This window comes from Xiphophorus hellerii, chromosome 3 (assembly GCF_003331165.1).
Source record: "Xiphophorus hellerii strain 12219 chromosome 3, Xiphophorus_hellerii-4.1, whole genome shotgun sequence".
NCBI lineage: Eukaryota > Metazoa > Chordata > Actinopteri > Cyprinodontiformes > Poeciliidae > Xiphophorus > Xiphophorus hellerii.
The window spans coordinates 21,607,277-21,895,634 of record NC_045674.1 but is presented as its reverse complement, the minus strand read 5'-3'; the positions used below and the strand labels follow the sequence as shown (position 1 = coordinate 21,895,634).

The 288,358-nt window shown below is 36.5% G+C and overlaps 2 protein-coding genes across 3 annotated transcripts; both read right to left on the bottom strand.

The window, feature by feature from the left end:
* Positions 1-73,007: 73,007 nt before the first annotated feature.
* On the bottom strand, positions 73,008-268,806 carry cdkal1 (CDK5 regulatory subunit associated protein 1-like 1). Of its 2 annotated transcripts, XM_032558700.1 has the most exons (16): positions 268,670-268,806; positions 268,422-268,510; positions 266,557-266,720; positions 265,218-265,330; positions 234,666-234,750; positions 211,786-211,882; positions 208,308-208,356; positions 201,777-201,897; positions 184,049-184,152; positions 160,196-160,362; positions 149,119-149,264; positions 131,350-131,530; positions 123,776-123,838; positions 93,604-93,687; positions 88,936-89,100; positions 73,008-74,382 (listed from the first exon to the last, which is right to left on the bottom strand). In XM_032558700.1, the coding sequence occupies exons 3-16, from the start codon at positions 266,712-266,714 to the stop codon at positions 74,221-74,223; spliced, it is 1,695 nt and encodes a 564-aa protein (XP_032414591.1). In that variant the 5' UTR covers positions 266,715-266,720; positions 268,422-268,510; positions 268,670-268,806; the 3' UTR covers positions 73,008-74,220. The 2 variants fall into 2 exon arrangements, with proteins under 2 accessions (XP_032414591.1, XP_032414590.1); XM_032558699.1 differs by lacking the exon at positions 268,422-268,510.
* Positions 268,807-271,318: 2,512 nt separating this feature from the next.
* LOC116717838 (transcription factor E2F3) lies at positions 271,319-283,176 on the bottom strand. The gene is made up of 8 exons (XM_032559473.1): positions 282,637-283,176; positions 279,593-279,719; positions 278,403-278,533; positions 277,163-277,251; positions 275,793-275,952; positions 274,677-274,790; positions 274,103-274,244; positions 271,319-273,250 (listed from the first exon to the last, which is right to left on the bottom strand). The coding sequence occupies exons 1-8, from the start codon at positions 282,916-282,918 to the stop codon at positions 272,958-272,960; spliced, it is 1,338 nt and encodes a 445-aa protein (XP_032415364.1). The 5' UTR covers positions 282,919-283,176; the 3' UTR covers positions 271,319-272,957.
* Positions 283,177-288,358: the final 5,182 nt, after the last annotated feature.

The window sequence follows — 288,358 nt, the reverse complement described above, 5'->3', positions numbered from 1 at the left end:
AATATACTACGCAGTGGTAGCATTCATTTTAAAATTCGCTGTTCTGAACTATGACGACCCATGCCGCTATTAGCTGCAACAGGCGGCGGCCAGCTGGCCACACGCGGAACGGAAGCTTGGTCCATGGTGCTGAAAGTGAACGCGTCTCCTTCTGAGTTTGACATTTATTATGAGTCTCCGAGACCATGTCGCCACCAAAAAAGAAAAGGACGACAGACATTAGAAGTTATTTCGCAGTGAGTGGACCCATAAGTTAGATATCTATCACGCAATGCATTTGTTGTAAAGTCCGGTGTTTAGGTCAGCACTGAATGTGAGGTAGAATAGGTCTGTTAATTATGTAATATTTCTTCACATAGGGAGGGGGTTATTAAGCCAATGTGGTGCCGCCCCCCCCACTGGTGAAAAATGGTCGGTGCGGGAAGGGGGGGCGGGTGTCAGTAAGTTGTAAGGTCCCACCAAAACTTAGACCAAACCTACGCCCTTGCTATGCAGTATATGCTAGACATTTTTTATACTAAAGAAATTGCCTCGGTTAAGGTGGTAATTTAAGCCAAAAGATGAAAGAGACTCTGTGCAAAGTACAAAAAGTGTATGGAAGTTTTTTGAAGCAAATATCTCATTGTTGTGAAAGTTTGTTAAGCATTTCTTTTTAAAACCTGGTGCCAGCAGTGAAAACAAAGACAAAGTGCCTTCAAATGCAGAAAAGGATTGAGATGCAGAGACCCCAGAATTTGCTGTTGTTGTTTTCTGACGCTAGTTAATGCTAACAACAACCATCTTCAGTGTGGAAGGTATTATAGTAAAAAGAAGACCAAATTTTAGCTATGTTCACCATCAGTAAAGTGTTTCAAATTCATTTAACGGGAGGACAAGGAATGTAAGAAAGTGTTTTAAAGGGAGCTCTGTGTTTTATCAAGGCATGTCAACTGTTCATTCAGGCTGCTACTTAAGTAAGTAAGACAAACAGACAACTGGAAGTTTATGTTTCATTCTTGTAATTCCTGTCATGGGACACGTTAGTTTAAACATTTTTGGCAGCCCTCTGGAAATCACAGGGAAGTCGAGGAAATTACACAAGTAGAATGCTGTTTACATTTTTGTACAATTTTGTACAGTTATCAAACAACACTACTTGCTAATATAGGATGCAGAAAATAACCATGAAATAACTTCATAATCTTTTTTTTTTTTTTATTTTCTTTCAAAATAATAAATCTGTTTTACAGCAGCTGCTCTCTCTCACAGTGGGACGTTGTCTCTTTTGCATATGGCAAGAAGGCTACTAAAAATATTTTCAGTGCTGTCATTTACAATTCCTAAAGAGAAATTGTAATTTGACAAAATCAGTAGGTCAATTCTCCCTGCAACCGGAAATCTGAAATCTGCATTGGAAACTGGTTGAAGCTGACTTCATAACATGTCAATGTTAACTATGACGCAGTAATTCTGATAGACCAAATGTTTAACTGACCGCTGCGCATTGTCCTAATAGAGTAACAATGCCTTCCCCTTTCACAAGTCACGTCTTTTGTGTTAAGCTTCATTTCCTCCCTGCGTTTGATGCAAGTCAACTCTCAGTAGGTGGGTAAAACGTTTCATCAAATCCTCCTCCTGTTTTTGATTGCTTCCCTCATCTGCATGTGCGATACCAATTTCCTATGCTAAATTCATTCTTCAGACTTGGATGTTATATTATAATTGTAAACAGACAGCAGAGATTCCACTCACTGAATAAAAATAAGGATTTTTAAACCTCTGCGAAGAAAGAATGAGTTGTTTACAGACCTCCTGCTGTCTTCCTATTATCCCAGCTATATCTGTGAAAGACTTACATCTGCTGTGTGAAGGGAGAGGGATTACGGATAATCATGTTGTGGTGGAATGTGGCTACAAAGCACTCACTTTGATTTTTAGATATCAAATATGAACTAATGTGCTAAACCTAGAATAGTTGAATGACAGCACTGAATGATATTTAAAATAGTAATTTAATTTCTGCATTTGTTTAATTCAAGGACACAATTAGTAGTTCAAATTCACAATTTCTAAACTAACACCGGTTATCTTTAGTTATCACTGCATCAAAACAGGAACAGCATTGATTTGTTATTACTTTGTTTAGCACTTAGCCTAGCAAATGCAGGTATGATTTTTTTTTCACATTTTGACATACTCTGTGCTAAACTTATTAATTTTAGAATATGAAATGCACAAGATTTATTTAACCACCTCTGTTAAATGGACTTTTACCTACTGAAACAATTTTTTCTTGTTGGTATAATGCATAGATATTAAGTTACACATCATTGGATCACTCCAACAGGTGTACTGTGCTTTGATGCACCTTATATACAAAGTTGGTCATGCATGCTTTGATGCACACATGAGATATTCTTATATATACTTCACCTTCCATTGCACTTAACATCACTATCTCTACTAAAGATTCCACAGAACATTTTTTCTTTTATGAGTCAGAGTACATGGGAACAACAACAAAGATTCAATCCAAATCAAAATTGGCAGTTCGGCTATCAAAGCAATGCATTTTTTTTGCCCAGAAGAAGCCAATTCTGTCCATCTCTACTTCAAAAGATATTTTAAACATAACTAAAAGAGTGATGTTTTAATTGATTGTATATACTGATGGTTCAAAACATCTGCCACGCTAAAGACCTAAAGGCCCAATTTTGTTATTGTTTCTGCTGCACTCTTGCTTGTCTGGCAGATAAGAAGCAGGTTTCGTGTAACAGGCAGGCTGAACCAGTTTCTTAACTACTGACTCAACTCAGTGACTCACACTCATCATGTTGTGTCAACAGAAAGAGAGATAACACATCAGAACACCAATGGAAAATAAATCAAACGCACACACACACCTCATGGTTTTAAATAAGTGTGCACAATATCAACAGAGACACAGAAGATCTGTTTATTCCCCGATGTTCAGTTAAACTGCTCCTACTGATCTGGTTTTTGTCAGCTGGATCATTTACACATTTCTCTTTAAGAGGGTAGCTCAGTTTTTTTATGTGAGGTTCAGAGAAGTTATTGTCAACAAAAGCTTCCGTAAATGTGGTCTACTGTTATCCAAACGACGTCAAGCTTAAGCAATTTTAACATTTTGAAATAACTCATACTGATCAGTGTTTATTCTGGTGAAACAACGGAATGACTACACTTTTGCAAAAGAACGTTTTTACTTGTGGTAAGTAAATCCGGTGTGGGTTGAATTTGAGGAAACCAAACTCAGTTCAAAGGATCATATTTTTGAGGACTCTAAAGGCAGGTGTAGTATATTGCAATTTTTCAAACTATTTTTTACTAAATTAAAAACATTCGACTCTATAATCTTAAAGTGAAAAAAATTCTTAATTTTCCTCTTTTGTAGAGGAGGCGCTCTGAGAAGCGCCAGGAAAAATAAGTGACCAGAATGAGGAGGAGGAGGAGGAGGAGGAGATTGGAGACTGGCATGGAATCCCAAACAAAGTTGAATCGGACAATCAACTTGGAGCAAGCGTTCAAGAGGTCTTAGATTTAAGGGGAAAAGGAACAATAGGAAATGGGAAGCCAATTTACCACTATGATGTGGAGAACAAACAAGCAACTCTGCTCTGCCTCAGCCATTCTTTTAAGCTGCCTTCTGATGAGCTTTAATAAGCCACAACTGTGGGTGGCTGAGCATGTCAGCTCTGCCTGCAGCCGAGAGACAACACAAGACTGCACACGCACACAGGTTCTGGACTCAGCGCCGTAGATATGACACAAGTTGAATCTGACAGAAATTCTGGGGAGGGAGACAAAAATTAGGGTTATGGAATGATGCATTCTAACCTCAAAGAAATGGAGCTCATTACCAAAGATAAAACAGATGTCAAAACAAAATTGGAAACATGCAAAAGGCTGATCACTGTAAAGCTTTTCCACTGATTATCAAAAATGCTATAAATTATTTTTAGCATTATATTTCGCAGAAAAATAAAAAGCTCTTCTTCAAGATTAGTTCTTTTAGAATCTTTTACTATATGTGAGGCGCTGCAGCAAAACCAGGGACAAATTATCTGAGAAAAAATGAAAAAAAATAAATAAATCAATTTCTGAAAAAAATGTTGGTTGGTGAAGAAACCAATAGCAGTTTAGGAGATTTTAAAATGATAAACATTGTGCTTGAATTTAATATGTTTATAGAGTAGATCTGATGTGTTTTGTTGGTGGGAAACTCGCAGCTGATTAACATGCTGAGCTTCGTTGGTCTATTCATGTGCTTTTGTTATTGGTTTGGCCAACATGCTGCACATTTGAAAGACACACATGGCTACTTAACATCACCACCCCAACATCTCAAAAAGACACAGGCATCAGAGAAGATCCATGACTTCAACTGTAAATGTCAACATTATCATTCATAGGACACCTTGCTGTACATAAACTACCTAAAAGACCCAGGTAGTTTTACATTTTTGCACAAATGTGTATTGAAAATTCTGAAAAGTATTCACTAACATATTTGGTGAATTAATAAATCTTTGTTCTTCTACATACAACATACATAACAGTTCTTATGTTTTTCCTCTAAGACATTGTAATGGTAGCTCTACATTAACATGGAAGTCCTGTGGCCGCTGCCACTCTAGCAGGACCGGACTTATTATAACATATCTCAAATATGTATAAACACTTAAACAAGGCATGAAATCAGGTAAACATGTCATGGCCTATTCCAGTGAGACTGCACACACAAACCAGTTCATCAGGACAATTGAGAAACAAATTTGCTGCCTCCTGTGTACAAACTCAAAGTTAAACCAACCTAAGGGTGTGAAACACAAGCAGACCTAGTACATATGACTTTAACAGGTTGGTGAAGTTTCTGCCTCAGAGATGAGCTTTGTCTTAACTTCTTACACTCGGCCTCTTACAGTGTTATGTGGTTTTCTATCTGATAAACGCACATAAGTGTAAAAGCAACTGGTTTGTCAATAGTGCACACTCACTGTTTGACCTGTGACACACATACATGCGCACCCCAGCACATGTGCACACACCTCTCTCCCAGACAGTCCCATATGGTCTCATTAGGGGCCAGTCTATCGCCACCTGTGCACAGAAAGGCCCAATAGACAGACTTTAACACCAACGGTGGACAAGAGCTGTGCAGGGAATAAATATGCACACACACACGCGCGCGTGTGCGCGCCCGCACACATCCACGCACACAGCCAGTCATGCTCAGGTGGACGTTTCTATCCATGCAGAATGCAAGGATACACGCAAGTCTGTGTACACAACACTGAGAAAGGCACACACCCATTCTTGGGAGCCGACAGAGACAGCTTGGGAACAGTGTGCACAGACTTTACACTATCTAGACCCAACCCACTGACTTTAGAGTCATAACACTGTGTGTACTGGGAGTTCCCTTTCAGGCTTATGTTCCATTTAGAGAGGAGCAAAAACTCTTCCATAAGAATCAAAAGTGGAGAAAAATTGACTTAATTTCTGTTTATTAGCAAACAAGAGCTTGATTTTTACACAAGGCTAGTACGTACAATAGCAAAATAATACCAACAAGACAGCCTAAAATATCAGAAACAAAACAAATATCCCACCCACTCACCTTTATAGATATTCCTGCCCACTGGAAAATATAGGGGTAAAGTCATATGTTTGCCTTTAGATGACTTGTGAAAAAGTATAAATACTACTTCTTGTACTTTTCTTCTTCCCACTAACAAAAATAGTTGTTTTGTCAATAGATTCTTTGTGGATCTCTGCAGCTCCCCCAGAGTAAATATGGGCCTCATGGCTGATACTCTGATTAGCACTCTCCTTCCCTGCCCTGCAACTTTAGATTGATGGTCACTTGGTAGGTTTATAGCAGTAGAAAAAATGTGAATCATGCCCCTTCTTCCATCCACTTCACAAGTATGGAATGCAAAATGTAGAACAGTTAAATGAGTATGAATAATTTTGCAGAGGTCTGAATGTGTAGGATCCAATGACGTGAAACTTATCGCAACTTCAATGACTGAGGAGCTTCTGACAGTCCAATAAACTGTAGTTTACAAGAAAACTACAACAGAGTGATCGCTTTGTTTGCAATCTTCCCATCTTGTAGTCTGAAGAATCCTTTCATCACTTTGAACAAACAGACATCACCTTCACCACAGCAGAACTTATCTGGTCCAAAAAAAAAGTTGTACAAGTCATCAGTTTTCATTTGCTCATGTTGTTCATCCTTACTCGAGTGGAAACTGTGTCGCTGATTCTCTGTCCATGCTGGTCAGTGTCAAAAGAAATTTCTGGAACGCTTCTTACATGTTGTGGGGCATATATGATAGACGGTTTTAGAGATCTGAAGATTGATTTCAAAGTTTGTGGGGTTTTTTATTTCAGAAAGATTGTTTTTAATTTGAGCGCTATGGTGCTTCATCAATGTGTAGTATTGCTTTCATAAGGTAGACTGCAAATCTTTGATTTTACAAGCTGCCAGACTGAGGTGCATTCAATTTATTCTGGCCTTCTTGTTGGACACAGAGCCATAAATGATCTGTGTTTATACAATATAGAACCAATTTGGAGAAATTGGCAAATTGACAAATTGAGGAGATTTTTTTTCTTTCCTTATCAGTATTGTCAAGTAGTTTTTTTTTCCCAATTTAATTATGATTAGTATGGAATTTGCCAGGCTTTTCTCTACAATTCTTTTAATAATCTCATTTTATTTACGTTTAATCTAGCTGACTTTTTAAGATTTGTAGAAAGCAACAACTCATTCTTCAGTTGCTTGGCTATCAGTGTATTGTCACATTCATCACCTTTACCTGATCCTTACTTGGCTGCAAGAATTTTATTTCTCAGCGTTGTAGCTAAATTATAATTGTGACACAGCGTGTGCAGAAAAACTTTTTCAAAAACTAAAAGGAAAATTTAAGATATCAGAGATGAATGCACAGCAAACAATAGCTTTTCCTGACAAACTTATGAAGAAAAATTCAACAATGCAAATCAGACAGGTATCTATTTAAATTACCTGGAAAGGTGAGGAGACACTTACTTAAAATCCTCCTCCTCTTTTGTTGCTGCATTATGTTTCTGAAACACAAACAGATATCTGTTTTTTTATGCAATAAAAAACCACATTCGATGTCATGGGTTATCTTTATACTTGGTGCTTCACATAATGTTGTCAAATTTAGAGGCAGGTGCTATAAAGCTCTGAGAGAGCCATGGAAACCCAAAGTAAGACTCAGACAGGTGTAATAGTTTATGATGCGTGGCTTGGGGTCCTTCATGGTCTCATAACTAAGCTTTATGTGGTCTGTCTCCACACTTGATTAATCCATAGGTCAGGGGTGTCCAAACTTTTTGCAAAGAGGGCCAGATTTGATCAAGTGAAGATGCCCGGGGGCCAATAGTTTGTTCGGACATTTTTTGAATTTTTTTTTTTTACCCCTCCAGGGGGTCTTTTGTGGGCTCTAGTGTCCCTTATGTGACAGAAGGCTGACAGGAAACAGGGAAGGAGAGGGGGGAAGACATGCGGCAAATGTCATCGGGTCCAGGAATCGAACCCGCGACGGCCGCGTCGAGGACTCAAGGCCTCCAAATACGGGTCGCCCTACGCCACCACGGCACGCCCTGGACATTTTTTAACTGCAAAAGTTTCATGCAAATACACAATTTTCATTGTCACAATTATATTTATTTTTCAAATGACAAAATAACCAAATATAAGCCACTCAGGCAGATGAGAACAACTCTAAAAACCCAAATTCTGCTTTTCTTTCATATCTGGAGAGTCAGATAACATTGAACAAACTGTATGAAATACCTTAAATTTACATGAGTTTAAAAATATCTTTGCCTCAAGAACATTTTAAACAGGAGTTATAAGTAATGCAAAGTTGTCTGTTATTATTAAATCTTAAAACAAGTGAATTTTGCTCGTCATTTACAATATCTTTCAGAAAGTAATAGTTTGTCACATCTACAGGTTCATAACCAAATCTTACTCAAGAGTTTAATAAAAATAAGTGCCATAAATCCAGGTGCATAAATGTTTTTTTGGCTCTTCACTGCTGATAGTGACAGACGTTGCCGTTCAAAACACTCAGTTTCATGTCCTCAACTCTCAGAGCCACACTGTTACGTGCCAGGCAAACATTTTTCTCAAATTCTTGCTTCTTCTCAGGGCAAAATGTTCTCCACCATTTTCACAACACAGTCTTTGATAAATGTACCTTCAGTAAAAGGTTTGCCATGTTTAGCTATTAACATGGCCACTTCGTAGCTTGCTTTGGTGGTATTTTCTTTTGACTCACAGGTCCGCGTGAAGAATCGCTGTTGTGATGCCAGTGCAGCTTGGAGCTGCTTCAGTTTTTCAGCACGGTCACTTCCTGTTAGCTTGTTGTATGAGTTAGCATGTTTAGTCTGGTAGTGTCTCTTTACGTTGAAATCCTTAAACAAGGCAACCGTCTCACAAATTAGACAAGCACAATTGCCTTGATTTTCAGTGAAGAAGTATTATAATTCCCATCTCTCTTGAAAGCGGTGGCCCTCACTGTAAGCTTTCCTCGTTTTCTTTGCAGTGGCAGAAATGAGCGGAGAGGGGTTCGCTGCACGGACGCAGACTGATAGTATTAAAGTGGTGCTGCCACCATTTGGTGAAAGGAGGAATTACAGTTTCAAGTTTTATGATTTATTTATTCTGTTTCACAGTGCAGGCGGGCCATAAATAATACATTATAAAACCGAAGCTGCGGGCCGTATGAAATCTGACCGCGGGCCGTGATTGGCCCCCGGGCCGGACTTTGGACATGCCTGCCATAGGTAGAGAACTCTGTGCATGCAAAGAGGGCAATAACTTTCATCAGACATTCAAATGTCAGGAAATTATTGCAGAGGACCATTAACCCGTTTACCAACATTTCATAAACTGCACTATATTATTATTCAGACATGACATTTCTCAAAAATTTATTGAGCTTAGTTATGTTAAGTAATTGTCTTCACATCTTTGCAGACAAAGGCATTTTTGTGACCAATGTGAATCAGAAAACCTCTGGACATGCTAACTGGGATGCTTTAGCACACATAGGGACAGAAATGAAAATAAATTTTAAAGGGCTGAACAGAAGAAACACATTGATGGAAGAAAGTGATTGGTCAAAACAATAACCTGTTACTGGTCTGTTTCTGTAGGGGTGACAAATCACATCCACACAGATCTTGCCCTGACATCTCCATGGCACTGCAGCCATCTGGAGTTTTTTTTATAGCATTTGTACAGTCAATTGGTTTTATTAAAGTTTTTTAAATTCCTAACAATGAGCTGTGTTTGCATCAAAAGTACAAACCGGAAATACATTTGATTTAGTTGTCTGATGTCTTATCTAAGTTTTAAGCCAATAATAACACAAAGGTGACTGCTGTAGTGCTCGGAATCTGTTTTGTGGTGCATAACCAGTCAAAATAAAGTAACCCCCCAGCCAAGTTACTCACAGCAGGAGCACAGAGCTGTGTTGTTAATGACCTGCCAAAGTCATGCTCTACTTTGAGCTGTTTCTTTGTGTTTCCACACTTCTCAGGGGGCATAGCATTCACACTTTATCACAGTAGGTCAGAGCCACACAGGTCCCCTCTGCATTAGAACTGGTTCTACCATCCTGTTCCTAACAGGGTACAAATTTTAAGAGTTCACACATACGTGCTGAGATGTGTTCACCTGCACACATAGCACAATAATAAGTTGACCTTTATGCTGGATCTGTTACTTATATTCTGGGATATTTCATCATGGGGGAGCCAAGCGAAAGATCTCTCCTTTCTAACTTTTCTTGCTCATTTTTTTCTTGCAAACCGGCCGTCCAGTGCAAGGCTTTCGCTTGACCCTTCTTCACTAATCAGACGTATTCATGGGAAGCCTACATCAATAGAGGGGCTCTATAATCCAGGCAGCTATGCACTAAAGCAACTCATTGTAGAAGGAATAATGCATGTCCATTCATAGCACAACTAATGGCACACACCAAGAATTTCCCGGCTATTTTTTTTATCTGACTGGATCAAGATTATAAAAACATTGTCGATTTGACTAAAGTCACTTTAAAGTTGATCACACTTTTTATTCAATCTTTTCTTTTTCTGTACTGCTACTTTATCCATGTATTTTATTCAGTCATTCTTTCTTGCCCTTCTGCTAACCTCAGTATGAATGTAAAAATCTACACTTGCAGAAGTATTCCTAGTCCATGAACATTTTCATATTATGTCTAATTATAACCAAAACCTTCTGTTTATTGTCTTATAATTTTAAGTAACGGGCCAACAGATTACATAGCAGAAATAAATATTACACCATATTCAACATTTTACACATAAAAGGACTTTATGTGTCTACAGACTGGACTTTGGATTATTCTAAAACATAAATATGGGTATTACGTAAAAGGAAGACAATTTTTGGAAAATATTTTTTCACTATTATACTTTGGATTAGTCTGCTGTTTCAAATAACAATAAATAAACAGAGCGTTGTAGTTCAAGGACTGCAGCATATGGGACTTAAGTCAATTAGGTTATGGAATATTATTATTATTATTATTATTATTTTGAGTTTAAAGCAAAACAAGTTGTCAGTGAAGGCCCCAAACCACCAACAAGTTATTTTAAAAGGGAGAGTTACAGTATATATATGAACAAACTTCCAGACATTGTAACAACAATTTTTATGAAATAAAGCATTCCAGAAAACAGTCACCAGTTTCACTGTTTGGTCGAATTGATTCTTTTTTGGCTTCTAATGGCACCGTAATAGTAACTAGTGAAAATATGTGAATATTATATAAATATTATATAAAATATAAAATATGTGAATTATATGAATAACCGTTTAATAGAATAACATGGTTGCTTGCTTCTCCATGCAGTTTATGAAGTCTGGCTGATTTCTCTAAATGTTAAAAATACATTCACTTCTTTTCAAATGTTCAGAAGCGACACCTGAGGAATAAAACGTAAAACCTTTTCAAAACCTAGCATGATTTTCTGTATTATTCAGTCTTTACTTCAATCCATTCTTAGATGGAAGATACAGACTAATAAATTAAGACAAGAGCAAATTGAAGCGATTTGTTTTTCATGCACCATTTCAATTGAAAATATTTATATTCATCAAGGCATTAGTTTGCATCTTATTCAGGTTTCTTTGAAAAGGTGACCTGCAGCATATTTACCTAAAGAAAAGAAACCCAGGTCGCTTCGAAATGAATCCATGTGAAAATCCTCACATAACACCTTTTGCTTTTCATCCCTGTACAAAAGGTGTGAAGTTATTAATATATTTTTGCTCGGATTTTATGTGGCACAGGCATTCACTTCAGCACATTGTTATGTTTGTTTTGTACCACTAGCTCGTCACCCTTGACACCAGATTGTTGCCATCCTTGAATTCCAAGTATTCTTCAGTGGCAATGGTTAAAAACCACCTTTCATAGCAAGATAGAGATTTTCAATGTCTATCTTTTGTTACCATCTTTTTGCCTTCCAGTCACTGGGTGTTTTTATGTAGCCCTGGTACATGTCATTAACTGCTTGTAGAGTATGAGATTTGACAATCTGTTTGGTGGAAAAAAACTTTTAAAAAAACAAAACTTCAACATCAAGGACAGAACAATGCAGAGCAAACATCTTTGCATAATTGCATTTTTTATATGTTTCTTTGACTATATAAAACAAACAAGTGGGCAGTTTTTAATTTGTTTCACGATGTTTATTTATAAGTGAAAGACATGTCACTGTAGCCTTTTAAAAGGAAAATTTGCAGCATACAACAAATAGTGCCAAACCACATCAAAAAGTCACAGAACAAGATGGTGCACTCTGGTAAGCCTTCCTGAAACTGCAATCTGGAAGGCTTTGCACAGTCTAATTTGCAGCTTAACAGCTCCTAATTGCACATTTTATCAAGGTGCTTGGGTGCTTCTATTTGTATGTACATATGTGTAATGTCCTGGTGTAAGTGCCAGTGATCCAGTCATTAGCATCCTGCCTGTACACGCACATGCACACACACGCACGCAGACACGCACAAGCCAATACCGAATGCACAGCATCCACACATAAACCTGCAGCCAAACCCCAACTGTTCACTGCAGCATGCACCCCTCATCTGTCCTCCAGCAAACACACTCATTGTTACCTCTATTTACACACATTTGGCAAGTGCACGCACACACAGCATCCCATTCAATTTCACACATGTCAGGGGAGACTCCCAACCAGGCAGTCATATTAAACCAGCTCATTATTTATGCAAGCGAAGAAATTGCCATTCCCCGATTTGCCTCATAAAATGTTAATACATTCATCTGAAGACTGTAGTCTTTTAATCTTGCACACCAGAAAAACACTTATCTGCCACTACAGCACCATGTAGTACAGTAGCTCATTCTCTCCTCAGACTCATTTGCTCTCAGTATGTCTGTGTTGTGCATTCTCCATCTCCAGTCCCCCGTCTCTCCAGATAGAGGCTGGCAGAGATCATGCGAAGCATTTGGGGATGTAGATTCCTGTTGTCTGCTTGTGTTTGATTGTGAAACATGGTAGATGATTAGCTTAGCGAGTTTTAGGAGGTATCTGTAAAGAACTATAATTCTGCTGAAGTTGATTCAAGAAAAATCAAAGTTGGTTAAATTTGAAGTTCATTATAAAAAAAACAATGCACACAAACATGGTTGTGGATTTATAAGGCAGTTGACAAGAAGACGTTCTACACAAACCTCAAAACCAAAAGTGAAAAAGTACAGAAATTGTTTCATTAATCCTGATTATATTGTTCTTTGTGGTAGTAAAATGTTAATATCGCAGATCAAAATAGAAAGGTTTCGGAGGATGACAGGATTTACTGCATTTGGATCCAAGTTTCTTTAAAACAGGAAGGGACTGCTTTGTGTGATGACACGTCGTCTGGAACCTAAGAACGCAACAGCTTATTGCTGCACACCTAAAACTGTTGACAAATGAGACCTTTTCTTGCAGCACCAAATGAAATCTACCTTACCTGCCACCACAACTTATTTTTTTCTAAGATTCTGAAATTGATGACAAATCAGCATTCTGACTCTTAGAACCACTACAGTTGTTACCATAGTGGGGGTTTTTTCAGGTAAAATCTCATTTTGTTGTAAGAAAACTCACTGGAGGGAATTTCTGAGCTTAAATGAATAGATGTGTCCCCAGAATGCTCTGAGAGTCCCATCACTGCAGTGCTGTTCAACCATCATGAGTCAAACATAGTCCGATTATGTGTAAAAAAGTGAGACCTTCAACTGCTTTTATTCACTGATAAAACAGGTGTTAGGAGAAATGAGAAATGGTGGCATGCCCATGTGAATCACACTGAAAGTGCTGCTCAGAACTGGAGCAAAAATATAACATTGACCTGAATGTTACCAGAATAATAATTTGTCCTCCCAAATTTCCCCTACTTCTTATCACTATTTTTATCTGAGATAGCTAAAAAGTTATGAAATGTTGCTTGAAATCCGTATTTTCTAGGTATAATAGGTCTGCAATAATTTTCAGATGTACTGTTCAATCAAATTTATTGATTTTGGACGCGGCAATGTATGAACATCATTTTAAAGAAAAAGTTGTAGAAAGGATGACACACACCCTTCAACCGAGTGCAAAAGTTGCAAAGCATGGTAAGAAGCAACTTTCCTTTATCTATTTGCATAAATGCTGTGAGGGTTTATTTGCAAACTCAGCTAAGTAATGCATAAAGGAATAAGGTCTAGATATGTGTTGTTTGGTGCTCGATGTCCATCTGTGACTAAAAGAGCAGTGCAGGACACACTGAGACAACATCATCTGCCAACAGTAACACTTGAAAACTTGTGTCAACTGATCTGCGAGTTGCTATGAAGTAGCTGGACATCTTGATAAGGGTGTGGGTGGACAGGCAGGATTTGCATCCCCGTTGCTTTGCTGCGATTCATCCCAAAGTGTTATGTGTAATGACAAGTTGCTGTAAGTGTGCCATTAGTGAGATGATAGAGGGTGCTAGTACCATTCACACTGCGGAAACAATTTCTGGATATTGAAGCTCTACTCTGTCCTTGTGCCAATAGAAAAGTTGCTTGAATTTTTGTAAAATGTTTTTTAAAGCACAGGCCAGTATCAAAATGTGTTTGAAAATGGAAATGTCTTGAACTTTTATGAAACAGGTAACCTACTGAAGGATGAAAACATAAATCTAACTGCTAAATGTTGATTGTAGTGTTTTCAATTCTGGAAAATATTCATTCCAGTATATTTCTGCTTCCACTTTAACACAAGGAAATGGGGACTGGGTTCTAGCATCATTCCCAAATAACCACTAGGTCTGTTGATGGTGTCTAATGGTTATGGCCAATGATGGCACTCATTTGTTTCAGTCATTTGTTTCAGTCATCTGACAGTGAATTTTTTTGCATACCTTACAATGATGCCTGCTGTGGTGAAGGAAATATAAAAATGGTTTCTCATCTGGACTAGTGGTGATTATCCTCCATGAAACAAAAGCAGTTATTACTTATTATTTCTTATTTACTTATTACTTATTATTACCCTGCATGAAACAAAAGCAGTTATTACTTAGTATTTCAAAGTTCCTCAACATTCTGATCAACTTAAAGCACAAAGCATTTCTAATGGCATTGCTAGGGGGTGCTGATAAGTGCTGCACTGGAGATTTTATCAATATTTAAATTAGTATTTATTTTTAGTGTTGTAAGATGATGCTACTGACTTTTCAGTATTATTAAAATCTCAATAAGTGTCCCTTCGAGTAATCTGATCCAAACCCAGCTGGTCAGTAAGAACAGCTGTTCCTCAGATCTTTATACCAATAACTGTAATTATCACTCTTCTTAATTGTGAAATAAGCTTTAACTATATGTAATTTACAATGCAATTTATTACTTTAGTTTATTATGTATAGGTGTCTTATTTATGGTTTTGCAATGTATTTTCTTATAAGATGTGAAGCACTCTTGTTTCCAATCTGTGAAAAGTTCAATATGACTTTAACCTATTTATATAAATTTCAGGTCACCTTTGATTCGACCATAAGGGACTTTTTAAACACAATGGCCATCAATACTTCAAGATATATCATCCAAAGAATGTCAAAATGCACAGCATTGTACATGTTTCATAATTTTATTATGAAACATGTATTATGTCTATAGTTGCTATGGTATAAATAAATAAATAAATAAAAAACTTGTGACCATAAATTATTCTAAAAGGTTTGCTTTGTGTTGTTATATGTTCTGTGTTATGTGCTATGCAATGAATGCATGTAGAATATTATGAATCAGAACTACAATGAATCCCATATTAAGAACAGTGAACATTTTTATCTACGGAAATAGAAAAGTTAGCCATCGGTTAAGAGAAAAATCTATTCTGACCCAGTTGTCTGTATTTTGTTTTATTTGAAATAGAAATGACTTCAAGCAGTTCAACGGTATATATTTTTGCTAAGAACACAAATCACTCCTGTTTTCACAAAAAGAAAGGAGGCAAAGGATTAAGCTTTTTCGTCTCTGCAATCAACAAACTCCTAACGAGATGACAGCACGAAGAGAAAACACATTTCTTTCTGCACAAACATCTGGAAGGACACCGTTTCTACATAAAAACCAAATAGCCAGAAAGGCAAAGGAGATTGGAAACAAAGGTTGATTTTTGTCAATACCTTTTATTCAAGAGAACATCCTTTAACAATGTAATGTAGTGTTTCGGCTCTGCTTTCTGTTTCAATAAAATCACTTAAAACTGTATCCAATTTTTTCTTGAACAAAAAGAACCCTTTTTTTTTTTTTCCCCTTTTCAGAGCTGTGTGGTCCAAATTGCTCTGTGAGAACAAACTTCAATCTAAACTTTCTTCAAAGAAACAACATTGGCCTTGACAGCATAACAGGCTGACCTTCTGTACTTTCCAAATATCAAAAGACTCATTTCAACACCCATTCATTCACTTTCACACATTAATATAACACATTTCCTGGTACAATAGGCCAACATACAAACACACGCAGATGGCAGACGCTGGGACCAATCCAGTGTGTGTGTGTGTGTGTATTTGGGGTTGTATGTGCGCGGGTTTGTGGCTGCATGCGTGTGTGTGTGTGGTGTGTGGGGGCGTGTGTTTGTGTGTGTGACTGCGGCGGTAGGAGGTTGACAGGCAGTATGTCTGCGACTGCATAGCCAGTCCATTTCTGTCGATGCCCACTTAGAAAAAAGGGGCTTATTTAATGTGAGTGTACAAAAATACAGCACAGCTGAATGGAACTTCAGGTGCTTAAACAAGGTAAGGTTTGTTTTTATGATATTGTGTCGCAATCTGTATATGTGCAGAGGCTCTGCCAGAAACAGAAATGGGCATTACTCGGTTACTTAGTATTTCTGGCGCACCAATAAAGCTCTTGAAGCCACCGGAGTGAATAAAATCCAACAGATTGGAGGGGGGTGCACTGCTCAGATTCTCCGGCCAGCCCGCTGTGGCTTGATAAGATTTTGTTAACCGCCACCTCAGAACACCTCAAACTTCAAACAGTTACAAATTGCCTTGGAAATTGTTGCAGGCTGCATGTCAAGCAGATAAATTCATTCCTGATCATGCATCTAGCTCAATTTATTTATAGTAACACCAGGCTGGCCAGAGGAGATGAGGGCTGGAGGGAAATGAGAGGGCTGCAGAGACCAAGATTAAAACATATCAGCTGAGTAATGTAAAAACAACTAAGCACTGACTTCATGCACTGATGGTGAAGAGCTGTTACTTTGTTTGCAAAATTGACTGATTTAAATGTCATAGACTTGAACATCTAATGATGTTTCATACACTGCACAACTGTCAAAAATACCTCACCAAAGACTAAAACTGTCTGATTTCAACGTTTTACTTCAGTTACCTTATGGTAATGACCAACATTAATGTGTAATGACATAAAATCTTAATCCAGATCACATATGTATAAATATATATCTTTTTAATCCAAACTTAGCACTTCTATCTATATGCTGAAAATATAATTTTATTTACATATTTTAGATCATTTCATGCAATCTATCCTGCCATGATGGAAAAACGAACACATATTGTTTTAGGGCAACCTCTCAATTAGTGAAATAAATTATTATTGTTAGTTAAGTATTTGTCATAACCAAAAACATTAATGTATTTTATGGAGGATTGTGTGATTAGTTGTGACTAATTGTACAAAGTTGAGCATCTTGTGTGAAATGGAAAGAAAAAACACTGAAAGGTGAAGCATGCAGTTGTATTTAGCTCCTTGTATAAAGGCTTGTTGAAGAGATTCTCAATAAATTAATTTTGCATTGTCTTTTATGGTATGCCTCTACCAACCTTTTATATCTGTAGGATTAAATATGTCTTTGAAAATTAGTTCAAACTTAGCCATACTGGATAAAGAATGTATTTAGATTTTTAGATTTTTTAAAAAAAGACAAGAGGATAACTTGTTGCAAGGAATTGTCAGTATTATTAGTCCCAGTTCCATTTAGCTTGGACAAATATATATCCTCAGTGGACACACTGGGAGCATGGTGCACTTGGTGCTGGACAAATGTGCAGTCTTAAATAAAAGCATCATACAGAGGCTCAGATAAAAGCTGCAGTAAATGACAGAAAAAAGGACTGACCAATAATCTATGGTGACAAGACAAGTCTTCCATTCAGGTTTTACCAATGAACAGAAAGAACAAAACAGTTTGTCAGTGATTCCTGAATCTTACTTATTCAGGCTTGTGGTTGCGGGATGTGAAGACAAGAGTCTTTACTGTGCAGGTAAAATGAAGTATTGGGCTGCAGTTGACAACAAATAAATAAGTTACAAAAAATACAAAAGAAGAAAGAATTTTATAAATAACTAAGTGTCTTTTGCTCCACCGGTGGAGTCATAATTGATGCGTGGGGTAGCTCTAACCTTTTCTTTGCTCTAAGGTAACAACATAAGATAATTAGATTGTGGTTGCTGTGGTGCCGTGAACCTGCAGATAGACTGCATTTCCACTGGCATTAACAAAGAGACTTTTGTGGTTGCTTCCTGTTTACACTGGAACATGCATTCTTGAGAAATAAGTCCTATAATGTATATGAAGTAGGTTTATCATTTATGCTCTTTTAGAAAGTGGGTGTACAGAGGAGAAGTGTGTACAATTTATAAAATACACTCTGGATTAGTGCAGAGTAACGTACTTTGTATTGTCACAAATGTTTTTCTTCTTTTTTCATATTTAATGATCATCTCACCATTTTGGGATGCATGTTTGATGCACATCGAGTGACACAAAGTGGTCAAACGGATTAATCGAAAAATAGTGGTTAGGTAGATATTAAATATGAATGTTATTGTTTGTATGAGCTTAAAAATGCCTTGTTAAGATATGCTCTTTAAAAGGAGACTTTTAAAGAGGACTAAATGGGGGCCAGTGATGAACTTGGGGCCTCACCAAAATAAAAAGCCAGGTGGAAAGCAGGGCTGTAAAGTAAAGTGGGCGGGGCCAAACCTGACTTCCAGACATCAAACTCAGATTGACAAAACCACACATACATCAAGCACACACATAAATCTGATTAATTGGAGCTATTTCTTTTTTCTTAAGTTATTATTCATTAAAAAATATTATCAGACTTACTCATTGGGTGGTGGTAGACTAATTTGAGGTGATCTACATTTTACACTTTGGACTAGTCAAAGTTACATTAAAAGAGCAATTTTAATTTGTTAAAAGTTAACAGATGGAGGTCAAAGTTTGGACCTTAAATAGCTGTGGTCGACTTTATGGTGTAGTGTGTATATCTGCCTGAAGAACGGATAGAGACATGTAAATGCCACCAGGAGACACATGTCTCTGTAAAACTCAAAGGAAGGATTCAGGCAGTTGGCCACATTGCAAACAACCCACAAGTCTTTTCTCATGTATAAACTTTATTGTCCACAGCGTAGCAGCATTCATCAAGGACAAGCCTCAGATTATTTTTTTTTCTGATGCAAAACAACAGCATGCTGCATCTGCCTAATATTTGTAACATTTTATATTGTCTTTATTCCTGTATCAAATATTTCAACTCTGACAAAATACAAACAAAATTGACTTTAATGCTTTTTTTGCAAAGAACCCTGTTGTCTTTGCTTCAGTAACTAGGTCACAGTTTCTCTAGGGGAGGGAGCAGGCTTCCATAATGAGAAAAAGGGAGTCACTGACATAATGTCACACAGCTGAACTTGTGTGTGTAGGAGTGAGACACCTCATCAGGTGGTTTCACCTAGCTGTGGTGTTCTCACAGCACTCTGCACTGATGGCCCTGCTAGCTTCCTGCCTGGGAGTATTTTTAGCCTTGCTGTCTCACCTCCGCCGTTTCACTTTCCAATATGTGCGCATACACACACACACATGCATCGCACATTACAAGCTTCTCATACTCAAACAAAGCACCTATTTTTTTTTTCGCTTTATGGGTACAGTGGTGGAATTGTCACTTTCTTTCACATTTTTGCCTGGACATTGAGGAAACCCTTTAGCAAAAGGAAAGTCCATTATTGTCTTTCTCTGGAAGTCGGCAGCAAATGTGTTGACATTTTTATGATCTGTGTGCCTTCTGTTTTAGATTGATTTTAGAGTTAATCATCAAGTGGGTGTTGGATGAGCCAATGAACGCATTCAGTGAAAATAGAAAATAGAATAAGAAAAAGCAGTTGAAAGGGAAAACGACATGGGTAACATCACACAGAGTGTATTGGGTTCTGTTTTTTAAAATGAATTAGGCTTATTAAACAAGTATTGAGGGACAGACCAAGTAAAGAAGGTTCTGCAGCAGACTACTGAAAAGTAAAGCTTGTTTTTCTCATGCACGTTCTGAACTGATAGTAAATAAATTGCAAAGTTATTGAAAGGTTCATTAATTACATAAATTTAATTCAAAAAGTCAAACTCACTAAGAACCACAACATACATGAGTGATACATTTGAAAATGTCAATACTTTTGACAATTACAGCTTATGACCAATGAAAATAACCAAAAAAAAACCAGTTTTAGAAAACTGAACATTGCATAACAAAACATGTACTGTTCACAAATCAATGTAGGACTGCTGTACCAAAAACACTTGGTTGGGACTTATATTGCATAATTTTCTACATCAGTCCAGCATGGTAAGGAGTTGATCAGTCTGTGCCACTAAGTTGCTGTTGAAGTCTCCATTGCTTAAATAATGACTTTCAGTTCATTTGCATTGTTGGTTCTGCTCCCTCCTCCTCTTGTTTAAAAAAAACCACAACAGACTCTCTGTGGGGTTGAGGTCATGCCTGGGTGTTACGTACTGACTGACTTTGTATTTGATAAAACACAGTGAACCAACACCTGCAGGTGATTTGGCTCCCCAAATCATCACTGACTGACAACTTCACCGGACCCCAAGCAAGTTGGATTCTGCATCTCTTCACTTTTCCCTTTGACTGTAAGATCTGCTTCCCCAATGAAATGCAACGTTTACTTTCCCTGTTGATAATGCATCCTTTTCTAAGTTTGTCCTAAGTCTTTCCATGACTATATTGCGTAATACATCTAAACTAGCTCTGTGCAATTCATCAAATTTATCATGCAAGGTTAATTTTGCCTTCAAAGAATCACATAAACAATAAAGTCACCATGAAGTGATCATTTTTATGCTGGCATCACATGCTTTGCAAGAATGCACCATTTTTTGTGGAATCTTTAAGAACATCTCAAAGAAGCCAGTTGGACGTTCCTCAAACTTGTTACTTAAGAAGAATAAACAGTGGCGTTAAAAACAGACCCAATATGGCCGGATGCATGGCTTGTCTGACAAATGATGGATTAAGATCATCCCACGCAACCACAATGTGAGTGTGATCTGTCTGACAGTCGAATGTTCTCAGTCAGGTCACTACCGCTATTTGAATCACAGATTAATAATAAGAACTGAGTGAGTGTGATATTGACAACAACCAGGACACAGAGTGACAGTGAAGTGTCCATTAAAACTGAAAAATCTCACTTCTTCGTAACAATAACACCTTGACCTTTTCAACACTGGATGTTCACACAGCAGGACAGGTGACACCACAAGTCAAATGACTCGTCATCGGAACACCACACTGCATTTGAGTAGTGAAAGATTTAATTCATGCCTTAATAGGATGAGCTGCAGTGTTACAACTGTTACAGCAAGAGAGGGGATACAGCTAAAAGGCGCCGTTTTTCCTCACTGATTGATTTAATTTGTGTATTTTTACTGCCTTCACTTGACTAAATGTTGGTATTTAATGATAAATATCTGACTATAAAAGAACTAATGTTGTGTGAAGTAGTCTGGTTTAAAAACTGTAAAATGTGTGTGTTGAAAATACCGCAAAGATTATGTGCTTCTCAAAAGAGTCACTAATCTCTAAAGTTTCACAGAGCCAGGCTTTATTAAATGGACAGCAGCATGAGTTAACTCGGCAGTGCTGAGTGGAAAGAGCATTCACATGAACCCAGAATCAGTCTTGTAAAAGTTCTCCCTTTGCAAATATTAAAAAGATATTTCACCTCCCTAAAGTTTTATTCACAATCTCATTGTGAAGTATTTTACAATCGTGCAATGAAGTGTTGTGTCTGAAAACACATTTCTAGAAGTCTAAGTGTTGTAAAACTGACATGAAGCTGTAATTACCTAATCTTTTTCATAAGCTCGTATTTCCATTCTGCTCTCTGTCAGCCCTAAACATCTGTTTTTATTCTGTTCTCTGCACACGCTACATTTTAATAGGGCTAAATTTTCAGTAAAATCCTCTCATTCTCTATTCTGTAAGTAATTTGGTCGATGGGATTCTGCCACAAAGAAAGTTATGTTTAAGATAAAGTAAGCAGCCTTTAAATTGAAAGAGTTTAAATATCTTGTGTCGGTTCTATTCTCCATATTTATTAGTCTTGTTAAGGTGTTGCTCCACTTGTTCATTTCTTTGTTTAGTTTCTTAGTTTATTCTTGTGTTCTGTTTGTTGTAGATTTCCATTTATTTTCTTAGGTTCTTGTCAGGCTTTTCCTCTTTTGCTTTCTTGATCTTTTGAGTACCAGTTCAGCTCCTTCTGTGTTTATGAGTCTGTTTCCCCGTTTCTATATTATTCACGCTCACTGATAATTAGCCTCATTCAGCCCACCTGTGTCTGCCCAGCACACTTATGCTGCTCACCTGTTTCACCTGCTATATAAGCTCCTGATTGATCATTGTTCGATGCCGGATTCTTCAGTTCCAACTTCAGTTTTTAGATGTGCAGTTGAAGTGGGTGTCTGCGCCTTGCCTCTGCTTTGATAATTTCCATGCTTCCTGACATGTACTTATATTTCCCTAATCTTTTTTTTCCCCATTTTGATTTCATCTTTGTTCAGTGTACAATATGGTTCAGTTTATGGGTTGCTTATAGTGAATCAAAACAATTAGCATCAAGGGCTTTGGTAAAGGCCAAGGGTAGTTATTTGCAGCTGTCACACAGGAAAAACTAGTGGCTTCAAAATATGTGTTGAACATGCAGTCGAAGTGAACCAGGATTATTCCTGCGATCGCAGGTTCAGCTACCATCTGTTTCAAACAAACAAAGAATTGAGAAGAATGTGTTTTGTTTACATGTAAGAATGTTGGTCTAGAAGGCAAAGCTTCATTGCGCTACAGAAATAAGGTTAGCATTTCACCTTGTGAAAAAATGCAACGTTTTGGCGCTGCATGTGCTAAATACCGTTGAGCGAACCTGTTATATCCTTTAGGCTCCACACGGGTTGGGCAGGGAGCTGCGGCAGCCCTAGGGTCTTCCTGCATCTCCTGCTAACTGAAAATTGAACTGATCCTATTTTATTTTCTAAAAGCCAGCTGATGACATTTTGGATGGGGGAGAAGTTCTTTCAAAAAGACTTCAGCTATAAGAACAGTGCTGAGCGGTTTAGGCATCACGATGAAGGGTGAGACAGGCCTTCAGAGGTTGATAATAAGTCATTGTCAGTAGGAGACATGAGATCTGTAAGGTGTCAGTGATATGGAAGTGAGCGAGGTGGGGATGTGTAGTGAGGATCTTGTAAAGTAACAGCACCACTGTTCTTTTACATCGATTTTCAGCTTTCTCTCATCCATTATATTCCCGTCCATCTATGCCTTGTTATGTCTTTTATGCTCTCATTAATTATTTTATGTATTTTAGCCCTCTATTTTTATTTTTAGGTGTTCAGTTTGTATTTGCTCATTCCACCATCCTTGACATTCCTCATTTATGTCTTATTTTAGTGTGAATCATGTTAGTTGTGTAAAAGAAAACAGAAAATATGCATTTGGAATTGTTGGACCTGTATGAGGGGCCGTTTAGGACAAAATTTACGTTTTGTCTCTCACACACTACCAAAAACTCTTGCATACTCCAAAAAAGTAGCCACGCACACTCCAAAAAATTACGTTTTGTCTCTCACACACTACCAAAAACTCTTGCATACTCCAAAAAAGTAGCCACGCACACTCCAAAAAATTACGTTTTGTCTCTCACACACTACCAAAAACTCTCGCATACTCCAAAAAAGTAGCCACGCACACTCCAAAAAATTACGTTTTGTCTCTCACACACTACCAAAAACTCTCGCATACTCCAAAAAAGTAGCCACGCACACTCCAAAAAATTACGTTTTGTCTCTCACACACTACCAAAAACTCTTGCATACTCCAAAAAAGTAGCCACGCACACTCCAAAAAATTACGTTTTGTCTCTCACACACTACCAAAAACTCTTGCATACTCCAAAAAAGTAGCCACGCACACTCCAAAAAATTACGTTTTGTCTCTCACACACTACCAAAAACTCTCGCATACTCCAAAAAAGTAGCCACGCACACTCCAAAAAATTACGTTTTGTCTCTCACACACTACCAAAAACTCTCGCATACTCCAAAAAAGTAGCCACGCACACTCCAAAAAATTACGTTTTGTCTCTCACACACTACCAAAAACTCTCGCATACTCAAAAAAATTACATTTTGTCTCTCACACACTACCAAAAACTCACGCATACTCAAAAAAATAGCCACGCACACTCAAAAATTACTCACGCACATTCAAAAAATACTCAAATTGCGTATACACACACTACTAAAATGTCACACACACACACACAAACGTTAACTTTCTCGCTCACATACACTACTATCAGCTCGCTCACATACACTGTACTAACAGCTCGCACATTCACAAACGTTAACTTTCTCGCTCACATACACTACTACCAGCTCGCGCACATACACCCAAACGTTAACTTTCTCGCTCACATACACTGCTAACAGCTCGCGCACACACACCCAAACGTTAACTTTCTCGCTCACATACACTGCTAACAGCTCGCACATTCACAAACGTTAACTTTCTCGCACACATACACTGCTAACAGCTCGCACACACACCGACGTTTATCTCTCACATACACAAGACTAAAGTTGAACACACACACAGTACTAAGACTCGTTTTATGAATGTGTGAGAGCGACACTCTTTATGAATGTGTGAGAGCCAGACTCTTTTTGAATGTGTGAGAGCGACACTCTTTTTGAATGTGTGAGAGTTGTCACGGAAGAGGCGGGGCATAATTTTTGGATCAAACTGCGCATGCGTAGATCCTAAACTATAAGTTTCGATTGTTGACTCACTGTATGTTCTATTACTTAGTATATTTGTGCCAGTATTACAGGAATTATTAACCGGCGCCAACTAGTGCCGAAGAAGAAAGAGTTTGCTATACCGAACATGGCTAACTCTAATTCGAAACGAGAGAGAATTGGTCAGGCAGCTGCCATTTTAAACACCATTCTATCTTCTCCGGAGGCAACCAGCACTTTGACAGGCGCATTAAACGATTCAACGACTGCCCGCAGTGCTACAATCTGGCACCCAGTGGACAGATTGTACTACAGCAATTTTGCTATTTTTAATCAATCAATCAGATTCATTTATTTCTATAGCACAATTAATCTACAAGAAAGTTAAACGTTCTATATATATTTAAAAGCACAAATATACTAAGTAATAGAACATACAGTGAGTCAACAATCGAAACTTATAGTTTAGGATCTACGCATGCGCAGTTTGATCCAAAAATTATGCCCCGCCTCTTCCGTGACAACTCTCACACATTCAAAAAGAGTGTCGCTCTCACACATTCAAAAAGAGTCTGGCTCTCACACATTCATAAAGAGTGTCGCTCTCACACATTCATAAAACGAGTCTTAGTACTGTGTGTGTGTTCAACTTTAGTCTTGTGTATGTGAGAGATAAACGTCTGTGTGTGTGCGAGCTGTTAGCAGTGTATGTGTGCGAGAAAGTTAACGTTTGTGAATGTGCGAGCTGTTAGCAGTGTATGTGAGCGAGAAAGTTAACGTTTGGGTGTGTGTGCGCGAGCTGTTAGCAGTGTATGTGAGCGAGAAAGTTAACGTTTGGGTGTATGTGCGCGAGCTGGTAGTAGTGTATGTGAGCGAGAAAGTTAACGTTTGTGAATGTGCGAGCTGTTAGTACAGTGTATGTGAGCGAGCTGATAGTAGTGTATGTGAGCGAGAAAGTTAACGTTTGTGTGTGTGTGTGTGACATTTTAGTAGTGTGTGTATACGCAATTTGAGTATTTTTTGAATGTGCGTGAGTAATTTTTGAGTGTGCGTGGCTATTTTTTTGAGTATGCGTGAGTTTTTGGTAGTGTGTGAGAGACAAAATGTAATTTTTTTGAGTATGCGAGAGTTTTTGGTAGTGTGTGAGAGACAAAACGTAATTTTTTTGAGTATGCGAGAGTTTTTGGTAGTGTGTGAGAGACAAAACGTAATTTTTTGGAGTGTGCGTGGCTACTTTTTTGGAGTATGCGAGAGTTTTTGGTAGCGTGTGAGAGACAAAACGTAATTTTTTGGAGTGTGCGTGGCTACTTTTTTGGAGTATGCGAGAGTTTTTGGTAGTGTGTGAGAGACAAAACGTAATTTTTTGGAGTGTGCGTGGCTACTTTTTTGGAGTATGCGAGAGTTTTTGGTAGCGTGTGAGAGACAAAACGTAATTTTTTGGAGTGTGCGTGGCTACTTTTTTGGAGTATGCGAGAGTTTTTGGTAGTGTGTGAGAGACAAAACGTAATTTTTTGGAGTGTGCGTGGCTACTTTTTTGGAGTATGCGAGAGTTTTTGGTAGTGTGTGAGAGACAAAACGTAAATTTTGTCCTAAACGGCCCCTCATAGACCTGAATATACTCATTCATTTATGATTATATTTTAAGTTGTAACCTTTTCAAATGACCTGTCATTCAACTCTTATCTAATTTATGAGAGTTTTGGTTGAACAAAGATAATGAATAGCAGATCTTATGTTGATAGTAAAGAGATTATGTACAGAAATCAGGGTATAAGTAGTGTAGATCTGTCTTTGTAATGACAAGAGTCCTTCAATGTGATGCTAAAATATAAGGACTAATACAGGAGCTTATATCTACACACTAAGAAACCTGAAATAAAAAGGAGAAAATCGTCAGAAAACTGATTCCGAGAATATTAACTTACATTTCTTATTTAGTATAAATCTAACCTTCTCCTTTATATAATTAGACATTTCTCAGCTTTAGCTTCGGAGGATGTCATAAACATTACTTTGAGTTAGGATCGGGGTTGTTCACACTGAAGATCTTCATAAAACCATTTAGCCTTGGAAAATAAGGATTTATAAAAGCTATTACATAGCGTTAGAATAAATAGTTCCACACCATTGTGAGTAGAAGTAATTCAAAAACATTATTCATATTTGCTATTTGAAGTTAAAAAAGGTTTTGTAAAAGATTGTCTTGTCCTACAGTCTTTTAAATGTGTTGCAGAAAACAAAAAGCTACACATATTTAGTAGGGTGTTTTTTTGCTTAGCACAAACATAACTACTTCTTTATATACAGTAACACAATGCTTTTTAATTACTTCACAACATTTTTGCAATTTTGCTGTTTGATTTCTGCGAGTAAATAGGTGTGATTAAATATCTAAATCAACTTATTAATTAAAAAAAGTAGAAAATACAAAGATTTTTATTTTAGTTCCATGTTGCTCTCAATGAAGACACTAAGGAAAAAGGGATTTTTTTTGTAAATATCTATATATTGGTATATTTATATAGTTTTATATAAATATAGTTTTATATAAGTATATTTATATTTATATAGTTTTCACCAAGACAAGATTGGTCAATCTTGTCTTGGTGAAAACTATATAAATATAAATATACCAATATAGATATTTACCAAAAAAAATCCCTTTTTCCTTAGTGTCTTCATTGAGAGCAACATGGAAAAGAGCAAGATTTCAATCTGTGCTCTTTGAGTGATAAATGTTCATCAGACAGAGAGCCTATGGGGAAAAAAAACCATCTCTGAGGAAGGCTGGTTTTTGCACTTTGTTCAAGTTCAAACAGTTTATGTTCAGGATGTGTGGGGTCTGCAGATATGTTAACCTGTACAAGTCCTGGATGGAGAGAAGGTCAGACCTGACGATCCTCTCTGCAGAGCTAATTGTTTGTTGTAGTTTGGACTTGTCCTGTTTTGTGGGTGAGCCAAACAACACAGTGACGGATGTGCACTGGATAGTTTAGAACCAGCAGCTCCTGGAGCATGTTCTTGAGTTGCTGCAGAAAATACAGCCTCTGTTGTCCAGGAGACAACATATAGTAAAGTTTGCTATATCAACAGAATTACATTGCAATAATAATCTTTAATGGGAGCAATATAGTTTATGAAATTGAAATGTTTCAAGAAGTCTTTCCACCTTAGCACTGATATAAGGTGAATCCAAAATGGGTTATCAGAAAGAAGTTCAGCCTGTCTTCTTCCAATCTGCTCTACACAAGGCCCAGGCTCATAGCTTGTCAAGTCAAGCAAAGACAAATATATATATATATATTCTCCATGAGAATTTATCCTGCAAAGGAAGACAAAATATGAAAGAGAAAGACAGAAGGTGGTGCTTTAATCACTCACTCATTCTCTTCTCTTTTTTTCCACGTCTCCATTTCTCTGTCTGTATGCCTTTGGAGACGCTTTAGTCACTGTAATCCGCTGAGCGATGCTTTAATCACATCTTCGTGGGCCTCCACTTTTTAATTAAGGCCCGTGTTTCAGCTCATTTCACTGCGCATATTTAGCGAACCGGTGGGACGCCAAAGCATTCATCAGGCAAGAGTCTGACAGAAAAGCATCAGGCTGCTCGGGAACACACGTGCAAAGACACTGATTGGGTTTTGAACGAAGGGCAGATGAAGGGCCACAATTATGAACACAAAACACACCACTGCATTTACTGAGCTTCTTCCTCTCTTTTTTTCAACATAATGTCTTGACGGTAGGAGTAAAAGGGCACCTCTGACACTTGGTGCTTTTGAACAAGCCAATTAAATATTCTCTCCAAATAACACTCTCTCCAGATAACACAACATGCTGTGCCATAGCTATTAGAGTAATTGGTTTTTGCTTCATGAATTGTTTTGTTAGGTCTTTTCTAAATAAAATGTTATTTCTTTAATCTCCGCCTGCCTCTGTATGTTAGCTGGCAAATCTAAATTTTATTTGAATATATTCCATGAGTGCCTTTTAGGAGAATACAGTGGCAATAGATTTTAAGAGCATACATACAAATAAAAATGGACTCTGCAAGCATTACGCACTTCCACAAACATAATTTACTTCTATTTTCTGCAAATTTGTACCTAGATGTCATTTTCATCCTCTTAAGTCCTTATTCACACTTTCCTTTTAGTCCTTTTATTTTTCTGTATTCCTGTCTTTTAAACACACAGCGTACGGATACACACAGAAAGAGAGGGAGAGAGAGACAAACACAGCTCCACCCATTGCTCCATCAGTGATTATCGCAGAGTCTTCCATTAACTTCACAGCAAGCGGTTTTCCATCTCCCTCAGATTGCTCCTGTTTGTCATCCTAAGCTCTGCCTTCAATCATGTTTGCCCACGCCTTTACAGCACATGGCCCATTTAATTGGATTGAAAACCCTGTTTTGAATACGTAAGAGAGGGAGCTGCATAATAATCTGAAATATTCAAATTAAGTGCAGGGCTTTAATTGGCATTTCTGGAGGTGTTGAAAAGGACAGAGTCACTTTTATGTTGGATTTACCAGGGATACTGTCATTTTAAGAGGCTTGTCGTGGGGCTGTAAATGTATACGACACATGACGCACGCAGTGCTGTAGAAATTCATTTGACCCCAATAGGTTTCTCCTGTTTATGCATTTTTGCCACATTCAAGTCTTTCAGAGAATGTAAATAACAATAACAGTAGATCAAGAAAAGATCAAAAAGCTAATTTCATGTATTAGTGGAAAAAAGCTATCCTAAAAACGTTGCAATATGTGAAAAAGTAATTGCACCCTCAGCCTGACCACTGCTTTCGCCTTTCTTGGTGGCAACAACTTTCATCAAGGTGAAGTTTGTAATAACTGGCAATTAATATTCTACTCCTTGTTGAAGGATCACATGATATTTCATGATGTTTCATCCAGAGGTGTCCTGATGCAAAACCCAAGTTTGCTTGAGTTTAAAGTTGCCCACATCCAGAAGCAGCGAAACAACCATCACACCACCACCACCATGTTTGAGTGCTGATTTTATGTTCTGTTCTTGAAATGCTGTTTCACACCATCTGCAATGGGTCACACACCTTCCAAAAAGTTTAGTTTTTTTCTTGTCAGTCCACAGTATGCTTTCCTAAAGCCTTGGACCTTGACTGCAACAAAAGAGGTTGCTTCAGATGTTGCTCTGGGTTCCTGGGAGAGTTGTTAGTACACACTGCCTAATTCTGGTAGGGTGGCATTTCCTGGGAAGGTTCACAGTTGTTCTTTGTTTTCTCCATTTGTAAATAATGATTCTCTGATTTATTGGTGTTTCGAAAGCTTAGAAATGGTTTTGTGACCTTTCTAGGCTAATTGATTGCTGTGTTTTTTCTTTGGTTTTTAACTTTTTTAGATGAGAGGCGGGTTGCTTTTTGAGAACTTCTAACCCACTCCATATTGTTCTCATAAAGGTTTTCTTAATTAGACAGATCCGTCATTGATCCAGCCTGGGTTCAGCTAGAGAAATTGAACCAAGTATACTGTATATGTAATTACAGTAAGTGATACGAGAACATGTAAGGCTTGGTTGGACTGGGACTTTTGAAATACGATAACTGCTGGGAGTGATAAAGTAGTTGATTTGTCGCAAATTGTATTATATGACATCATATGACATCCTTCGTAATGCAGCGATACAATAAGATGAGACGCCGTACACACCTACAGTGTTGTACATTATGAGTTATGTTTGACATTGTGTGGGACTTCCATGGGACTTCATGGATTCCTGGTCTGTGGATGGAGCACTGTTTCATACAGAAAGGGCTGACTGAAAGAAATCAGCTGAGCTCTGTCACTGAGAGAAATGCAGTATATATTGAGATTCACATTGATTGTTGTATGTTTTACTTGATTTAGGAGCAGTTTTTCAAAATTAAGGTATGCAAAAGTATTTCCAGATTATTATAATCAACATCAAGACTTTATTTCAATCCTTCCAGATTTGGATTCACAAGGAGCCAATGCCCGGAAATGTAAATGTGTCTGATTACTTTGAGATCAAACATGTCTTAACACTGACTGCAGCTTGCAATTGTAACTACACCACAAGAAAAGACATCAAAGGACAGATTATGTCCACGTAAATACCTGAAGCCTAGTGCTGTAATCAAAGGGCCTCAAATGTGGCTTTTGGTGCATTATTACTGAAGCAATTAATCTTTGTGCAGAACAAATTGCAACGTCTGCCCAGCACGGAAAAAAATGACCAGTGATGTGAGGAAGCAGTTAGAAGAAGAGATGACAAGGAGTCAGACTGAGCAAGACGGCAGACAGTGTGAAGTTGTTATAACAAAGTGTCAGAGTTTAAAGCTGGGCCAGATTTCTCTGTCTTCTTCTTGCTTTTGACACACACATGATGGCTAACAGTGAAAAAGGGTGATTCCTTTTCTTTGAGCTGACACAAAAATCAGTGTTCCAAAGGCCAGTCAGCCCAGTGAGTGTGCTCACTGTCGACTGCGATGCTTCCTGACACTGAGGCCTCAGGGATAACACAGCTCTATCACCCCCAGCCCCTACACACACACTCACGCACCCCAGAATGAACACGCAAATACATGCAAAGAGCATGACAAAAAAATAAATTTCATTGGCATATTTAAATCTGTAGCCATATATGCAGTAATATTTGTTAACATGTAATGTATATCTCTCACATAGGCAAGGTTTTTCATTTTTGTGTGGGTGCATCAGTGCTGAAGACATTGCCTCATCTGTAAATGTCAACCAGGTCCAACGTGTCAATGCTATGTGCAAATACCAGTCATTATAAGGGGAAAGAACACAAGCAGTAGAGTTTAGAGTAAAACTACTGCTAGCTTTTAAAGAAAAAAAAACGCATTTCAAGTGCTTGAAGGGGATACCTGAATTTTCTTTTCCTTTTTCAGTGATAATCCCCTGGATGAACAATAATCCCAGATTAAGGTACTCAGCACTGCGGCTCTCTTAATGCATGAGAAATAAAGAAAGAAAGAAATTAGCATGTAATTAAAGCAAGTTCTGCTTTATAACATATTTCAAATCTGAACCAAGTTTTCTATTAATCTAAGAATGTGGTGGGTTGAGGAGAAAAAGTCCTCATCTACTCTGAAAACTAAGTTTCATATCCTGTGAACAAAACTCCAACCAAATTATCGTAGTGTTTTCTGAATTATCACTATCAAAATCAGTATTGCTGCTGTGACTAACTATAACTCTAAAGTCTCACGTATTTAAACTTTAAAGTAGCACAAATCTGTTTTAAGTTCAAACTCTCGCCGTCATAAGAGAAATTTGTTTTCATTTCCAAAAATTTAGGTTCAGATTTCCCAAGTGGAATTGGGACTGATTTTATGTTTCCAAGGAGACAGTTTAAGAATATATATATATATATATATATATATATTTATTTATTTATTTATTTATTTTTTCTAGAGAGAATTACAGTCTTGGTTTGATGTGAGAATAAAACTGAAGCCATCTAGTCAATGGTCACTGATGATACATATGAAAGATTCACGTTTAAGAAACATCCAGAGATTTTATGTTTTAACAACTGGACAAACCAGATCTTTGATGGTTCTGAAAGCTAACACTTGATGTTTACCTTGAAACTGCAAGTTTTTCAGGTTTGTTAATGAATGTATGAACCCCTTCAATATTTATAGTACAATGTGTTCACATATTTAAAATTCCATTTGACAAGTTGAAGATCAAATTATCAAATATATGAGATGCTTTTATTTTTGTTTTGTTATGAACATAAGAGAACTCATGCAGGAATGTCAGATTTGTTCAAAACAGGCAAAGTATAAATAATCCATGAAAAAAACTGTGTGCGTGACTTTATGTAATGTTTTCTGAAGACTGTTTCGGCCTTTTGGGCATCGCTCTGATCTCCTGTTTGCGAATCTATACTCACACTTTCATCTTCCTGAAAGTACGCAAAATCTGTCGGTAAAAGTGCGTGTGCATGACTAAACTGTGGCTACACATATCAAACAGGAATGGGGTCACCAGTATAATGAGCTTTGTTGTCCCCACATGGTCAGTGTGTAGTGGTTTATAAAAAACGATGAGCAAAACAGAACACACAAACACACACCCAGGTCCCCCCCTGAAGCAGTTCACGTACAGGCGACATGTTGGCACTGATGAGGGCAGACAGCTCGCCCTATGCACTGAGACAGACCCAGACAGGATGGCTCAGTGCCAGCAGCCGCTGTGCGGCGGGTGATCGTGTGTTTGTTTTGTCAAATTTGCCTCCCTCGACCAACTTCTTGTGTGTCGGACTCCCCGTTGCTTAAAAAAATAAGCCGAGCCACGAAGCAGATGAAGGAGAGACCATTCGGTTTCTAAACAGTATCAAAACAAAAAGTTTTAAAAAATGTTCTGCTTTGAACCTCGTAATGAATGTTGAATCACTGGTAAATGAAGTGGAGCAGAATGTGGACTAAAAAAGGCACAGCAGGGCTATCATCTGGAATACATGTCGGCAGGAGCGTAGACTGTAGACTCCAACAAACTACCATCATGGCCTTCAGAATCAGCAGGCATGAACTACTGCATGAACTACTAGACAACTGCAAGAACAAAGGGGGTGAAACTACAGTGCAACACCAACAGGACCTTGGACCTGCTGAAAAGGGTCTCTACACTTTTCTCTGCAATGATGGTCACTTACCCACGAATTAAACAAGTATTTATTTTATTTTATTTTATTTTTTACTCATAGGAACTGAGGTGTTCCAATTAAAGATATACATCTGTCACAACAGCACCTCAAGGAGGATAATCCATGGATTTGTCAACTGTGTGATCAGAAGAGAAGAAGAATAGGGCTGAAAAGAAAAAATGAAACACTCGCCAACTTAGCTCATTTCATGCTCATCTTAAATAAGAACAACTTACAATAGAAGTTCATCTGCAGTTCTAAGTATCAGACTTTTTCACACCCATAACAATATTCCCTCCTCTTCTACATCAATTAGAATTATATACACATTGTCAATTATACACATTGTTAATTATATGATTACATCATTCATTACCTTGTAGTGACATTTCAGACAGCCAGTACACCTTATCTGCATAACCCATTGTGCTTTATAAGTTATATATACACGATATCTGGGTAGGCATTCACCAAAGTATGTATATAAATTACACAGCCAAAGCTGTATCTTCATCTTACACAGAATAGAAGGATACACAACCATGTTTAACTGCTTTGTCTTGCTCAAGTGCTGCAGATGGAGAAGCTATAACTAGGTAAAAAGTTCTGAGTTGAATCAGTTCACACACACTTTTAAGGTGCAGTCATGCTGAAATGCTGAAATCTGCAGATACCACATCAGATGTGTATTTGACGATTTTAGATGGTTCACTTGAGTTGCAGTTCTTTGTACAATGATAAATATCAAAGTCTATGCTTAACATTAGTTTAAGAGTCAAGCAGGTTGTGTTGCTTTTGGGGAACATTTGTCAGGAAGATTTTGTTAAAGTGATTTCTTCATATTACAGGTAAGGAAGTACGAAGGTCTGGATGTGACAAATGAATAAAAACTAATTCATTGCAGTTCACTCAAGATTTAACAAGAAATTATACTTTCAGACAGAACTGGGTAGGTATTGGTATTCTTTTGTCCCTTACTGAATGAAATCTTCAGTTAAAAACACATTTAAATATCTTAAGTTATCTTTGTCTGATATCGGCATCTGTTTCAAAACATTCTGGTGTGACAAAAAAAAACACCAAAAAACAAAAACAGTAGAAATCCAAGTGCTTCTAAATGCTTCTTACAATAGAATATATTATATATATATTTTTATGTGTAAGAACACCTCACTATGTTTGAATGATATTCACAAGGCAATGGTCTATTTCTAAACAGATTGAAGGAGCAAAAAAAGTGGAAGGCTAGCATTTTGACTTTCTTAAACCTCCTCTATCAAACATAGTGAGAAACACAACATCTACACATGGTACCAGTGAGGCACTGAGGCTCGTCTTCAATGCACTAGCTAGCTACTTATGCTAATGGCACTTCTCACTAAGACTGTCAAGGCGTGGAACAGGATTAGCATGAAGTTGATTTGAAACCATCTTCAGACACATACACACATGCACAGACATCTGAGCTATTTTAGTGAATACCTCCTCTGTCAGTGAGTAATCAGCGCACGGTGCCAAGAACTAAGAGGAAGGAACATATATAATGTGTATGCAAATACAGCTCTGCAGTTCTAACAATATAAACTTAATCTCCATAAAGGCAATATTTAAGTAATTTGATGTTCTTCTGAGAAAAGTGGTCTTGGGCCAAAAGTTGCTATATTGGATTAAAGCAAAACGAAGCAAACTCTTTGAAGAATGTTTATATATTCCTACTAATCCAAGAATTCACCTAGGAAGTTTCATAAGGCAATAAAAAAAATAGGGTAACAAGAACTTAATAAACAGTTTAACTTTCGAGACTTGATTGAGTAGATTGACTGCAACATTCCCAAGTTCACCTTTGGCTTTCTTGCAGCCTATTAGCAGACACTGAAGCATTCTCATTTCAGAGATTTTGCATCAGTCTGCCTGTCAGAGCCCTGCTTCATCTAGCCTCCCTTTACAGGAGGCAAGCTGGCTCAGTCCCTGCTGAACGGGAAACAGATTCAACAGGACAGAGAGCCAGGTCCATCTGGCTTAGCTTGGGGCCACTTTGCATGGTAATGCCAACTACCCATTGTCAGCAAATGAGAAGAAGAAACTACACTACTGCGTCAGTGTCTGGACATGTTCTCTATAAAGTTAAAAACATAGTCATTAACACACTTCTGCTCTTACAAACTTCAACACCCACCAGTTCGTAAGAGCAGTTTGGCTATGACTTTTTAATCAAACTTGTGCAATTTTGAAGGGAACCTTATAAAATTGCTCAAAAAACCAGCCCTCCATTCAGGATACACCGCAGGTTTATTGCTGTATCCCTTTCTCCAAGTTATCATACGCATAAGGATTAGTTTGGCAAGCTTCCACACACTCTTCAGGATCCTCACAAAGTGCTCACATCTGGAGCAAACCCGCTTGACCTTCTGTTGTGCAATAGATACTAGGCTCTTGAAAGGGAACTAAGCCTAATCACCGTACAGCACTTTAGGAAACTCAGGTTAAAGCCTCAGATCATATTCCTTGCAATTAAATGTCAGATGAGGAGACCAAAGAGTTATAAAATTAGGTATCTTTATTACTAACTATTGGGTTCAGTAAACACCCAGATCTCTAGGAAGAACAATTATGCAGTTCAGTATCACAATGCATCTTGTGTCTGGCTCCATCTTTGTCAAAACCGGTTGTTATACCGGAGAAACACCCATATAAAGGTCTGGAAAGAAGCATAGCACTGAACAATAAGAAACCACAAACACACGAAAAACACAGAGCTCGAGATAAAATGGTACCTTGTAAATACAACCTTGGCCATTTGATGTCAGCTGTATTTCCCACAAAAGTGTTATTGCTGTAATTGAATTTTTGCACACAAAAGAGGAGGTAAAAGAGGCCAAATACTTTTAAGACTTGGAAAACACTTTCAGGACCTTTCGGAAGGGCTTGAGCCTTGGTGTCAATATGGTGTCTGTGCTAACACAAGGAGCCCACAGGTTTGGTGAAATGACTCTCTATAGGCAGCAGAAGAGCCTTTCTACAAGCTGGGAAGCAGATAATGACACCCCTTCTTCACCACTATCTTTCACTGCACCCTACCCATCATGGAAACTTATCCCCTAACTATCTTCACCACCAGCAACCTTTAACAGCATGTGAGTAGCCCCTTCCTTCAAAGATTGAGTGCAAAGATTATTGCTTGGCTGAGCTTTTGTCGTCTGATTTTTACTTAGCTTTGCTCCCCAGACTCACTGTGCCTACTCTGTCCCGGCACTTCAGTGCTGCTGTCTCTGGACCTTTTGCTCTCTGCTACCTGTCAATCGTCATCATAGTGCCAACATTTACAGTAGTCTCCTAATTTCCAGACTACTGTATGTGTTGAACATAGGTGAAGTCTGGCTAAGCTTAGCTCAGTCGTGGTCGAGGATCACTCAGTTTAATAGTTTTCCAGAATTACTTCTGCAGCTGGCTTTTGGTTCCATTCCTTATATAACGACTATATATAGATAGTTATTTTAAGTGTTTAAAATCTTCTGTTAATGGGTTCTGTTAATGGGTATGGGTTATGACGCACAACGTCTGCCAGCAGGCAGCAAGCACATTGGAATCTGAGTTGTGGGTGATAGGAAAATTTGAGTCAAATGATTGGTTTGCGGTGCTGTTTAATAGAATGTAATTTGTTACGCAGATTTAAATTTGTTCTATTGACAAAGACCATTTTCACCCCATTCATTCAGGGTTCATTTGTTTCATTGAACTAACACGTCTGGTATGATTGTCGTTTTCAAACCCAACACCACGCATGCACAGAGAGAACATGCAAACCCTATGCAGAAAAATCCCAGGTCAGGATTTGAACCCAGGACTCTCTTGATGCCAGGCAACAGTATTAACTGGACCACTATGCAGCCCAGAACAATGCTCAAACAGGTTAAAGTATGTAATATATCTGAAATGAATAGACTATTTCCCTTACATGCACACCCATGTGAACTTACACAGAAAACACACTCACATTAATAGAGGCATTCACATTGAGTTGGAGGTATTGAGAACCAATAAGCTATAATATTGTGATTGAATGCCTAATCAGATGTTTCACAAACCATCTCTTTCTCTTTTCACTCTGGAATCTAAAGGAAACGAAAGATGCAAGGTGAGGAGGAGTGCAATAAAATATCCACAAAACAAAGATTTATTTCTCTTTGTCTTTTTTTGTTCTTGACTTGAAACTGAAATAAAAATTTTAGTTACCGTATGTTCCGATATCCATAGACCAGTACCAACGGCAAACAGTGACAAAGTTTAAAAATAAATTAATTCAAGTAAGACATCAAACAGATTAATCCTTTGTTTCAACTGTTCCATGTTAATGTTGCGACAACAAATTAGAAGGTTCAATTCACTTTGATTACAACATGGAGGATAATTGTTAAAGTATTGCAGATTTTGTAGGATTCTAAGGTCTGCATTCATCTATTCCAAAAGGCAACAATAAAAATAGGTCATCAGCAAACTGAATAATACATGAAAGTATTTGTATCATTACTAAAAAAAATAAATAAATAGCACTACCTGAATGACTGCTGGTGAGGGGATTCAGCCATTTGATTCAGGTGTGTTGGAGCAGGTATAGATCTAAAGTTTGCAGGATGGTAGCTGTGGAGGACTGGACTTGTGCACTCCTGGTCTAAAGCCAAAAGGCTCTCTCTATAGTGGGACACCTGGAGGAACAGCATCAAATCAAACCTCCCATTTTCAAATGGGCATGAAAAAAGAATATCATTATTTCATTTCCCACTGCTAAGAGGGCCAGCGTGAAATAATAAAAGATACAAGTACAGTGCCGAAGGTTCCGTTTCATCAAAGATGTCCTTTCATTGTGTCAGAGCTACTTTAGCTGGAAAAGACAGACTTACAAAATATTCAGCGTGTAATGTCACGGCTGTAACAAGAGCTTGTGGCACAAGATTTCATGATATTAAAATGACACAATATCTCCTTGAGTGTAGGTTTATCTTGGGAAACGCTATTCAGTTAGATGTCAGTCTTCTGCTAGCATGGGACTGTCTGGTGAACTAAGTGTAAGCTATTATTGAAAAGGTCTCTGGTTTAAAAACTCTTTCATCTATGTGTGAAAGAAGCTGGAAGTTGTTACAGATTTGGCTTGTGTTGACAAATTTAACTAATATGTTTTTGGGGGGCTGAGCAATGGCACTCTGTTGAAAAGCATTGAAGAAACCTGCAAGTTTGAAATTCTTTGTGGGAATCATTCTGGGAACTAAATGGAAAAGACAAACAATGACTGAGTGTCAGACAAGACTTGTAAGATCATTTGTAAGAACTGTGGGGATTCGTCATATTAAAGTTGACGTAATGTTCTGTAGCTACCTATCAGCCCTAATCTAAAGGAAAATTGCATGATTTTAAGTTTGATTTTATTTTATTTTTTTAAATACTATGAATAAAACTGAACTGGATGCTTTTACTCTTAGAAAACTTTTCTTTTAAAATGCAGTTTGAGATTTATAAAACCTTTATTGTTAGGTGTATACCAATAGGAGCACTTTTTGAAGTTGATTTTTGTTTTTTGGCCATAATTACCTTATAATTGTTTTATTATGACAACAGACTAAAACATATTGCACTTTATCCTGGCTGACAGCACAGTAATAAAAGCTCCAACCACATCTTTGTTTGGTAATTGGTAGATTTGTATATACTGTCACAAAACTGAAACTGGCTAACCATTAGCAGTTGTTTTTTTTCATGTAGCTTCCTATCTGCGCTACATGATTATTTTATTTGAACTGCAGCTGAACATCAGTAAATCAAAATCTATTCTTGATTAACTGTGGTCAGTCTTTCTACACTGACATGAGACAGTGGTTAGCAGAAACTAGAAGTATCTCAAGGCTATAAAATACTGAAACAAATTATTCTGTGAATCTTACAATGTGTATTGCCTCATTTTATAAGCTGTATGGATTAAGATATACGTCTGAGTACTGACTAATTGATCAGTGGACTTTCAATTTTTTATTTCATTAATGAATACTAGGAGTGAATTGCTTTCATATTATTTAATTCACTTTGGGTTTGTCATATGGACCCTGTCTTTATATTTTATGACAAAAGGCCAACAAATCAAATAGGAAATAAAAATATATATATATTTGATTCATGAAGTTTTCTAAGATGTGTGGTATATTCCTGTCAACCATTCCAGCATTTCTTTAAAGCCTTTGCCAAATGGACAAAGTTTTTATTGTTGCCTTTTGTTTAATTGGTATTAATTAATACATAGTGTACAATTATTTATTAACATTATCACTGGTTTGAATATATTTGCTTCCAAATAAATTTGAGCCAGTTTCATAGCTTATGCCTAAAGCAAACAATGCAAAACAAGGAAATGGTTTTTTGTTGTTTTTTTGTGTTTTTTTTTATTTTATCTTATTTTTTTATTATTATTATTCAAAGTAATATGAACTTGTGGACAAAAAAAAAACCCACAAAAGTTTATAAAGCTGTTGGCACATATTTTGGAGATGCAAAAACATCATGAAACGCACACTCTTTGAAAAAATGGGAATTTCATAAGAAGATTTTTCAATTCAACTGAGCGAATAGTGGGGGGCGCCCCAAAGGCCTCGCCTTGATCACAAGTGGAGGTATATGCAGAGTCCTGGCATTTTGATCCCGTCTACCCCCACCTACATATACACCGCGAGAGAGATATGGGGGCTCCTCCACACAGATGTGGAGGGGGATCATTTCTGCAAGCGCACACACGCTCTCGCACACACACCCCTACACTGCTTTGGCCCCGCTTGTCTGCCACGAGTGTCAGTACATCTAAAAGGTCTCAACATAAATGGGATTAATGCAGTCTCTCTCCCATCGGCAATCATTAAGCATTCTGTTTAAAGCGCAAACACACTCAAAATAAACGCACTTCCACTCTCCCCTGCTGCAGTAAATTATTCAAAGAAGAGAAAATTAAAGGATAGAGAGAACGAGGGAAAAACTGAGATGGGGTGGAAGAGTGGGGGAGCCCTCTGAGGAGAGGAGGTGCTCTGGATTGGAAAGGCAGATAAATAAGGATGAGCGAGAACATGAAACGATTGTTATAGCACCGGAAATCCTAAAATGCAAGGAGCTTTGTTACAGTGAGGTGATTTATTTTTGTTTTGTTCTTACTCCTGCACTCAGTTTTTCTCCCATTCCCAGTTTTCCTTTTCATCACCCTTCATCCCGTTCATTCTCATTTGACATGTTCCTGCCTTGTTCTCCTCCCACCTCCGTCCCAGTTTGAAACCCCTGCGTCCTGCTTGCCATACGTTAATAACTATTTACTTCCCTCTGAGAGTAATTAGGCAGAGCTTTTTCCTTTTTTCCACTGTTTTATATTCTTGAACTTTTGAAACCAGTCATTTAGCAAGAAGTTTGGAGGCCTTGACAAGCAGGAACAAAGACTTTCTGTTGGGAATGGAAAAAGATTCACCTCATCTTGGTCTCCATGAAAAGAATAATTATTTTTAAAAATGTCTTTTAAACAACGTAGAAAATTGACAACATTTGATAGTGGAAGCTATATTGTTGAAATTTCAAAACAAATGAACAATCTTTTAGGCATTCTTCACAGTGACAATTTTTAATACATTCTATATTTCATTTTTATTAAAAATGGCTGACAGAAATGCTGCTGGATTAATAACGAAAGAGGAAGGGAAGTGCTGAAAAGAATCTAGAAGTATGTGACGGAGAATATGAGGTAATATACCACTGAAAAATAAATTAATCAATCACCAGAAAACTGTTACTTTTTTTTTTCCAACAGTCTGTACTGCCACAATTATGACCTAAAATTCCAACTATTAATTGATCAATTGTCTGTACCTGCCTGCATAGGTATAGACAATATCCTATATGCAGGGTTATGGTGAATGTGAAAACTCCAGCAGTCATTTGTTGAATTTTAAATATGTGTCTAAAACGTTCAGTAGACTGGAGATGACTACAAGGAAGTAGCTCCTTGACTGTATTTTCACACATTTACAGTAAGAGCAATAAAAACATATGTAGTTTCATGTAGCTGTTCAGTCTAATTAATAATCCGTCTCTGAGACTGAACAACCTATAAGGAGGACAGATGGCAACAAAAAAATGTTTAAATTAAACTATGTCCATTAGCAGATCATCCTAACAAATGCCACAAGTATTATTTTCATAACTGATAAAATACTTAAGATTTTAGTTAACAACGTTTAAAAATTTCATAAGGTAAAAAAAATAAATAAATAAGAATAAACAAGAAGGGTATTTCCAGCCGTACTGCACTCAGATTTGTGGGTAAAACAGGATTTACATGATTTCAATAATGACTTGGGTACCCAACATTTCTAATTCATTGTAATTAATTAACCTTCTTTATCATAACCTTAACAGCATCTAATACAGACAAGATACAGCTAGCACTTGATGCTAAATTCTTTATATTAAGGACTCAAGACTGTTTGTCTCACAACAAATAGATTCCATTTAATTTGTGTTTTTTTAGACGATGACAAAGCAACCAGTGATAATTCATTTTTCCCCATTATTTTCAATAGCTTGATTTGTCATTGCTTTACAAAATCAATACAGTACAACAGTCCACAAAAGCACGGGCCACAGATCATCCAGTAGTTACCCAGATACACAAAGACATGAACATAAAAAACTTGGTCTAAGTACCAAATAAACTGCAACATTGCAAAATAAAATGAAGAGAGAGACAATCCATATTTGGATAGTTTAAGTGCCCATACAGCTTATGGTTCTCAGAGTTGCTCAGATGCATTTTTGCTTTTCTTTGACAAAGTTCGTCCATTTTTATGAACCAAAACATTCTGAAAGGTTTCATGGAGGGAAAATGTACTATTTACCTTGCCTGTATGATCGGCTCGAGATGTTTTCAACAGAGCATGAAACCCGCATGCACTAATTTCACTGGTTGATATTTTGTGTCTTGGATTAAACTGACTGGGAGCAAATTCTGAACATATTCAGTTTCATGGCTTTCTATGATCTAATATCCTTCTAATGTTTAATTAATGTTTCCTCTGATTGATTCTCAAGCAGTTTAAACTGTAAGTGGACCACATTTAGACAGCAGTTTTCTAATCTTAGCAAGCACTCAAACAGCTTCAATGGCGCAATTCTCCCTCAGCCAGCCACAGCAAAGAAGATCACTTAATATTATCTAATACACTGTTCTATATTTAGAGACATTCCTCAATATTTAATAATTAATAGCACGTTTTACAAATTAGTTATCTATTTTTTAAATTTATTCAGTCTTTTAATAGTTCCAGTCTTTTGGTCAACCTTCAGATTTCTGCCTATTTGTTTTCAGAATTTGCTGTAGCATTTACTCACTAACGAAGCTTGATTGTTGTTGTACTTCTCTTGAAAACACAATGGTGTTGAAAAGTCAGTCTATGATGCAGCAGATTGCAAAAGACCAGAATCCTTCTAATCTTAAGAGCCACAGCAGAGTTTGACAGAAAGTTTAACTCCATTAATCCTTCTTACACGGTTAATTTATTTGAGTTCTGTTGGCTATGCATGTGCATATGAATCATCTGTTATAAGGTTAAAAAAATCTTGATTTTATTTTGAACTTAGAAAGAAACTTCATGATTCTATATACAATTTTAAGACAAATTTAGAAGAAAAAAACAAAAAAGCCACATCAAGTGGCTCTCATTAACAGAGAATTAATTACCTGTTTTTTTGTGAAGGCAGCAGTTCAGCAAGTCAGTTTTTCTGTTGTTTTTTTTTTCTCAGATTTGCTCAGATTAGCCCCCTGTAAAAAAAAAAAAACTTCTTAAACTTGCCTGTGCATGTTTTCAGTACTTTCACCATCAAGTCAGTGTTCTGCAGTGAATCTCTGCCTGTTTGCTGCCACCCCACTACTTCTCATGTGAATCCTAGAAAGACGTTTTGATACGTTTTTGGTCGCCCTTAGAAAGGATAGACAATACATAGCTTCTTTTTCCCCAAATGAAAAGCTTTTGGGCTTAATAAGATCACTATTGGATTGAAGGTCAGGTAAAACAAGACATTACAGGTGTAGAAAGACTTTGCTCCTGTCTATCCAACAGAGGTAAAACCTCGGGGCTTCAAATTTCTTGCCAATCGCTTGATTTATTATGACTTTCAATGGAATAGAAACATCGCTGATTCACCAGCCCCCTGTGATGCTGGAACGATTTAGAAGGTATAATAAACAGAAATGGATGATTTTTAATGTATAATGTTTGCGTACTTGTAAATTGAAACATGTAGCAATATGCACTCAGTCTTTTGCTATTGTATCATGCAGGGTTTTTCTTTTTTCTTTTGTAAACTTAAGTAATGACCCAGTTCATGAGGTCTGTCACATGCCGGTTTCCTTCCCTCGGCTCTTGTCTCTGGGATGTCTGATCTCTCAACACTGTGTACTATCAAATCAATCAAAAGCTCATGAAAGCGACCTTCAAGTTTTAAAAAAAATAAATTGAGTTTGGAAACCCATGCGAGCCGTGTCTACTGCAAGATTCTCCAACCGCAAGCTTTGATGAAATATAGTTCAAGGGACGAGGCTATAATGCCCATACCTTCTTCTCATCTCCATCCCCTCCCTTTGGCTTTCTTTTCATTCATAAGTAATAACACAGTGTGAGACTCATCAATAACGTACAGAGCTGCTCTGTGAAACAGGATCATGCTCATAAATGTTATCATTACTCTCAATGTATAGCACTACATGTAATGTTCCATCAGCAGTATGTAAGCGCAGGACTTGTTGTGAGTGAGACAGAAGCCGAGGTAAATTGAGTTAATATTCCATGAATTAAATCATACTCATTGACGTCTTTCTGTCAATGTATGGTGTAAATTTCCACGTGTCAAAGTCATGTTTAGAGTGCTGGTTTCTTTGGTAATTTAAATGGTTTGATTTGTAACGACATCATGTCACTTTGGTAACTGAGGCACAAGACATTAAATTTAAGAGACGTTTCAAAAGGAAGCACTTTTTTCTTTTTTTTACCATCTGTTACAAACTTTGGTGGAATGTTATTTGACTAATAATTTATAGAATTTAAGAATACATGTCTGTATATATTATTTTTCCCACTTGTCCATTCAGTCAACTCTGGCCTTAGTGAGACAAGTGCAGGGAGGAGAGGAATATTGCATTGTCTCGATGTGTTGGGTGAGTGGGAGGAGTGACCTACAATCTGGCCTGCGGTGGCTCGGTCTTTCTGCACCCTGTGCTCTTCTCTGGGTCTCTATATGGCATAACATTGCTGCCAAACCCCCCAAAGAGAGTATTAAGTCATCAAAACAGTGTATATATTAACTGAGAGAGGGCATAGCTCTGGTAGCAGAGCAGTGCACTTTGTGAGCCCGTGAACGGCAAGCAGTAAAACACGCTTCCTTGACCCATTCTTGCCAAAAAATCAAAAAATTGTGCTCACTCTTTTGGGCATGTCTGTCATTTGGGGTCGAGAACTCTTCTGATTGATCTGTGTATTGCTCGTGTATCACTATGTTTGCAGATATATAATGTTTCCATTTTCAGATGATGGGTTAAACATTGCTCTGTGCAAACTCAGAGATATTGTTTTCATAGCCTACCCCTGATTTCACCATCTTCATAACTTTATCCCTAATACTGATGATGCTTTCCTTTCACTTTATGATGCCTTTATAATGCTGTTTATTCACTAATAAACGTTTAGTCCAGCAAGTGCGCCTCAATTCAAAAAGTGTTTGAAAGCACTTTAATTTTCCACCCACCACCCTCTGAGTTTTGTAAATATCACCAAAAACAAGTTCACAGAGTTCGAATTAGCTGTGGCTGTGGTCGGGTGGTTAGAATGAGAGTGTGTACTTTGAACATATTAATTAATAATCCATGCCTGGGTTATTAGTGGCTGAGGCTTTCGGGCCCCTATTACTGCGGATGAGTAGAACCTAAGGGTGCCATGGGTGAGGACGAAGCAAGATGCCACACAGTACCTCTTAACTCTCAACATATTAAAACAAAATGTCTAATTTGTATCATATTCAGTGACTCCAGCTCTCTCCTGCATCTAATGGGCTGAAATCATCTGCAGAGGCTGGTGGCATAAAACTCATGGTGATAATTCAATCCAGTGGCCTCATCTTTATTTTATTTTTATTTATGTCCGGGACACTCTAATTGTGCCGTGAATCCAACAATTAAAGTGAATCCCAGCTCTTCAACAAGTTAAAGGCCTATTTTTATATCCTACTAATGAAAAAGTTGTGCCTATAGCTCACATTTTAAATCACAGTTTATGTAATCCAATGAAGGCCCTGTCAAATTTGAGAACACTCATAAGCCTTTTGGATCTAAAAGAACTTTGGCCTTACACTAACCAAGATGAATTACATATCTAGTGAGAGAGCATCAAATGCAGCCTGTCACCTTGAGGCTGCCACACCACTATAGACAATTTAATTTCCATACCCTTATGCTAATTATAGAGAAATAATCAAGCTAATTTACAAAGAGGCAAATGCATTTGAGGTAGGCTTCATTAGCAAAAAATGGCCATGTGTGTGTGTAACTTTATGTTTAAGAGGGTGGAAGACATTAGCAGGGATCTCTAATGCATGTTGAGAGGGGAGCTGTGCAGTGAGTGGAGAGGACTGGTGAATATGTCAGGTGCAATTTATTTTCAACGACAAACAAATATTAAATAAGATCCATGTATGTGTCCTTTTATCTTTCTCAAATAATCTGATAGCAACAAAGAGTAAAACATATTGAAACATATGCTTTATGATATATATTGGCTATTAAAATTACATTCACTGACCTTCAACGTAATATTTTACTAAGAAGCCAGACCTCATCTGAAAATATTTTGACATCAAGAAGCTCCAGCTTCTTTAAATTTGTACACGCATGTACACAAGCCAACATATTTACTGTACGTTTTCTTCCCCTAACACACAGCAGGTCCTACATCCGTCTGGTCCCTCAGGGCCAGGCTTCAGTGCCACTGAAGGTTGTAGCAATTAAAAACATCATCCTCCACTTGTCACAAACATGATGAATTTTGTAGCAGTGGAGCAGTAAGGCATAACCCCTGCAACCCACAATATGTCGCTTTATTCCGTTTTGATTCTTCTCTTCACTGTGGCATCATCCATTTTATTGACAGAGGGCCAAATGGATGTTTTTGTGATAGCAGTCGTTAAGTGATTAAAGATTAAATATGTTGATGCAGTTGTCCAACTTTGTCACTCTTGCCTTCAATAAGGCAAGAGTTACTATTTCTATTGAAATAGTGATGATGTACCGCTTTAGAATGTAAAGGTATTACAATATTCCAATCACTTAAATTTAAACATTTCCATACAACACTCTTATAATCTATTTTATTGTATCTCTAGCTGTATGTTAGGGACCTGCTGGAAAGTGAACTCCCAAACCAATCTGGAGTAAAGGTTTTATTCTAGAATTTACATATATTTCCCATCTTTCCATCAACTCTGACAACTTCCCTTTCATTGCTGAATAAAAGCATCCCCACAGCATAATGCTGGCATCATCAGTTTCAGTGTACGGATGATGCTTTCAAGGTGAAAGCATCATTTTGACAGCAACGTTTTTACACACAACATTTTGGATTAAGGCAAACCACGACAATTCGGCAATTTTCCATTTTAAAGAAATGTCCTTCACGACTCTATGTTTTCTTTCTATCCCTTTTGTACAAATCATTAAGTGGCAAAAATAAAATCCCAAGGCAGGACAAAAAGATCCAATTTATGTTCAACTAAATCAATCCCAACCATTAGTGACCTCCCCAAGCAGAGAAACACCTAAACAGTATCAACACAGTACATTGAGAAAGTGTCTTATAGAAAAGCTTATTTCTCTATAATATAATATTGGTTTGGGTAAGACTAGTTCACTCATTATGCTTCATAACACTGTAAAACTTTTGCATCCAGAAGAAGCAACATGCTGAAAGTGAACTAGTGGTTATACGTTCCTGACTTTTCAGGAAAGTAACAAGTATCAAATACTAAGATCAACAAGCTGCCATTTCAATGCTCCATAGATGCCTATGAATTGCTCGGTTCAATGTTAGGCCATTTGTGTGTCCCATAATATAATATCACAGCAAAATAGCTATAGGTACTTGGATTCTTTCAAAGGATCACACACAGGATTTACCTCGGCTATTTAAAGATGACTGACGCTGGTGAAAGAGATGAAAGAGAGATTGAGATGCCTGAAGGCGCCTCCTTCTGTTTCTCTCTCATCTTGGCGGCCACTGGACTGTTTGATGGTAAACAGCAGAGGACTATAGGAACTTCAGAAGCAACATTTCAATACATGCTCCACCAGAGACTCTGTAGTCTCTGTTGGAGCGAGCTGAGCCGCTTCAGCTCTTTGCCTTGTAAAGAGAACCATCTATACGACACTTTATTTAAAGGGGAATAGATTACTTCATGGAAAATGTAAATTATCTATAGAATTTAACAGTGTACAACTAAAGTACCTGTTTATTTAGATGCATGTAGCAAAATACGTCCTTATGCATTTGAGGATAATGGTAAGGATAGCGTCTTTGCTTAACATGTTTCAAACATGATGTTATTGCATGGCCACAAAGATGCGTTTTATAAACGTAAGTTATTCCCTTTCTCATTTTATATGCAGATGAGCCTCTATTTAAAACAAAAATGCATTCATCATATTTTAAATCTAATGAGTAAATGTACTGATTAGCTAAGTTTATTCTGACAATGAAGAGTTAATCATGTTTTTTGACTACCAACGCTTTGAATTTTACATTTTTCTTTTAACAATCCTGATCATCAGCTTCAACTTGGTATAATTCATCAGTCTAAAAATTATTCCTCTTAATGCAACCCATCATTAAACAATCAAAGCTTGTTAAAACCCTTGTCTGTTAATCAGGCACTTACTTGTTAAATATGAGAAGAGATAATGGACCTCTAGTGTGCATCTAATTTTGGAGGCCGTCTATCTGCCTGATTGTTTGTTGTTGTTTTTTTTGTTTGTTTTTTTTAAATAAAAAAATATTAAGGCACTGAGTTTGATTGAGGTTTAGAGTTTGAATCAGGCAGATGTGAGTTTTTGCACTCAGTGTCCTCAAATCTCCCCAGAAAGGGCTATACATAGTTTTGCAAAAATATTCATACCTTAATTTTTTTTTGTTTATGTTATAGAAACCAGCTTCTGTGTTTTTTTATTGAGAAAATATGCCATAGTCAAACATAAAGTAGTGCATAAGTATGACATTAAAAAAAAAGATGCATTGTTTGCTTTTGGGGGTTTTTTTACAAATTGAACTCTTTATAAAGTGGGACGTATGTGTAATTATATTTGTGCAAAATTAATCTCACACAGATGACAGCATGTAGCAGATGGAAAACTGTCAACCTTGCTTGATATGAGACATGGCCGTCCACCAAAACCGACAGGTCGGACAAGAAGGACATTGATCAGAGATGCAGCCAAAAAGTTCAACACAACTCTGGAAGAGCTGCACAGATCCACAAATCAGGTGGGGAAATCTTCTCACAGGATCATAAGAATTATGCACATCATAAATTTTATACAAGAGTAAAAAGAGGAAAGTCATCGTTGAAAAAAGCCATAAGAAGTCTCATTTAAAAGGGCTTACAGTCCCAAGTTATTCATCAGATTTAGGTTTATAGTAATATTAAAATTTTATCAATGGATTTCAGCCAGCCAGAGTTCTAACTTTTTTTCATTAAGAATTTGTGGAAAGAGCTAAAGATTAGGATGACAATGACTCACCGTCAAATAGCAGTCATCAAAATACAGTAGAAACATTGAAAACGGTTGTTGGCAATTTTGAAAAGAGTTTGATTGCTGTAATAGTACTTTAACTGATTATTGAGAAGGCCGTTATATTTGTGCAAAATTAATCTCACTGGAAATGTCACTCGTTGGTTTATTATCTGTTTAGAGATGCTTGTCATCAGAAACAGACGTCTTTGTTTAACGACAGTAATTTTACTTTCCATGGAATGAAAAAGTTGTTTACTTTTTAAAGGTTTTGTAAATTGTATTTTCTGGAAGGTTCTTGAAATAAGAACAGTCCAGAACTTGGTGTGATGATCTCTTTGTTTCTTATAGTTCCCAGTTTGTATTTCTCATGTCATGTTATACTTTGCTCTCACTCTCCAAATTTGACTGCAATGCAGCTCAAAAACACATAGTCCAAATTATTTTCATCAGTTAATAATATCCAATTGCTCCAATGTTGAAATTGCCTGGAAACACACACACTCATCTTATACCTGCTAAGGCGATTGGATGCATTTCATGCACACACCATTCCAAAAGTATACTGCAACCCACATAGATTTATCAACCTCCACAACACTGACATCAAAGGTTGAAAAAGCCTTCACTTTATGCATCAGCCTACTGAAGCATAAGTCACAAATCCTAAAACAAGGAAGGGTTTTAGGAGGAGAGGTGTTCCAACTCCATTCTGAATTTTAAGTCTTTCCTGGTGAGAAACCACTGCTTACAAATCCTTGTCACTGAAAGCATCAAACCTGATCGTACAGGATTTGATTAGCATTATCTGAGATGCCATTAAACACATACAGATGGAGAACCAAATACAAAAGGAACGTGCTAAATGTTTGCAGTCTTTGCTTTAGAAATCATTTCACAGAGCAGAAATGCTGCTTCTGTTAAGATGCTTTGCAGTCTAGAATAGCTGGATGATTACAAGGGAGTGTTTTGATGTTGCAGCAGGTAATTCTGGGCGTACTGGCCTAAAGCCGGCCAGAGAGCTATGCCAGATGATAAATAACATGGATTTATTCAATGGTGTCTGTTCTTGTCAGTAAAGCCCTTTTCTCTCTCCTAGGATTTTATTTTTCTGAGAGGTTCTTAGAGGGAAATTGTCATGTTTTCATGTCAAAGGCGTGCTTTTATCTGTTTGTTTTCCTGGGTGCTTAAAGTTGTTTACTGTGCCAAGGGGGCTTTCAGGCTCTGTGTGTGTGAATGTGTGAACGTGTACTTCTGTGGAGTGTAAGCGGGAGAACTATCTAACCGTGGATGATGCAAAAGTAGGTAGAAATTCGACATCTAAGCCTTAATGCTTCAATACATCAAAAAGAGAAGTAGTCTGCACCAAGCAGAGGGCAAAATCTAACAGTGGCCTACTTATCTTTGATCACGGAAAGCTGTGATTGATTCTCAACCAAATGTTGACACAAAATAAGTCAAACGCACGGATGACCTTTCTGGGTGTCCCAAAGCAGAGCGGAGGCAAGGTACAAAAAGCTGGCAGAGTATGCGATGGAAATTATTCCTCCTTGACATTTCAGGGACCTCAGCCCATCGGTTTTAGGATTCTAGTCCAGGTACCAAAGAGAAAATGTCACCTTTTTTATTTACTTAGGGGAATTCGCCAATTAAATGTGACTTTAAGGCCAGGCTATGATAGCTCTTCTCAACCACTGCCATGCTTGCTCATGAGCCAGCGCGCACAAACGCATACTCCAGGAACGTGCCCTTATCGTATCACTGACATTTTAAATAACGCGGATGCTTGACCCTGTAGCGGTAACCTTTCGCACAAAGGCAATTTAGAATGATTCTCTGTAGCTTTCTGAACTAACTGTGCTGACCTGTGGATTCTCTTCTGCTCCTGTGTAAGAACCTGGTCACAGGTTTTGGTACAAATGCTGCAAAAGGTTCTTGGTTGACCGTTATTCTTTATGAGAATGTATTTGGTTCTGTTTAGGTTGGATCTCATGAATAATTGCAATGCTCTGTTTCATGTATGTATTTCTAGATAACTTTTTTAAAATCATCCCAATCAGATTCAGTTAAAAAAAAAAAGGTTTTGCAAAAAATAATAATAGTTTGATTCTTTAGTAAAATATGCTTAAAAATATAATAAAACACAACATTTAAATAATAATTTATGGTGTAAAGTACTTTGATTAAGATCCAGTTATTCGGAGACCTCCTGTCTGTTTCTACAGGGCAACAGTGTTGGCCACGTTTAGAGAACTGCTGTAATTTATAATCTAAGACATGTATAGTTTTATGATTTCTTTACAGAAATCTAGAGACATGCCATCATTGCATGGATAAACAAGCTTTTTTGTGATTGTAAAAAAGGAGCTTCATGAAAAGGTTACAAATCAAGGCTGTAGTTGGGTAACAGCAGAATGACACCAATGAGGATGAGGATCTAACATCAAGGGAAGGTTTTGTAGGTGAATTATTCTTTGTCCAGCTTGGTTCTTGATGAATGAGGTTAAAGAGAGTGAGTTGAATTTATGAATTCAATTTATTAAGACTAAAACACAGCGCTGGTCCATTTGTTTATGCTATCCTTATGGGCTAACGGAGCAAAATGACATCTGATAATAGTTTGTAGTTCTCTTTGTTGGCCTCTATCCGAGCTACGCTCTAAAGAGGGCGTTCCCTAACATGTCATCTCCTTTAGCCTTAGCTTTGTGCTCTACGTTTGCATGAATGTATATACGAGCATGAAATAGCTAAAAGAGATAGATGAAAACACTGAATTATTTTTTTCTCAACAGCTTGAATACTTCCATGTTAACTTTCACTGATCTTTGGCAATATATATTTTTATAATCTATATAGAGGTAAACTATTAAGAAAATCTAACTCTTATAAAACCAAGAGCAGCAGATAGGGTTCACTTTGGACAACCAGAGTAAAGCAGAAAGTACTCAGCAATAAGATCTGGACATGTAAATGTTGATGTTTGCTGAGGAGGAAAGGAAGAATCATGGCTTTCCTGGATCAGTCATTGTTCTATTACCGGTCTACAAACAGAGAGCGACAAAACCGCCAAACAGTTTGGCAAAAGCAGGACAAGCATCATGCAGTTTTTTTTGTAGTAGACTGGAAGATAATACAGACGCCATGCAGAAAGACATGACTAAAAGACAGGAAAACCTCCTGCTGGGAAATGGCAGTACTAATTGTGTTGCCATTGTCCTCCTCTACATAGTCCTTTTTGAAATAAATAATTACCCTGTGCCAGAAAGAACAGAAACATATGATGCATGACCATTGCATTAGTGGCAAAGACACATCCTATAGTGTAATGTCCCTGCCAGGTTTTCCAGTTCGTCATAGCTTGCATAGCTTGTTGGACTTGGGTCAACAAGTAAGCCCAGGGGAATCCACAATAATATAAAAGAAAGAGATCAAAAATAACTGATGCAACATATTAAATTGGACAGGAAATGTCTTGGAAGCACATGGGATCTTTATGTCCCCCACCCTCCTCCTGTTCTCCCACCATCCATCCCCCCCAACCCCCTGGTCTGTAATTAGTGCTTTTTCACAATTTCCAGCAATGTTTTCATCAGTTTACAGCTTTTGTCAGTTGAGACACGAAGAGTTAAACCGGGGAAGAAAAGGTCCTCTGTGGCTGTTAATAGTTCTCGTCTCTCCCCTGGACTCTCTTTTAATTGCTCTGCTCTGCCTGCAGGGTCATTATTACTCTGATCGAGTGCAGCCCTGTTTTTCTACGGCTTTTCATGAATATCTTTTTGCAAAACAACTGCTTTGAGGTTTCTGAGGCAAGAGATCAGATGTGATCACCTACATCTATGTAAATGCATGAGTGTTCTTGGCATTAGCAGGACACAATGTCTTTCATATGCAGGACTTTCAAGTAAGAGATGCAAAACACTTTGAAGTGTCTTTCCCCTCATTTACTGACTTTAATCAAAGAAAATGTCTTTTAAGGGCATGATAGCAGTCAGTTAACTGACTGCATTCACTTATGCTTGGCCATTTTATAGGGTTTTGTTCAGCTCTTAAAAGCGCTGTTTTGTTTTTGAAGGGTTAAACGCATTTCTGGCATTTTATTCTGTAATAAAGTGCTTTTCAAGTTCTTTTCCTGTGAATTTCAGTATTCAAGCAAAGTACAAAACAAAGATTCTTTTATTAAAAATAACACAGTTGATAGAAGAATGGCAGGAGGTGCTTCAACTAAAAGATGCACTGGTTCATGAAATTAGTTTTTCTGTTTTATCTTGGGTAAACTATGAAGAAAAACATTCAGCTTTACAGATAAGTGTAGGAGAAATGGGGTGAATGTGTTGGAAAAAGCTACAAAAGGGGGGAAAAAAACCAGAAAGCTGCCATTTTTATAATCACTGCTACCTCCAGCGTATTGAGCTGCAGCTTACAGAGGGCATGTGTCCTTATCATTCAAAGTTATGCATTTAGACAAACACTAGCTATTGATTGCTTTCAGCTGAATAATGTCAACTCCTGACATTTAGGATCACATCAAGGATTTACCCGTCAGCAGAGAGATTTTATGGCTCAGGTTGAGGTGGTGTAAATGAACCAGGTGATATTCAGTATTTTATCTCATACATATTTAAAGTTAAAAATGGCAGGGGAGGAAACGGAAGAGACAAGATGGTATGAAGGTACTATCAAACACAGTTATTGGTGCCCTTGGAAAAGATCCCTACAAAATAAACCAAAAAATATATAATTTTATTGCAGTAGCATAACACCAAACTGAGAAATTTAGAGAAGTCCAACCTGCAATTTTAATACATTCTTACTCTTGCTATATAAATTATAGTGGGGGCATTTTTTTATTTGCACTTTACTTTTTGATCAGAGTTTGTAAGAACTTTTAATTAATTACCCATGTCATACTATTTTCCTGGGAGGTAAATATGAGATGACACATACATCTCATATTGCATTTATGTGTGTGTGCCAACACATATATATATCCTGCCATCACACAAAGAGAGTGATGGCAAGATGGCAGAAGATAGAGAAGAATAGACAGAGCGAAGAGTGAAATTTTGAGGTCAACAAGTCTCAGTTAAAAATATTAGACTATATGCTTGCAAGCCAACTGTGTGGTAGTGATCGTACAAAAGTATTGCGTCCTACTATAACAAACATAAACATGTGGAGGTTTCCAAACTCTTGCTTTGACCACATACACTTCAGGAGGGGAAAATACGACGGGGCCTTCAATTCAAAATATCTTGAGTGATTGTGTAGGGAGGAATTGTGAAAGATCTCTACACCCTATGAAACGTCAAAAGAAATTAGAGTAACAGCTTTACTGCCTGTGATTTTCTTGCAAACAATTATTTCTTAACATCTCAACTAGATGAAGCTATTAAAGTCAAAAGTGTGATTTTACAGTGTGTGATAATCCTACTGTAATTATAAATTAATATTTTTTTAGTCTTTTACTTAACTAAACCTTAACTTTATTTACTCAGACACACCAACATAATGTTCAGACATTATTTTCTTTGCAACAACAAGTAGATTATGCAAAATCTGTTTTGTTTTTTTTATGGAATGTTGAACGAGGAATTGTCAAATAAACAATCAGATCTTTAATTATGGAGAGGCTTATCCTGTGCTTCCATTGCATTGATTTTCTTCTAATTCAAATTGCACATTAGTGTGGCTCTGAATGTAGATTGCAGCAAGCAAACAGCATTTCAGCCTTATCAAACATATACTTAGAAAACAATCCTCAGTATCAAACATCTGCTGGGAAGCATTCGCTGAGCTGTATTACATCATTAGACATTGTGAAAAAGTGTATGTTAAAATATTTTTTCCTCAATAATGCAAAATTAAGGCATATAAACAATGTTTATGTGCTTAGATTACACTAAAGATAAGACTTTAATGGATCCATTTTTTTTTCACCAAGAATATGAAGCTACGAGCAAAAATCACGCAGATTGGATATGTGTATTTTTTTAACATAACATTCAAAAATACTCCTACCGTTGTTGGTTGTGTTTTTCCAATAACATCCCAGAATTGGTTCCATCTTGACACATATTGCAGTAAGAGTACAGCAGAAGCTTTCAAACCCAAGGTGTGACTGGTCTGCCAGAGGTGCACAAATAAATCCCCTTCTCCTCCACATAGCAAAGCACTTCTGTTTCCTGATGACAGTGTCCCTAATAACTGTCCTGTTCGTTGCTCCCCTGAACAACCAGCGCTCCAACAATAGCTGTGAACATCAGAGGCAGTCTCTATACCAAGGATTTAACTCCATAATGTTGTTGGAGGATCCAAAAAAGAGCATATTTTATTTTTCCAATTTCAACATGCAGTGTGGAGCCTGAAGGCAAGACCCTCAAAGTGGTGGATTCTGTAAAAGTTGTAATTGTTATGCAACTTTGGAAATGGGCAAAAGAAATGTGAATTTTTTACTGTTTCCCCCTTTTTTTAGTGTTTTATAGCTAAAATTATGCACAGATAAATCATAGCTGTAAAGTAAGTACATACTAAACATCTTTGTTTTTGCCGTTTTTATTTTATTCACTCATTTAAACAATTAAATTGACATGATTTAGCGCTACTATTTGTGCACTAGTTTGTATAAGGCTGTGGGATTAATGAGAGATATTCTTAAAGGCATAACAACTGCCACTTTATGTAGTGTAATACAGTTCTGCATCCTCTTGCCTTAGCGTGGCAGTGCCAGAGTTTTATAGTACATGTGCTATGTTATCCTAATTGGTTCACAGACTGCTCCTGTGAAGGTCTGCACATAAAAGTCATGCTTGTTGTGCTTCACGTTGAGGAATCATTCAGATTCTGTTTATCCTGCTCCATTTGGCACTGTTTGGATTAGATTTTTTTTTTTGAATGGCTGTTTTTATATAAAACCACATACTGGTCTCAACTTTCGTATCCACTTTAGGTTTATTCTGCATCCTCATGTGGTCAAAGCAGCTCACAAAACAATTTTTAACTAGATATTGGGCTGTATATTAACTTTTAATCTCTTAACACCAACTATCATTGAATGGAGTCATAAACCGGTGAGCTGCTATATACAAAGTCACTAAATCAACTGCTTTGATTTGCATGTAGAGAAGTTTTTACAAAAGGTCTTGTTAGGCTGTAAGTATTTTTGTTATTTTCTATTTTTATTCTGTTAAATTTCTTTCTGGCGTGAGAAATTAAGAGCATTTGAAATGTTGAACAGGTCATCACTTTAAATAAACAGCAGTGTTTTGAGATCTTTGTTCAGCTGCATTGGTTTTCTACTTTTGCCCTCAGTAAGACTTATAAAACAGTAATGTAGTTAAAGTTTGCTGAAAACAAGCACCGTAATTTAATTTTTAAATGTGTGTACACAATGTTGGCCACATTTATTGGGCACCATAAATACGGAGAAAGCCTTAGAATAAATTATTATTAAATATATGACTTCATATAGCTCCAGTTCTTACCATTTTTCTCCCTCTCAGCTACAACTGAGTAGTACTTAAAGCTGCTCTGTTTGAAACAGTGCACAAATAGCGCCGAGTAGGAGGAGAGAGAGTGGAGTTGTTCTCAGAAACGACTTCTCTGAGGAAGGAGACATTATCCCCTTAGATAAACAGCTGAAACAGAGAATGAAATAATGTTTTAACTACAGCACAGATGAGGCCCAAACAGAGAGTATGGAAATCTTTGCATTAATCAACAGTTTAAAAAAATTAACACAATTTAAAGGAATTGGTGTTAATGTGCAATTAACAAATTAACTTCAGTAGCCTTAATAAATAATAAGCAACGTTTTAAATTGTTAATCAACAGAAATGTGCTAAAATCACACAGAAGAGAAAGTTTTATGTAACTATTCTGTAGAACTAAATATCAGTAGAAATGTAAGTTTATTAATGTTAGATGTTTAGAGAAGGAATACAGTATAGTTAAATGTTTTAGTGTTTGTCATTTGAAGGTGTTTAATCTAAGGAGAAACACGGCATTATTTTATACACATACTTGATACAAATATAGACTACTTTGATAATATCATAGCCGCAGTGCGCTACTGAGGTCAGAACGTCAATACATACAAAATTCAAATGGATTCAACCAGAGCCATCGCCCCCTCCCCCAGGGTCAGTCTGCCATATTGGTTTTCAGGAGGTCAGGCTTCCTTCAGCTGAATCCTGCCTTGTCAATATCTCACTGTGGAGTTTGCAGTGAGCATTATGTGTGTGCGCGTGTACATGTGCATGTGTCCCAGTAGACCAGCTACTGGCTCTGTTTCCACAGCAGATGTGTGTACAATGCTGTGGGGAAGAAAGCTGGTCCATTGATCCGCAGCAGAGGAGACATCAAACGATCCATAGGAGGAAGAGCAGAGGGAAGCAGAGTGGATGAGTTGGGGGCACGTTTGTGTGTGTGTGTGTGTGAGAGAGAGAGAGAGAGAGAGCAACATCATAGCCTCTATCAAATACTTATATATATACAGTATATATGCATACATGTAGCGCAGTGTTGATTCCAGTGAATTGGTTGGTCGGGAGGATCAGAGATGTTGTAATGACCTGGCAACGCATACACACACTAAAGCTTCAGTGTTGAATGACTTGCCAAATTTCTGTTAAGCAACATGGGCCATGTGCCTGAAGTATAGTGCAGTGTTTGTACAGTGTTTGTATGTTTGGCTGTAGGCATAGTGCAACACATTTGTAATATGGCTTCATACACAGAAAACCCATTTCCTGTCTCTTTAGTCCCTCCACCAATCTACATAAACACGGTTGTGCTAATAGAGCCGCAGTTATCTCAAAACATTCATTAAAACCTCCAGAGTGAATGAGTATGGCCAAAATAGGTTCTATTATGTAATTATAGGTTTGGGTTGGTGATGTAAAAGTGGAGTCTAGTGTTTTCTCTCAGACAATTGGGAAGTTGAAGGAAAATGTTTTAGATTTTGTGTACTGTGAACTCATTTCATTCTTTATAGTTACACAGTGAAATAAAATGTCAATCAAATAAACAATTATCACAAACTTCTTAGAGATCAGAGAGCACTGTAGTTGTTGAGTGGAGTATGGTACACAGCAAACCTACCACAACAAGACTGTGTTCCTAAACTGAAAGGTCAGGCATGAAGAGTCTTAGTTGGGGAGGCAGTGAGATACCTGAAGAGGAGCTGCAAAGATCTGCAGCTCAGATTGGAGAATCTGTTCACATGACATATCGTCCAACACAGATCTGGGTTTTATGTAAGAGTGAGAACAACAACAACAACACTATTTTAAATGAAAGTCAGTCAGTCTGTAGTTTGCCAAAAGCCATGGAGGGGACACAACAAACTTGTGGAAGAATGTGTTGTGATTTATCAAAAGTTAACATTTGGGCCAAGCTACTCTATCCTACATGTGGCAGGACAACTAACAATGTACAGTACACCACCCTAAACAAACTATACCCACAGTAAAACATAGTGGTGTCAGCATTATGTCGTGGGAATACTTTTCTTCGGCAGTGATGAGACTTTCCTCTGCCTCACAGTCAGGAGTTACTACTTACAATCCAAGTTAAATACATAAAAAATTGTGGTTGTCACAAAAAATTTAAAAGTTCAAGGCATGTGAAGACTTGCAAGGCGCTGTATATTTGAAAGGCCTACTTTGAAATGTTCCTTTGTACCTTCTACAGAATAAGTGATCTTTTTTTATTATTTTAAAAATATGTACAGAAATAAATCTCCTTATAAAAACTAATAGTTGATTATGACAAATAGGTACATTTTGATCTATAATATTGAATTACTTTTACCAAAAAACTTTAATGTTTAGCTTCTTTGACTATCAATAAGCATCTGTTTGTGTATGTTTGTGTTTGCCAAATCCTTCCAGAGGTGTTAGTTGGTATTAATCTGAATCCTCTATGAACTGTGAGAGATGATGCAACAGGAGGCAACTGCTGAGAATTAACTGTCTTAGAGTCTACACAGCAGAGCTTCTTTCTGCTTCTCATTCACTGCACACGCATATATATATACACACACACACACACACAAAATGCACAAAACCCCAAATATTCTTACTGTGGCTGGATCCTACAGAAATGAAATCAGGGCTCAGAGTGAGTCAGTGTGTCCTGTATTAAGCTGTTACAGTGATAAACAACTCTGTGTTCTAGGTCAGTGCCAAGCATTTCTACATCCTAATCCATTTGTGAGGAACATTCATGTAAGGATGTCGGTGATTCTGCCTGTTTTCTGGTGTGCTTCAAACAATTTACACTTTATAACCTGTTAGATTAGGTAATCCTGTAAAAGTGCTGCCTGAGGCCCTCCTGAGGACTCATCCTGTCTGCATATTTTATCTGCCATACGGAGGACACCAACAGTCCCGGGTACAATATGGTTTAAAAGTTGCACATGGTGAGGCGAAGTTGGATTAAACACACACACACATACATATACATAAGGGCGGCAGACGGTACGAGGGTAGTGCATCTGGTGTTTAATTAAAATCGGAGGGGGGCCCACCGAAGACTTTAATCAGAACGTATGCACACACGGTTCATGAGACTTGAAACCGTTCCCTGTTGCAAACCTAAGAACAGGAACATGAGAGCATAGGCAAATAACAAAAACAGAAGCACTGCAGTAAGATGCACAATAAAAGGGACAGGGAGGAAAAGAAATTCATTCCACAACTATAAGCAGTCTGGTTAAAGAAAACCTAAGGGTCAAATAAACTTGATTGATCTATTGATTGATTGTGTGTAATGACAGATCCAGCAGTGAAATCACTGTCCTTCCACTCCAAAAGTTGACGAATGTATTCCTGCCTCTACTCAAGAATGCACTCCTCCACTTTGAGCAGCTCTCTAAAAGCAGATGTCATGTCCGTCGGTCCACTGCGATGGTTGAGATGTTGTTGTTTGAGCTGATAAATGAATGCAGTCTGCTGTCAATCAAATCACTCTTGCAAAATACACGGCTTGTACCCCTGACGTAGTTGCAAAAAGGAAGGAACCAAGCAGGATCTGCAAATGGAGACGAATCTGGCCACGCCCCGGTCTGGACTGGCCTGCTTTCAAATCCAGGTCAGCATCTTTGCACTAATCCTCAGGGCCCAGTGCAAACTCGCTCTCTGGACCCTGAGAGCTGCGGTTCCATTCAGGCCTGTCCAATGAGGCTAGTTTAAAATCAGCCCCTGATGGGTTCATTGGCTACAGGGCTGTTTGATGCGACCAATCAAAGTCGTTCAAAGATAAAATTACTAAACATCACCATTATCGTGGTTCCCACAGACCAACAATTCCAATTTCTGCTGCTACTCCTCCTTAACTTGAGTGTACAAGAACGGTTCTGCACAGACATGCCCTGTGGATCCACATATTTTAAACTTCACATGACAATATGCCATGAGCATGCTCTGTTGACGCACCTACCAGCTCAACACTAATGCCCAGCTGAAGTAGTAAACACAGACAACTGTGAAAACACAATTCAACCGCATGTCTGACATTTGCATTAAATTGCCAGATTTAAAATCCCCCATGGCAGGCATGTTGCATTTACTTGACTTCTTGTTCCAAATGAATGTGTACAAACTTTCACAAGAGCAACATGAAATGCTGTTCAAAATGACACTAAGCTTAAAAATCTGTAAACTCTCTTTCCAGTCTCGATGTCTTCTGAAAGGCTCTAGATGCAGCGATGCGGTAGATCAAAGCAAAGCACGCCTGCAAATGAAGGATATCTTGGGCTTAAAAGCTGTGGGTCTTAATCTGCGGGTCATGAGACAGTCTCAGGAGGGACTCGGCAAGCGTGCTGAAATAAGCTAATATTCAATGAGATCCTTCAAAGCAAGCTGCAGATTAAAAATATTGCCCCAAACCCTCTGGCAGATGATTGAAGTTTAAAGTTAAATAACTAATTATTTTTTTTTATTGTACGTATGTTTTTTTAACTTTCAAAGCAGCTATATTTCTCTTAGATTTATGAGAGTATCACCGCAACAAAAATCTACTAATGTGATTGTATTTAAATCCAGGTTTTGTGTCTTTAACGTCAATCTTTTAGGATGTAAAGAATGAATTCAGATGATAGAGGAATATTGCAAAACTTGAAAAATCATATTTAAACACTGACAAATAAAGTAACTTATTGTGGAGCAGTTTAATAAAAGTGCTGCTCACTTGTTTTGTTTCATGCTACAATAATGAAAAGCTAAAGATATGCGGGTTAAAAAAATAAGCTTAAAATGGGCTAAACTGTAACCTATTACACAAGAGGTTATCAGTATTTTGTGTACGCCGGATAACATCCACATTTTAAATGTATTAAAATTGTGTCATTTACATCATAAACGGTAAATGTAGATGTGCTTCATATGAATGCAGATTTAGCTGCAGAAGTTAGTGTGTGCTGTGTGCGTGTAACTGGATCTGTATAGGGTCGCAGTGGGGAATGTCTCTGTGGAAGAGAGTGAGTGGGACTCCATGTATCCACCATGACTAACAGGATTAAATCTGACTGGGTAGGAACACAGATAAAGAAAGAGGAAAAAAGAAGAAAAAAAGCTGTAGGGGGTAAGGTGAGAAGGGCTAAAAGAATTCAAGTTCTCATCTTTCATACCAATAAAACCCAGAAGAAGAATGAAGTTACAAAACGGAGTGGGAAGGAGGAGGAGGTTGTCAAACAAGAGGATCAGTGGAGACTGATTAGTGTTCTTTAAAAGAAGGTGAAAGCACACCTTGGATTTGGATTTGGGTATCAAACAAGGTAAATTATTGGTGTGTCAGAGTTCTCTGCAGAAGAACTCTGATCCTTCTTTCACTTCAGGGGCTCCCAGTTTTAGTCCTGGATCCTGCAGCCTTTAGATACATCTCTTCTCCAGAACACCTCAAGAGCAATTTGGCTCCTCACCAGACTTCTACAGAGCTGAATGATATGATGGTGACGATGAGTCATTTGATGGAGGTGTGTTTGAGAAGGGATGCATATAAAAGTTGTAGGACTATAGCTTTCATACATTGAATGTCTAGGAGTCCCAGAACTCTGATGCAAATAGGAAAGGTCGACAATCCCTCCCTAATTATGCTCCAAAATTGTAAAAGATTAGAGGAGAAGACTAAGGAATGTGCCATTATAGTGAGTGCCATTAGGGGTTATATGAAGTATTAATAACATGAGGATTAATAACTCATACTCAACATATTCAACATTAAAACATTTCTTAACATGAAATTTTTGACCTACTAAACGTACAGATTTTGTCTAAAAGAATGTTTTAGCAAAAAAAAAGGTAGTTGTATTTTCATTTCAATGAAAAAAGGGTTCTCTGCGGTCGTTTACCTCGGCTGCAGAGAATTTGCGTAATTAGAATAATTAGTGATAGAAATTGTGGATTGTATGAGACTCCGATGCTGTGCATGGATGTGATGAATTGAATGAGTTCATGACTAGAGTGGACATTTTCAGAGCAATATTTTTTGGACATGAAAAACTTGAAGCTCACCCTAAAAGATGTTAAATAAAGTTTGACTGATAACTGAAATAATCTTGTGGTTATACCGTAGTCCATTTTTCCATTGTGCAGCATAACATGAAAAAGGCGCCTTAATTCTGCCTGAAGTGTTTTTTGGGGGGGGGTTTTGAAAAGGGCTATGATTTATAACATGCTGCCCTTTCAAAAGATGTAAGATCAGGCACCAATTCTTTGTCACTCTGCAGGGAGCAGTCGAGATTGATCTGAATTTCCATGACCCATTTTCTTTAATGCAAAACTTTTATTTCCTCTGGATTCCATAAAAAGTGGCTTTCAAAAATAATCAGCACTTGAACACAGCAAATGAGGGAAAGAGAACATCCTGTGAAAGGACTTTTGTCTCGCCACCTGTGTTGCAGTCACTCCGCCAAAAGAACCCTACAGCTTGGTGGAGAGCCCTTAAACTTCTCAAAGTGGGGACAGCTGACAAAAAATGCAGATGGAAGTGAATGAGCGGGGCTTTTCTTGAGGTGTGACCTCGTCAACCTTGCTAAAGTCCCAGGTCTACGTGAGGGGGGTAGAGTATGAGAGGAGAGCAGCGGCAGTAATTTCCACTTGCTGCACAGCAGTCTGTAATCACTCTGCATCCAGCTGCTGAGGGATTTCCACCTGTCCATGCAGGGGGGGGAAAGAAAACCTGCTTGCGCTGTAACTGGACTTCAAACATGTTCAGCTTATCTTAACACCTTTGATTCGCCAAACTGCACTGCTGGAATCTACTTTTATTTTCAATTAGACTTAGGACAATCATCGCTGGCATAATGCCAACTCGCATACTAAAACTTATAACTGATTTCAATAATACTACTGCAAACGTTACAATAAATATACAGTTGCCGGCCATGGCTTTTGAGTTATTTGTACGTACATATGTTCCTACATAAGACAAAACCAAAAAGAAAAAATATCAGTGAAATAAAAGCAAGACTATTCCAGTCCTCACATAGTGCCATTTTATCGCATGAAGTAACTATGTTGCAGTCAGTTGTTGTGAAAATGATGTACATTTCAGACATAACGTAAAAAAATAAAATAAAATTACTCCTCAACTGGACATCTTGAAATTGGGCCATTACAACAATGCCTTTAATTATGCCATTAACAATCGACCTTAGGAGCATTGAACTGAGAAGTAGCTTGTATGACAAGCTCAGCATTTAGGCAAGCCTGAATGACTGTGATGGGAGATTCAAAGATTCCTCAAACATGCATGAAAGAATCAAAGCAACTGTTTTTGCAGCGTTTTTGATGATGGAATAATAATATATCATACAAAGCTAAAAAATGTAAATTTTGCTTAGTACCGCCGATTTCTCGGAATTGATAATTTGCCTGACTAACAATTCTGCTCAGTTCCAATAAGGTGACGGCATTATGAGTTTGCATGATGACATACACGCTTGTAGTTTATTTAGGACTTGTCCAAAATGGTGTCACTGAAGAAGCGCTCCAAAGAAAGCAAAGCTTAAATTTTGTTTGAATCAAGCACAGCATGGGCCATAATTTAAATGAAAGAGTTTAAGGAGCTTATTTCCTAACTCAATGAGAATCTATTAGAAAAACAATAAAGAACTGAATCAATAAGTGAAGTCGATAATTTCATTGGTATCTCTAAATCCCCATTCCTACCTACTGGGAAGGACATAACATTGAAATAAGAATGAACCATTAAGCCTTGGGGACTCCGCAGGATTAAATAGCTTTTATAGATAACTACACTTTAGCTTTTACATAGAAATTAAATTCCTTTGAATCTGATGAAAAGCAGAAAAGCTAGATCAAATTTTGTTATTGACACCAATGTAAGTGCAATAACTTAACACACATTTTAACAAAACGTCAATATAAGTCTGATAGTCATTCATCGAATACTCATCATTCTTTTTACGTTTCATCTTAGTGCTCATCCAGAAGCCAAAGTTGAAGTTGCTGACTAAGAAGATTAGTTTTCAAAGTTTACAGATCGGCCAAGAGAATGTCCGGATTTCACTGGGACATTGTGTAGTCCCTAGCTGTAAATTTCATGTTATAACAAAACAAAGGAGACTCAGTTGACTTTCTTTGGGTAAGTATGCGGTTGATACCCAATAAAACTGATGACCAACAGGAACACTTAGAGAGATCATGTAGCACTAGACAGAAACTTAAGGAGAAAAGGATAAACTGACTGAAAGGCTCAGATACTGTTATAATGGGAGCAGATCGAGCTAAACTCCGGCGCTTGAAAGCGAAACCTGACGTGGGCTATAAATCTTCAGGGATGTGAATAATGCAGCATGAGAAATCAGATATTAGAGCTTTGATATCAGTTGACACAGTCACACAAACTAAGGAAAATGTATTATTATTATTATTATTACCTTGGAAATAAAATACAAATGAATATGTTCCATTAAAGAGGACGATGGGGAGAAAGAGCAAAAAAGGGCAGAAAGAGAGATTAATGCAGGCAGAAGAAAGGCAAAGAGACAGGGATTATGCTTTTCTATTGCAGCCTCATAAACAAATAAGCTGATCGTCAAGACTCAGCCAGGCAATTAATATTCAAGGAATTAGATTTTTTTTTTTTTAGTAAAAAAGCAGAAAGGGGGGAGGACACGGGGGTTGGAGGGTAGATTTAGATTCTTTCCCTCTCTTTGCTCCACAAGGATCCATTTTGTGAGCTTAGGCTATAAACAGCTTGAAATCACTTTGACAGCCTGCTGTATCTCATGGAATACACACACACGCGCACCCGCACACACACACCCACACACACGCACAGAAACACACAAGTACCACAGGGAATTTTAATTTCAACCTGTGAAATTGTAATTGCCTCTCTTGTAAGAGGCAAAGGATTGTGGGAAGGCTGGCAGAGAGAGAGAGAGAGATAGCGAAACAGAGAGACAGAGATAGCCAGCATACTTTATTTTCTTACGCATTTATCGATTTTTCATTTTGTTTGGCTTTTTTTTTTTTTTTTATCTTTCTCCTTCTTCCCTGCGCCCTTCTATTCTGCCACTCTCGCACTCTCCGGCACTCAGATCTGTTTGTCTCGTGGTGATGAGGCGAGCTGACAGAGCTGACATTAAATTAACTGGAGCTGTCAACAAGAGAAGGGAGGCTGGCCAGGAGAGGAGAAAAAAAAAAATAAGAGCAGGAGGTATAAAAGGAGTAAAGTAAAGAGGCGATGAACAAAGAGGAGAGCAGATAGAAACGCCACAGAAAGGAAAAACTCTATGACATGAAAAATGTGATGAAAACATCTTGAGGGCATTTTGGAAGCTGTGTTTATTTTTCGCTTTTGTTCATTTTCTTATCTCCAACTCTTCTCACTGCAAGGCCACCACGTGAAAGACTCCTCAGTGCTGTATGTACGATTGTTGTCTTGCATTGTGTTGGAGTGACTGCCTGCCTTGGGGAAAAAAAAAAAACTGCTATCAAAAGCCTTAATTGAAACTAAAATAATAATAAAATTCTACCAAAGGAAGCAGAAGGCAAAACATCCATGAAAGGGATGCGTGTGTAATAATTTTGTTCTGAAATTAAGTCATTCCTAAGATGTCACTGCTCAACCCTTTCCCACACACACACACGGACTCACAATGGGAGGTGCCTACGTAATAACAACTTCCTCCTATCGAGGCTTAATACTACTTTAGGTATCCCATTATGTGTGTGAACAATGGGCAGGTGCGGGCTCTTATTGGATCTCCACAGGGGAAAGTTGAGGCAGGTAAGCTCTGCCTTCCTGAGCAACACGGACAGACAAGACGTGCAGAAAAAACAATGAGTCAAGCATGAGACGAGCAGCGCAGGTCAGAACGTTATACACAGAACCATAACCAGAAATCTCTAATTCAATAAGGATGGACTGAAAATTAAGTTCCTTGGATGTGTTACTTGTTTGAGAAGACTGAGGAAAAACATGCAGTATTATAAGAAAATTTCTCTGAGATGTCCCAAAATCAGTTTCTGTCACCAATTTGTGGATGGATGGATGTAGAAATTTTGATTTGTTTAATCACAAAATAATAATTGTAGGCGGCATAAGAAAAGCATAAAATTTCACTGCCCTCCAACCTAATCCAAGTAACACATCCAGATAGGACGAACTAACTGAAATTTTAACTATTAAATTTATGATCAACTGGGGATGCATTGCATTTTTCTCCACTGACTGAAAAGTTTCTGGATCAGTCTAAATCAGAGTTGGAGAAGCACTTTCACATTGGCAGAGGTTTTGTTCATTAGCTGTTCAAAATGTTCAAGAGTGCCAGCAGGAAGGTCTGAACCAGCTCCGTGCTGATTAGTCAAGCACACGCTAAACCTGGAAGCACTAATTTGATTCAGTGAGACAATCACATGCAAAGGTCTTCAAGTGCAGACCTTTCCTTCAGTGAATAGCTGGTGCTTTAAAGCTGCTTGTGACCATCAAGTAAATATAACAAGATGTGAGATGTGATCCAAGCTATAAAAACTTGAAATTGTATTCGATACAAAATGTGGTTTTCTCATTTTAAAACAAAAATGAGCAAAGCAGCAAATGATACGCTACTTTGGTGTTTAATAACACCCTTGCAATCAGAAATTTTCAACCCACATTAGGCCATTTGTCACTTTGCAAAGTACTGACTTTTGTCCTTTCCTGCTACTTGCCCTGCTGATCATTTTATAGAACAAAACAGATTTTATTTGAAGTAGGGAACAGTGTTGAACCAAACCTTCCTTCTTTGCACTTGACTGGGTGATATAAAAGCTATAGATATGATAGAAAATCTTGACGGCAGCAGTTTTAAATAACCTCAATTCTAAAAGTTTTTCAGCGTTTCTCAAATAATAATCAAAAACCAGAAATAATCTGAAAAGGTTGCAATAAAACTGTAATATTGTTTCTTTCACAAATGTAAAGGTTTTTTTCATTAAACATCATCTATGTTATTCATTGCTTCATCTATTGACAATGAATGGGGGCAGTTTACCATGGCAACCAATCAGCTATTAAGAGCTCTACAGCTCAAACGTATAAGCATCATCACTGCAGGACAGCTGGCTGCAACAAGCTAGAAAACAATAGTTTTACAACCTCTGTGTTAAGTCAAGTGATTGTTTGTGACCTTGTAGGCATCATTTAAGCAGCTACATATTAGTATAAGTGTGTTTTCAATTTTTGTGTTCGTTAAGGACGATTGCTTTAACAGTGATTTTCACTGTTTTAAAACTTCCTGCAGTAATGAGTCACATGCTGGCAGTGCTCACATGAATGATGTGAGCACTGATGTGAGTTTGATGGTGAAAAACTAAATCACCATCAAACTTGATGTTTATTCGTTTAAAGGTGTTCTAAAAACAAAATCCTGCTGCGGAGCTAAATTATTTACATTGGATGTCTGTCCCACTGGTATTACAAATAACCCTAATCATTCAAAGTCAAAGATGTATGTAAGTCCATCAAGCACAAAACAACAAGCACACACTGATGCACAAAGACAAACTAGAGCTGGCAAGTCACCAAGACACTTAGCAGAGCCAATCTCCTCCTCACATTGCAGGCTGCGAATTCCCAGTTTGCTTTGCAGTGACAATAGGGTGTGTGTGTGTAGATAAAAAATAACACAGCAATCACTGAATGCAGGCACAAGGGCCACCAAACTAAATGCTTGGCCAAGCTGGCATTAAGACTTGTGTACGCGTACATAAAGACAGACACACACACCCCCACACACACACACATATATGATTAGGATTGGATATGCTTGCCAAGACAGTTTCCCCTCAGTACCAGAAAGCACTGAGGTGCAGAGCACCCAGCCAACAGAACTCAGCCTATGTAATGAAAAGGCAGCGTGCGACAGAGAGAGAGAGAGGGGAGATGGGAGGTACAAAGACACAAAGCAATAAAGCATGCCGGTCACCAAAATTGCAGAAATTAATTGGTCACACCAATGTGGATTTGCATTTGCATCCAGCATGTGCACTTGGGTCTATGAGCTAGAAATTGGACGGCAGCAGTCTTTCTAAAAAGGGACATAAGAACTATTTCTGAGCCTTACTACAGTCTAGTGAAAATTAGCTTTTTCGTTAGGTCATTGGAAAGATTCTTAGCAGCACATATTGACAAGCAAGTAAAATCTTTTTATTGAGTGTTAAATAGAACCAAGGGAATGTTTCCTCTCACAAAAGTCCTGTTTGAAAAATCTTTTTTTTTCCTAGTAATTCAACTCTAAAGTGAAACTTGTTTAGACTCATCACACGGCCTTCATTTCTATCATCTTTGATGATTTGAACCAGCTTTTGGTTTTTTGCAGTGTGGGCAGGTGGGAAGACCTGATGAAAAAATAAATCTGCATTACCACAGAGTTTGTCAGCAGAGGCAAATGTCCTGCATTGAATCTGGACTTGATCACATGGAGTGAACCGAATCATTAGTGATCTTAAACTTCAATTGTTTCTCTTTACTCTTCCCTTCATAAAGTGGGAACTAGATTTCCGACTAAAATATAAAATTTCATTTCATCTGAAAAGATGACTTTGGAGCACTGAGTGGCAACTTGGTTTTCCTTTCGTTTTGTCCATGTAAGATGTTCTGATGCTTCTAGTTTAGGACTGGTTTAACACAGGAAATAAATTGCTGTTATCACTGTTACTTGTGCACCTTTAAACATCACACATTTTCCCTCCATTCAAGTTTCCATTAATATGCTTACATCAGTGTCATCGGTCAACTTCTTTGGTCAATGATCTTGTTGTGTTTCCCCCTCTTTGTGGAAGGTACCAATGATTTAATGGCCACAACATTTATTTTTGATCTTATGTAATATTTTTGTTGCAAATTTAGTTAAATGAAGGTTTGTAATATATCGGTTTCGCCCTCTGAAATATTCTCTAAAATAAAAAGTTTTTCAATGATTTGATGAACCTGCATGTAGAACGCCAGCATGCTTCATGTGTAATGTGATAACAAAAGCTAACTGAAGGTTTTTCCTATTGCTGGACGTCAATGTCAAAAGTAATAATCTGTTAAACGGAAAGAGATGAACTATCAGACTTGCGTCCTTGTTTCTCTCCTTCTTAGCCGAATAGTCGCAGTGGAAGCTGCAAATTAGGGCAGACTTGCTGAAAATGCCCACAGACACTCACACATTATTAACAGACATAGTCTCAAACAGGCCCCAGTTGTAAGGTACTGCCAGTCCACTGCGCTTTGTGTGTGTCTGCCCTGAAGCAAAGCAGGCCTCCTCCCTTACACACACACACACTCACACCCCATACTAAATTTTCAGATTTAGCCCGTGGCTGTCACTGACTACATCTTGGGTCAATTAATGAAATACATGCAATGAACATATTTTTAAAAAAGTAGATTTAATTGCACTTCCAGCAGACCACTTTAATTTTTTTGCAGCTTTGAGTGGCTTATAAATACTGTAAATGCTGGTGACACCTCTGGTAAAAGAGACAGAGAGAAAAAAACAACAACTACAATTTTAATAAAACCATTTGGAGGCATGCTAAATGTCAGAAGGGGAAACTGACTGAGATAAATTGGAGCTAGCTTGACAAACGACAGTAATTGTGTCAGTTGTTTCCAGCAAACCTTCAATACGTTCGTAAAGGAACAGACTGTGTGCACTTTTTTTCCCCTCGTTTCCACATAAGACAAGCCAGCAGCGTCTTCTATTCTGATGTTCAGATTTCTATTAGTCAAATGAATAATTCATATTTAGGTAAACACACAAGGAGCAGAAACAGTGACAGATGCTGCAGATTGGGAGGAATTTACTTTGTAAAGGCAGAGACGAAAAGGTCACAGCTTTAGACGGCAGCTAATGAGAATCTCCGTGAGCATATAGTTAGTGTCAAGATGCTCCAGATTTTCTCAAACTTCGGTCCTGTTGTAGGCATCAATTTGTTTTTATGAATATGTGAACGCACATTCATGTGACGCCAAGTCATCATCTGTGAAATTGAGGTTTAATCTAAAATTAATTGTGCTGACCTGAACTTTGAATCGGCTCAGTATAAAGGGTAACAAGAAGCTGAAAGAGAAGATCGGCTCGAAAGAAACTCCTTCAGATTTCACTGAAAACGCTAGAGGAATAAAATGATGTCACCTCTGAACATAAAACTATGCAATTGTGGGGAATTAAAACTGACTGTTTATAAAATGATCCGAGTCATTATTTTTTCAGTTTATGTAAAGTTTCACATTATGTATGCATGATAAATAATAGCCATAACTGTTTACTTTGTATCGTGGACACAGCGTGCAGAACAGTGCGTGTTCTAAATCCATCAGGCATCAATTTTGTTGATGCCTGGTTCAAAACGTCTTCAAATCATCCACAGAAATTTTGTCTCTGTAGAAAAAGCATTGCACGGTGAGCTGACACTTATACACGCCATATCAAAGTTATATGACAGTTATCAGAAGTTTTAAAAAACAGAAAAGGCTGAACAATCCTCCAGAGCTTTGCACATTCTGAATGATAATCTGGAATATTACATGGATGAATAATCATGTTTTATATGCAGTAAAATGAAAATAAAAAATAGATGAATCTTAGCATATCTAGAGTGTCGAGATACGCTAGTCTCGACTGTCTGTGGTCTGTCTGGTTTAGTAAAAATGAGTCAGCTCTTCTGCAAAGTAAGCATACAAATTGCCATTATGGTGGGTTGTTTAGGTACTTTAGACAAAGTATTTTATTTTATTTTTGTTGTGCGGTGAAAGTTAATGGTAGAAAGTTTCACATTACTGTAACTGTACTGTAGGATGACTCTCAGATCACTTTTTACTTAAAGCGTGTTAACTGGAAATTATATTGTGATGATAAACACAAAAACACAAAGCAAACAAAGTGACATGCTTGACGGATGTAAGCAAACAGGCAGGTGTCTTTCTATTGACCATGTAACTATGATTTTAATCTTTCAACAGCTATGATGGTCTAAAATATTTAAGTGTTTTTTTTTAACTAAATAACTATTTCCAACTTTAAAATCAGCTGAGATATTTGTAGCTCTTCTAGCTTTGGTTATGCATCACATCTTAGCTCCTGAAAAAAAACCCCCTAAAATGTAACCTCTTTTTCCCTATTAGAGTAATTATCTATTCTAACCAATATAACTTTACCACACTTTTAAAATTTTAATTAACTTCAATTAAAGGGCAAAAAAACGAGGAACAACGTAGGAAACCCACTTAATGATCCACCTACTTTTAATTTTTCCCCACGTCTAAAGTTTCACACCACTTCACAGGTGACAAATTGACAACAGCTGCCAACAAGACGAGAATCCACAACTCCTGCTTTTATTAGCAGCAACTCAAGTGGATGATACAAATTGAGTAATGATCTCCTCTCGACGGCTCCTGCCTCAATATTTCAAAGTAAGCGATGATCTCCCAAATATAAGGGGGTGCTGTTGCATTCATATTTCACTAGAGAACAATGCAGTATAACTGACACACAGAGAGGCAGAAAAATGTGCTTACAAAGCATCAAAGGAGCTGTATGGAGAGCTGTGGAATAATGTAAGGCGCTGCTGGATGGATGTAACGAGCTTCACAGCTACACAAATCATTTGCTCAAACAAAACAAGAACCGCGTGTCTGCCTGTGCAACACGCAACGTTTGATTGGGCGCCCGTGTTAGTGTGAAACTTTGTGCATCATTTGCCCATATAACCCAGAGCTTCACTGTGATGCGAGTAAATGTGTTTGTGTAAGAGAGAAAAACATGTATCAGACAGGGGAAAAAAAAAAACTTGAAAACATGCATATATCTGTTTACTAAATGCATGGCAAGCCTGATTTAGTAACTTGAGATAAACAAAGTGTGCATAAAAACAACAAACAAAGAGGGGACTCTGTGACTGATGTGTCATGTCTACATGCGCTCATATTTTTGACTAAATGTATAATCAGACAAACTTAAATACACCACCAGATCACAGTGTGTGCAGGGATGTGCAGCCAGACCCGCTCGCAGATAGACAAGATCAACGTCTCACCTGCTTGGATAGAAGGACAGGACAGAAGTTTATGCGCACACACAGACACCGGCACAAAGAATAGACACTGTGTAGTACAACAGAAATTGGGGCATGCATTATTAACTGATGGGATTCCACAGCTTTTGTTGGGATATTTGTATCTCAGAACAGACAGCAGACAGCACCACAAGCAGACTTGATCTATGACAGCAAGTAGATAATCAATAATTCAGTGAGTCAGTAAATCAATCAATACTTTGGCAGTTTTACTTGGAATAAACTGATTTTGACCTTTATTAGAGGATTTTGGATGTTACAGTTGTGTGGGAAAAAAAGACAAAAATGACCTACACATGCAACTGTGCCTTTAAAAAGCATTTGTACCCCTTGAACTTTTTATTATTTCCCCAAATATGGAATTAAGTTGGTTTTCTGTGTATTTTATGACAGACCAAAACAGTGTAGTGCGTAGTTGGAAATGGAAGGACAATTACTTGTGGTTCTCTTTTTTTTTATTTTTACAAATAAGAGTGAAGTATGTTTGTACTGAAACCGAAACAAAGATACAAAATGTGACTAGTGAATGAATGGTGAAATACTGTAACTTTTACAGTATTTATGTTTACCAAATACATATCAAAATCACTGACAATTTGATTTTATGTCATTTATGCTTTGAGATATTTCTGCTGATGTGTTGGGTATCAATATTTTGTTCCCTATGTGAATTATGATCTACTTCTACCATAAATTTTCCAGAATATTAATAATTTTGGTTTTATTGCAGGATCATAAAGTGGTATCATAATAATGGTGGAAAGAAAAGGGAATATAAGGGCAAACAGAACTGTGCTGAGGCAGAGGAATAAATCTCAAAGGTAAACATCAGCAAGACACAATTACAGATAGAGAGCAAATGAAACTGTTCTTCTGCAGACAGCAAAGAAGATCAGGGTGTACAGAATAAAACAAATTATTATGAATGTGTCTGGCAGCAATAAACTGGCAGGAAACTATTATAAACAACCCATGCACATTTTCATTTTAAACAACATGAATATTACAATTTTATTTTTATTCTTTTTTATTTACTGAAGAGAAGAAAAACATCAATATTTTGAGTCACATGTAAATTTGTAAAGACAACCTGAATGAGATTTATCTTGCAGCTCTAAAAATATACTATGTTTAGGTTGTAAAATAATTAATACTCTGAAATGAAAGTAAAAGGACTGAAGAAGTCTCACTCGTTTAATTTTCATTAAAATGCAATAGCACTTTCAGTTGTTCTTGGTTTATCTGTAAAATGGCTACAAAGCATTCAAATTTTCCGGATGCAAGAAGTGAACAAAGACAAAAAGCTTTGATGCAGTCATTTCCAATCAAAAACACAAAACCTGTGCCAACCTGCTTAAATAAAACATTTTCTCAGACTTCAAACTTGTCGTTTTTCTGATCTTTTCATGATTCAGTACATTTAATAGACCTTCTCAATAACAAAGGCCAAGACGGCGGCTGCTAGTGCAATGCAAATCCCCAGTTTCTTCAGCAGTTCTCTGTCCAGACTGTAGGAGCCGACCAGGAGCGCAGAGTCAGGTGGCACAGAAGCAGCTCCTTTAACTCCATTGGCCATATGTTCCTGTGGAGAGATTACACACGCATTTATCTTTGAAATTTGCTACTTTACTGGGTTCTTGATAGGGAGTGTTGCTGATTGCTCTCCTCTTCAAAGAGATAAAGATTCCTATAGCAGCTTCAGATATTGACCTGACAGTAATCAAACTGAATGCTAGATAAGGTACCACTAACATGAACTGCACAGCCTCAGTCTTCCTGCTCATTAGGTAAATACAGCGGTCAACTGGGAACTCATTTTAGATAACTGAATTTCAACATCCTGTGCAATATCCTTCTGACATGTGCTAATACACTGACATACACACAACAGCCCTGCTTCTTGTCTCACTCCGACTCGTGGACGCAGATCAATGCAACTCATAAGCAAAGTGTATCTGCAATTCAAATTTACAATCAGCTAGCCACATTCATAAATTAAGCGGCATCTTTGTTTAGTCTAAATGTTCCAGTACAGTGCAAAGATGGCCATCAATGAAGAAAAGGTGACAGTGACCGAAGGAAAAGAATGATTATAGAAGAAAGATGAACTGTTAAGACGTGTTATTTAAACATATAGTAAAGTAACTTGCATTATTGGTGTGGATATGTAAAAATCCCCAAAAGTAAAAGTTCTTTAGACAATAACATAACACTGAAAAATGTGGTTAATTTCAACCCTTTTTTTCTAAAAGCCAGATTTTGGCTTTCAGATATATTTTTTTGAACAACTCGGTCACCAACCACAGACATGCAAGTAAGGCAGATGTGTGTTGATCTTAGTAATACAGAGACTATCCATTCATCAAACTGTCTAAGCATTGTTCATAACAGATTGTCAGTGGGGGAACTAGTACTCATCTCCTGAAGTCACTGGAAAAGAGCTGATCCCCAGTCTATCACAGGGCAATATAGAGACACACAGGATAGACACCCACCCACATACACACACACACACACACACCCCTCCAGCCAATTTAGGGAGACTACTTAAAGTAACAGTGATGCTTTTGGACTGCCGGAGGAAGCCAGACAACTTTTTTTGTCGACATCAGTGTGAGGAGAAACCAGTAAACATTCGAGTTAACTTCCTCCATGCGTTAAAAACAAACAATCGTGGTCGACTTTGGGTGTTAAAACAAACTAAATGTTGACTTCTTTTGAAAAATGTATTTAGAAAAACTATTTCATAGAAAAAGTAGTTACCAGAATAAAATACAAAATAGTCTTCATGTGATTTTAAGATCCCTGTATTTTAAAACTGTTATTGCAGAGCTATTAATAGGTTTACAAGGGCACTGTATAATGGAGGTTTACTGAACAACAAATTAGTTAAATCATATTTCTTTTAATTATAAGATCGTGCAGAACTCTGCTCCTTATAAATAATGGTTGTTAATCATTATTTACATTTAGAAATACATCCAATAATCCACTTCATGTTAGGATTCAATGATATAGTAGTGTAATGTTAGAGTACTCATACTTGCTGAGTCCTCGTAGTCCCACCTTCCCAATTTTAACATCTGTTTCCACTCTAAAACTGTTTTTTATGATTATGACAACAGAATGAATCTTTTTTTATGAAGAGCTTCTCTCAATATTTCCTAAACGAAAGCGATTGTGAAAGCAGCCATTTGCTTATGCAAATGAGTGCATTTCAATTACATCTGTGTTCGCAGTTAATGCAGTTTTACACTGATCTGATTACAGCAGAGTGCTGTCTATTGAATAAAGGATGATGAGAGGGTGGATGCTGAGGCAGTTAGGGAAGCTGGGAAAATGAAAAAAAGTTATTTTGCACTTTGTTACAGCCAAAAAAAAAAGAAATAAAAGAGTTTATGTTACATTAGGCTGAACTTGAGATTTATGAGTGCATCTACCACAGTGACTGTTGTGATTGAGGCTATTAAATACCTGGTCCGTCACTAATAATAAGTCATGCAAATCCAAACAGTTTGCATGTATAGGTTGTTTTTAAATTATTCAGTTACTATGTTTATTACAGTTCTTGCTTTTAAGCCTCACACCCTCTTCAGTACTTTGTCTGATTAGACCTTTATTTAATTTCATCTATTGGCATGAAAGTGGAAACCTGTGGTGACAGCTAAAGCTATGCCAGGTGATTACTAAATAAATAAAAAAAATCTGCACAGGATGTGATCATTTGGGTTTGGAGCATTAAACAAATTGGATGAGAGCACTGACACATAACATGTTTGGGTGGAGTGGAAATCAATGTGGATTACTTTGAGGTGCCTTCTGGGTATCTCCTGGATGACAGTTGGTAAAATGGCATTTCAATATGGTAAATTATGCACAGTGGTATTGAGGAATTGATCCAGATATCTAGAATAGCCTTTACGTTTACTGTATAGTTGATTGTGGGAGGCTTGACTGATACCCACCCGTAGGGATCGACTCATTTAATCCCTCTCTGCTTTCTTATCTGTCACATTTTTCAATTCAATTTCTTCATGATGTTTTAAATAAGAGATTAAGTATTAAATGATTAAATTTATATTTCAAAAAGAATCTTGATTTTATCTGCAAGACCTGCTCAAAGTAATGCATGATTATGATGTGGAAGAAAAAAGAGATATCTGAGAATAGGAAAACCTAAAAGAGACATCTTTTTCCTTCCATGTTTTTGGGTCAAAAGCATTTTGACTAGAACAAGCAATGCAGGCAAATACAACATTAATCAGAGATTCAGCCACTGAAATGGGAGGATTTGTGTACATGACAACTGTTAATGATGTTCTCTACGAATCTTGATTTTTCCTTTAAGCCATGGAGATGGTAAATGGAAGAAGGTGTTTAGTCAGATAAAAACAAAACAGGATTTAACCTTCATACAGAGTGCTACATACAGGAGAAATCTAATACTCCACATCATTTTGAACAATGTTTTTCTTCAGAAGAAACAGCACAGCTGGTCAGAGTTCATGGGAAGATAGTTGGAGTTAAACCACATGCAATTCTAGAAAAAAAAACGTCTTATGCTGTGAAAATTATAAACTGGAGTGTGAAGGTTCACCTTTCAGCAGAACGATGAACCTAGACATACAGCCAGAGCTACAGTGGAATGGTTTGGATCAAAACATCTGTATGTGTCAGGGGCATCAAGGACAAGTCCAGATCTAAATTCAATTGAGTCTATGGAAAGAAATGTTTTATGTTCACAGATCCTCTCCATCCAATCTGACTCAGCTTGAGGTCTTTTGAAAAGGAGAATAGGAAAACCTAGCAGATGTACAAAACTGCTAGAGATGTACAATTTGCAGCCTCAGGTTATTCAACATGAAATTTGAAAATCATCCTGAAATGTACAGTATTTCTTTCATATAAATTTACCATGCGAACTATCATAGAGAAGAGACAAACCTGGTTTATAAACCCCTATTCAACACCAGCTGGTATGTGGAGTCTGTATCAGCATGCAGCCGAGCACACCTGCACGTGTTGCATGCACATGGCTGGATGTCCGAGCAGCTGCTCAGCGTCTGCCCTCTGTCTCGCTATCTTTGACATTTCTTCTGTTTTTCTCGTTCTCACTTATGGTTACAAACACCACCCTGTCACCCGCTCCTCCTTTCACAGCTTCATTATGAATGCTTCCCTCTGTGAAGTCGCACAATGGCGAATGGATTCTATGACCACCGCTGCCTTAGTGACACATCCACGGACACAGAGTCAGTAACGTGATTCTGGGTGACGCATCTACTTTTTTTCTAATGTCAGGATTTAAACCAGGATGCCTCATGGAAATGTGATAGCGTTTTTTTGTTGCGAAAAATGCTTGGAAAAATACCGTGGTGCTTTCAGATAGGGACATTTGAAAAATTTTCAAAGGGATTGTCGACAGAAGTGGAAGAAGTTCTCGTGACTAAACCTCTTCACTGTGGTTGTTAGGTTTTAAGTACTGGCTGAATGCCTGGAGAGTAAAAAAAAAAGAAATTAAAGTGCTTTCTGATAATAGCAGATGCAGGTAAATGAATTATCCAAATTTGTACTTCAGTCTAGTTATTTCTCTTAGGAAAAGTATAAAATGAATATTTTGATTTAAAAAATATTAAATAATAATAATAAAAAAAGAGTTGTACAGAGCATAGTACTAATAATTAGAAAGTTGAGAACCTAAACTATTATCCTTCTTCTTGCTGACAGGCTCAATACACTACCTTCTTGATGCTTTTATTTATCTGTTTCTCTGCAGGTGTCTTTTAACAACAGGGTGCCTGGAGACTCACTGAATAGTACAGTCTAAAATCTATTACTACTAGGGAGGATAAGTGAAAATCCAAGTGCCAGTAGGTGCGTGTCAGCACAGTGGGAAGAGATGGGAGGAGAGGGGCGTAGAAAAAGAGACGAAATAAGAAGAGGAAGAAAGGGGAGCGAAGGAAAAATGAGAGATGTGGCTTTCAATGATAGTTCACCACCTGCTAGCTGGCATGCTGAGTTTGTGCATTTGTCTGTGAGAAAGGAAGGCAGTATCATCGAGTGTGTGTGTGCCAGTGTAGACCAGTGGTGAATATTTTCTGTCTCTCTGCTCACAGCGGTGGAACAGACCAAAATAATCCCCCCTGAAAATCATCTAACACTACGCTAGGGGTACCAGACTGGCAAACACAGCAAGAAACTTTCCCTGAAAACTCTAGCTCTCTCAAATGTCTTTGTGTCTCTTAAAAACACGAAAAAAAACCCCTCTCCTGTTCTCATTCCACATGTGTACCTTTCAGGAACGAGTGTATCTTTCACTAATATACTGACATTTTACAGCACTTCACTGGAGCCAGAGAATAATGCACAGTGGTCATGTTTCTCACATGATCCTCACCAGCTGTCACTGTTGCTCTTGACACACAAAAACCACGGATGGGTGTGTGTGTGCATGTAAATGGATACTGCAGTAGCCTCTTTAGTCATGGCTGATACAACAAAGCCAAAGTGATGATCACTGTGTGAGCTGCAGCTATAGTTAATGAGCAGGACAGTAGAGACAAATTCAGTATGGAATATTAATCATAAACTTCTAGCCATTAGAATGAACATACAGCCATCAAAACGCCAAACAAAAAGAAGCAGTGGTGGAGATGCACATTTTTCAGTTTTCTTCATCTTCAGCCAATCTAAATTGTCAAACTTTATCACTCAAGTGTTACCCTACACCCATTTACATAATCACACATAACTTTTTCAACAAAGTATATTATTAAAATGTTTGCTACTTATTTTTTTATGTTTTTGCTAAGCATAATATAAGAAAAAAAATCCTTTTAGAATATCATACAAAGTACAAATATGATGTGGCAAAAACACAAAATTAGAAAATAGCCCCAGTGGGAAGGACAACTGAATGCCATGAACTTTTGCATCAGAGTAAAATATTTAATTAAATAGGGGAAAAAAACAAACGCAAACAAGATTTTTATGTTCATGCCACTACTGGGTTTAGACTTCAGTGAGCAAATCTAGGTAAACAAAAATGCATGAATGGAGATCTTTTATGTGAAATAAATGGAAATTTCACCAATGACATTTATGATTAACTTAATCTGTTTGCATTGTTTCAGAATTGAATGGAGGCAAATAGTTTTTAACATCTGAATTTATTGACATTTTGTTAATAAACTGAATCTGAAAAAAGCCTTTATACCTTTTTCTCCATAATAACTGGAAAATCTGTCAATATTACAGCAATCAAACTCCTACTGTAATTACTGACCAGATTTTACATGTTTCCACTGATATTTTGACAATTTACGTTGAGTTTTAAGTCATGAGGAATGCCTCCTGTCTACCACTCAGTGTCAATCTTCTACAGATTCTCTATTAAATTCAAGTTCAGGATTTTGTGTCAAAAAAATATATTAATTCCAGTTAGAAGAAACACGTTGGCAAATAAAAGAAATCTGCCAAGGGTATGGACAATTTTGGTCTCAATTGTGCCACTAAAGGAAAATTAAGATGTTTACAAGCACATTATTAATACTTGGGGACACATTATATCTGGGTAAATTATATAAACTTTGAGAGGACACAAAAGTATAAACCATATGCTGCAAAAACCAAGTGAAAAACCTCAGTGTAAGCAAAAGAGAAAAAACACCAAAAGGTAAACATGATGGGATAGTGATTCCCTGCTGAATTGTCTGTCAGCAATTCTTCAAACCCAAAACAGACTTTCAGAACTGATGCAGAGTCTAAGACACTTGTTCAAAAAAGCCTGATCCATGCAGACTTCCCCTGAACAGCTGATGAAGATGTGTCAGCTCCTGGTACTCTGAGAAAACACTGATGTGGGCTCTAAATTGAGTTCATCCATTTTAAGGCTTGTAATCTACAGAACTGATCCTCTGCAGCACATACAAATCTCCTCTCCAATTGAGACTGAATTTCAGCTCAGTGTCTGTTGGTTTCTTTATTTTTGCTTTAATCATATTTTTCATAAGACGGATCGTACCAATACTCAAATACATTAGTTTGGCATTTATCCATAATAAATATAGGATAATATTCATAAAAAACAATCAATCCAGAGCATAAGCATGTAAGATGCAACATAAAAATCAAAGGAATTAAATTTAATGTGAAATTAAATTGATAACTATACAATATGGTGAATATTTTTCACGCCCTTTGAACTTTTTCCCCATTTTTTTTGCATTATGACCACAAACTTCAATATACTTTATTGGGAATTGATGTTGTAGACCATAGCAAAATAATGATCTAGAAAAAAACAAAAAGATACTGGACTTTGAATTCTTTTCACAAACTAAAAAATCTGAAAAGTGTGTCATGCATTTGTTGCCATGGACGACATCTATGAACATCAACTCTCAGCTCCTACAACAGATATTAGTTTGGACAATACTCAACCATTTGAGGTAGGGCTGAAACGATTCCTCGAATGATTTGAGTACCTCCATTATTAAAATTCCTTGAGGAAAATTTATCTCCCTCGAAACTTCATTAAATTATGTTTTATTATGTAGCGCACCATTTTCCGCCTGGACTATTATTTGTGGTGGGCAGCGCTCTTACACTAGCTTATGAGTTGCTGTGAATTGCTAACGGCATGGTGTTGATTTGTACGCCGCTTTGTCAGAGTTTGGGGACAAATAAGGATTGTTGAATTTTGTGCTGTGATGGTTGGAGTATGACAACTTTTCTGCTGTCGGAAACGCAGCAAAGCGGTTTTGGAGCAAAAGGTAGGAATGGAGAGAGAGAAACAGATCCGATTAATCGTAAAAAATATTTTAAAGAGTACTCGATTACTAAAATATTCTTTTACAACAGACCTAATTTGAATACATGAATATGCTTTGGTTTAAAACGTTACCCTGTTGCTCTGTGTCAGATGTTGCACTAGGCTTTTCACTGTCTAACCGTTTGACTGAGGGTGTCAAAACAAATCCCATTGTAACACATTTTTATACGTTAATTTTTAAAAGGATAACAATGACACATTCCATTCCATTTAATTTTCATTTGGTGTAATTAATATTCAACAAGCTGAGTAGAGAACCACACTCTGCCATCATGCATCAAGCAGAATACAAGTAACTTTTTCTACGCAGTGACAAAAATCACGGACTGTAGCAACAATAACTACATATAAACAATGAGCTTAAATGATTCTACTGAAATTATGATTGATTCAACTACTGTGGCACTGAATGCACACCCTCACAACTTCCTCCTGGACATGACTTGCGCACTAGCTTTTGCGTAATCAAATGTCTCCTGGTTTTAATGGTCATCTGGAGGTTGAATCTAAGTTCTGCTGTCGCACTGGGCACTGGAACTACAAGCGCCACTTCAGTCAAAGTTCATAATTTATATAGACCTGTTTTTATTCTCTGGCCTTTGACTCTATTCAAAATGTATTGATTGACTTGAAATGTGCCAATGGTTGAGATGTTAAGAAAACATTTAGCACACAAACGTTTTAAGATTATAAAAGTATTATTTCTTTGTAGATGTATCCATTTTATGCATAGGTAAAAAAAAAAAAGAAAAATATGTTGTGCCTTTGAAAGTCAATAGAAAACTATTTTGAGTCTTGATAAAGAATTTATCTAAAAGGAGATTTTTTTGACAGATAATAAAGCCTGATTAGAAAATAACTCTTTAAAATGCATTTAATAATATTGTGGGTTTTGACAGTCATTTACTAAACTCCCTCTAATTTAGATGCTTCATCTTTGGTTTACAAGCTCATTTAAAAAGAAATTTAAAGCCCCTCCGACATTCAAAATATACGTAACAGAATGAGCCTTTCTAATGCTTTTCGACATGTTGGGTAATATTTCTGAAAATAGAGCTGACTGATACTCAGATGGCATAACATTTATCCCGGTTACAGTGACTTTGGTTCAGAAGTGCAGGTCATGTAATATGCTTTGACATGCTAAATGAAACCCTTAAAATAGCTCTGCCTGCTGTTCTGATAACAAGGCTATTTTTTCTGCTGTTTGGGTAAACAAACATTCAAAGACTAAGCACAACCTTTTGCAGTTTTGAGCACAAACAGTTTAAAAATAGATTTGAGAGGATTCATTGTATCTCAACCAGAAAGGCAACATAATCTTTGATTTTTTTTTTCCCAGTCCTGACACTATATTTGACAATGAGTGAGAATAACGCAACATCACAGCAACAATCCATAACAGTTGCGTGTTCACAGAGATTTTGAAAAAGCTTCATTGTGTGCGTCAGGCAAGCTTGTGTATTGTCTTTATGTGCTGCATACAGCCTAAGGCAGGTCGGATTCTGCCAGGCACACCAGGGGGGCGTATCGGGGTGTATCTTTATAAAAGCTGCGTGAACAAGGATCTCAAAGTGTGTATGTGATTAGTTTAAACAATATACTAAAGATGCAACTTATTTTCAGTCAGTGTTTGTGTCTATTGTATGATGCAAAGTGCAAGAAATAAGGGTCTTTGCTGGACGGTAATACACTGACCACATCCATGTTTTATGCACTTAGAAGTTGTGCTTGGAGAAGAGGCGGGGGATCCATTTTCTTTCCATTAAGATTTTGGAGTTATGCACAACAGGTACACCACTTTCTGTGTCAAAGTGTTCTCAAAGTTTTTTATGACTATTTTCTAAGTGTAATACTTTTCACAACTTAAATTTGCCCTTTTTTATCCAATTTAAAAATGTAAATTCCACCACTAAAGTCCACATCCATTTTTTTTTTAATATTTGGAATTACAAAAAACTTTCCAGTAGTTTTTGATCAGGCTTGGCGAACTGCAGCAGGGATTTTGGGCCAATTTCCCATGCAGTTCTTTAGACAACACTTTGGTCTCGCCCATGGCGAAGAGGTTGTCGTTTCATTGAGTGAGTATGTTAACAGGTGTCGTTTACAGACATAATGAGTTCTACCAGGTGAAATCACCACAGGTAACAAGAGGAAGATGGGTGGGCTTCTTGAAGACAAGCCATTGTCTTTAAGAAGTTATTTTCTTTGTATTTTGCAGTAATTCATGTTGATGTTATTCCCACCTACTGGTTAAGCATGGGACCTTACTTGTTTTAATTTAAATTGTGATGATTGTCAAAACAAAGAGTTTATATTTTTTGAACCAAGGGAAAAAGCTCTGTTTAAAAAAATATATCCACATGTTGATGTTCAGATAATGAAGTGCAAATAAGCTCCTTGTTGATCCTAAACATTGAAAATCTGTTTTCTTTAAATGCACCTAAACAAATAAGTAAATAAAAACAGAAACTCTCGCTCAGAGTGAAAGTAGGAAAAGACAGTCCACGAAATTCAATACTTGAGCAGAGACTTGTCATATCATGTCCTTTTGAGGCCGGACATGGGTATTGGTCTTTCCCAGTAAACTTTCAAGCCCTTCTCTTTTGTTAAACTGTGTTTGACACGAACAGTGGGTTTGGTCTCCTTTGCAAGATCAGAACCATTTTTTTTTTTCTCAGCGATTCTTTCGGTCTTCTTGAAGAAGTATTCTTAGAAAAGAGCTGATTATTTGATGGCTTCCAAGCTGCCTCGCTGTCTTCCCATCTCTCCATCTACTTCAGTCACTGTCCTCCATTCTTGTTTCATTTTTTGGCCTCCCTCTTCTATCATTTAATTTAATCTCAGGATGTGAACAGGTGAAGGAGTTTTCTCTTTTCTGTCCTTTGCCATAATGTGCTAGTGCCTTCTCTACTATTGTGTCCCACCGAAAAGATTCATTTACTGCCCTTCACCCCCTGCCTGAAGTGCTGTCTCTGTGAATGAAGGACTAACAGACGAGAGGAGAGTGAAAAACAGAAACAGAGGACAGATGAGGAAGAATTCACTCATGTCAATAAAAGCCATTTATCTCTGAGGAAGACCAGGGTCTTTCTTTTCTGGAATGAACCGGCAAAATCATAAAGGGTAATTAATAAAGTTCTCATGTCACGGACAAGTTGCAATTTCACATGACAATATGTCTAAAGAAACAAACTAATTTATACCTCAGAGTAACTTCAAGGTTACTTCTTCTCATGTCCATGCTAAAGAAAAGCATGAGGCTCAATTATTATGTGCATAACAAACAAATATAGAGAAAATATATTCTCCGCTCTTTACAGCTTTTATTGCATCAACTAGAAAAAATGGGGCACCAATCTGATAGCAGATTTAATACTAAAACATTTTGGTGGATAGATTAATAACATGATATATTTATTCTCTTTAAGTAAATCCAACTTTTCAGTCTGAAGATCTCCTGCACATTAGCTAGGTGATATCAGAACACAAATAATTAATATATATCCACTGTTCTATTGTATTGTTAGTATTTTCAAACATGCAGCTTTATAAATGTTCATCTATCAGTTATTTGCACCCCTACTCTCAAGTCATACGTTATTATCCACTATGTTGCTGTCTTCCCCAAGATCCATACATTCAGTCATCATACCCTATTTCTAAAGAAAATTCGATCCGTATTTCGACCATACTGCTCCACTCCCACACACATAACTGTGGATGTTGGCTGGTATGTAATCATATCTCTATCTACTTCTGAGATGACAGATCTTTCACTTTGCTTCTTTTCTGACACACACACATTAAAGACCACAGCCCATCTTTCAGCCTACCAAATCACCCACTTATACACCATTCCTTTTCTCACACTCTTACATTGCTCCTCTGCATCTGAGGTAAAATGGCAAAGTGAAGACTGCCTTTTTACACCCGCCTGTCTCTTTTTCTAGTGCTCTATCCTTCATTTTATTGTTGACTACTGCAAAAAGCTTCTATTACAGGTCTTTCTATAAGACATGAAGGTGAATATCACACTTTATACGTGTTCACACAGTCATTCACAAAGGTTCTTAGAAGTCAGTACTCAAGACAGAACTATGCAGGGTAATAAGAAAAGTGAGGTCAGATGGACTAGGACATGTTCATTAAAAAGAATCCATTATTTACTATAGGACAAGTGTCAAGTTGAACAATACACAGTTAGAGTCGTTCTGAAGAACACTGTAAAGTGTGAAATGTATACCGTTGTAAAGTATGCCTAACTTTACCATTGCAGTCAATATCACTACCAAAACAATTTGACACAGTTATTTGCTACAACATGGCAAATCAAAATTCTGACTACACCAAAAGCTTAGATAAGCATCTGGTACTAGTGTACAGGATGCTAGTTGAATGTGCCAAGGTAGAAGGTTAGAAGTGATTAGCCAATTTCAGGAAGAACACACTGGCCTCTAGAGTCTTGAATGTCAACATGCCAAGTGAACATGTGTTAAACAACTGAGAGAATAGGGTTCATCAAGCTCACACTCATCACAGATGTGCACTTTTGGGATCCCATTTATCATGCTCTCTAGGGTGGTTCTAAACAAGCGAAAATTGTGCAAATGTGGAGCAAAACAGCTTATTCTCATCTTACATCAGATGAATCCATTTTTCACACTTACTTGCGTCAACTTTATGGTCCTCAATAAGTTATACAAACCATATAAAGACTAAAGGATTACAAACGACTAATACCAAGCATGGGGAAAAAATGGCACAACAAACTTTGAAGTGTTTGTACTGGATTTACAGCATTAGAACCATTGAAGTGACGGTAGCATGGATCTTTTAACACTCATAACACTGTCAATCATTTACATGTCTTAGTTAAGGTAAGAATTGACATTCCTCACAGAATTCACACAATGACAGACATTTCAACCACACTGGTATATGTTATTTATATAACACACAAATGGCATGAATTAATAAAACAACTAAACCACAATGTATACAGAGATAAGCATCTAAGATATAACTAAAAGAAAATTAATAATGCAAGTCACACTAATTGAATATGAGATGGTGTAAACAGCATCAAATGTTAACTGCGTAATTGTTTTAAATTAGTAAAAAAAAAAAAAAATTGAGATGACGTATTGCAAATAAACTGAACTGAACTGAATTGAAGTGCTTGGTTTGCAGAGACAACTTTCATCAATACTGTGTGACGTTGCTCTACTCCCTGTATAATTATTAAATGACTGCTAATTTTAGTAAGGTGAGTACATTTTCATAGATTGTTATTGCTCATAAAGACAAATCTGGATAGATTAAAATTGGTATAGGCTCCCCACAAATGTTCTCAAAGCAACAAAGAAAAGTGGGCACATAATCTTGATCACCCCATCTTAAACACCTGTCTTGTTATAAAAAAAAGATTCAGCTGGAAATTACAATGAGTAAAAAACAAAATTATCATGACATTTTTATTTATGTCCTGATAATTCCACAGAGGCTGTGAGAAATACTACATTTACTAGGATGCTTGACAATAATGTGAGCAGCTTGCATATACTGCTATGTTTCCACATCATTAGGTCACTTATTGCACAACCATTAACAACAGCCAATGGAGGTCATAAGAATCATGAATTAGAGATCAGTCATAGCATCTTTGGAGAAATACTAATAAATCTAGCTGACTATAACACACTGTGTTATAGTCAGTGTGTTATACTGTGGAAAGCATAGACAAGAATCAATATATTTTTATGAGTTAGGACATATCAGGGAATGAAAACAAACCTGGCCCTAGTTTCTGAATTAACCTAGGTTTACTATTTGGTCTTTTTAAGACTTTTCTCATTTGGATACGTTTTATGATCTCATATTTTAAGCTATAATCCAATTTAATTAGGTTTTGTTGTTTCTGTTTTTTACATGCTAAACCAAGCACATCACAAACAATAACTACAGATCAATTTCTTTATCAATTAAAATAATAGAACACTTAAGAGAAAACAGAAACAACAACTAAAACATTTTGATGAATGTATAAAAAAATAGGTTATTGAATTAACATCAGGGACAGGCGGCTTGCAGAAGGAATGTGAGCACAAGAGACAGAGTTGATGTAAATATGAGCGAGTGTGTGTTGGACAGTATGAACACATCATGGCGCGACTAGCTTTAGTCTCCATTGCTGAACTTTTTAATGCTGAGTGACACATTGCTTGGTTTGATATGTAACCCTCCCTTTTGCTTTTTCTATTTATTTTCATTCTCTATGATCCTTTCTTTTCTCTGCTTACTTTCCTCATCATCCATGCCCCCTCTCCCTCTCATGTCTGTACCTTTCTCCCCCTCCCTCTCTGTCTGGAAGTAAAGGCTGATGGAGTGTGAAATTAGAAAGTGTATCATATTCTGCTCAGTGGCTCCATGTCCTAAGCTATAAGCTACAGTTAGTCAGAGTGAAAAATAACATGCAGTGAAACAGATACATTAACATGGTTTTTGTGCTGCTGTGTGTGTGAGGTGAAAGGCAGATAGTGAACAGTTTAGCCAGCAACAGCTTATCTAAAATTACTTATATCATGGATAATACACAGGTGCTTCCTCACAAACTTCACAGGTGAAGACAGATTTAAAGTAAGGACATATGTATTCACACCTTATTTGTTTGCTAAAGACCAAAGAAACTGTCGTACGTACTTGGGGTTAGGGTTAGGTGCACCAGCCAGTGTGAAACACTAGAAATTCATACCATTAGTTCGGTGTGAGGCATTTTATATTCTTTGTACTTTTTTTTTCTTTTTAATAAACTTCATGTGTGGATATTGGTGTAATTTTTTTTTGACTGGATAAAATAAAATAGAGTTTGCTTGAGTCCATCAAAACCACAAGCTCAAGGTTCTCTGTTACCGAGTGTTGCTGCAAACATCGTCGGTGCATTGAGCACTGCTGCACGCTCATAACCCACCCACATTCCTGCCCATATTCACGCCTCCATTAGTGAGGAACAGACTGAAATGGAGACGCTTCAAACTGGGCTTGGATCTAACCAGACATGAACCGGCCACAGTGAAGCTTGACAATGGAGAAGCAGCTACATAGAGGGGAAGATTCCAACTACTGATATGTCAAATTGAATGACAACCTCTCCAACAGCTGAGTACGGCTGACCACTTCATAAATAAAATCTTTTTAGTTTTTGCAAGTATGCTCTTGTGTGACATTTTATTGTGTTGTAGCAAGTACTTGGGAAGGAGGCATTTTAAATATATGGATCTGCATATGGATCCTAGTGCGTACCTGCAACAGACCAGAGACTTCTCCTTTCCGAAGAGGCACTCCAATAGAGGGAGTGAAAGGCTTGCTGTCTTCTACTGGTCGCCCCTTCATAAAGTGCTTCCCTGCCTCGTAGATATCCACTTCAATCATCTTTCCTTTGAAATCAGCCCTTTTCGGTACCAGCACCTGCAAATAAGAAACAGCCGCCATTAAAAAAAAATTCTAACCACCACAAGTTACAGAAAAAAAAATATTCTCAATAATATCAACCTCAGGAAATGCTCAGAAGTAAGATATTTCAGGAATATTTTGTAATGAGTCATTTAGTCACAGATTTTGGATCAATGCAGCCTTTTGCTCTAATTTACCCCCAAACAGCAGCCCTGCATAAACATAATTTTCACAGTGATCCACACTCTGCGAGTTCGTTCATATCTGTCAGTTACATTTTCAATTAACTGCTGCTCAAAGCTGTTTTCTTCACATTATTATTTAGTTTTGTCACTGGCTTCCTAAGAAGAAACTGTGTTCTGTTCCATTTATGTAAGTCCTCAAGGTCAAAAAGTACGGCAACAGCTGCATGATAAACCAGAGGGATTTGAGTTTGTCCTATTATTTCACCATGGCAACTATAAACCTTGGCTGATCACAGCAGGAGGGAAGAGAAAACAAAGAATTATAATTATGCCTGCCTGTGAATTGAAATTTGTTCTTAATGACTTATCCCTGTGAATAAAAATGGTATGAAAATCCCTTCCTGTTCAAAACACTTTTTAAACCACAGATCTGACAAGTTTGAAATGATGTATAATAGATGATTATAGCACTGATTTACTGTTTTGTTTTCAGAGTAAATCTTTCTTTGTGAACACTAATTGGATGGTTTGTGTTGTGTGATTACTGAAAGGATTTAAAACTGCAGCTGTGAAAACTTCAGAGAAAAATATTCATCACTTCACTTTTAGCTCTTTATTTCTTGTAAACATAACTAAATGTATGCCCAAAGTAAAAGGGAAAAAAAAGGGTCTTCACTTCAGCGCTCATCAACAACAGTTTTCATAAAATTTTTAAAAATAAAAATTAACACTATACCAAGCACTTCCTGTACATGTTAGTGTTTATAATGCTTTAAAGATAATATCTATTCATAAAAACTTGTGTTGCTCTTTTTCAGAGGCCAGAATTGGCAGTCTTAAACTAACTGGGAATTTAGTGGCTCACATCAGCAGGGTGGCAACATGCTGACTCAGATCATCTGGTGGCCTGTCTAACCATTACACAATTCTCCCGGGCTAAGTCACTGACTGGGAAGATAATAGCATATGAACTGGTGGGAAGACGGTCACTGGTGTGCTGGCAGGACTGTGCTTGCCTCCCTGTTAATCTGTCGCTCTTTATCCGCCTGGCGGAATATGATAGGTGAGGGAGCGCAGGCCAAATGGACACGCAGCCGGCCACAGACCTGTCCAATCAAAACACCTGCTGCTCAACACTCTGACCTCTATGAGGAAGTGTGCGTGTGCATGCAAGTAGCCAGCAAGCAGCCTGTGTGTAGAGAGGTGGAACAGCAGGGTTGTGGGCTGGACAGCTGTGAGAATGTGTATGTCTGTGTGTGCAGGTGGGCGTGGGTCATTCCTGGACCATAACACGGTGATTAAATAATGAAAGAGCATGTCCAATTTCATTAAAACCCCAACTCCTACTTCCTCATTGAACTGCAAACACAGGAGCACACAGAAGGGTTAGATGACCTACCTAATTTAATTGCCACACACATGTAATCTGATTGTGTAAAGTAAAACCTTGCTACTTAATCATACTCACACCTTGCTTTACCTTTGTACACTGTTTCCTCTAATGGTAGTTCACCTGTGAACCTCCCTTTGGCCCTTTCTTTACTCTGACCACTTTACCCTCTCATCTCTCTCACATTTGATCCAATATTCTATCTGATACCAATCATTTCACCCTTAAGATCAAATTCATTTGGAACAATATTTAGAAAAGTAAAATAAGTTTGTTTGTTCATAAACAAGAAAACCTGGATTCCTGTGAAACTGTAATGTGAATATTGTACATAGGTCAGCTGTTCAAATGATGGAAATTTAAATATTTCCATCATTTGAGTGGATGTGGTGGAAGAGCACAACTAGTACTATCAGAGCAGGGTGTGAGTATAACTGTGGCACACAGGAGAAGTGACAAAGAATCTGTATGCAAAAAAAGGACAGTGAAGATAACAGTTTAGATATTCCAGTGCTTGCAGCAAGACGGAGCATATCTTCTAAAACTAGCAGCTTCAGAACCTTCAAAAGACATAAGGAAGATACTTTTGTTCTGGGGACTGCTGATTAGGTACTCAAGAGGACTGTGCAAAGCAGGATGCTTAATAAAATAAAGAACATAATGGACAATCTTGAGCATCCTCTTCTCAAGACTGTGAAGGAACAGCAGAGCGTAAAGAGGATTCTATCATCCGTTGTAGTACAGACTGCTACAGGAGATCATTCCTGCCTACAGCAATCAACATCTATAGTGAACCTCTGGAGAGTCTGGATAGCCTCAGTAGAAAACATTTCATTTCCCTTTGGGACATATAAAATAGTCTTCGAAACAAAGCTGACTTGAATTGTAAGTAATTATCCATCTTTAACCTCGTGGCAAATCTTGGCTGATTGTTGTATTAAGATATGATGAGATGCAAGTAGGATTTTCCCAATTCTGAGACATGCAGTCCAAATTCTGGCCAATGTCTGGTGACATCCCTTCAAGTTAAAAATGTGGAAAGCAAAGTGGCTTCAAATAACAAAAGGTCTATGCAATTTATTTCTAGAAAATTTTATTTTGGTAAATAGTTTAAACAGTAATAAAGTTATTTTTACAAAAGCAGAAGGCACAGCCAGCATGTTCTAAAAAGAGCTAAATGTGTTGATATTTGAATAGTTGAAATTGCAGTAACAGTTGCAGTAAATACAAAAACATGTACAGAAGATGTTGAAAGAGCGAGAGAATCACTACGTGTGACGGCTTTATAGCATTCCTACAACTATAACTCCTTGTGTCCTGTGGGTACAGGCATATTCTTCAGGAGAACACATTCAGTGACATGCTGGTTCATAGTCTTTCACAAAGCTGTTACTTTTTTAAGTAAAAGTGTAATTTAAGAGTACAAGAGGGCTTTGAGAATAAAACATCAAACAACATCTCCTTTCAAGCAACACATATGCCTGGAAATGCACACTTGGATGACTGCAGCGTGTGCACTCCACCAACACGTATGAACCGAGTAACACTTGTAACTTAGGTTTATAGCCTGCAGAAGGAGGTGCAAAGCAGGAGGAGGAAAGGGGAGGGGAGGGAAGTAGACGGAAGGAAAAAAATTATTACCGTCCCATGCCCCCTCTGCTAATAAAAAACATAACTTCAAACATGTTTCTGATGATGGTTAAAGCAGGAGGAAATTGATTTATTTGAAGATGTTTTAAAGTGAATTTTTCACAGGTTGACTGCAGGTCTTTGAAGCCTTGCAACTGCAGTGCGTGTGTGTGTCATGTGTGCATGAAATGTGTATGTCTTTAGGGGTGACCTTAATGTTAGTACAGTAAAAAGGGAAAAAAAAAGTATTGCTGTTATCAGCTGCCAAATTCTCTCATGAACACCGTAGGGTGTGTTGGTGTGTATTTGTGAGTATGTCCGATATTATAGCTAGCCTACATTGGTGAATATAAGCTAAGCCTCCAACACCTGCTGTGAGTGCTACATGTGACAGCCAAAGCAAAGCCTCAGATATAATTTACTATGTGTGAAAATGAGAAAGAGTTGGTTAAATTCCACAACCAAGAGACAAAAACTGTAACTCAAATGTATTTAGTTCATTTTACTGTACAATGTGAGCAGCAATAGCTGTGTGTACAGTAGTATTGTTTTTTTTTTTTATGATTCATTTAATGTCAATGTCAACAGACTTTCACTCACACATAAAAATAAAGAGCATCACACAAAAATGGCAGGTTTTTTTTTATCCATTTTCTTTCCTGGCTCACTTCAGCATTATGGTTTCTATGCGTCAGGTTCAATGCTAGCCGCTTGAACCTCATCGATGCAAGCGTATTTATACTAGCTTTTGCTAATTTAAACAGGAGCAGTTCAGAGGAATGTAGTTTACACTAAAGCCTCAAGTGGGGGGAATAAAACAGTGTGTTTCTATGTTGTCTATTCAAACTAAGAGAAAAAGATGACAAGAACAGATAAAGTGATTTCTCATCAATTATTGCTGTTGGAAAGAAACGGTGTACCTTGTATTATTTTGAAAAAAAAAAAAGAAGCAACATCTTGTTTCTAAATGCAAATTCATACGGTTTTGATCCAAGTAACATGCTCATTTTTTAAAGTAAATGAATTCCCAGACATATGTGAACAGTGATCAACAAGAGTTGATTTTCACAATATATCCTGTGTGTCGGTCAGTGCGGAGTGAACATGGTCACAAAACTCTGGACTGCAAATGGACACCAGAAGAGTGTCATGCCTGACACAGTGGGAAAGTGATAACATTTATTCCACTCAGGCTTTGAGTTCGAGGACACAGAAAACTTGTCGTTAGTTTAGACATTAGGCTATTAGAAAGTCTTGAAAGCTTTTGGAGCCTACAAACGTAAAGTTGATCTCCACAATTATTCGCTTCCTTACCTGTTCGTAGAACTTGTTGTGGGAAACATAGTACTGGGCATCAAAAGACTCCTCTGTCACCAGCACAAATTGCCTCTCTCCTACCTACAAATACACAAAGACAAAAAAATGATTTTATTTTGTTACCAAAAACACAGTCTACAGGCGTGACTATCTGGAGGTGAAGGGGTGAATATGAACTTAACAGTCCATCTTAGCAATTTTAATAATTGGCGCTTTTTTTTCTGGCATTTTAATCATCCAAACATCCATTTTGAAAACCTGCTTGATTATGTTCAGGTTCACGTAGGGTGGGAGCAACTTGGTCAATAAGCATGGGGAGAGATGCAACCTGCATAAGTAAACCAAAATCATTTTATTCTTATATTTATTTAATTCAAATAAATAAGAATTTTTTGCTTGAGATCAAATTGGTTTCAGTAAAAACTGGGAAAAAAAGCATTTTTGTTTGACACATTCACAAGGTAACTAAACCATGTAAAACAGATCTATATTTCTGAATGTCTAATTAAAAGCTATAGCTGTACCAAGGTGTTAACAGTTTTGTCCCACAGGCAATGCACAAAGCTGTGAATTGTCCTCAGGTTTATTTGACAGAAGCAGACTTCTTCAGTTATGCCCCTACTCACAAAGATTGCAAAGGCAATAAAAGCTTTGCTCTTACACGTTTCTTTTTTCAGGTTTTATGTTGCTGAGGTTCACCTTTTAATTACAATTTCAAGGTTTCTAAGCCACTTCATTTTAGTGCTTTGCAGAGATGACAGTAAGAACTATTCAACACAAGTCCTTGCAAAAAAAAAAAGAGAAGAAGTTGAATTAAAGAAGTCCACAAAAGGATACAATTCAAATGTGTACAGAATATAGACTATTCAGAAAATCAAATACTACAAGGCCTCTCGATCTAGCTATTTAATATCGGACATAATGATAAAAAGCACATTTTCTGTTAAAGAATGTTGTTGACTCCAAGGAATGAGGAAGAGATGAAGATGAAAAGAGCTCCACTGAAAGAACTGCAAACTCTAATAAACCACCTAAGTGTTGGGTAAAAACTAAAGGTTTCTTTTCAAAATTGTTAATCCAAATAAAAAAATGTAACAAATTGTAAAACTTCTGATCTTTATCCAAACTCCATTGTCACGCAGAATGCTAATGAATTCAACAGAAAGTGTTTATTCATAATGTGCAACTTTGCTTTATCTACATCAAAACATTGTAAATACAATGAAATGGGATATGAAATATTTAAAGTTGCTGCAGGTTAAAATGTGTTATTTACATATTTGTTAAGGCTATCGCTGTGTCTTGACAGTACAATACAAACAATTTGTGAAAACATCAAGCTCCTCTGCCTCCTTCCTGCAACCTACATAATTACACTGCTTGGCCAGAAACAACCAATCAGAGTCAGGAGGAGGGTCTTGGCACTGTCAAACCCGCTCATGTATGTGCTGCTCAGACCCTCCTCCTGGCTCTTTGTTACACTACAGCTCTTCCCCACAACAGAGCCTGCAATGAATGTGCAGGCTAGTTAGCATAACCACAATTGATGGCAGAAGTCGTTTTTCCACCATTAAAACAGCTGTAATTCATATGCAATTGAGTAGGATCACAGGGAGGGGCTAAATTTTTTCACGGATTAGCTTTCTGATGTTAAGCTGTCACGACATAGTGAAAGTTTTAAAGGGGAAATATATGTTTTCCTTCCACATAGTGCCATTTTATAGCTCAACCAAGTATCTATGTTACCTTCAGTTGCTATAAAAATGCTATACATATGAAATATTACTTAAAAGAAATGTAACGTCATAATTTACCACATTGAAATAGAGCCTCTGTCTCTTTAAAAACCCCTTCTCTGTCAGGAGGTCATCACAGCATGTCTCCTTAAACACTTGAAAGTTTTTAACCAGCATTCTACCGAGAAGTAGCTTCTATAAGGAGCTCAGCAGAAGTGCAGTTAAACCAGGTGTTTGCTAATTGCTGCTAACTAGTCTGAAGGAGCTGAGTGAGGGAGTTGCATGGGAGGACTGCTTTGTGAGGCGTACGCTTGAAAGCTTGAAAACTGCATCTCCGATGAGGAGGTAGGCGGTGCTTGGTCCACACAAGTGATTTGCACAGCTAAATTAAAGGAGATTAAAGGAATAATGCAGGAAAAGAATCAAGGGAACACTCCAGTTATGTCTTTGATGAGGAGATAACATAACGTGATGTAAAGCTCAAAAAGGTGTACTTTACACAATACTGCCCCTTTAAGAAATATGTAAAAAAATAATTTTTAAAATTGTCACCTAGTGCAGCTTTCATTTTAAATATGAAAGAAAATAGCTAACGTGGCTTAACTTCGTATAATCTTCCACTGTGTTAGATAAAACACTGAAAAATATACTCTAGGTATACGTCTACACTCAAACTGTAGCTTACATCTGCTTCTAATGTCTTATCTAAAGTTTGTTGGATTTGCTCAAGTGAAGAATTGATTCCCTTTTCAAAAGCTTTGTAAGAAATGTTTAGTTATTTGCTTTCCTACCCTCACCACAGTAGAGAGACTGCAAGCAAAGAGAGGTGCATAAAAACAAACTCTTCTGTTTGTATATGTAAATTGAAAATCTGTTCAAAAGAAATGATTGAAACATGTAAAAACAGAATCAAAGAGGCTGCTTGTTAGTTTTAGTTTGCTTTTAAAAGAGCAAACTAAAAGCCAAACTGGAAGTTAAAAATGATTTAGTAGAGTGCAATTGTGATAAAAACATTTAGTATTACACAATGCCCATTATCATTCAGTTTAAAAATGCAGATACACACAGTATAACATACAGTACATTGCACAGAGGTGCAATATTATTATCCTTTGTACAAGAAACATGTAAATGTTCTTCTCATGTCAAAGGCACCACAAAAGCAAAGTTTAAACTCAATCCAGCACTTTAGAAAACACTGCTGCAGTGTAAAACCACCTGGGTTATAAATATCTGAAGCTCACACTTGAAAATGTTGGGAACAGAGTGTCCTGTAGGCTTAGCAGAAAGTATTTGCATTTAGAGTCTGCCAGTGATGAGCCCCGTACTCTAAAACTGTGCTGACTGATCATTTCCTTGGCAATATGTCAAAGCCTTAGAAGTCACGGTTCTGACATATAGCCCAGGGTTTTTCCATTTTTGCAGACACCCATAATCCTTGCTCTTTTCTTCTCTCTTTCCAGACTTATCCTTTTGCCTCAATGTGAATATTTTTTCTGGGTGTTTCCTCTGTTGTTCAAACCTCTTTCATCTTTTAAAAGTTTCTCTCATCAGTTCCTCCCTTCTCATTTCTTTAATGATTTATAGAATAACAGCAGTGGCACATGTGTTTTAATGTCACAATTTTCTTTGGATTAAAGATGGTCAACACTCACCAACATGCAAACCATGTCTGTGCTGGTATGTTCTTCAACAATCCTTGACATTTCCTGTTATTTGTGGGAGGTTTCAGTAACTCCACAATAAGTTTCAGCCTTAATGTGGGACAGAAAAATGTCATCAACAGTACGAGACAATGCGAGAGGGTTGTTGGATTTTTTTTGTGTGTAGCTGTACACACACCAAGCATACCATCCTCCACAATAATTATAAAGTAAAGAACCGCTTTAAACAGACATCTCCTTGAACTAAGTCAGAAATGAACCTGGATAAAATAAAATAAAAATGTTATTTTTCAATTTTAATTTGGTCTGATATGACCAATTCTCTCTAGTTTGAAGTTTGCTTTGTGCTCTTCTTTTCTTATCACTGAAAGCAATCTCGCATCTTCTTTTTGGCAGCCTGATAAATTGCTTGGCAACTAAACTATAGACAGAAACACTCAACCTGTTTCAATCTCCCAGCAATTTGACTATACATAACTTGGAGGTATGCAACCCCTGACCTATTCCACATGACTCCCATGGATACTGATCTTTGTGGCAGTGATCTTTGTGACATGACACTATATTCATTGGTATGGATATGATTTACTGTTTGCTTCACTTACTGGGTGAGCTCATTCTGCCTATACTCTGACACATTTTAAAGTTTAGAATTAATTTCCAGAAATAATTACACAAAGGTTCCCTTTTAACAGATTCAAAACTCTACAACTGACCATTTTTCTCATTATAGTTTTAGTACGATGTGCTGAGCATTAATGACTGTGACTTTTAAAAGTTTTTATGAATTGCTTACAAGCTTTATACATGATTAGAAATGCATTGAAGGAAGAAGAGCTAAGCATGACTGATGTTCAGATCCTCTGGAATTAGTAATATCTAATCCTCACCACAGTGAGGGTGAGAAACAGTGAGCTGGGATTGAGGAATATCCTTGATTATGTTGATTGAATTGCAACTCAGAAGGCAATTATACATTAAAGCCCTCTGCACAATCAACAACACATTGTGGAATGTAGAGAATTAGACTTGAATAAATGCTACAAGGAGCTGCACCCAAAAACAAAAACTAATTGAATAAAATTGGCTAGCCAGTTTGTATCAGAAGATTGGTCTTGATTTTGATGGATTGTCCACACTGTGGTTAAGTTTTTCCATGATGGCATTCCATACAAGTTGTAAGAGCTTCAAAATGATTTACAAGAATCAATACATTCAAAAGCTACATTTTAAACAGAAGTGATGTTTTATGAGCATGCATGAAAAGCTCTGCAATTCATCAAATCCCTAACAGATTTTGCATTTATGGTATTTGACAAACCATAATATTTGAAGGGCTATTCATTAAACTATAGAGTTTCTGCAATTGAGACTAAAGCTCTAGGATAACAGGGGGAACATTATGATTACAGGGGAATAAAGAGCAATAGTTTGGAAAACGAGGGTGAGGCATTTAATGTAATAGCAAACAGGAGTGGAAATAAGCATCTCCTGGTAGCCAAAAGCAAGTATGAGCTAGCATGTAAATTAGATCAAACAAACCATAGGAACAGATTTTCAGACAAAACTTGGAAAATGCACTTAAGTTTTACAACAAACTTGCTGGGGGCAGCAATGCCCCTGAACTGCTAAATTGCCTGCTTGATGTGACATCATGGAAGTGGAGCTCAGCTCTAATTAAGACCATCAGCAGTGAGAGACCTACAGCAACATGCTGCTGTGACACTGGACAGTACAAATGGTGACATTCAAAGTATTTGTCTTATGAAGCAGTAGAACAACTGTCTGTGTTTTGGTATGTAAATTAAAAAAAAAAGAGTTGCAAGAAGTGTAATCAACTTCTCTCATCAAAATATATTTAAGGGGAACCAGAATTAGCTTGCCTTTTCTGTAAACTATTCTTTCACCAAAGATCCTGTCAGAGAAAGATGTGTGACTCTGTTTCAAAAGATTCAAAATATGTCAAAATATATAACATTATTATGAGTGAAATACGTAGATTAAAATTACAACTGTACATAATGAATTGTGCAAATTTGAAGCTCAATGTACTCGTCTATCTACTGCTACTTTTTTAAATGACCAAATTCCTAGTTGACAACTGATGAATTTTTTTTTTTTTTTTTATATTAACATTTTTATTGAGAAAGCACATTACAATACAATTATATAATTACACCGATTACATTCACATTTTTACATGCTTCCTCTGTTTTCTAATTTAGACAAGAGAGAGAGAAAAAAGAAAAAAAAAAAAAAAGGAAAAAAAAACAAAAAAAAAAAACAAACAAAAAACCAAAATTTGAATGGGAGCGGCGGGGCGGCCTGAGTACCAACCCATAATTGACATATCAAATTAGAGCATAAATCTGAATGACAGCAAGGTTTACGAAAAATCAGACACAACAGGTTTGACATATTCTGTCCACTTTGACCATATCTTGTAGAAAGTATCTCTCTGCACATTAATGGAAAAAGATAGTCTCTCCAGTACATAGATCTCTTTCACTACATTTATCCAGTCATCAGTTGTTGGAGGTTCCCGTTTAAGCCATTTCCTTGTAAGGGCCTTTTTGCTCCCGGCCAGTAAAATGAACAGAAGTTTTTGATCGTTGTGGTTCAGTTTGTCAACCGGTATGTTACATAAAAATATGCATTCAAAAGTTAAAGGAAAATTAGCAGTGAAGATGTTCTGTAAATGATTATGGATTTGAGACCAATATTGCTGGATGGTTTGGCAGTCCCAGAAAATATGGAAATGATTGGCATCATCCCTTCCACATCTCCAGCAGGTAAAACCCCTTCCCTGGTATCGTTTCTGCTTTGGGGTTATGAAAAATCTTATAATATTTTTCCAGCAGAATTCACGCCAAACCTTCGATCTTGTTGTTGTCCATGGTATCTTACAGATGTGGCCCCAATCATCTTCTGAGATTGTCAGGCTGGCTTCTTTTTCCCACTTCACTTTAATATAATCAGTGCTGTCTTTCTTACACCGCAGGATGGCGTCATATAACCTGGAAATAGTTTTACCTGGTTTTGATTTAGTTAGTAATATAAACGTTTCCACAAATCTCAAATTATGTAAATGTACTTTTAGCTCTTTATTAAAATAATTTCTGACCTGTAAAAATCTAAAAAAGTCATCTGCACATAAATCATGTTTTCTTTTCAGGGTTTCAAAACATTGGAACGTCCCTTTATGGACAAAAGAATAGTAATTAGTTAGGCCTTTTGAAATCCACTTCTTGAATCTATCGTCATGTTGATTTGGGAGGAAATCCGAATCATAAGCGCACCATCTTAAGAGTTTAGAGGCATTTTCTAAACCACAGATTCTAATTGCTTCATTCCATGCAGATATCATTACTTGTGATATAGGTTCATCTGCCAAATTAATTTTACTCTGTAATTTTGTGTCAGCTATTATGGCTTTAATCGGCATTGTTTTGACCGTTTCCCCTTCCACATTTTTCCATCCTGCAGTGTAATCCGGACAGCACAAACATATCAAAGGTCTCAACTGAGCTGCACAAAAATATTCTCGTAAACATGGAAGCCCACAACCCCCTTTTTCCTTTTTTAATTGTAGAGTTTTGTATTTGACTCTGGCTTTTTTCCCTTTCCAAATGTATTTGGACAGCATCTTATCCCATTCTACAAATTGTTTTGACGGTACGGGAACTGGTAGGGATTGAAATAAATACAAAAATCGGGGGAGAATGTTTAATTTAACTGACTCAATCCTGGAGTGTAGGTCTAAGAAAGGTATGGCGTTCCATCTTTGGATATCTGACTTTATGGCTATGTTCAAGGGGGCATAATTGGCTTCAAACATTTCATTAGGGTCACGATGGATCACCACCCCCAGATACCTAATACTATCTGCCTCCCATTCCCATTTATAGCAATTTTTAATTTCAGCTGGTGGGTCATAATTCACCGTTAGTACCTGTGTTTTGTTCACATTAACCTTGTACCCTGAGTATAAACCGAAATCTGATAAGATTTTCATTAATTTGGGGAGAACCAGATTAGGATGAGACATAACAAGCAACAAGTCATCAGCAAATAATGCCAATTTTTGCTCGCCTCCTATGGTCCTTATTCCAATTATATCCCGCCTTTGTCTGATCCATTGGCTCAATGGTTCTATAAACAGGGCGAAGAGTGGCGACAAACAGCAACCCTGTCGGGTACCTCGCTCGAGTATGAATGATTCAGTAAGGTCTCCATTAATTTTGATTTTGGCTGTTGGTTTATCATACAACCCAGATATAGTATTTATTATAGATTTATCAAATCCAAATCTCTCAAGAACCTGATATAAAAAGGACCATCTCACAGAATCAAATGCCTTTTCGGCGTCTAAACTTAGCATTAAGTCTCTATTTTTTGTCTGTGAACCTGGTTCATAATATGTAAAACTTTCCTAATGTTATCTTGAGTTTGTCGATGTTTAATAAAGCCTGTTTGATCATTATGTATTAGTCCTGGTAGGATAGTTTCAAGTCTCTTAGAGATGATGGAAGTGAACAGCTTATAATCAATATTTAATACACTGATTGGGCGGTAGTTGCTACAATTTAGGTTATCTTTTCCTTCTTTCTTAATTATAGAGATTATTGCTTCTTTCCATGACGGGGGTACAATTTTTCCCTTCATTACCCAATTAAATGTTTTCTGCAAGGTGGGAGTCAAATGATCCTGCATTATTTTATACCATTCTGGTCCAAATCCATCTGACCCTGCCATTTTACCCCCTTTTAGTCTTTTAATTGCCGAGTGAATTTCTTCACTGGTTATTGTGGATACTAACAATTTATTTTGTTCCTCCACTGATGAATTTTTTTAGGCTTAAAAAATCAATACATTACTATCCATATCAAACTTGATTCATTATTGATTAATTGCATTTTTATTAATTAACCACATGCTTACAGAAACATTTAATTTGAAAGAATTTATTTTAGGTGGAAAAGATGGAATTCTGAAAAAGAAAAGGAAATTGGCATAAATACTGTATATTTTACGTCATTGCACACATTTCTTGTAATTCAGACAAATATCATGTGAACATGTTAGAACCAAATGTGGCTTTGAGCATCTTTTAAAAATAAACTATATTTAAACCTATATAAATTATATTTGGTCAAAAATTCGCTTCCGTAACAATTTTATGTTACAATTCTTGGAGACTGTATAAAAAGTTGTCAAAAATGGATCATTTGAATTGTCAAATTAAAACTTGGATATGAGTTGATCAAATATTAAGTTCTTTACTTACATTTCTCTATTTGTAGTTTATGAGTGAATTTTCAGTGTCCGTTTTTCTTTTTCTCCTTTTGGTGGCCAAGTCTACAATTCTTTTTCACTAAAGTGAATTATGTCATCATTTGCTCTCCCACGAACACCATCACACTCCAAATGATTTACATGAATGCATAATATTTATTGGTTTTTGTTTCCGTTGCTGTTTGTCTTTCCTTGCAGCAATGCGTATTTGGTTGTATGAATTTAGCTTTCTATTTACTCCATCTGTTAAAGCACGTCACAGCATACCAAATATGACATCAAAGTCTTTGTGCACTAAGGCACTTATTTACTTCACCATTGAGAGAATAACATCCCGTGATACACAGCAGAGCCATTGCATATTTGTGGGATCATGAGTTTAATTGATAATTAATCCTCATCATAACAGGAATAATGAGAGAAATGCAGCTTTGAATTCTAATCAGCTGTTTGTTTACCAAAAGCCTTTTTTCCTAGTTTTGCAGAATTTTTTATAACTGGACTGGGTTACATTTCCAGAGTGAAAAGCTAAAAAATGTCTTGTTTTAGTGTGAAAGAACTATAAAGTAGGAGTAACGCATTTTTTTTAAGAAGGAGCTTGTTTTTTCATAGAACAAAACAACCGTCTCAGTAGAGGAAGACAAATTATAACGCATTTAAATAAGATAAAATACTATGGTAAAGACATTCTGTGTTAGATCTTATTCCATTTTCCTTTCAAAGAAAGTAAGTACACTCTGCCACTTTCATAGCTTTGAGACAAAAATGATTTGGTCATTAGAATATTTTTAATCTAAGCTGAAGCGTACAAAAACCTTACACCACATCCCTTCAAGTCTATTTAAAATTTCTGTTTAACAAAAACATGAAATCCAATGAATTTTCTTGGAAAAACTAAAAAAAACTATAATTTACCCAGATTGTAACATTCAGAATACCTGAGGTTTTATGGTTTTTACCACCACAATATGATGAAAAAGGCAACATTTAAGGTCAGAGTATTTGACAATAAAAAATTCCATCCATGAATGGATCTTTAGATTATAATCACTTAAAATCAAGCTGGATGGAAAAGTTCTCAATCAAGCTTTAAGTGTCTTAAGGTCATGAATTAATCTCAATCATTATATAGTAACTCTCGACAGCCATTTATGTCCATGTTTTACAAATTGCAGCCATGTTTATGAATTATTGTCCTATGAATCCACCATACTGCTATTTTGTATGATCCCCTGCTTGAACACAGTTGATTCAAATAAATGAGTAATCTCAGAGTTTTCTTAAATTCAAAGTGCATATGTTCATCAGCCACCTATCTAGTGATGAAAAATGTAAACACTGGAAACACATTTTTACTTTTCCCCTCTAAACAGCCCCACCTGCTTTGATTTATGCCATGTTTGGTCTTGTTGTAAAAGCAAGAGAATAGCGGGGGTTTTTGTTGCCAAATTTCAGACATGGAACTAAAGTTGACTTATAATGTTATATGGTTGTAAAGAAAAGTTAATGCTAAGAAGATACTAAATGTGCAGTGGCTATTTGACCCTTTGACATTTTGCCCATATGTACTGTAGTTATGATTATTTTTCTTAGGAAAAGGAACCCAAAAATGTTGTTTTATGTATGTACGAAGAGGCAGCTTCGGCCATTTGGTATTTTGGACCAATATACAATAATTTGTACATTTGGCATGTTTTACAACAGTTGGAGAGACAAAAATTGAAAGTAATATCATAATTTGCCCATTATCCTATGTAGTTATGTTCAAATGAACAAGCCTCAAATCACATAGATCAGATTTCTAGCTGAAATTGGCAGACTAATTTCTATTACAACCCCTAGTTTGATCACGGATTGTAATTGGTCATACGTTTTGAAACAACTGCCCCAAGTAGGTGTCAGAACATTAATCTATGAAAATTGGGTGTAGGGTTTACCAGTTCTTGCAGTTATTTCCAGTTTCTCAACGGTGAATTCAATAATCACAAAAAAATAAATAAATTGATATGCAGAAGTATGTGGAACAAAATAGTTTGTTTACAGATTTCACAAGCATGTGACTTGACGAATCGGTAAACTGACCGAGAGACCATCAGAATACATATAACATATCTTACAAATGTTTTGGAGAAGATGGAAGAAACAATATTTCATATACATTTGTGATTATACAAGTATATAGAGTATAATTTATGCTTTATTGACCAACTAAATAGGAGATGGGATTAAGAATAAGACAGGACAATGAACCGGGATTTGGGCTTTTTATGCACAGATCTCACTTATTCAGCTTTGTAGATTATCATGACATGCAATCACTGATGAACTACATAAACAAGCCAGAGATTTTTTCTTTTTTTGTTCCTTGGAAAACAATCGCTGTGGGGAGTGATTTAACAGGGCTAAAGAATAAAGAAATATTCTCTGATCTTTTGGAGGTTCCCTTTGAATAAGCTTCTTGAAAGATGAATGAAAAAAAAATCTCCCCTGTTGGTTTGGGTGTTTTGTTTTAGCCTCAAAGTAAAATTCAAAGACACTGAAACTTTTCAGAGTTGGCCACAAAAACTAGTGGATTATGGAGAGCTTTGGTTTTGTGTTTACAGGGGCAAATGTAAAATCAATTGAGATCAAAAGTCTACAAATTAGCTACTTTAAAAGGAGTCTCAACGCTAAGTGAAACAGGCATGGAGGAAGTAACGCTAAAAAGTAGAAACAAGGACACAAAAACTATAATTTGCATTAAAAAAGAATAATGAAGCAAATTAAAGACAATTTTATCAAACTGTACAAATACCAGAAAAGCATTCAAGCTGTTAGAACCTTGCATGTGGTAAAATACTTTACAATGCTCTGCAGTCTGCACAGTTATGTCTTTTACAAACCCAGTTATCAACAGCAGCTGGAGGTGCTTTTCTGGCCAATAAACTGTATCCATCTGGCTTTTACAATGCAATCATGTAGTTTTCTCTCTGAGACTTCCAAACCTTTAAAGGGGTGCGTTCTAGCAAACAAGGAAATACACAGGTGGGTGATGAAACCTAAACATCTGAACATTGAGTAAAGGAGATTAGGTGGCTCAGGTATTCTCTGAGGAATGTCCTTTTTGAGTGAGAGGATGCTGCAAAACAAGATTTTGCTTTGGGATTCTTTTTTTTAATCTAGTGATGAAATTCACTTACATAAACAATTCACTTACTCAGGGTGATGTTTCTCCTTTAAATTATTATCACTGGTAGATCACTTATTAAACATGTCACTATTTACATGCACCGCTAAACGGAGTAAATTTTCCAGTCTAAAAGAAATGTCTCTCAGAGTAAATTAGGCAAAAGAAACTAATCTAGACATGTCAGTAACCCTGTCCTAATTTTGATTAAAGAAAAATTGCAATAGCTGAACAATCATGAAGCCTATTCAGTCTTGGGTACTTACAATGTTGATTACCCAGTGGTACATGAAAGAGTACAAAGCAGGGGAAATACTGTAATCATTGGCTTGAGGGTTTGAGGAAGGAACTACACTCTGAGAACAGATTAAACATATTAGTGGTAACACTAAGTAAACAGTGGTGACTCTTAGCTTCAGTCCAAGTTGGAGCAAACAGTCCTGCCCAATGAAATTCATGTGTTTTGACATGAAGAAAGTTGAAAAAATAGTTGACCTGTGTTTGAAGTAGTCAACAACAAAGAGAAAAATGTGCTTGGTGAACAGAAACTACAAAAGACTGATTAATGATCAAAAATTTTTTTGAAAACATGGTAATTAATAAAGTTAGTACTCAGCATGAGTGTGAAGGAATAAAGCCAACTCTTGCACATTGCATTTTTCTACCTATTTGTGGCTGCATTATCCCCATTTTTGCTTTTTTTTTTAAAGGAAGTTGACAATTTAAATGGTTTTTAAAAGAAAAAACAGTTCCACTAAAATCATGATATATATATGTATAAATTAAATAGCGATGTAACTTTTTTTTTTCATGCAGATTACTCTAAACCTATTTCAAGTCGTAATGTTAAAACTTGATACCTTCTCATGCATATTTATTATTTATCCCCAACTGAAAAAGGGGATTTGGTGTTTTGTCATGTTTAGCCATGCTTTGAATTTTAATTAATAGTGTCCACGCCTTTTAAATGTTAGGAAACGCATTGAATGTTTGTGTATTCAGTTGTTTTGATTTGCCAGGGTCAAAAGAAAAAATAAATGCTTGTTTTCTACTTCATGGAATCTGAAGGTACTCCTTGAATACAAATGAACTGATAATCCTATTGCTATGACCGTATAATATCTAAGTGTTTAGGAAATTGGCAACAAAAAGGAGCAGTGACATACAGTTGAACTGTGACTCTTTAATTACATGCCTGATGAATATAACAATTTTGTGAGAATGACTTGGAGTATTCCGAACAGAATATATAGGAGTTAGCTGCAATTTACCATCACGCTTGTTTTGGTGCTTCTGTACTTTGAACTATGTTAGTTCAAATGTGCATTGATCATTTCAAAATGATCAATGCACACTCAGAAAACATGGTAAAAATGATAGAAATGTGCTTGTCACTTGAATAATGAATAATCAAACCTCAAAAGCAGAATATGTGCTTGTTGGTGTGCCTTGGAGCCTTTATCACTCCTCTAATGTGCTCCACAGCTTCACCGGTCCTTCCATGTTTTGGGAGGTTTTTTAACCATACACACAACCATCCCAATAAATGCCATATGCTTTCACCACATACACACAAAAACCTTTTGAAACAGTTACATTTAAAAACTGGTGAGTGATTGATTCTGAGAAAGTAAGACAGGCGCATAAAATCAATGTGAAGCAACTTAAAGTAAAGACTTAAACATAAACCTTTCCATCTCACATGAAGGAAAACCAATCCTGCAGCATTGACCTCAAAAGAACCCAGAAAAGTTACTCAGTGGGAAATTCCACAATTGAAAAATTGTATCTTTTCCATCCTCAAAACAAACAAAGCTATGCTACTAGTTTACATGAATACTGGGGTCATAAAACTGTCATACAAGGTCTTGAAAGTTTCAGAGGAAGAGTGAGACAGCAGTAAAGAATGTAAGCAAAAGGAAGGTCAGTATGTGACGCTCTATAACAACAATTTTGGATATCAGTTGTTATAATTTGCTCAAAAACATTCTCACGGTACCTTTAAATACAACAACAAGATCTCATGAATACAGAAAATGCATCTCAGACTCTTCTTTCTTTAAGACAAACATATTGTAATATTTTTGACTGGACTGTGGGAAAAGGCCGTCTAACAGCAAAGAAAGGTCATACAATAAAATAAAGCAAAGCTGTAGTTTCATTTGAAGACTGGTGCTCATTGAAATGTTTAAAGCTCTACTGTCAGACCTTTCAGACAGTGATTTTGTATGTTTGAGACTGATTTTAGGGCAGTGTTGACTCATGTTTCTGGGCACTACAAATATGGGTCCAGCCAGACATCTTTCTTTTCTTTCTCCAACACAATTTCCAACTACAAATAACAAAACATGAGTGCAGACTGACTGGACTTGGACTGAATGGAGATTTGTATAATTTCCATCTAAAGACAAAATCCAGATGTTGGGTGTTTTTATGACCAGCACTACCTTCCATGACCAGTAGGGGATGGGCTAGTTTCTGGTGTAAGGATGTTCCAAGATTTAAATAGCTCTTTTTTCAAAACGTCTACAGTCTTTTTAATAAAACACTTTAAAACATTCTCTAGAACTATGAGGCAGATTCTGCATTGCCTCTTCCTTGGTAAAATTGGTAAGGGGCTACCATGTAGCCACTTTAGTTGCCTTTTTATCCGTTCTGGTTCTACTGAAAAACCTATGATGGTATACATAAGTATGTATCACTTTTAAATACATACCTGCAAAGCACATATAAATTATACAACATAAAGAAGAAAAAGTCAAGTGTTTCACAATTTTTTTTTTGCCATCTTAGAAGAAAAGGCGGTCATGTCTGTCACCAATACGACAAATTTAGTTCGTCAGACAAGAGACAGATAGATGTCCCTCACACACACACACACACGCCCAGAAACACACAGGCCCTGTGACAGTAGCCCAAAGGCTGTTGGGTGTCTGAGATGCTAGAATAAATCACATCACAACTGAGACAGAGCAGAAAACACAGAATGAAAGCCTCCAAAACATCACTTACTAAAATACATGGCACAACACACGCAAAAATCCCCCAAACTACTAAAAAACAGAAGAAGTATGTGATAAACTAAGATGAAGTGCAGACCTTTGAGCAAAGATTAGAAAGTGTCAAGAAAAACAAGGAACACAGTTTAAGACATGTGGGTGTTTGGTAAAGGATGAGTTTGAGTTGTAAAATCTTCTGCAATATTCTACAAATTGATGTAAAAAACAAATAAAAAGATAGATATCAACACAAGGAGCAAACTATAGTAAAGGCAACAACTCCACCAACAAAAAGGTAAATATGTGTGTGTGTATGTTAACTTTAAAAGGTAAATGTTCAGAGCAGGATTGCTGATAAATTATGTAAGTCATCTCTTTGGACCAGACTACTATTCAACCTAAAATTCTTATTTAAAATATGTATTCATACAACCTTCTAAGTGTAAAACAAAATCATATTAAAATTAGAAACAAAAAACAATAATAGAAAAAGGATAACATGATATATCTGTTTTTATTGTCTCTGCTAAAGTAGCAATTTTACACCAGCACAGTGTCTGAAAGATTCAATTCTTCTTTATTTATTCCTCCACTGTAGGGCTTCTCCAAGAGAGCAAATGTGCAATCCTTTGTGTGGGCGTCTGTGTCCAAGATGGGTGGGGAGGGGGAGAATAAGCCCTTGGCGTTGCAGCATCTATGTGTCTGAAATCGTGTGTCCGACTGCACCATGAATTGGAGCTCAGCTGTGATTGTCAGGCTGATTGTCCGTTATGTCCCTGTGGGCCTGGAGGCCTTGTTGTGTGTAATTTATGTGGATATGTGTATAAAGTCAGAGATGGAGGAAGAAACACAGGGCGACGGAGGGGAAGAGAAAATACATGGGTGAGGCACACATCTATTCATCCACGTTATTGTATAATTGCAGCTGATAGTAGGGCGTTGGCAAAAGCAGAGTGATTGTGATTATCACTACAAGGCACACCTAAAGATAAGTCACATCAGTGGTGCATAGAAAGGCCTATCTGACACACCAGTCCTATAGCTGTTTAAGGACTAGCCTTACAGTATGCAGAGTATAATCAGAGAGATGTGATAAAAAGAAAAAGATGATCTCTAGGGAACGAGGCAAGGATATTCCCAATGTCTATCCAGGTTAAAAGTTGGGTCATGACCCTTGATGAATGCCATAATTTTTCATCTCCTTGCTTCTTTGTCTCTTAGATCTTTTCAAGATTGTGTAAATATATAAATGTGAATAGAGGATAAAAGGTTGATTTTCAGGTGATAGATTTGGAAAAGTTTTTATGCACCATCCTCTTTGTTCTAAGAAGACTGTTTTTAATAAGCCCCTTTGCATCAAACATAAATTGTGTCTTTGGATACTGAATTTTCTTTAGATACTCAATTCAAGAGCTAACCAGTGTACAAAGAGGTCTTTTAAATATCGTTATATCAAAAAGAAATTTGATATTTAACCATGACTCTAAAAAAATAACCGTTGATAAGTATCAAACAATGGGACCCAACTACTGCAGTCTTTTCATAAGTCATTCAATTATATTGTAACATGGCATTATGAGGGCTCTTCAAAAAAAGAAAAAAAAAATCAGCTATGAATGCAGATATTATGTTCTATTTAATTTGAAATGTTTGAATGTGGTTTTGTGATTTAGTTTTGTAGTTCAATAGATAACTATTGAACTACAAGTTACTAAAGCACTCGAGATGTTTTCACCTCATTATTGTCGAGGCTGGACTCTAACAGCTTTATAAAAATTTTATTAATTCATTTAAAATAGGTGTAATTTTTTTATTTCTGTAGACAGTTTTCCACATTTGAGTTCCATTACTTTACTGGAGGAGACATAAGGCAAGTTCAGTTTCTGTCAAGGAAAATCACAACTGTCTTCCTCCGTGTGCAAAGAAAGTGACAGGGGGCTGAAGTTGTAGTGTTTGCTTATGTACACTGAACACTGTGATCCAAGACATCTGCTAACAATTCCTTGTCAGAGTATACTTTTGTGTGACCATGTAGTTTTATAGATCTGTTATACCTGGGGTATACTTTGCTGCATTACAAATTGTCAAGTATTGTTTTTCTTTTCACAGCTCATTCAGAAAGCAAAGGACAAGAATACGGTTTCTATTATTCCTTTGCCAATTTATTATTGGTGGGTATTAACATTTAAAGGGAAACTGGCAGCCAAGACAAAAGTGTTTGTCTGCAACACTTTTGTTGGCTGCATGTGAAATTGTTTTTTTTTATATGTATGTTTTTCTTTTACAGTATTGTGGTGCTATGAAGACCTTCATGACAGACATGTTAATTAGATGGAAACACATTTGAAATTGTTTTTAAAGGGGAATATTATGCAAGATCAAATTTTTTTTAGCTTTACACAATGTTATATTATTACTTCATCAAAAAACACACATGGAATATTGCTTTGATTCTTTTATGCTTGTTTGAGAAATTCTTGAATCTCCCATGCCCGCTATTCAGTGTGCCCACCTATTTCCACAAAGCTGTCTGGCCATCAATGACTAAGTGAAAGTGTACTTGGGTAATGTAGAAGAACAAAGATCCAAAGACTTCTGAATGGCACATAAAGAAAATTAAGGATATTTTGTGCCATAGGATTTATAACTGAGTGAATTCCTGTGGCATGACTTTAAACTGTTTATGCTAAAAAAAAAATTAAAAAAAGAAATTTAAAAAAATGTTTTTTTCTTCTAAAGACTGTCAACATTTTTCCTTTAGCTACATAAACGATTCATTGCCAGTTATCACAAAAAGGCATTTTGCCACCAAGGGTGAAACACCCAGTTATGTGTAGGTGCAATTTATTTTAAATGTAAGGATAGCTTTGTAGTTGCTTAATAGAAACAATTAGAAGCTGATTTTTATCTTGACTGAGGTATTATACATAGCGGTATCTATATTACTGTAGATATCGCGATCTACAGTAAAAGAGGAACTGCCAGCAAAATGTTTGGTCTGTTTATGTGTTGCTCTGTAAATACAGTGAATGACTTGTTCAAATGACAGGGGCCAAACAGAACTGCTTCAATGTGTGAGTGAATACATATGCAAATGTTTTATGACCACAATACATAAAAAAACATCTCTAGTAACTATCTGTTTGTTTTCCAGCAGATGCAGGCCCCTGCATGACATATGGCAGAGAGAGAGAGGCCAATGAAAAAAACAGGGCTGTCTGTTTTTGTGGGAACTTGATGTTCATGTTTGTGACAAGCCAAACAACCGAGGTCTAACTAAATACTCAGCGTTATTGAGCGGTATTTGAAAATTAAACCTCATAGTTACCGTCCATTGAAAAGCACACACCGCAACAGCTAAGCATGAGTCTGAGTTGTAAAATAGGTTCTATAAATCTTATACACCAGTTCAATCAAGTGATTGTTCTCAAAAAGCACGCCACAAAGATCTTTGTTGTCTAAGTCATTGTGAATCTGAATTGAGCAGTCTCCTCAACATATACATTCAAATCTGTCCATATACTCTATGTTTATTGCTTACAGAGATTTTAAAATATTGTCATAAATTTCAATTAGTTTCACATGCCTTAAGAGCATATAGTGACTGACTGAATATATACTTATTTGTGCCCATACAGCCACACATCACAAAAGGTATCTTGGCCTGTGGTACACTTGATACATAAATAATCCTGCATATACACTAGGATACTGTTATGTCAACTTTAAAAGCCACCTTGCTAATGGGCATGCACAGTCATTCTCTAATGTCAATGTTTCCCAATGAAGAGGTCAAATGCAAGAGAATGGGTCCAGCAACATCAGAATATAAACAAGCCTGCGTCCTCCATAAGTCCTCAGCATGTTATTTGTCTCTTCCATAATTATCAGCAAAGGTTATTTTTTCAAGTTTGCATTAAATAGATAAACGTACTCAGTAAAGGCTGAAACCATTCTACATGCATTACTATGCAAAGTGTTTCTCATCAAATGTCACATAATACTGTACAGTTTTCAACCTGACTTAAGACTTAGGACTTTTGTCAGACCTGAAAGTATTAATAATGACACAAAAACACATCCACAATAGACTATATGCACTGGTGGTACCTTAAGAATAATGTTATGATAGTTTATTCAACTCCAGTCTAGGGCAAAATATCTAGGGATTATTTTTATTCCATGAGTGAACTGGTGTTCTCTGGTTTTATGCAACTAAATGTGTTGTGTGCTCATATGTATTGGATCTGTTTGCCTTTTAACTGGCCCTGAGATGTCACATCCTGAGAAATTAAATCTAATGCTCATGTCCAAACCCAGTTGTAGCTTCGGGTACTGTTGTCACTACATGTGTTATTCAGATGAAAAAATACCCTCCAAGCAATGTAATTACAATATGGCCTTGGAGTTACTTTTACAGGCACTGCCTTCGAGAGAAGCAGTCAGAATGCAGTAAGTACTCACAAACATGAAGACAGACAAGCTTTCCCGTTAGAGCCATAACAGAGATACCATACATATAAACAATGACTACTTCTCTCTCCATCTCTCTCCCACACAAACACACCTATAAAAAAAACTTAAGCCAAGATAGTTTGGAAAAACAGAAATTTCATATACATATACAAACAGAGGCACATAAATCTCCAGATAACCACAGACAAAGAGCTGTAAGGACACTAACTTAATTTGTTTATGCCGTTGTTCCTGGAAAGGACTGCGCTCAGAGCACCACATTGCTTCTGAATGAGAGGAGATGACTGGAAGTGCTCTGCCTGTCCTTTAATTTTTTTGTTGTCGTTTCATACTTCTGTTTTTCTGGCATTATTCATAGCTGTCCACAAACAAATGTGACAGGTTTAGAATTTTTCACCTCATTTTAAACAAAAAGGCTATGAATAAGGGGAGGATTGTTCTTCTCCCAGGCCAGATGATTTAAAATTCGATTCTCAACACTTACATGTGTGAAAGTGTTACTGGGCAAAACTATGTGTTGGTTATGAGAGTAAAAATAAAAAAAGTTATCACATTCCAACTGCAGACAGGGGGTCTTACTGGAATATTACATTTTATGTTTAATTCTGTTTATTTACATAATTTACAGATGTCATCTCAAGGAATTTTACAAAAAAAGCCAATTCAATCTAATCACATATCCATTCCAATTAACCCAAGTCATTAACCAATCTATGCATCTGTTTCTTTCCACCTTAGCATTATGCACTATTAAATAAATAACAGTGACGTTTGTGGCTGTTCAGTTGCAAAATGTGAAAACTAGGGGATGTTTCTGCGTGAGACAAGACAATATGTTTGCACTTTAAAATTGATAGATGTTAGAGTTGATCAGTTGTGCCTCTTTTCATTCCTTCTGCAGGAATAAATCACACCAAATTGAATTTTAAATACTCAAACCAAGTTCATAAGATACAATCAATACATTAAGTTCATACAATATTAAGAGGCAGAATATAAAAGGACTTTAAATGAGGGATAGGTTTTGGCAGGATTTACAAGCACAATAACAAAGTACACACAGGTGGCCATTAAGCACTTGATCTTCTCTGGTTTCTTTCAACAGAAGCGTCATATCATGAAGTTAGCTGACAAGCCCTCAGGGTGTTGCTCCCTCCCTTCAAAGAAAGGCCTTTTTAAAGTTAGTAACAGAAATACTCTCCAAGACAGATGGTTGAGATCAGCCAACATAAATACAAAATACAAATAAATATAAGTCAGCTTAATTAAAAATGTATGGATCGGCTATTTTTCTATCTGAAATCAATAAAAAGTACACTAAATTATGCAGATTTGATAAAGAAAGATAAAATAAAATGTACAGTGACTGGAATTCTGGCTTAAATGAACAAGAAAATAATTCTCTAGATTAAGATAAATTTTGACATTTCCATGCTACTGGTATCAACTTTCAAACTTAGTCCATCTTCTGTAATTTGCTTGTACTGACCTGGATCCAATTAACCATTGTTATGTGTTCAGCACAAATAATTTCCCCCAATGCATATTTTGATCGCCGCATAACTCCACTGAAAATGAAACTGTAACCACAAAATTTCAGATACATACTCAATCATAAAGACAATTTCTATTATTATTTTTGCCTCTAAAAAACCATTAAACAAGTAGGTGTGGCCAAAGGAACTGAGCCATGAGGTAAACGTCTGATCCCCACCTGCACCCATTCACTTTTTCTGTTTACTTTTTTCCCACAAACATAAAAAACAAAAGAAAAAGAAAAAACTGTCAGCTCAACTAAAGAAAGAAAATCCCAAATGCTTTTGGCTGTTTAATGAGCTTAAGAGTCCACTTTTTCACTGACAGAACTTCAAACGACCACACCTCCCTTCAACAAGTCTGGCTCTCATACATCAGCACACAGAGCGACGAACAGCTTTCAAGTGCATAGAAAGTATGAAATGCTGTGCAAAGTTGAGAAACAATGACACGAGATGACATGGGAAACCTTTTAGTTATTAGAAGTTTTATATGAAAACAAACCTAAAACAAGGGCTGCAAATTAGCTCATGCTATAGGGATCATGGTACAGCTATGGGACTGCTGTTTCACTCATTCTTCTATGTTATTCTGTATTATCTCTATGAAATAAACTTAAATAAAAACTTACACAAAGAGATACAGTAGTTAGTACAGTTTAAAAATAAATTCTCAACCTAATAATGCCATCTACAAACATCTGAAAAACAAAGATGATGAGAAGGAAGAATAAACTGAAAAAAGTGGCTTTCCATTTTATGATAAAAGAAATTATTTTTAGCTTAGTTACATGTGGCAATACATGATGAGTTTTAATATAAATAAATTGCATTTGTGTTAGAATAATTTTGATGCAACACTGTCATTTCATACAATTCAATGCCAGAGTCTGGGCTTCCAATTGCAATCTAAACAAAGTTTTGCCTTCTGTTGCCACACACATATCCAGAAAGTAGGGCTTTTAAAAAGTGCTTGAAATAAAGTGAAATAGGGTTAGGTCTAGTCTGAACAAAATAATGTAGGCAAATTAATTTAGCAAATTACTGTTTAAAACTTTTATCACTGTGTAGACAGGATTTAATATCTTTGCTAACAACATGAAATGGAGTTATTAATTTCTATAAAATGACCAGTTTTCTTCTCAGGCAGACTCCAACAAAGAATTGCTGTAGTAATGTGTTTAAATTAGACCACATAAGCTGCATTGTCTGTCTAATCCTCTCGTTGCTTCTTTGTACCTCTGAACCTCTGTTGTGTCCCATATTTAAACTGTGACACAAGTTTCTTTCTACCTGTAGGTGTATCAATTTTCTAGTATATTTTTGCAGGAGTCTGTTCTCTGCTCAAAGTCTGTCCTCTAATACCAAAAGCAATTTCATATGACTAAAGTAGCTTGTAGAGGCAAGTTCTGTGCTCTAACTCTCATCGATGAGCACCACTTTGTGAGCATAGCTACAGTGACAGGAAATATTGTTGGATTTGAGCAGACATGTCAAGGTGAGCTTAAAATAAGGAGCAAACTCCACTTTCCTATTATAGAGGTTTTCCACAAAAGAGGTTCCAGTTCTTAACTGGTTCTATAAAAGAACTGCTTTGCTTATTCTTCATCTGAGAGCCACATTATTATGCAAGTCTCGTTCATTTCTTGTTTTACCAAAAAGACTGACTATTACAGCATATTTGCTACCACACATATAAACCTGGGGTAAAGGGCAGCGAGAGCCATCCTTATAAACACGAGTGTGAGATTATTACTTAGAGTGGGCATGTTGTCTACTACCTCCACTGAAATCCCAGTTTATCACAGTCTTACAAATCTAAAGTCACAGACTCTTTATCAAGAAGAATGACTTAGTCAGCCAAGCTCTGAATAATTAATCCACTTTGTCTTCCGTAAATAAAAAAGAAACTGCTCAAGTTTCTTTGTGGGGATTTTTATCTTCACACTTTACTGGCTGTGGACGGCTTATCTCCCATTGTAAATTGTTTTTTAGCACCATTTAAAATCTTGCTTTCACTTATGGATTTAACTTAGTGGTGGTTCTGCCTTTATCTCCAGTGCAGTGTATCTACACATCTAGAAGCAATTCGGCAGAACTTAAAGCGAATATGGTATGTTAGAAGGAATCAAACATCGTTCACTGTGAAACATTTCAATTAAGAAAATGTGACTCCTTTAGCTTACTATTTAAAACTGTGAACACTTCCATAAAACCAGGTAGCACTGTTTCAATGGATCTTTTTTTTTCAGGACACTGAAATTGTTCCATTTATTTTAACTGCTTCATTCATGATTACAGCCTTTGAGAGTAAATATAAAACAATTTAGCTTTTTTTTTTCTTTTAATGCATACACTGCTGGTGTTATATGTGCAATAATAAACACAGCTCATCCAATTAGGCTAGAAAATACTGTATAGAAATTGTCTGTTATTCATGTATTTGGATATAAGAATATACATAAAACAAGTTCCAAGAGAGCAGCTGCATGAAACAGAAGAAATAGACACTCAACTAAAATAAAGCACACATAAAAAAAACCCTAGCTGAGAAGTAGGCCTTTTGATTGAATGGGAAAGCATTCACTCTCCTTTCTAGGAAGCCATTTAGTAACACAAGGCCCAGCACCCCTCTGTCATTCTGTTTTCTGCCTCTCCCTCCCTACTAATGCTTCCCCCACCCCTCATTTCAGATTTTAGTCACAAAATGAGCTGAAGCAGATGCAAACCCTTTTTACTAAACTGTTGCTATAAGTGTTTGTTGAGTTAAATGTTATAATGCAAAAAAAGAGTGGACTTTAAAAAAATATTAATTTCAAACAACTACAGCATTAAATTTACGATTTATGTGTTTTGTGTCAAAGAGGGAAAAAAATACATGTTGAATGTGTTTTTGTCCCTTGTCTGCACCATTGTGAGCTGGTGCAGACAAGAGGGGGAAGGTGCAACAAGGGCCCTGAATACAGAGACTGATATCAAGAACCTTTTCAACTGGAATGTTTTTATATATTTTTCTCTGCTTCTATCTTTCTTACAGTATAAGATTCAAGTGTAGACTATTTTTTATAGTCCGTAAAGTAGAGTACGTCATTTTCTTTACAATGGTTCTACAAAGCCATTTAACTGACGTTGGCTAAAGCGCTGACAACATCAAAAAAGTCAAAAGTTTTTTTTTTGTCATTTTGTATTTGAAAATACCAGAATTTGTAAATTTTCTGTCTGACCACATCACTTATGACAAATTTAAAAGAAAGAAAAACAATATCTTGACAGTCTTCACTAAAACCTGTTTTGTAACTCCATTAATGTATGGGACAACTACTTTACTTAAGCTTGACTATCACGGTTTAAAATGAATAAATACCGCAACTATTTTGTAGATTTTTTTTCTTTTTGCCTCTGCGTGACACCCATGTAAGTAGAGACGTGCTGAACGCAGGGTGAGTAAACCGAACAGGCAAAAACACAGTGGGATCTTGCAATCATTAAGTAGAACAACAATCATACATTTGCTATGCTTGTTGTGTTTACTGTTTATATTTCATCTCACCACTTCTTACTTCCTCTGGTTCAGTGATATAACGGTTGAAGTGATGAAAAGTCACATGTCCGTTGAGCCTTTTGAACTACATTTGAAAGTGACCTGGGACTGATGTGAAAAACATGAATATGTGCACTTCACCCTGTCTGAATACATAGCAGAAATAAACCTATTACACTTACAGAATCAGGCAGTACATGCAGCAAGTTTTCATTTAATGTATAAACAGTAATTATTATTTTCTCAACACTTAGTGCTGACTGGCAACACATAGTAGCTTTCTAACAACAGTCAATTTGTGTGAATGCACTAAGTAGCGCTTTTCAGACTAGTGCGATTTTTCCTCATGGAGTTTGCAGTCTATATCAACACCACTGTATGAGGTGAAAGAGGTACAGAGGAATTTCTATTTTTATTTCATTTCTGTTAACATTAAATGAGTCATGTACTACAAAAAATTTAAATAAAACTAAAAACTTTAAGGTTCTGTTCCTCATGTGCTTACCAAAGTAAATAAATAAATCAAAAATGAGAGAACATATAGTCACTAGTTAATAGAATACTACGTCTGAAGCTTAATTTAGTCTCATAACTTTTTCTCAGGTCAGATGACCAGAGTACACGCTTGCTGTAGGTTACATAAAGATTGAAAAACAAGGTCAAGTTTTGTTCACAAACCTTAATTGACAGGGTATGATATCTCAAAACAACTGAAAATGTTCTAGAGAAAAAAAACTGTCCACATAGGAACAAAAAGGAAACTGAATTAGTAGGGTGAGAAGCATCAATCATTTGTTAAAGAATATATCTGTATAGAATGGAGGCCAAGAACAGAAAGATTGAGAGAAGACAAGCCAAGAAGGCCAAAATTAACCACATTGTTTTATTTTTCACATCCTACATTCCATAATTTTCCCTTAATAGTTCATTAAAAGAAAATAAAGAGCAGAATGTTGCAGCAAATGTCAAGATTGGAGACAAAGCTTAGCTAGTGACAATAGTGGAAAAACAGCCGCTTAAAAACTCATTCTAAAATACAAGCAATTAAAATGCCAAAAGGAAAAGAAAAAGGATGCTAATTGTTACCTTTAAAAACATGTAGAACATATCACAAAAAAAATCTAGGGAGTGGAAGAGAATTATCACACTAATTATATTTTTGTTTCTTTCTTTATAAGATAATTATGTCAGCTACTCTGAGGCGTTTACACTAACAGGAGAGGGAAGTTTACCAAGTTTAATTAAGTGTTTTATTTTCTATAAATGGCTTCTATACCTTGTTAATCTTTCATTTTCCGTCTTTCGTTTCTGCCGCCTCCACTTTCTTTTGCCAATTTTTCTTTTTCTGTCCTCCCTGCTCTATGTGTGTGTGTCTTGTGCGGCTGGGCAGGTGCAGCGGGCCATGTTGACAGCTTGTCCCTTCTCTCTTGCCACGGGGAAAACTGTCACCTCTGTCATACAGGTCCATGAACACAGCGTGGAGAATGTATGTGCGTTTCTTTCGGTCTGTGTGCTCTCGGGAGACTTGCACAGTGAGAAAGGAGGCTTCCCTGTTAGCTCTCCCAGAAAAAAGCTGAATGCCAGGACAGTCACAAACATTGCAGAGAATAACTTAGGCATGATGGGTGCCTCACAAACTCCACCTGGAAGGGCAGAGCCTTCAGGGAGTACTACTTTACACGAGATGAGACAGTGATGGCGCAAAGGGACAGAAGTCTGTGTGTTTGGAAGGTTTATGAACCCTTTTTCAAACAACACACAAGAATACTTTTAATCATCTGTGGAGCTGATATTCACCATATTATTTTTCCATTAAACTCTAAAAATTCAAAATACAAAGGTTGAAAATGCTTCTGATTGGCAAAAATAAAAAAAAATAAAAACGTAAAATTAATCCAGAATTTCAGTACAAAGGAAGGGAATTGGAAAAAGGAAAACAAAATGTTTTTGAAAATTGGTTTTGTAATGTAAGGTGTTTGAACACAGAGCAATTCTTTATTTCTAAAGGTGTACCAATCAACGTTTAGTATATAATACTGAAATATGGAAAAACAGCCTTTATATAATGTTTTTAGTCTTCCTGGCTGAGTTTTCCTAAATTATTTAATATCAAAAAAGACTTTACCACATCATAAAAAGAGGAGAGTTGTTGTTGATGCAGTATGATAGCACTGAACCAAAGATTGATTTGTTTAGCTCTCAATAACTGAACAAATCTGACCTTTCAGAACAGCCAGTAGGAGATGAACCTTTTTTGAGCAACCTTTTAATAAAAAAAATTCTATTAAATTAAAAATTTCTCAATTATTTTTGTCTTATTTACATAGCCATTTGCCTTTATATTAATTTCATAATAAATTGTATCACAAACTTCTCATGGCTTATAATCAGAAGCAGATTTGTGCAGACCCAATAACTTGATTCAAATGTTTTTGAGGAAAGCCAAACCACGTTCTTGTTTTTGATAAGACAAAAAACAAATAGACCAACAGTAAAGAGTCAGCCCTCTTTTTGGAAATTGCATTAATTTCTTTAAGACAAACGTGAGAGCCTTGTTGTGTTTCTACAATGATTTATAGATCTTTCTGCAAAAATCTACTTTGTTCATTCTGTTTAGTTTTCTCCACATATATTAAAGCAAATACAATAAAATAGTAATAAAAAATATTTGAGCACTCACGAAGGAGTGGGGAGGAAAGGGGAATGATCAGGCTGAAAAAAGGCTGATACTGGTCAACAACCAATGTTTTGGTGCATTTCTAAGATCTTTATGTAGTAATTGGTTTAAACACACGCACACAAAAAAACTGATTTGCCAAACAATCACAATATGAATAGTGCTCTGTTAATACCTGATAGGTCTAGGTGCCAACCCAGTATTGCTGTTATCACTACACCAAAACAACTTATGTAGGACAAGCGCAGCCACAAAACAAGCAAAACCATTCATTTGAAATCACAACACTTGTTTCCATGACTGCCTAGAGGGCTACAGAGTCAAAGCCTAAGATCTCATGTGTATAGTTTGTCTGCATGTGTGTGTTTGTGTGTGTCCAGTGGGGGCATTGGCCCTAGACAAAGTGCTCTGCCAGCTTTCTGCCCAGTGGTCTTTTCAATGCTGATGGATGGGCCTTGTTCAGCACCATCTGGCTAAAGGATACCTCACATTAATCATCACATACACACACACCAGCACACTCTCCAATCCCTTGAACACACACACGATAGAGAAGAGCAAGTGTAATTCATATAAACACACAGGAGAAAACCAAACACACACATTAGCCCAGAGTTCAAAATGCAGAGGCAAAGAAAAACGAAACAAAGACAAAAACAAAAGAAAATCACAAAGGAAATTAAAAAGAGAGAATACTTTGTTCTTTTAATTGTACTTTTTTAGCTTCCACAACTTCCTCTTTAATTATGGCCTTGAAGATAGATGTTATTTAAAAACAGATTTAAAATGTCAGAACCTCCTTCCTATCTTGGCCCAGTGTCTCAGTACCACACAAAGACAGATACACACACAAAAAAGTATTAAGGCAAGAATAACATTCTTATATAAACCATAACCTTAGCCAGACACCCTAAGGAACTTAACATAAAATGAAGGAACTTATCAGACATCATTTATTTTTATCTAAAGGGCTTTTTGGGCTTAATAAGAGCTGATCTGCTCAGCATTTCCACAGAGTATGGACACGAGCAAGGACAGGCAGAGCTGTGGTTGATATGCTAAGGAAGCATGCTTGACATGAGATTTGTTATTAAATCATGGCTCAAGGGTTCAATTTGGAATATATATATATACACAAGAGATTTATTTGCATATTTTCACTATGTATGGAAGAAGAATATGGCTGAGGCTTTCGCATCGTAAAAGAATAAAAAAGAATATGACAAGTAAGATATATTCATGTATAACAGATCTAATGATCGGGAGTTTTCCAGATGTTTTATAAGCATAAAGTGAAAGAGAATGCTTATGGATGTAATGAATGAAGTTCGAGATAATAGGTTTCAATTGCATGTGAAAGTGGTTTTGAATCTACTAAATTTTAATTTATCACAATGTCAGTGAAATCAATTTAATTTTTATGCTAGAGACTCAGGAAAATATTAAAATTTTCAATACAACTGAAACTTATTTCGAGAAGTTTCAAATAGAGACCTGAGAAATACAAACAATCATTATATGAGATTTTTTATTGTCTTAATAGGAGAGAAACCATTTAGTTAAAAGAAAATCTAAATTTGTTTAGATCTCTCTAAATAGGTTTAGAGGTCTAAGTAGATTCTGATGATTATTCCTACTGAAAAACTTGAGAAAAGATGACAACTAGAAGGGTTGATATTCTTTATGTCAGTGTTTCATTGTTACTATCGATTATATTAACATATTGACTACTTTCAATATAGACTTTTTGTAGATCAACCACTTATGTCCATGTTTTATGTAGGCATTTACTTATTTTTGTAGAAGTATATTCAAAATGTTCACAAAGCATGTCAGTGAGGAAGACAAATTAAGAATGGAGTGATGTTTGTGAGATGGAGCAGCTCGGCACAGCAGGTTCAATAAGGCAACATGCAACACTGTCCATTTCTCAATATATCTGATTAGTGAGCAAGCTCACAAATACCAAGTAGCTGATTTAGACACAAATGTGTTAATGAATTATAGACATTTTTCACTAACTAGGCTCAATTCTTAATTTTGGGTTCAGTTATTATGGTCGGATGTGACTCCGTGTTCTATGCTGCTTGCTGAAGACGGTTTGTGTGCATCTTCTATTCTTTCTTTGTGTGGGAGGCAAGAATGAATGCTTGCAAAAGCAGAAACATGGTTTTTCTTGAATTCTTTTAATTAGTGTGGAACAAAATGCACCACAGGGTTCAAATTCAGAAAGGAAACTGCGTAAAAGAAAAACAAAATTAAACTTAAGCTTTGCAACGGAACATAGACTCACTGCCAAAGTGGCATCCAATCATACATCTGTTTAAAACATTTATGCTTCCTGCAAGACATATTTTCCTTCTTCTGCTTCATTGCTTTATTTCGGTTCATAAAATTTATCTTTTTGTATAACTGAACCTTGTTTTTAACCATAAATAAATAAACACACCTATGTTTTTATACGACATGCTTTTTCAGTGACTACCACTATGATGCTACATTAGGACATTCACTTAATGAATACAGCTCTGCAGAAACACTTCAGCCACAATAGTCTCAACAACATAAATGTGTAAAAATATGGAAGGTGATGCAGCGTACACAGAAACTCAAACACAGACAGATGCAGAAGTACATGGACAATGATTTAGATCAATCTCTGACTTCAGCCTTTCACAATGCAATCAGGCACAAACACTTATGCTGTCCTCATCCACTAAACTGTTGACAACAGATGGCCATCTTGAGGAGACAAACTCACCGCCACTATAAATGTAATCTAATGCTGGTGATGCTGACCTACAGCAGCTCTGCCTGGTTCTGATTAATGACCTCTGCTCTAGTGGAAGTGGTGCTAAACACTCAAGGATGTGCTCATCAAAAGAAAAACAGATGGTGATCAGAAAATAATTTGCTGAAAAACATTTCAAATTTAGGAAAACAGACTGAATGGTAAATGGACTGAATTTATACAACACTGTCCTGGCAGTAGCGACCACTTGCAGTGTTTTACACTAGAAATAAGTTAAATCTAATACCATGAAAATTTCCAAAAGAACTAGAAAAGTACTAAATCTTACCTTGTGGTCGTAGGGGTTGTAAGAGTGGAAGAGTTCAGAGAGTTTTTTAGTCCGTTGCTTTTTCTGCAGGAAGAAAAAATAAAACATTAGTTTAAAAATTGTTTTTTAATATTATTTTAAATTAGATGTCCTTGATTTTTTTTAAATCACAGCTGTAAAGCAAAGATTGACTTTATCAAACTCAATACTGGTACTGGATCCAATTGACATTGTTTGGTGGACACAGCTGGTCGGATCCTTATTCCTACCGGATTAATGATTTAAATCTAAAACTGAATCAGGAATCAAGAGCCGGAGTTGTCCGTCAATCAAGATGTTGTGAGTGCTACGGCTTGTTGCTGAAACACAGAATTAACAAACTATTGCAAAGACTGATTATTCACCAGAAACATGGCAGACTCCAATAAATTAGTCAGATCTGTTGACCTAGGTTAGCAGACTTAATGGAAACACTCCTCAAAGATACACTCAAAGATTTCTTCTTGGAAAAAAAGGAGAGATGTATTGTTTTCCTATCTCTAAGGGGACCACAAGGAAAAAAAACTGATTGCTGGTAAAATTTAAGTATTATTTATTTCCAGTTCCTTTATTCTTCTTTTTCCAAGAAAACAGTTAACAATTTTGAGTTTGCCAGAAATGTTTGGGTGGCAAACTTGGATGCTTAAAAATTAGATTGTAAATTAACATTAAGGTAATAAAGTTTGACATAAAAAAAGCACCAAATCTAATTTGGTGTTTATGCTCTCAATCTCATGGCCAATCATATGAAACCCCGCCTTTCCTTGTGAATAATCACGTAAATCACAAAATTATGATACTCTTGTCCCTGGACGAAACTTTTCAAAGCCACAAAGTAAACAACAGAAGCTTTTTTCCACCATTTTCTTATCAAATGTGTTTTGCTTCCCACCTCCCAACCCTCCAACTCTCGCTGCTTTGCTGCTAAAAAGAGCATGAAAACAGGCATGTAAGAATTGTTCTGAGGTCTATTATGTAGTTATCAATTATGTACGGAAACACAACTGAACATATGTGTACAAATTGAAGCCAATGACTATGTGGTTTGTTCATATGAGCTTACACAACACCAGGACAAAAACAACACTACATGTTTGAGTAAATGCGTTCTGGTTTATTGATCTATAGTACTGGTCTTAATAGAAACTCGAATTGAGATAACAGGATCAGATTTGAACAAAGAAGTCCTGGACAAGAGCAAATGTATTGTACTGTAAGCGAAATGTACAGAAAAATGTATTACATTTTTATTTTGGAGTTGGATCGGACTCGGACACAAAATCTAAGGGCTCAGGCCGGGTCAGGACCTGATGTAAACTACATCAAAGTTGGCGTCTCTGTAAGGTGTAATATGATGGAAGATGTAACTCTCTGAAGCAGTCAGTTACACAACACTGCTTCAATCACAGGGATTGATAATGAGGACGATATATGAACATTTTTCTCCAGCTAAAGGGTGCATACACTTACTGTTATAAAATTCTAAAATCCTATATACTGGAAAGACAACCTTAGTCAATACTGCATGCCTTCATACACAGCCATCATTATAGCTTGACAGACATATGCAGCCTGAGGGTAGGTAAAGACAGCCAGATTCTTGCCATCTACAATGGAGAGGGAAAGAAGAAAACAACAGCTTTCAAATGGCACTGTATCTGTGGTCAAGTGAACAGAGATGGACAGAGACGTAAGGTTGACATGACAGGGTGAGATATTGTTCTTAAATTAGAAAGATGGAGAATGCCTATGAGGAAAAGTAAACAAAGAAGTTTTGAAAATAAAAAAGTTGGAATGAAGGTTGTCGTTAATCTATTAAGAACACAGTATTTTATAGGGGATAGACCTTTGAATTGTACACTTTTCTCCATTTTCTGAGACTCTCCAACAATTCTCCCATTGCCTGTTGCTCTAACGTGTATTCCTCCAATCGGTGCATTTCTTCACTCCTCTTGCTTCCCCTGCAGTGTATTTCTACTCATCTCTAACTCACATAAGGCTCCTCTGATCCACACAATCCTGTAATCATTGGCCTTGTCTTTCTATCATCTCTCTCAACCTCCCATTCTTGTTTTTGTGTGTTTCCCTCTTTCTTCTTCTGCCAGAAGGCCTTTCACAATCTCCAAATCCTTTTTTTAAACTCATTTTCTTTTTACTTTCCTCATGTTCCTCAGAGCTTTTCCCCCCCTCCATCACTCCTTTTGTTTTTTCCAGAGGGCAAAAACTCACTAATCATTCAGTCTCCACTATCTTACACATCCTTCTCTTCACAAGTCTGACCATACACAATTTCTCTAGATCTCTCTCTTATTTATTTTTTTGCTGGGAGCACCTTGGATAAGAACAATCATTACTCCTCAACACCATTTTCTCTTCTTGTGCCATGCTTTCATCACTTTTATTGTAACTCTGTTTGCAGAGATACACAACTGTAGGAGAAACGTTATTACAGGCTAGGTTTTGTCAACACCTGATGATTACCATCACAATCTTTTCATTTGAATTGTATAGACATGCATACCAAATGTTTACACAGCCTTATATAATTATATTTTTGCACAATTCCATTTTTTACAGTGACAGGAGGACTCAGATTTTGTGTCATTTTCTAAACCAGTACGTGTAATAATAAGGCATATACATATACAATAATTTTTCAGAACAATAAATGATACTAGTGTAAAGTCTATTTAAGGACTTGTCAGTCTATCTCAGATAAAAGTTGAAAACCTTTGACCCCAATTATGTGAAAGTTTGGGAATAATTCCTTACATCCACATCAACCTAGCGCTGATCGATAAATGTCAGTTTAAAACAGACCTCATTAAAAAAAATAGCCTACCATAAGACTATTTTTAATCCCTCCTCAATGCTGAGGAGAGTTTACTACGCCAACACTACAGTATGTAAAAATCAAAAAGGAACTAATAACCTCTAATGAAGCACGGAGGTCAATATCTTCCGATAATGACAATCATTAGAACCTAAGCCTAAAATCCACAAACGCCAGGCACTTCATATTTTCCTTCAATTCCTTACATTTGTTTGTGCTACTGTACACAGTTTGGCATAAGCAATATTATTACTATCTATAAATTACTGCCATGCATACCCATCTTACACTTAGTTCTAAAATGATTTTTTGTTTGTGCTGTTATATACATACTACAGTACCAAGGTCAGCTACAAAGACTGAACAGAAAAAAGTGAACAAGCAGACTAAGTTCAAACAAAGAACTTGAAGGAATAAAAAACAAAAACAAAATAAAACAATTTGCATAACTTTTAAACAAAGCCACTAACATTACAGGAGAGTTGTTAAGCAAAGCTGAAATAATAATAATAAAAAAATAAAATAAATGTAATTTCTGTATGCTTTTTTAGCACTTCAGTTAACCCAATAATTAAGTTCTCCATTAAAAATCAGTACATATGTACTAAGAATGCTGGATTCTGCTCATAAAACCTCATGAGCAGCAGAAACCAGAAATGATCACATGAAATTAAAGATAAATTGTTTTTTTCTACTTTTAAAAATATAATTTTAAATAAAGAACCCAGACAAAAACTTCATCATTAGCCTTAGACTTTATGTCTGGTCAGCTACATTTAACTCAGAGTTATCTATTGTCTTGATACATGTCAGAAGGTTTTGGCACATTAACAAATCAAGCATGAAGTCATGCTTATGTCTGTGTCCAGGCATAGATAAATGATAAGCCAGAAGATAGCGCTACTAGTGGCTGGCCAGCTGTTTAACTTTGACAGCTGCTGCATCGGTGCCTCATGGGTAATGGAGTTCTTAACCAATTACAACCTGGGGAAATTAAAAACACTGTCCCACAAGAGTAGCTAATCAACTATCACATTTTTTTTCCTTGTTCCCTCCTGCAGCTGCTACTTCTCTACACATCTTTACCAAGAGACATTCAAATACACACATACACACTCAGCATCCATTCACTAAGTCCATTTATCAAGGCTAAGTTCTGGTCCCTATGGGATGATTATGAAGATCCAAGCTAATAGCACTCTCATTCCTTTATTCTCAACATGACCCTTTTTCTTCTTCCACCCCTGTGGTCTCCTATTTTCTCCATCTGTGTCTACTCTCCCATGCATCCAATGTTTTCTCATACATCATTTATTATAGCAGGTAAAAGGTTAGGGACAGAAAAACTACCAAACACCTGGACGTCATAGCAGGTGGACAGTTTTTCTTGCTACTTGATTGGTTAGGTTCCTGCATTTCCTTCTTTATGAATTTGTGTTTCTCTATCAGTAAATCACATTGCACATACTAAGATATTTGCTTTAGAATGAGGTGAGGAAGCACCTGCTCCTTCCATCGTTTTTTACTTTTTGGTCACAATTAAATGCATTAACAAAGATAAGTAGAATTAAGTGTCTGCTGTGACTGGCAATGAGCATCATATCATTTTGGAGGCAGTTTGGAAAACTCTTGTTTTGCGGAACTGTTTTAATTCAATTGCATTGTATTGTTTTCAAGCATGTTTAATGTTATTCTGCAAAATTTCAAGTGAGTTCAAGCCTAGATTTTGACTAGGGCAACCACAGTTTTGCCTAAAAAAAAAAGCCACTCAACTTTCTTTGTTTTTAATCTTGTTCCTAACCTTAGATATTGCTTTGCAACCTCCAACTCCAGTCTGATAGAAGACAATGATCTTGCTTGTCAACAACCAATTACAAATGTGTAGTTTCTTTATAACAGGTCCTGATGAGATGCTTTTTAAAATTGTTTAATGTACATCATGTTGTCATACACCTTCTTTTAAAGTGATTTAATTCTTTAGGTGTGGAAAGAAGGTATATTTTGTGACTCAGAATATAATTACATACTTTGAATACACTGCATAGTATGTGAACACTTTTTCAGAAGGCTGACATTTTCATGCACCTTTTTCATCTTCAAAGAAACTGAGTTTGGGGTTTTTATTAGCTGTAGGTTGTAATCATCAAAATCAACATAAATCAACTAAATGTTTTCCTCTCCATGTAGTAAATCAGTAGATGACTCAATACAAGTTAATTTATTTTAATATGTCAAATTTACTTAGGTGATAATCTCTTTTTATTTTGGATATAACTGTATTTTATTATGTTAAGGAAATAACCTTGTTTTTTTCTCCTAAATCCTTTGTAATTCAATGTGACGTTAAAATATCAGTTCTAAAACTGAAAGTGTTTTGTGCAAAAAAAAATTTTAAAAGATAAAATGCAACCAAACCAGAAAATAAAATAGAAATAAATCTAATTCATTTCATCAGTGTAGCTTGAAAAACACCATACAGTGAAGCAATCACTAAATCATCATGTGTGAGTTGCAAATAAAGTGTGATAAACACACAACATAATGGCCGCAAGTCACTTCTAAATGCCCCGCTAAGGACAAATTCCTGTATTTTTTGCTTTCCATCTCTCCTTATTCTCTCCATCCATCTTAACTGTAGGGTTTATTTTTAGCCTTCCTTTTTCAGAGTTTCTGTCTTTCCCAGGCCACTCTGCCTAGTCCACATAGTTCTCCATCCATCCCTCCTGTGGTTATTCAACACAGTTGTGTTCCAGACAAACCATCTGGTGCACTTTATTAATGACTGACCCTACACGGTTTAGATGTCGCCTTGCTGCCACCGCTCGCTGTGTTATGGGTGTCCATGAATGGGAGGAAAAACAGGTGCATGCTGATTGATGAAGTTTGGTTTTGTGCACTTTAACCACTGTAGCAGGTGTCCTGCAAACAACACATTTTTCTATGACACTCTCACCTTTCCATGTTCCGAATCTGGTGATAATAAACTCACAATTACAATCATCAAGCAGCCATTTGGTAGCTGTGTTCTGCAGCTAATGTGGAATCACTTTATCTCCAGCAGTGCATTAAATGAAATGGATAAAGAAACTTACTGCCTCAAGCTATTAAAAATAACATTTAAAAGTTCTGATTTGACAATATTTGCAGAAGCCATCATATGTCAATCTGACACTTGAAGAGCTGATTGAAGACATTTCAGAGAGAAGGGAGGAAGAGAGAGAGTAATAGATTGGGGAAGAAAGAAAGATAGAAATAAAAAAGATTATTTGAGAATTGACCCTTCTGAAAATTATGACAATGTGCTGTGGTCTTTGTTGTGATAACAAAAAAGATGCCAAAAAGGTAAAATTTCATCACAGTCCTTTTGGCTATTAATTGTCACTGCAGGCGGTGAGAGGAAAAAAAAAAAGAACACATACTGCTTTCACACTCCTCAATGTTATTTAACCACTTAAAACTAAACTTCGCAATATTAATATTTTAATAGGTGGTCAGAACTTGAATATAAACAGACGGACAGACAGACAGACGGATGAACTGACAGAGCCTCTAAAAGCAGATGTCTCTGCATACTCTGTTCTTTCTTCATATGTTTCTATACTTTTCATTTGGAAGAAACTTGTTCTGTCTAGAATACAAATTGCTCATAATCTGCAGTATGAACAGATGATGCTGAATTGTTTTTAGTCATTCATAATTGAAAGTCAAAATCCACATTTTCAGTGCATGATTACTTAGGCTTATTAGACTAAGCAAAACAAACTGCACCCCTATCAATGCTAAGCTAGTAAAAATAATGGAAAAACATTTTCTTTAATAGATCCTAAAAGTATGCAAATATATTCTGATATTAACTGCAACTCACTTTGTGCTTTCATAAGGTAAAAAATATGCAGCACACAGTTGCTATTATATCAAATAAACATGATTGCATGATCATAATGAGTTAGCAAAGTGTTTGTAAAAGCAGATGTTTGGGTTCTATGCAGAGCTGGAGCATAAGGTCTGTGTTATAAATAGGAAAACAGCATCAACAATCTTAATAAATTCATTCATGCTGCCCTTCACTTTAAAAGGGTTCATTGGGCCTTTTTCTAAGCCATTCTGTGTTCATTATTGTGAAGGTTAGAAATATGTGTGGATGGATCGGAATGCTCAGCTTCAGGTCTGAACACATTACGCACAGAGAAATTGCAAAGGACCCAAGAGTAACATTACTGTCACTACAGGGTTAGGTCAGCATGTTAGATGTTAAAGTTCAGGGCAGCACAATTGGAAAAGATGGTCTCTGTGTTAAAAGGTGATACCTCTGTCAGCATGAAGATGGTTGGGGGTTTAGTACAAACTAAATTTATGATGTTGCAGTAAGGGTTTGTTTGCTTTGTTTTCAGAGTCATTTAAAACCCACAGTACAGTTTACCTGCCAAATTAAACTGAGTTTAAGATTTGTAAAGAATAGCTGAAATAAACAGCTTTTTGAGAGTTTAAATGGAAGTGAATTACAGCAGATCCAAGGTTCCTAGCATCCTCAATTTAGACTTTAAGTTTTGCAACACTTTAAGATTTAACAGCTATTCACAATGATCTTTAGTCTTCTGCTTTGATGAAAAGAGGTGCACCACAGTTCACATGACTGAAAATCTACACACAATATACAGATTATTTTGAACCAATGTGGTCATTTAACAATCTTTTCCATAATATTTTTTAGATCTCCACTTACCACATGTGCTGGAACTTGCTCCGTCTTAGCAGCAGGTGTACCGGGTCTGGGGTAAAACTGGTTGATGAACAAACTAGGAAACTGATAGTGTTTCACAAGTTCTAAAGTGTCCTGGAAGTCTTCTTCAGTCTCACCAGGAAATCCACAGATTATATCTGTAGCAATTGTTACTCCAGGTACTCTATAAGAAAGACAGAAACACTTGTTTGTTGTTGGGTAACTAAGGTTAGCTTATTCTTTGTTGGAAAATTATATCAACTTAACCTTTCTAACCTGTGATACAACTAGAAATGTGCCTTTGGGACTTAAGGACTTAAGTAATGTGCATATACTATATATAAATTGCTTATTAACGTTCAGTTAAAACTATGCACCTTTCAAATTGCCATTCTGTAGAAATAATAATAAAACATTAACCATTGAGTACCATTAAATTACTCTGATGTTTACAGTTCACAGATATTTTCTAACTACTTTCAAATGTGCTTTGAAATAAGAAAAACTAACTTCTTGAGGCACTTCAGCACTTACAGGATGCTAATGCTTTTCCCCATGGACTCATTCAGCCAATCAAAATCTGATTAGCAACCTCCTGTGCAAATCACTACCTATAGATTATTGGCACTGGCTCGCTCATTCGATTAATTGTGGCCAGTAGGACAGCTTTGCAGGGAAGGGATTGATTTCTTGCATGTATATTGTTTGTACTGGCAGCAGTCGGATGGCCTGTAAAATTGCTTCAAAGCAATGGCATCACTATCTGTCGGGAAGAAAAAATGTTTTTCTGGAGAACCTACTTGACAATCAGAATAAAATAAAGGAACCTTTTTGGCCATGTCAACAGAGTTTGAATGATTCAGCTAAAAATGGCCCGAGATATAAATTACTACATATAAATACCAAATTAGTTAAATAAATACACATTTGACCAAATTGTTAGTTTTGAAGAACAAGACATTTGCTGACTCTTACATCCTTAAGTCATAGTTGAAAAGGTCTCCTAATTGAAACAATTGGAAATGATTCCCAATTCAAACAAACCAAGACATTGATTACACACTTTGTATCCAAGCTGCAAAGATAACACAATAGGAAGACCATAAAACAAATTAAATGTTGTTGCTTACATGACAAGCATTCCACAACAGAAAGTCAGGATGCTGTTAGTTATCCAAAAAATGGCAAGTTATGTCTTATCTGCACCTTAATTTTATTATTGATCATTAACTTCTAAAGAACAAACCCAGAAATACTACAAATAGAGAAAATTAACCAGAAAAAAAGTGTCCTTTCTCGTAAGAAATCGATGGACACCCTAACAGAGACATGGTATGAAAACACTAGTCTCTCCAAACTGCACCACAAACAGAAAGATGGATGAACAAAGACATCAAAACTGGAAAAAATTGGAAAAGACATTTTCTGAACCATTGACAACATGATGCATTTTTAATTGCATTAACTTCCTGCATCTGCAACTCTGTGATAACCTTTGACCTATTGATGAGTTTCAATTGGCTCATGGTCATTAATATTAACCAGTGGCTCCCAGGCAAATACATCCTTGACCTTTTATATATGCCTAACTAACGGGTAAAAAAGTGAAACTAAACGGATATCATCAAAAGCAGAAAATATGTTTATGGTGTAAGGGGAATAAAAACATTGTTATTAAAGTTAGTTTTTACATGGTTATGTAGTTGTTTTAAACCTCCGAGTATTTGACTCAGAATGAATGGTTAGTCCCTTATCTTATTAGATGAACAAATGACTCTCTGGAGCCTTCAGGATTTGCGGTAATTAATTAACTGTGTTCAGGAGAATGAAAACAATGGGAAGTTTCACTACGTGTCATTGTGTTTCTGAATACCAGAGTCTTTTCAAAAGACTCATCAGCAAATAGTTAAAAATATAGGTTCTACTAACAACAACAGCCTTCTATGCCTCTCTATTAGCTCTAATGCACTCAGAACAGAACAAATATGTATGCACCTCTGGATTGACATAGATCTCCCAAAATTTGACTTTCCTTGCATATATATAATGAAGTTTAAAATCCTTTGTACATGAGGAGAGATAAGAGACAGTCTAGTTATTCTGACAGCAACATTTTATTATTGTGTGGTATCGTTACTGCTTTTAATATGTTTCAAATTAGTTTTGAACTAGTTTTAAATGTTGTGCTGACAACATTTCGACCGGCTGTTCACTATGAGCCTGCCCTTCAATAGTGGTTATCTTCTCCTTTCCTTTTGTCTTGCATATTGTCTTCATCGTGATGTTAGACTGAGCTAAAATCATCTCTATTTTGTTTGTTCCTGAGATTGTCATACCATGACCCAGAAGCTGATATGACCAACATTTGCTTTTCAGATGCCACGATGTCCTTTAATGTAAATGATTTTTTTTCTCTGTTAGTTGAGTACTGAACTAAATATATTTTTGCTATTTTGTTATCATCTATGAATGTACTTCTTAGACCTTGAATAAGAGGTCAGCTACAGTCAAAGTTATTTTCATCTAGTATTTTGGAATGGTCCTTCCCTAAAAACCTTGAAATATGGTTTCAAAAATTAGTATTTTTGCCTCGACCCAAAAATAAGGCACAAACACACACTTTCCTTCTACAGTCGGGTAATCACTGGCTGATGACATCAAATAAATCTGTAAAGAACACAATTAAAGCTTCTTGATGAAGAAAATGTCTTTACTATTCACACTGATTAATGATAAATACAAAGTGATCAATATTGTTTTGAAGGCTAATACTTTTTTGACACATACAAAAACATAGTTTATCAGCCATTAATGCCATACACTTCACATCTGCAGTCCATGGTTGCTTTTTATCAGAAGTGTTGAAGAAATATAGGGGCAGGCAATGTATCTTATTTCATCATTGCAGTAGTCCTAAAAAATTTACACAATTGTTGAAAAAAGAGAAGTACAATTCAGACCGCTGCTTCAAAATAACTGAGGGAGCCCGAACAGAGGAAAGTAGCAGAAGAGGATGGTGTAAATTGACTTTTATGGATTTTTCAAAGGCAGAAGGTGAGAAGGTTAAAAAAAAAGACGAAAGAAAAAAAACATGTGCACATACTGTCATTTTGACACCTCTGCCTCTCTCAGATCTAAGGGTGATAGAGGTGTGATATGTGATACTAATGAATAAGAACCACAGTGATACTTTCCTTGTTAAAAAATGAAAGAAGAGAAATGTATTTTGTTATTGGTTACCACTGAAAAATAGTGTGAGGAAAAGAAATATGATGGGAAGAAAATAAGAAGTCAGGACTACAGATGAAATCTCAGCTGAGTTTGCTTTCAATTAAACCAATGCGGATGTGAGCAAATCTTGAAAAAGTGTAACTAAAATACCAAGATGAAACTGCAAGAAAATCTCTGCTACACTGAAAGGAGATAAACAATCTCAGGATCAATTGAAGGAGTCACTATCAAGCATGGTCAGGCCTGGGGACCACGTCTTTTGTATTGAGTTGTATGAGATGTTGGAGATGGCATCCTCGGCCAATCAACACATGAAGAATAGTAGATGGACACGTTGCAGCCAGAAGAACAGCCCAAATAGTTCAAGGCAGAAATACAAACAGCTAAAAAAAAACAAGCTTTTTGTTTACCTGAATCAACTTAAAGACAGTTGGAACTAAGCGAATCAACTTAAGTTCAAACAAAGCTTCAGAATGAGGAAGAAAGTGAATTTAAGTGACTTTGAACTTGACACAGTTCTTAGTGCCAGTCATGCTGGTGTGGGTAACTGCTGAGCTATGGGCTTTTTCAGTCATGATCCTCTCTCTGGTTTAAAGTCAATCACCTAAAAATATCAAATTTGTTATTGTCCAAAATAGTATGATAACAATTGAGTTATTATCTTTCTTTCAGAAGAAAAGATACAGTTGTGGTCAAAAGTTTACATACACTTGTAAAAAGCATAATCTCATGGCTGTCTTGAGTTTCCAATAAGTTCTACAACTCTTATTTTTCTGTGATAGAGTGATCGGAACACATACCTGTTTGTCACAAAAAACAGTCATAAAGTTTGGTTCTTTCATAAATTTATTATGGATCTGCTGAAAATGTCACCAAATCTGCTGGGTCAAAAATATACATACAGCAACATAAATTGTCAATTTTGGTGATGTAGAGAGTTGTGTCAATCAAATTAGCTTTATGTCATGGCCTCTTCACTTCTTGTAAGTGATTCTGATTGACTACAGCTGTTGACTTCTCATGAGCCCATTTAAACAGGGCTCATTTGACCCAGTGATTAGACTCAGCCACAAAAGCTACAATGGGAAAGTCAAAGGAACTCAGTGTGGATCTGAAAAAGCGAATTATTGACTTGAACAAGTCAGGGAAGTCACTTGGAGCCATTTCAAAGCAGCTACAGGTCCCAAGAGCAACTGTGCAGACAATTATTCGCAAGTATAAAGTGCATGGAACAGTTGTGTCACTGCCACGATCAGGAAGAAAACGCAAGCTATCACATGCTGCCAAGAGGAGATTGGTCAGGATGGTCAAGAGTCAACCAAGAATCACCAAAAAGCAGGTCTGCAAGGATTTGGAAGCTGATGGAACACAGGTGTCAGTCTCCACAGTCAAGCGTGTTTTACATCGCCATGGACTGAGAGGCTGCCGTGCAAGAAAGAAGCCCTTACTACAGAAAAGGCACCTTAAGACTCGGCTGAAGTTTGCTGCTGATCACATGGACAAAGATAAAACCTTCTGGAGGAAAGTTCTGTGGTCAGACGAAACAAAAATTGAGCTGTTTGGCCACAACACCCAGCAATATGTTTGGAGGAGAAAAGGTGAGGCCTTTAATCCCAGGAACACCATGCCTACTGTCAAGCATGGTGGTGGTAGTATTATGCTCTGGGGCTGTTTTGCTGCCAGTGGAACTGGTTCTTTGCAGAAAGTAAATGGGATAATGAAGAAGGAGGATTACCTCCAAATTCTGCAGGAAAACTTAAAACCATCAGCCCAAAGGTTGGGTCTTGGGCGCAGTTGGGTGTTCCAACAGGACAATGACCCAAAACACACATCAAAAGTGGTAAAGGAATGGCTAAACCAGGCTAGAATTAAGGTTTTAGAATGGCCTTCCCAAAGTCCTGACCTAAACCCCATTGAGAACATGTGGACAGTGCTAAAGAAACAGGTTCATGCAAGAAAACCATCACATTTAGCTGAACTGCACCAATTCTGTCAAGAAGAGTGGTCAAACATTCGACCTGAAGCTTGCCAGGAGCTTGTGGATGGCTACCAAAAGCGCCTAGTTGCCGTGAAAATGGCCAAGGGACATGCAACCAAATACTAATGTTGCTGTATGTATATTTTTGACCCAGCAGATTTGGTGACATTTTCAGCAGACCCATAATAAATTTATGAAAGAACCAAACTTTATGACTGTTTTTTGTGACAAACAGGTATGTGTTCCGATCACTCTATCACAGAAAAATAAGAGTTGTAGAACTTATTGGAAACTCAAGACAGCCATGACATTATGTTTTTTTACAAGTGTATGTAAACTTTTGACCACAACTGTATAAAAGGGAATAGAGTTACAAAACTCAAATCATCTCAAACTGTTTTTTGGACAAGTTCACTGCCCCTCAGTAGCCACCAGAACTCAGTTCGACAAAGCACCTTCAAATGCGGTAGAAAAGGATATTCCAGTAACAGATGTGCCGCCGAATATTCCGAAGCTACTGCAGGATATGATCATGTCTATTTGAAACAAAAGCTTCGAGAAATGTTGCTGACACTTTGTTGAGTCTACAAGCTAAAAACAAGGCTGTTCTGAAAGGAACAAAGTTTCCAATGCCAGTTGTACAAAGTAACGTGACTGGTAACAGTATATCATCATTGCAACAGCAGGGTGCTCAAGATTTATACAGCAAAGGACTGTTTAAAATGCACCATTATCGCTAGTTATATTGTAGTTGTCATAAATTCATGGTTTCTGTGTCAGAGTATTACTCAGCATGTTGGATGGAGCCTCCCATCAAAAGATGCCGGAACATGACATGGATTATAGTGTCCAAGATACCAAAGGTAAGAGTGCAAAAACAGATTCTTCATGACTGAATATAACGATCACAATATTTAATAATAAAAGAGCAATCTCATGATTTTGTAACTTTATATCGATAGAGGGATTAATATTTTTCTGTATTCTTTCTCCCACAGAAAATAAAATAAAAAATCTACTATTATTCTGTAACTGAAAGGAGCAGTCTTCTTTAACCGTAGAGCAGTAAGGGGCGAAGTTAGCAATCTCAGAGTGCATTATTCATAAAGGACTCACTAACACTCTAGATTTAAACACAATTATTTCCCTGTCTGCCTCATTGAACTGAAATAGTGTTCATAAAACAGACCATTTCATTTTAACTCTTTGTTTACCAAGGTCCCAATATTTTTATACATGTGTAGCATCTTTATCATTTGTTCAAAACGTGAATGTGTAGACAAGTGTCTTTGTCCTTGTAATGTCACAAGGGAGTGAAGAGTTTTACAGAAAAAGCCTGAAAAATTAACACAGGGAAAACAAAATGAGAATACATTGGTGGTGTAGTTAGGAAGGTGTTGTGAAGAAGGATGGGAAGAAAAATACAATCTGGGAAGGTAAATATTTACTTATTCACATGTCAGAAGGAGAGCATGGCATCCATCTGTGCTTCTCCTGTGTGTTGGATGTGTGTTCTCTGAAATGAAAATGTGTGGTCTGTTGCAGCGTGGGAGGCGGACAGTGAAAGGAAGTAACACATGGAAGTTAAAGAGAACGATACCAAGGAAATGTGAAGGGAATGGCTTGAGGACATTCATGTATTTAACAGAAAAAAAGTTTTGAAAAGCTTTTAGTTTTCTTTTGGATGTTATTTGATGGCATTACTAAAATGTGTAGCTGTGAGTGAGGCAGGAAGAATAACATCCAGTGTCAGAGTGAATATTGTAAGGAGTCTGGATGGAGAATGAAAGAACTCTGGCATATTATGTGAAAATTAAATTCACATTTCCCATTATCAGATGTGACATTTCTGAAATTCTTTTCAGCTATACAACGCTCTTGCCAACAAACTTTTAATAACATCTGTGTACATGCATACTATATTTTGTATAGGGAATTATTTTAAAAGACTTGATTTCTGTATCCATTGTGGTGTGGTTTAAAAGAAACTGGAACCATTCAATACTGTTTTGTTGTTACAAGGTCAGAAATCTGTAAAAATTTTAAAAAGAGCCTTATAAAACACACATTAAAGTAAAATTTTCAAAATCAAAATAGAAAAAAAACTTACCAAGTACACTGAATTGTTGATAAGAAGTAGATTAGGCAAAAACTGCATGTTTATGAGAATTGCAAGGTAAAAAGAAACCCTTAAAACAAAAAAATACTGACGCCCATTTCACATTTGCCAAAACTTATTTTGATGATTCCAACGATTTCTGGGAAAATACTATATGGAGTGAAAAGACAAAAGGGGAATGTTTTATAAAATTTACGGCTATGGCTACAGCTGCCAGGAAACTGGCAGCATTTCAAAAAAAGATCATACCGCCGGTCAAAAATGGTGGTGGCAGTGTGGTGGTGCCAGGACCTGGATTATTCGCTGAAACCCAAATTTTTGAAAAAATAAATAAATTAAATAAATAAATAAAAAATCATATTGAGGTCAGATTCACTTGGGTTGTGCAGCAGGAAAATGATGAAAAGCATACTAGTAACTGGTTCATGCAAATTAAACACAATATGATCCTTTTTGGAAAAAAAAAGAAGATGAATCAGAGGGGGACAAGAACGAACACACTCAACGGGATTGTGGGTAATCATTCAGAGCCTTAAGAGTACAATTTAGCAGTGGCATCTTTAGGTAATGGCACTGTCATGTCACAGCTCAATTTATGAAGTGAGAGATAGAGAGACAGAAAAAGAGGTCTGTCTGGTTATCACTCACTGACATGATGTAGGATGAAGTGGGAGGCAGTCAGAATCAGTAAAGGAGCCATCAGGTTTTGGAGCATATAATAAAAGTAGTTCACCATGATTAATGCCATCTAAGCAGACAGCAGTTCTTATTGTAATCCCAACATAAAATGAAATAATGACTTTAGGTAACATTGTGGTAGGTGCCATGACCTAACAGCCTGATCACATTGGGATGGGGGGGTCAAGTTGTCCTCACAGCAGCAAGGACGGTGATTAAAATCTGTAATTATATTATCAAAGTTCGCTGATTAACTGTTCAGAGGAATAGATAAAAAAAAGAATAAAGATAAGAAGTGCATTAAACACATAAAAGTGACATATTAAGTTGCTTCAATTGTCCTGAAAAATCATTCAATTATCAATATACAAACAACATTTCTTCTTTTTTTTAATTTTGTTTATCTTGAGGAAGAGCGTCCGATTGTGTATATATGTGCGTATGGGCAGTGTAAACATGCTGAAAATGCTGGAACTCTATTAAGTGAATGCCAGAGCTTTAAAGCTGCACTGTTAAATAATCTCGATCTGTCTATGTAGCAGGTCATTTGTAAAGATCGAGGTGGCTGCAGTGGGATGAATGGAAAGCAGAGTAAATAATGATTCAACCGGAGTCATCAGTAAACTTTATCATTTAATGAAACGGCCTGAACACAGCCGAGCAGAACTGCAGCTCAATTCCACTTGCACGCGCACACACATGTGCCAGTACAGACATAGATCATTAGCCTTGGAGAAGGGTAATGAGAACACACACATACACATTTCATTAGTCTGAGCTAGAAGTAATGAGAGTCAAGACACCACAAATCCATCTACACACAGACGCTCACACGCGTTCATATAAAAGCATGAAGAGGGTAGCAGTGCAGAGACTTAAAACCTGTGACTGTCTGGCCTGCCGTTAAATGGACTGAACCTTTGCACTTCATTTCAATTTAATCCAACCTTCACTGGCATGGCAGCAAGATGTGATTCATCATTTCTAACCTGACCCATGCAGGTATGCGGAACATCAAGACACTGGACAACGGCTGGACATAAAAGCCCTACCTGAATCTAATCAATGGTTGACATGACTTTAAAGTAGGCTTTGGTGTTCTTTTCATCATGCAGCTCACAGTTCACCCACATAAAGTTGGAAATACTGTTAATAACATTCATAGCTAAAAGCAAAAGTAACTTCTTTCGTTTGGCAAAAAAAGATGAGTCAAAGCTCTAAAATGCTAAAAAGTCCAATAATTAAAAGTGACATTTTCAAAGTCCGAAAGAGCTTTGGATAAAAAGTGGATGCAAGTCAAGAGAATCACTGAGGTAAATGTTACGATAACAATTACCAATATTTAAAATGTGACATCTGAAAGGCTTTTTTTTCCTAAAGAGTAACTTTAGGAACTTATACTGAAAAGCTTGAAATAGTTTTTTCATTTACCAACCCAATCAAAGTTAGACTCAACAGTTTTATTGCTTTAAATCCTAAATTAATTTAAAAAAAAAAAATAAAATTTGACTTTTGATTAACAAAGAAAAAAAATTGATTCTACTTTTTGGTTTTGTCGTAGTAACAAAAGTACAACTATAAAGGTCTAGGTGTGTTATTTAACACAGAGCTCAGGCCAATGCTGCACAGGGTTCTAATCACTCTGAATTAGCTATTCATTTAATGAATCATTGAACTGATAGACCACAAGAACATCGCTTTGTGGTGTTTTCTTAACTTGTGGACTACAGTGTCTCTTAAACATCATGACACTTCCTGTAAAATGCCCATTTTACTGGGTTTCCTTTTGCTTCAGCAAAACAGTGACAAAGAAGGTCGTTTGCCAAATTAAAAGTACTTTTTCAATATAGGCAAGTATTAAACTCACCTCCCATTAAGACTACATTCCTGCATTAAAAATGTTTCGTTTAAATTGGTCTGATGTAATATTCCAACCTTAGACATTATGTTTTCATTAATTATAAGCAGAATATCATATTTAAGAGACAAAACTTTGAAAACATCAGTCTGTGTGAAATGTACTTATATAATCTGCTTTACCTGTTGAAGTCATTTACTAAAGTAAGTGATCTTTTCAGCAATAGGTCTGCATAAACGTACACTTTTCTCTTACCATTTAAACTCCCTATATTATTTTGTGCGGTGCCTGAAGAACTCTGTGTGAATTTAACGCAATAAATGATCTAAGTCAGTAGGAGGAAGCAGTAAAGAGCTATCATTTTTTTCCCCACAACAAAAAGAATAACTTGTTCAGTTATACGACATTTTTTATATTTTAACAAAATGACCAAGAAATAAAAAAAACAATAATGAAGGGAGTTAAAGTTTTCAATATAATAAGAGCAAAAGTGGAGTCTTAGACGTATCCATCAGCACCACCGCAACTATATAATCACTGTCTCCTCATCCAGTAGTCCTCACAGCTCTCCCTGTGAAGGTTGAGCACAGATCCTCTCCATGTGTCACTCTCTTACAGAAGAAGAAAGTGTGTTACTTAAGGTGGGAGTATTTTTCCAGCCTCTCTCTTCTGTGGTTAGACAGGAAGCTAACAAAGGTTTATAGATTAACAATGATCCTCTCGTGTCTCTCATCCTTTCAGCAATGCTCTGTGTGATGCTATTTAGGGCTCCACAGAGAGAGCAGTGCTCTAAAGAGGATACAGCCATACTCCTGATTAAAGGAGCATTAATGCCAATCTCAAGCGGAATGACAGAAGAGTTGCTTGTTCAGTATTTGGAGCATCTGAATGTGCTTAGTTCTTTTTTTATTTACTTTAGTTTTCATACAAGGTCACTACTTCAGGAAATTACTTAAATCATGCTTTTTTTCAATTAAGTATGTTCAAGTGATTGAAAATTAAGTCTTTCATCTTATGAGATTTTAAAATGAGGTTTCATTTTATTTTTATAAGTGGTCATCCTGCACAAATAGTAGATGCCAGCAATTTTATTTGCGCCAAAATATTTCTTATAGAACCAGACAATACTATTATTATATTAGTAGTTATTATAGAAATCAGTAACTTTTGAGCGAATGAAACTGTTTTCAAAGAAAGCTAAAAAAAGACACCAGTGACTAAAATACTAATAAAAAAGAAATATGACGGCAGATGTAGTGAAAGACAGGTCAAGCAGGGATATACTGACCTTGACTGAAGCCATGTGTATTCAACAGTTATAAATTATTTAATACATTATAAGATTCTGTGTTTAAAGTTCCTTTGTTGGTGAAATAATTTAACTTTGAATTCAGCTGTGTCTAAGGAATAATATTTAAGTCAAACCTTCCAACTCTTTCCTGAGGCAGTCATTGCCAGGGAAACAGGACATCTCAGCTTTGGTTACCAGGGAGAAGATTAACACGCTACCTTGTTACAGTAGATATAAAAGCTGTAGGGCCATTTCGATAATATTTTATTACCCAATCACAACTTGGTTGTATTTCTTTGTTTTGTTTTAATATGAGCAGACTATCTAGATAAGCAAAAACAGTTGAGTTACTACATTTTAAAAATTGCCTTGTATTCAAATTTTAAGTGTCTTTAAACCTTCTTAAGATTTACACAAATGAAAATAAACCACGACCGAACAAATGGGTCAAGTATTCAAACAAACAGTGTGACCTTTAACATAAAATAAATCAACCATTAGTGTTCACCATATTTTGTCTGAAAGAAACCGCAAAAAAGATACATTTGGCTGACGAAAAAAAGAAGAGAAAAACAAATACGGTGTCATGGTTTGGACAACTGCAGACAATGTGAGAAAGGTAGGGCCACTGTGCTAAATTAAACATAACCTCAGTCTTCCACAAACACAGATAACCTCCAGAGTCCTGAGTGAAAACCACATCAAAGGACTTAACTGATAAAAATGACATTGACAAACTTCAGCAATTTGTTTAAAGACAATATTGAATGACCACATTTTAAGATATGTGACTTGTAGAAAACATTTCATGAGTAAGACAAGCTGTTAATAACCAGCAGAGGTGATGACATTATCTTTGAAATAAGGAGGCTTTTATTTTGGAATAAAACTGGACAACAACAGACTGACGCAATTCAAGGCTAAAAATATTTCTATTCTTAGTTAAGTTGGCAGTGTGTATCTTTTAGTTAGGTTGTTTTACTGCCTGCCATTGGAGAGCAGTAGGAAAAATAAAGTTTGACTGATTTTAAAATGCAAGTATCTCAAGCACCAACTTTACATGTGCCAACAATACCACTCTGCTCATCTATTATTTCTAAAGACAGGAATGACTGGTGCTGTGGTCTGAGGGGCTTAATCAAAATTATCACTCTAATGAAGGAAAACTTAACTCCTGTAATTACAGAAAAGCTGCTTTTATTTTATGGCTGCATGTGTGTGGTTTATGGGAAGGAAATTAGGTTTAATCCAGAGGAAGTGTCAATAAGACAACAATGTGTTAGGAGTTGGCAGGAGTAATTATCCACATGCTGCTTCTCGCTTTACAGAGCACACCCTCACAGATACACACAGCTCGGTTTCAGCTCGTTGTGGAGTTAATGATTCGTCTCTCCTTGTTTCCTGTTGTTTATAAAGAGGGACCAGCTCACAATGTTGGGCTTACAGATATTCACATAAACATCTGAAGGGAGGACGACGACTTCTTTTAAACAATCAATTTCTACCCACAAATAACATGATCAGGCTGAGCCACATTTATTACTGCTTTACCATTATGTGAAAAGTTAAAACACAAATACATATTACAAGTCTGAAAATAAATATTTAGGTTAAAATTTGAAGAGGGAAATATTAAACTCTGTTTTTGTGTTAAGAAAATATTCCTCTTGTCCTAGATGACTAAAGCAGTCTGTTTAGTCACAGCAAAAGCACGTAAAGCAAACAGCATTTTAATTCAAAGACTGAGAGTCAAAACAAACACAGAAACCCAACGCTCCATTTACTCTAGTTGCTGAATCATCAGCTGGAAGGGTTCGAGAGGGAAAAGGAGGGTGCGATGTTGACAACTCCCGCCAGCATTCCAGGTTATCGCGGTAAACTCTTTTCGTTCGTTGCTCCCTTCCCGCCTCCGTCGGCCCTCCTCACTTCCCCCCCTAGAAAGTCTCGCAAATTTTTCTCTTCCTTGCTTTTTGTTTTTTTTCCAATGCCTTTGGGGGAATGCCTTCTCTCCCACCCACTATTCATGTGAAACATTAACCCTCACAGATACCCGAAACCTTAAGTGTGTGAGTGCATGCTATAAAGGTATCCTCAACAACAAACAGGGCAGAAGACTGTCTCCACAGTACACACACAACACTGTGTAGTCACGCTACTGATGCATGTGTCCTGTCGTAACCCAGGGAGTTTTGATATAACCCTGTCACACCTCATGAGTAATAGCAATGACTAATGAAAAATCACACGCACAGACAGGACACAAACAATTGTCTTGGAGCATTGCGCTTGTCAAAAGCTACTGCTGCATTCAGGACACACTTAGACAAATCCAAACACACCAAGTTTATTATCAACATATTCTGCTAAGACTCACAGCGTCACTTTGGCTACTCATTCTGAGATGTTTTCATCAGCTACATACCACTAGTACTGCAAACAATCCTATAGTCCCGAAGACAAGAGAAGGAAAACAACAGGAACTTTGACAGAAATCAGATGAGTCAACATGAAGTTCAAAAAAGATTTGATACTGTATAAAAAATTTGGATAAATTTGTCTCTTTGACTAAATAAGCCTAAAACCTTCTGCTTTAGCTCTGTTACCAAATTACTTATATTTTTTGTCACTGTCTTTAAAATCATCAGTTTACATACACTAAGATTACCAGGACTTTAAATAATTTTGGAAAACCTAGATGATCATATAACAACTTCTTAAGCCTCTGTGTTAAACATAAGAGAATGTTGAAACACTTGAGAAAAATAAAGAATTCAGCCAAGATATCAGGAAGAGACTCATGAACCAAGTTTATCTAGTTTTCTATGCAATTATCTTACTACACTTGAAATAACACAAAAACCAACTTGTATCTAACTTTTATCATAATAAATTAGCTTGTTTTGTGTAAATAATTGTTGAATATTGATGAAAATTACTAGTTTCATTAGCAGATTTTTTCACTTAAGAAATGGGACAAACACCTTGTTTTCTATTTTTTTATCTTGTTTTAAGAGTATACTTTGCATTGCACAGAGTAGCAGAATAATGTGATGTGGGTTTAGGTATAGGAAACTGGTCCACTTGCATAAAATATGTCATTACGAAGAAATAATAATGTGTGGAAATACTGACGCAATAAAATACTGATTTCAGTTTATAAATCACTGAATGGCTTAGCACCAAAATACACTAAAGATCTGCTGCTATTGTTGTATAAATCTTCCCCACCACTCATGTCTTCTTGTTCTGGATTGCTCTGCATTCACAGAACCAGATCCAAGCATGGAGAAGCAGCATTCAGCTTCTATGCATCACAAATCTGGAATAAACTTCCAAAAAAATTGTGAAACAGCTGAAACATTGAGTGCCTTTAAATCAAGGCAAAAAACACCAGCTCAGATCTTCCTTCGACCTTGAACACTGACCAACATATTTGATGTGCATTGATGATTTTGATGGCACTCGACAAAATGTAATGTTTGTTACTGGATTTTCAATTAGTGACTATATGAATGTTTTATGACTTTTTATTTTCGTGTTTTTAAGATTTATAGCCCTTTGAACTGCCTAGTTGCTGAGAAGAGCTATACAAATAAACCTGATTGATTGAACTCAAGACATCAGAGTTGACCTCAGTCAATAGGGTGAAACCCAAGGGAAATCCCAGACTAAAAGCCATTCATTGTCAGTGCATGCCAAATTATTATTCTGTATACTGGTGGAATGATTTTGTTCTTCTCCTCTTCCTCCTTTCAGCTTAACCAACCCTAAAATTAAAAATTAATACTGCCAATTTCTGCTCCTCTGGACACAAACACAAGTCATTCCCTGCACACAGGCACATAGCTATTTTACTCCAAGTGTTTTATCTTTAGTCCCGGTGGTTCAAGCATTTTTAATCCTGAATGAGAGTTCTGGGAAAATCTTCCCAGACATTACAGCAAACTATAAAATAAGTGTGGAAAATCCTCTGGCCATGTTCACACAGTCTGTAGCAGAGTTTTTCCACCCTAACAGGATTTTCACCATACGCCATTAGATAAATGGTGTAAATCCTTACATAATTTTATTTCAGTAAAGGACAGAGGAAATAGTGGAAAAAGTGGAGCAATATTGGTGGAGGAATACAAATTAACCATTCATTTTAATTATTAGTCAACCATTGTTAGAATTTTTCACAGTGGAAAATGCTTTGGTTGTAATAACCATAAAATTCTGTGACAATGTCATTTGAAAAATAAATTTAGTCTTTTCTCTTTTTAAAATTGCAGATGGGATGGCTTTTATGGGGTATTCTAGACACAGAGAAAATGAATAATGGCATAGAATAAAAGAAGCAGTAGAGGGAAAAAGCACCTTGAAAATAAAGTAATTCTTATATTCCTGGGTTGCCACCACAGCACTAAGCTCAACTCTATTACCAATGAACGAAAAGCCAGAGAGGCTTGATAATCATTACCCGTCTGTCTTTGTTTTGGATCCACAGCTATCTTCATACATATGGACCTAAATCAGGACACCACAGGATATTTATCTTTCTGAGCCTTGTCTGCTTTAGCGTTACATTTTTTTCTCTTTTTTTCAGTTTCTTTCATTATCAATGAGGTATTATTTTGACCTGCCTTGTTTTTATTATTTGTTATAGTTTGTGCGACTGTACAATAAGGACAAAATAACAAAAAGTTGTAGGACAAAGAAAAACTATAAATTTGTTTTTGTAACAAGAGCTGTTTTGCATTTTCCTATAATACTGTATTTCTTCTTGTCTACATGAATGTAATATGCCCTCATGTATTTCTGCAACTTATGTAAACTCACTCAAACCAACGGTGTATGTATTTAGCTTGCCTGAACTTCTGGCCTCCTTCCCAGAACTTGAACTGCACCCCTGATAAAACAACAGCCACCAAATGGGTCACACTGCTATAAATCTAGTCAATTTTACTGAGACAACATCAAACATTCTTATTTGGATTTCTTTACGTAACAGCAGCAGAACACATGACAACTCAAAAAGAGGCAGATTACGCTTCATATGTGGTAGTTTATGTGTGTTTTGTCTTTGCCCGTCTTTAGCGATTATTAGAGTTTTACATTGATAAATAGAAACCAGCATAAAGGAACAATGCTCAGTATTAACTAATGTCTTTAAAAAATACAGAAAGAAACATCTAACACCAGCTGAAGATTTGCCTGAAAACAAGTACTTAATTTTAACAAAACCACTCACAATACAGTAGGTCTAAGAAGGAAAAATTTACTTCTCTATTCATTCCTTAAACACCAACCATGGAACTATACCTGATCTAAACTCTGCTAGTAGTTGGGATATTTAGTTGGAAACAGCACAGATCGTTTTCAAAGGACACACAATGACCTGAATAACACTACTACACTAATGCCTGGCTTTATGTAATGTATTTTATATAATTTTGCTGGAGTCTAACCTACATGAGACAGTTACATAAAATCTATTGATAGCTGCTGCGCATGGATTTCAGTCACTTAGAGAAAATTCAACATAAACAAGACTACAAAGGCATGTTTGCACTGACAGAGAGAGGGATTTATTACTTACTTAGAAACCGTACTGCCCTGATTCCCAGTACAAAACTGCTACTTTCTTCAGCTATTTCACATGCTGGCAATGTATTGCAAGTACCTCAAGATTCTAACATTACTGATATGAAATTATACTGTTTCTATGGTCTGATTTCCTCCAAACTATCTATAGCAAACTATAATTTATAACATGTTTGTTGTTTCTAGAAATTATATAATCTGACATTATATAACCAATGATATGCTTTCCTGTGTCACATGAATATGTGAAAAAATATATTTCACATAAATCTCTTTAAAGCATGCATTTAAAGCATCTTCTGTTTATTTAATATTCCACTGTGTCCTACTATAATTAATAATTTCCTAACAGATTATCTGTTGTAAAAAGAGAAAATCAACTTTTCACTTTGGAAGACAACAAAATTGGTCTTCAAAGTTAGTTTTTTTTTCATTCAGTACTTTGTGACTTTGCCTTTAATAGTGTGTTTAAACCTGGCCAATTTGTTTATTGTGTTTTTTCTAACATGAAGTCATGTATGTCAAGAATCATGGCTCAACAAACCTACAGTCATCTCTACATTTTTCAATGTCAATTAAAAATTTCAGATGTCAAGTGAAGCTTAGATAATTTGGTCAAAGTATTACATGTGCATAGCAGAAATTGTGTAAATTGTAGAAGATACAGAAATTTCAAATTATACATGCTTTAAGATGCACAAAGTTTGCCTTGAGAAATAAAACCATAGTTTGGATATCTAACTTAGAAACAACTGAAAGCACCAGATGGTTTGTTATACAAAGCCACCTGGAAATTTGCCCTTGGAAAACACATTCAAAACTTCAGCAAATAACTGAAAGAGTCATACTTTAATCATGTTCTATCTTTCAACCAGCAGAAAAAAAAAATAAGGCCAAGGTTTAACAAATTTTGAACATATTGTGTTTAGCTCAAGCAAAGTAGTTATATTAAATGTATATGTAGGCTCTATGTCTATAAAATCAGTTAAAAAACTGAAACAAAAATGAGAAAATGTGTAATGTATAAGTCTTACTTGTCTTTGAGGAAGTCCACAACTCTTCTGAAGTCATCAATGCAATATTCCCTCTTCATGTCCATCAGGACACTGTCTGAGGCCGACTGCACGGGAACATGAAGGAAGGCATAAACACGTGGGTGATTTAAAATCTTTGCCATCTCCTAATGGGATACACAGAGAAGGAGACAGGGGAATGGAAAGAAAATGGGAAATAATTAGTAAAAATATTTTAAAAGGCAGCGTTAGTCTAACATTTTATGTATAACATGTACAAAGTTACTTATATCGTTGCAATTTCAAATAGTCTTGAGAAAAATTCAATGTTCTACACACTATTATAAATAGCCCATGCAGTTCCAAAGCAACCTAATTACCCTAATTAATTGGAAACAGCTGTCGCAATCAACAGGTGAAAAACAGTAGCTCTCTGCAGCTGGTTTGTGGTGAGTCAAGATGAAAAACCAAAGAGCTAAGCATCTGTGGGTGTAGTACAAAGCAGTATTAAAAAATACAAGATCTTTCACACAGAGAATATTGCAGGAAAACAAAAGTGACACCTGCACTGTTAAGGCTGATTGTGCAAATGGTAAAATGTCTGAGGATTCCCATGAAGGTTAATCTGAAGAACACCGCCCCAACAGTCAAACATGGTGGTGGCAACTTGATGGTTTTGGGGATGCTTTTTAGTCAATTGAAAAAGCAACTTAATCAAAGAAAATTGAATCATGGAAAACGAAGACTACATCAAGCCTAGCAATAGCAAGCAATCTGCTGAGAAACTTGCGCTTGGGCAACTTTGGATGCTTCACATTAACAGTAGTGAAAATAGTTTGTTAGCATAAATATTAACACACACTGTACAGTTATGCAGTGCACCTCCTACCCCTACAACACTTCTTGTCTTTAAAAAAAAACTATGTAATGCACACTTTCTGCCAGGGAGATACATAATTTGGGGCTTAATAGCAAAACTCTTCATTTAACCCACCTAACAAAATCTTTCTTGGACACCTTTGTTAAAAAACATTTGACAATGGATTAAAAGACATTTTCACTCAACATTCAATAACCTGTTCTATACAGAGATCACAGTTTTTCTATAGATGTATTGATGTAAAACCTATCTTAGCAGAAAACCATGACAAGACAAAGTGCAACAAGAAATTAATTTGAATTAAGAATAGCAGAAACAGAACTAACAAAAGAACTGCTTGGAAGTAAATTAAATATGTCCAGGTTTGGCAAGCCGACACGATTCAGCCTTTTAGTTTTTAACAAGGACATCTGCAATGAACATAAACATTTAAATAAAAATTTAAAAGTCATTATTCCCTAACTTATGATGTACATAATTAAAAAAAATAAAAATACTTTCTAATACAGGCATTGTACTTCTGTGCAGAAGCATCAGCTAGAGGCCAAGAGGTTAACATTCTCACTAAGAGATCCTTGATAGTAAATAATTTGAGCTCAGAAACAGAAACTCAAATATTTCTATACAAGTTAATCACAAACCCCTGAAGGAGAAGAATTTAAAATCTCTCTCTCTTGGCTCATTGAATAAAACGAGAAGCTCCATTAACATTCCTGCTTCTTTTTGTAATCTTTTCCCTACAGACCTTCAATAATGCCTTCTCCTTTCAGTTTTTCATTTATCTTTTTCATATTGCTAAAAGAGAAACAGCAGTGGGAATTTGTTCTACACCCAGCAGATGCAAAGTCCCAGGAGTCAAGGTTCTTCCTGCAGAGACTCTTTGTGTGAGAAACGCTGATAGCTACTACTGAGAAATGCAGGTCCCCATTTCAAAATGATGAAGAAAAGAAAAAAATATATATATACATAAAGTCTATAACCCATTGAAGATTTTGGACCCTGAGGTTTCTAACTGTTTTCACTAAGAGTTATACAAATGCTTATGGTACGCTTTGTTCTAGAGTTTCTTTTAAGAGAAAGAAGAGTTACTTGTTGAAAAAAAAACAACCTCAACTAAACACAGTAACATAATTAATTTCTTAAAAACGTTATATATATTAAAAATATGCACATTTTTCTCTCAGAGATGAGAATCAGACAAGAATGACAGAGATTAAGATTCTTGACATGATTTCAGCTGAGTAAAGCTAAGGTCTTAGAAAAATAGCTGAACTGTGACATGAAATGAGAAGAGAAAACTTAATTTGGTGTTTTTTTGAGCTGGAATGTCGGGAACTTTAATTGTGACATAAGGAAACCAGCAGTCTTTATTTGATCATAAATCTAGTAAATGTAAATGCCTCCAGATGGATAAACAGCGGTCAACAAAACCACAACATGCAATAAAAACACAGCCTGAGCAGTTTGATTCGCTCTTACACTTTTAAACGTAATTATTACAGTTTTATTCTATCTTTTGTTTTTCTTTTGCTCAAATTATTTCCTCTCTAAAACAGTTCGAGAGACCACAGATGTGAGGGGTTTTTTTTGTGTGACGGACATAATCAAGATGGTATCATCATCATGCTAATCACCATAAGAAAAAGAAGAAAGAAAGAGAGAGGAGGAAGGAATGATTTAATGATTCCCTACAAGAATATGCTGATTGCAGTCCATTTTCTCAATTAAGAGCTATTGTTGAACGCGCTCTCCTCCATACGAAGACACTAAAGCATATGTGCACAGGAACGCACACACAGACACAGCTCAGTGGCAGCGCCACAGGGGGTTGACCGCAGGAAGCTCCAAATTAGAAAGAATTAATTTGGTTGGAAAATGGAGCTTGATTGGTGACAGGAATCAGGCTGTAGCACGAGAGTGAATGTGGCTGCACCATAAAAAAGAAAAATGTATGAAGCAGACTGCATTTTGGTGATTTTTTTTAAAGGTTAATTTAGCTCCATATTGATTAGATTCTTTCTTCTAATTCTTATAAAAGTAGAAGTCTTCTTGATGTCTTTAAATATCCAATGTGAAACATGCGAAGTGTCTTGAATCTTAAAGTCACAAAAATGTGAAGAAAACAAGGAGACATGTGCTAGAGCTAAAATGCAACACAGAAACAACCATAATCAATAATTTTTCTATCTAATCTGGGTGCAATAAAAACAAACCACTCTTCAAATGGCAACACAATTACACTTGATTTGACTAGCGGTAATAACTGCTAAAAAGCACTTCTCTGTCTGTGTCTTTCTAGAGTGGACCGCATTCCATAATTTCTTGAACTAATTTGTCTATCAGAGACTAGACACATTCTGACATTCAGCACAGGCTTTTACAGGTCATGGTGCCTACACTGATACAAAACCATGCTTGGATTTTTTTTTTTTAAAAAGGTTGAAGAAATTTAGTCTTTCTTTAGAAGTTTCCAAACTCTGTAGAATCATCAGGTATTATCTACGGTAAGTGGCAAGTACGATAGTTGTCAAAAGAAAGCTCCTTAGATTTAAAAAAAAAAAAAATAATTCAACTAAAGCAAAAGTACTTTCTTTATTGAAAGAAAGAAAATTGTTTAGGCTTTCATACCAAAGCCTAAGAAATTGTACACAAAGTAAAATAAAATTCAAGTGGATACATAAAAGGAAAGGAAAGCTTATGTGATCAATTGTAAACTTAAAAAAATGATGGAGCTGTTAAACTTTAAAATTGTCAGCATAAAGTAAAAAGGTCAAAACACCACCAGCTAAAATATTCTATATTGAATGAATACTTCAGATTTTTTGTACCGATCTGCACACATCTCTTAAACACATTGCAATCACAATATTAGTCAATGTCTTATTAGTACTAAGCAATGCAAGAAAGGTGATAACTGTTGAATATTTTCCAACAACCATGAGTTCATACGTTGCATATCAGTGTAATATTCAGCATGTTTGCTGGAGTCTCTTGCAGTAGATTTATTAAGGTACACTGCAGGGCCATTACTTAATCAGAGCTGGTGATAGAAACAAATCTTATCTGTTATTATATTAACCACCAGTATGGTTTTCCACAACCTAAAGGCTCTCTATACTCTGTATTATTTTTTAGTTTTTTGTGGAGGATCATAAAACATAGACATAGTTTAACTTGGTAAAGCTTATCATTAATGTCAATGTCCCTGCAAACATATATTTATTTATGCTGCTTTAAACAACAAACAAGGCTTGTGAATGTTTCATAAACTCTGTCAGCAGATCTCTCTACAGCAAGATTAGAAAAAAATGGCAATTTGTATTCTGCTGTAAGGAATAGTAGTAAGAAGAGGTCTGTGTGGTGCTTTGACCTGTCTTGTGTCCATAAGGAACGGCCAGAGACAGAGAGCTCATGTTTATTCTACTAATAATCTGAGTTCTGATTAACATTGTTGGATCCAGGATAAAATACCAATTTGTTTGATCAAAACTTCATGAGAACTTTCACTAAGGTTAAGTAAAAGCTTCTATTTCAGTGTTTCTAAAATGAGTGTTCTGCTGCACAAATACAAAACACGTTCAGTATCACACAGATTTTAAGTTTAACTGTATACCCTGCTGCTGTCTATGTATTTGATTTATTCTGTGAGGAGGAACATCATGCAATCCTACTCAAGTTCTCTGGGCTTTAAATGATTCTGCTTGAGTGCCAACACATGAAATAGTTTACAAGTTATTGCAGTAGATGTAATCAAGACCAGACCTTTCTCTTCTATACCTTATTGTTGGTTCAAAAGCAAGACAGACCAAAAGAAAAAGAAAGTGCGCTTTGGAAAAATAAATTTATGGTTTGTAACATTTACATCTTTTAATGGACTTTGAAGTGAATTTGCAGAAGTTGTAAAGTGTAACCACTGTGACAGAATCGTCTATGTAGTTTTATTGCCTCTTGTCCAGACTCAACGGCTGAAAAACACGTCAGTCAATACTCCCGCAGTAGTAGGGATTGCCTGCAGAATGTTAGAAGACTCAATTTAAAGGGATGGCATGGTTATGAATCCCAGAGTGGGAAAATAAGGTTTTAGGAATAATGTTTAAGACCCCAAAAACTAAAACATGGCTCAAGTCTGCTAAGGAACCCATCCCAGGCATGTCTTTTTTCTCTCTCCTCTTTTATTAAGATCGTCATAGCCATATAGATTAACCAGCAAATATTAACGGGGTTTATTTTGTGGGTATCTGTAAACAAAATGACCCTATAAACCATTCCCGTAACAAAAGGTGTAAATCAGGTTGCAGCATTACACATTCCAAACACCTTGTGCGTCAATTTACCCCGGAGGATACAGCAGATCTGCAGCACCTCCTGTGATGCACATTAAATCTAAATTTCACTGTAAAATTAGCTAAATCTGTGGCACTTGACTGTCACATTGTGTTAATGTGCTGGTTTTATATTCTTAACGAAGAAGTGGAAAAGTTAGAGACATCCCATTTTGTAATTTTTCTTTGATAGCATATCAAAAGTTTGCTTTAAGCAGGAAGAGATTAAGGCAAGTAAACAGGAAGCACTCCAAAACCACCACACATTAAACAAGATTGTGAACATGCCTTGGTTTTGGAGCCTGAGGATAGATCGTAAACTACTGATAAATTAGTTTACTCTCTGAAAGATAAGAGTGTGCATGTGTGTATATGAATGTTTGTTTAGGCCAGAGTATAGTTTGATAGTTTATCAAACTTTGTGATACCTGTTGACCTAACGTATCAAGGGGCATTTCACACAAAAGCATCTGAAAAGCTTTCTGTGGGAACCACCTGGAGAGGAGAGGGGCTTATGTTTTTTTGGGGGGAAAAATGCAAGTAGATGATTGGATAATTTCTGTCAATCAATCACCCAATAATGTTTTTTATAGACGCAGCAGAAAAAGTAATTGTGGATGCAGCTGCTGTACATGGATCTGTATGGGCGATGAAGCAAATAGAAGAACGAGAGACTCCTTTTTGAAGAATAATCCAATTTATTAATAATGCTGAAGTTTAACAATTGAATGTTTTTTTTGTCTGAAATAAAAAAGAATAAAAGTGAGACTAACCTGTGAAAATTAAATATGGAGATCAAAACATAAACCCACCCTCAGTCCCAGAAAGAAATCTGTGTTGAGATGAAACCAATCTTTCAGAACTATAAAAACACTGGAGCAGAGCAAGACCTGTCCCTGCCTCCAAGTAAGCCATGTTCCAAATATTAGCTTATAAATCAAATTTAAAGTCCTAATTTTGATGCTTTTCATAATTCAAAAGCATGACTATAACTCAGCCTAATGTTATCATAGCCACAGGATGAAAACTGATGAGAAAATGAAGAAAAGGATAACACGAGGGGTAACCAAAGAACTGAAGAATAACCTCCAAAGAAATTAAAGGTGGACTCCAAGATCAACGTACATCAGTGTCAAATTGCACCCTCTGTTTCCGTTCAAACCAAAGTCAACTTCATGGGAGACGACCAAAAAGTGAGACTTGAAATTCCTACAGTACATTGTGACAACCAGCAAAGCTTCTGGGAGAATATTCTTTGAGCAGATGAGACTAAACTGGGGCTTTTTGGCAAGGCGCTTCAGCTCTATGTTCACAGATGCATAAAGAGAAAAGAACACTGTCCCTACTGTGAAACACTGAGAAGGCTCAGTTACTTTCTGGGGCTGCTTTGCTGAATCTGGCACAAGGTGTCTTGAATCTGTGCATGGAACCATGAAATCTTAAAACTATCAAGGCATTCTGGAGAGAAATGTCTGTCTAGTGTCAAAAAGCTTGGTCTCAGTCCCTTGACTGGTGATGGTTGCCCAGGTGACAACTGATGTCCATTATTTGGGAGGTGGTCATACTGTTATGGCTGATCATCAAATTTCTTCTCATTATTTACTCCTCTTGCTCCCTGATTCAGTCATAACTATAAAAGCTCACATTAGTACACAAATGTTCATGAACGCATTTCACGGAGAAACTTAAGTGGAGACTGACAGAAATTGAAGCTCAAAAATATATATCTGAGAGGAGAGAGAAATATATCTGAAAATGACAGATTTTTTTTTCTATGTAGCTACTCAAAAAGGAACTCCTGACAGCACAATGCAATCAACTAAAATGTCAGAGAGAAGTGGCCCATGAGAGGAGATTGGGCCTTTAACTGCTCCAATCAACAAATGGTGCTATGAGGCAGCAGACATCTGTCAAGAAAAACAGGCTGCAGACAAGAAAAAAAAAGTGCTCTTGTGTGACAGAAGGAGACAGCACAAAAGTGTTGATCTGAATGTGTGCGAGAGGGTGATCTTTAGCAGGCTAGTGGTGAAGTTACTTGGCCTTTTCAGCTTCAATCACAGCCATTCAGTTTGATGATCTTATATAAGTGCTGGTCTTCAGTAGAAATGGAAAGACAGCAGGGTATTATTTGGCCTTACTTAGAAATGATGGATAAATATACTTCTGAGAACCGGCCCTCATCGCAGCATTCATATTACCACTATAATCATGAAAAGTTAGAAGAAAAAGGGAAGTTAAAAGGCTTTGAATGTCTTCTTAAAGGGAAGAAAATAATTTATTGATAAAACCAAGCATGGAGAAAGCTAATGGCTGAAGTGGTGGGTGACTAATAACGCTATATATTTTAATTTACATGGTAAAAGATGAAGAAGAAAAAAATAGTGCACAATAAAATTATTAGAGCTAGCAGAAAATTAGGCCAGGGGAGGAGGGAAAGGAGAAAGGGTAAATAGGGGACAGGAGCAACAAAAGAAAATGACAACTTAAGGAAGACCATTCTTATCTTTCTTTATGTAGGTTAATTGACTGAGGAATTAAAGCAAAAAAAAAAAAGATATAATGCAACTCACTGCATAGACATTAATAATAAAAGAGCTGGTAGCATATGAAATGATTCTTAACATACATCCGCACAGTGTAAGCTAGTGTGTCACCAAAGTATATTTCTAATTATCAGTTAATTGTTATTCCCTATCATTAGGAGGATGGTTTTTTAATTGTAATGTAGCCAAGCAGAAAGCCTACCTATACATGAGGGGGACAATTAGACACCTCCATTAACCCCTGGTTAATTACAACCTCTATTGCTGCTTCCCACAGCACTTATTTTATACTCTTCCTTACCCCTCATCTCTATCCCCGGGCCTTCATCCCTCTGTTTTCCTTCTTTTTTTCTTAATTTCTGCCCTCATTCAATTTATGTATGATCTCACACATCCTTGATTCTTCAACTTTAACCATCTGCAGTAAATCTAAGTAAACAACACTGATCTGTCTAGGTTAGATTACCCTACTCTTGCTCCCAATCTTTGTTATATTTTCACAGGTGAAACATGAAAAGTTAAATTATAGAACTGTAGCAAAGTTTATGCTAATTTGTAGCATTCAGATCTCACTAAATATATCACTAACTTGAGTAAAAGTCAGTTTCTTGATGATTCATCTAGCTCTCAAAGAAGCAATTGTTTCCAGAAAATATTATTAAGAAGGAAGCCAACAGTAAGGAAAATATACACAAATATTTTGGAAAAACATACCAGAACCATGTGAAGAAATAATTCTTTATCACTGGCGACTGTAAAGGTTTCCGATGAACAAAGTACTTAGGGCATATGGTAAATTTATTTTCTGTTGAGCGCAACAAAACTTTGACTTTATCTAAATTGCTTTTGGATTTATGTTTATTTGTTCAATGCATCTTTTATTTCATCCTGTTTTTTGTGTTTGTTAAACCATCTACCTGCCAGTTATAGGGTGTGAAAATTAGCATGTTTCTAGCATATTTACACATTGTATTTAGATTAAAATCAACCATCCATTTTTCTTATGAAAAAAATAAAATAAAATTTGAGTTTTAAAAGAAAAAAAAAAAAGAATGTTTTCAAAATAAGGATATGTTTCAGAATGATCTGTTCCTAAGCTACTTCTAGGGAACATGAGACACAGCTATGACTCATGTTTTATGTGCAGCATTTAATCATAAAATGAGGTGAGGTCTACCCTGTCTGTTATTTTTCTGAAAGGTTGTTATATTAGCATTAGTCCACGTGTAACTGGATGCACACCTTGGAAAAAGTTGTACCGTCACACCACAGAATATTTCCCACAGGTGATAGTAATCATGTAGATGTTGTTTTTTGGGTGAAGGGGGAAATGAAAGAGAGATCTTTCTCTTCAGTTTTCTCAGCAGTGAGTTTGATCTTAGAACTGTCCCACAGAGGCAATTTTTGCCCCGTGTCATTGTAGAATCATGGACACTGGACCTTACTGAGTAAAGTGATACCTGCAGTGCTTTTGATATTACTCTGGGTTTCTTTGTGACCTTCTCAAATCTTTAACTGACTTTAGTTTCTCCTGTGTTGTTGAATTTGCTACTTTTAAGGTTTTTTTAGAATACTTTATGTTGTCACTCAGGTTCTATTTCTGCTTTCTGCATTTCAGGTAGTTATTCATAAGGCTGATGAAATAACTTTATAATGTTAAAATTTCTTTTATGATCTGAAACATTAAAGTGTAACAAAAGAAGCAAACAGAAGAAATGTGGAAATTGAAAAGTGCATTTTTTTTATTTCACAGCACTGCAGGTTTTCTCCTAAATAAACTCTTATTATTCTTGCTGACATTTTCAACTCCGTTAATGAACTCATTGCAGGACTTTACAACTAAATATGAAACTGAGCTACAAGGACAGAAATCATCTCTGTTGAAAATGATATTTGCACTCCTTGATCTGAGCATTTTCACCACAGAGAGCAATCTTAAATTGCTTGCTGTAGCTTCATAGAATTTAAAAAATAACCTTTTCTGCAAAGGCGAAATCATTCATTAAGTGAAGGGTTACCAGAGCTTTTTAAACTACTCCAACTGGTGTTTTCAAGCATGTTTAAGAATCAGAATGATTCCTCTTGCCATAACTCTTGTGTCTCCCTTATAAGAACTTAACATAGGATATATTTGGCAAATTATGCATGTTGAAGTGCACAAAATATATATTCTTGCTTTTGTTTTAGAGCCACAACATGGACCACAGCAGCCTAGTATAAGCCGAGGTGGTTTGATTCATGCCTTAAAACCACATTAAAAGCAAACCATGATTGTTTATTTTTGTAACTGAGTTTCTTGTCTTAGCAATTGGAACCACTTTTTGTTTGTTTTTCGGATTATTAGGAACAGCAAAAGCAATTCCTAGCAGAAATTTCCTTTACTCAAACTGCAGCCTTAACTTTACATCATACATCTATAGATTAGGAATTTACTGATCCTAAATTAATAAGATTAAGACACCACGCTTTAGAAAGCTGCATATTTTTTGTGGCACTCTTTACTCAGACTAATGCCCTTATCTCCTTTTCATTAGCACTACTCTGAGCTACTTTAGTGCCTAAAATTTCTCTCTAAATAAATGCACTGTCAATTCATAGTGAAATCTGTGATAACATTAATATATTCTTTCCCAATTAATTCTAGACTGTTCTTTCAAAGACAGACAGCCAGCTAAAAATAAAAAAAAATAAAAATCTCAGATTCTAAATAATGCATCTTTAGTGGAGTTGGAGAAAATCAGAGGAACAAACTGGAAAAAAAAAAGCGAGGGTAAACAATGTCCATTGTTCTACTAGAAAAGACAATAATGACTGATAGAACTGGGGTGGCTAAAGAATACACAATGGTCTTTAATTGACTCATTAGAGAGGGAGAAAATGAACTAATGAGCAGAGAGAAGGCTGGAGCTGAACTGCTTGGTAAGCAGAATGGACAGCAATTTAGTTTATTAAATCTAGGCAAAGCAATATTGTTTTTTCACAAAGAGAAGAGAGAGTATGAGGCTTGGGGGGCGGCAGGGGTGGAAAACCAAACGATGTGGAGGAAATGGTCTTGCGAGCCCAAGTATTTTAGTTAATTTGACCAAAATGTACCATTATTTTGATTATACTTTTGGGTGGCATGTGAAGAGTCTAGGTATTGGCATCAAGGAACCATAAATCAAATTACAGTTACAATCTGAGGATTATAACAAAACAATGAAATTAACCATCATGCAGACCATTTATGATACAATGAGGACCTGGTTAGGTTTATAATTAGCCAAACAACGGCTGGGGTTGTGATTAGGAAAACAAGGTCCAATGATAAAAGGTAAAGTGATGGAAATCAGATTGTGTGTGTCTGTGCATACCTCCAGGTGTTCCAGGATGTAAGGAGGGTTGGTCATGCCCAGCCTCAGCATGGCTCCTTCAGGTATCTCCTGCACTAATCTCCACAGTAATGTAGGCAGGTCTGTCCCTATGTCTCTGCCGTAAGCACCAGTGTCTTCACTTGTCAACCAGATCTCACACACTCCCTCTGGAAAGATAAATGGAAAGAAACCACACTAAATAAAAAAGCAAATTAGAAAAGCTATGCTTTTCAAAGCTTTGCAAGTCAAAACTGATAACATAGCCAAAAAATGTTTTATAACCAATAAGTAGTTTAGGATCATCCACAGGGAATGATTGCACAAAAAAACAACAAATTGCTGAGTTGGGTAAAAACTCCCATGTGGGCTTTCTCTACTTTGATTGTAGCTGCCTTTACACTTCAGGGAATTTCAGGCTTCATCAACAGAGTTTAAAATAACTTCACCTATTGTAGGTAATGAATATTAAACCCCCTAGGTTGAAGCCAGGAGGGATTTTCAACAAAAGTGATCTGTTTGTATCCCAAGAAATCAGCTGTGGGACAACATGTGAATTTACATCAGATATGTTAACAGTGTAGCAAAGTAAAAGCAATTGAGACCAGAAGTTCCTTTTTCTCATACAAAATGGGAAAAAGGAATTGTTTTGTATAAAAGCAGAGGAGATGAACAAAAAAAATAAACTTGTGTTTAAAATCCATTTTTCTTTGTTTTGTCAATTTATGCAAATTTCTTCAAACCACCAATAGCCTACATCCTCTGCTTGCCAACAGCTCTCCTCCAAATGCTTTCCCTCCTTTACCTCACTAAGCCCCTTGCTGTCAGTATCTAAATGCTCCAAGGCTTTAGTAGAACCCTATTCATGACAGTCAGTGACAAGCATTAAAAATAACCATCCTACAAACAATTACTGCAGGAACGGGAAGGTCAGATGCAGCAAGAGGGGATGATCTACCGGCTTCACAGTAAATTAGAGCCACGCTCAGTGCTACTGTCTAATGATCTGTCACTGGGCTGTAGGTTTGGAAATGGTCGAGTGTCTGCTTAAGCTATGTGTTAAGACATATTATCTCATGCAGGCACACAAAAATAGATTTGCACTTACAGAGGCACAAGGCAAATTGCACGCACACTGGCATAAAAATGTGTGCAACCATCATTATCATTAACTGTGCGAGGACAGACAGAAAGATGCATGTGGTCATTTAGATAGCAAAAATTATGCTTGGCTAATTGGACAGTGGTGTGTGTCTGTGCGGCGGTTGCGTCTAACAGAGAGATACAGATGATACAAAGTAGGAGTTGGATAGATTTTCATGGGAGGGCTGAATTAAAACTGATGGAAGTGTAATTGTCAGAAGCTGATTTAAAAGGTTTGGCGATATCATCATCATGAACATTAAAATGCAATGAAGATTTCCGAAACCATCCATGTCTGAAAACATCAAAACCAACAACTAATCTCACATTCTCAGATCATATCATGCCAGCAGCAACACACACATACTCGCACAAAACAGTGTGTCCTTTGTGTAGGACTCAGTAACAGCGGAGTTCATTAATTCTTTTGATCTTTTTAAACTTCTTTTAAAATAATTTTCTGGGAACATCAGCGATGTTTCACGAACATCACAGTTGCAAAAGCAATCTTTTTTCGAAGGGTTGCTGAAAAGCTCGAGGTCAAGCTCCACACAGGGACATATTAACCACCGTCAGTATTCATAATTAAAAAGAATCTGTTAAAATTTCATTACTGAAGTGGTGGTTTGCAGCAAGATGATTTATCCATAATTTGAGATGTTTGTGATCTTTCAGTCCTAAACGATAGTGCTGAGTGGAGTTCTCTCTCAACTTGTGTGGGATAAATTATTTCAGTCTCACTCCCATGTCAAGGCCCTTTACTGCATCATCTGCAACCTGAGATTGAGTTTTTTTTTCCCTACATCTAGCCCATCAGCAGTCAGATTTAACATAACAGCTCTGCCCCAGAGGAGCCATGCCTGAGAGGTTGTTTAATACAGGGTCAGACCTGTAGTTAATTGGTCTGAAAACTGAATGTATTCCTCCCAAAACAAAATTCCTGAGATTCCAACAACACAATGCTGCAGAGGTTGTGTAATGTCTGCTTTATTGTGGCTTCCTAGTTCACTGTGTTGAGAGAAGGGTGATGCTTTGGAAAATCTCATGTTTACTCAAGGCCATAGTCATTAGTAGATCTCCAGATAAACCAAACAACCTGACCAATAATATGGCCTTTGGCTTGCCTCTCTCTGTTCCTTGTCATTAGGTGTGCCGATGGTGTTATTGTTGGCCAGGAATGTAGGGAAGGTAACCGTCAGGAAAAGCCTGCTTGTCCTCCTCTCTCCATCTGGTTAGACACAAACTACACAGCTGCTTCCTTAGGGTATAAGCAGTGGTGTCTGGTTGAAATGATGTTCCCAATATTACTTATAAGCACTAATGATGCACTAATTACTAAATATGATAAGTGAAGTAATGATCAGGCTTTTCTAGCCCACACCGATTTCTAGTTTTGCTTAGGGTCTTACATAAGTAAAAAAAAAAAAAAAGGAGAGAGGGTTGGATGTGCGGGGGTTCAGCCTTTGATAGAGGAAGCAGCCCTGATTCAAACCGTATATCACGAATCAAAATATTTCCACATACTGTTGTGGAAGATATTTGCTTCCTTACAGATTTTTCCTGTTTTTGCTATTCCCTCCACCCCCCTGCCATGCCATCAAACGAATGTTTCAGATCACTATACAAATGTTAAAATCAGCAAAAGATAGCCAGAGTAAATACAAAACACACACTGAAGTACTGTATTAGTTTTAAGGCAGATGTAAGATGTACACCTTCCAAAAGATGCATCTCATAAATTCACAATACTTTCATAAATTTCTTTTTTTTTCTTTTTTTTGTGAAATCATTTTCTTTTTGGTCAGCAGTGGTTTCCACCTTAGATGCCTTCCATGAACACATTTGTTGCCCAGCCTGTTTCCTATCATTGCATCATCAAAGTGAGGTCTAAAATGCTTTGGAAGCTATTCTGGGTTCTTTTGTGACCTCCTGGAAGAGTCATTTATGTGATCTTCTGGGAAAGTTCCCCACTGTTCCATGCTTTCTCCATTTCTGGATAATGGCTTTCACTGTGGTTTGCTGGAGATCTGAGGCCTTAGTTTCTCAGCTAATCATGAATTTCTTTAGATTGTTCCATGATGTGTAGGTTTTTGAGATTACTTAACCAACTTTAGGTTCTTAAACAGGTTCACTTAATATGTGGATTAAGTGATTTTATGATTCTACAGGGCAGGAAGGGGGGCATGGTGTGGCTAGTGAAACCTAACACAAAAAAATATGGTTTATCACAGTTAATTAATGGTTTACCAAAAGGGTCAGTTTTATTTCCAAAAGGGGTTCGGTTGGGTTGAATAGATGATTTTCTTTAATAAATGTTCAAAATTATTTGAAAAAATCCTATTAGTCGTGTCATGTTAAATATAAATATCTTTACTCAAGCAAAAAGCATCCAATTATTGTGACAATAATCAGAAATACCAGTTTAAAACTAAGGGCAGTAGGTAAAAAAAAATAAAACAAAAAATAACTAGGATATTGTAACATACATGATTTGATAAAATGCTCTTCACATAATAAAATAGCAAAACTAGTTCTAAATGCTCTTTTCTGTTTCTGATCACAAGATGTGATCCCCAACAACAAATGAAGTTCTACAATTTCTAATATAACCACATAGGCAATATTATATAAAATTCTGCTGCAGAAAGTTTGGTTTTAAAAAATGAGAAATACAAGATGAGTAAGAGTATCTACCCTATATTTCACCTGATATAAAGGTAAATGAAGAAACAGAGAGAGGAAACAGTTACGCTGTGACGAACTTCCATTTGTCTCTGTCCAAGAACAACAGACGAATAAGCCTCAACGTGCGTTATACACATCAAACAATCAACACTTCAGTTTTCCGCCAAATATTTGTGTGCATTCTGTGTGAGTGCATAGCTAGTTTATATGGCTACTATCACCCAAAAGCAAGGGTAAAAACTAGGGATGATTTGTGAAGATATCTGCAAAATTCTTGTAACTTTAAATATATTTAAGAGTCTTAGCCATACTTTTTAAAGTAACTATGTGAATATGAATAGCTCTGCAGATTTAGGGTTGGTGTATAGTTTGAGAAAAGGCTAACTTTTTAATCTGGTTTTTACAGACTGTTTTACAGAGTTAGAAGCTAGGTATGTTTTACCTTTGAGTAGAAATAGAAAGACCTGGGACACAACACCCAGGTTTAGCTGCACACCAATTTATTTCTTCTGGCTTCAATGTAGTTTTACGTATTTGACAGCAAGGGACAGGATGTCCTAGTTGTCTAACAGTTCTGCTCAGCACACAGGATAAGGACTATATGAACAGACTGAAATTGATTTTTAATGTTTCTCCTGAAATAAGCTAAATCAACATATATTGAAAATATTTTTGAAAAACTGGAACAGGTGAAGATCTAGTACATGATTTTGGCTTTGTAAAAACACTCAAAAAGTAAACTACTAAAGGCTACCAGACTAAATTTTCAGAACAGTTCAAATTGCAAAAATCTTTGCATTTTACATTTTATCATCAGTTTTTTTTTTGTTTTTTTTACCCCTCCAGGGGGTCTTTTGTGGGCTCTAGTGTCCCTTACATCACAGTAGGCTGACAGGAAACGGGGAAGGAGAGGGGGGAAGACATGCGGCAAATGTCGTCGGGTCCGGGAGTCGAACCCGCGACGGCCGCGTTGAGGACTCAAGGCCTCCAAATACGGGTCGCGCTAACCCCTATGCCACCACGGCACGCCCTATCATCAGTTTTGTAGGAAAATGTAGAGTGAGCCAAGTGCACAGAACCCACATGTGAAGCTCAAAATAAGTGGACAGTCGATTAAAAAAAACATTGCTCATTCACTATAAATATTTTCCTAATGTGATAATTTGGAATAGAAGATAAAAACAAGCCCCCAGAGTAGATTTTTGTATATTCCAGTATCCTATTTGCACTTTGTTAAACAAAAAAGAAAAAAAAAACAAGCAAATTTCATTCCTTCCCAATCATACATGTTCATGTTTAACATTTGTTTTATCTTAATCTTTCTGGCAGGATATTCATATGGATTGGGTGCCACAGGCAGTCATGAAAATTATAATATACATGCAAATTCAAAATATGCCACTGGATTATCTGAAAGGGCACATTTCCAAGGACATAATTCAAAAATGGGAACAGGAAGTTCCAGTATATAGTGTCCATGTCTCAAAAACAAGAGTTTGGCATTTTAAATCTCGCAGCAAAATAAAAGTGTTAAAACTGTTTTTTTTTTTTTTTTCCTGATTGCATTACTTGACTGGCTTGTTAAATGTGAAAAGGTTATCCAACTCTGCAACACACAAGAAAACAACACTATATCTAGTTCTTACTTTACGACCCATGCAAACTTTAATCCAACAAAAAAATAGTTTAAAATAAAAACTATTTATTATTATTTATTTAGTATTACCCTCAGATTTGTAGTTAAATTACATTTGTGGGTAGCATTTTTGATAAAATAGGGCTTTCTAAAAGTTTATGTAATAAAGGCCAAATATGTGCATTGTGATTTGAAATAACTCTATTAACATGCACTAGTTTCAGTTATTAAGTGGACTATGGAAATATTAATTATGGTTCCCAAGCTAGGCATTTCAAATATTTTCATAAAAAAACACATCTGAAGTACTTCTTAAGCAAAAGAGCAAGACTTGTTTTAACCGTTACCTTTCCTCAAGTGTAATCCAAATGCATAATTACATCAATTAGATGCTGCTAAGATCAATCAGTTCATTTGCTTAACATCAATGTGCATCAAAGTACACATTAGAAATGCATAACATAAACGCCACACTCATTTAAAGCAAGGCCTTCCTAGAAATGATTCACTTCTTCACATGAATTACAAACACCTCAGTTACAGCTAAGCAACACTTCTGTACAGTGCCAATGACTGGAAGGCCTGTCTGACCTTCAATCACATTAGTGTGTTTCCTATCCTCAACTGCTTCCCGCTGGCTATCTTATTCCACAGTAAATCTCCTCACTCAGCACTGGGAGAAAGAAATCGTGGGAAGATGTCAGTGCACAAGGTTTATAAAATCAGGCAAATTCTAAGGAGAAAAAATTAACCTTCTGCACACTGAAGTTAAAAATTAGGAATTAATCAACACTAAGAGAAGTACATCAATACTAATTAATATTTAGTGCATTTTAAGTGTTGATATGATGGTAAATGTATCAGAGCATCAACAACATAACATTATAATTTTAAGAGTTTTATTTGCCTATTTAATCCTACTTCAAAAAACAACTCAATCCGATAATGCAAAGAAATCAACTGAGATAAAAACAATTATTGTATTTCTTAAACTTTACTAATAGAAACATTTTCTGTCACGCACACAGCTCAAAACCGAACTCTCACTAGAGCTCATCTTACAAAACTCACCACCACAATTTATACACCAACACACATACACAACAGCTTAATTGCAGTAATTAACCATCCTAATTTAGACCAACGACTGTGACTGTTGACGTGGTGTGTGGGTGTCTTGGCAGGTAGCATAATCATCATGGATAAACCTAACACACACTTTTACATGCAATCATCCTCTCACAGGCACGTTTAATAAAGACATGCCTATGTGAATGCACACACCCATTTTCATGTTCCACATGTATGTGTTTATTCATGTGTGGCTGTACATGCATGGCTTTGTCAGCAGCCCACACAATCCTTCAAATACCAACACATCAACTTTAGCCTACTTTCACACATACTTCTGAACCGCAGGCGTGACCTTTAGTGTGTGACTGCGCAAGAGATAGGATGTCGAGATTCATCAAAAGATGTGTGGGTATATATATGTACATCCTCAGGTCTTGTGTGTGGTATAAGACCCTGCAATTATATATGTAGGTCACACACATTCTATGGATTTATCAACAGTAATTGGCAAGTGTGCTGTAGATTTTGTCCAGTTGGACAATCATTTTCTGTGTATGTCATAAATGCTGGTTGTCATAAAGGAAGCTAATTTTATCATTTATCTTACAAGTTGATAATGAATGATCTGAACATCTATTGTGTTAATGATGACCAGAAATATGTGAACAAAAAAATAATAAATCACTTTTATTTAAGCTATATATTGCAAGGTAATTGAGATGCACTTAAACATGAGAACCAGGAAAGTGTGACATGATAGAGATACAGTAGAATAGATAGTCTGTAGATATGGCTTAGATTAATATGTAAACTACAAAAAAGGATAAATACGCATCACATTTACCATTACAGACTGGATTGACTTATCCAGTAAATATTATGACAAAATCTCCTGTCTGAAAAATGGTGTTTGCTGTGTTTCATTATGATCTCAATGAGACTGGAGTATTTTTCAAGTTTTTTGTCAAAGTAGATATTTTCTTAAAGACAAACAGATTATGAGAAGAAGTAAATTTGATAATTTTCAAAGATAAAATCTACAGAAAATTCTGTAGACAAGAAACTACAGCTGTTTTTTTAAGTAGACAAGTAAAATATTAGAAACTCATACGAAACAAAAAAAATCAATGATACAGCAATAGTCAGAACAAAGTTCAGTAAGACTAATATAATTGTTTAGTCTTAGAGGTAAGATTACATCTAGCTCACAAGAACACATTTCCTGAATCATACTATTTCAACCATCTCTGTTCAGTGTAGAAGTATCCAGCTGAGGTTCAAATAGTCTATTTTAGATTATTAACTAGATACAAAATGACATCCCAAATTTCCCAAAATTATGAGATATTAATTTATCTCATAATTTTGAGATAAATGGGTCTGAGCACCAGCAGGAAGCTCTGAAGCAGATTTTAATCATTAACAACAGAAAACATTATTTTATTATTATTATTATTTAATAACATTATTTGCTAATTTAATCATTAGCAAATAATGGTTGTCCATTGCAGGATTCTCACAGTGCTTGTAACCTGATTCCTTGCCTGTCACTCCTGTACCTTAAATGCTATGACAAAAAAATATTTAAAAGAGGTGTGGATCAGTGGTAGAGCAGGGGCACCTTATGCAGAGACTACAGTCCTTGATGCAGCTGTCCTGCGTTTGATTCCTGGCCCCAGGCTATTTCCTTCATGACATCTCCTTCTCTCTCTGGACTACCTTCTGTCCAGACGATAATGAATAAAGGCCACTAGTGCCAAAAAGAGTTAAGAAAAAAAACAAAAACAAGGTGGGGACTTGTTCGGTCCTCCTATGCCCACAAGCTACTTCTCCTCTTACCTCTCAAACATATTTACGGGAAGATGACAACTAGCTAGTGCTTAGTGAGACAGGTTTCACTTTGATCGGAAACAGTGTTGTGTTTTAGTATGAGATTTTATTGTACGTCCCTGGTTAGTAGTTTTCTGCATTATCACCAACACTTTCACAAGTGTGTTGACCAGTTAAATCATTTCAGGATAAAAAAAAAATCTATACTTTGTATACTTTATTATGAATTGTAGAGTGGATAAAACAAGGACTTACCCACTCACTTAAGAGCTGACCCAGTATAAGCCTATCAGGATAATGAACTTGTACCATACGTCATTAAAAGCACACAAAATGAAGCTGAGACAGAGACAGCAGACTGGTGGGACGATTGGATTACAGAGAGTGTGAGGGGAGAGAGATTTAAGGGAAGCTACAAGGACAGATCTCATTTCTGTATGGTTCAGAGACTCTAGGAACTGCAGAGTGCTTGGGGCATCAGACACACAAACACACACGCCCACACACACGCGCCCACGCACACATCCCAAAACCGAGATTATATATGGAAATGAGTTCCTATTAAAAAGTCATTGAAGTGGTAATGGTTCATATCGTCTGTCAAGAAGTCAAGGCAGTGGACACACACATACACACCAATACTTTCAGCCACACAGATGAACTTAGCTAAAATACACACCCATCCACACACATATATAGCACTACAGTTGTGTTATTAATCAGACATAATAAGGTTTAACTCCTTTCAATTCAAGGCTGTTGACCTAATTTTTTTGAGGGTTGTTTGTGTGAAAGCGTGTGAACGTGTGTGCTCGCGTGGGCAATAATTTGATAAATAATAATATGTCTGGTCAGTATTTATGCTAATATATTCATGAGCCACTAGCAGGCATCATGTTTGTGTTTGTTAATTCATTTAGGCAGCGTGTGCAGGGTGTATCTGTGTGTTCGTTTGGAATTAGTTAAACCGACAAAGCTTGGACGAACTATTCACTCAGGCTTGTGCATGTGCAAGTGTTAATTAGGTTAATGTTATTTAATGTAAAAACATGCATGCATTAATGAAGTACTACACTATAAAACATTATCTCTACTATGTAAATGTTAGTATTTTTATGTAAACATATTGGACATTTTCCCTATTGAGACTTTGGAATACTGACTGTATGCTGAATGAAATAGTGAAGACAGAGATAGGCCATAAGGCAGGGCTACTGATCCCAATCTCCTACACATTTATTAAAGCCTCATTAGACGGCTCAAATACCGTCACTACTAACTAGTACTTATTACTACTTAGTACCTACTACTAAGTACCGTAGTAATAAGTACTACTTAGTACATATCAAACATTGTATATTTTAACATAAGACAATTATTATATCAAGTATCCACTATGTAGGCATCCAGGTATAGGTTGGATAAATTTTATGAAGAGTTTACAAACTGCTATTTCAGTCATTTCTATAACTGCACAATATTAGGTCATCTTGAAATTGCAATGTTAATGTGTAAAATTGTGATATTTCCAATAAAGCCACGATTTCGTTCATGTTTTCTTATCCGTTTTTTAGGCTTTCAGCACTGTGAGCATTGAAGAACCGTCTGTTTTGGAATTTTCAGCAGCGATACTCATACGAGCTGATTGAACTGGAATGAAAGAATTTGTGATGCTTTAAACCACCTTTTGCAATATTAACATTGCAAGTTAACATGACAACAACAGTTGTAATGCGTTGTTCAGAGCTTGTCAACATGTTTGGCGCAGGTTGTAGTCCTGATGAATCTTATTTGATCAAGGCGAGCCAGAGGACCTTTCTTTACAGCCACACGAGAACATAATTCTACTGTAGGATATGTAGTTCATCTTACTCTAGGAAGAACACAAAAGCACAATCTGGGAGAGAGAGATGGCAGGAGAGACGAAAGGTATATGTATTCATCTTTATAGTTATCAGCTATTGTACAACTACTGTTCTATCTGAACATCAACCCTGTGTTCTAGGGGATTTATTCTAAGTGGAAATAGGTGAATAAAACTGTTAGTATAGCGACTGTCAGAGGAACACTTTCTGTGCTCATCAAGGTGCAAATTTGGGAAAAGTGCAGAAACTTTATTTGCATAGTTCAGTGAACAGCAACCTTCTGCCACTGAGAGCTACTGTACTTCATGGGTACTGAGTAATACAAAGGGCTACCAGTTTGATACACACGGTTTACTTTTAGTTATATCACTTAATGATTTATTTTTTGAACAGCTCCAAGGCAAAGCCATATGATCTTTAGGGTAGACCTAGTGCTGGCAGGCACTTGTGGGTGACTCCTGGTATAGCACATTTAAGCAACACGATAATTCAAAGTGATTTATATGATTAGAAAATATAGGGGACAAACAAAAAAATGTTTTACTAAAAACAAAAGTTAATGTTTCAATTATTAATAGAACAGGCAAAGGCAACTCTAAGATGAATGGGTTTTTAATCTTGATTCAAAGGAACTCAGGGTTTCAGCATTTTAGCCGTTTTCTGGAAGTTTGTTCCAGATTAGTGGAGCATAAAAAACAGAATAATTAAGCTAACTACAGCAACATACCAACTTTATCTGTCCCTCTGTGCCGAGCCGTAACCATCACATTTGAGTCACATCTAGGAACACAAAGTGTATTTACTCTGTTTCTGTTTTTTTTATATTTTTTGTACTTTGCTTTTCACTCTTGCCTGTTCCTTGTTCTTATAATCATCTGTCCTATACTTTTCTTTTCAGAACTGCCAACTAATTGCCTCCCAATTATGTATTTTTTGCTAGTACATTTATAAAACATACATTTTCCAAAGAAATGTTCCCTTGACAAAACATTTAAAACCGGTACAAAAAAAGGAAAATTGTGTCAATTCATTCAATGGTTAGTCAATTACTGTCACTACACAGAGATCACTAAAGGACCTCTGTGTAAAGGATAAGTAAAATGGGAAACAACAAGAGCAAAAGAGGGATAAGGAGAGATTCAGAGAGGTGAGTGCTGCAGACAAGTCCCAACATGTCCCAAGCATGGTTATTGTAAAAGCCATACAGCGTCACTCTCCTTTCATCCGATCAGTCTCTATTTTTCACCAAATTTTCAAATGGTTTACATCCCTCACTTAAAAATAAAGTGTGGCCTTCAAAATTATACATCTTCCTGAGCTGAATTGAAAAGGTACAATTTCTAAAACACTAGTCACAAACTCTGAATGTACTTCTACAATATGTTTCAACACATCTTATAGAGAAACCATTATGAAATAAATCCCTGAACATTGCATATTTTTTTAAATAAAATGTGATGCTTGATTATAACTTTATTATCAAGTATTTATCCTATTACATAAAAACAAGAAAAATTGCAGCCATATCTGAGTTGGAAGGTTAAGATACTTTGCATTCTGTTCAGATTAAGCTTAAAACTATTTTCTCACAAAAAGCTACAGTAACTAAACATTTTAACAACTACTGCTGTATCTGAACAACCCTGATCAAATTGTAATAAACATTTCATATTTATTAACAATACCAATAAAAGTTGTTACTGGGGCATTATGCATCAACACAGACAGGAAATGGCTGAAACAGAAATGCTTTTTGTAAAATTACACATTTCTGTTGACAGTTTAAACTGTAAATAAATGATAATGTCTTCATGTGGCTAAATGAAGACATTTTTAAAATAACCCTTGACTGTTGAAGTAAAACCCTAGTAAAAAAGTAAAACCCTAGTTTAACAAACCCCAGTTTATCTTCCACCTACTTGATTTTGATAATGTGTGCAAAACTGCCCTTTCATAACATTTCAAATAAAATACACACAATGAATGCAGAACCACCTAATGTTAGAACATCATATTGGATTCTGAATGCACCGGATTTAAATAGCATAACAGTCTCTGGAACCAGTACAAAAACAAACATAAAACAAGTCTCTTTAATGGTAAAAACTTTATACACAAAAGAATCATGGTAATAAATCATGACGAGGAACATGTTTGCATCTGAAAAATAAAACAAGAAAAGAGGAATGGTTCTTTGTTGCTTTTATTGTAATTTAGTGTTCAAAAGTTCACCACAAAATACTAAATCTGATGGGGGGGAAAAACATTATTTGTCAAGAGGCAATGTCATCCACAACCTCAGGCTTTAATAGAGAGATTGAGTTGAAACAATTAGAGGAAACATTTACTTGCTGACAAACAATAGTTTCAAGCATTTGTAGAGCATTTCTCTGAGGTCTCAGAGTGTGTTTCCACTTATTTGTGTATGCGCGTGTGCATCAGCTGTCTCCCCTGTAGCCTTTTCATGTCACCCAACTCTAGGGGCTTGCGGCTGTGGCCATGGGTGGTCCAATACGTGAGAACTGCTTCCTGCAGGGGGTGTGAAAAGACCCCCTGATGGTATCAAAATATATACCACAGAGGGATGAAATACACACAAATGTATGCCTAAATACCACACGGAGCTGCAAATCACACCAAAAGGATGTGAGTGTTTTACACTTCAGATATGACGGCAGTTCATTTTTGCTTTTGGGTCACAGAGCTAGAACAAGCCCAAGTTTATTTTTATTTTCTTAAATAGTGTCCCACTCCCTTCAGTAGTCTTTCCAAAATATTAACTTTGAATGTTTGTCGGTTAGCTACCATCTTAGTATGAGTATCGTTTACAATCACCTCATTAGAATAAGCTATTTAAATCTAAAATTAAATACTCAAACTTCAAGTTACTTACAGTTGTATTATAGTGGCAACGTTAGTTCAGATTCCTCAATGTGAAAATTAATCAGACACAGTTAAATGAAAAAAATATTTAAATACAGTCAAATGTTGGTACGTCAATCAGTTACACAGTAATTAGCTCCTCAGTTAAAATTGTTGACAGTTTCTACATTTTAATTAGTCATCAAAACATCCAATGGATAGTTAAACAAATCAACATAGGGTTATTTTTTGTGTGTGGTTTCACATAGAAAAAAATCCCCAAAACACAAAATTTAAAAGATGCTGATTAAATATGCCTTTCAGAATGGACTGATTTATGGCCTTTTCATAAAATGTCAAATCATTTATCATTCTGTAATCAAATATAGCAATACTGGTTTATCATCAAACGCCAAAGCAAACACACGAGGGTGGAGCACAAGCCACTGCACAACAAATAGTGAATTTAGGGGAAAAATAGCCCCTTTATGGAAATCTATAATGAAACTTATTGTAGATTTAATTAAAACAATAAGTTTAATTCTGGAAAAAATGATTTGAACCAAACTGAATGAGAAAAGGATATCCAGCTATAGAGTAATATATGAGGATAACTGGAACAGTTTTTCCAAACTGCATTAAAATATTTGTTCTTTCAAATGGTTTTTGGAAGAAATGTAAAAACTCAGCCCTTTGATTTGAAAAAAAGAACAGCAATAAAACTGATCAAATGGGACTTGCTTAAGCAGATAACTTAAACTTCCATCAGGAGGACAGGCTTAACCATATCTTTGGACTTAATTAAGATGTATTCTATCAGAGTACAACTAATGCTTTCTTCTCATTTTCTAACATTTTTTAGTCTTTCTTGTCAGCCTTTCATTAGACTTCATTTGATTTTGCTTTCTTTTACAGGTAATTAGTTGTGTTGATCACAGCATTGATGTTGGGTTCAAGTAAATCACAGGTAGACAGTAATTAATTGCGATGTGTGGGTTGGTGGTGTACATGTCACTGTTTGTGTGTGTGATCAACAAAGAAGGTGGTCAATACTTTCGGAACCTGAGAGCAGTGGATATTAGTATTTTTGTTTCTTTTAAATTGTCAGATATTACAGAGATCAAATTGAAATGAAAGTGAAAACTGTCATTTAACAAATCTCCCAATATTAGACAGCTAATTGTCTAGTTATGTTTAGATTTGGAAAGGCAGCTAAATATGACAGCCCATATCGCTACAAAGAAATGGATCTAAAAAAATAAAATAAAATAAAATGCACAGGTTAAAACCCATTCAACCTGTGTATTAGATATGCGACTCTTCAAATTAGATTTTTTCTAAAAGTCAGTCCCCTAATGTAAAATCAAAACTTACTGCTGACTAAATTATAAATTTCTCCAATGAGGGAATAAACATGTAAACTTTTGATTGAAATATATGATTTATCATGAATTTATCAGTCTGAAAAGTAGAAAATAGTTTATTAAATTCAAGAAGAGAAACTTAAAAAAACTTTTTTACTTCATTGTGTAAGATATAACTGATAAAGTTGGGAGCTGACTTGGACTAGTTTAATAAGTTAAGCAGGTCAACTTATCCATCAAGACGGTTTCGTCTTGATGGATCACAAGGTTTCGTCTGAGTTTTTTTATCTAAACTGAGGTCATTGGAAACATGTGCTTCTGGGGAAAGATGCCATAAGGCAATGATCAAGCAATCAGAAACAAATTTGTGGTAATTTGAAATCGATGCCCTGACTTAGGGTGTCTTCACACCTGAGAGTCTCGTAGATTCTGTTCCATTAGAGACAAAATTACAACATTTGTTACATTTTCTGCTGGTGAAGTTCACTTTCTCACTGCACTGTGTCAAACAAAGCAAACCCTTTGAAAAAACTGTTCTCCCCCTTGCCTGTGGTGGCGCTGCACCAAGAATCACTGAAGAAAACACAAAAACCTCTGAAAAAGACACTGAGTGCAACTTCTATGTTCACGAAATGTAAATAAAAATGGAGTGACTCTTTGGTAACAATTTGGTGGATTCAATGGCAGATTTCCTAAAATATCTTGTCCTGTTTCTTATTAAGCACATAAGAAAAAATAATTAGATGTTTGTTTTTTTTTGTTAAATCGAGTTACTTATAAAGATACAGTAATGTAAAAGCGGGTTTCCGTTATCAATGACAGGGGTCGAAAGGTCATGCTTTCATGATTCAAAGACATTTACAGGATTGCTAAAAGACTGAAAAGTTCTCAAATCAGTATTAAACAGTTTAATCTGACCAAGTATAGACATCATATTGAAGCATATGAACCTAATTTCTTGGCCCACTTATTTTCTACTGATCCTTTGCTCCTGCGTGTGTGGGTGTGGGTGTGTGTGTTTACTGCACTGCAACTCAGTTTGGGCTAACAAATTTATACTTTTCATAGGCTTTGCTGCTTTAAACTTGATTCACAACATAGTTGCATCTCTATTTTAAAAGGAAAGCTGTGACATGCAACTAGGAGCTGCACTCACTCATTCTGATAAATTACACAAAAGAAAATGAGGACAGAAAACACATTAAGAATTATATGAATGCAATGAGTCATTGACCATTTTTACTTTACACATGAAGATGTGTATATTTCCATACATATAAAAATATACACATATGTATATATTTGTATTTACACATCTCCTATAGCAATGTTGCACTTGCAGTTTTTTGTGGAGAAATGTTCCTAATGCTTCTAATTTTAATACCAAATGACAGAACAGCAGTGTGATGAACAGCTAAAAAAGAGGGAACAAGCATAAATAGAAACACAGAAATGCACTTTGGAGAAAGGACATAAAACCCAAATGTGAGTCAGAGGATTTCCAGCAGTTAAACATTTTACCAGGCACAAGATGACTCTCAGACAATAACAAGGCCAGAAAGCCAAGCACATGGCTCAAGCATTAATTCAAGTATTTTACTGCCACCTATTGACTGAGCGGGGAACAGGGTCCCCACCCCCACAATATGTTGTGCAGAGGAAAACACTGTAATAAACATAGCCTCTTAGTGAGGAAAAAGGGGGAAAAAACTGGGAAGGGGAAATATCAGGAAAATAGATTTCAGAAAAAAGTAACCAGTGCAATAAAATAACATTTAATGTTAAAAGAAATCCCATGAAACCATTTCTCCATTATCAGAAAAATAAACTTAGCTTATTTGCAGGTGATTACAGTTTTTAAATTCATATTTACTCTCGTTCTTCCTTTTACAATCCATTTAGTGACAACCCCCCCTCCCCCCAAATAATAAAAAAAAAAATCACATGACTAAAAATAAACAAAAAAACGAGCATTTGAATGTATGTCTTACTGAAGTTGAGACATCTGGAGTTCCAGATTTAGATTGCATTACATACAGTAACACAGCAACAATCCAAAGGGAGACAGATGTAACCCTACAGTTGTAAATACATGTGAAGTCCAGGTGTAACATAATATAGAGTATTTAGTAGCACAGTGCATTTCAGTGGAAATACAGTAGGATGGTAAAATAAAGTGATTGTCAGAGGTTGTAAACTATTCTGATGTGGCAAAGTGGAACAGCGAGAGGAGGGGTGTGGACAAGTTCACAGAGGACAGAGCAGATGGTGTCTGCTGGACTTACACAATCACACACAAACACACACCAATGCACGCAGACACACAACACACTGGTGACATAATAGCAGCATGCCAGGTGTGTGGTTGGTGGCCTGCAGTCTGGCATTGACTGGGAGTTGTGCGTGTGTCCCTGTGTATATGTGCTCTCTTTGTATGGAAGGGGCCCCCTATTCACTGCTCTCGGCTGCCAGCTTGGCACTAAATCACAGGAGGAGACGGTACACACACGCGCGCATATACTCACACACGCCCACGTGCACACACACCACCCTCTGCTGTCTTTTTGTCCAGCTCAGGGAGAGAATTAAAAGAGGTCAAACAAGAATATAGAGGCAGAGGCACAAATGAAGGACAGCAGCAGTTTAGCTGAACTTTAGGGGTAAACCAGAAATAAATATATATTTAAAAGGTACAAGAACCGAGACAAGAAAATAACAGTCCCCTCTCCTCTTTACAGTCCCAGTGGCTTTCAACTTGTCAAACCAAGAATAAACAGACAGACGCAACACGAACACACAATGAGCCTCATGTCCATGCATAATGAGCTCTGGTAGAGGTGAGGCTGCAGCTGGGTTACACAAACCTTGCTTGAAGAGACAGCCTCAGGAAGTATTCATTGTGTGTTGGTGAGTGTGAGTGCATGAGAAGATAAATTCCAGAAAAAATGTGATAATATAAAAGTTAAAAATTTATATTTTTTCACATTTTCTGTAACTACAATTATTTAGATCAAGAAAAGCAAATGGAATAAATTACATAGAAATTTTTCAGTCATCATTAGGAAACACTATTCTGAAATTGATTACTTTTAAGGTGATAAAAAACACAAGCATTCTGTGTTTTTACCAACTAAATCACACTCACCACCCTCAACCTATCATGGGGAGAAATGTTGCTTCAACGGGCCTCCAACAGTAACTGACACCTTGAAAAAGGAGAGTCAAACCTAAATGTTGGTAAAAAGCTATCTGTTCATGGAAAGTTGAGTGGAAGGAAAAATGTAGCCATAGGGCAAAATTAACAGATAAGATGTGTGGAATAGATAATTTTGTAAAATGAATCTAAATAAGTTCCACTTTTTGAATTGAATAACTGAAACAAACATATAACCTCTTTCAGTTCAATTTAACTGAGATGAGTCAGTGTCAGGCAACCTTAAAGGGTGTGATGAAAAAAAAAAAATGCCAACACTTCCTTCCTTATATAAGTTCTCTAAAGTGTTATCTTTAAAGCTAAGAGAAAACATAGGGGAACATCCCCACATATTAAGTGCAAACTCGACACTGCTTTAAATGTACGTACTGTGCAGCAAAAGAACAAGCTTTATGGCTGAAGTCTTGAAAGTTTCCCTAATTCTGCACAGTTGGTTTATGAACCCTGGTGTGCAAGCTTTTATGGCTTTAAAAGCAACCTTTTTTTTAATTTGTGCTGAAAAAAAAAGTGTTCAGCGCAACTGACACCGCTATACATCTGTTGAAATGTTTCAGAGCTCTGCACACATACAACTTGTTATTGCTGAATAGTGCTTTGGTACAGAAGTGGTGACATAATGTATGGCTGAACGCTGGCGTAGCTGTAGCCTGGGTTATATCTCAGTTGTAGCACACAGGGGGAAAACCTCTGTCTGTGTGAAAAACATCAGCGAGTTATTGGCCTGGAAGTGATTCAGAAAATCCATTTTAGCTTCTCCATGAGAGCTCTTGCAGGGGATAATGAATTTGACTGCCTTCATACAGGAAATTTGTACCCATTCTTGCATGCTCAGCAGTTTTCCACTTCTTTTCAATAAATGGCACTTTGGTGACTAAACTGTGATCAATGCTCCCATCAATATTTAAATCTCTTGGCAGTTCTCCCTTTGGCTTGAGTTTTGTTTTCAATCTCTGCACTCTACAGGACGTTGTGATAATGCCAACAGCTTCTGAACTTCTTCACAATCACATCTGCTTTGACCCAGTGCATCTGCCAAACGTGTTTCCTGCATGACCAAACTCTTTTCTCTAACCTTTTCTGTTCTGAGGTGATGACCAGTCATCCCCTGCAAGGTTCACTGACCCTTCATGTAATCTGATTCCAGGTGTAATTCAAAGGCACTAAACTATATCTTGCAACCTGAATAATCCACTCAGCCATACAGGATCATAGCCGACGAACTTTGGCAGCCTCGTCTGGCATAACTGCAGCAGCAGAGGCAAACAGGAGCTGACACCTGTCACAGATGTTGGACCTACCCAGCGAGCTGTATATCTGTCTGTCTATCTCTGGCTATCTGTCATATGTCATCCAGCTGGAACCCAGAAACTAAGCAGTGTCATTTCTGTTAATATCTGTGTTTAACACTGATGCTAGCAGTCATGTGGAAATGTGAAAAAAAAGCAGATGATGTCTCTGAACATTAGTGGGGTTTTTGTGCCTGCAGTGCATCAAGTAAACAGACAATTTGAGAGGCAACAACATTTCTCCCATCAACTAATTGTAAAATTATTATCATGTAGAAAAACTAAGTGTTCTTTGAGCATAGCAACATTTCATGAAGGTATTTCAAGCTAAGCCTCCAGCCTTAGCTTGAGCCCAAAATCTAAATTGCATCATGATTGCTGCAATGCATGTCACACACTAATATACTGTGTCATGTGGGAATGATCCTCGTGTGTCTGTGCCTAGGAAGCGTCACATCCTGTTTCAGACAGGGCCATTTCAAACACACCCTAGTGACAGTTTAAAATGACAGGGCATCAGCAGCAGTGAGGAGTTTGAGGACCACAACAAAAATAGAGCTTTATCTCTCTGGTCAGCCCTGGCATCTTACCCTGGCTCTGTTGCCCATGTTATTTCTGAGAGCCATAATGTTTAGAGGACAGGCTTTACTTTTCTCAGCATGATGAATCCATAAAACTGACAGTAAATCACTGACTTCCATATTAATTTCAGTAATAATTTTCTGCCCATTAAGAGGGCAGAAAATTCCCCAGTCTATATTTCTATGCACATGCACAATTCATAACAGCATCACATGAAATAAATGTGACACATAAGACTTGATATTACAAAATATCCCCTTCATTATGTTATATTTAAACCCATGAAACATGTTCTTCAATATGCCAAAATACAAGGCAAAAAACTCTGCGACAGCAGTAAGAGTCGTGTTAAAGGAATACTTTACACAGTAAAGTTGAAAGTAAAGACTACATTGCAGAGGTAACTAAAAATCAATAAAAACAAAACAAAAAAAATCCTTTTGAATATCATCTTTGACAAAGACACTGAACTAAATGCAACTTGCTGACTGGGAGTAGACGGTGCATGGAAGAGTCATGGATTGGAGTGGCACAGAAGGATAATATTTACCAAGAACTAAGAGGATTTCTATCATTTATACAAGAACTTAAGGAGGATACTCCCACTTCCAGAAGAAAACTATCAAATACCAGGTTTTCCACCATTTTTTCTTCTTTTCCAGAAAAATATGCACCTTAAGATGCACCCTTTTCTCCTGACACACAGGCCAGCCCACTCCCTTCTTCTCACCATGTGTCATAAACTCCACATATAAACCTCTACACTCATCTCCCAAATAGTCATACACACCCACAAGCTTGTCATTTGCCATGACATTCACAGCCTCCATTACCTGCATGCATTAACAAACCTCTCTGATGTTAAAAATTATACATTCATACATTTGAATAATTCAGATTACTTTAAAAGCTGTGCACGCACATTCTCCCACCCTTTTCCAGATGGAAAGAGAGCTATATACCTCAAATCGTATTTGAATAAATCCCATAAATCCTTTCAAAGTTCCCAGAGATAAACCAGTCAAATACCTCCAAAACTGGCAGGTCGGCCAATCAAAATTAGCAATTCATACTTTCAGCGTATTTCCATTCAAAACAGATCAAATAGTAAATCAAATTGCAGAGTCCATTTGTAAGACTCAATTTATTTGAGATAAGAAAAAGGTGGCTAATAGAGGGAGACGGAGAGGATGGGGGAATTGCTACACTGCCGTGATGTAATTCAAAAATATTTGATGGAGAGAACACACTGTGCCTTTCATTCAGAAATGTGACATATCATTTCAACTGTTGAAGAAAACAGACATTTCATGTGACAGAAAATGTATACATCAGATTACCAAATGGTGCACAATTGTAATTATTCCTGAATAAGAATAAATAATTCTGATGAAACCTTCTTATCAATAATGCCACTCAGCAAGAATAAAGTACTTTAAATGTTTTCTCAGGCTTACCAATGAATACCAAACCGACTAAAGTTTGGTCTTAAACAGTGGAAAAATGGGACCCCCACTTATACACTTATCCTTACTTTTTGGGTTTTAGTTACTGCTTATGAATTTGACCTGTTGGTAAATGCCTTGAGATAAAAGGTCTAAAATCAAACTTTAAAATAAACTTGATTGAATTCAATAAGAGCAGACTGACAGTCAAACACCATTTCCATATCAGCATCTATGGCCGTTGTAGTCTTTAACCAGATGTTCACACATTATACAAAATATTTTCATTTGGTAAACAGGTCAGATTTAATTTCCTGATCAGTATATTCAAACTTTGTAAGCTCACACATTTCGGTCTCTGTCTTCCTATTTATGTCTTTAATTGACTCCTTTGGCTCTCAAAATGTTTTTGACTTTGTGTAACTCTTCTAAATTTAATGGCTGTACTTCATGGCTTCTCCTAAAAAAAGTCTCTCTCTAATATTTTTTAAATTAAAGCATAATTCTGAAGTAATAAATCAGACTTAGGAACAAGTATATTTAAAAATTTGCTTGGGGGGGTAATTTCAGCCTCACAGAAACTATACTAACTGTGCACTGCTGTTTGCAGGTTGCTATAACAATAAATGGAAGTAATCATGATGGACCAGATGAAATAAATTTAGCTGCATAGCTTTATTGGTTGAAAGATGAATAATTATAACTGAAAACATATTGTGAATTTTACTGGTTTGGGAGAATTTTTTATAATCACCTCCTGAAAAATGTGAAATAGAAATGTACAATACCGTTAAATGGAACAGCCGCCCCCCCCATAAAAAAACACATTTCTGAAAGCTGTAAACTCTAGAGCATAATCTGATGTGAATTCTGAAATGAAAAACACATGCAAAAGAATGAAGTGAAAATAAGTTTTGGGACATCTCCAGAACATCAGTGCAAAGGATTTAGATTCACAAAACTATCCTAAAATGCAATAAGAAAATGGTATACTGACACTTATATGCTGTGATTTCTCTGTGCAACATTCTTTACTTCATTGAGGGATCCTATTACTTGGGGCTATGATGACATCATCATGCCACCTTGTGGGCAGGTTTAGTCACAGGTCCCGTCATTAAGACATAGAAATGCTTTACATGCATTCATGTCTGTTTTACATAGATCTGTGGATCAATTACAAGTAAGATGTAATATTTTGGTTATTTATTGAAGAAAGATGTATAGTTAGGGTATTCAGTTATCTTTACCACTAATAACATCATCTCTAACTACCTCAAGTACAAGGATTGTTAGCCACTGTAGTGAATATTTACGTAAATGTGATTATTAATTGTATAGCTCACTTGTGAAGCAAGCGAGCTATACACTCACTTTGCTTTAAAAGTGAGTGTGTTTAACAAATAATGTTAAATGTATTTTGTTTTTCTATTTTCAACTGAGACAACTGTAATAGTAACAATAATAATGAAAGCTGATGCCACTTTTCAGTTTCCTTTTGAGTTCTAAAAAAGCCCATCAGTAACAACCTGACTGGTGGATTGGTTAGTTGATGTTTCCAATTTACATAACAGTTTTTAAGTACTGTTTTAATTGGAGGATTCAGTTTTACTTGGCGCTAGTAGGTTTTCTTTAAAAAAAAAGCATGACCCTTTTATTGACAGAAAAAATTGCATGTGCTGCTCACAAAATATCAAAATGTCTATCTTTTCAATCTTTCCAAAACCAATTGGTGGTGAGGTTCTTTTTATTTTATTTTTTTCAATTTTTTTAACACATCACTTATGTGTAAAAACACACACACACACGCCCACACGCCAACACACATCAAGGTCTGGGCAGCTGGTGCGTTTGCCCTTGACTGCCCACCCTGTGGCAGTGGCATAGATGCAGCTGTTTTGGAGGGATCTGGGAGGGACTTACTAAAAACTGCCCTTGACAAGGACATCTTCTTTTCAATTTTTCTTTGCCCCTGTAATGTGAGAGCCTCATCAAAAAATTATGCCTTATTTTTGAAAAGCCATGGCTCATATAAATGTTGCTGCACTGACACAGCAGAATCCAGAAAATGTCCAACAAGAACATATTGCATTTCTATTAAGCTCTGTGTTAAAGAGATTTGTGTACATTTCATGTCACAAACAAAAAGAAATTCATAAAACCAATATTTGTATATTTGTGTGTAAAATATAAATCCTAATAATAATATTGCAGCAGCTGTTGAATATTCCCACACAAAGCAAAATAATTTTTTTTCAAATAACACTACAATAATATATGACAATAAATTGGTGCCCGTCCTAAAACTGATGACACCACTGCTTCTAGGTGAGATAGCTGGACTTCTGGGGCAGCAGTGTGTAAACTTGCCCTTGTTTGACCCGCCTGGGGCTTGATGGAAGAGTAGCCTGCTGTGCAGTTTGGGATTCTGGGAGAGTGTTCTTAAGAAACAGATGCCAGGGCACAACAGCTGTTCCTTTGGCACAAAACTAAAGCCAACTGGCAGGAGCCTCTCCCCAAGAACAAAAACATCAACATGTGTTACTCAAACCGAGAACCTCGTAATAGGACACACAAACATACAAATATGCTGCAACTGCATAGCAAACCAAGAGCAACACTCATGGGCACACACTGAATTATAAATCAAACTACCCCACCATACTCTTTCCAAGAACATAGATACCCTTGGCATGTTCATGTCTACAACATGTTCAGACAGTAATTACTAGTTGTGTATTTTCTGCAACTTTCCTATTACCATCTGTATTGAATGATTTTATAATAATAAATTAATAATGATTAAATACCAACATTCTAAGTAACATGGTGATTGTACTGTATGTGTAGAGTCAAATTAAGATACTCACCCTGGAAAGACTGTCTAGCTCGTTCCACAAGCTCCTCTATGGGATAGCTGGCCAAGTCTCCTCGAGCATGTTTTGTCTTGCAGTACGTACATGCATTCAAACACCTGGAACAACATGAACAAAGTAGAAAGTTGGCTCATCATCACTTTGAAATATGCATTATTTTAAATAAAAGTACAAAGTCTGTCATTGGTTGAATTAGATTAACAAGCACTTGGTGTTTAGTTGAGTTTGCTTCAGCTTAAACAAGCAAAATATACTCATACAGCTCCCTTTTAAGATCGACGATTTAAAGTGTTTGACAAAGAAGAAAAAAAACACAAAGCATATAATATACAGACAATATAAAATGTAAGGAAACAAAGCAAAGCAATGATGATTCATCTTCTGAACAGAAAGTTAAAAACAAAGCATGATATAAATTAATCAAACATCATTGCAAATGTTCATGAAAACAAATTGAAACAGTAACAATTAAGGGAAGAAACCTAAATGAAAATACTTGATTTTAGTCAACAGATAAGCCTCACCATACGTTAAACCAGAGTCAAAACTGTCCTTTTCCTCATAAAACCCTCATAAAGACTTTAGCTCCTTTCAAAAGGACCACAGACAGCTGTCTTTAAGGGAACAGTGGAAAGCCTTGACTCAATGCAGTGTTCTGTTACAAAAATAGAGAAGCTTAATTTTAATTCACCATGAAAAGACAGAAGCTGAAGAATGAAGCAGGAAAAAGAAAATTTAAAAAAATATAAAAAATTACTGTCTCACACCAAGATGTAGAATGATAGCAGTGTACGGAGTCTAGGGTAGATCTTAGTGTCAAATAACCCTTTATTTGCATCAAATAAATGCTTTTTTTCTCTAAGAGTGTAAGTCAACTAAAAAGCAACAGAAAATTGAGCAGAACTATTTATATAGAGAGCATTTGCAAGGATGACCTCAAATTTGTCACATTGGACTCAAAAACAATATGTTGCTTTCAGCAGTTCATTTATAAATATAGACAACATTCAACTCTGATTCTAGTTGTTTGCTGTTGAGAAACCTATGCAGCGTATTGACTTAAACAGTGTTGTTCCATATGCAGAACAAGTGGTCAGTGGTTTTCCTAAGAATTCCCAGAAGAAAAAAAATATTACACACAACACAACAAAACAAAACCTTCAAATATTATTTATCAATCAAATCAAAGCAGTATTTATCTGTATGCTGGCAACTTATGTCAATGTGAAAAGATGTTCAACATTTAATTTTAAGAAGTACTCCTCAAATGCAGACAGCAACTTATTGTGTTTGTACGGGTAGTTTTATCAATACATTTTGCCACAACCGGCCTACTGAGGACATTTGTGATCTTGATATGGCCCACAATGGAAATGAGACTGACACCCCCACTCTAAGGGTATTGTTGATCCTAGCCGAGAGCACTGAAGATGGTAGCTAGGTCACAGAACCTAACTGTGGAGAAAACACAGACAGATGGGGTCCTGTGTACAAGCATGCACACACACCACTGGGGGTACATCCATTCTAATGTGATCAGCCCTCACTGAGTGGATCACACCAACATTAATCTCAAGAGACAGTCGGAGGCTTGGTTGTCAGTGTGTGTGTATTTGCATCAATTATGTGGACGTTTGCTCATATGGCTGTGTGAGTGCACCCCTGATAAACATTTGTCCAGTATCACAACAACAGTGGATCTGACTTTTTCATAAGCTTCAGCAAGCTGCAAAAGCTAGTCAACACTTTAAGACCTAGAGAGTGAGTGAAACATCATTAATGTCTCTGACACAAGCTTGTCTTGTGTTCAAGCTGGGCTGCAGAAGAGCACCCTCCACTTACCAATACTCTAATCATATTCTGCTCTGAAAGGTATGTGATTTTATATTACATCTCCAAATTAGACAAAAATATGGTACTTTAGGGATATAATTAATAAAAAAGGAATCAAATAGACAGTTATTGTTCTGACACAAAATCAACATTAAGAAGTTGACATGGACATAGGTCCTAAGGTGTACTAAAGTGGAAGATGATATAAAAAATATATATAGTGTCTTATTGCGACCAAACAAACAGAACTGAGATGCTGATATTGCACTTGCTGATATTGGGATGACAATATTGTTCAACTTATCAGCAACACAAATTCTTTGGACAATGTTATAAATTTTTGTTTGTTATGCTTAGAAATAAATCAATGTATGTTTAGTTAAAATCCAAGAGTCACTCAACATCATGTTTCTGTCTGATACCAAACTTATATTGAATATACATTTGAATTTAGCTATAGCACCAACTATTTCTAATAGTGCTGAAGGAGATACAAGGGGAACTGCTATTCAGCAGCTGCATATGTACAGCACTGACAATTATGTTGCAGAATTAGTAGCAGTGACAGCAACAGGAGTCTTGCTGATTTTCTTTTTCAGATTTTTTTAGGCTGTAAACAGTTGTCTGTAATGCCTTAGACTGAGTTTTAAAATTTTTCAAAATCTTATTTACCACGTACACTTCAAACTCAAAGTACACCACCACCACCCACCTATTAGCTACCATCCCTTTCCTACTTTGTACCTGTCCTAACCCTTCTGTTTCGTTCCTGTTAATTAAACCATAGAGGGGGCTCCTGCAGCTGACATCAGAGTAATTCATTAATGTGTAAGAATGTAAAAGGCTACTTCCCAGGTGTATCTGAGTCCCGTATGTAGGTAATTTTAGACAAAGGCTATTGTGTTACTGTAGCCTTCAAAGTGTAACAAAGAAACAAAACTCTGGGTATTTCTCCATGTACACTCTTGCAAAGCTCCCTTGACACCCAGGCTCATACACAAGAGTATTTTCTTCTTTGCAGAACCTCACTTATGCAAAATCTTAAAGAGACGCACTGGAAGTGAATGGAGCAAGAAAAATGTTTTCATTCTGATAAGCATTTAGTATCTACACATTAATTAGAAAAGTGCATTATGCATAAACAAATTGGGCCATTGGTGTATTCAAAAAAGAGAATGCATGTGTTTATGGGGGTTTGCATTGTGCTAGCTTCAAAATGTAATTAAGAAAACAAAGCTTAGACTGTACGGAGGAGTCTGGGCACTTTACAAATTGTAAAGACAGATTATTCACTTCGCTTATTGATGGGACTTGGAGGCGGATGAAGTGGGTATATGAGCAAACAATGTCTTAAAACTCCCATTATATATCTGAACAATGCATAAAGCCTGTAAGTTTGTTGTTAGTGTCATCTCAAAGTCAAAGTGGAGGTGGCTAAATAATGTGGAGTCAAGGAACAAAGAATGCCAGCACAATAGAGAGAAGACCTAATAAGAGCAATGAATAGAAGATGATTACTAATTCAGAAAAACGAGTTGGCAGTTTAACCTACTACAAATTACATACACACTCTGCAAGCATACCAAATACCCCAATAAAAACAAAATTAAGTATATATTTGTATATATTAAGCCATAATAAGGATTTAGGATTAAAGCAATTGTTTAATGTTCAGAGCTTCTTTTACAGCTTAACTTGGCTCAACTTTAAAGCAAAAACAGTATTTTTCGTGAGTCTTCAGATTTGCCAAGAGAAACGCAACAGTGTATAGACAGAAATGTTAATTGTCAGTGCAAATACTAAATTATGCAAAATGTCCTTGGATTTTTAGAAATTCATTTATTTTTTGCTCAAAATTGTAAATAATTTTCCTGGCTTTTTAACATTTCACTAATTTGCCTCTCTAATTCCTCCATCATGTGGCAAAGCTCTGAAGTGGTTAGAATAACACTGGATCTAAATTATCTCAGTGCTTAATTGCCAAAAAGTCAGTTAATGTTTTAATTTCTAGTTACGCTAAAAATTGAGCTCAACAAATAAAATGGGATTTTATTTTTAATATTGTTTGTATTTTACTATTTAATGTTTTTATGTGTAATTTTCAGGCTGGTTACATTTTAGAAGTGTTTTGATTTGCTATTAACTTTGCCAGTTAATTTTTAGGATTTAGCACTTTTTTTTTTTTTTTTTTACAGATTTTATATCATTCCCTTATTATTCAAGTTGACTCTTAATTTTATAGATTATGGCCCCAGATCAAACTAAATAAATAAATGGCCTCCCTGCTGTAATAGAAGTAATAAATTACTTTAAACTTAAAGTAAGTAATCTTGGGTTTACATATAAATAAATAAAATTCAGAAACATTTGACATAATCCCTACTTGTCAATAAATCTTTACAACATTTTTGTCTTCCAGCTGTCTGTGGAGAGTGTTTGATATGTAGCTGGGGTTTGTTTCATACAATGTTCAAACTCAGCTGCTGCATCTAGCCTATTCATTTGAGTCTCATGTTTGTGGTATTAGACGCTGAAAGAGCCGTTTTAAAAAGGGTGCCTCATGTTCCCTACAGTGTTTTAGCAACTTCTACAGTAACTTCCTTTGTTGTTTTGACAAGAAAATGCAGCTTGGGAATGCCTGCAAGGTCATGTGCATTTGTGTGTGAAACCACAACTCCTAGTCTATATAGAAACTGTTTTCACGACTGCCTGTTTTGTCTGTAGGCAGATCTTTAGAGACTCTGTTTGTACTAGATCAATCGGGTCATTGTTACTGGAAAAGAATGGTAAGATGTTTATTGCTGAACCTTCAGGGTTACTAACAGTGAGTACAAATGCTGCACAGAGATAAGATCTGAACTTACGGACACGCCACAACTTGAACAGCTGATGAATCCAGCTGCAACACTGAACACTATAATTTAGCTGACTGATAAATCCCACCAATGTTACACTGGTTTCCCTGATGCTTCTGTACAACATTTTCAGTACTTAATATTCAGACATGTAATAATTCTCAAAGACAAGCTAAAATAAGTCTGCTCCTTTCAATAACACCAATGCGATATTGAAGGAATGAAATGTGTGATATTGTCATTTTACAAATTTCCGCTAATCAGCAAAATATTCATCACATTTAAGTCTGGTTAAGTTGATAAAGAAAAGGAGGCTTTCCAGTGGCTGCTTATTCACAGCAGTTTTAAATAATTATTTGTCCAGCTGCATTATCGCCTTTAGCTGGAATAAGCATTAGAAGTTTAAATCGTTACATCTAACTACATAAGAGATTTTATTTGTTCAAAAAACATGAGGTTCTACTTTCTACATTTAGTAGCTGTAAATGTAATACTTTTTTGATTTTGCTTGCTCTGGTAAATAAAAAAAAATAAACTGGGTTGATAAATATAAGGATCGAAAAGTTGATCTAATCTCATGTCATCTTAGAACTCACTTTAAGAGCCAAAATATTGTTTCCACTCTGAACTTTTATCCACATGAACATGAATATTTTGCCAAACTCAATTTTATGGTGCATTTCCTATATGTACTCTGTTCACAAGGGCACTGAACTGATTTTATTTATTTTTTTATTTCAAAGTATATGTTCATATCATTGAATATTGAATATCAATGACTATATCGGTCTGGATTAACCCACATTTTTCTTACTTGTCTCTTTCTTTCCATTATTCTGATGTTCCAACTGCTTTATGTGACATTTGACATAAACTTCACATGAAGTGTGCGACTCAAGTGCAATTACATTCCATCAAGTGGCCCACATATATTACTGACATGCATGACTCTTAAACCGTAATAAAATAAAAAAAATCTTATGCTCTTCCGACAGACACAAAATGCTAAAACTTTACAGTCTAAAATTTTGACGACAGACCCGTTGTGCAAGTTTACACTTTATAATGTTTTTTAAATTCAGATCACACAGATTAAACTAAGTTAATGTTTACAGTTCCCCACTGAAAATTTGATTTAAATTTGTATGCACCAACAAGTACTAGTACACATTTATGGTTGTTATTTTTTCTTTCTTTTTTTTCCAAAAACCAAACCAAACCAAAAATACAAGGTAACTGATTTCAGAAAGATTTAGCTACTCGTGCTCTTTTAAAGGGCTACTTATGTTGTTTTGGTCTCAAATGACAAGCACACTTAAACCCAGAAAATAAACAAGCAGTAACCAAACAGAAATAAAAATTAGATAAGGGGTCTGAAACTCACCTGACACAAGCACTCACATGTTTATACAGTTAGTGTTTTTAGTGTGCATGCTACACTTTTATGTGACCGCTTGGTTTGCACAAGTGTAAATTGAGATAGGATAAATGTTAACCATACTGCCTGCAAAACACTCATGATTCACTTTTAAATCTGATGCAATGATTGCATAAAGGAAAATTTCCCCATTCAGACACGTTGACTGGTTCACATTTGTAAACCATCACAGAAGACACCTGATCAGTGGAGGGACTTGGGTGTGATGATTGTTCTCCATTTATCACTTGAAAAGATGCATATAGGAAACCAGATTGCGCAAAAGGAGCATTAGATGATGAGTTGTGGTTACATGTGAATGTCTATGTACAAACTTCATTTGGCTGTGACACAGTAGGACTAATTCAGTTACTCAGGGGTTGTGTACTGTATTACCTTGTAATGGCACAGAATCTCATTTTGCCCAAGGAGACACATCAATCTTTTGGATATACTGGGGAGATCAGTGTCTCTTCTGTTGAGTGCATGTGGAGAAAACACTGGAGGAACATTGTGTGTGCATGAGTGTGAAGTCTCAGGCATGTATTTGAGTGTTTCTGTGTTCGGTAATGGGGAAGAGTGAAATGGAATAAAATGTTCAGATCACTGGAGCTGAAAACTACCCATACATTGGTTTGATAAACAGCATGAAAGACCACTATAGTACAAGGCTCGAAGAAGTTTGTGTTTGTGAGAGTGGGTGCATAAGAGAGAAACAGAAATCGAGAGAGAAAGCAAGCAATGGAGTAAGCATACAAGCGTGTGTCAGGGCTAAAATAAAGATTTCTTTTTTTTTTTTTGAAGAGATGTGTTTGTATGTGCTGAACATGAGCTAAAGTGTAAAATCAAAGTAGATTGTGTATACTGTGTGCATCCAAGCATTACAACAATCCTGCACATGTATGTACGTGATCAGAAATCCTATTGTAAACACTCCTCGCTCTGCTGTAATTCTACTTTTCTGAAGTAAATCAGAACATTCTCTTTCACTTCTGTTTTTGTAACTGCTTGGCAGAAGACTTTTCATTCCTGCTCCTTGAAAGAATAGGGTTACAACCAGCACTTTATAAAAACACAAGATCAGGCAAAGAATTTCAAGGCAACTTGCATACAGCTTAAAAGTCAAGAAAAAATGTAAGTAAAATGCATGTATTACTCATTAGTAAAAGAATAAAAACTCAAGATTGAAGCAGAGAAAGATTTACTGAGATTAGTTGAAAACTTTATGAACAAATTTCCAGCCATAATTACATCAGTATAATACAGCAATTACAGATTTAATAAATCTATGATCAGAATAATAAAACAAGTTATTGATCTGGCCACGACATGGAGAAAACTGTGAATTTCACCATGTATAACTGTACCCTCACCCAGTGTACCTGCACTTATCAGAGTGGGAGCAATTAAAAAAGATACACAACAGTATCTAATGTTACACAAAATTTGTGTCATCTCATCCCATTGCAACCCACAATTTTTGGGGGTATTTTCAAGCATATTTGGTAAAATAAACTATATGACATCAGCTAAATGATTAAACATTTAACCACCAGCTTCCACAGTTTTCCTACAGTAGATGCAGTAGTTGCAATTCCAACTACAAGGCTTTTTTCAGCTGGGTAAACATTTCCAGAAACACATCTGCACAAATAAGTGAGGATGATATCTACTGCTCCAGTGTGTTTGCCTGGGTGGTGGATGAAGGAGTCCAGGCACCACGATGCAAATGGCAGAAAAGAAGCAGCTCACACAGTGGGGGTTTCATTGCCAACACAAATATATTCACTATACATTCTGACATACAACCACACAGACACTATTCTGTCTCTCTGCTGGTTTTGTTTATGTAGTGTCTGTTAGTGCATATGTGCAATTTGCTACAGTGACTGATGGTGACTACATAAATTAAACATTTGGCAGGAATAAAGGTCTATTAGAACTGAGCCACAAGTCTGCTAGAATTGTTTACAGTGTGAACATAAACTAACCACAGACCTGGAACAAGTAGAAAATAGTACACAAAAAGAGATTAATTCTGTTTAGTTTGGATAAAGCTTCCAACAATAGAATCATGCAATATTCAACACAACTTAATGGCCACATTGAATTATCTTTTCTTTAAGTAGATAAACATGGCAACATTAGAGTAAGAGGAAAAAAATCATAAAAAAACAACTTGAAGTGAATAGAAGGAGCTGAACAAAGAAAAAGGGATAAAATGTTGTTTGGGCTGCAAGGTTATCCATTATGTTTCCCGGATGGATTAGGCAAGTACTTCAGAAAAATAGAAATTTAAAATCTGGAATAAAAGCAACCCCAGAGAAATTAAATTCTTCAGTGTTTGTCTGTATTCATGAGATGTTGAAGTTTGCATTTGTGAAACATTTCTAAGCTCAACCCAGATGGAATCTGAAGGACATTCGCATGTCATGTTAAGAAATTAAGCACACGCTTTTGAAGCTCAGGTTTTATCTTGCAGGAAATGATAAATTCCCCTTTTCTCAACAGACTGCAAAATTCAATACAACCGCATATCGTCAACAGTTCACAACATGTCACATACCATCATTTGTCTGAGAAAAGTGAAGTGAAAATGTGAAACAAGGGTAGTAAAGACCAAGTGCACTCAATTCAGTAGTTTTTAGATTACCCGAGAGCAGCAATAACGTGAAGTAAATCTCTTGCTGTATAACCTATGACCTCTGTTTCTTGGATCAGTGTGAAACACTTTTGACCAGCTTATCTTTACAGCGTTGATTTTGCTGATGGAAGTGTAAGAATAGGACACAAATGCATATTTAGTTCCAAAAAGTTTTCTTCTTTTCAAGTGGAGGACCATGGCAAAATCTTCATTATATTTTAGCCAGTATGATGATAAGTTATTACATCTTTGACCTTCTGCATGGCCTGATTTCAATAATGCTTATGGTGTTTGACAAATTAATGATTTGGGGTTGTCTTAAATGAATAGCTGGATTTGTTATCAGCAGTCATTACTAATCAGTAGTATCCTACCAAGAGGATGTGTTTGTGTTAGTTTCCATGCCTGTGATAAGAAGCATTAAAAACTCAGATCACTAATTTCTGAGGTGTAGCTTTTAGGTTCTGCATCTAGTCTCAACATCTATGATTATTGACAATCATTTCAAACATTTTACAACCACCTGCTTTTTTGCTAATGAATAGTACAATTTCTATTGTTTGCAAATTGTCATAAAATACCCTCAAGTGTCTCTAAAATATAACTGCTAGTGCGTTTTGTCTGTAAAATTGATTTACCAAACACCTAAATGCTTCAAACAGATACCACTGATCTGATTTGGTGATCTAATTTAATTACCAAACACACTGAATTTCTATGTATGACGTCAAATTGTACCACACATACTGTTTAATAATTTGCTGTTGAAATAAAGACAAGGTATTTTATATATTGAGCTACAGCCTATATTAAGTTAGAATCATCTAACTTACGTGATATATCTACAGAGAGTAGATATATTTGCACAGGTTCAAGCAACACTGCGGCAATCAGCAGTATTTGCCCTTAAATTACTTATTTCAATCTATGAGCTGCCAGATCATCACTAGCAGCCTGTTAGTAATTCATCACTTGTTGAGTTAAGGAGAGATCTCAAACCACGAGTGTACTGTCAGTGTCTGTTACATTGAATCATCCGGCCTTCCTGTCTGCCCGGAGGATACACATGATGAAGATGGTTTCTGGCTTAGGGTGAGGGTAGAGGATCATTACCACCAGTGTTTAGTACAACCTCATGCAAATGAACAAGATACTGACAGCCAGAAAAAGCAAATAAATGGAGAATGGGAACAAGACAGCTAATGAAATGTAACGACCTGTAACACAGTTAGAAATTGTGTGAAAGAAGGAGTGCATGGAAAAACGAAAAACAGAAAAGTAGCTCACAAAAATGCTTATATACGGGCCTGGGTGATTATTGAGTATTTTCGGGCAAGAAAATATTTGATGCACATCAGAGTAAATAGAAACTTTTAACTCAATTCTAAAATAGAAAAAAAACAACAACTTGTAACCCAGAAACTACAAGTAAACTTTGAGGGATGAAAAATGCATTAAATCCCCCTGAAGAATATGAAATACTCCATGTTCTGGACTGAGACAGCTTCTACTTTTTCTTATTGCTCTGCTGACATGAGAAATGTCATACAATGAATAAACAGGTCTGCACTTATTCAACTCAAACCTCTACAAGGTCTTGCAATTGGACTCTTAGTTTCCCTACAGAGCAGGTTTTTTGCTTTGTTCTGTTTTCACAGAGGACAGCTGAAGTCGAGTACCAGCGTTCAGTGTTGCAGAGTAATATTCACCAACAATGTGCTCTACAAAGTTGATTTTGATGAGTGTCCGGTACCAACAGTGGACATGGGAAGAAAGATTAAATAAAAACATGACCTCAAAACAAACCCATGACGGAGTAGTTAATTTCTTTGATCCAGAAAGGAGCACATCTTTGCAGAAAAAGTACACTGTAAGGAACTCCAACTTTAGTGCCCTGAAGTTTTCTTATTATTGGATCACAATACGATATAAAGAAAATATATGACTGGTATCATACTGCGAGTTCCACTCTGATCTATATAGCCACAGAGTTGCTGCAGAGTCATTTGCCATAGATTTCTGTACCCAAAGTCAATTTTTTTTGTGCCCACATGGAAGCAAAAATCTGTTATTCTGAGGTTTAACAACCATCAAAAAATTAAATATTTCATAGATCTGTCATCATTGGAAGCTGTTTAGAAATAATTGCTAAAAAAGAAAAAAAAAACTCATTTATTATTTGGTTTGGGTCCACACTGATCCTCCATATTCCGATCCAAGAGCCTAAACAGTGACACATTAGCATTTTATCTTGTAATTTTGATGATTATGGCTTACGGATAATGAAAACCCCAAATGCTGTGTCTCAGAAAATCAGAATACTATAGAAAATGTCATTAATGGAAGCTTATGGTGTCACACTCTAATCAGCCAATTAACTCAAAACACCTGCAAAGGTTTCATGAGCCTTTAAGCAGTCTCTCTCTGAGTTAGAAGACAGTCATCGACACCCTTCACAAGGACGGTAAGCCACAAAAGGTCATTGCTGAAGAAGATGGTTCGAATACTAGCCAGGGACAACAAATGTTGCATTCCCAGCCACTCATGAACCAGAGACAACGTCAGAGGCGGTAGGGAGAAAATAAACTGGACTATCAAATAAATTCTGCATTTTATTTGGAAATCAAGATCCCAGGGTATCAAAGAAGAGCAATGAGGGACAAAATACATAATACTAGAAGTCCAGTGAGAAGTTTCCACAATCAGTGTAAGAAATTGTGTGAATATAATTCCATTTTGGGGTGCCGTGTCATGCTGAAGTTGGTCCACTGTGTTTTTTGAAGTCCACAGTCAATGCCGCCATCCACCAGTACATTCTACAGCATTTGATGCTTCCCTCTGCATATAAGCCTTATGGAGATGTTGATTTTGTTTTCCAGCAGGACTCTGCCAAAGATACCAAAAGCTGGTTTAACCATTATGGTGTTCTTGTTCTTGATTGGCCAGAAAACTCCTCTGACCTGAACCCTACAAAAAATCTATAGGCTGTTGTCAAAACTAAGTTGAACTGAAGGAAGCTATCACAGCAATCTGGGCTTCCATTAAACCTAAGCATTGCCACAGGCTGATGGTGTCTATGTGCAAGCAAGTATTGAGTATAAGTATAAATAAAATTGTACACACTTTTCAGAAATCTGACATTTGTGCTTAAAACATATGATTTTGATTGGTCTAATTTGATATTCAGCTTTTTTTGAAACACTGAATTATGGGTTTTCAAAAAATTGAAATATTTTACTCTTAATGAATCTATAAAATTACAGTTTCATTTCTGAAATTACTGGCAAAAAATACTGGACTATTACGCAATATTTGTTTTTATATATGTACTAAAACATTTAATAAAACTACTAAAATGTACAAATTCAGATGAGGTTCTGTTTGATTCTTGTATAGTTTTTGTGGACTGAGTTTTATACTCAAGCTTTTGTTAATGTATGTATGATATAAAGAGATTTTCTAATAACTGAGCTAATAGCTCAAGAGAAGGCTGATGATGTTCCTTTATTACAAAGCCAGAGGCTATTGAAGGCCTAGCTGGACTAAGTTGAATGTGTTTTCTGATGGGTGCTAAAATTACCTTGGTAAAAAAAAGAAGCCAATCTAATTTGGATTTAATAGGTGCAAATGAAATTAATATGCAATCTAATGAAACTAATATTGTGAATCAATTTGAACACAAAATTAAATTTTCATGGTTGGTCCCAAGTGAGATACTATGCTATAGTGTTGTGAGGATCTGCACTAATAAAGTGAATATGATAATAAAGAAGGTTCATCTGTCATACACAGACAGTGTGCAGAGTAATTTGAAAGGAGAAATGGGTTTTGTGCAAGAAAATTAATCTTCAGATAATCACTGTCTACACTGAAAAGTATTTGAAGGTTTTAGAAGTGTAACAAAAAAGTATTTTGTGTTCTCTGGTGGTTCCTTTTCACCTTGATTTAAATATTTTGTCAACTTCTGACTATTTTAGTTCATACAAAGATGAACTGATGTAACAGTACTAAATATAAACTCTGAACACTGAGAAACTGAATATTTTGAGTCTGACTAAAAGTTAATAGCATATATTTATAGTAAACCGTTTTAATGTGTAGACTCAGCAACATAACAGCTTAAAACAACTTAAAACAAAAATGATTAACTGGAAGTAGTTAACTTTCAGGTTTTCTGTGCACTAGAGTTGTGGAAAAGAATAAAAGTCTGTGGTGAAAGGTTTTTATTTTATACCCAGTATGACTCCTTAGGCACAGACATTTTTCTATCATAGCCAATAAACCTGAAAACTCCAAGAAAAGTTTCTGTCTTCTAACAACAAGAGCAAAAAATCCTGACCAGGCTTGGGTTACAATGTGGCATCAATCAGCCTTTTAAGTGTACTCAGAAGACTATACAGTTTTGTATACTATTTATTTCTTATTTGGTTAAAGTTTTTTTTAAGGAAGGGATTTATTTTTGCCCTTTTTGTAAGAGGACATAATTTTTTCCTAGAGTTTTCAGGCCTAATTTCTATTATAGCAAAATGTCTGTACTTAAGGAATCAAAATGGTTATAAAATAAAACTCCATGTCCACAAATATGCAGACTCCTATTATTTTTCCAAACTTTAATGCACATAAAATTAACTACTTCCAGGTAATCCTTTTTGGTTTTAAATTACTGTTATGTTGCTCAGTTCGGTGATTAAAAAAAGTTAATGGTATATATGTACATCAAACCTTCTTAGTCAGATTCAATAGAAGAGAGGAAATCTTCCAAATACCTAGCTACACACAAGGTTGAAGAAATTTCTTAATCCAAGTCATAATTTTACACAAGTATCTTTTTGTTGAACCTAAATTTGTTCACCTTTAATCTCATGTAAATTATTTAAGATTAAAGACATTTAAGGACTGAAACTTCCTGCAGATAAACTCCAATCCAAAGGAAAACATCAGTTTGACATTTAGCAAGACAACATGTACAAGAAAGCTTAAATGATTCCACATGCTCATACAAAGACAAATTAGCAATAAATCAGAGAGAGGACACAAGCGCAACAGTTCTCTGTGACGCAGGGAGAGTTTGGATGAATGAGTAATTTTGTAGATGTGAATACCATTTGCAACACAAGTATCTCTGTTTCAGCAGCTGACAAATATAACCAGTGATGTCACCACCATCTCGGGCAGATGCAATCAAAACAGATTTTCTACAAAAGAAAAGGCACATAAAGAACTCATTCTGTCTCATTTTTCCTCATTTCCTGACATGAAAACCACATCAAATTAGGGACACCAGTTTCAAAATACCCTGAACAAAAAGCTGCCTTTAGCTTACATTTTTAGTATTTAAAGGTCTATTTTTGGGGAAATTTAGTCAACAGTTAATTTATCTTGTCAATCAAGTGTGTAAATCCACTGTTTCACATGCGACATTGTAGTGTCAAGAGCAAAAACATTGAGCTTTCTTTGCAGCCAGTTGGACACTCTAGGAAAAAAAAAAGAGGGCACACAGAGCCCCTGCTGGATGGAGTCTGACAAAAGACTGACATCGGCATATATTCTCCGAGATACAGGGCAGCACAGAATGATTAACAACTCGTGCTTTGAGGTATTAAAAAAATAAATACAAAAAGTAAAAAACGATTACAAGCTTGATCTGCTAACCATATGCCTAGCTCCACAATAATAATTAGCACATACTTGGGAATCTGAAGTCTCCTCTATCACCTCCCTCTTTAAAAAAAATTTTTTTAAAAATCCAGCATCCATATTTCAAGATGTCTTTTAAACCCTGAATTTGTTGTTTGTGATGTTTTAAAAAGACATTCAAAGTAAGAGTGCTCAGATTGAAAATTATATCAAGAGATCTCTGCAGCACAAACAGGACCAAAAATGAGTTCCAGGGTTAAGAGTCAAGAGGACTTAACATGATTGAAATAAAGATATAAAAAGGCATTTTCTTTAAAGAAAAATTTAAATGGAAAAGGAAACCATCTTTGAGGAAAACATGTTTTGTGAACCCAGAGCAGAACAGTTTGGGCGTAGCAGTGGAGCTTTTATAGGTTTGTGACAAGTCTCTTATGAAAAAGAAACGTGAATCTCAACTAACACTTGAAAGGTTTGTATGCGTCTTCAAGTGAAACCATCAGACATATCAAATAAATGTTAAAACAGAAAACAATCAGGGGTGTTCAGAGAGAAATCTGTTGAAAGAATGTTAGAAGTGAAGGTCTTCAATTTTTCAAGAGGACATAAGCATAGGCACAGATCTCACATCACCTTATGCCGACTGAAAGGTAGATAGTTTTAATTACTTAATAATGAATCCCAACCTAAAACAAAGTAAATGCCATCATTATGACCTCTAATCTGACAGTACAAAAATAACTTAAAAGGTAGAACACAGCTGGTAGTAAGACAGAGTAAACCCGCTTTGAGAACACAAAAATAATACAAATGGAATGTTTTTGGCAAAGACGCTGCAGCATATTTGTCGGAAACATTTTGTGTACCTGACAATGCTTGAGAAAACACAATGGATATTACAAAAGTCACCTTTGACTGAGGTTGAATTACAACGATATTTAGTAATACACATCAGACTTGCTGCGTCTAACCCTGAATGCCTCTGTAAGACTGCTGAGTAGGGGTACATCTAACTAGAGGGCTAAAAATAAAAAACTATTAAAAATTATTGTCACAAATATAAAAACCCAGGTGGGAAGCAGGCTGGAATACAAAGTGAGTGGCTTATGACACGAAAATTGTAGATTGACGTAACCATAAATGCATAAGACACAAAAACAATTCTGTTAAATTCAGAACCTCTAACCATGACAACAGCAAATGTAATTTACTGTGTCTAAATTTTGTATCTACTGTGTTTAAAGCACAGTGTAAACATGCAAGCAGTAGAGGTCACCACAATACACACAACAAATTATATGTGTGTATGCGTCTGCAGCACGCGAGTACATTGTTCTACATGTTTCAAAATGTTCTGCCTTAGATGCTCGACATAGCTCAAAAGTTTTCACAAACAATGACCTAAGATATTGCACATATTTATTTACAAAAATGTTTGATATAGTTTCAGTGTTGATTAATTATAAAAGTATAAAGCAAAGAAATAAATCTTCATAAAAGCATTAAATGCATTTTTTTTTTCAAAATAAAGACTTAAAATAAAAAAAAACTGAAAAAATAGGCAATTGCTGCAGACTACTAATTTAAAATGCATTTTTGAAGAAAATTGCCCCTTTTTAAGCTTCCTGACCTGAGCAGCTGTCTTACATTAACAGAGATCCCCACATGAGAAATTTTGCACTAGAAATGGGTTATATGGTGTTAAAATTTCCCAAGCTGGCAAAGTCAGCTAACAACAGCTGGCACTATACTAAGACATTAAGTTGCTAATAGCTGATGTACCCATCTAATCAAGAAACCCTGCTAAACTAAGTCATATTTATGCACAAACAGCTGACTGAATAAAATTGGCTCATTTTAGGCAATGCTTGCTTCACACAGTAAATGTGCACAAAACAGGAGAAAAGACGGAGGGCAACTAAAGTATCAATGTCTCATTTAGACATTGGATTGGTTCCCAAAAAGGTTCTAAAGTACAGATTCATAAAAACTGTTTTTTAATATGTTGCACTTACAACATATAATGTGGGAGTTTAATCTTTTCCTTATAATGACTGGTAATAAATATTTAAGCACGCAAAGGTCCCCCAATAACAAGCATAAAGATGTACATTGATTAGATTTATTGCTACAAAGTCAAGCATCTCCAGCATTATGATAACGACCAAAGTAATCATAAAACACCAATTCTAGTTATATAGGTGTAATAAATAATGGGTCATGCCCTAAAGAAAAGCCCACATTTCTCTTTGCAGGTTGCTCTCTCTGTTAAATGCTACTGTAATAAGCTAAGAGGGTTCAAGGGCATTAGTAGAAATTCCTGAGAAATTATCGAACTATCAAACAGAGGAAAAAAAGTACCGTAGTCTAAGGCTTCTTGGAAAGGAAAGAAAAAAATATTACAACTCTGGGATTCTGGGTTTAAACTCTGGGTTTTACTGGGATCCTGCAAAAATGCTGGGAATGTGTGTCATTTAGGTAAAAACGCATATTTAAAAAAAATCCTCTCTTTCCTAAAAGAACACAAGTAATATATCTGTAAAACATTTCCTTCGTTTTGGTAAAGGGTCACCTATATGACAGGCAACTGATGGGTTACCATCAGTAGAAGTCCAGCATCGTGGGATTGGTCTGATATAACCGTTTTTAACAAGGCCACTGTGTGTAGACCACATAGATTACAGAAAAACATGTTTGTGTAAGCGCAGTGAAATTAACCTGTAAAAATGTGTCAGCATTTGTTCATGCTAACATCTAAAAACAAGAATGTCTCCCTCTTTGTTCTTGAATTGAGAAAATTAGAAAATACTGTATATCTATGTAAATTATAAAACCTCCATGGATCACTAAATCGCGTGTGAAAAGTAATGTCTTTTTAATATTTCAACAATTTATTATTTTATGGTAAAGTATTAGAAATTCAATAGATATGCATTTGACATATACAGCAACAAAAACTGTAATAAATAATATAAGATATTCCAGCTCTAAAAATAAGTGCAACTGAGCCAGCATATCCCTCTGCTCCCATTACAGGAAAAAAGGTCCTGCACTTGTTTTCTGTCTATTAAAGTTCATTTGCATTTAAGAAATAGGATTATATGTAGATATGTATAGCCACATACTACACAAATCCAAAGCAAAGCCTGTAAATGGATAAAATTAGAGGCACAACAAACACCCCGGAGGAGCTGTGTGGCTGAACAAATAAAGCCGGAGAGCACCCAAACACACACACACACACAGTGAACTGTAACAGCAGGGAGGCACTGGAGCAGAATTCAGATAAAGCTGAATATTTTATGAGCTGTGTTGTCTGTTTGCAACTCTGAGTCCTACCCAGTGTTAATGGAGATGATTTCAATCAGAGGGTTCTTTCTAATCTTCGGCAAGTCCAATCTCGCACCTCCAAGTCTCCTTCCACCATCTTTCTTCTGACCCAGCAAGCGAACAGAGTGACCTGGTGACACATGATGACAAATCAAACATTTTTTATGCTAAGAGTCTTAGCATATCAGGTAAAGGCAACTAAACATAAAAAAAGATCATCATTCAATTATTTGGACAAAATTATTTTGCAGTGCAATTACTATCAGAACATGTACAAATGAAGGTTGTTCAAGATCAGAAAAATACATCAGTCACACTTCAGAAATGAAGGCTCACACTAGCTGTAATCTGTCTTCATAGACGCTCAAACATGCAGTATAAGCAATCATGATTATTACTACACACTACAACCATATGTCCTGCAGCAATCCCTTAGCTTCTATGGTGAAGTAGTCCTTGGCTTTGGCATGAATATATGCCATAAACAAAAAGAGGAGCATTTTGAAAGATGTTTGTTACATCTTTAATGAAACTGAAAGCTGTCTTAGATAACATTATACTATAAAGCCTGAAAATCTTTAAACCTGAAACACATCATAATCTCAAAATCCCACAAACACAAATATTGTGAAATGGGTGTATGAGAATGAAAGTTGGTCAATGTCATAACTTACAATTTTGATCAATTCCATAAACAATGCAATAATTGCTCGTAATATCCCACATATTAGGCTCCAAATATGTCTGTGCACAGCAGAGTGACAATGTTGGTTAATTCCAGAGAACGAATACACGTGCCAGCATTTTTAGTTTTCTAAATCTTATTTCTTTTGTCTTGAGTAGCCTTTATGTCATGTGTTTTTACCCAGGGTCAGGATACAAAACATGAATATTTCAATCTTCTGTGCTTTCAGCTTACTTGTGCTGGATATTTCTGTTTGACAGTTTGTGTTGTCTTGATTTTGGTTACAGGAAGTAAAATAACTACTACTTTATGAAAAATTATTGGTCTACGGCAATGTAACAACTCATAATGTTCTATTCTTCCAATCTGATTCAAGGTAAAGACAGTCTCACCCTCCTAATATCTCACCCTGATATCTACATCTCACCTAGGGAGATGTAGATCATTAAGTTTTTCTGTGTGCTTTGAGCACCAAACTAAATTCAAAGAAATGTTTTTGCTTTGGAAAGTATTTGACTTGACTTGAAAGACGATGCATTTGGGACATGAGACATAACATACATTGTGGTAAGTAGGGCACCAATTTGCATAAATTAATTCCTATAATTATTTTCAAGCTATTACAACTGCAGACAATGAAGGGTACACATGAATTAATGAATCGGTTCAATTACAGGTTTCTACTCCATTCAGATTTTATATTAGGTACAAACTGCTTCTACAATATGATGTATAATTTTGGGGGCTATTGCAAAGTTACAAACATAATTGAAAATTCACCAATGTCCATATTTTGATGAGTGTAAATAAAATAATGAAGCCTCCTTACTCTACCATCTAACAGGGTACCAGCTGTAGGTGTGCAAAATGGAGGCACTGAGGGATGGAATTGTCTTCCTGTTTTCATCCGCTCTACATGAGTCTCCAGGGAGGGAGGGATCAGGCTGGGAAGCGCAGTTATCAATTGGTAGATAAAAATGACAATCTGCCCCAGTGGAGGACAAAGAGCCAATCAGTGAGGCGTGACTGCTCGTAATATCCCAGAACAAGCAAGGAAATGAGTAACGTTCCCCAGTGGAAAACAGCTGAGACTTTGAGCACATTTGGCCGTCCTTTCTTCAAGATCTCTGAGTCTACGTGTAAGGATGAGACAAGGACACAAAACTGTTGTATGTTCATATACAATGGTAACTAGTCTATTTTTTATTGCTAACCAATTAAAAGCTGAACATATGAGCAAACCTCTCCTTATAAAAAGACGCTAAGGGTCTTACTGCTTTTAAGTGATATTTAATGGTAAAAATAAGGGGAAAAAATTATTTCAATTTGCTTCAAAATGCACCATAAATAAACTGCCCAAATGTATAATTAGTTGGTATATATCAGGAGAAAGCAATTACCTAAATTACCTTGGTAGTGGATGTTGCAGATGTTTCTCCAATTATAAAAATAAAACCCCCGAAAATGAACAGAATTTGTGAATGTGATCACAGGCCGAGACTCGAGAAATAATCTCAATACCAGCAGGGAATCACTCCAGGAATATTTCCAAAGCCTAATTCAATTTGAGAGCCGGGGCGTGCATAAATGAGGGGCAACAAATAAAATAGCCATCATGAGTTGCTGAACAAAAGAAAGAAAGCTTCCCCATTTATCATTTCAATTACAAAGCTTAGAGAGGCCAACTGTTGTGACATCACCACACAGAGGAAGACACATCATTGTGTCACATTTTCTTGATATTGATTGTGCTCTTCCCCATTCCTCTTGTGCACCTTTTCCAATCTGCCCTTGTTCCTTTCTCCTGATCATAAATACAAACCAACATAAATCTTTCTGTGCACCCATAAGGGCCCATTAAAATATTACAGAGAAAATGAAGGAGAAGGGTATACAGGTGAATGAATAGAATATGATATAAATATATGAAAGATGAACAAGACAGCAGGATGGATGGATGGACGAACAGAGGCAGATTTCTGAAAGGATGACCTGTCGACCTGTGTGTGATGTCTTAAGTGGTTGGTCCTGTTGTGCTCACTCCTTCGATTGAAAATCAGTGAGTAGGACTTAAGGGGGAAGGGGACAGTTGGGAACTGAAGTAAATGAGGAGGGAGAAAAAATTTTTCTCATATTTTCCCAATCTAAGCATTTGTACAGTGACATCTCTCCAACTGGAAAAGAAATCTGTTTAATGTTTTTTTTTTTTTAATTACCGTAATTTTTCTATTTATGTACCGCATTTTACAAACTAAAAGTCACACTTTTTGTCAAAGTTTGGCTGGTTCTGCAACTTAGCCATGTACAACTGTATGCAACATCCTGCATGCAAGTTATTTTTAATGTTGCAAATTAAGAAAGACCTGTCTACAGAAAAAAAAAAACATTTTTGCACTAGTGCATAATTCACATCCATTTCAAACTTTATCACGAGTAATTACAAATAACATCTCCTAATAGTTATGTTATCCGTACTAGTAGAAGATGAGCAATGCATAATTTTTTTTATAGTTGAAACAAACAATGCCAAATAACAGTGTCCCATTACATTTTTATAATTTCAAATGTTTAAATCAAAATCTTTTAAGTTGCCTTTGACTTTCACATTGGATTTTGTTATAAATTGTACAGCCTTCTGACCTTTATTTAATTCTTGTTACATTGGTATGTACCTCTATTTTAGGAAAATTTTAATGTAGATATTTGTTTTGATAAACTTTCATTCTGCCACCTTGAACTTGTTTTCTCAATGGTGAACATGAACGTAGAACCAAGTTATGCCTTGCGATGTTCCTTAATGCAAAGTGCTTGAAAAGAGCTTAAACATCAGCAAAGCTTAAAAGCTTTGAAGCTTGACAGGTACAAACTCCACACAGGTTCATCGGGTCGTTTTTTAGAGAGGCTCACAGAGCATTAAAAAACTCCTCTACATTTCTTCTGATCACTTTCTACAAATGTGAATATATTTGCTTGTCTTCTTATAGAACATCTTAATTTCCTTTTCCTTATCATATGTACTTTATTTTCTTCGGCACTGACATTTGCAAACAATGTGCTTATAATGGTGAACCAACATCAAAAGGTTATGTGGGCAGCATTTTACCTTTCCTCATACATTAAGCTGTCTAAGCTTTCCTACTTCTTTCTATTCCAACAATTTTATTAATAAAGCTTTGCAGTTTCTGGTCACAAAACAGAGATGTTGATGAAGGACTAATCTCCAAAACAAATGAACAATGTTTAATTTTGTATTTGTAACAGCACAATTAAAATTATTTTGCCCAACTTTGGTGTAAGCCTCTTAAAACATTTTACTGCTTATTTAAAGTGTTTTCTTCTTCCTAAACAGAACTTCCATATTTATCGGCTGTGCACAGCAAAAAAATAAAAACAGGAAATCCAGCCATTTTACATTTTAGAGAAGTAAATCCTACAGTTGTCAATGTTTCATTTTTATGTACGTGCCACTGGGGTAAAAAAAAAAACAAAAAAAACTAAGGGTAGTCACAGCTGTGTCCACAGTTAAAGAGTAAATTAGCATCTGGCACAGTTAAAAAATCTATCTGTGTAAGCAAACTTGGAACAATGAAAGCCCTCTAACACCCACCAAACTATTAATGCTGTAAAATGGTTAGCAACACAAGACTGAGCAGCGGTAATTGTAATTTCTGCAACTGTATAAATTATGTCAATACATACTAATTAAACCCAACTGAGGTATTGCAAGGCACTTTCACAGGCATAAAGAAATGATGTGCACTGAACTTTTTTTCTGAACAGAATGGACAGTTTCACTGCCTAAAGTTCATAAAAGCATAGTGTGTACTTCTGTCATGAGGAAAACAGACCTGCAAGCAATTCTGGCTCAGAAAAGACATGCAACTATTACCAGTTCATTGACGTTAGTATTTTAGTAGCCATTACGAAAGGCAAATCCCCCATCTTAAAGGGTTTATGCCCAGGCCTCCGAGACAAGAAAACAGCTCTCAGTTTATACGAGGTCATAAAGGACTGTAATGATACTGGGGAAATTGGTTTCTGTGGAGGAGGTGATGGTGGGAGGAGAAAGAGAGAAGGTAAAATGTGACAGAAAAAAAAAACAGGATCAAAAAATGCTTGGAAGAGGGTGCAAATGGTAAATAGAAGGGAAGGGTTAAATCGGAAAAACCCTTAATCAGAAAGAAGGAAGGGGGGAAAGCATCAAATATGCATCCTCACATACGCAATAACTATAAGCAGGCAATTTAAAGGTGATGGCACATTTAAAAAATCAAGCCTTAGTTCAGCTGTCCTTCATTAAAATGAAGCCTGCAGTGCACACTGATAGACTTACACAAGCAGCTCAAACTCAATCTGTTCTTTATTAGAAAAACAGCTGGGGGTGTATGACAGCTTGACTGGACTCCCTCACTGGAAACTCTCTGACCTTCATTAAACTGTTAAGTGCAGTGGTTCACTAACAGTTTAAATGGATGACCTAATCAGTGACATGTGAGCCTGTCAATAAGCTTAACACAAGAAACAGATATTTTTAACAAGCACCTCAGTCAGCTAGACCAATATTAATTACAAACACATTTCCCCATCATTAATCTTCAAAATTTAAGAATGCTGATATGCATTTGCTTAAAAAACTAAAAATGATCTCATGATAAAACACTAATGATTTAAATAGTATGAAAGATGTTAAAATAATGCAGAGTAATAATTAGGGCACTCTTCTTAATTCATGAGATAGTCACTTAAATCACTTTCTGCCCTAATGCTCTGTTGCGCAGTCTTCTTTATTGGAAATAGATATGCAGTGTCTTGTAAAAAGTATTCATACGGCTCTAACCTTTTCATATTTTGTTGAATTTTTCCACTAGTTTTCAACTGTGGACATAGTGTCCCAACTGCTTTAGGTAATGACTTGCAATGGTCCAAATATGCTTTGATCTAAACTAGCAGTCTCAAATCTTGTGGGTCCTCAGGGCACACTGTCCTTCATGTTTTAAATGTTACTCCACTGAAACACACTGATTCATTTGTTTACATTATCTCCTTAGCATGCCTCGAATTGTTGCAGAACCCTGTTAATCACTCATTCATTTAAGCCATGTGTGCAGCACCAGGGAAACACCAATAATATGAACACTCTGAGGACCAAGGATGAGGACATCTGATCTGAACCATCACCTTGCAGCAATGATTGTATGTTTAGTTCTGCTTCAGCCTAAATATCTTTTGCAGCATCCAACAAGGTTTTTTTCCAGGATTGTCCTATGTTTAGTTCCACCTAGCCTCCCATCAAAACTGATCAGTTCTTTTGTTCCTGCAGAAGAATATCTTTTTAGCATGATGCATCCACATCCATGTTTCACTGTGTGTTCAGTGGTAGTTTCCCATCCGACATTGTGCTTTCTATGTGGTTTACTTTTTGTCTTATCTGACCAAAGCAGCTTCTTCCATTTTACAGCTTTTGCCACACTACAACTGGAACAACTTATGGCTACAACAACAGCTTTTTTCTTGCCACTCCTGCATGAAGGTCAGTTTGAGGACAACCAACACTTGGTTGTCGACTAATTGTCCAAATCTCTGTCAATCTCTGTACCTCTTCTAGAGTTTGCACTCAACAAACTCTAGAAGAGTTTATTGGGATTTATCACACTAAATCCAAATAAAATATATTGAAGTGCATGGCTGAAATGTGAAAGAAAAATGTAAGAAAAAAAATGTCCAAGTCATTTTGATAGGTGAAGGTGTAATTTTAAATTCCAGTTTCTTACAGACTGTTGCATATTCATTAATTTCCTGAGCTTACACAATCCCATAAATGTGTTTAGCTTGTGTGTCTTTTTGCTAAAAAATACCTTTAACAGCCTCGTCCACTACTTCCACCACTCGATCAATCTGTTGGACCTGCAGCACAGACATCAGGGAATACATTTATTGATATAGACAAAACAAGCCCACACAGTCAAACACAGGATACTGACAACACACAAACACACATACACTTATCCAGGTTTATTTAAGGTGGATATGTAAATCCACTCTAAGGCAGCATGCAATAAGCAGATAGGCAAACAAGTGCAGAACGATACAATCACAACAAGTTTCTTCCAGTTAGGATTAAGCAATATGGATTTTCTAAATGCCAATTAGTGTGTATGTACATAGGCAGAGCAGCATGTTTGGTTTGTATTGACCAATGCAATGAAACTGCAGCAGAGTTTTAACAATGTGAAACAAAAGTCAATGAAATATAAGTTTAAACAAAAAAGAATAATTGGGAGCATAAAGTAACATATAGGTAATTAAAAAGGTCTTTCAAATAAGATACCAAAGAATCTCTCAAACACAATCATTTCATAAGTAAGTAAAAGTCATCCTCCTTTTCGTCTCCTAAGTAGACAGAACAATCCTGCAGTTCTAGCAGCTTAAGACCCCTCTAATTCATGCAAAGATAATAAGCATACACTTGGCCACAGCTTAAATTTAATCAGACTGTTGGAAAGCTCAACTAATTTTTTTAAAGAAGAAATAAATGTTCACACTGAGCAGTACTTATTTTATTAATTTGCCTCGCTACTATGTTATTAAGAGCAGTAAAATGAGAACAGCAAAAGGTCGTTAAAAAGACATGCATAGGAACCTAAAGAGGTGAAAAAATAAATAGCATGATTTTCTTTGACATAATTTCTCCTTTCATTCTCCCAAGCGTTCCCCTAAGTCACTCTCCTCCTCTGCTCTTGGAGGTTTGTGGACTTGTCATTGGCTCTGTCTGCCCACAGGTCCATTACCCAGAGTATTTTTCCAAATACATTCACATGGACACACACTGTGCTTTGCAGGCAGCCGTTGCATGCATGTTACACACTGAAATAAAACCTATTTCCTTGTAATAGCCAAGCAATCTGGATCCATTCAGAGCAGCAGCGGGTGTCCCTTTGTACAGTAAAGGTTTGGTAATGCTTACACTTTGCAAACTAATGCAGACCTCCAGTTTCAACTCTGTTTTCAAATCCTACTTTATATTCATAGGATACTCCTTAACTCAAAAATTGAGGAATGTTAAGAAGAAATGGAATCCGTCAGATTAGGGCTTGAAATAAATATACTGGAAGGAAAAATAGCTTAGATTTTGCCTGTCCTTTTTGTTAAATAGGATTCTTTACCTTTCACACAACTTTGTACATGACATACATTTATAAAGGCACTGTGTACTATAGTCAAACAGAATGTAGAAAATGAAGGGCTAGATTTATTATCACCTATTGGCAGTAGCCTGAAGATTTATAAAATTATCATTGGAAGGTAATTAAAAAAAATCATATTCAGCAACACAACAAGAAATGTTCAATCTTTGGAAAGACTGAATAAGTAGTGGCAAGCTGCGTAAGTGGGTGTGTGTCAGAGTCAGAATGTGACAGGTCTAGTTAAGATAGATGAAACACTGCAGGCTTGCGTGACTGCCTATGTACCTTATATAAGGTGCACTGTCATTCATTCAGACATAAAAACAGGTATACACAAAAAACAGATGAGACACAAAGGTCAATTAAAGAGAATAGATTTAGAAGGAAGTATCTTTTTTTAAACCGATCCCTTATCTAGCCGTTAGTGAAATCACAATAGACAAATTCTTAACTCATTTGCATATCATTTGAATAACCCACCAACTGCCACTGTCATTATGCAGTTTATTGTTGCCACCACAAAAACATAAGTCATGTGTATCTTCTCTCATATGCCTCTTTATGTTGCCTGTTCATGCATTAATGCATCTTTAAATGTACAGGCATGAGTAGGCATGTTTATAAAAAATAACATTTTTAAAAAATCTAATCTACATGACACTTTTTAAACAGCTCTGAATGGAAGTCCATACATACAATGTTTTCCCAAATGGCATGTTTAAACAGCATGTTTCAGAGATTGTTTATAAGTTTTCATTGGGAAATAATAACGTTAAGGATCCCATCATTTCAGCAGATGTTTCAGAGCTGGGATTTTTATCTTAGGTTCAGAATTAAGTGAAAGAATAATGTGGATGAAAGCCTAATCCTGGCAGATCCCTGCAAACACAATAGGAGAATGGGCATGTGAATGTTTGCCTGTATCAGTCCATAAAGCTAACTGACTCATGACAACAAGTTGAGTTACAAAGGTGAATTACCCAGTTGTTTGCTGCGTCTTAAAATCTTTTGTAGATAAAAGCCCATTAACTGTAGAAAAGAACTGCAATGACTATACTGAGTGAAATTTTCTTGAATGGATAATTATCTAAGCTAGTATTTAAATATAAAAAATTATTAGTAAACCAATTCTAATACAGCCTTTTTTGTGTAGTACAGTGAAACATTTAGGCTATAGCGGGTCTCGAGTTAAAAGTTTTCATTACTAAATCAATTTTTTTTAAGTTTTGCTAAACACAATAAGAAAAATGATGAGTGAATGAGCAGACTATATGAATACTATAACGGTGCACAAACGCTCATGTAAGCTATGCTGTGCTCCCTTAGTTCAGTTTCTTAATTTCAACTCTAAAAATTAACTAGATTAAACTGAATCACTGAAAATTTGTATAAATAAGAGCTTTATAAAAACCAGATATCAAAAATGTTGTTACAGATCTCTGATTACATACAGTGCCATTTTATAGCACAATCAAGTTACTATGTTACCTTCAACTGTCTTAAAAGAAAATTTACTTTGTAATTTAACACCTTGAAATTGGGCATGTCTCTTTAAAATCTCCTGCTCTTATTGGAAGTCCGCCTTCAGGAAGTTATCAACAGCACTGCTCCATTAGCCCTTTAATAACGTTGCACTGAGAAGCAGCTCGTATGAGGAACTCGGCAGATGCCAGGGTTTGCTAATTGCTGCTGGCTTGTCTAAAGGAGCTGAGCGATGGAGTCGCCAGGGAAGGCTGCTCTGTGAGGTGGAAGCCCGGAAACTGAGGCGGTGCTAGATCCACCCACGTGTTTTGAACAGCTGGATGGTTGCCACGGGAGATTAAAGAATTTCTCAAACATGCATGAAAGAATCAAGGAAACTCCAGGTAGATTTTTCATGAGGGAATAACATTATAACATATAAAGGTCAAAAAAGTCAATTTTACATAGTAGTGCACCTTTATTTACAAACTTATAATCCAACATTTTTCTGCTCATAAATGTAATTGTGACTGCAGTGATAAAAAAAAAAAGTCTTTGTAAATTCAACTAGCAGCTATAATATGTTTAAGTTGATTGTAATGCCAATTCTCAATCTAAGTTGCCATTTTTACTTTGGATAAAACACAGCAAAAGTCAAAGAACACAAATTGAGTGCATGAACACATACCCCAATAATGCTAAGACCTTTAAGGTAGTCCATCCGGGGCTGAGCCTGAGGAACACAACCTGCAACGACCACTTTCTTCTGCTGCTCCTGGGCTTTCCTGCACAAACAAATATAAGAGTTTTAGAGATTAACACTAGTCAATAGTTTGGTTTCACAAGTCTGCTACTGTGAGAAATATTTTAATAGCAATGACTGTCCAAACAACTCTTGATAGTAACTGAGTCGATATGTCAGAAGTTAACATGTTCCAACAGCAGTTTTTAATGAAGATTAAAAAATATTCCTAAGTCAGTGAACAAAATACTGCAGGTTCATGGAGCTCAAATGTAGATACATATGAACCCACACACCATAATCAAAAGCTTTAGTGATCCAACAGACTTTCTGCATCCAGCACCAAATTAAATCCACCTCCAAACTGTGTGCAACTGTTTGTTTCACATATGAATTGCAAATGTTAAATCTGCTGAATCTCTGAACTCAAAATATAAAATATATTTTCAAGGAGGAGTGGCGTTGGATATGACTTGAAATTAAATTGTACACATACTTCCACTATTAGGGACAAGTTAATCTCAAAGTTACCAAATTAAAGCTCTAAACATATAAATTGTAAATTTTACTTTTGATACTGTACTGAATTGTGTGCATAAAAACTATACAGATCTAGAAAATTGGCCGAGAAGTAAGACATCGTAGAGCAACCGAATGCATCACAAACTGTTCTACTGGACATGTGGATATCAGGAAGACAAAAATATAATTAGTGGTAACTCTCTGTCTTTTTCAGATTTTTTGGTGCCATGTTAAACATTAAACATAGTGAGACATTTAAACTATGCCATTATTCACAATTAACAGATGTTTGATGGAAACAATATTCTAAAACAAAACTATGATGCCATTTAATTGTTTTTTTTTATCCACTGCAGAAAGACTTTCGAGGAGCCAGGGTAGCTTTAGAATGTTTTACTTTTCCTGACACTGCAGGAATCAACGTCAACTGAGACAAAGCAGGTAGAAATCTATCCAATATTCTTTACTAACTTCTAAAAATCATCCAACTGGAAAAAAGGTTATTGTTGCTTTTAAAAAAGTTTAGCTCAGTCTCTCATGTTCAATATTTCAGCTGGCCTTCAGAGACCCATAAATTTGCAATGTTTTACAGCACTTTTGTTCCAACAAACAAATTAAAACCATCACACCTCCCAAGGATTGTTCATCAGTTTCAAGTTTGAAGAAGCAAACACTGCAGCAGTCATGTGCAAGAGCTGTTCCCCAAATGCAAGTAATCACAGAAGTCTGCATCTGCAAAATTTATTTCAAAGGGTTTTTGTTGCATTTACACCTTTTTATCAGGTTTGTAGTTACTATATAGAATTTATAAAGTATAGTCACGTTAACAGAGTAAACAGTTCCAGTTTTGGTGGAGAAAATTAATGTTTTTATTTTGACAACCAACAGTCCTTTCCCTTGCTCACACTCAGGAATCGGGATCTGCATCTGATAAGTGTGGCGCATCGGAAATCTGTTCAGGTTTAACATTTCCTCAGAGTTCAAAGTAACTGTACTTGACATTTAAACTGCAACAACTATGAAACAATCTGATAATGCTGTTTTGGTCTGATTTTTAAGTTTTTAATCACCTTACAAACTCGGTTACAGTGGGCGGACAGCCGTGCTCACAGAACGCGGCGCCAACCCTGCTGTGGAAGGACCCTCTCGACATCACTGAACGTAATCTACATAAACAGTCCATTTCAGATCCTCGCATTGGAAACTCAAAAAAGAAATAAACTAGCTAGCAAAAAATGTTTCAGGAAATGAAATTATGAAGAAAAGTTCTCAGAAACCCATTAATAACTAGCGGTTATTTATATTCCCTGGGAAGTTATCATTCAAATATTATTTAAAATCACATGTCATTGATCGTGTATGTTTAAATGTGCTGAACGAAATAAAATAAAGCTATGCAGACAAACAGTGTACCAAAATGTGTGTGTGTCTGCGTGTGTGCACATGGTCTGTGCAAGTCTCCGTGTCACCTCCAGTTAGTGGCAGTGAGATTTGAGACACGCGGTCTGTCTGACAAAAGCTTTTGGAGGAGCTGCCCAGACTCTGCCATAAATCTTTAATAATGAAGCCTCCTGACAGCAGGAGTGGAAGAGGGAGGGAAGATGGAAGAGGGGAAGCACATAAGTAGGGAGAAATCGTAGGAGGGGGACTGAGAAGCAGCAGTGAGGCTGGATGCAAACTGTCAGTAGTGTTTTAATTCACACCGTTTGTATTCAACAAAACAAAGAGAGCTAGCGATGGAGGAGGAGGACTGTGCAAGGGAAAGGAATGTGAAAGCAGACGACTCAATTCAAAGCCTGCTTACACTGTCACATGAATGAGAACTGGAAGGACAGATGAAAAATGGTAGAAGATGAAAGAAAAAAAAAAACAGTAAAACCAGAATTCAAAAAGTGTTCATTGTTTATTTTAGAAACAAAATCCTTATTTTGGGCCAAGTACAGAACATTTGTACTGAGACACTGTAAAAGGTTTAACACTACATGTGGTGTGTTTTCGTGTTCCTACACACTTCCACATTTCTGAGAGGGCTGATGGGTAATTACAAAGTGGGCTGACAAATAACGAAAGATATCGCAGTGTTGGATACAATGGCTCATTTTACTCAACTGATCCAAAGTATATTTACAATGTGCATTCAATCTGTCGGGTTTTATCTACTGGCCTTCTGCCACTGCCAGAGAGTAAGGAACAAAACCCATGTTATTGCAACTGCCTTTTTATGGTGTCAACAGACTGTAAAAATATACAGAGGGAGGGAAGAGTGTAGCAGTAAAGCAAACTATTCCAAGTCACTAAGAGTAAGTATAAAATTCTGATCAAAAGTTAGAAAGTGTCAGTCACTCTGCTAGATATCCGATTAAATAATTACTTCTCTTCTTCTGCTACACCTATTAAAAAAAATTCAAGGCTAAAAGAACAAAGCCATAACCACATATGCAAACATTCAGAGATGCATCTGATAAGTGTGACTCCCCATCACAGTTACAGCCATGAAAATCTCTCTCCAGCATTAGTGCACATTCAGACACATACACAGCAGGGGTGCAGCTGCCTAATTGACAACGTCTCATGCCAAAATGCACCAAACGTTCCTTTAATGTGCCTCTCGCTCCCTGCCCATAGACCGAAAGCCATAGCTGACATGACAAGGAAGCAGAGAGCGGCTGAGTTGCTGTCTGAGCGCCCCAGTGGGAAAGGCCGATCACGTTGCGTACAATTCCTGGGAGGAATGAGATGGAGGGGGATTATGGGATGCAGTTGCTATGGTAATGCTTAGTAGTCTAATAAAGCTCTCATTGCCAATGACCCAGACTAGAGCAGATGTCCCCCAAGATCAGACGAAAAGGGATGTATGTGTGGGGAGATGCGTGTGTGGGGGTGTGTGTGGGTGTGTGCACACATCTCTCCTCCACTCTGCAGCCCCTTCTCAACTCTGTCACTTCTCCTCAAAGTCCTGACACCAAAGGTTCAAACAATGTCTAAACATACTGTGCATACGTGTTCCAGTGGTCCAAGCTGGTGATAGGCGCAGCATTCATAGGACTACACATAGACGGCTGACCTCTGTCGTATATGTGGTAGAGAGTGCTGTGCTGTACATACTTGTTTTTAACAGCTGAGTAGACACAGTGAATAAGTCAAATTAAACTAGACTAAATGTCCAACTGAATTGATCAGGTTGACTTCGAGATGCCTCATGCTAGGAATATGACATTAAGTTACCCTAGGCATCAGACGGACCAGAGAGCATGACCTATATGAGACTCTTCAACTTTCACACAGCAAAATCTGAAGAGAAAGATAAAGTGTTCCTTAGAGGATCAGGGTAGAGTCTACCAAAGAGCTTTTTTCAATGACAGCAACATGCATCATTTGGTCGCATAATCACATGACATTCTCTAGAAAGCATTGAATGTCTACAATGTTCTCATTCATGTTTAGCATCAAAACTGATGTCAACATACATATATATATATATATATATATATATATATATATATATATATATATATATATATATATATGAGTGTATGTTAGGCTAATTCTGAGCCAGAAGCAACGTGAGCTGTGTCTTCAGATTGAACCAGAAGACCAAACTTCCCGTTTTAGGTCGGTTAGAGTTATCAAAATGGTCTGTTAAATAATGTGGGAATTATTAGAAAAAAACAAAATTAAGGTAGGTATATAACAAAAATTTTACCTAAACTTCATTTACAAAAAGATGACTGAAAGTAACGTTTTAATTATATTTTAATACAATAAGATGCACTTGTTTCTTAATATATTAAAGAATATATAGCGCACAATATTCCTATGCAGTGCACTTTAGCATAGGAATGTTTAAACGTCTGAATTCAATTCTAAAATAACTATCACTTTATCATAAAATTACTTCACATTGTAATGAATTCTTTCTACATTTAATCATGCCATGATGTACAACATAAATTCCTGACACATTTGCATTAGTATAGATTTACGTACTTATTTATTTATCAACCATTTTTATTTATGAAATCTAAAAACTTTCATTTTAGAATATGTTCATTACTGTATGGAAATTTTGGATCTCAATACATCAATGCTGTACAATCAGAAGTGGTTCATTTTAGTTTAGAAGCCAAATATCTAAAACAGACTTTCAGCTATATTCACACATTTATGAGTGTGCGTTTCCGCTCAATGACTCCTTGCTGCGCAGCGTCCTCAGCCATATACAGATAAGGTTTTGGCTACATAGCGGGGGGTATGAGCTCATTACATACACACACAGATCCTCTGCCATATGTTCCCTAGCAAACATGTTGCTTGAGGATGAGGTCATAGTGATACGAGCCGTGAGAAACTTTGTGAGGCTGAGAGAGTATAACTTTAACTTAAACTAGATTAAAAAATTAAGATTTTTCTACTCCAAACAATATGATAAAATTAAGTGGGACATTGAAGATATAGCTCTGTTGCATGTCTATTTCTCTTGCCTCTTTACCATATTTGGCCTATCCTTGCTCCTTTTGTCTTCCTCGCCCTCTCATCTGCACTTCAACGGCCATTTCTGGTTGATTTGACAGCGAACCAGCCACTCAGTACACCCCTGACCTCTCTGCATTAGCATAAGCAGCAAGGGGCAAGGTTAAGTACCCATCAAGCCTCTGTAATTAACATGTGAGTCGATGAGTGCACGGGTGTTTGTGAGTGTGAGTAAGTGAGAGTGAGCAAATGTTTTAAATTGCTCCTTCACATATTTTCCACTTCTACAAACTCCTGCTGAATCAATAATGCAGTTATACTCTTGGTCACTGAGGCAATTTCAATTTCACAACAGCTATTGTAATCCAAGACATTACCTGATTTTATCAACAGGGGGACCCACAAATCATGTTTATTTTTTAAATGTTTTATTCAGTGTTCCATATTTATATTCCTGCGTGTTTTGTAACAGCAGCAAAAAAAAAAAAGTCTCCCCTGTCTGACAGAAAAAACCGAACTGAAGAAACTGTTTTTTTCTTACAAAAAACAGTGTTTTTTGTAAGAAAAACACTGTTGCTCTAATAGACACTGTACTCATTCCTATGTGTATTACTGTACCGGTAGAGTTTTTCTAAACAAAATAAATTATAAAGAAGCAGCTAACTCTGCACCTGTGGAACCTGAATGTGAACAAACTAAAACACATTATAGTTTGTAATGTGGAGAATAGGGAACAGAAAACAGTGACGGGAAACTGTAAAAATTAAATTTTTATGACAATGTTACAAGGAGATCTGTTGAGTGTCTTGTGATATGTTAGCAAAAATAAAAGACAAATACATGATAGATAAAACAAATGAGACTGCCAGTTTTAACAACATTAAAGATAAAATTGCTGGGCGTGGCAGTGGAACAGGTATAAAGCGTGACCCATGTATGGAGGGAGGCCTTAGTCCAAGACTTTACAGGTTTGAGTCCCAGTCTGAGGACCTTTTCTGCATGTCTTCCCCCTCCCTCACAACCCACTTTCCTGTCTAACAACTGTTAAATAAGGCCAATAGAGCCAACAAAACCGTATATAAAAAGACAAAGTTTCTGTTAAAAATAAGCAAAATACAACAGTTCAGAGGCAAAGAATGTGATTCTTATAGAACATGAACACTGAAATCAAACCCATGATTAAAAAGGTAATTATGTGAGCACAAACAACTGTGTCCATAATCTCAGAGAAGAATGGTAGTTTTCAAACAGGCATATATCTTGGGTAGTCTGATTTAGTGAAATTTGATTTCTCTTTACTTCAAATATTTCAAGAACTGGGGTAAGTTTGCTATCAAAAATATCTAGGTTATAGGCTAAATAATATTTAGGCAAACTTCTTAAGGAATGTGACTGTGAGGAAAGAAAAGCAAATTCAACATCAAATCTTTGGAAAATGAAGGAAAGAAATGAATGGTCTGAAGCTAAGAAAAGGTTTGACTGAAGGAGGAAATCTGAGAGGTAAAGCTGCCAAATCCCTTTTCTAGTTTCACGTAAACACATATCCAGAATGCACTTTTTAAAGCCCATTTGTTTTTTCAGCTCCTCTTCATGAGAACAGAAACAAAGACAAAAATAAATAAAAATAACTCAACAACTGCAATCCAAAAACAAGGTTGAAAGCACAGGGGTGTAGCTTCAATGAAAGATGATTACATGAAAGAAGTCCAATAAAACTAACTTGAGATTAAAAGAAAACAATACTAAAGTGAAATGCCATAGCACACAGATAGATTGCTGTGTTTTTAAAATCTGGAGCACATCTTTGATAACAGTAGCTGTGATAAGGGACCAGAATTAAAACAATGCAGGAGGAGAAAAGAAAATGTTGACTCTTTTCATCCTTCCTCATTTATTACTAGTATACCATTTACAAGATACAGGCAATCTGTTGACCAATCAATAGACACCTATAACATAGCTATTTTATGGCTGACCCACTCCGCCTTTGGGTATGCTGTAGATAGGATGCTCCTGTACTGTCCAGCTGGGCCTTGTAAAGGAAAGTCAGATGTTATGCGAAGCTTTCAGATTATGGTCTTTAAAGAATGCTGGACACACATTCACACTGCCATGAAAAGGAGAGAAATCTGTCATGTAAAATTAGATGAATGTGTAATAAATACCATATTACTGTAAATGAGCTGTATTGACCGCTTGAATGCTTCATAATAGAGAAAGGGCTAATAAAAGACAGAAAAAAGACCCATGTGAAACAGACCCACACAGACAGCTGCACAGATGTGTTGGAAATTGCATTAGAGATGAGTACTTCAATGAACTCCAAGAAGGAAGACTATATAGCTGAATCCTAAAAAGAGCCCCGAGAGTCCCATTTCCCATGCCAAGTCCTGTTATTTATAGAGGAAGGGCTATTATGGGGTATTAATGTGATAGTACCCAGCCCCAGGCTGTGACAGAGAAAAAGCTGATAAGTTAATATTTCAGACGATAAACAAAAATCTCTATACAAATCCATAGAGATCGTGCATTTAGGTATGTTATTCCTGAATTTAAATCACATGCTTTTTTTAAAAAATACTACTGGAACTTTGCCCATGTTTACTGGTAAGTATTGAAATGGTCACTGTTTCAGTATTATACCTCTAGTGTCTGATCAAATGTTCCCAAGGCATAAAACGGATCATGTGAATGAAAATATTTTACAGAAATGTGCTGGGTGAATCTCAGAGCAAGAATGTTTTTTTTGTAGAAATCAAAGTATAAGGAAAAATGTCATAAAATCCAACAAACTTTAGCCTATTGAAGAACAAAATTCCTACATACATTCCTCAGCATATTAATAATGTTCTGCCAATGGAGGTAGTGAAGCAACACAAAGAAAGAATAGAGGAATGTTACCAACTAAAAGAGTACTCCCTCATTCTGTACAAGGTTACAAACTTCCAGCGCTATTGCAACATCTTTCATTTCATACACAGAAAGGTTCTACACATGACTGAATCTGAGATACTGTTCAGCCCGATCCATCAGAAACTCTGATCATAGCAAGAAGGCTGTGCTTTCATTTCTTGATGTTGGTTATTTTCTGTCGTAGTCCTGCACTATTTGCTGCTAATCAATGAAATGTTCATAACCTGCACCATAGGAGATAAAAAGCACATCAGGCAGGTCAACGTTAGCAGAAAGTACTGTCTTGAAACTGAAATTTTGGAGATTCTACCTCAAGTTAAAAAAGAAAAGTTTAGTCCGCTTTATTGCCAAGACATTACGGGAAGGTTATGTTCATCTGGTCGCCACTGTCTGTGTGAAGCTGCACTATTCTGTATGAGTGGCCATCTCTGTGTAATTATTTGAATCCAAAGATCAGACAAGGGGTAAGTCTTTGTTATAATGACTCAGGTGAAAGGCCACTCTTGGCTGAATGCATTCAGACAAAATTAGCCCAAGCGTAAACAATCAAGGTTGGTTTCAAGGTCATAAATTATTACAAGACCTCTCTCGGAGAATTGCAATTTCACATGCTCAATGACCTGGAATCATTCAAACAATCAGCAACCCAGCAGCAATCAAAATAACAGAAAGGCCGAATAATTATGCCACTTAAAGCAGCAAAGCAGTCATCAATAAAGCCATAAAAACGTTTACTTCTTGAAAAGTTGCTACAGACTAAAGCAAAAGTGTTGCAGATTAGTTGATTAATGCGGATTAAATGGAAATGAAAGAAGGAATCCTGCTTGGAAAGAAAATGTCTGTTGTCTAACACTTAAAAATGGGAATCTAATTCAGAGTTTGCTTAATTCTATTTAATTTAATCCTTTTGATTTTGGTTCATTTTTATACTCTTCTGCTGCCTCAGAAGGCTGTAACAATAGAATTTTAACAACACTGTTTAATTGATGGAAATACTATTTGAAGGATTTTGTTTATATTGTACGTGTACATAAGTACAAATAGAAAAAAAATTACAGTATAAGTGATTATAAATAAATGAATAAAGAGAAAAGTGTTTACTTACACTGGTTATTTTCTTGAATGCTATTCTTTATTGCTGTTGTATATTTTCCACAGCTTCTAGTGATTCCATTTTATATGGCAATCTTTCAACAAAAAAAAAAACTTGACTGAATCATACAGTCTCAGACATCTCAGAAAAAGAGCGTTAAACTAACAGTCAAACATTATTATACTGCTGGGATGATTTGGGCCATTTTGCTGCTTCAGAAGACGGGACTACTCATCGTCTTGCCATAATGGATTCAAACAATAAATTCTGCTTTCTAGTAGAAAATCCTAAAGGAGAATTTTGACCTATCAATTTGTGACCTAACCCTGGGGTTATGTGGAAAAACAAAGTTCCAAAGCAAGTCCACAGGTTTAGAAGTGTCCTAGTCAAAGTCTGGACTTGCATTCAACAGTGTTATCTTGGCATATACTGTACATAAACAGGTTCTTAATTAGGGCTGAGCATTCAGTATTAGCTGTAATTTGCTAACGAGGGGATTTTAAAAGGCATTTTATTTGAGATTTTATTTCAGAGTAAAAAAAAATAGAAGTGGCTTAATGCATATGAAAACCACACTTTTCAGATTTGTGTTTATAAAACATTAAAAACCTGTCTCCCATTAACATCACCTTACAATGACTTAATTTGTGTTGGTGTGCACTGAACAGTTTATTGTCTGATAAAAACACCATATATACTTGCATATGTTTACATAATAGTAAAGATAGTTATACCACCATTCTTCCCAGGCTGTAAAAGTTTCTCAATTTTTCTTTAAGTTTCTCAGCTGAGGAACACTGAGTAATACTGTCACACTTCACATCCCTTTCTCTTCTGCTGAGGATACAGCCTCCCTTGAGAATTTAGAGGCAAACCTTTAAAGGTCAAAGATCTCACTGTCATCTTTCATGACTTAATTTATATCAATCACGTCTCTATACTTTAACTTATTGAATCTTGAAGTGACAATGGTGTGACGGATACGTTGAAAAACTGTATTTCAACTATTATGAAAGTAGAACTGCAAAGTTTCTCAACTAATTATGCTGTCACTTTTCACCCCCCAACAGTGCACAGAGAAAGGACACTATTGCAGGGGGCATGCATGTCATCACTTATAAGTTGCAGTGAGTATACAGTATCTAAGTGGCTCAGGACTTTCCGGGTCACTGCTTGTTTAGCCAACACCAGCAAATGTCAGCTTTGGAAATCTTCAACTTAACACAAGACCACAGGGAGAATGTCAAAAGCTTGCAGGTGCTTCTTTGACCCACCATTACCCTTTTGTCTCCTAGAGCTTTATACTTGCACTTCTGTATATTTACTTATTAGATTTGAGCTAGGTGTATTTGATTCACTATAAATTGAGTGGGGTGCCCAAAGTCAGTCCTCGAGGGCCGGCATCCTGCATGTTTTAGTTCTCTCTCTGGTGGTAGTAACAACCTTCTCAGCAGGTCAGTGTTCTCCTAAGGCCTCTAATGAGCCATCATTTGATCCAAGTGTGTTAAACCAGGGAGAGAACTAAAACATGCAGGACGCCGGCCCTTGAGGATCGAATTTGGACACCCCTGGATAGTGAGTCATCAAACCCTCGTAAGCTGAGTAGCTCAGTTCCAAGAACCTTCTGTAGAATAACAACCTGGCCTGACCTTTTTGAAAAATACAAAGCATAATACTGTAAGAAGCATAATTAAAGCCAAAATAAAGATTCAGTTTTGTTCCTGAGGCAGTTTGACAGCAAGTCAGTGTGGGGATAATGAGAGAGAAGAGAAGCAGCAGGTGCTGTAGTTCACCTGTGTTTTGTCAGTACAGGTGAACAAAGGGTCAGCGCAGTCCTCTCCATGTACCATCTGTCAGATGAGTCAATGTTTCAAAAGACATTTCTCCACATTCAGACCAAGTCAACACTTCCTGGGAAACAGGCTGGACATTTTTTTCTCCCCCTCTTAAAAAAAAATCCCAATACAAATATTAGTTTGATATTTTACTTTGACAATTTATAAATAACGATGGAGCTAAAATAAAACAAGTCAGTGAAAGTCATTTGTTTTTCTTTTTAATATTTTAATGAACCTGTGATCAAAAGTACATTCATAAATTTTAAGCAGCTCGTCCAACAAAGCTGTCATGCAACAACAACAAAAAAAATATAAGCATGATTTCCTCTTTTTAAGTTTTCTATCATTTTCTTCTTCTTTTACAACTAAAAGCCTAATGAGGCAATGATGAGATTCTCTGTCCTTGCCTAATTAAGATTACAGTGAATTCTAGAAAGCCTTTACGTCACTAGTTTAAAATTACAAACGTGAGCTGTTGAGCTACATGACAGCCTAGTGTTTCTACAATGTGTAATAAAAGAATTCATTTTACAGAGTTCTTTTGCTTAACATACTTTCAGATCTATCAAATATGATTTGGATAAAATGTGGATAATACTGAAAGAGAATAGAGTAAGTAGGAGTTATGACTGTATTGCAGCATCACTAATTCAGCAGCTGTTGTGATTTTTGTGTGTGTAATTTTTTTATCATTTAACTGGCTTGTATTTTCAATACTACAGTTTGGACTGACAAGTTAACATTTCCAAAACAAACCACCAAAACTAAGGAAAAACTGGGACAGATTTAAATAAAGACACATTCTGACAACTACATTGATTAAATTGTATTTTCATAATTATCAGGCTGAACACTTCTTTTTTTTACTATCTATGATTTCTTTGAGGGTATTAAAGTGTTGGACAACACATGCTTTTCACAGTGTAGTTCAGGCTTAAATTCTAAATGAATCAGCCACTGACATTGTTTTTTCTACATGAGTAAGGTTTCCTTTCCAATATTTTTAATCACTAGCTCCTGACACATTTTTTGTCAGTCCTCTTTAAATGTGTAAGTATTATAAAGGATTGGGTTTTGATTATGTGGCATAATTGTCTTGATATTTGTGTTATATCACCTTTAAATGATTTCCCTCAAATTAATTTTGTAGCATTTGATGAGAATTATCAGGGAAACAAAAAGTGTTTCTGTCAGTGGGCTACATCAGAGATTATATTACATGAGAAAAAAAGACATGCAAAATTAAAAAAAGAGCACATTACAGAAAGGGGGGCAAAGGTGTAGCCTTGTTAAAACAAAATACCTGCAGAAAAAGAAGCAAACACCATATGAGCATCTGAGGCATTCCTCTCTTCTTTGGTCTTCTTAATACCTCTTTCAGTTCAGCACTCCCAAAGAGTGAACATGTCACTAAAACCAAAGTTAATTAAATTTAAATCACAGTGGCTCTGGTGGGTCAATTCATTTAATTCGAAGTAAAACGGCTTCCTTTTTATAAAGATACTCCTAAATGTTGCCCACCTTTTTAATCCATCTCTTCCCATTTTCTCCTTCGCTACTCTACCACCATTTGTCTGCTTCTCTTGCATGTTATCTATTTAACTGGAAATTTAATTAAACGCACTTTATTGCTATAGCATTACTGAGGCATCAAGGTCATTAGTTATGAACAAAATTGCTTCATGTTGAAGCTATAGAGTAACAGTATTACACTGATTCAGAGGATGTGTGTGGGTACACTCGCATGTCAATTGCCATAGCATTAAACTTTTCAAAGCTGTGGGGCCAGACAAATATTAGGAAAATGTGAGATTTGTGATAATATTAGTGAATTTTGTGATAGTGATACGACTTGCGACAAATAAAAAAATAAAAAATAAAAAAAGTGTTGTCTTTCTGCTTTGGGTTCACAGCAATTGTAGACCTAAGATGATAAGTTCCACCTACTGGAGGAAAAAAAATATTTAATGTTTCCATCTCAACTAGGTTTTATTAAAAATTTACTTCTGGCTGGCATTTGCTGCTTTGGCATTGAAGCAACATAGCTAGTTTTTAAATGACTTGATAACCTGTACCACCTCTCCACCATGCAAAGCTTTTTATGCTGCATTGTGTAGGTGTTACCAAGTACATTACAGAAATCCAGAACTTGAAAACATGTTACTTAAAAACTTAGCTAACACTTATTGCAGTCCAGGCAATCCTTATGACATACACAATGTGTGCATAGATATTGGGATAATTATATATTTCCAATACATTGTTCAGCCACAATTTAAAAATTAAATTGCCTGCTTTTCAATTTGCCATGTTCTTAAATATTAAAAAAGCTTAAAAAGTTATTCTACTCTCACTGAATTTCTTCCTTTCAGCGAGTTTTTATAAGTATAAATCTATAGCAAAAAACCATGGTGGTGAAAGTGTCAAATGGAGTAACTTTGAATTAGCAAGCAATCATTTGATGCTTGGCACAGAGACTTACAGAGACCTATAATATTTGAGACGAGCTTTTTTTAAATACATTTTTAAAAAATTAAATCACAACTGTCAAATTTATGTTTTATTGTTAAGTATGATCCTCATTTATCTACAATTACAAATCTTTTAAAAAGTATTGAGAGCAGTTATATTCAGCCCCTATCATGATGATAAACCAAATAAAATCCAGAGCATCTAACTGCCTTTCTTTGCTGTGTTTAATTTAATATTATGGTGCAAGGGGTACAGATATTTTAGCATGACAACATATGTTTGGGAAAGCAGGTAAAAAAAACAATAATAATAAAGACACAATTTCAGCTAATTTTGTCATCCGTTGAAACTGATACAGTGGGGAGAAAAATGATAATAATAATCAAACCCCTGGAAGCTTGGTTCATTTCCAGGACACCCATTTAAACTAGGAAGACTGAAATAGCATATAGGAGGCAAGTCACCTGTTTTTGAACATGGTTTTCTTCAGGTAGGTTATTCATTTTATCACATTGCTCAATATGAGTGAAACAGGTGTACATAAAGTTAGGTGAGGTGGAAATTTCTAAATTTAAATTAATAATAGGTTTGCTGAATCTGTCTTTATTTCAAGCCTGTCACATAGGCAGTGACAAATGTCCATGGAGGATAAAATCTACATGCCTGAATATGATGGCCACACAAACAAGCAGCCACACACACAGTTATCATGGGAAACATTTTGAAAAACAAAATAACCTTTAGCTATTAGATCTAAAGGTCACAGCTCTTATCTGTATAATGCAATTTTGAATTATTTGAAATCAGTCAAAAATAAATTTAATAGATGGAAAAAGCAATAACAGTTGGCATGTGGAGTGTTCTCTAAAGTACATAATGAAAGAAATGCTTTAGTGTAATGAAAAACACAAGACTAAAACAGCCAGATCAGAAATAACTACAAGCATCTCTACACAGAACTAAATTCAATAGGAAAATACCATAATAAAAGGATTAAAATATCATTACATAGACAAAGCCAGGAGATCCATTACCTATTGCAGCAAGCATCTCCTCCACAGTCTTTAGGATGACCTCTGACCTCTCTAACATGACCTTTACAAAGAGTCACTGTAGATTAATCAAACAACTGTTTCAAAATCCCTCGTCAAAGTTAAATTTCTCAAAATAAATAAATGAATAATTACAGGCCAAATAAAAATAACATTCTGTCAGCTGCCTGCTGGGAGCACCCACTTATAGATAATTAATTTCTTCACTGCAGACAGCAGCTGACATTGCATCTCAATCTTGAACACCTGCCCTGCTGCGCTAGTCACTATACTGTTCTCCATAACCCCCCCGCCTCCAAAACACACACTTTTTTGTCATATAAATGATCTCAGATACACTCAGACAGTCACTCATGGCACATTTTTGAAACACTTAAAGCACTGACGGCACACTACGACTGCCTCTATGACATTATTAATATTGCACACACCAAGCAGTTATAGCTCTTATTTCAGGCAAGTATGCCCTGATTTTAGAACATTTGCAATTATCTGAACATAAGACTCAACTATTAAAAAAGATCTTCACTCCTTGTATTATGTTGGCCTCAACAAGTGTAAAACCAAAGCTGGGTAACAGGGAAAAGCCATGAGTACTAAGCTCTGCCGGAGGAACTGATGAAAGTTGAGAAGTTTTTTGATTGCCGTTCAGGAGGACCTTTTAAGGACGGATACTATGTGACAGGCTGTAATTATGAACCCATTTACTTAAAGGGCCACTCATCCACACATCACCACTCAACCAGATGAACAAATAAAAGGAATATCTATTTGTTTTGAGCTTGTGGTCAATTGAGGGAAAAGCTGAAGGGGCTTTGACAGGTTTTTATCAGATTGTGCTTTTAAACTGGTGGCGAATATTTTCCTTCATGTTGCACTAAATTACTTGTTTAAGTTCAAGTCAACAATAGGCATGTTTTTGGCTCTTTTAGACATTTTACCTTTTTTAACACTATTTTTAGCCTGAAACCTGTGAAATGTGCACTTCAAAAGAAAATATAGCAAGGTCATAATCTGGTCAGCCTAGTTCTTGGTGTAGTTCTCAAACTGCCCTGGGCTCAGTGTAACAAACACAGGACGTCTGAATTAAGTATTAAACATACTGCCGTCTTTCACCATGCCTTTCCCCCTATGTAGCTGTCAGTCTCTCTCTCTATCCCCAAGACTATTTTTTGCGTCTGCATACCCGAAAATGTAGGCTAATGCCCTGTAGAACTGACAGATTAAATGCCAATCCCTGGGTTGTACCAGAACCAGCCCCAGGCATCAAGTGTGGGGTGTGCGTGGGCGTGTATGTGTGTGTGTCTCCAGTCAGATGCAAACCAATGTCTGGTATCTGCCGTATTGGAGCATGGACATAAAACAACTGCCCCAAGTAAACAACTCAAAAGGTCACTGCAGATTTCTGATTGTTTATACCTCGATGTCAAGTTGATGAAAAGCAAACAGCTTTGGCCTTAATGTCACTCACTTCTATGCATCAGTTAATTTAAAACAAAACACTGTGAGGCTTGTAGCAGCTCCTTATATTATAGGCACTTAAATAATAACACTTTAGTGACTGTTCAGCAATGTCAACATTTTGTATATTTCTGAATATATCTCAATGTTGGAGAGTGACATTTATAGTTTTCCGGGGTCATTACTGAAACAATGTGTCAATTTAAAGACTTGTGACAGAGTGCAGAACTAATACTAAATGTTTTCAGTTCACTTAAAGGTTCAAATCAAGGGCAGTAGACTAAGTAAAACTGTGGCAAAGGTTGGGCTTTTATTTTATAATAATTTGTACGAGACACACTTGGTGTGAATGGAATGACATAATCCCAGTGTCTGGATATTTTACTGGCAGATATTACAATGTACAGTACAGACCAAAAGTTTGGACACACCTTTTAATTCAATGAGTTTCCTTTATTTTCATGACTATTGACATTGTAGATTCACACTGAAGGCATCAAAACTATGAATAACACATGTGGAAATATGCACTAAACAAAAAAGTGTAGAACAACTGAAAATACCCCTTATATTCTAGTTTCTTCAAAGTAGCAACCTTTTGCTGTGATTACTGCTTTGCACACACTCTGCATTTTCTTGATGAGCTTCAAGAGGTAGTCACCTGAAATGGTTTTCACTTCATGGGTGTGCCCTGTCAGGTTAATAAGTGGGATTTATTGCCTTATAAATAGTCATGAAAATAAAGAAAACCCATTGAATTAGAAAGGTGTGTCCAAACTTTTGGTCTGTACTGTATATACAGAGTTGGTCAGCATTTAATTTAAACCAAATTAATACCAGCTTTTTTAAGTACCGTAGATTGTTTTACATAAGTAGAAATGTTACTGTCTTTAGAAAGGCACAGAAGAATCAGTTGCTGACTTTAATTAGGCACTTTTCAGTTTGAGCTGAAGGTCAGAAACTCTAGAATCAAATATATTTTCTACCAGTGAATGCCAGCAACCAAAGGCCATCTAAACGTTACCTATTTTCAATATAGTGAAGTGTTTACAACTTCAGAGAATGTCAAAAGCAAAGACATGTAAACTATTCAAAAAGAAACTATTTCTTATAACACGTTAAGTTTTGTCTTGTTCACTGATGTCTCAAGAAAGCAAGAAAAAAAGGAAGAAGATAGCAAAATGGTTGAAAGGAGTACATCAAAGTCACTATTTTTACCCTTTTAAGCTTCCAACCTGTGCATGTCACCGAGCATGAGGATTAGGACATGTTGAAATTCTTTTGGAAATCTTAGTGTTAAGCTCATCACCCAGTAGAAAATGCCATTTTAAAATGACAACTTATTCATCATTAAAGAGCCCAAAATTAGCCAGAAAATTCAAATCTGTACTTGCCTACTTTTAAAACGTCGGTTTTAACAAAATAAAAAAAGCCACTTATTGTGACTTAGCATAAATGCATACATTTGTGTCTTTACATAGTAAAAATAAACGCACACAAGGAATCCCCTGCATATTAATACTTATGCAGGGGATTCAACGAATTGAAAAGTTAATTTCAGAAATCTGGGTAGAGTGATGGATTCAGACTTCACCTTTCAAACACACATAAAGACAGAAACAAAGATGGCTTCTATCACTAAAGGACATTTCCCGGATTAACCGATTAGATCTTGAGAAACTCGTCCATGCGTTTATCTTTAGTCAAATTGATTACTGTAACAGTGTCTTCACAAGTTTGCCTAAAAATTCAACCAACTGCAAAAATGTTGTAATTGTGTTTTGTTTCATCATATAAAACTATAAGTGTGCCTATCAATCGACCACCGATCATTATCGGCCGATTTCCGTGGAAAAGTGTATGATCGGTGATTGCCGATCACAGTCTCTTGTTGCCGATCACACAAACTGATCGCCTGTATCTCACTTCGCAACCTGCATGTGCAGCTCATCTTCTCTTTCCTTCACTCTGCGCAAGCATGAGGCAACAAATCCTACATGATGTTGTGTGGAAATAAAATGCTCTAAAAATGAATGGGGAAGTTTTGCGTGTTGGGGTGGAAAATTACCTCGGGGGTGAATAACTTCAAAATGCATCAACACGACAAATCTTATATATGACATTTAAAAAAACAAGCACTTGTCGGAGTTTGGCTACATCCTGAAGTCTTGTTTTTTACTGCAGGAAAAACAAGACATCCGGAAAGGCCAGATAGCAAGTAAAGCAGCGCACAACTACCAACACTCACCCGGTTGGTCAGTATAAGCAGGTCACAAGTCCTGCTGGAAAATAAAATCTGCAACTTTGTAAAGTTTGTCAGCACAGCGAAGCATGAAGTGCTCTAAAAATTCCTGATTGTGGACTTAATAAAACACAATGAAACACCATAAACAGATCACATGCTTGCCTAAATCTTTACTGACTGAAAAAGTCTTCTTTCTCTTTAGAGAACATCTCGCAGATGGAGAGTGGCTCAACATAAGAAATGCAACATTCTGAGAATAAATATATGTAATATAATGTATAATTTACTCAACCTCTACATAGCAAAATAATCACTTTTACTGCCACAGTTTTCTCTTAAAATGAAATATTTCGTTGAGAAACAAGCAGATAACTATGCCCTGCTTTTAAATTTATTTTTGGCAGCACATGGTCAACACAATCAAGGGCATAAAAAGATAACACTGTCCTGCTAGCTAGGAAAATTCATACATATTCACTATCCAGTCTACACATAAATGCAACAGCATAAGCACAACTCTTCTTCTAAGAGTTCATTCTGTACACCCTGAGTCCCCTTTCAATTACCATTAATGATTTTTCTTTCTTATGGTTGGTTCATGAATATTAAAACTATACTGAAATAAATGTAAATACAACATGGGAATTGGGGTATTTTGAAAACAGACGTACAGAGCCGAGTTAGGAACTTGTTCATTTAGCACACATTCCCTTGATCATACAAATTAGTAGAAACAGCCAAGTGGAGAAATTCAACACATACACAGATGCACAACAACACAGAGAGGCTTAATCGCATGCTGTTGAGCAACTGTTTTTAATGCATTCAGCATTTATTGATTTGAGGTCTCTGACATTGAATTACACTATAGATTTTTTCATTTAAAAACACACACACATGCATATTTAAATACTCATTCTAATTGACTTTTTAGCATTCAGGTAGTCCTCTTCGCTTTGTGGTGTTTAATAAATTCCAGATGTAAAAAATATCTGCCAGTTGACTGAGCAACAAGCAGAAGTGAATATCTTAAAGTCTTGATGTAACCTTGCATGATGACTAAAACAACAGATAAACTTCCCCTTAAAGAGTTGGCACTAAAAAAAAAAAACAGGCAACAATAACAAAAGTCCTGAGTTTTGATATTAAACCTGAATTATTCACTTCATCAATATAAACAAACCATATCTTTGAACAACACAGTCCAACTTGCTGTAGATCAATCTAAATGTTTTCATATGGATAGGTACTGGTGTGCGTATAATTGGAATGTGACATTTGCATATGGACAATACGCAAACACATCATCGCCTATACATACACAAATGCAGCATCGACACCAAAGAAACCTCATTCATACAAATAGTCTTCTCGTGAACTCATACAAATACCCTAAAAACCTTTGTACACGCTGCCTTGGCAGCTATCCACCTGACAACTCAGGTTCTGTCCACTTTAACATGGATATTTCTGCCAAATGAACATGTTCTGCTTTGATTGCACCTGTTCTCAGCCACATGAAAAAAATAAAATAAAATCAGGGAGAAAGACACTTTGGAAAGGTGTTTTTTTAAACTCAGTTTGTGGGCGTACTGTTTAGATGGAATACGCAGATAATATTATAAACAAAAATGTAATAGTCCACTTAAATTATGTTTAATATATAGATATATATATAATTTTGGACATAAAGGATGGTTGAAACACCAGAATCTTAAGTAAAATGTAATAATCCACATAGTCCATATTATTTTCTGGAGAACTTGTATATTACACTTTGCTTCTGCTGATTGTGGTTCTGCTCACAGTATCGACTCAACAATATCGACTCGTATGACTTATGAAACCTGATCGCACCAAATTTAGAGTGATCTGCTGATACATATTTGTCAGAATCACAACCATATTTATCTGCAGGCGACCAAGTAGATTAAAAACATGGTGACATGAAAAAATTTGTATTATGATTATTTTGAGCAAACTTATCATTCTTTTCATTATCATCACTGTTTTTGGTAAAGTTACTAAAAGTTAAGCCAACAGCACAAATGCAATTATCAAAATTATGTTGACATGTGAACATATGATGCCTCAAACAGAAAGTTTGTCTTTTTTGATTTATTTATTATTATAAATGTCGAAGCACAATATTCACGCGGTTCCAATTGTAAATAAAATATGTAAAACTGCTTTGGGCTGTGCACCTTTTCTCATCATTTTGTAAATAAGCAGGTATTTGAGTACTATGCCGATAGTCAAAGAAATCAGAGAGGTGAGAAACAAGATGACAAATTAGCATTAGCCAAAAATGTAATGAAAACACCAACATCTGCAAAAAGATTTCATTGTACAGTTTTAAACTTCAATAAGCAGTGTTATCTGTTGGTTATAATATCCCTTCTCTACTGTGCCTCTGAGATATCGTGTATAAAACTTTGACAAGTTTTTAAAGTAAAATTATTTTATAACAATTTAAAAACAGTAATATCAACCACACCATGGGAATAATAAAACCACTGTTTCACTCAAAGAGCAAATTGTAGAAAACTATTCTGAAATATCAGTTTTCAGAGCAGTTACAGACCGACTCCACGCAGGTAGCAGTACAAAATGTTATTTTACTTTGTTCAGTACATGCCGTCTGACAGCCTTAGGTGTAACTGGGGGCCTTAAATTTGCGTTGTTCGAAATATTCACTAATGCACAATGTCTCTCTTCAGCAAATAAAATAAATGGATGAATGAAAGAAAGTTGATATCCTTTTGACTTTCATGTTAAGGTTGAGGTTCTTCAGGAATGACTTGAGTAGAATTTCCAACACTGTGGTAAACAAAATTAATTTAAAATTTTTTTTTTAAAAACATATGTGGAGTAGTGTAGCTGGGAACTCAGTCATGCAGAAACTCTTCATCCCCTAATGTTCTGGATGGATTTCAACTCTGACCCGGTCTGTAAAAATATGTGTGAATTTGAAGTACAAGGTTGTGGTACCAGGAGGCGCAGGCATCACGGCCAGCGTGTGACCGAGCGCGAGGCAGCCTACATCCCTGCCTCCACCTCAGAAGAAACAAAGTCATGGGAGGGGGAAAAAAAAGAAAGAGCAATGACAAGTGGGCATTTGGATTCTCTCTGATCTTGAACCCCCTCATTTTGTTTCTCAATCAAGAAAAGAGCGAGCAATGAAAGGCAGAAAAACTTTATGCCTCCCATATGCATGTGTATGGGAGGGTGTGTATGTGTGTCTTCTTAGTGAATAGAGCATTAATTGCATTAGCATTACAGCTGGGTGATTTCCTGTCAAAAAAAAAAGTCAGGCGCCATTAAAGAGGGCATTTTCAAAGTCTTGAAGTGTGTTATTATTTTGCATTTTTTTCTAATTGACTCTTTGCTAAAGAAATAGTTTGACAGAAGGGGGCGGGGGGGTCATGCAGTGAGCATCAAGATGCTGTTGCAGAAAAAAGACAGGCAGATTGCACTGTGAAGTAAAAATGTTGTTCTTTAAAATGATAATTTGGCCCAGTGAAAAAGCAGTTAGTTCTTATGACTCCAAACCTACAATACATGCTAGTCATTTAATCTTGTGAAAAAGCTAAAACACTGACATCTTGTCCATTAGATAATGATGGCAGTAATGAAAAATACTGCCTACTTTAACAGATTTTTTAGGATTTACTGCATTTAAATATTGCAAATTGAATAATCAAATATTAAAAAATGAAGTACACTGATCAATATCTTGTAAAGCCACTGTCTTCTCTTCTCTTTATCTATATTGTTGTTCTGATAATGCAAAATTAGTTATGCAGCACGCTGCAATGCAGCATGTGGTTGGTAGTGGAGGACAACAGAGTTAAATATTGGACAACTAAGATCATGATGCTGGTGAACTGGTTCTCATTTTTACAAACCGGTCTCCAAACAAAGAGAGAGTCATATTTTCTCTTTTTGGAACATAGGGGGATAAGAAATATTTTTGCAACGCTAAACACATTTGTAAGCAACATGTTTCAACTTGATTTTTATTCTTCGCTGATGACATTTGTAGTCTGAGAGGACCTGGAGAACCCAGCAACAAATATCCCAATGTTACTTTGGAAAAATAAATAAATCAAGAGGCTCAATGTCAAACATGAGCACATTTTTGCCAGGTGTGTGTGCTCCTTGCAAAATAACCAAAATGCAAAATAGTTTCAAATTTAATTTCCCAGTGCTTTTATAAGAGCGTTTGCATTTCTCATTTTCTCTTTGTGTCCACAACTTCTGGAAAAAATAAGTGGGTGGAGTCTCAAGCAAACTAAAAAGGTCTAAAACACAGGATTTAAGATGAGCTTCTGCATGAAAACAAGTCTGTCAAAAAAGAACTGTGGCTACTTCTAGGGGAATGCTGGAGTCAAAAACTGAAATGTCAAAATTATTTTTTTTGTGATCCCAATTGTGTTCTTTCAATTAGTCTGAATATTTGATCTTTACTATTGGGTCCAACTAATGTATTTATTCTGGTACAGTTCAGCATTTCTTGCAGTTATGTTCCAAAAAGTAATTTCTGAGTCATGTCAGCTCATAATATCAAATAAAGTTAAATTACCTCATCATGCACAGTGTAACTTCCTGCCATACAGTGGGGAATGTTCACAGAAGCTCTAGTTTCAGAACCCATAGCCTGAATGTCATTAATGGTTTCTAAAAGACCATAGGATTCCTAACCTCAAGATCAGGCTGGACTGGACCTTAGTTAGTGTTTAGTTTTTTCACTGACGTACTTGATTGAATTTCTGAAGTGGTCCTCTGCAGGGTTTTTCACTGTGCAGCTGTTCAGCAACCACAAGTCTGCTTCTGCTGGGTCCTCTGTGGAGACAAACAAAGTTTAGTTTATTTTTGGTAAGAACACAGAAACTGCAGAGACCATAACACAAACATGGGATTCAACAAAGCACATTGTTTCCTAAACATAAGAAACTTTGTGAAGTATACTCATTTGTGGCAAAAGGAAGAAGAAAAAAAAAGATATTTTTGCTAGATCAACTTCCAAGCTGAGAATTTACCAACTGAAATAAGATATTGGCATACACTGTTTAAAAAAGAAGGTTGATTATCTTCACATTAAATCATAATAAACTTTTCCTTTCCAGATGATGACGATGTCACGGCTTTATACGATTCTGATAAGTTCATGATGTACATATTTTCTTGCAGTATTGTTTATACACTACTTTCTTGCATGACACTATAAAAATAAATCAGCCAGTATATCAGGAAGAGAATTGCAGACCTCTAAAACTCAAAGTAATCCTTGGGTATGATTTCCAAACGCCTGAACGTGTCACGTTCATCATCCTTGAGAACAAATTACTCATCTAAACTGAAGAGAATAATTTAGACAAATTAATTACTAAGTAGCTCAAGTACAACAAATTCAAAGTTTTGGAGTGACCGTCACAAAGTCCTGATCTCAATGCCATAGTAATTTGAAAGTAGAGTTGCAAAGGTATTTGAGAAAACGTCCTACAAACTTGAAGCCATCACATCAATTCTGTCAGCAGGAACTGGTCAAAACCCCAGACTATTGTAAGCAGCTTGCACAAGGAAACCACAAACATTTAAAATAACTCGCATAGTTTAAAAGGCAACTCTAGCAATAAAAAGGAAATATATGTATAGTTATGAATTTCAACTTATTCTGACATTTATAAATAGGAAAGTGGGTGTATTAAGTAGTTTCTCTACTCATGAAGGCTGATTTGACATGCCTTTGTTCACAGTGAAAGAGTTGCATTACAAATTTGATGCCGATATTTTAAATTCAACACATGCTAAACCAAAGACTAAAAAGTTACATCTGAAAGTGAATTTAAGTTGAGGTTGTTGAAGATTAAAAACGCCTCCATTTCTGACAATACACAGTCAGTTCCGATATAAAGGGCGACCAAACACAAATCATACATATTTGATCAAATTTAGAGCATTCGTTGAGCCTTCTTAACCCTACATGCAGGTTATGGGTGATATATTAATACATCTCAAAAACATCTGTTATATGAAGACAAGTACTAATGGGTATGCAGGGACTTTTTAAACATAGGACACAAACATACTCGGGTATGAGCTAAGAATCAATTGAATTTAAGGTCAGTTTTACACACATATTTTGAGCAGACAGTACCATTAAAACATACACGTTTCACATTAATTACTTAATACAATAGATGACCCTAACATTAAAAAAAGTCTATTGATCTTTCAGTTCTTCAGCCTTCCGCAATGATTTAAGCATACTCAGCACTTTAACATGGAATATTGATTTGTTGTTCTGAGTTGTTGAAAGTGTAAAGCACAACTGCTAGAGAGCAAAATTACACCACAACAAACAAGTTGTAAACTAGACTCCCGCTCATTTTGTTTCACATAGAATAAGTTTTCCTGCTGCAGCAAAGCATATGCTGGTCCAAACATATTGTATTCTCGGCATTTGTTCACCTGTTGTACACTGGCTGTGTTTTTCTATGAAAAAAAGATGAACTGTCAAACAGAAGACTCCAGCACAGGAACTACTACTTCTGTTACTTAGAAAGAATAACAACAACAAAAAACTTTGTGGACTGAGTGGATCACAGTGGTACCATATCTAGTCTAACAAATATGTAAAGATGAAAGGAAAGTGTTTTTGCTTTTTTTCCCAGTTATGAAGAAGGAATCTATTTTATCGTCTTCAAAATTAAATGAAAAAAAAATAAAAATAAAAAATTTACCACACATAGGGGCACCTGCAGATTTAGTTTGATACACAAGACGAACCCATGAATGAAGAGGAAAAACTAACGACAAATCTGTCCTACAACTGATTTGAATTGGATAGCAGGAACATTATTGACCCCTTCGTATATTTAGAGAGCAGTTAAAAAAGCAGTTAAAAAATGAGCAACTAATAATGTTTCATAAAAATAAATGTGCACAAGCCTAACAGCAATAACATTAGATAAGTAGTAATACATTGACCTCAAAATACAAAATGATAGCACAGCATATGGTTAACCTACAGGACCCCAAATGCTGCCATTCATATTTTAACAATTTCTCACAGTATTAGCCATCAAAATATGATGCCTTTATTAGTCAACTTTGTCAAGTTCATTTTTTACTATAAAATAAGTGTCAAACAAACATCCATAGTGTCAGTTCAAGGTATATTCCTTCATATCCAATAACTTTAGCAAATTAAGTCACATGCTCATAGAAAATTAAATGGTGCTTCAGATTACTTTACCTTGACAAAAAGCCCAGTATTGTTAATCTCAAACTTTATAACAACTATATGACTAACACCGATATGAGCATGGACTTGTGGTAGCTTGTTTGTGCAGTTGTGTGATGTGAAATTGTCTCACGTAGAACAAAGCAAAGGGGAAAACAAACCCCAGAAATATTGTATGTGTATGAGAAAATGAGTAACTGATCATCAGAAGGAAAAAATTGAATACATGCAGCTGGCAAATCAGGCTTATACAGTTTTTTTTTTGTTCTTAAGCAATAAAACAAACGTACACAAAACAGCGCAAGGGAGGAGTCTCAGCTGTGTGGCTGCCGTTTCCTCTCCACCCCAGGGCATTTTCAAGACCAGTTTAAAGTGCACATAACACACCGTCACATAAAGAACCAGGAACAAAAACATCTGCAAAGCTCTAATACACACACACACACAGAGCACTAATTATGTGTTTATGGATTAAAACCTGAACTCAGAAAAACGGCTGAGTGGAGTTAAACATATTACGCCTTGACAAAATCCTGTTGCACTACTCCTGCCAAAGGTTTAACACAACACCTATATTTTCCATGATCCTTATGAGAATATAAGTGTGCTACAATTTTATTTCTTATTGAGTGACAGATCAGAACAGTTAAGGCTATTTGGCAGTGGTCAATGCACCCGCCAATGCATGCATTTTATTTCTGTAAGGTTACAAAAAGCACTGTGATTTCCAATTTGAAGTACCCTGACATTATATTTGAATAAATATCTCCCTCAATAAGCATAAAAAAACCAAAAAACATCATGCTTTACACTTTTGTCCACAGGCTAGGGATCTATTTATATGCATTTTCTCAGTTGCTGGGTATTCTCAGTAAATGCAAAAAGACTTGATGTAACCTAACAACATATCCACTGTGTAAAATATTTTAACCAAAACCACATGTGACCTTAGGTTGAAGGCTGAGGAAGTCCAGGAAATGGAATTTGACTTGAGCGATATAGTTATTTCAGCCTCAAACAAGCTTAGACCCCCGCCTAACAAACCATTACAAGGTAGTATGGAAAAACCTCCAGAATAAGTCGGTAAATAAAACTGCCTTTCAATTGAACAAAAAAACAAAACAAAAACCTAATATTTTTCCTTTTGGCAAGATGCTACAATGAAATGCATTTATCTGTTATCATTGCATCTTTAATCTCACTGTGAGAAAGCAGCTTTCACTAACGCAGCAAAAGGTTTCCATGACATGAAATCATGAGGGACTGTTGGAAAATTTTCAGAATCTCTCATTTGCATAAAATTTGAATGAGCATAGACGTCCACCCAATTGTCTAAAAGTAATTTGTTTATTTTTTGCCTGTCATGGATTAGACAAGCCTGTGAGAGTTCACTAGAACTAAATGTGAACAAAAACTGTTGACCTATCTGGTGAAACTGAGGCCAGAGGGTAAAGATATGAATAACCATCTGCATGAATCTTTTGTAAACAGACTCTCCAGCAGGGTGTGGTGTTATACCTACTTCTGAACACTGCATTACAGTGTGTACAAATGTGCTACTATAGAAAAAATATATATATATAGAAATAAAAATAAATCTTTGTCAAAAATGATTTTTATATTTGCATTTTAAATTGGTCCTTTCATTGCCAAACAAAATTGCAGTAGTAGCAGCAATGTTAGTGCTTCAGCTAATTTATCAATTTTCCTTCAAAAGACACAGAAGAGTGGACTTTTTTGGTTTTGTTCCTGAATAGAAATTAAAGAAAACATCCTATGCCAAGCTGTTGAGCCTCGTATCGTATAACAGGTGCTGCTGTGTGTGTATGTCTTTGCCTCAACCTGTTCCTGAGTGTATGCATTGAAATATTTCACATACGTAGACCTACACACAGTCTATTTGGAAAAAATCTCCACATGTAAAACCGGATGGCTGAATCTAATCCGTGAGGTTATTCCTGGTCATGACTCTGAATTATCTGAGACAGACATGTTGGGATTGCAGCACCTGTGGTCAGTATTTGAGTGTGCATGTGTGTTTGAGTATATGTGTACACAGAATCATACATAACACATTCCTATCTCACTACTCGCTATGGAGATGAGTCAAAAAAAGCAAAGGAGTTGTGGGAGCAGGTGCACTCAAAAAAAATAAGAATGATGGAATCATGAACAAAGCTGGAGGGGTTTTACTAAGGACGGAAGAGTCACGGCTATACAATGAAAAATAAATGGAATAAAGAATAAGTATATGGGAAGGAAAATGAGAAAACAACTAAATCCGTGGATGCAGAGTATAGCTAAATGAGTAGAAACAGTGCAAGAGAAACAGTACCCCACTGCAACTGGAAATAAAATTTTTGTTTTTAAAAAAAAGTAAATGGTCCAATGATCATGATTATGGGCAATTAGATCTTTCTTTCTTTTTTCACAAACTGCAACATAATGTTTTTTGGTTTCTTTTGCTGATTTTGCATGTGTGGATGTCAATTTACCCACAGGTGTTAGCAGCATTCCACAGGGAATCAAAGTTCAGGCTCAGCTGCAGGGTCAGAAATGAAAAATATACACGTATATGTGCCAAACCACAGATGAAAACACTAACCTGAGAAGTAAAGTCAACTGTTCACTGTTATTTACTGCTGTTTACCGCTAAACAGAAAAGTATGATTTTCAGAAACTCTCAACATGTTTTATTTGAAATGTGAATGACATACCGCAGACCCAAAACAACTTTATATATATATCAAACCAAATTTTTAAATATCTGCATGCAAACAATGTAAAAAAGATTCTGTGTTACCTTGGTTACAGGATTTTGTTTGTTAAGCAGGTAAGTTAGATTAGGTTTCAAGATAAAACTTGACTAAACTTCCTCCCTGAAAGAACTTCCTCCTCTTATGAGTCAGAATTTATTTTCATATCTGTTTCAAACCAGAAATGTGGACAGCAATATCTGAAAGATTGCACCACTAACATCAAACTCGACATACATTCCTGTGTGAAAATACAGTAAAAGTAGCATGCCTGCGATTGCTTTCAAACCTCAGTTTCATCATTGACCAAAACCACTGCACCAACAAACCTTCTGTAACTGGACGCTTAATATTGTCGAAACTTCAATTTGTAAATGCTATACCAAAATGTACAACTCCGATATTCAAGTTGTAGCAGAAGTTAATCTGGTCAATCAGAGTTTGTGATTTATCATGATTCATAATCTAGAAAGAGTCTACTTTCCTAACCGTACGTGCAAACACACAAAAAAAAATCAATAGAAAACACAATTATTTAAATGATACCTGAGATTTAAGCTTTTTTAAATTATCTCTATGATTCAGGAACCTAAGTACAAACTGACAGGCAAAAGTTAAACCACATGATCTGGATTTGTCCATTTGACCAAATTTATTGCATCAAGTTTGTTTTTTCAGGACAAAAAAAGAAAAATGTATCAAAATAAAACAGTCAATACATATTCAGGCACATGTTAAAATGGTTTTATATGGTATAGTCTTAACATCTATTCTGATTTAAAAAAAAAAAAAAAATCATTTGACCGTAGTTTCAACTCTACATTTCCCTTCCAAGTCACTTTATAGGTTTGATGAAAAACTAAAAACATATCTGTTTACTGTCCACAAGCCAAGCATTTTGCATCTCAAGTCTGTGCTCATTATAGATAATCCATCTTTTGATTTCAGGCAGTACAGTGAATCTCACTGTAGTCAGATTATGTATATTTATGTAAGTGAAAAACCTCCAGACTCTTTGCTGTCCAAGCACCATGAAGTTTTCATGAAGATCCCTTTAATTCCCCTCACCATGATGGATATGCACCAGAAATAACCCCAGTTTCACTAATGATTGTTAGAAGATCATATTTTTTCATTTCAGGCAGATTATTTGACAGGTTTTCAAGCGGTCTCCCAACATGTCCTTGTCAGCTACATATACAGTGTAAAATATATCAAACATCTAACTGAATGAAAGGATTACATGAAGTATGAGGGGCAATATGGATGGATGAATTTCTGACAGTGATCATCTCCACTGGCTTTCAGCAGATTCAGTCGTTTTTATATAAATAAAATATAATAACCATCACACATTTCTATACTGAAGAAGCAGATCTGTAGCATCTCTGATTCCCTGCTCTTCAGTTGTGGTAAATGATATTCAACAGCAAAACACATTGGAGTTGGTGTGTGTCTATGGGTTTCCAAGTAAGAGAGAAGAGAAGCAGACAGTTGCCCTCGGGGTCAATATGATGCTCCTGGTGCTTCACAAATCACACCATGACCCACTTTCCAACCGATCCCACACACACACACACCCAATTACCCCCTCACACAGACACACACAGTCTTCCTTCTTGTTATTTTGCCCTCCACGCTCCATCCATCCCACACATTTCAAACACACCATCATTCCTTCTCCACTGCCCCCTAAAATCGCTCAACTCTCAAATACACACACACAGAGAACACAATGACCTTGGGAAATACTACTCTCTTGGTTTATTGGGGGAAGCAAGTAAGGGCAAGGGGTGGCTTTGGGGTGAATAGACACACTTGACTGAGCCAATAAGGGATGTATGGCTGATAGGCTGACCAGACAGCTGAGTGCCAGGACTACAGCCTGGGAGGACAGGTGGACTGGAGGGTACGGTAGGGCAGTGACCCACTCGCCACTGTTATACATCTCAAAAACTGAGATCACTGTCCCGATTGTATCTCTCTAGAATTTTATTAGTCAGCAGCAATTTGTTTTCTGATGACAATAACTCAACAAAATAGATTAAAACATTTTAGCCCAAGTTCATATAGCCGCTTGATTGTGTAGGTTTCTAAGAAAGAAAAAAAAGTGCTATGTGTATGTAATGTTTGATTTATGGTTCATTGGAGAAAAATAATAATTGCTCAAATCAAGAGGGCAAGATAAATGATTAAGCCATGATGGTATAAAGCCTAAAAACCAGCTGTACAGTGAACCCTCGCTGTAACGCGGCCTCGCTGCTTCGAGGATTTTTTTGTGCAGTTTTTTTTTTTCCAACAGTCAGTTCAAACAGTCTCCGCGCTTCTTCTCTATATACCGTAACGTGCCAATAACGTTACGGTCTTTAAATATACGTAATACAGCTTGGCAAATTTTGGCAAATATTTTTGCCCAGAAGGAAAAAAAAGCAACAACAACTACCGATAACTATGTTCTTCTCTCGAAAAAACACACCTGCACCACAGGTTTCAGAAGAAAAAGACACTAGAGAGCGGAGTCAGGTCGCAGCGCCACAGTCAGAGGAACAGTGAAATATGCGAGTCACAATTTGTCCTACTGTACTTCGTATTGATGATTAAAATGATTATTTTATTGTAGTTATTTGTAAGAAAGCGTTCTATTTGTTTAAAAAAATGCTTGGTCCTGAAAACAGGTTTTGTTCTTTGGTTTCAATGTAGAGTATTTAATTATGCTGTATAATAATTGTAAAAAATAAAGATAACTACTTCACGGATTTCGCCTATCACAGGTTCTTTTTGGAACCTAACCCCCATGAAAAACAAGGGTTCACTGTATTTAATTATAAATTCTCAGTGTATTTGTAATTAAATAAAAGTGTCACTGCTAGTCATTAATTGTGATCAAAATTTTTGTCTAATTGATTATCTGCACTTTTTGTGAACCTGTGACAACCCCGTACCAGTTTCTCCTTGAGAACAATGAAATATCAGCATTGAAAATTGAAAATTGAATTGATATTTCTAAAACATCCATGGATGCGGGGGGGTTTTAGTATTGCTATCATGAGTGTTGATTCTTTTTTAATTACTTATATATTTTTTATGGATTTTCTTTTTTAAACTATTATAAATGCTGAAGTGAGAAACCAATGACGACCTTCCAGGAGTTCTTCATTTGACCTCTTCTAAAGCATGAAGTGTCCTGGTGAGGAAGAACTTTGCTCTTGTTCTTTACTACATTGACAAAATTTTCTCTAGAGTATGTAATGCCCTTAAGCCAAATTATGACAGTTCTCAACAAGTAGAGCAGCATGAAGTGTGAAATGGAAGGTTTTCTTGAGGTCACATGTGTTTACTGTTACATGTGTTTAGCTTCAAACATAATACATCCATGATGGTTAAAGCAATCGATGACAGCATGCAGTAAAAATGATAATCTGTAGGCCTAAAATCCAGCTGTATTAAAGTGTTGTTAAAGCTACAGTTCCTCAATATGCATGTTTATATTTCCACAGCATGTGCGTGAGAATGGGTGTGTTCGGAGAAGCAACCTTTGAATTTCTGGTTAGGACAAGCCAGAGTCCCAACAGACAATATTTCAGTCTAAAAGGTTCCTTTTCCTTGGGGGGCAACCTAAGCGTGAGGGCGTGCGCACATGTGTGTATTGTTGCATTTGCCTCATTGACGTGGCAAATTGTAAATGGGTCATAGTGGACTTGCGATTTTCACCTCCAATCACATTTTACAAGAAAAGACTTGCATAAGCACATGGTCACATTCACATTAAGATGAAGACAAGCGCGCACACACAGACACACAGAAAAACACACACTCAGGGGCCTTGGGGTTTGGCAGTTGGTCTATCCGTCTAGCTGTGTGAGCAAGCACTCAGCCGTGGATGATAATGCAATCAACTGTCATTAGAGAGATGCTGGCTGACTTAACACAAACACACACACACACAAACACACAGCTACCAACAATATGTTGCAACCTGTCAATCAGAACTGAATACTTACTACAAAGTAGTCATATGAAGACAGTTTTAGTAATCACTATGAACAAAAAGCAGAAAAATGTCAATTTAGACATATTTCCCTACAGAATTTGTGAGGACAAATGAGGACGGCATTTTATATTAAATCTTTTTTTAAAATCTATGTATTTAACCCCAACTCTTAAACACTACTATCCCATGCATTTGTTTTTAAAGCCTTTTTATATAGATAAAAAGGAAAGACTGGACATGAAAACGTGTTCTTTCCCCCATCTTAGCTAAGTTGGTAATGAGATGTGGCAACTCTCAGTTGGTGAAAAACCAACATACAGCTTACATAAAGCACATATGTATAGTCTGAAGAAAAATAGTAATGTTTTCAAAACTTTCGCTACAGTATTTTATTTGCCATTACATTGATTCTAGGGGTGTTGCGAGTATACACAGTAAATAAGAACCGAGGCACTCATTTTGCAGAATTTGAAGGCAAGTCCTAAAACATCCATGGATGCCGATTTTATATGTTAATCTAATTGCATCTGCTACAGTATGAAATGCATACATAAGGCAACAAAGGAATGTTTCTTATGGAATTGGGAATTTGAAACAATCGTTTAAAAGGAGCATTCCTCTGCAAAAGGTTTCATTACAACAAAAGGATGTGGATACCTCAATGAAACTGTGTCCAAGGTATAAGTAGTTGGAAAAAAAATAAACAAACAACTAACTGCACTCACCTAGAACACTACAATATATAGCAATAGAACCAAATCACAAACCTCAAAAAATATTTTTAAAAATAAGTTCATGTCAGGAAGAAAGGTGTACCTGGTTGTACTATTCCTTGGCTTTTGAAAATGATTAGTTTATTTGAACAGGTATATTAAGGGGCTCATAAGAGAAAGATGCGTTTCCGATTGGGTTGCTTTCTTACATCTGCATTTTCCACTCATACATACAAACCATATGTACCACAATGTATTCTAAACAGAAACACAATCCACAAGAGGTAACTGTCTGAAATTCAAAGTGATGATACCATGCATATTATCCATCATCTCTACTCAGAAGGTGGATCGAGCTGGGTATAAGCGTGCGCATCAGTGTGCTCTGGGAAGGAGGGAGGGTACGCGGAGTTAAGCACAGCAGGGGTCCACGATAGCACTCACGTCAACAGTTTGACAACATCTCCGAAAGATCTATTCACTTGGGATTCTTCCACTGTCCTTAACAACTCTGAGTACTTTGCTGTTAGAGAGTTAGAGTCAGTCTGACAGATAGAAGCTGTAAGAGACAGCAGCTAAAAGGATGGAGGGCTGAGAGGGAGGGAAAGAATCAAGAGATGAATAAAGAATCTAATGACTTAAGACAGATGGGCTGAAGAAAATGAGGACGAGAAAACCTAAAATATGCAGAAGAAACGGAGCGAAATGTGGCAACATGAATACGGTGAAAAGAGGTGGTATTAGAAGATTAAGTGTGGGTATTTTAGTGAAAAATAGCAGCCAGGTTCAGCTGAAAGTGGAGCAGGAATGATGAATGCTGCAAGTCAAGAAAGGTGCTAATTGTATGGCAGGGTCTTGTTTCCCTGAAGTAAGAGGGTGGAGTCAATATGTCTCTTTTACATTTGATCACAAAGTCACAGTGGATGCACCCGAGTCCACATACTTTTCGAAAACTAAAACTAGAAGGAATCAATAACACTGAAGCACAAATAACCTATCACACATACAATTACTGACTTTGATCTGTGTTTATACTCCACCTGAAGTGGTCAATATATTATATTTAAAGCCGGAAGCGCCGTAATTGAAGTGGGTGTCGAACTGGGCACTCTGCACTAAACGTGTAAAAAAGAAAAACTAGATTAAGTTTGAGCGATAAAGCTTCAAAGCCGTCACTGCCAAAGAAGACGGGAGGCCTTCTGGGGCAACATGTACAACAGAGGTAAGTAATGATAAACATCTGGCAGTCGAGTCAGTAAGATCTTAAATGGACATTAAATGTGATTTATTGAGCTGCATAAAGGCACGGGATGGAAACCAGGCCTTTTGCCATTACATGTCTCACCTTGCAAAGAGAAGATGATTTGAAGCCTCAGGTTCATGCGATAATTGGGGCCAATCACTAGTCTGCAGCTCAGACAGAAAACCATTATGATCATCAGTGCAGACATGAAAAGATATTTCACACAGTGAGAAAGGGATTATTAGAGTCAAGGGCACTGAAGTCAGAGTGTCTGGGAGAAAGTAGGAGCAAGAAGGTTACTGACTGACAGAGTAATATACCAGGGATTTCACGTTAAAAAACACACCTCAGAGTGAGACATGACACACGGATTCACTTTCTAGTTCCCGGGTGGTGGAGATGCAATAGCTGGACAGATAAAGAGCCTTCTTCCAAATTGAAGAAGTTTCAAATTGTCATTTCTGCTACGAAAAAAAAAACATCTTGCGATGTATATTTCTAAAGTGTGGTAATTTTTTAAAATTTGATTTCAAGCTGTAATTCATGAATATCAAATAACAAAACATAATGCTGAATTGTTGTCTGTCTCCTAAAACCAATATGTAATATTAAAGTAACTGTGCAATTAGGTCTGGGGTGTAATTATCAAATTTGTTGGTAATAATTGTGCATGCATCACAAAACTGGCTGATGGCCAGAATCTGACAATATTCAGCTTGACAAGGCCTGACCAATGATTATCCAGTTGGAGACTCAAAAGTTGGATCCTTTTGCAATCAGTGAACACAGCATAACTGAGAATTACCAGGTTGTGCCAACTAACACACTCATTTGTGAGGATAAAGTTAGAGTAGGAAAGTTAAAGCTAATTGCTTTAAGTATGAGTGAGAATACACCCAACCAGTGTAAAAAGTTAATTAATAGACTTTATGAGGAGACATTTCTGCTCATAAGTCAGGCAACAGATACTGCTCGGTTTGCTACTTCACTGTTTTGTAGCTTTAAATGTTTTCTAAATAACTTTGCCAGAATTTGTTTTTGCCTTAAAGACAAGACACACAATTTGATCTACCTTATCCTTTTGAGCTTTAAAGCTGTCTGTTGTAGAACATGATTGCTTTGGAAAACCCAGTCATTCTAGAAATCTCAGAGTTAAGCTAAAGGTCTACATACTCTATGTAATGCTAAGAGCTCCAAATGCACTCACAAATGTTAGGAGGTTGTATTTATTCCCAACATAAAATGACAGAAATATTAGGAAGAGTATTCGTTAGTTATAAAAAAGGAACATCAACTAAAATCCTTGCTGACAAGTCCAATCTTTACAAATCCCTAAGATCAGAAGTTAACCATAAATCTCTGATTGGTTCAGAATTATCTCACATACTGTATATTTTCAGCTTTACTCGCCCGCCCTGCAATGCCAGTACAGGCGAACTTACTCTAAGAGCACCTTCAAAATAGTCTATTTTAAGAAAAAAAATTTTAAAAATGGAAAAAAAATTCTGACACAAAGGATCATAATTCATGCATCAGAGGGTTAAGTGAAAGGTGGTACACCTTTCAACAAAAGGTCTGGATTTTAAGAAAACACAAGAATTTTTTATTTTATTTTATTTTATTTACTTGATTATTTAGTTAAGAATACAAATACTCATCATTGTCCACTTTAGGCAATATTTCTATTCATTTGCTTTACTTTTAAATCTGACCAGCATTATGTAGCTTGTTTTAAGATCCACTAGCTGATAACCTAATTAGTATTTATCTAAAGTTTAAGAATTATTGTTATTGTATTATTTGTGTTTGTGAAACAATTTCACAAATGTCTTATTGAAATTTCAAAGTTGTATCAGTACATCTGTGGCTGGAGGCAGAAGAGAAGATGTGTTCAAGCCTCCAAGCCAACTGCCAAAATCATACACACCACTGTAACCACAGTCAGTTCCCCATTTCACAATAACAAGAGTGGGCAAATATTGACACAACATTTCTGTACCATTACAAATGTGATTATATTTGCTGTTTACTCAAGGAGACGGCAGTTAATATTAAATAGGATGTTTGACCCTTCATGTGAAACACTGTGGGAGTAACTTTAAAAAGGGTTTTAAGAAATGTACATACAGGACTGACGGAACCAACAGTACCTCAGATTGTTCTGTGCACAAAATATTGCGGTAGAAAACCAAGAAAGATCTAAAATTGGTGTGCATGTGTGGCCGTGAGTGGTAGAGTGTGGTTCTGCCGCTTGTCACCTGCAAGAGAAACAAAGACAGAGCAAGCTAAAGAAAAGAAGAAGAGTAGAAGCCACCTGTATGTAAAAGCTCACCTGTCCTTTGAAAAGGAAATAAAACAAAGTTCAATGCTGAATTTGAACTGTGGCAGCTGTGGCTTTAGCCTTAGAAAAAGAAACTGAGCTGGTAGCTAAAAGAAGCACCACTTAAATAGTCAATACAGAAAACGCACAGACATGTTCAGTTGTTTAGCAGTGGGGGGCGGGCAAGTGATATCTTATAACTATTCACTGGATAGAGATCAATGATCTGCAGTCTAGGATTATGTTCAGATATAGCAATAGGAATGAACACTGGGGTTCCTACACATTTTAACACTTAGCACTTTTTCACATTCAAATTTAATGATTTTCTGAACATTCTTGACATTTAAGTACCAAATATTAACCTTGATCCTGTTTCAAAACCAGTCTGGTTTCATTATCCTCAGGTTTTTCAAGCAATGCAAAACCAGTGCTGAAATTAAATTTAACTCCTTTTGTGGCTTTTGAAGTAAATTAGATCATCGCCATTTCATGATCCTCTTTGAAAAACATTCCACTTTATTAATCATGTCCATCTACTTTACATGTAATGTCAAGACTAGATAAATATTACTGGTTTGTGCAAAATCCTTCAACACTCACAAGCTATTGTTGTGATTGTTTTAGTTAGAATTACCCTCTGTCACAGTGAACAAACAAAAAAGCACATTCTGGTGAAACATTTGAAACACGCAACGGTCTGTGACAAAAAAAACACTCAATGGAAACAAGTTCAGTTTTCTTTAGAGATTCCCTCAGAACATTAGCAAGGGTCACTCATTAATAACACCCAGCTAACACCCAACAAACCAGAAACTTTGGTTGTTACCAAAACACTGTAAAATGGATATGAATATCATAAAACTTAAAATTAAAAACAAACCCTCAGTTGGTTTCATTAAAACTGGATAATAGTTAAAATACAGTAAAAATGTTTTACTAAATAATAATAAAAAACTCATTGGGGAGCTTTCATGCAGCTTATATAGCGCACGCATTGCCTCAGCTTGCTAATGCAGAAAAGACATTCACATATTTACGCTCCACATGAACTGTCCTAATTTGATTAATAGTAATAATTAGACCTTCCTCTGTGTTTTTATTTCTACGTGAAATTGAAACAATTTAGGTCATCTGGCCCCTTATTCCCAGAACCAAGCTATGGGGAAATGTAAATTAGATGCAAATTGCCAGCAGAAAAGTGAAAAGTAGTTTTATGGTCTGGGTAATAAATACTGAATTTAGCCTCTTGGCATTACAAAAACAGTCAGTTGGGGTTCACATGCAAATTATATGCAAATAAACGCAACATAGAGCCCTTATTTCTTGCAATACAGAGAACAGTTCTGTTGCCTTAGCAGTCATACAGTGCTCACGTGTGTCAGATTTGAAGCCAACTCATGATTTCTTGCTCAGATGCTCATATTTTTGAGAATCACTCCTTAGTGATCAACAACGGAAGAAGAAATAGAGATAACATAGGAAAAATTGAAGACAGCAGTGGGGGGGAAAAGTTATTTCACAGCCTTAATCAATCAATAACTAACACAGAAACCAAGTGACAATGAGAAAAGACCAGGATTGCAAAAGCAAACTGTTAAATTTAAATGCAAACTAACCGTAATTGAAAGAATTAAGTCAAAGCAGAGAAACCAAAAAGAGAGAAAATAACCCTGTAACAAAGAAATTCAGGATAAGGAAAGAACTAGGAAAGACAAGAAGCCACTATTTTAGAAAGCTCAACACAAAGACAAGCAGAAACACCAGAAAAGCCAGAGAAAAACTTGTTTACATTATATCATTCTGAGAAATAAAGAAAATGCTCTGCCCTGCTCATAAAACATTGATCTAAATGTGATAACTTAACATGGAGATAAGATAATTAAAGCTAAGCTAAATACACCATTTATGTTGTTTTTTTTTAGCTGAAAGGCTCTCTTGAAAACACATCCATCACCTTCACAGTCCAGTAACAGGAATATAGACCTTGCAATCCTTCAGTCTCCACCTGTGGTTCCAACATAATCAATAAATGTTTTTTTAATTAAAATCCAATGTTGCCCTCAGCTTTTTACCCTGCAGAACACATCTAAAATAAATTCTTCAAAAGGTACAGAACATCTTTCTGATTTTACTTACAAATAAAGCACCACAGGCTGTTGGTGATGTGCATTGAGTGGAACAGTTTAAGAAATGTGAATGTCAGCAGGTGATAAGATGAGGACTGCTCAAGGTATGCAGCCAGTAACAGTCACTGCACAGAAATGGCTTGCAGCCCTTTACATATATTCACCAAGCCAGTCCAAATGTAGTCTTGACGTCCAAGACAACTTGTTTTATGTTCAACACAAAAGCCTAATAATTAAAGTTCTTCTATTTTTTCCTAAACCAAAGCAAACAGTTCTTTTTTCTTCATATATCACGAAGCATTTCTGCATGCCTTCTAAAGGACTAAGTCTCACATGCATGCTCTTAATCTGCTGCTTGTGACCTGACTGCACTAGACGGTTACAGAATCTAACAAAATATGATTTGTGAAAGCTTGCAAGTGACATCTCGATTGATAATCCTGTGAAACAGATGCAACTTCATAGAACTAAACTGCCTTTTGCATTAGTGCTTGCATCACTGTGAGCACAAACAAGCATGCATAAATAGGTAGAGCAGGCATAAATTGAAATGCTGGGCAATTTGGCTCCAAATCAATAAATCAGCTAAATAATGGAGCAATTTAGATATAAATAATTGATGTTTTTGTTCAGAATTTATGTTAATGCTGATGTGCTCCTTCTGAGAACAAAGTGCTTCGAAGGAAAATAAAGAGCACAAAATCTGTAGTGCAAAAATACAAATGGGCTAAAACATTTGCAAGACCAATCATGAGAAGCACAGTTGTGGGAGGGGAGCACACACAGAGGAAGGGCACACACGTGCAGATACATACACACATCTCTCCCTCTAACAGATTCCATTAAAAACAGATGGCATCAGAATTATCTGATGTCCTGTCACTGTCTTTTTATATGCTAATCCAGCTCCTATGCACGTTTGAGTCTCTTTAATCAGATATCAGGTCAGAGAAACTAAATCAAGCCGAGACAGCCATGCTGTCAGGGAATTACAATACACCAAGACAGGTAGTCACACAGGGAATGTATCAATACTCCTATTGTCAAGAGATGTTGCTTCATTTCCATATATTATGTCACACATTTGATTTTTGGAGCATTATACATTTTCTTTGCATAATATCTAATTATTGCCATTTGCCAACAGTTATTTTGTCACTCAGGCTACATGTTCCCCCAGCCTTTATTGCTTAGCTAACCTGCTGCATGAATGGTGTTGGTGTTTTTATTGTTGCAAAAGTATTAGTAGACTCATTTCTCACTTTTAGCTCTTAGCTTTGCTAAAATGTGAGAATATTGGTTATTATAATAAAATAAAGGAAAAAATATACAATAATTACAATAGATTATTAGTCTCAATAGGGAAGATGAGTTGCCTTTTTTCTAGAACTTCAAAACATTTATAAGATTAAACCAGAGAAATGTGTACTTTGTATCCAATCTTTGGGTCCCATGCTGGAAATACACAGTCCCAGATAAAAACAGATGGAAGCAGATACCTCACCAGTATGAAATATAACCAGCTTTAGTTGAAGCTTTGCTCCTGTTTCCACCCTCTAATGTGTTTAGTCTATGAAAAGAAGAGGCAAATATTTAGCAGCCTCATTATTAATTAAGACAATCAATACATGGCTGACAAAAGATCAAAAAACAGGCAAAGTTCAGGCTAAGAAGCAAGTCATAATATTTATGCTCAACTACTCATTATATATCAAAAACAATGACAAGAGCATGAACGCACTCCAACCAAAACTGTAAAATGAGTAGCATCTAACAGCTTAGGACCACACAACTGCACATGGAGCCCTGCGATGATAGATTTATTGAGTGAAACAGAGGAAACCATAGAAGGATAGATGCACAACAATTGCAAGCACACAGCAATCATCAGAATGGCAGTGTCTGTCTGAAAGATTAGAAGAGCCATCTGTCTGCCATGTGGAAAGCAACTGCTTATCAAGAAACTTCACACACTTCTCCCTATGTGCATGCATCAATGAGCCGGATTGTTTGATCAGCTTCTGGGAAGGGGGGGGGAGGAGATTGTATCAACAGCAGAGAATATCTAAAATAATACAGAACATAAACATCTCCTTTAGTCGACCCCAAAGCTCATTTAAAAACCTTTTAATTTGTTATTCCCATCTTGTTTACCACTGTCCTGAACTCAATCATTCATCTTCCAACACAGAGTCACACACAGGAGAACAGGAAATTACTTGCAGCCATGTTTGATGCTTAATCAATGTGTTGCAATCGATCTCTTTCAAGGCTAAACATTACTTGTATTTATGCTGCTAACTTCACTCTGTATTGATGTACATTGCCAATGTAACCACAGGATGAGAGGCGAGCAAGGTTGAAGTGAAGTTCACAGGCTTAAAGAAAAGTAAGACACAACAAACTCAACTTGTGAAAGAAGTAGTCAAGCACACAGTCCAGATATTACTTGTGTAGACACTGCCTTGTAAAGACCAAAAATATTCTTTAAGTCTAATCCATGAATAACCACCGACCCTGAATCTTTCAAAATATTTGTCAGGTCAGGCCTTTATAGTAAAGTTTTATGTTAGCCTGTGTATTTATGTGCATGACAGAAAGATGAGGCAGAAAGAGACTTGATTTCCTAAGAAGGACAGAGGCATACTCAACATACTAACACAATCCAAACATCTTCAACAACCGTTGAACCAAAAATGTCATCAAGAGGAATGTCAGGGGAAACAAGAATTCAAACATTTTCACGTAAAAGTGAATCATGTATTGATATATCATCTTCACAAACAGCCTGACTATTACTAAAAGCCAAACCTCGACATGTTTTTTTTTTTTTCCAAAAACAAAGTTTTCTGATTTTATTGACTTTCCACTTTCAATATATTTTTATAAGTAACTGATTTGTTTAAAATTCTGACAAGACCTCACAAACTTTATAAATGCAAACCTTGTACAAATACCCCATTGCACCCTTTGGTTCTCACACAGAGGTAGCGAATGCTTTTATTGCAGCAGGTGGGCTAACAAGAGCATCCCCACCCAGAGATGCAGGTCATCCGTGCTGTCTCTTTCAGCAGGTGGTCAGTAAGTAAAGACCCTGATGGCTGAATATTGAACGCCTAAAAAAAATAAAAATAGAAGAGGTCATATTCCAAAACACGAATGGAGCCAAGACAGAGAGCAAAAAACCTTGGAGGTGATGAGATTTAAGAAGTCTTTTACAACATGTCCCTGAATGCATAAATGTCACTTTTCTTTGTTTTAATTCAACATGACCCACATTCTTTTTCAATCCAGCCAGCAGCTTTGCATCCCACATTAATTACAAATGTCTTTTAGGCTTTAATTTCCACTTCATGAAGAAAATTACATTAGTTTTCCTTGCTGAGCTGAGATGACAGGGGAATCAAAGAGGTGAAAGAAAAATTAACAGGAAGGCTAAAAAGTGTCTCTCAGCTTCAAAAATGCTGGACAGGATAATTATTCAAAATTGAGGGAAAAAAAGGGAACCAATGAGATGCCAAACAACAAAGGATATAAATTTGTGCGACTGGCTTCTCTGTTAAGAAAACAAAACAATAAACTCTTGAACTTCATTGACAAAAGAAAAAAAAATGGAAAACTCCTGATGTTGATCTACTGAACAGATGAAGACATGACATATCAAAACGATTCTGTTGGTATAATAACACTCAAAACACTCAGCTCTCATAATAAAATCCTCTGGAAACAAAGATTCTACAAATGTTTCTCAAAGAAAACAAACATTAGGAGAGGATACTGATTGAGTTCCAATTTATTCCTCCGCGTTTATTTCTAATGGAATCATATGGCTGTCAATAAGCTATAATTTCTTTAGAAGAAAGATTACACACAAAACAGAAATACCAACAAGGAAATAGCTACTTCATATAAAATTCTTAAGTCAATAAGATGGAGCTGTTGTGTGAAAGCACAAGAAAAACCAATAATTTATGCCAAACTGCTTATGATACAAACTTTTAAAACATAAATGATTATTTCTACAGAATGACTGGATAATTGTTTTGTATGAATAAGCCACTGATCTCAAATACACAAGTAGACGGACATATTCAACAGAGCATGGGTGCTGCCTGACTGATAAATAATATCTACCAGCAGGGGTTAACTCAGGTATTTTTGCTTTGATCAAAGGTGATAATCTTTCAAAATTTCATTTCAGTGAACTGGCTCAAACTGAGAATAGAAGCACAATTGATGATAATAACAAAAGGCAAATAAAAGAAAAACAAATCAACTGAAGTATTTAAGAGATTTGAGCATTTTAAGACTAGCCATTTCCACAATTAATCAAAAAAGCCCATTTACAAAGAGAATAAACAGATACAAATCAGCTAGGGCCGTGGGTAGAAAATAATTTTACAGGTATGACTTGTTGAAGAGCCGAACTGACCCAGAGCAGTGAGGTATTCATAAAAAGCAAAATGCTTAATGAAAGGTGTAAACACAGCTGACCTCTTCAAATGTGGAAGGAAAATATGGCTTTCCATTGCTTCTGTCTAAAGGCAATGGTTTATTTAATCAGTCTATTAATTCATTTTTTGGCTTTTTATTTGTTGTAAATATTTTTAGTATAGTTTTATGGAATGCTTAAATTACTCTGGAGATGCTGCATGCAAGCAGCAAAAAAGAGCTCCCTCGAAGGGTGGCTAGACTCTGTTTTAGCTAGAGGAGACGCCAGGTAAGACCGAGAACTCGCTGGATGGACTTTATAATCCTGTGTGACCTGAGAATGCCTTCGGTGTGGCTGTGGAGGGGGCTGACTGGGTTCCCCTGCTACACTTGTTACCCCTGGAATCCCTTCTTAGATAACTGACAGACAATGGAGGATGGATGGATGCTTAACTCTTACAGCTCATTTAATGTGCTCCCCATCTTATTATGTCATTTGAAGCATTTTGAATTGTGTTTGTATAAATGGTGCCATACAAACATGTTTTGCCTTTTTACCAAACAAATGGAATTACATCTGTTACAGTCCCTTTGTACACTTGGGCTGCATGGGTTTCATAAACTATTGTCTTTATTCTCTATCCTAGATTTGGCACTGATGACCCTCACTATCAAACCTTTTTTTTTGGTCCTTCCCTTCCTCCAACTATCACCACCACCAGTCTCTCAGCTCCTGCCTTGTCCCATTCATTACTCATAACCCTTCTGTAATTGGGGCCTGCCATGCAAAGCAATGGCAGGAACCTATTACTATTGTCGGAGAAAAGCGTCTCTTTAATATTCTTTATTTTTCTTCCGTAACCGTTAATGCGGCTCATACCGCTGGGTGCACACCTACAAATGAGGTATCAAAACGTGCAGAAAATTCACGCCATTGGAGCTATTACTTCTGGTGGGATTTGGGCTTAACGTGGCGACATAATTCGCAAAAAACTACGAAAAAAACCCCATTATAACTCAATGGGAAAAATCCTAGAAATACCCTATTTTTGAGGATTTGCTGTGTCGTCACAAATTCACCTAGAAATGCCATTCAAATTTCATTTTGTAGATACGTCTGTGATCTCTTCGAAAGTGAAGACGGCTCGTCGATACCAGTTACGGTTTGTCCACAATTTGCCTCTAAGCGACCCAAAGTTTCTCATTTTTCCTAAAGTTAGAGTGCGTCTCTGGCTGCTTAGAGTGAGAGATGAAGACAACTTTTTCAGCCCAAATCATTTTTGAAATCGCCATCACGCCCACAAATATCGCACGATTAGTATCAAAATCGGTCCTCACATTGATACGCCTGTCTGCTCCGGTAAAATGTTTTCGAAATTTATCTAGACCGTACGGTTTTCTGTCACGGTGCTTCAGAGCAAAGTCATGCGACAGGATTTTCTGAGGCTCTCAGGCTGTTTCACTAACACTTCACACCTTGGTGTGAAACTTATTTAACATAGCAACGGAACTCAAGAGGCTATTGGCTGCTGATTTGGACTACAAATACGCATCATTGTAGTTCTATCTATAGTGAAACCCTCAGTTGAAACAGATCAGGACTTAACTGGCCTTTATAACTACTTGCTGCTATGGGCTGTATATAACTGATTTAACTCAGTAACTGTTACACATGGGATTAGTTTGGCCCTTTGAAATGAAGCTTAACAAAAATTTCAAAATAAAAGCCTTGAATATTTTTACATCAGAAAATTGCTCTTTTGAGCTGTATATAACTGATTTAACCCAGCAATTGTTACACATGGGATTAGTGTGGCAATTTAAAATTAAGCTTGATGAAAATTTCAAAATAAAAGCCTTGAATATTTTTACATCAGGTCATTGCTCTTTTTGGCTTTATTTGACTTTTTCATCCAAAGCACTGTTACACATGGTATTAGTTTGGCCCTTTGAAATGAAGCATACTGAAAATTTCAAAATAAAAGCCTTGAATATTTTTACATGACGTAATTGCTCTTTTTGGCTTTATTTGACTTTTTCATCCAAAGCACTGTTACACATGGTATTAGTTTGGCCCTTTGAAATGAAGCATACTGAAAATTTCAAAATAAAAGCCTTGAATATTTTTACATGACGTAATTGCTCTTTTTGGCTTTATTTGACTTTTTCATCCAAAGCACTGTTACACATGGTATTAGTTTGGCCCTTTGAAATGAAGCATACTGAAAATTTCAAAATAAAAGCCTTGAATATTTTTACATGACGTAACTGCTCTTTTTGGCTTTATTTGACGTTTTCATCCAAAGCACTGATAAACATAGGATTAGTTTGGCGCTTTGAAATGAAGCTTAACAAACATTTCAAAATAAAAGCCTTGAATATTTTTACATCAGCTACTTGTGTTTTGAGCATTATATAACTATTTTAACCCAATGACTGTTACGCATGGGATTAGTTTGGCCCTTTGAAATGAAGTTTAACAAAACTTCCAAAATAAAAGCCTTGACAACATTTTAAATCATACTGAATGGTGCACGTCCGCCTCGCTTAACGTTCTTGCGGTTCTCCGCGTGCCACTGATTACGTCGCGGCGTTCTTTAGCGTCGACGCCGATTTGTGGCGTGACGACGCCGGGCCCAAGCCCGATGGGCGCGCCTTGGCAGGCCCCGGCTAAATTTCTTCCGAAATTTTCTAGTTTTCCCATTACATCTCTTTAGGAAATTTGTGCTCTCTGAGAAATGTAATACAACATTCCTGTTAAACTAGAGATACTCTCAGTAGGTAGCTCCCAAAGTAAATCGGAAATGCGTTTTTCACCAAAGCAGGAAAATAAATGAGTGCTTCCACCACAGCACATCATTTATCTTTTGTCTTATTTGAAGACACTAAAGCCCAAGTAAACAAATGACTGGACTCGGGGAGGACCAGAATACTCATTTGTGGTTGCAATTGTTGTCCTCTTTAATATTTTAAGATGTGAAAAAGAGAAAATGGGATAACCAAATTAGTTCAAGAGAATATTACTGAACTGTTAACTTGGCAAAATTGTATTTGTCATGTAAAAATACAGAAAGTACAGAAAAGAAATACAAAAACCCCTGTAGCTTCTAGTTTTATTTTTTAAGTCCTTACTGAATAAGGAGGCCTGCTCAAAAGCATTGGGTATCTCTTTTAGTAAAATGTCAACAGAAAAATATAGTAAAAATTAATCCATCTGGATTATCATTTTTCTCATTTCGGATTTGATAAATCAGTCAGCTCACGCCGTTAGTGAGGCTTGCTTTAAAACTCATTCTCTGAAAGTAATCAATACATGAGGCTGAGAGGGGCTTCATGGGAATTCTAAAGCAGGGTGGATGGAGTCCTTAATCCCTGCCTTTTAAATGATTCTTGGGTGATGCCCAAACATGAGTCACCTTGTAAGGTTCATCAGGTGCACACAAATACATGCACGGGTCTTGGAATCAATCTAATCTCTTATCTAAATGGCTGATCCTTACCTTCTCAGCTTACTCGAGGTAAATTCATGGATTTTAGAGACACTGAAATGTTATGTACAACTGTATAAATATAAAAGATGGGACCAATTTTGAAAAAATGAAGAAACAAACCAACAAATGAACTGAAACGAGTACTAACACCTAAATTGTAGTACAGTAAAAATAATCATATTCTTTAACTTTTCCAAATTTTGTCACATTTTAATCACAAACATTCTGTTCTAATACAATTTTATCTAATAGACAAAGTAGCACTTAAGAGAAGAAGTAGCAAGAAAGTACTACATTGATATCAAATTTTTTTTTTTTTTTACAAAGGAAAATGAGACAAGTGTGGAGTGCTTTTGTATTATGTCTCATAGCAACTCTGCAGAAGTTGCAAAGATCTGGTGCTTAGGTAGGAAAATTTGACAACAGAACAACAATTAGTTTTGCGTCCGCTCAAATCTGACCTGTACGGCAGAGTGACGAGACAAAAGGTGCAACCAATGCAAGGTTGCAGGAAATGTGAAAAATGTCCAGATCATGTCAATTTACATGCAAAACTCAGTGTGTGGAAGAAAACCAACAATGCATATCATCATAAAAACACAATCTCCACGGTGAAACACAGAAAGTGAATAGGAAGATGTATGAAGCTGAGGACAAGACAATCGTGGAAGAAAATCTTCCACGATTTTCTTGGATAAAGGTTTCTGGATAAAGGTTCACCTTTCAGCAGAATTAGAATGATCAAGCCAAAGTCCACACCTGAACCTAATTGAGAATCTGTTGCAAGCCTTGAAAAGTGATGTTCACAGATTCTCTTCATCCCATTCAACTGGGCTTGAGATAATTTGCAAAGAATGGGCAATAACTATAAAGCTTGTAGAAACAACCCCAAACAAATAGCAGCTGTAATGACAGTATCAGGTGGTTCTACCAAGTACTGACTTTAGAAGGCTGAATAGAAATGCAGACTATAAAAAATAAAAACTATCATTTACTTTCACCTCACAATAAGGAAGTATCAACTGTTTGTGTATTACATTATATGCAGGGAAAACACCATGAGGTTTGTGGTGCTGTTGGAAGGCACAAAATTCTCATTATTGTTTGGTTTACTTTGTTTGCAAAGCATTCATGTTGCTTTCTATTCTAGCTTTTTTGAGTTGAACATTATTGGTAAGAGTCCTTTACTTCTAGCCTGCTTTTGTATTATTTTCTTAACACTACTGGAAAACCCTATAGTACATGACAGATTTGATTCCTCTCCTCTCACTACATAGATTTCTCCACTTTTTCACATCCTCCCTCGCCACTTTAGGCAAGACTGCCTTGATGCAGACTCTTAAACCACAGAGGAAAGACAAGGGAGCACATAGTGTCTTAAAGACACCAGGCGATCTGTGTAATTTTGCAGAATGAGGGCTGTCGAAAAACGGAACCGTCTCTCACACGCCTCCCTTCTACAACTCCAATTCCCACAACACCGTCAACTCTGTGTGAGAGGAGCGAAAGTGTGTGTGATTCGGCAGACTGAGCCGATGTGTGCGGGTATGTATGAGAGGTGGAGTCAGACACAACATAGTATGTTTTCATTGGCTATATTGTTGCGGCGTGTAACGCCGCATCGTGCACATTGAACCAATCAGATCATTTAGAAACAGTCGTTTTATGAATGAGATGGCAAGCATGCGAGATACACACATTCTGAGTGAAAATACTCTACAGTGATGTCACGCAAATGCTTGGAGCAGCAGCGCTGTAAGCCAATGCAGAACAAAGTCCGAACAGAATAAGCTGAAGGGGTTTCAGCTCTATATCTAAAACTGGAATTAAGTGTGTAACAAGTTTTCCCTCTTTTTTGCAAATAGATTTAAGATGGAACTGTACAACAAATCAGATACAAACAAAAAATGTATTTAACTTTTTCACCTAAAAATGCACACAAAACTGGAATGATTCAGCTCCCTGCATGACCTGAAAGTCAGCAGCATGTGTAATACTTGCGGATCAGTTTTCAGATCGTTTTTTTATCTAAACAACTCACACCCTCTCACTAAAACCCATATCCTCTAACTGCCTGCGTCCAAACCAGGAACTGCAAATGCCTCATTTGGCTGACATTGTGTAGCAGGGAGTAATTTTGCCTAACCGGTATGTAAAATCCTAACTGAAGAGCTGTGTGTGTGGCTGATTGTGCAGAGAGGAGGATGAGGGGGAAGAGGGGCCAGCCAAAAACAATCAAAATATCTTAGTGTGACTTTCCATAAAGGGTGTGTGTGCGTGTGTGCGAGTGTGTTTATGTGTAGATGCTTTTCTATGAAGTCACTATTTGGCAAATTGATCTGCTACTCAAATGAGGTTTGTTTGTGCTGATGCATTATAATGGGTAAACAGTGCCCTCCTTGGTCCAACACAGGAACAACATTGGATCAGACCCACTCCCTGCCCCCATGTGCTGAGAGACAACGAAGGTAGAGAGCAATGTTACAGGTGGGTTTCTTTGACAGAAAAGCTCAACCGGGATGTAGTTAAAGTACAAATACACATAGTGTTGTAGTATGCTTAGTTCAAAATCTAAATATATTAAAGAATTAAGGAAACATGACAACACTGAACTTTACATTTTAAAAAAGGTACTTGGAAGTATTGTCTATGTGAGCCAACAATGTCTCGTCAAAGAATGAATCAAGGCCAAATTACTTTTAAAATACTTTCTGTAAATTAAAGTCACACTGTGTTTATCCTTAAGCCACTTCACTTCTAAAATAGTGTCTTAGGGGATAATCAATAATAACAGTGAGGATATGACCAAAGGTGGCCTATTTTACATATTACATAAGATAAACATAAGTTAAAAAGTTCAAAATCTAAAATCTATGAATTGGTAGTGTTTTTCAGAAGTATGACCTCATCCTGATACTGCAGTAATGTTTTCTTTGAGAAAAATCTCCTCTGTGGGCATAGCATGCCCCCTACAGGCTGATATAAGAACTACTACTATGCTTCACACCAGGTGATGTCATAGTTTGAGAAAGAAAGATTTAGAGTAGGGTATGAAAGGGAGACAAGGGAGGGCAAGGATGTGAAAGAGAGAAAACAGGCGCAAAGAATGAGAGAGAGGAAGAGATGATGTCATGTGTTCATTGCAGTGGTAGGTCTTTGTCCTCAATTTCCTTATTAAATTCTGTATAACAATGTTTGATAGGAGCAGACAATACAGGCAAACTCTGATTTTCAGTTATACTTTTTTTTCCTTTTCTGTAGTTGCAGGCAGTGATTATTCTTTAGTAATTTAACAAGTACTAATCTGTCTGGTCAATAACTACACACTTCACTATGGACGTGAGCCTTTTATGTAACCACACAGTTTGCACTACATATTCTTGCAAATAGTCACCCTCGGCACGAGTTCTACCTTCACTGATGTATTGTAAAATGAATTCCCGTAATAATAAAATACTTAAACTGAGTGCTAATTTTCATTAAGCTAAGGATGGAGGGAAAGTGTTATTTCAGAAAACTGATGAAGATTTTGCAAAAGCAATGGAATAAAAACAGGACAAAACTCCTTTCATTTGGATAGACCAAAATTATTTTTTGTGTATGACTAGTAGTGTAACCAACAACTCAATATTAGCAACGTTTTATTGAACATATGGTGTGTACAAACAAGTAGTTATAAAACTTCTTTTCACAGAATCAGAACTAAGGACAAAATGTTCTCTTCATCACAGTCATGTAAGTTGATAAGTAACCAGGGGGCGTGGGCTACAAAGTAAATTGAGTGACTTTCCAGGTAGCTTCAGGTTCTACTCGCCGTTTCTGTGTGACAAAGATGATTTACTCTCCCCTTGGGCGTTATTCTAAGACAATTTACAGTATGCTGAAAACCTTGAAAGTCTGACAACTAAAGAAGGTCAAGTAAGAGATCAAGAAAAACAAAAAGCACTCCTAGCAATTGGTTTGTCCAGGGAAATAAAAAACAATGACCTAAAAGACAGATTTCTACCAAAGTTGCATTTGTTGCCTTTACAAAGACACTGTAGCAAAGACACTGTAGCAAGGACACTTTGCAATTAAAATTCAAGCAACATTTTTTTGTTCCCTTTTTGTGTTCAAATTTTTTTGTTCACTTCAATCTTAAACGCCTTAGACTGTATTATGATTTAAAGCTTGCTTTTCTGAGGTATCATGCAATGCATAAAGAATGTTATTACAATCAGATACACTTAACTGGAAGAAATCACAGGTATGAGATGCAATGTTTTTGGAGGGTGGAAGGAAGACAAGTCAAAAGAAGTCTAGTGTCTTCAAAAAATATTTCCCTTCCTTCATTTCGCCACAGAAGCTCTGCAGCTCAACTAAAAATCCTAATAATGGATCGCCTGGGTACCTTGTTGAACCTGCCTTCTACAGTCTGTCACACACAGACAAACAGATATGCTAAACAATGTGGCATGTAGTAAAATATTTTACCTAAAAACATCCCCTTGCAAAGGAAAGTAATCAAGTAAAATGTAAGTACAGTGAACCCTCGCTGTAACGCGGTTCACCTTTCACGGCCTCGCGGATTTTTTTTTGTGCAGTTTTTTTTTTTTTTTTTAACAGTGCATTGTATTCTGCGTCCTGATTGGCTAAACATTCTCCCCGCTTCCTCTTTACTTGTGTGCCAATAACGTTACAGTCTTTAAATATACGTAATACAGCTTACAGCCAATACAAATTGGCAAATTTTGGTAAATGTTTTTGCCCAGAAGAAAAAAAGAGTGACATCAACTACCGATAACTATGTTCTTCTCTCGAAAAAACACACCTGCACCACAGGCTTCAGAAGAAAAAGCCACTAGAGAGTGGAGTCAGGCCGCAGCGTCACAGCCAGAGGAAGAGTGAAATATGCGAGTCACAATTTGTCCTACTGTACTTCGTATTGATGATTAAAATGATTATTTTACTGTAGTTATTTGTAAGTTAAAAAAATGCTTGGGCCTGAAAACAGATTTTGTTCTTTGGATTCAATGTAGAGTATTTAATTATGCTTTATAATAATTGTAAAAAACTACTTCACGGATTTCGCCTATCACGGGTACTTTTCGGAACGCAACCCCCGTGAAAAACGAGGGTTCACTGTAAAGTGAAAGAAACAAACAGTGAGCAACTTCTTCATATGGTTAGTAGGTTTATCTGAGATTCATCACATGACGAAAGTATAAAAACCTGTTGAGCTTTTTTTAAACTACAAACTCCAATATGTTTCATCAGGATTTTATGTGAAATACCAACAAAATGTACTAGGTAGAGGGCTGGCAACACTATTTGCATTTGAGCCGATTAAAATTGCTTTTGAAATGTGCCATTAAATTTCTTGCCCTGAACATGTCTTGTTTTTTTATTTTTCTGAGGACACAGGACACCATACCGAGTCACATTACAGCACTTGCTTTTTATCTTTATCACTTTATTACAGACACACACTGTTATTTTTTTCTGTGCAAATATCTATGTTATGAATTAAGTACAACAAAACGGGAACCTTCCCATGGGTGCAAATTGAAAATAATCCGGTGATTAGATCTAATAGAAATGCTGAACACTTTTAGGATCCACTATAATTGTATGATTACTGCAGAGTCCTTTTTTTAAATCAAATTAGCCAGAAACTAACTCAATTCAGAGATAAGAAAATCTAATTTTGTAACTCCAAACTAAGCTTATTTGAAATAACACTATAATACACCAGGATTTTTTTTGCCGCTGAACTTCAACAAAGTCAGTGAACCCATCGTGAACTAAAATAAGATTACAAAACACACTTTATGCACCTAGAAACAGAGAACAACTATAAACAGATAAACAAGAGTGTCAACTTTCACATTCCACTTTTGAACACAGCGTTCTATAGAGTGACTAATGGCACACAAAATATCAAGCCCCAGCAGATGCTTGAACAAAAGATCTGCTACCAAATACAAGGACAGGTGAGGCAGCAAAGTGAAGAGGAACGCTGCGAGAGCGATTCATTATAATCACAGAAAAACTCATGGGACAAAAAAACTGCAAAACAAAGAAAGGTGGAAAAGATAAAGAGATCAGGGGCTTAAATTACCAGACGAGTCGAAAACTGTTGGCTCATGCTAAGGAGGGCATTGTGAATAGGGACAGTGTGTATGTGAATGAATGGGTACATTTGCATTTTTTGAAATATGTGATTAATGTCCTTCGTGGCTATGCAGACCCCATGCAGAGAAAAACGCCTCAGGGATAGACTCCTTTTCCTCTTTTGTCTAGGTCTCTAAAACCCACACATGAATGCTTCTGTTCATAAGGAGCGACAACACAAGCTATCACTACATGGATTATACAACCAATAATTGGTAACCTGGTAAATAAATGAAACATTATGATCAAGATCAAAAACTGTCTAGTCTCCATGCAAAAGGCATGCAAATCTTAGAATGAAAGGAAGAATTTAATATAGTCAAGTTGTTTCAAGCATTAACTTGCCAACTGTAAAGTCTTGTGGTTTTTAGAGAAATTGTTCTGTTAGCCTAAAGCATTTGGACTACAACTGGGATAATTTCAAAAGGCATCAGAATACATATTGATCATCAAGTCACAAAATAATTTTTTTAAGGATTAGTAAATCCTGAACAACATTATAAACCTTTAAATAGACCAATAATTTGTATTAAAAAATACAGAGAGCTGAACAATTTTCAGCTTCTATTCAGAACAAAACATTCAAATTGTAATAAAACACAGGGTGCTGATAGGCAGCATAACACTGCCCTCTTGTGTTTATCAATGATACTGACAAATTTTCTGGAAAAAAAAAAACTCAAATTTGAGCTATGCACAACAAAAGAGAAAATTAAATACCATTTCATTTTAAGCAGTTTATGCACATCTAAACTCTATCCTTCTAGTTAATCTATCAGTAATGTTTTGTGTGTCATGTTGCTTTCTGACGTCAACTCAGTTCACCAGATTCTTACCTGTTATCTTGTATCCGCTGGCAGCGAGCTGTCCAGCCATGTACTCCCCATCTGAGTTGTTATGACTGCATCCCCACGTTTTCATCCAGATCTTTTGGGTGCCAGGGATCAAACTAAAAACAGATGATTGAATATATATTTTACAGCAAGTCAAAATGATAAATCTGTATAGCAGCCCAGCCTTGCATCAACAACTCCCTAGTCAAGAACAGATTCTTTATAAATAATCTGAACATCAGGAAAAGGTTCAGTACTTTTTGTCACTCATTTCAGAAAGTAACACTCATTATACAGATCTGTTCAACATTGAGTGAAATACTTCAAGGCTTTAATTCTTGTAATTTAATTTCTTGAGAGATATCTGTATAGACTCAAACACACAAAAAGGTTTTTTTTCACATTTTATTTCAGTGGAATAAAAAGATCAACCAAACAATCCTGCTTTGAGCATTAAAGTTGACATGTTAGATAAGTGTTGTGCAACAATTCAAAGTAACATTTTAATTTGAAACAGGGTCCGTCATGCCATTAACTTAATAAAGTCAACTATCAAACAGGTTGAAACCCTTAGTTTCCTACTTTTAAAAGGAGAAAATCAGGCTCTGACAATGCCTGTAAACTGCTGGGACGTACTCCTGGCAAAAGCTGCCAGGATATTTAAAAGAGCATGCAGGGTTCTTGAAAAGGTTAATGTGGACAGAGAAGCAGTACCACTTTGTCAGTGGTCATGATGATATTGCTAAATGGTGTAAAGTCTTCTGTATCTGGCAACAGCACAATGTTCAAGTTAGATGAATGGTGAGGACCATTTCACTGTTTGTTTTTTTCAAAGTTTGTAATCTTTGATACCTTAATCAAAGACCACAAACTGCGGCTGCCTGGTGGGTGACAAGAGTGGTTAGTACTGTTCCCTTGGAGCAAGAAGGCACAGGGTTTAAATCCCAACCAGGGGCCTTTCTGCCCCTATATGGAGTTTTTTCCCCACATATTTATTTGGTTATTAAAGCAAATTTCCATACTTTAGAGCAAAGCAAATCACTTTATCAGAGTAATATAATTTGAGGGAAGGATGGTATGGACTGTACTCTGGCAATCAGATTTCAGATTTTTGAACTGGACCCATTTGTCTTGTAAAGTGTGTTGACAAAGGCATTTGTTGGTGCCATATAAATAACATGAACTGGTCAACACTTGCTTCGAACAGCCAAGAATGGGTTAACTTTTTACACTGGACTACCAATAGTTGTTGGAAAATGACTAAAAAGAATGTTCTTTCCTTGCTGTGGCTGAATGTTATATTATTTACCAGTAGATCTGGTTTATAAAAAAATTAAATTACCTGTCCACTTGAAGCTCTTCATTGCTTAAAAGCTCTTTCTTCCTTCTTGACCTTGGCAGAATACTCTTTCTTGCAGACTGTCTGTCATGAGGAGTGGGGTCATTAAAAGACACCATATCCTCAATGTCTTCAATCAGAGAGTCACAGGCGGATGGCATGGTGATCTGAAAAGCACAGCTCGGTTTTAAAGACTTGTGTTTAAAACTTAATACTTAAAATGTGAATTTAAGTATCCACGTTTTTATTGAACTTGACCCTACACTTCAAACTTGAACATTTCTCTCAAATGCTAAGAGGTGACAACAAGTTGTCTTTGGATTCTGTTAAAAGTATAATGAGGCACTCTGACTTGGTATTTCTTAAAAATTCTGCAGTAACATTATGAAGTTTACACTTATGAGTGGAGAGAAAATAAATCCTGGAAACTAGACAAATGCATATCCAGATTTGGCATTATGAGGTACTTTGACATAGTATTTCTCCTAACCATACAGTAAAATTAATAGATATTCTATTTATAGTACAGTTGACACTAACAGAATCCACAGAGAGTGCGTTGTCACCACTTTGGAGTTGGGAGAAATATTTTTGTGAAAATGTCACAAAAGCAACTTCTGTATTGCAATTATGAGGTAGATTGACTATCTCCAAATATCTAGAGTAAAATTATTAAATATTTATTCTGGATATTGTTAAGGTGGCCCTTTAACTGAATCTATGGAGTTGGTTGTCTCCCACTGATATAGGAAAGACATAATTTATTGAAAACAACAACAAAAAAGCATGCTCTCTATTGCCACTGTGAAGTACTATGAAAATATCTAAAAGAATCTAGAGGACAATTATTAAATATTTATTCTGGATTGTCTATTACTTTATATATTACAATAATAGGCATGTGTCTTTAATAGATACTTTTTTATAATTATGTAATTCATTTTCCTCTCTTTTTTTTGTAAGGGGACTCTTTTATTGCTTTATTACCGTAATGCACCATGTACAGTACAGACCAAAAGTTTGGACACACCTTTTAATTCAATGAGTTTCCTTTATTTTCATGACTATTGACATTGTAGATTCACACTGAAGGCATCAAAACTATGAATAACACATGTGGAAATATGCACTAAACAAAAAAGTGTAAAACAACTGAAAATACCCCTTATATTCTAGTTTCTTCAAAGTAGCAACCTTTTGCTGTGATTACTGCTTTGCACACACTCTGCATTTTCTTGATGAACTTCAAGAGGTAGTCACCTGAAATGGTTTTCACTTCATAGGTGTGCCCTGTCAGGTTAATAAGTGGGATTTCTTGCCTTATAAATAGTCATGAAAATAAAGAAAACCCATTGAATTAGAAGGTGTCCAAACTTTTGGTCTGTACTGTATGTGCGACGCTAATCTTAAAGAGAAAACTCTTAAAGATTTTTCTCTTAAAGAGAAAATTCAAAGATTAGCAGTACAATAATGACCACCACGAAACTGTTTAATTATACGTCTTGTCAGTTTTCTTACAGCTTTTGACTCTTTAATTTAATGTGATATGACGTTTTTAAGGTAAAAAGAGGTTTTCCTCAAATCTAGTATGACTGATACAATAAACAGCATCTGTGTTGACAGTCTATTGACGCGTTTGACGAGCGGGTTGCCACCCTCCTCAATAGTAGTGCATCATGTGTATCATGTTACACAAACTTGCATGTGTATGCAATTTGTATCTTAAGGCTTTTAAAAAGTGAACTTAATGCAAATGTATAGCTAATTGCATATGATTCACAGATTCTAATGACACATTAAATGTAGCGTTACATTCACATGAAGGCGTTAAACATTCTGTAAATATACAGAAAGCTAAGTTATATTACCTTTCCAAGCTGCAGTTTAACTTCCACGCTTGGTTTTGGTCATGTTAACACACACGCAGGGCGTGGACACACACGCAAATGATTAACAGCTGTGTTAAAAATGACGAAGCAGCATTAACCATTGATACTTTCTGCTGGTAAACATCAGCTAGCCGTTAGCTCTGCTAGCATCACCACGCTAACAACTACCCACGTGCCTCATTTTTTTGTACAAACCCAAAGCTAACATCACTATGAATGTACCTCACCTGGACTGCAATGTCGTTTTAGGTCAGGTAAGTTAAAGTCCTAAGGAAAAAGTTGCTTATAATGGAAAAAGTTAGGATTATTTACGCAACAAAAACAGATGTTACAACTACAGAACAGCCATACTTGTAGGCGGATGGCAAGCAACGAGGGACAAACGTGACGAGAGCTAATTTTATATACGTAAAGGGAACTGACTACCGATACTTTTAACCCATTCTGGCTGGAACAACAAAATGTGATACAAGTCTAAATCAGTGTAGGAACAAAAAAAAGACCCCTTTGACAAAGGGATTGAAAATTGTATTATACAGTTCAGGTGTAATTATTCCATTTTACTTTACATACATTCTGCCTACACGATATTAATTGCAAATATAATTATTAAAAGTATAACTAAAAAGTATACAAGATTCAACATTTCATGTGTTATGGAAAACATAATGGGCACCCTGGTATATGTGCCCCTTACAAGTGCACACGGGATGCTAAGCATGTGCACTTTCTTGCAATGGAAATATTTTACAGTTTTCCTTTATCTTCTGGTGGACCAGATGGAGGCACTGTAGTTATAGTGTCATTAGCCATTATCACACACAACACAAGTTCATAAAATCGTCAGAACAAGTACCTCTGGAGTAAAAACTAAGTCCTCAAAGTACCACCATATTGTGAAGGTATTTAAAAAGCAGAAGTACAGCATAGCATACTTTGACAGTTCATTGTCATAAAAAAAATGCAATTATTCCCACTGTTTGGAAATTGGTCAAAAATGCAGAGCTATGTTCCTCTTGGCTTTAAATGAAAACAATGTTGTTGTTGTTTTGCTTTTACTTTCAAGACTGAAAACCAACATGAAATTCCCCATAAAGTCAAAATTCAATTGAGGAAAGATCCAAGACTTCCCACAAACCCCAATCTGCTGCTGGTAGAGTGCTCAAATCTACAAAATGCAGAAGTATACCATAGTTTATGTCACCAATATCAGTTATCCTGCTCACTGAACACAAACACTGGCAAAGACTGGTTTTCAAACTTGACATTGAGCAATATTAGGGAGTGTTGCCATCCTCAAGTAAATTACGTTTAATAAGGAAGATTCTCAGCATTTTCTACACTGCAAGTTTTTGAGCACGTTCTGATGATGCAATTATTAATTAGTGCAAAAATACTATGCTTATTGGCAAATCTCTAGAAAGCATCTTATACAACAGTTTTACAACCATTGACATAGATCCAATTTTTTGGTATAATTATATTGAGACAATTACATTTGTCACAGATTTACTCTAACAGAACGCATTTTTGTTACATTTGGACAAAATTTACATCAACCGACTTATGAGACAATAACAGACCTGTGTAAGCATATTTTAAAACCATTAAATGGATCAACTTAAACCCTGCGTCTCCTCCTTTTGTGACTATTGGTGGGACATGCAACTTATTCTTGAAATACTTTTCTTCACAAATATCCAAACATTAATAAGAAAACATAATTTGCTTATATTGCTTTATTTTTTCTCCATTGCAAATGTCCAGAATACAAAAAAAAAAAAAACATCAAATTACCCTCACTCCCAGCCCACCCACCCACAAACAATTCAAAATTCCTCACTTTTGAGGAACAATTCAGAACTCAATGACACACATCAAAAACATCCAATTAGTTTACTTAACATTCAACAGCACTGCCACCCATGCATTCAAACTGCAAAATACCTGCAATTTACTCTTTTCTTTCTGGTTAATGAAACCAAGCAATGATATCATCATTGTTACAGTTGGGTTTTTTCCTATCAATTTCTTTTCCACATAATCTTTGAAGAACATTTATGGTAAGTATGAATTTGGTAACAGCTTAATAGTCACAGAACAGCCAGACATGAATTCAGTCTGGAATTCAGTTCTTATAATAATCCAAATTATTTTTGCAAGATCTAAATCACGCATCAAAATCTTATAACAGAAAAATGACAAGCTGCGATTTTAAGTCACCGATTATAGTCCAAAACACTATCCTTTAGTGGTGCATTTAAAATCTTTAACATTTCTTAGCAAAACTATTCAAAAGTACAGTATCTTCCAAACAAAAAGTTTCAAACATAAAAATGGTTGGTTGAAATGGATGCAGAATTAGATTATCTACATGAACTGCGGTGTGGGGTGTAGAGGTTTAAGAATTAAACTGGGACATAAATGTGAATACATAAAACAATACATTGATACAAATATGCTACCCAGGAAATTGTAAATAAACTATGTTGTCAATTCAGCTAATTTATTTGATGTTCCAGACAATTATGAAGCTGGATTTTCTTGACATGTTTTAAGATTTCAGGTTAACCTTAGAATCAATCAATTTTGGCACTCTGTAATAAAGTGAAAAATGCATTTTTTTTTGTCGTTTCCCTGGTATTTGGAAATTTGAGACCTGATCACAGAGTTCCAATACATCTTCTATTTTAAAATTCCATAATTTTCAAGACTTAAATTTCTAGACGTTTGTATTTTTTTATATATTCTTGGGGATTTGAGTACAAAAAAGATGTGGCTGTTGGTTTTTATGTGCAGCTTTAACAAATCAAAATACAACATTACTCAAGTTGGCTTTCAATTCAACAATGTTGTAGATGGCATTTCACTCCTTCTAAGATTTGGAAACATCAGATTTCCATTTTTTAACCCCCTCCAACACTTAGGAACCCTGTGATCTTACTTGTTCATCAGAACAGATAAACATTATGCTAAGGGTAAATTAAATTGAAATACTACACTTGGGTCAGTAAAAACTGCTTTTGGGGGTGTATAAGATTTTCTAATTTCACATCAAGCAAAAAACTAATATAGGCTAAATAACTTATAGAAATTATCTACCAATAAATTTCAATAAATCATCTTTTGCCAATCAAACGTGCACCCTATGGAGGACAATTAAAACATGACTTTATTAAACTGGTATAAGAGCATGGGTATTTCCAGTCTTAACATTTCAGGTTGTAAAATTCAACCCACTGCTAAATTATATAACTTCTATCACAAAAGGGGAATTCAAATATTTTCACACATTATGGCATTGACCTCTATGCTCTACTACGACAGTCTAACATTGAGTGAGAGGTAGCCTACAGTACCTTGTGCATTGACAAAAATATAGAAAACTGTACATGAATTTACACACAGCTGGCTTAATCTGACAACTCGTTCACACTGTACACACAATTATACATTAGTCAAGTTGGGGCGATGGGGGTGGGGAGAGTCAACACTAGCAGCAGGAGGATCATCAGTGATCAATAAAAGCCAGGGGGTCAACATGTAAACAGCTTCTATATTAAGCAAGGTTTTATTCCGAACCATGGTTTAAGAATTTAGCAGAATTTGTCATTTATATGAAATGCTTGTGTGTCTGGGGAAACCCATCACATACTGCAGTTTCATTCAGATTTTTTTGTTCCATGGCGGATCATTAAGTCATTTGGTGAAGTATTAAAATCTTTAAAAGTACAAAATTCTTGAACTTCCAAAAAAGAAAAAAGTAAAAAAAAAACAACAAAAAAAACACGCACAGTGCACTGCGCTGCACTTGATTCAAACTCAATGGTTTTCAACACAGTATAATTGTAGGTGACAAGACAGCAGCAGGGCTGAAGCAGTTGGAATCAGCAATTTACAAAGTATCAAAAAAGTATGAACTGCAGATGATTTTTAAGTTTAAACCCTTGGGTACATTAGGTGCTTCTTTAGCTAAACCCCTAATTTCAGGAGGGTTATGGCCCTTTTTTTGTTTCGGGGGTTCTGCAACTTCAAAAAGACAAGACTTTTGTCTTGCATACATCATTGCACAGTTATAATTTCACTTTATCACTACACGACCAACTCCAGTTAATCTGTTTTAATTCAGAGAGCACCTATTACTCACTTGTGCATCAACACAGTCGGACATGCAGCTTGAAATTGGAGAATGGTGCTCAAACATACACTGGCGACTCTAAACCTCCTCCTGACCCTTGCCTTTTATCATTTTTAACATCTAAAATGTTATCACACCGCCAAGAAAAACTCAACTGAGTCAATCAGGACACGAGTAATAATGCCAAGGTTTGTGGAGTGCTTTCCTTCAAATTGTTTCTCTGTACGACAAACATTGCATCGTACAGTGAGCCGATTCCCTTTACCTACATGTTTCTATAACCTGTGTAAAAACATTTGCAAGGGAAAAAAGATTAAAAAAAAGAAATACACCATCAAAGCCCTCTGTGTTTCATCTCGATCTTCTTTTAGCGGATGCTAGCTACACAGGAGATCATCCAGACCAAGTGAGGGCATTTTATCAAAGTCACAGGCATCAAACAAGTCACTGATCCCCTGGTCATCTTCCAAACCTAACAGGTAGTCATCTTCCAAGATGGGAGGCACAAGGTTTAAGAAGGGACCTTGGGATGAAGGGACCTGGTCTTCTGTCTGCTGGAGGAGACTGGTGTACGGGGATGAGATGGGGGAAAGCGTTGTCACGGAGACAGCGGAAGAAGATGCGGGTGGAGACAGGAAAGTGCTGGGGGAAGTGGTTGTGCAGTTGGAATCTGAAAAATAGTGTCAATGTTAGGAAAACATGACATTGCAAAATTTTTTTTATATGTTACAATAACTTCAGATTAACACACATTTTCATCACCACTCTTTCAAACTGAAGACCAAAAGGTTTCTGATTTTTGTTGCGAAAGTATATATGCGAAAACAAATAAGGACAGAAAGAAAGTTCTAGAGCACAACTCTGCCATTTGTCCCAACATACACTTACAATGTTTAACGATTATAAAATCTTTCATTTAAGTGAATCAACAGAACCCAAAGCTATGGGATATATTATTTTTTTTTAAAGTTTCAGATTCAGTAAAGCCATGTTTATGGAAAGAATACACGACTTTGCTTTGTACAGCCTACTCTTTTGTTCGTAGGTTATTTTGAGCTTCCTTTTTGTCAGATACATCTTTTATTTCCTAGAATGGTTTGTCAATATTTATAGCAGTTGCAGTTTGTGTTTGAAACATGTATAAAGATGAAGACAAAATTTCTGAGGCTATTTAACATCCAATGAAGAAGCTAACAACTTTTATCAGAGGTTTCCTCAAGATTAAAATATTGAATTGGGCGATTTGATACCTACTATGAAATTGACACCATTCATGTTTCAGTTATCTATCATCTTTACGTTAAGTGCTACTTTGTATAAGTTTCTCCTTTTTTAATAAAAGTTAAAAAAAAAAGAAGCTACTTTGTAAGAGCTACAACACTATATATTTCCCTCTTACAATAGCCTGTACAAATATAAAACTGAAACTAATATGTATATAAATAAGCAATAACTGAGGTAGTATTTTGGTCTAAAAAGCTTCTGTGTGAACAACTGCTGTTAATAAATATCTGTCACCAACCTTGAACAACTTTCAGGAAAGGAGAGTTGCCATTAATGTCAGTGCTGCCATTTTTTACAGGACTTCTCATATCATTCTCCTCATCTGGACACAAAAGCACTTCGATAGGACCCTTTGTGCTGCTGAGGTGGATGGACAGACTCTGGAGAGAGGAAACAAGGGTTCAAACATACAAGCCTCATTTCAACAAATTTTGTCAAACGTCAAAGGCAACAACTTCTAAACCAATTTAGAAATGTGCTGGAAGCGCTGCCAACATATGTAGACTTTGACATTTTTAGCTGAAGATCTTCAAAACAAACCCCAACAACATTGTGATATTGCTATAGAATTCAGTTGAAAGTTGCATACAACATCTGCAGGATTTACAGACTAAGGAAGAAAAGAAATCTCTATTCAGTTTATGCAATTGCGAATCACAATGTCCACAACCTACAGCAGCACTTTAGAGTAGAATACAATATTAACAAGCATTATCAAAAGTTAAGCCTCATCATTCGGCAAATGCATCTCATTCATCAAATGAAGAAAAAGCAAGAACAAAGAAATTCAGCCTGTTAGTATTTGCACAAACCTCATCAGGGTCTGGCACTTCCAGTTTGGTATCTGTTGGCGCTTTGACGACAATTACAGTCTGGTCTCTCAGGCTCCCCAACTGCTTGATGTCTTGGTACGTTATATAAGCATAAGTGCAAACAGTGGGGTTAAGGGAAAAAAAACAACAACACTATAGCAATATGAGGCTGAAACAAGATACACACTGTAAAACAACAAATTACTGTTCCAAAAAAAGTCAGCTATTAAATCAGATTAAGCTTTTGCTGTTTACACTCATTTAGGATTAAAAATTGCTTTGCTTAATGCCAGAATGAGGAATAATTTACTGATATTTATTAATTCCTTTCTTCAAATTTAAAAGCTTTAGACAATTTGGGAAAACAAAAATTATGCTATGATTAATTCACAACAACTAATTGGAGGCACAGACAGACAAAAAGCATCCCTGTGTGACGTCAAGAAAAAAAATTAAAGACATCAGATAAGAACTCGGGAAAAATAAAAATTAACCACGAACTTTGTTCATCTCTGAATAAAATGTATAAATGTCTGAATGTGCCACATTCATCTCTTTAAACAATGTCCAATTATAAATATAGGAAAAAGAGATTCCAGTTTTCACTGACACAGACCTTAATTATAAAAAGTCATGTTTTGTAGTCTGATGAAACAAAGTGTTTGACAATAATGACTTTCGATACAAAGAGGGATATTGTTGCAAGTCTGAGAACACAGGCCAAACGTGAAGCCTTGAGGAAACAGCATAACTCTAGTATAATTTTGGTTAATGTATTAAAAAAAAAGCAAGAAACGTTTAGCCTGTCAGTGAGTAAAAAAGTATTTCTATGCAGCGCATGTAAATAGAGTTTTAATGTATGCAACCTTTTTTTTCCCCAAAAGGATTTTTTTTGTTTGTTTTTTTAAGAAAAAAATATTTTTGTATTCTGTAAAAAATTATACCATTTAAGCTTTTTGAGGAAGAATTGTGGTATATATAATTAACCTTCTAATGAAGAAATCAGACATTTACTGACAACACATACCTGATGGACCATGATATTTTAAGAAATCGAAGGTAGCATAAAACACACTTTAGTGTTTTTCAAATCTACGCACACATAAAAAAAGGATATTTCTGGTTGCCTGGTAATTCGCTCATTTGTTTTATATCAAGGCTGCATCTCTGTATGAGTTTTTCTAGCCTTTGCTCCTCTTCGCCCAGCGCAGAAACCTCAGCAGTGAGGCTTTGCCTTTGGCTCAGAGCCCCCTCTACCTCCAACAGACTGCAGCCCCTGAGAAAACAAGAGTTTAAACAATTTCTATAAACAAAAATCTTATAAGTATAGGATGCATGTATTCTGCCCCTGTAACAATATACTCTGCAGATTTCAGGTACAGCTGTGATCCTTTTAGGTCATGACAGCTTTACACATCAAGCAGTGGCCACATTTTCAGTCCTGCAACTTTAAAATGTATGCCTGCTCCACCGCTTTTTAATCAAATAGCTTAAGTATTATATCAGGAAATTTCTGGAGAGGCCTACTAAAGGTCTGTGGATTCACATTTAGCTCTGGGTGCATTTTTAAGCTCTATGTTCTGCTGGAAGATGACCTTCTCACCAACTCTCCAGACTTTTTCAGCCTCTAACAAGTTAATGTTCAGTTTTATTACTTAGTGTCATCTTTTCATCAGTTCTTAGCAACTTCCTTGTTGCTTGTGGAGAAAAGCCTTTAGCATGAGGATGACATGTTGGGAGTGATGCAGTGCTTAATTTTCCATTACACCCAACAGTTTTTATGTAGACTAATATTCAGTTTTGTTTAGTGTTCTTACCAGAGTATGTCTTCAATACAGTTTGTGGAAAACATTGTATTTTCGAATATTCTAAATTTGTGAAGTTCATGAATTACAATTTTCCTGTCATTAAATTCCACCGCCTGCATAAGGGACCTCTGCAGATCCCCTGTTGAGGCCCTCTTCACTGCATTCATGCTCTCTACCATTTTCAAATGGTTCAACCATGCTCTGTATGACGGTCAAAGCTTAAAACATTAACCTGCTTGTCTACTATATCCTTGACCTTGCCGTTACTTTGGCACCAGTGCCAGTAAAGCTTATGTTGATACTCCCTCAGATTTGGGTGCAAATACCCATTTCATTCAGTTAAAATTAAATTAATTAAATTAAAAATTAGTAGATGGTGTAGGGGATTTCCAGATGCAAAAATTAGGAGATGTCAAATTTTGCAAGGTTTCACCCAAGGCAACTTTCAGGTGAGGATGTTTGTTGACAAAATTCTGGGAGTTCTGCTTGTGATGCAGTGTTTTCTATTATACAACCTAAGAAATTAACTGATCCTTTTTCACTTATAGAAAAACAATCTGGCCGTGTTATTTAGACATTCGGCGTCCCTGAGCAAAATTCAACACTGTCTGGGTTCTTTTGTAAACAAAATTCCAAATCTATATTTGTAGGACAGAGTGCGAGACGGTGACTACTTACATCCACTGAATGTTATTCTTGGACTTCTTCTTGATAAGATGGATACCTTCTAATACGTTGGTGATATCATACAGCCGCCTTTTCTGTACCTGAGAGAATACAGGAGAAGCCAGTGAGAAATGATCATTTTAACAAGCTCTTAAACACAGCAGTACTTTTTCCATACAAATCAGTTTTATTTAATGATTTAAACAAATCATTAAGCAAATTATAAATTACTAAAAATGTATTTATTTTTCCTTTAGATAGAAAGAATACATGCTTACATAAAGATAAAAGCACACCTGATCTGCGAGAATACAACAGACTTTAGACATCAAGTGTCTCACAGAAATGCAGGCAGTGTATGAATCTCATTGGAAAGCCCCAATTTATCATGGTGCTTGCCAGTCTCCCAGATCCCATTTGTGACCATAAACATTTTAAAAGTGTTTTACAAACCAATCAAATCATTGAGTTGATCTAATTGGTTTTAAGTTTCACCTATAACTTAAGAGTTTTACTCTGTAAAAACCGGGTTAACAGGAAGAGAACAATGAATTGTGTATGTTTGATGTCAGTCAAATCTGACACTTCATTTATGTGCTGATCAAGGAAAGAAAATTAAAACCTACATAAACTTAATTTAGATAAAGCTTTCTGAAGTTGTTTTCCCATATGAACTTAATGATTTAACTGGGACTACGTAGAAATGTGCTACAAGTAAAATGATCAACAAGTCCTATCAAAACATGCTAACGCTAACCTTAATCTTAGTTTAAATAAACATTATTTAACAGAGGAGCATAAGAAAAACACAGCGCACATCAAGATCAAAACATTACATGGGAAAAAAAGACAGGGTTAATTTTGTAACATTCAATGTCAACTAAATGAGAACAATTACATAATACACAATGAAATAAGAGGTTAAAAGTTCCTCCAGCAAAACAGCCCCACAACATCGTTCACAGTTGGGATGGCGTTACAAAGTTAACAACTGTCCCTCTGTTTCAGGTGAAATATTTCCTTTTAGGCAAACTAAGACCAGTTGGATCAATATCTGTGTACTTATAGGCTCAATTTTCCTGATTTAACAAAATTTTAGCAACATTTCCAATCGGTTCAGCTAAAGTGCACTCACCAAGTTTTAAAATTTGCACACCTAGTTTTCATATTTCTGGCTAACGCGTTGCAATGGATTAATATCAGTTTGGATAGCTTCCACCTTACGCACACTTCTACTGAAATGTGAATTCACCTGTAAGGTTTCAGCAGCAAGGTTGAGGTCCAAAACACCATCAGTAGACTGAGCAAGTAGATCCACAAACTTCTTTGTGAGCAGTCCCAGCGAAGTGTCGTATCGCGTCTTCTCAGGTGGAGACTTGGGGGCTAAGGAGGGTGAAAATTGAGGAAAGTAATTTAAACAGTACTTTTGTTGCTGAGGTTGTGTAAAAGTCAGTGATGGTCAGTGGAGGTTACATTCCTCATGGTGGTAACTTTCTTCTAAATCAAAACGAAGAAAAAAAAATAAGACAAAAAGTGTATGCAACGGTAGAAGGGACTTTTTTTTTTCTCTTTTGAGGATCTTAGGATCTTATCCTCACACCGAAGTAGGTAAAACATTTTTTTAAGCATGAGCTTTGACATCATTTTTCAGGCAAGCTGGACTGTAAGCCAGATGGGCAGGGAGAAGAATCACGTCGTAGAAAACAAGCTTGGACTGTTATCAGTTTAATGTACTTTTGTAAACAATCTGTGCATTTAGGTACAAACTATGTAAAATCTCCAAGTGGGGTTTTATGTCCACATTATAACCAGAATGAAACATGACACTGAAGTGGGCTCCAGGTTCAGTCGTGTGAACGGGACAATTCTCAGATGGCTTTTTCATTTGGACTAACCTGGATCAGCTCCAACTAAAACTAGGTTATTTTACATTAAATACAAATATTTTTTTAAAGCACAGTGTGGTACTTGGTCAGTTTGTCCTGTATGCAAAATCTCACCTCGTGATGTGGAAAGTAAACAAACATTTTAACAAGAATTTTAATGCAAAAATAAAAGTACTTTAAGAAAGGAAAAAACTTTTATAATCTATAGGTTATCTGAAGGAATTCTGGACATTCAAATACTGTCAATATGGAGTTTGTTTTTTTTCTACAAATTCCCACCTGAAAATTACAAAAGCAAAAGTAATACTTTTATTTTTCACATTTCTGTGCTTTTGCCTAAAAAAACAGTTGTTTTTTTTTTCCTGCATAAAAAAAACATTCACTAGCAGCAGCAGGTTGCTGTTGTTTAGTCAGCGTAGAGTCAACTTTTTCACCTATCAAAAGATTGAAAGTGGATAATAGAACCTGTTCCAAGGTTCTAAACCACATCTTAATTAGAAGACTCTGACCTTACTTCACAAACAAGACATCAGGTTCCTTAAAACCTGCTACTTACTTCTGGGTGTTTTAAGCCGTGTCACATTTGCTGCAGCTGCAGCTCCTCCTCCTCCTCCTCTTGGTTTTTTGGCTGGTTCTGACTGGTACTGGTGATCCGAGTCGTCAAGCGCCAACCGCCTTTTTGCCTGGAAGGGAACAAGCAAGCGTCAACAGAAAGTGAGATCCTGTTAGGTACTTGGCAGGCATTCGTTATTGGGGTGATTCTTGCTCATCTGACAGAGACTCGCCACTGATTTATAAAGCTGCTCTTACATGGGAGGCAACAGGTATTTTTGAATCCAAGCTAATTACACGTATGGGCCAAACAACAGCAAAACAAATGGAAGATTTCACTGGAACACTTCAGCTCAGCCAGTCAGAGGGTCTTTGGTGTCAGGGTCCAATGGAGTGACCTATTTTTCAGTCTTTGTGGAATCACCTCAACCTGCTAACAAATGGCTCAAATGTGTCAAAACACAAGAGACATGAACTGTATATTTGCATATTACAAGAGACAAAAAGCTAAAAATCTCAACACATTCTGATCCTACATCATATTTGCAGTTGGTCATCGGTTTTGTTTTACAAGTTATCAATTTGTGTCTCAAGAAGATTGCCAACAAATCCTAAATTAAACTTCTACGACTATGGATCCGCATTATTGTTTAGTCTTCCATCCATTAAGAAAAAAATATACTAGATATGATTGAGATTAATTTTATTCCAACCCTATTTTTTCAGAGGGTTTCATTACTTTCCAAAAACATAACCACACACAGTTGTGTACTGCATAGTAGTGCAGTTGTAGTATCAAAATAAAAACAATATATCTGCATATTTTTGTCATCCAGCACTTAATGAAAACTATATCAGTTTAAAGGTGTACATTCTTCTCCATCACTACACAACTAAGTGTAGCAGAAGCTACTCATGTAAAAGTACAATCTGGTTTTAAAATGTAAAATTTTTCAGTATTCTGTTTATGTGGTTGAAGCTCCAGATTTATGTTGTCTCTATGGAAACACTGTCCTTTTTCACACCTGCTGCTGAACACTCCAGGTCAGCTGGCTTAAAAAATACTATTTTCTTAATCCTGGCTTACAATAAAATACAAAATTGGTGGTATAGAAGAATTACATTTGCATAATAAAAGAAAAAAAGCAATGGGCAATCCTGGGATTACTATGGGAAGACACCGATCCTACTTAATGAATTACAGTGGTTTTACACTTAAATGTAGGCTAGTCACAAGTAGCATGTCTTTTAGGAAGCCAGCTGAAAGCTGGCTACTTTAGCAGAGCCTGACTAAAATAATGTCCACTTGTTAAACGTGTCTTGTACTGGAAAAAAAAAAAAAAAAAACTAAAATGTTTAGTATTTGCACAAAACATTGTACAAAATGCAAATTTACAAGAAAAACCAATGTTAAATTAAACAGGTGCATGTTCTAAATGTCTAAAGGTCTACCAAAAGAAAGTGAAGAAATCTCCAAATTCTAAATGTAAGGTTTCAAATGTTATTGTGAGTACTTCAGTCACACTGAAGTATACCACACAGGTTCACACCTAAATGAGGCAACTTAAATTTTTAAGTACCGTACTTTAGCTGGAAAGGTTCAACTAATTTAACTTTGTCTTCTTTCAGTAAGAACGGCACAAATGCATCCTGCTGCACAATGTTAAAACACCTTGATAAATCGATAGGCCTTATGAGGTAAGTGTCAAGGTTTTAACTATTCCTGAGACAGTACACTTCACAGTTTCTTCAACACCCCCTCCTAACCACAACTTAGGTTATTATTACACAACGTCTCCCACCTAATGTCCGGGGACAGGTTGCCTTGCAGGGCACCAACACATCCCTGCAATAACATATGGTTTAAATTAATTGTGAAACATTGGAATAAAAAAAAATAATAATTAAAAAAAACACTTCTTCAAAAGTGTGTTGCAAGTACCCACAATGCTGTAGTTTCAAAGCAACAATGTGCATTCCTCTTTAAACACATCTGAGGGTGGCAGTATCTTGAGGAAATGCCTAAATCTTTAAAAACTAGTCTCCGAATCTTAAATATATAATAAGACACATGAATATGTCCTCTGACAGTTTAAGTGTCAGCCATTTTATATCACCAAGCAGATCCCCTCACCCCTCAGCCTGGTCATGGCTACAGCCTGACACACTTACTGGTTCCCTTCATGAAAGATGAATAGCAATGAACAGCTCTACGCCCTGAATTCTGCATAAACTCAAGCGTGTGGTTTGTGCATGATCAATTTACAGGAAACGTGCAATGAGATTCAAAGCAGCAAACTTGGGTTTCACTTTACTTGGCATGAAACACCACCACAACGTCACTTTATTAACAAAGCGAAATGCGTATGAAAATATGTTCAAAATATAGGTCAAGGAGAACGAGTTATGTTCCTCTCTGGTCTAATAATCAATAATCCACCTAGCTTTGAAAGCTAATACAGTTTGACGCCAGATTCAACTTGGCTTGCATCTTCAGAGACGACGAGAGCTCCATCGAGTAGTTTCTAAACTGAGGCCAGGCTGTAATCGTGAGGAAGTTTGTGTTTTTGAAAGCTTCGCTACTTGTATTCAATTAGGAAGCTTCAAAATAAGCCAATTAAAAACCAGGCAGCCAAACAACCCCCCCATCAACCCCAAATAAAGACATCAACAGCAGCTACTAGGCCAGCGCTAACGCTACTCATCCCTTACCGATATTTCCATCTGGCTGCAAAGGTGAAGCGGACCCTAAAGCACCATGAAGTTCGCTAGCTCGCTGTTACACGGCACCTCTGCATTCCTAGAAAAGCTAAACTAACGCAAACTTGCCTTCTGCCTTCATGGAGTCAACAAAACTCCCAAGCAACCTATTTGGGTTAGTTAGTTAGCTTCATAGCTGGGGTTGAGTCGTGGGAATGCCCTGGCTAAGCAGCTAACGTTAGCTGCCCGAACAACAAGCTCGGCTAGCTTAGCAGGCTAACGTTTTATCACACCGGAGCCTGGTTGTAGTTGAGAAATGTGTGAGAAATGTGCTGTGGAGGTTATTACCGGTGGTCTTCCCAGAGCGGGTCGCTGTCCGGTTCCGTTTGCAGCAGCTTGTTGCGGGGTTGTATAAATGCTGTTAACCTGAGGTTCGGATAAGAACACACTTGATGTCTGTGTAACGTTACAAGGCGGTGGGGTGGTTATTATTTGAATATACGTGGTATTAGATTGACCAGGGTTTAAACGATCCGAGAGAGCTGTTAAAATTATGTTATTATCCAGAGAGGAGCCCCCAACCCCTGCTAAAATCACTTTGTCCGGAGCCGAGGAGATCCCTCTTCTCATCTTGCGTATTCGGGGTAACCCCTTTCTTGCCTCTCAACTTTAAAGCCCGTACGGCTGCTAATCTGTCGCGGCAGAGACAAAAATAATCACACGGACGTGAAGATGAATGTCTGAATGATCGATTTTCAAAAAGTATTTTTCCTTAAGAACGTGCATTTAGGCAGATGCAACGGATTTAAAAGTAGCGCAACTCTCGTTCCTCCCGTCTAGAAATGGCTTCAGGAAACGGCCTGATGAATGAAGGGATACGGTTTACGCGCTCAAGAGCCCTCCCGCGAAACTCAGATTTCCCGGCAAATTTTCAAACGGAATTTGCATGCCTCGCTCCATTGGTCCTGCGCACTCGAGTTTCCGCCCATGTCGGTTCCGCTTTGACCAATGAGGAGCGTACTTTGGGCTAGCCACGTGTTAATTGGCAGTTGTAAACAGGGGACGTTGCTAGTCGCGCACTGCGTGTTTCCGGGATGGACGCTGGGTGGCGCTAGTGATCTACGATGGTGAAAAGAGGAGGACGACAGTAACTATGGTAGTCTCACTAAACAGAGGCAAAACAAAATTGAGGCCATAAAAGGTCTAACTCTTTTCTTTCTTGCAGGTCAGCTGAATGTTTTGACTTGTGAAACAAATGCCAAAAGCGTTAAAGAATATAGAAAAGCAACTTCAAAAGAACTCAGTTCAATGGAGCATTTAGTATTTGACTATTCAATGGCAAAAATGATTCATTTAAGTATGCTCAGTTTCAAAAGGCTATTTTGTGTAAAACCTATAATTGCTGCAATATTTTTTATGCAGGGGGAGGGCAAGGAGAAACTTCAAACTCCTATAACACTGAAGATTTAAATTTATTTATTTATTAAATAGTAGCAATGTTATCAATGATAGTCTTAAAAAACTTGTAAGAGTGAGTAAATGATTTTTGCAGTGGAGTATGTCCGTTGTTGCAAACGGGTGCATAACAGTACACATCACTGCAATAGTAAAACAGCATAACCACTGTTTCAATATGATCTGGACGTTCTGTAAATAGGCAATACGTTTTGAGGACAATTAGACATTTTTACACACCAGCAGAAGATCAGCTGTAAACTGACAATTAAACTTTTACTGCCGTTCAGTTTTAGAATTCTAACCACTATGTTGCATGGACAATTTGCACATGTGTCAAGCGTTACCTTAAGAAATTTTCGGGAAAAGAAAAGTATATTTGACTATTTATCTGGATATCTCAGATTTATTGCCCCACAAAATTTTAATTATTTTAAAATATGACTTCTTAAAACCCTTCAGTCTCCTACAGGGACAGAGCATGTGTAAAATTAGAAGATCTTTGCGATTATCTGTCACATGCATAAAACCATACTTGTGGATAAGCCTAGACTTATTGTGATGCAGCATAAACAACTAACATATATATATATATATATATATATATATATATGTATATATATATATATATATATACATATATATATATATATATATATATACAGGGGTTGGACAATGAAACTGAAGCACCTGGTTTTAGACCACAATAACTTATTAGTATGGTGTAGGGCCTCCTTTTGCGGCCAATACAGCGTCAATTTGTCTTGGGAATGACATATACAAGTCCTGCACAGTGGTCAGAGGGATTTTAAGCCATTCTTCTTGCAGGATAGTGGCCAGGTCACGGCGTGATGCTGGTGGAGGAAAATGTTTCCTGACTCGCTCCTCCAAAACACCCCAAAGTGGCTCAATAATATTTAGATCTGGTGACTGTGCAGGCCATGGGAGATGTTCAACTTCACTTTCATGTTCATCAAACCAATCTTTCACCAGTCTTGCTGTGTGTATTGGTGCATTGTCATCCTGATACACGGCACCGCCTTCAGGATACAATGTTTGAACCAGAATGGTTCGGTAGTCCTTGGCAGTGACGCGCCCATCTAGCACAAGTATGGGGCCAAGGGAATGCCATGATATGGCAGCCCAAACCATCACTGATCCACCCCCATGCTTCACTCTGGGCATGCAACAGTCTGGGTGGTACGCTTCTGTGGGGCTTCTCCACACCGTAACTCTCCCGGATGTGGGGAAAACAGTAAAGGTGGACTCATCAGAGAACAATACATGTTTCACATTGTCCACAGCCCAAGATTTGCGCTCCTTGCACCATTGAAACAGACGTTTGGCATTGGCACGAGTGACCAAAGGTTTGGCTATAGCAGCCCGGCCATGTATATTGACCCTATGGAGCTCCCGACGGACAGTTTTGGTGGAAACAGGAGAGTTGAGGTGCACATTTAATTCTGCCGTGATTTGGGCAGCCGTGGTTTTGTGTTTTTTGGATACAATCTGGGTTAGCACCCGAACATCCCTTTCAGACAGCTTCCTCTTGCGTCCACAGTTAATCCTGTTGGATGTGGTTCGTCCTTCTTGGTGGTATGCTGACATTACCCTGGATACCGTGGCTCTTGATACATCACAAAGACTTGCTGTCTTGGTCACAGATGCGCCAGCAAGACGTGCACCAACAATTTGTCCTCTTTTGAACTCTGGTATGTCACCCATAATGTTGTGTGCATTGCAATATTTTGAGCAAAACTGGGCTCTTACCTTGCTAATTGGACCTTCACACTCTGCTCTTATTGGTTCAATGTGCAATTAATGAAGATTGGTCACCAGGCTGGTCCAATTTAGCCATGAAACCTCCCACACTAAAATGAGAGGTGTTTTAGTTTCATTGTCCAACCCCTGTATATATATATATATATATATATATATATATATATATATATATATATATATATATATATTCCCTTCTCACCCACCGCGGGTGGTTCTTATCCTCTGAGCTCGGGTCCTCTACCAGAGGCCTGGGAGCTTGAGGGTTCTGCGCAGTATCTTGGCTGTGCCAAGGATTGCACATTTCTGGACTGAGATGTCTGATGTTGTTCCTGGGATCTGTTGTAGCCATTGGTCCAGTTTGGGGGTGACTGCCCCGAGGGCCCCGATGACCACAGGCACCACTGTGGTCTTCACCTTCCAGGCCCTCTCCAGTTCCTCCCTGAGGCCCTGGTATTTCTCTAGTTTCTCGTGCTCCTTTTTCCTGATGTTGTAGTCGCTTGGTATTGCTACATCTATCACAACGGCTTTCCTCTGTTGTTTATCCACTACGACAATGTCTGGTTGGTTCGCCATTACCATTTTGTCTGTCTGGATCTGGAAGTCCCACAGGATCTTAGCTCTGGCGTTCTCCGCCACCTTTGGGGGTGTTTCCCACTTTGATCTCGGGGTTTCCAGTCCATATTCTGCACAGATGTTTCTGTACACTATGCCTGTAACTTGGTTATGTCGTTCCATGTACGCTTTCCCTGCCAGTATCTTGCACCCTGCTGTTATGTGCTGGACTGTCTCAGGGGCCTCCTTGCACAACCTACACCTTGGGTCTTGTCTGGTGTGGTATATCTGGGCCTCTATTGCTCTGGTGTTTAGGGCCTGTTCCTGGGCGGCCAGGATGAGGGCCTCTGTGCTGTCCTTGAGTCCAGCTTTTTCCAGCCATTGGTAGGATTTACTGATATCAGCCACTTGGGTTATTTGCTGGTGGTACATCCCATGTAGGGGCTTGTCCTGCCATGATGGTATCTCTGGCACCTCAACCTCCGTTCCCTGTTGTCTGAGATATTCACTGAGCACATTGTCTGTTGGGGCTTTGTCCCTGATGTATTTATGGATCTTAGTTGTTTCGTCCTGGACTGTGGTTCTCACACTCACTAGTCCTCTGCCTCCTTCCTTGCGGCTCGTGTACAGTCTCATGGTGCTGGATTTGGGATGGAATCCTCCATGCATTGTTAGTAGTTTTCTAGTCTTAATATCAGTGGCTTTTATCTCCTCCTTTGGCCAGCTAATTATTCCAGCAGGGTATCTGATTACTGGCAGGGCATAGCTGTTTATTGCGCGGATTTTGTTCTTGCCATTGAGCTGGCTTCTCAGGACTTGCCTTATTCGTTGGAGGTATTTAGCTGTGGCTCCTTTCCTTGTGACCTCATCGAGGTTGCCATTTGCTTGTGGTATACCTAGGTACTTGTAACTGTCCTCTATGTCTGCTATTGTTCCTTCTGGGAGTGAGACCCCTTCTGTGCGGATGACCTTCCCCCTCTTTGTGATGAGCCGACCACACTTCTCTAGTCTTCTCTATGACATCCCAATGTCCGTGCTGTAGATCCTGGTGGTGTGGATCAGTGAGTCGATGTCTCGCTCACTCTTGGCATACAGCTTGATGTCATCCATGTAGAGAAGGTGGCTGATGTTGGCCCCATTTTTGAGTCGGTATCCGTAGCCAGTCTTGTTGATAATTTGGCTGAGGGGGTTCAGGCCTATGCAGAACAGTAGCGGGGACAGAGCATCTCCTTGGTATATGCCACATTTGATGGACACTTGTGCAAGTGGTTTGCAGTTGGCTTCAAGGGTGGTTTTCCACAGCTTCATCGAGTGAATGAAGGCTCTCAGAGTCCTGTTGATGTTATACATCTCTAAGCATTCAATGATCCAAGTGTGCGGCATTGAGTCATAGGCTTTCTTGTAATCAATCCAAGCCATGCACAGGTTGGTGTGTCGGGTTTTGCAGTCTCGGGCAACTGTGCGGTCTACGAGGAGTTGGTGTTTGGCTCCTCTGCTATTTACACCGATACCTTTCTGTGCCGTGCTCATGTATTTATCCATGTGTTTGCTTATCTTGGCCGCTATGATGCCTGACATCTCCACAGGATGCCTGTGGAGAGGCAGGTTATTGGTAGTTGGGTGGGACTGGGCCCTTTGATGGATCCTTCTGGATTAGGATTGTCCGCCCTTCAGTTAACCATTCAGGGTGAGTGGTTGAGGGTGAGGGCAGAGCATGTATCTCAGGCATGGATCATGTCAGGCCCTGGTGCTGTCCAGTTTTTCATACCTGAGACTCTTTCTTGGACATCTGTCACAGTGATGGTTACCAAGGCTTGCTCAGGGAGGAGGTTATTATGGTTATTAGAAGAACCGTCTTTTCCATGGTGGGTATTGGGTTATATATATATATATATATATATATATATATATATATATATATATATATATATATATATATATATATATATAGCATGTTCAATTTTGTTCAAAATGAACATGCTAATTTCCTGTAAGACTGAACAAGTTTGAACACGTTCCCATTATTAAGTGGGAGTTTTGGTTTGTCATTGCAAGAACAAATACGATGATCAGTTGAAATCTGCACACTGCTAAGTAAACTAGTAAGGCCAGAATACCTTTTGTTCCACTGACAGGCATTAAATAAAAATAGGTTTAAAAAATATTTTTACAAAATATATGGCTATATTAAAAAGAAGTTCACAAAGTAATCATGTTTACTATTTTAAGTCACTGAGTTAATTTGTCATACATGTTTTTAAGCAAATTGTGTTTTTGAATG

Excerpts from the sequence above, each read along its gene's own strand:
- LOC116717838 (XM_032559473.1), bottom strand. The coding sequence starts at position 282,918 with ATGAGAAGAGGGATCTCCTCGGCTCCGGACAAAGTGATTTTAGCAGGG. Across the intron at positions 277,252-278,402 it reads TTGCTGCTGAAACCTTACAG|GTACAGAAAAGGCGGCTGTA; the intron begins GTGAATTCACAT and ends GTATTCTCTCAG. Across the intron at positions 274,245-274,676 it reads AAGTGCCAGACCCTGATGAG|AGTCTGTCCATCCACCTCAG; the intron begins GTTTGTGCAAAT and ends TCCTCTCTCCAG.
- cdkal1 (XM_032558700.1), bottom strand. The coding sequence starts at position 266,714 with ATGCCATCCGCCTGTGACTCTCTGATTGAAGACATTGAGGATATGGTG. Across the intron at positions 265,331-266,556 it reads GAAGAGCTTCAAGTGGACAG|TTTGATCCCTGGCACCCAAA; the intron begins GTAATTTAATTT and ends ATCTGTTTTTAG. Across the intron at positions 74,383-88,935 it reads AAGTCTCTGGTCTGTTGCAG|GAACATATGGCCAATGGAGT; the intron begins GTACGCACTAGG and ends ATCTCTCCACAG.